This window comes from Echiichthys vipera (assembly GCF_963691815.1).
Source record: "Echiichthys vipera genome assembly, chromosome: 14".
Classification (NCBI taxonomy): Eukaryota; Metazoa; Chordata; class Actinopteri; order Perciformes; family Trachinidae; genus Echiichthys; species Echiichthys vipera.
In genome coordinates, this window is record NC_139839.1 from 18561611 (window position 1) to 18849968 (window position 288358).

At 39.7% G+C, this 288358-nt stretch overlaps 14 protein-coding genes across 20 annotated transcripts in view; 9 read left to right on the forward strand and 5 right to left on the reverse strand.

The window, feature by feature from the left end:
• Nucleotides 1-1535: 1535 nt before the first annotated feature.
• Nucleotides 1536-6474, reverse strand: LOC310956432 (charged multivesicular body protein 1b). The gene is made up of 8 exons (XM_083926639.1): nucleotides 6314-6474; nucleotides 4347-4444; nucleotides 4089-4235; nucleotides 3892-3960; nucleotides 3647-3754; nucleotides 3513-3556; nucleotides 3206-3278; nucleotides 1536-2181 (listed from the first exon to the last, which is right to left on the reverse strand). Exons 1-8 carry the CDS (start codon nucleotides 6327-6329, stop codon nucleotides 2137-2139), a joined length of 600 nt encoding a protein of 199 aa, XP_083782765.1. The 5' UTR covers nucleotides 6330-6474; the 3' UTR covers nucleotides 1536-2136.
• Nucleotides 6475-12179: 5705 nt separating this feature from the next.
• LOC310956932 (terminal nucleotidyltransferase 5C-like) lies at nucleotides 12180-14441 on the forward strand (the record flags this gene model as incomplete). Its single annotated transcript, XM_083927309.1, has 2 exons — nucleotides 12180-12742; nucleotides 13826-14441. 2 exons carry the CDS (start codon nucleotides 12180-12182, stop codon nucleotides 14439-14441), a joined length of 1179 nt encoding a protein of 392 aa, XP_083783435.1.
• Nucleotides 14442-17547: 3106 nt separating this feature from the next.
• Nucleotides 17548-36368, reverse strand: brwd3 (bromodomain and WD repeat domain containing 3). The gene is made up of 40 exons (XM_083926841.1): nucleotides 36242-36368; nucleotides 36036-36094; nucleotides 35915-35944; nucleotides 35691-35750; nucleotides 33685-33835; nucleotides 33436-33534; nucleotides 33038-33198; nucleotides 32110-32331; nucleotides 31385-31485; nucleotides 31196-31266; nucleotides 30590-30690; nucleotides 30453-30493; nucleotides 30264-30368; nucleotides 30035-30185; nucleotides 29807-29941; nucleotides 29589-29717; nucleotides 29090-29315; nucleotides 28364-28516; nucleotides 27985-28165; nucleotides 27764-27857; nucleotides 27494-27664; nucleotides 27308-27381; nucleotides 27036-27228; nucleotides 26814-26924; nucleotides 26622-26729; nucleotides 25991-26115; nucleotides 25811-25893; nucleotides 25307-25418; nucleotides 25068-25129; nucleotides 24326-24481; nucleotides 24117-24237; nucleotides 23894-24019; nucleotides 23713-23788; nucleotides 22989-23039; nucleotides 22734-22877; nucleotides 22407-22559; nucleotides 21899-22068; nucleotides 21538-21626; nucleotides 20710-20883; nucleotides 17548-20610 (listed from the first exon to the last, which is right to left on the reverse strand). The coding sequence occupies exons 1-40, from the start codon at nucleotides 36276-36278 to the stop codon at nucleotides 19706-19708; spliced, it is 5511 nt and encodes a 1836-aa protein (XP_083782967.1). The 5' UTR covers nucleotides 36279-36368; the 3' UTR covers nucleotides 17548-19705.
• Nucleotides 36369-58971: 22603 nt separating this feature from the next.
• Nucleotides 58972-85049, forward strand: npas2 (neuronal PAS domain protein 2). Its single transcript, XM_083926843.1, has 22 exons — nucleotides 58972-59190; nucleotides 67014-67214; nucleotides 69289-69345; nucleotides 70676-70830; nucleotides 70997-71088; nucleotides 71628-71717; nucleotides 72533-72653; nucleotides 73590-73703; nucleotides 74172-74290; nucleotides 75372-75454; nucleotides 75553-75659; nucleotides 75746-75893; nucleotides 76558-76642; nucleotides 76841-76967; nucleotides 78171-78268; nucleotides 78381-78467; nucleotides 78888-79100; nucleotides 79736-79963; nucleotides 80246-80430; nucleotides 81627-81719; nucleotides 81816-82026; nucleotides 83916-85049. The coding sequence occupies exons 2-22, from the start codon at nucleotides 67159-67161 to the stop codon at nucleotides 84141-84143; spliced, it is 2697 nt and encodes an 898-aa protein (XP_083782969.1). The 5' UTR covers nucleotides 58972-59190; nucleotides 67014-67158; the 3' UTR covers nucleotides 84144-85049.
• A 3821-nt stretch (nucleotides 85050-88870) lies between these two features.
• Nucleotides 88871-96893, reverse strand: radx (RPA1 related single stranded DNA binding protein; the record flags this gene model as incomplete). The annotated part of the gene is made up of 15 exons (XM_083927310.1): nucleotides 88871-89007; nucleotides 89936-90118; nucleotides 90727-90963; nucleotides 91048-91139; nucleotides 91218-91265; nucleotides 91382-91533; nucleotides 91614-91756; nucleotides 92054-92221; nucleotides 92312-92407; nucleotides 93707-93826; nucleotides 93948-94048; nucleotides 94244-94352; nucleotides 94449-94641; nucleotides 94754-94896; nucleotides 96296-96893. The coding sequence occupies 15 exons, from the start codon at nucleotides 96891-96893 to the stop codon at nucleotides 88871-88873; spliced, it is 2520 nt and encodes an 839-aa protein (XP_083783436.1).
• A 4794-nt stretch (nucleotides 96894-101687) lies between these two features.
• On the forward strand, nucleotides 101688-113638 carry gab3 (GRB2 associated binding protein 3; the record flags this gene model as incomplete). 2 transcript variants are annotated; one of them, XM_083926849.1, is made up of 10 exons in its annotated part: nucleotides 101688-101873; nucleotides 104499-104799; nucleotides 107517-107673; nucleotides 107776-108233; nucleotides 108402-108451; nucleotides 109513-109756; nucleotides 110120-110210; nucleotides 110428-110518; nucleotides 111585-111704; nucleotides 112733-113638. In XM_083926849.1, the coding sequence occupies 10 exons, from the start codon at nucleotides 101703-101705 to the stop codon at nucleotides 112847-112849; spliced, it is 1800 nt and encodes a 599-aa protein (XP_083782975.1). In that variant the 3' UTR covers nucleotides 112850-113638. The 2 variants fall into 2 exon arrangements, with proteins under 2 accessions (XP_083782975.1, XP_083782974.1); XM_083926848.1 differs by having other exon boundaries at nucleotides 101703-101873; nucleotides 109510-109756.
• A 1851-nt stretch (nucleotides 113639-115489) lies between these two features.
• amer1 (APC membrane recruitment protein 1) lies at nucleotides 115490-122789 on the forward strand. Its single transcript, XM_083926842.1, has 2 exons — nucleotides 115490-115827; nucleotides 118021-122789. Exon 2 carries the CDS (start codon nucleotides 118128-118130, stop codon nucleotides 121227-121229), a length of 3102 nt encoding a protein of 1033 aa, XP_083782968.1. The 5' UTR covers nucleotides 115490-115827; nucleotides 118021-118127; the 3' UTR covers nucleotides 121230-122789.
• A 1243-nt stretch (nucleotides 122790-124032) lies between these two features.
• Nucleotides 124033-133008, forward strand: zc3h12b (zinc finger CCCH-type containing 12B). Its single transcript, XM_083926844.1, has 6 exons — nucleotides 124033-124086; nucleotides 128678-129466; nucleotides 129586-129725; nucleotides 130410-130644; nucleotides 131325-131431; nucleotides 131555-133008. Exons 2-6 carry the CDS (start codon nucleotides 128853-128855, stop codon nucleotides 132970-132972), a joined length of 2514 nt encoding a protein of 837 aa, XP_083782970.1. The 5' UTR covers nucleotides 124033-124086; nucleotides 128678-128852; the 3' UTR covers nucleotides 132973-133008.
• A 10608-nt stretch (nucleotides 133009-143616) lies between these two features.
• On the forward strand, nucleotides 143617-161336 carry msna (moesin a; the record flags this gene model as incomplete). 2 transcript variants are annotated; one of them, XM_083926851.1, is made up of 13 exons in its annotated part: nucleotides 143617-143910; nucleotides 152607-152690; nucleotides 153670-153765; nucleotides 153895-154169; nucleotides 154282-154365; nucleotides 154662-154808; nucleotides 154939-155035; nucleotides 155146-155309; nucleotides 155654-155784; nucleotides 156076-156236; nucleotides 156373-156465; nucleotides 158286-158519; nucleotides 159066-161336. In XM_083926851.1, the coding sequence occupies 13 exons, from the start codon at nucleotides 143899-143901 to the stop codon at nucleotides 159228-159230; spliced, it is 1743 nt and encodes a 580-aa protein (XP_083782977.1). In that variant the 3' UTR covers nucleotides 159231-161336. The 2 variants fall into 2 exon arrangements, with proteins under 2 accessions (XP_083782977.1, XP_083782976.1); XM_083926850.1 differs by lacking the exon at nucleotides 143617-143910 and having other exon boundaries at nucleotides 152592-152690.
• A 31935-nt stretch (nucleotides 161337-193271) lies between these two features.
• Nucleotides 193272-221100, forward strand: LOC310956573 (progesterone receptor-like; the record flags this gene model as incomplete). Of its 3 annotated transcripts, none has more annotated exons than XM_083926845.1 (8): nucleotides 193272-194428; nucleotides 202278-202429; nucleotides 202588-202704; nucleotides 208241-208519; nucleotides 209392-209536; nucleotides 215363-215493; nucleotides 215582-215733; nucleotides 216629-221100. In XM_083926845.1, 8 exons carry the CDS (start codon nucleotides 193272-193274, stop codon nucleotides 216785-216787), a joined length of 2292 nt encoding a protein of 763 aa, XP_083782971.1. In that variant the 3' UTR covers nucleotides 216788-221100. The 3 variants fall into 3 exon arrangements, with proteins under 3 accessions (XP_083782971.1, XP_083782972.1, XP_083782973.1); XM_083926846.1 differs by having other exon boundaries at nucleotides 193462-194428; nucleotides 202585-202704; XM_083926847.1 differs by having other exon boundaries at nucleotides 193462-194428; nucleotides 202585-202704; nucleotides 216674-221100.
• A 2271-nt stretch (nucleotides 221101-223371) lies between these two features.
• On the reverse strand, nucleotides 223372-248951 carry ophn1 (oligophrenin 1). Its single transcript, XM_083926517.1, has 24 exons — nucleotides 248395-248951; nucleotides 246446-246541; nucleotides 245965-246026; nucleotides 244950-245021; nucleotides 243362-243463; nucleotides 243152-243262; nucleotides 241878-241982; nucleotides 241646-241775; nucleotides 241453-241553; nucleotides 241272-241363; nucleotides 240142-240220; nucleotides 237206-237239; nucleotides 236951-237013; nucleotides 236319-236393; nucleotides 234928-235012; nucleotides 233988-234046; nucleotides 232259-232364; nucleotides 231940-232099; nucleotides 230942-231086; nucleotides 229759-230052; nucleotides 227301-227442; nucleotides 225388-225438; nucleotides 224535-224577; nucleotides 223372-224406 (listed from the first exon to the last, which is right to left on the reverse strand). The coding sequence occupies exons 1-24, from the start codon at nucleotides 248546-248548 to the stop codon at nucleotides 224401-224403; spliced, it is 2367 nt and encodes a 788-aa protein (XP_083782643.1). The 5' UTR covers nucleotides 248549-248951; the 3' UTR covers nucleotides 223372-224400.
• A 7023-nt stretch (nucleotides 248952-255974) lies between these two features.
• Nucleotides 255975-258695, forward strand: gjb1a (gap junction protein beta 1a; the record flags this gene model as incomplete). The annotated part of the gene is made up of 2 exons (XM_083926938.1): nucleotides 255975-256015; nucleotides 257965-258695. Exons 1-2 carry the CDS (start codon nucleotides 255988-255990, stop codon nucleotides 258693-258695), a joined length of 759 nt encoding a protein of 252 aa, XP_083783064.1. The 5' UTR covers nucleotides 255975-255987.
• A 3366-nt stretch (nucleotides 258696-262061) lies between these two features.
• gja2 (gap junction protein, alpha 2) lies at nucleotides 262062-266008 on the forward strand. Its single transcript, XM_083927409.1, has 2 exons — nucleotides 262062-262202; nucleotides 264155-266008. Exon 2 carries the CDS (start codon nucleotides 264206-264208, stop codon nucleotides 265271-265273), a length of 1068 nt encoding a protein of 355 aa, XP_083783535.1. The 5' UTR covers nucleotides 262062-262202; nucleotides 264155-264205; the 3' UTR covers nucleotides 265274-266008.
• Nucleotides 266009-272864: 6856 nt separating this feature from the next.
• Nucleotides 272865-288358, reverse strand: part of tbc1d8b (TBC1 domain family member 8B) — a 17039-nt gene continuing 1545 nt past the window's right edge. The window contains exons 2-21 of one of the 3 annotated variants that reach the window (XM_083926510.1): nucleotides 285884-285994; nucleotides 285500-285618; nucleotides 285122-285347; nucleotides 284426-284666; nucleotides 283687-283894; nucleotides 283400-283567; nucleotides 283143-283304; nucleotides 282704-282854; nucleotides 282303-282517; nucleotides 280864-280981; nucleotides 280467-280752; nucleotides 280245-280374; nucleotides 280067-280165; nucleotides 279915-279983; nucleotides 279576-279816; nucleotides 279419-279484; nucleotides 276434-276526; nucleotides 276222-276269; nucleotides 276016-276113; nucleotides 272865-275876 (exon numbers count right to left, since the gene is read on the reverse strand). In XM_083926510.1, the coding sequence (XP_083782636.1) occupies nucleotides 275421-275876; nucleotides 276016-276113; nucleotides 276222-276269; nucleotides 276434-276526; nucleotides 279419-279484; nucleotides 279576-279816; nucleotides 279915-279983; nucleotides 280067-280165; nucleotides 280245-280374; nucleotides 280467-280752; nucleotides 280864-280981; nucleotides 282303-282517; nucleotides 282704-282854; nucleotides 283143-283304; nucleotides 283400-283567; nucleotides 283687-283894; nucleotides 284426-284666; nucleotides 285122-285347; nucleotides 285500-285618; nucleotides 285884-285994 (3305 nt within the window). In that variant the 3' untranslated portion in view covers nucleotides 272865-275420. Of the gene's footprint in view, nucleotides 275877-276015; nucleotides 276114-276218; nucleotides 276270-276433; nucleotides 276527-279418; nucleotides 279485-279575; nucleotides 279817-279914; nucleotides 279984-280066; nucleotides 280166-280244; nucleotides 280375-280466; nucleotides 280753-280863; nucleotides 280982-282302; nucleotides 282518-282703; nucleotides 282855-283142; nucleotides 283305-283399; nucleotides 283568-283686; nucleotides 283895-284425; nucleotides 284667-285121; nucleotides 285348-285499; nucleotides 285619-285883; nucleotides 285995-288358 lie in introns of all 3 variants that reach the window. The other 2 variants (XM_083926511.1, XR_014593474.1) reach the window with 2 other exon arrangements.

Genomic DNA, 288358 nt, shown 5'->3' on the forward strand with positions numbered 1-288358 from the left:
GTTTATTCTTTTTAATAAATTTATTATTTATATTTATTCCAGCGCCCTTTTTACATTGTCCTGTATATATGTATATATATATATTACTCAAGTTGGTGATATAGTTGTGCAAGTTATATAACAAGGATAACAAAATTAACAAAGGTAAACAACATTCGACTAGCACGTACATATATATATATATATATATATATATATATATATATATATATATATATATGCTTAAATTTATATATGTACATGGTAGTCAAATGTTGTTTACCTTTGTTCATTTTGTTATCCTTGTTTTAGCTGTTGGTCTATTTCTACTTCTGTTTCTGTAGAGCAACAAAAAGCCAGAGTCAAAGTCCTTGTATGAGTCCGCACTAACTTGGCCATTAAAGCTGATTCTGATTCAGTTGACATATTAATACATATACAGGAGGTCATGGTGTGCTGCAGCTCCTCACAGTGGCCGCTAGAGGGCAGGAAACCAAACTGATTTTAGGAGGTGTGAGGCCTTTTACCAAAGCCATGAGTCAGCATACATATGAAATGAGCTGTGCTCCAATAATGGAAAAAGTAGGCTGGGATTGTCTCCACGATATTTGTTTGCTGCTGAATTAATGTTCTGAATATTGAGTACAGCACCTTTAATTAGGCAACACTTTTACTCCATGTGCAAAGGATGTATAGAGCCAAAGTAATGACATCGTGTCCGACCAAGCTTTTGTAATCTACCATTCAGTACTTCTTTGACTTTGCATTTATATTTAGTAGTTTAGACAGTATTGTGTAAATATTGTTTCATGTTTTCACCTACGTTATCTATACTGTTTACTTGGACTATCCTTAACTAAAGAAATTCTTAATATGCACTTAACACCATTACCTTACATACAAATGTGGCGACAACCTTCCTCTATGTCTTTGATATCTCTCACTGAACACAGTTCAGCTGAAAAGAAGTAAGAAGTGTTTGTCTTACATGAAAACTGACTTTTTAGAGCCTGCAGTGACAAATCAGCTCTGACTTCATCTGCATGCAATGAAGCGCAATTGTTTCTTTTAAAAAATGGTTTAAAGTAAGGACTTCCTTTAATTATTAAGAGGCACGCTAAATACAGAGGGCAGAGACAGAGAGCAGCTAATTTGGACCATTCGGCTCATTTGGGCTGATGGGCACATGAGCCAGCGATGGCATGGCCAGAAATAATAATGTAAGACAGGTGAGTCACTTTGTGCACACCTGAAAAACTTTGTCATCTTTTATATGGTTATATTACATATTTATATTAGGGTTCTTTGTCTTACAGTATTTGCACTGGATGTCATTTTAGTCTCAGTCATATTCTTCTGGTTCTCTGAGGATATTCATGGGTTGGATGGCTTTTCTCTAGTTCACCCACTGACAGCAGGAAGTGTCAGTACTTCAACATACAAACACTGTGTGGTTAATTGCAGTTCATTTTCAAACTGGGTGTTTCCTATAGCTGCAACAGAAATATATATGGGATGACTAAAAAGATGATACGTTAAATGTATTGACAAAGAGATAAAAGTATTATAAAATTTTATTGTTTACTTACTGTATGTTATTTCCGATCTGCAACCCCTGCCAATGATCATCGAAAATACAGAATTTGACCAGACAAACACACAGGGTAATCATCTGGCATGTTCCTAAAATATATACAGTAAGTGAGTCTTTCACACCCTGAAACCAAGGAAAATAATGTCTGCGATCATGCACTTTTGAACAAAAATTCTATAGTCCAAACCCTTCAGCTTATTCACCTTAAGTATATGAAATTAGCCCATAAATACAGGGTAACAACTGCCAAGCGCCATATTTTTCAGAGCATGTATGATGTTCTTAAGTATTCATATTAAGCAATCAAATCACAATAGATCTTCCTCGTGGGTAAATGCATATATTTAAGAAATATATACATATTCTATAACAAGCGTCTGCTAGTTTACAGAATCCAAAGGTTATTAATAACACACAACCGACAAAGGTCATTATCTGGGAAAAATGATACAGTAGCTTCTCGACAAAGACACACGAGATGTAAAGAAGAGAAAATACATGATGTAAATACAAGGTGTTTGGGAGTAATATTCAGGTAGTGTCCAGTCCACTGCAGCTGTCCTTCACATCTGATCTCTGAGTTTGGCGAGCCTTTGAGACAGTTCATCCTGAGGACGAGAGAGTAAAGACGGGCATCAGTGAGGACGATGAAGGTGATAGAAGAATCAGGGTTATTTGGAAAGTCTATTTCATTACATTTTTTGCATTTTTAAAGTCTTTGTTTGACAAATACACGGTATCATCAGCAGAGATTTGGGCACTAATGTGATGCCGCCTTAAAGTGTAATTCCGGTGCAAAATCAGCCCATGGTCTTTTTGGCATGTACATACATCAAATAAGCCATCGAGACAGTTTTTTTTTTAGTGCAACAACTATTAACGTAGAAATCCGGGAGAGTCGCTAACAGTCAGATGTGGCTAACACTGATTAGCTCGGGGCATTACAGTGATGGCATTAAACCGGCTTTTTAACCACTAATACTGCTCAAAAAAACACCAAACCTCTGCAGCAGTAAGAGAAGAGTCACTACACATAAAACAAAGCATCAATGGGCTCCTTCCTTTTGGATTGACTTTGGTAATCCACTTGAATGGACTTGACTACGAGAGGAGCTGGTACAGGGGCCAGTAGGTGAGTCTTTCAAAACACTCCTTTAATAAACTCTGTGTTCACTAACTACATTGTTGGTGGTTTGTTTTATGTGTAAGGACTCTTATCGTGCTACTGCAGAGGTTTGGTGCTATTTTGAACAGTATTAGTGGTTAAAAAATACATTTTAAGGCCTTCACCTTACTGCCCAAAGCTAATCAGTGTTAGCCATGTCCGGCTGTTAGTGACTCTCCGGGATTTCTCTGTTAATAGTTGTTACATGAAAAAACTGTCTCGATGGCTTATTTGATGTATGTCCATGCCAAAAAGACCATGGGCTGATTTTGCGCAGGAATTACACTTTACGTTTAAATGTCTTTGCTGTAATAACATTTCCTGTGTCTTTGTCACTCATCAATATAAAAGACCTTAATTTACAATGTTACCAACAATCTGGTTTATGTTAGCTTTTTCAACATATAGTTAAGTCTATCTGTGCCAGATGGCATCTAATGATTTTATCATCCATTGTGCATGTGTACCTGTTCTGCAGAGGCCACGCTGGTACCCACGGATCCTGTCTGTCCCTGTGGGAGCTCCATGTTCAAGTCCAATCTAAACATGATGCACACACAATCAGTCAAACGTTTAGATTACATTAAAACAATTCATATAATAGCTTATATTTTCTAATGAATACAACTGTCCAACACATTCCAATTAAATGAATAACCAGCATTATTTACGCTTCAACCTATGACTGTACTCTCAGACCACATACCATACCCCTGTAAATGTGATTTAAAATCATTTCACAAAGACTGTTGAAATAAAGAATGAAAAGGTTACCCTGCTTCATCAGCCAGTTCATGCATCAGTGAATCCACTTGGTTCTGGAAAAAAAACACACACGATTTTCAGTGAATGTTTGTATCTTTAAAACACAACAAGAGAGAATACAAGAGTAGAGCAGAGAAGTGTACCTGTGGTGTTGTGAGTGTTGTTGTGCTGCTCATGGTGTCCTCCATATGGGCTGTCTGAACATCTAGAGTTTCAAACTGGCGCTCAAATTTGTCCATGAGACCTGAGATCTGGAACAGAATAAAAGGATTGAGTCATTGTTTTATAACTCAGAGGCGTTTGTTATCAACTGTAATAACAGTTACACTGTATTGCTAAAAAGAAATGTGGAGGACACTATTAATTTAATGTGTAAATGACACTCTACCTTTTCCAGATTCATACTCTTAAGAGTAGAATCCATGCCTTTCACCACTCCAGCCATAGATTTTGTGACCTGAGAAAGTAGAACACCATCATTAAAATGACAACAAACAAGCTTTCTCAAGTCTGAAATACCAATCTTTAGCCTTTAACTGATTGGAAGGCCAATAGCAGTATGTATTGACTTGGTATTCAATGTACCTGGTTCATTGTAACTGCAGTTTGGACCCTCGCTGCCACAGCATCTATCCGGGCACTCATCCTCAGGAAGTTCACAGACTGGTTCTTCTGTCTGATGGCGTTCTCTGCATGGATCCTCGCCACTTCCATATTCCCCTTCTGGATGGCCTAAAGACGACACCAAAAATAAGATGGTTCAGTAAAATCTTCCGCAGCCATCATCAGCCAGCGGACTTTCAGAAATGTGCTACCTCGATGACCAGCTTCAGAAGTGCTTACCTTCTTAACTTTAGCTTTCTCTTCTTTTTCCGCTTTGTCACATCTCTTAGAATTTCTCTGGAGTTCTTTGGCAGCAAACTTTAAATTGAAGAGCTGTTCTGTGGTATGAGGTTAAAGAAGTCCAAACAAAAACAGGCTACCTCTGATCACTCTAAAAACTCAGTGTTTTGCAGGGGTTAGAGTAAGAAACGAATTGTGAGCCTGAAAAGTTGTCCAGGAGGAAATATGTACAATGTATTGGATTAAGTATGTTATGAATTTAAAACTGCCCCATGCCTAAAATCATGTCTCTAAACCCCTTTTCTCATTTGATTTGAAACAAACGCAGTTTCAATGTACCTTTACACTCAGCTGTCTCCACTCAGATCCTGCAAAAACTGTTGGAAATGCATTTGATCAAGTCTATACTATACTATATACTATGTTTTGCACTTTTATAGAGGCAAAATCAAATCTGAAGTTGGCTCTTTGCTTGGTTAGTAATCCAACCATGGCTCTTCGTGTACAGGTCAATATGTAAATGGTATGTTTTTTGAGTTCCCGGTTCATTTGCATGTGTTTAAAGCTCCGTTAAAGAGGAACACTAGATAAAAAAAGAATTATAATATTATTTCCACAGCCTAAGAAAGTACAATATTTGTGACATGAGTCTCCAATGTGTGATGTCATCAACTACAAATTCTGGAGCTGTTCCATAGTGAATGAACGTGACACTGATATTTTTGTTATACACAAATTGACTTTCTTCTATTGTAGTGTTGTCAGCTGTGAAACATAAATTGCTCAGATCATTCCCCTGGGTGCTCTCAGTGTCATCCATAACATCTTACCCATCCCATTGTCTATAGAGCAGCTCCACACCTTTATACCTGATGACACATTTTTTTCACTTTAGCTTTTGAACTTGAGGAGGAATAGTTCACGTTAACAAATATTTTTGGACTGTCTGTCTTAGATCGTAGAAATAACATGTATGGATTTTGAAAATGGGCGTAGTTCCTCTTTAAATAAAAGACAGCCATATTACCTGGTAAAACAGATCAAATGTTATGACATAGGCTCTTTTAGGAGCTATTAACTTTTGTATTTGGAGTATTAACTAACACCCCGACTACAAACCAGGTTGAACTGCCAATCAGCAAGTGTCTATGGCAAATTATTTTAACAATGAATAGCTATACTGGATATGCATTCTAGATATCTAACATGCAATTGTGGATATCTAGAATTTAGAGCCCAATACCCATGAATGGCAAAAGTAATTTGTAGTAGTCAGAATGTCATTGTAGATATCTGTAATGTTCTTTTCAACTAGGAAGAACTGAATTACAGATATCTGCAATACATATCCAGTCCACCCATTTTAATGTTAAAACCGCTTACCATACAGCTCCACACTTTATACCTGATGGCATTATAATTGTTTTCACTTTAGTTTTTGAATTTGAAGAGGAGTTGTTCATAGTAACTAATATTTTTTTAGACTGTATGTCTTAGATCACAGAAATAACATGTATGGATTTTGAAAAATTGGTGTAGTTCCCCTTTAAATTCAAGGCAGCCATATTAGCTGGTATAATAGGTACAGGCTCGTATAGAGCTATTAACGTTTGTATTTAGAGTATTTACTAACACCCCAACTACAAACCAGGTTGATTAGTAATACACCAAGTATCGGTTGTAAGGTATTTCCAGTTATTAGCAATGAAGCTTCCGCGACACTGAGGTCCAGTTCTGTCCCACTTCAGGACGCCTGGAATTGGCCAGGAAATGTTTAGGTACACAATTAGGCAGCAATTGTGCCTTTGGTGACTATCTGACATACTCTGCTCTGTTTCAGAGGTCTGTCACAAGACATAACGTTAAATCTCACCAGTCTCGCCATGTTGTTATGTTCGGTCTATGACGTAAACGGTACACCACAGTCGTCGTATGTCCCTTTCTCATCGCTGTTTTAAAAAGGATACTTTCCATTTTCGACATCTTGAGGCGACTCTTGGCGAATTCGGCGACTACAGGACCGAATTCTTACGCACAGTCTGCAAAAAAAGCAGTTAAATAAAGCAAAAGTTGTCGTTGAAACTTCAGCCTTTCGGGGTTTCGGTCTTCGCCTTCTTCTGCACTTCCTGGTTTCTCACCAAAATATGATTGACGTCAGCGTCACGTGGTGACGGCATTCCGCCTGACGTCACGAGAGCGCCTCTATGGAGGACTAAACATGTCTAAATAAATAGATAAATCAATTCAGAAATAAATAGTTCTGAAAATAAATAAATAAATAGTTCTGAAAATAAATTTAAAAGAAATACAGAAATAAATTCTAAAAATAAAAATGCATAAATAAATGAATAAATCAATTCAGAAAATAAATTAATAAATAAATGAATGCATGAATTAATACATAAATAATTGAATGAATAGATTCTGAAAATAAATAAATAAATGCATGAATAAATGGGACCTCCTACCTCTTTAACATATGGACACAGAAACACAGAAAGAAAGAAATGTAGGTTGTAACTGATCGGCAGAAAGTTAAATTCTCATTCTCACATTTTAAGGCTCCTACCTGTTATAATAGCGTTCCAAGGGCGGGACTAATTGCCGACCTAATTTTTCTGCACATCACAATTATTGGCACACCTTACAAAGCGGCGCAAAACAAAAGAAGCAATACAAAAAAGATACACCTAAAAGAAGTGTATTGGTAAATAAAGAAGTTCATAAAAAAGAAAGAAGCAGATGACCAAGAAGAAACCAAGAAATATCTGAATAGAAAAGAATTCAAAGTGTCCCGTATGTCTTATGCTGAAAAGGAGTTTATTCATTCTTGATCAAGGAGAACAGAAGAGACGTCAACACAAAGTAATGCGTGAAGCCAGTTCAATTCTAAGGCTCAAAAGGGGAAGGTGAACTGACCCAGAAGTAATCTAACAGAAGTCCTGTGATTAAGAACCGTCCACTATAAAACAGAAGGATTGATCATTAACAACATAAACTGTCTAGGGGAAATTTCCCTATCAATATCCCTCTTAAGAAAGCAGTGGCACGAGGCATGTTGTTTTATTTATTTAACCGGTGTAGAATTGTGTTGCATTGTGTGACATGCTGGACATGTGGTTTTCATGCAATGTATACGTGCAAAACGTGCATGCTAAGTGATATTTTAAATGTTAGACAAGTTAAACTCCAAGCTGCAGGCTGTGTGAGGTGTGTGTATTGTGTTGTAGTGATATGTGTAACCTGTTGCGTTGCTGGAAAGACGTACATATGAACTTAGGAACTACATAAATGGCCAAAAATTTAGAAATAAAATTATTTATGTATTTATTTTTTAGTTTATTTATTATTTATACATGTATTTATTCATGCATGTATTCATTCTTTTATGTATTTATTTATTTTTCATTTATATCAGCATTAATTTATAAATGTATTTCTGTATTTCTTTATTTATGCATTTCTTTATTTTATTATTTATACATGTACTTATTCATGCATGTATTCATTCTTTTATTTATTTATTTTTCATTTATATCAGCATTAATTCATACATTTATTTCTGTATTTCTTTATTTATGCATTTCTTTATTTTATTATTTATACATGTATTTATTCATGCATGTATTCATTCTTTTATTTATTTATTTTTCATTTATATCAGGATTCATTTATGCATTTCTTTATTCATGCATTTCTTTATTTGATTATTTATTAATTGAGACTTAAGTCATGTTTAGTCCTCCATACAGTCCCCTCATCGCCAAAATGTGAATGAAAAATGAAAAAACTAGCTGTTAACATTAAAGAAAGGATACTTTAAATGTGTTCGTTGCGTGTTGGTATTGTTGAATGAGTGACTGTGGTCAGATAAAAGTAGACAGCAGCGGAGCGGTGGGCGGTGAGAGGGCTGACTGATGATTAGATTTACGGTGTGGAGCGCGGCGGGGAGAGAGGATGACTCACCCCGTCTGATGTGATGTTCACCCCGCAACAGCTCGGCAGCAGTGCGGTGGCACGGTGGCACCTCAGCCCGACACATCACCGGTGTGCTCCGCCAAATACGAGTCAAACTTTATGGAAACTGTTGTGATGCGTGTGGATGGCCCCGGCTGTTTGTTTCAAAGTTGACAGTTGCTCGTCACTTGTAAGTTAGAGAGAGACTGAGCGTCGTGATTTACCGTACATTTCGTGACGCCTGATTGCCATGGAAACCATGGTCCTGCTCTAAGACGAAAGTGTCCGTGTTAACTTCAACGTCCACCTCTAAACCTGTTGGATACCTCACTGTTTTTGGCTCTTACTCTCCTTTTTTATTTATATATATAAACCACAAACCAGGTGAGTTTTTTAAATTGCCTGACTGTATTTGTGTGTCTCAAAAAAAAAAAAAAAACAACAAAAAAGAAACGCAGTTAACATTAGCCTGCTGTTATTTCCTATTTGCCTGTTCATATAGAAATGTGTGACCCACCTAAAATATCTATGCTCATTCTGAACTTAGTGGTCATTTCAGTTCGGCTAGTTTATAGTTAATGAGCAACATGTTGAGGTTAAACACCAAAGAACAAAAGTGGCCTGTGCAAAATGTTGTTGATCAGAGGAGTGTTTAAAAATGTCCACCAGTATGTAGCTTACCTATGTCTCCACATCACGACTACCTATGGGCTGGTTATTATAGTCTGTCACATGCTATAACCCATTCACCAGGCTCACTGATTCAATATTAGATGAATTTCACAACATTAAACGCCACCTGAAGTCATGCATTTTGCGTGTTTTTTATATTGCGCACAGGGAAATAACCCAGGAGAGTGATGCTTCATTCAGGGACTGTATGACTCATATAGTCTTTTCTATAAAGAAGCCAAGTGGCAGAGGAGCAGTCCTGCTGCAGGACCGAGCTGATGTAACCCCTAACATTCACTAGAGGCTGCTGTGGGCCATGCTTCCCTGCTGTGCCCCGGCTGCCTTTACACTGTTAGGCTGCTCACACACTCACGCTCTTTACAGTCAATCAAATGACCTGGTCAGCTTGAAAACAACAAATAAAATCAACACGTTGTTTTTTTTTCACTAAACATTAAACATATTTTATAGTAAAAACTGGGCCATCCTCTATATGTATCCCAACAATATCTAAAAAAAAATGCAAAATAATAATAATAATAGCCTATGATAATAACATTACGGTTCTTTGTTTATTGATAAATACATTTGACATACTTGATATCAATTTCTGATTAAGTATTGACATTTAACCAGCATATTTAATTTGGATGTTAATGTAAATCATCTACGGCCTTTTACACAAAGTGAGTATAATAATGATAATCTTAAATTAAATTATTATATTAAATGTCAGGATCTGAAAGTTGGTGCATCTTCACCTACTTTGAGGGTTCATACATGTGCTTGAAATCCTTGAAAATGCTTGAATTGTAATGTTGTGTTTTCAAGGTTTGAAAAGTTCTCGAGCTTTTGATAAAGTACTTGAAAATGCTTGAAATTGTATCCCCATTTCCTTCACAACAAATAACTATAGAATAGTAATTAATTGAATTTGCTTACCCTTTCGTATTACAAAACACAGCTTTAGTTGTTTATAGCATAATACCATCTCTTTTAACATGATAAAAAAAGTGAAATTATAATTTACAATATGTATATATTCATAGAAATGTGTAATTTACCACATAAGGTTGAAAATGGACCTTGAAAGGGCTTGGAAAGTACTTGAATATGACCTTGGAAAAAGTGTACGAACCCTTTACTTTCAACCCACATAACTTACAGTATGTCACTTAAAACTGGTGTGATTTTGATTTCTTCTGGAAAAGACATAATGGTATGGCGCAGCAGTGATACAGAAAAATAGCACAGCCAGTGGCAAAATTGTAATAAGGAAAATATCCTCACAGAAAAAAAAAATCTAGTGATAAATGCTCAAGTTTCATCTCCTCCTTTATATTTATATATATTAAAAGAAAAAAATAAATCTAGGTATAAATCCCTTTCTTCTATTGTATAAATCTTAAAAGCACTTCATCATTAATCTTTCAAAACACCCTGAGGATCCCTAACTGATCCCTTAACCCTCGTTGTCATAAAAGAATAATGAATGAAGGCTCTACAAACAATAGAAAAAAAATGTATTTGCCTTAGTCGTGAGTGAGTCAGCGTACATTAATTATGTGTACCATTTCCCCTCTTTAATACAATGTTGTCACATTATGACAGCAGGAATAAGCACATTGTCATTCAACAGCATGCTGTTTTAACCGCAGCATTGTACGGTTTGTTTGATATGACGGACTAGATCCAGCACTCCCACTTCAGAGAAAGAAAGCTTAAACATACAGGTGTGATATAAACAGACACGTCCGCCCAGTTGTCCCTGCAGCAGCCAGCCAGTGAATGACAGGCAGGCGAGTCACCTGTGACCAGTGGCACATCATAGATATATAAACCAATGTTCATGGATTGCGACCAACAAGTAGCTACGGCAGTCCTGCCAAGCAAGAGAGGTTGTTTTTAAGTATAAGTCTGATCGGGTTCTCTCCTGTGTTTGTGACTTAAGAACAGGTTGATTTGCCAGGATGAGTTTTTCTGGCTGGTGATTTTCTTTCTTTCTGTTTTTGTCAGAATTATTTTTCAAAAAGTTTTTCTTCACCTTTTAAAACAGATGATGAACACATTTTGGTGGGGACAATTTTGTCAGGCTCACTTTCAAAAAAAAAAAAAAGAAAGAAAAAAATGGATCCTAACAAAAAGCTATTTCTCCTGCTATTTTTTTAGCAGAAAAATAGAGAAATTACCCTGGCAAAACTTGTTTCACCTGTCCTTAAGATATTAACAATTAGCATTTAACATTTAGCAAAAGTGGGCCCCGGGCAAAGCAAGATGAGTATCCTTGTCATAGAGCATACTGCAATCAGAGAAGAGTGAGGGTGAAAACATCTCTGAGAAAAGCACAGTTCACCTCACCACAGTTTTGATATTTGCTTGACTGCATTTGGATCGTTCAAGAGTCAAGGTTAAACAAAGGAGCCAGATCTGTGAGGGCCTAAGCTTTCATGTTAAAGGTTCAATAAGGAGGATGAGCTGAACACCGCCACCTAGTGTCTCAAGATCGCTAAATGAACAACAAAGTTAGCTTACCAATCATGGAGAAACGTAGCCATTTGGCCGTGCATTTTATGTCGTTGAACTCCTTTATCTCAGTCCATGGAGTGAATGCTTGGCCTATACTGACTCTGGTTTTTGCCCGTCTCCGGTCACTCAGCTGCTGGGACAAATAAGCAGCTGCAGGGTTGGCAAATATTTCATCCAGTAGCTGCACTGAACAACAGACAGCCCTGGCAACCAACAATACCGGACGCTATTGGCTGGTACAATGTAAACAGAATGTGACAGAAAGTCATTGTCTACTCCGTCAAAAAATGTAAAATATTAATTCAGACTTCATATATATTTTTATTGAAAAGCCATCGTCTCATTTAGTACCTCTCAAAACGCCCCGTGGGTGTATTGTTTTTAAAATATAGCTTTTAATAAAGATTCTACATATTCAAGCTTTAACGAATGGAGTGAAACATGTTTTAAGTATAAGGATGTACACAAGATGTGGGGAAGAAAGAAGAAAAAAATAAATTCTGTTCACATTGCCATTTGACACCAGGGCAAGGCTAGTGAATCATTTATTCTAAGAACAACCTTTTTCTTCAGATAGCAAGAGGTTTTCTTCTGTTGTACTGCCTCAGGCTTTCATTGGCCGTTATCCCTCACATGAGCCACAATGTGATACAGACCTCTATTTCACAGGTGTGGATGATGGAGCTTCAAACGGAGAAGAGGTTCCACAACTTGACCCTCGAGCAAATCCAAGCTCTGGACAAGGTCTTGACCGAGGTAATCCCCATCCACGGACGAGGGAACTTTCCCACACTGCAGGTGAGAGCGAAAGACATCATTCGTGTGGTGAAAGATCGGCTGGTCGAAAGAGACATCCAGGTGAAAGATATACGGCTTAATGGCGCGACCGCCAGCCACGTCCTGGTAAAGGATAACTGCCTGGGCTATAGAGACTTAGACATCATTTTCGGAGTGGAGCTGCCCAGGCAGGAGGACCTCCAGGTGATTAAGGAGGTGGTGCTGGGCAGCCTTCGGGACCTCCTCCCTTGCGGGGTTAACAGACGGAAGATCACCTGCCTGACGATGAAGGAGGCTTACGTGCAAAAGATGGTGAAAGTTTTCAATGAGCATGACAGATGGAGCCTTATCTCGCTTTCAAATAACAGAGCTAAAACCGTGGGGCTCCGATTTGTCAGCTCCCTTCGAAGACAGTTCGAGTTCAGCGTGGACTCCTTCCAGATAATATTAGACCGTATGCTGGAGTCTTACTGGGAGATTGAAAGGAAGCAAAGAGGAAAGTTGGTATTGAATGCTGGGAATGTGTCTAAAAGGCACAATGACGATGAAACCAAAGAGCAAGAGAAATTAAGCGATCCTCGAGAGGCTGAAGCAGATGTCTTGAAAGAGTCCAGCAGAGAAAGCCCCTGCCAGGATGAAGCCATCTCTGTGCTCGAGAAAGACCTTCCACATGCAAAGGTTGATGGAAAGCGGGAGGCACAGGAGGTGCTAGAACCTGAGTGCATTAACTTGGAGCAGGAGGAAGTGGATGGCATAGAGGACGTTCATTCAGAGGAGGACATTGTGTTTGAGATATGTGAAGAACGCGGAGAGGAGAAAGGACAATGCCGCAGTGATTATCCTTTAGTTTCATCGCCTAAAGCTTCATCAACAGATGTCAGGGATCCACTGATGACGCATGCATGTTTGAAGCCACAGAGGAACGAAGAGCTGTCTGCGTCACAAGCCTCCCAACCATCAGAAAAGCCAGCTCCGCAGGAAAAAGTCAATTGCGCAGAGATGACTCAGTTTAAGGGCGACTCTGTAATCTGCAGGACTGAAAATACCTCAAGCCAACAAGATTCACAACTTGAATTTTCCTTTCCTCCTCCAGCGAAGAAAACTTGCAGCACATCACAAGACATTGTACCGGACTATTGCCCTTCACCGAAATTACAACGGAAAATGTCACGGAAGATGATCAGTAAGCCTGAGAAATGGTCTTTACTGACTGATTTATCAGATCTTACAACTCAGCTGTTTCCGCCCATAGAAATACCCAAACCACTTCAGCCAAAGTCCCCTTTATTGGACAGTGCTCAAGTTCCTGGCTCAAATGTTCCAACCTCCAAGCACGAGACCTTAGAGACCCTCGCAGCTCCCACGTGCGGCCCAGCCAGTGCACTTCAGGAGAGGAGCGGCTCACATAAAAATGTGGAACAAACTGTTAAGCCAAAACATTCGAAGAAGCCGCCTGATTCAGAGACTCAAAGCCACGCACGTGCAGCAAATGTACAACCTCAGATCATTGAGCGAACGCCTGAGCTGGCAGACACAGTCCCAAACAGGTGCGGGGCAAGCTCATGGGCCGGGGTGGCAGGGGGGCCCGCCATCACTGTTGAAGCCGAGTGCATGTACGGAGACTTTGAACAAGCGATAGACCACCTGCGTCACCGCCTCATCGCCACCCACAACCCAGAGGAGATCCGAGGAGGGGGCCTGCTGAAATACAGCGACCTGCTGGTGAGGAACTTTCGACCAGCCAGCGAGACAGAGATCAAGTCCTTGGAGCGATACATGTGCTCCCGCTTCTTCATCGACTTCCCCGACGTGAGCGAGCAGCAGCGTAAGATTGAAGCCTACTTGCACTGCCATTTCATTGGCAACGAGGAGACAAGCAAGTACGACTACCTGATGACCCTGCGGCGCGTGATAGACGAGAGCACGGTGTGTTTGATGGGACACGAGAGGAGACAGACGCTCAATATGATCACAGTCCTGGCTCTGAGGGTGCTGGGCGAGCAGAACGCCATCCCCAACACGGCCAACGTCACCTGTTTCTATCAGCCGGCTCCGTACATGACGGAGCCAATTTATAGCAGCTACTTCATCACCCAGGCCCAGCCCCCACTCGTCTACCACCCCTACCCGCTACATGTCCACATGCAGACTGGCCTGGTGTAGCTACAGTGACACAGAGAGGCATGTAGGCTGCTTCCAGCATGGTGCTCTGCATACAGAGGCACAAATGGAGGTTTTAACAACAGCAGGCAACCACAAGCGCAGTGTTGTTTGACGCTTTGACACCCCTCCTGCTTAAGATATGAAATACCATGAAAGGTCAGAACAGGAAGGGGTCTGGAGGCAAAGCATGTTACCCTTTCAAGATGAAAACATTTTAAAAGGAAAGTAACGCTAAGAGCTCACTTTTCAAAGAGCTCGTAGAGAGGATTTCATTGATGTGGAGGGACTTCAGCTCAGCTTTCGCAGGGCTACGAACTGGTCACCACTGAGACAAATGTAATGGCTTCAACAAATGATTCTCCAACGTATATAAGACATTATCTTTGAAACACCTGTTTGCAGGAGAAATCTTGATTTGGTTAAATTAAAAAAATAATGTACTGAGGGGTTAAAACCCCCATATAGCTGTTTTGTGAATCATCAGTCTCTGTGGAGTAAATTTCAGCATGTGACTATACCTGCGTATTCACTGTCACTGTATAGAAAAAGGACACCATTTACTGAGGGCATACATTAGAAAAATAATTATGTTATTGTGTTATTTCAATGATATCTTAAATTCTATAATTGTGAATGTGAACACTACATTTTATAGGTATGTATCCATGAAAAAAAACAACTTATTGTTTATGAAGAGTTTAACTCATCTGCAATTGAACCTATATTCTGATTGGTTCACAGAAATGAATGACATCGCATTTTTTCGAGGAAAAATTGCAATGACAAAAACAGAATAACAGGGAAAATCTGAAGAAAACGATCAAAAAATGTCTTTTCCCATCTGTCGTAATGAAAAGGAAACGTTTGGGGGCATTTTGATGTTTTCCTTGAATATTAAAAGTCTATTTATGCAACTGCACTGCAAAGAAAAGATGAAAAACATTAATTTAGGAGAATCCTCCCTCAATAAATCTGACCCTCCTTATAATAATCCTTAGAATATTTAACACGATCAGTGACGGATGTTATGTGTTTGATTGTGTTTTTGCATTGTATGTCAACTTCCTGATGGTATGAAGAAAGCCTCGGCTGTCTTATTTTTCCTGCTGAAAAGGCAGAGAGCATGTTGACTTCTGTTTTCCCATCTCCAGAACAGACTTGCTGTGTGTATTACATGGTGACGTTGTTTGTTGTAGTGGATGTTCTGTCGGGGTTTTGCCTGCCAATGTGAGCTACAACGTTACTGCACATATCAGTTATTTAAGCAGTAGACGATACAGCCAGCGGTTATTGCACTCTGTCCCTGTATGTGTGTTCATTGTGTTTGCATATATTACATGTACTCAGTATTAAAAGAAAAGACAATTTAAGTACAGGTTGGAAGTGTTCACACTGAATCTGAGACTGAAGCACAATGTAAATGCACATAGCTGTTGTTGAGTAACGGAAGTGTTTCTGACATGCTCGTGAATCTCCGTCTAAAACACCAGTGTGCAGTAAGCCTATGTAGCTTCAAATCAATGTATCTATCCTGACACTTTGGCTATGCCCTGTATCGTTACAGAACTGTTTCACCAGTAGAGAAATTCAAATATTCCTGTTATGATATCTAGTCGCTCAGATTGTTGTGTTATTGTTACTGGAAATAAATATAACACAGCCGCTCTTTGTCTGGAGTCTTCCATTGGTGGTCCACTGTCACAGTTTTATTTTCATTCATTATTATCATTATTATTAGAAGTAGTGGTTTGTTTTTCCTGATTTCATACTAACTCCTGTAAACGCATCGTACGTTGACTTTAAATCAGTCCAGTGAAGAGTGAATAGAGACCATTGTTAAAACATATTAACACTTTAATTATACTTTAAAGTTAATAGCATTTATTTCCAAAACAAAGCAACTTTGTAAAAAAGTCGGTGGCAGTACTCACACTCTTCTGCTGGTCTCCCTCAACACTGACATACTGTAAAAATATCCTGTTCTTAGGTACGCCGAGGACACTTGAACTATTGTGTAAACTGAAAAAAAAAAAGTCCTGAGCGCTCTTACCACAGTATGATACATCTTAAACATGGACTTCCCTTCTTTGCTTGGGACATTTTCACAAAAATGTTACACTAGTTATAATTGTATTCCTATTCGGAGTCTTGAGAAGGTTGATCGTGTAGTCATTGCTCCTAAATGCTTTATTTAGACCTTTTCAACGGAACTTCATTGCTAGGTGACAGCATGGGTCCTTGTTAACTTCCTGTCACATACACTGCAACAGGAAATCAAGTGGACACATTTAGCATGTTTGTGTGTCTATACTGAGCAGTGTGCCATTTGAGTATTACACTGTTGGTACCCAATTATCTGATAAAACACCAGCATCACTCGTCTATTGCGGCATGTTTGCATATAGACAGATCATGTAATCCTGGGTCTATTTTTAATCCAGAGGGAATATAGAACACAAGCTTTGTCTAACATAATCTGTACCTGGACATATTTCGTGCCCTAACCCAGAAACCGGACATCTTCACAACGATAGTCCCACTATTTTGAAAATGCTGCCTTATTAATGTCACATTTAGTCACTTAATCAACACTGGAGAATTCCAATAAAGTAGGTCTGATTTTTAGTAATTTAACTCATATTTATACTCAGTGTGATAGCAGAGCTCATTTATACACCTGGTCATCTTTTCTTCCACCTTTTGGTCCCAGCGTGTACACACGTGATACACTTTGACCCCTTAACACCCTTTAACTCTGTATGCACTGATCCATTTAAACTCCCATGATCCTCCATTGTGTCTGCAGTTTCTAGGTGTGGCAGAGCACGGTGCGTCACAGCTCAGCGTCGTTTGTTCCTCGTCTGACTCACCCCGGCGTTCAGAGCATCGATGCAGTTGCAAACGGTACAGTCAGGTTCACAGCACTGAACCTCTTGAAGCTTCGCCTTCGGTTCCCGTTCATAACCCCAACGATCATTTAGATTGCGGATGACTCAGTTCAAGTGCCGCTGAAGAGCTCTTAAAGCTTCTGCTGACATGAAATCATCAAAGAACAAGACACCACACACACACACACACACACACACACACACTCACACACAACAAATTCATTTGAAGAGAAATCCTTTTTTTTATTTAAAAAAAAGAAAACACATACAATCAAAACATTGTGTATAAAAGACAGTCACGTAATCTTAATCCACCTAGAGTGTTACTGTTGCATTTGTCATCAACTAATCTGATGCTTCGAGGCCAGACTAAAAGCCATCTACGATATGAAAATAAGATTCCAAAATACGAATCATAGTCTTCTCACACTCAACCAGGATCATTTCAAAGACGCCAGTTAATGCTGCTGTTCGGAGCACCCTAGATGCTGATTTGTGTGTTTTATTTATGAGCACCTGACACTCACCAAACTCTTCAGCCTAGTAATAATAATAATAAAAAAACAATAAAGAAAAAAGAACCTCCGAGGCCTCCCTTATGTCAGCGACCTTCCAGAGGCTGAGTGACGAGGAGGTGTGTTCGGATTAGAGCACCCAGTGTTGAAATGACAATTTGAGAGTCAGCGTTTCCTGTTTTCTCCTGACTGGATGCTGCCTCAAACGAACTGCCAACCAGTGACCACCCAAGCTTTAAAGTAAACATGATTGGTGCAACAGCGAGGGACTCGTCCAACTTTTATGTCATTCCACTAGAAACACGAACAACAATGAGGAATCGCTCATTTAAATAATTTCCCCCTGGGATTATTAAAGTATTTCTGATTCTGATAAAAGTAGGCAGAAAAATGACACACAGTGATGCTGACACCAACCAAACACCTGATCGCAGTAAATCATGGAATAGCAGTAACATGTGCAGATGATCTACCCGAATCTAGCAAACCCATCAGTCCATAGATAGGTTGGAAACAAGGGAGGGAATGAACGGCACAACAAACTAACCCAGGGCTTCTCCGTGGTTGCTACGTTTTGCTTTAGGACAAAAGAAAATATGATTAAGATTGCCAATCAGATGAGACCTTCAGCTTCATCATACACAGGTTGAAAGAGCTTTAGTTCTATCCTGTTTGTTTGTTAAAAAAAAAAAAAAAAGACTGAATGTGTGCTGGCACAGTTTAAACATTCTTACACAAAAATCATTTCTCTTTCTTTACTATGTTTATTACTCAGCTGCCACGTGGAGTAGATAAATGTGCAAATATCTCCTCTTCCTCGTCACGATTAATGTACAAAATAGTTAAAGTAACCTTAGTATAATACAATGGAAAAATAAATATTTCTGTGGAAGAGAGGACGCCAGGGCGTTTGCACATGCCTGGTGGAGAGCGTGCGATGGAAGCTAACCATGAGTTGATGCGGGTCTGATCCACCAGAGAGCACAAGAGTACAAATACAAACAGTGGATGAAGTGGCTTTTTTTTTTACCCCAGAAAATCACTTTTACCCTTAAAAACAAAAAACAAAAATACCTCACCCAATTCTAACTAGCTGAAAAAAACAGTCAACACCGCCGAGAGGGAAGCAGGGAAAACATTGAACATTCACAGGGCAAGGACGTCAAACTGTCCGACGAGGGCTGTAGGAGCTGGGATGTTACTATGGTTCTGTGTTCTCCTACTCGCTCTGATCCCTAAGTATTGCTAGTGCTCGAACCACACTTGACTCAAGCCACAGATAGATCTGAATCTGAATGATGTGAGCTCTGAAAACTAAGGCTTGTGGCTGTGAGGAAAGACATCAGTGATCTTTAGTGATACTGTACGTCTTCACGGTAGAGTTTGGAGTTCAAATACTCAACAGCAGAGAAATAAAATATGAGCACCATTTTTTTGGCATTTGCGCATCCTTCTTTGGTGACCAGGAGTAGGAAAAGTCGTGTGAGGGATGAGAAGAGGAGCAGAAAGAGGGGTATAGTGTTTCGTACAGGACTTGTCACGCACAGGAGGAGGAGGAGGAGGAGGAGGAGGAGGTGATTCCTCCAGCGAGCAGTAAGGCCGAGGTGAGTTAGTCCAGTTGAAGAGTGTCCGTGTTGAACAGTGGCTCTGTCGACCAGGGAAGCAAACTCCTTGGCAACACATCATGAGCACCAACTATCAGTTTGAGAGTCTCAGTTAAAAACAAAAATCATATATATATATTTATATATATATATATATTATAGATATATACACTTGTACAAAAAGAAAGAAAAAATCCCTGAAGTATTAACTCACGTTTATGGTTTGTTTGTTTTTTTAAATTGAGGTCTGAAAAGTGTCAGTGACTCCAGCCCATGAGGTGGCTGACACGGGCTTTCTCAGTCATGCGGCGTACCCGTCCTGAGCGGGACATGCCCAGGTTGAGGGGGTCTTCCTTCGACCCATGGCCATCATCCTCTGACTCGTCCCTGTACAGAACTGTCCTGCGGCCCTGGTTGCGTGTGTTGACCCGCCGAGATTTGCAATGGCTGCTTCTCGGATTGCTAGCTGCTGCTGCCCCTCTCTGCACCCCATCAGAGTTGTTGTCATCCTCCTCCTCAGGTTCCTCCTCCTCTGGCTCCTCCTCCTCGGGTTCCTCCTCCTCGGGTTCCTCCTCCTCAGGCTCCTCCTCCTCAGGCTCCACCTCCTCGGGCTCTTCCTCCTCTTCGTTCTCCTCCTCCTCTTCGTTCTCCTCCTCCTCTTCGTTCTCCTCCTCCTCTTCGTTCTCCTCCTCCTGCTCTCCCTCATCCCCTTCATGTCTTACTTCGACCGGTTGCTGCTGCTGCTCCTCTTCTTCTTCTTCTTCATCCTCTTCATCATCCTCCTCATCATCCTCATCCTCCTCTACCGGCAGCTGCACTCGTGCTCTTTTAGGTGGCAGTGCTGCGTCCTCTCCTCCTTTGTGTCTCCTTTTCCCTGAGGCCGCCGCCTTACCCTTAGCTGAGAGGCGTACCGACAGGCAGGGGGCTTTGCTGTAGTCGTGATCTCCCCCTTCCACATATTTCTCTACCTCAGACTCAGAGCTTTCCTCGCTGTCAGATGATGATGACGAAGAGGAGGATGATGAGCTAGAGGAGGACTTAGATGAGGAGCTTTTGGATCCGGATACTTCCTCCTCATTGTTATCGTCGTCGTCGGACTGCGGCGCTTCTCGCCCGTGGTGCTGTCTGGAGCCGTTACTTAGATGCAGGTTGCGCTGGTACCCTGAAGCAACACAAGAGGACCATTCATTGCTGGACTTGACCGCCACATTACTTTAAAGGACGTAAATACATTTCTGTTAGAACATATTGCTTGTCATACCAGGCTTCTTCACTGGTGTTGCTTTGCTGCGGGTCACCCGGTGCGGCCCTTGGTTTCTGCTCTCGCTGCTCATCCCTGAACTTGGGGAAGAAGGCTGGATGCCCTCCTCCTCCTCCTCTTCCTCCTCCTCCTCTTCCTCCTCTTCCTCCTCTGCTACACTGCTGCTTTGCTGAGCTAAAGAACAACAGGCGGCTAATTAATAAGCAGGACTGTAATCACATTACTTTTCACAATAAAGACATAGTATAATGCATCACATCTGATCTTCAGTAATAACAGAATGAGAGGCCTTACACATATAATTACAGTTTGCTACAATATGCTGAATAGACTTACTAATAAACTGAACTATAAAACACATGAACCGCATAGTAGATGCTTTGATTAGTGGAGAAACAAATCAGCCGTCTACAGCTAGAAAACCTTAAGTTAATTAATGCAATTACAATTTTACATCCCCAACACTGCAACAAACAATTAACAGCAAGATCCTGCACAATACTGGGACCAGGGTTCGTACATCTTTTCTGTGGTCAAATTGAAGCACCTTACAGTTGGTACAGTGGCAAATTTTTTATTTCTACGAATACATATAGTTGATTAATTCACCTTTATTATTTTCCATTAAAATCACGTTAAAAGAGATGGTATTATGCTATAAACACCAGAATGTTTCGTATTACCAGAAGAATTAGAAATGAAATTCTATTTCTATCCTATAGCTTTGTTGTGAAAGAAATGCAGATACAATTTCAAGCATTTTCAAAGAACCTGTACGAACCCTGTGGAACATAAAAAACACATTATGTCACGACTGAGCAGTCATACCCTGATGCGATCTCTTTGAACAGTTCTTTTTTGAGGTCTGGGATTTTTTTGGTTTTGACACCTTCCCTGACTTGTGCTTCCCTTTAGGACTGGACATGTGGAAACAGAAAAGAAGCGACATTTCAGAATAATTAATGACATTATATAATAGCAGGGTGCCTGCAACTTTCTTTGTCTTATATGTTAAGCTTTGAAATAGCTGGTTTGACCGGGACCAGGACTTAAAAGATAAACGTTAAGTGTAAAAAAGGCCTTGACTTAAAATCAGCACATTATAGATATTTTTAGGAGCTCCAGACACCCTGAGTACACTGGAATAGAACAAACAATCTGATAATAAGGAGTGAATGAGGCTCAGCACCTGGGGGATGGACTGATAGGCGGGGAGCTGCCTCCGTTGTGCATTCTGTCCCTGTAACTGAGTCTCTGGCGAGTCCGCCGTTCGTTCTGAATGGCGGACTTGTGGTCGGAGATGATGGAGATGATGTTTTTTTCAAAGAAGGCTGACAAGCTGAGGGTCATGGTGTAGATCTAGACAATAAAGAAGAAAGTCAGAGCGAATCTAGGAGTCTACCACTTTGTCTTCCAACAATTATGAAAACAAGATGATCAAGATGTGTCAAGACGTCTTGTGTTATAAATCCAGCGCTCCCGTTTCCTTTTTTTTGTATTTGTATGTATATTTTTGTATTATTTCTATAATATTCATTAAGTTTTTAAAAAGTTCAATAAATGCATCAGGTTTCCAAAGTCAATGAGTAATTGTGTTAAATAGGTGTGATCTCAATATTGACCAGTATAATTACATTTTGCAGCCCTAATGCAGATACAGTTGCAGAACTTTTTCAGTCCCGGAGTTGCTACGTCACCTGTGATTTCTTGTTAGGTGTATAGGCTTTGGAGTTGCTGAAAATAAGGCGCATGTCTTTGGCAAACTCCATTGGACTTTCGTAGTTCCCCGCAACCAGCGTCTCCGACACTGTAGCGAGATCCATGGGAGTGTCAATGATGTTTCGATAGTCCTGAACAAAACAAGGTAGACAGTGGAAATGTTAACGTACACATTTGAATTTGACTTCAGCTTTTACTTATATACCTGTGGCATGTATTCCTAATGTTATTTCAAATTGTGTGGAGTGTTTTCTGGTGTCAGTGGCCTTGTAACTGCAAGTGACGGTTGTTCCAGATTGTTTTACCGGATACTCAAAGAGGTCCACGGGCTGCCTGAACGGCTCTGAATCTGGCGAGACTATCATTCGACGCATCAGCTCTTTGCATTGGCCTCGCCAGTATTTCACATCCAAAACCACACCACGCTTCTTAGAATTCGTCTCGGCCCCCTGGCAAGAGAAGATGAAATGAATTAAGACTGGAGCTGCTGCAGATGGTTTTAATGTTTGTGACGGTCTCAGATAGATTGTCGTGGGACGACAAACTCTGGTCCCTCTTACCCGATGTCCTGTAGATGTGCCTGGGGTGTCAGAGTCCACATCCAACTCAGCCTGCAGAGGGAACACAAACAAACCCAAATGACTATTTGCACCTAAATGCTCATTTATGCTCTACGTTAGATAAGGATACAGACGGAGCCTTCTGTCCGTAAGCTGCGTACATTTCGTCCGTATTTCTGCACGTAACCTGCAAGCTTGCAGATGCGTACCGATACAGACAAAACGTTGCAGTATCACCAGAAATCGTGGGGGCAGTGTCGGGCATTGTACACAAAAAAGTGCTGTGAGTAGCAGGAACGAGCAAGTGATCGAAAGTCCCAACGGACATCCGATGTCAATGTAAAACCAATGTCTGGAATTTTCCGTCCACACTCGGGGATGCCGTCTACAACGCTGCACGTCATTTTCTGCCTCCTTCTCAATAGATGCAGGGTCATTATCTCCTCCATCGTTAGCATTTTTGTTGTTGTCATTACCTTTTTTTATTTTCTTCTCTATTGGAGTAACTTTTGAATCTGAGCGACGCCCTCTAAAGGATGTTTTGCTCAACGTCCATTCCAACATAAAGGAAGCATGAAAACAGGAGGGCAGTGAAGATCAGAACGTTGATAACGTGGTGTACGCACGAAATGGGAGCATAAATGAGCCTTAAAACATCATCGATAAAAGAAAGAAAGAAAAAGCTGTCACCACCAAAACACTTAACACAATCAAACTTTCCCACCTCAGCTTCTCCTCCACTGCTGATCTCAGACTTCAGTTTGTGATACAGATCCAAGATGTCTGTGCAGCTCTGGTCCCTGAAGGATGCAGAGGGCCAAGGCATCAGACTCATGTGTAGTTGTATTCATCATTGTTACTCCTGCCATCAATGAAGTGGGTATAACATGAACGGTGTGTCCTACCCGATGTAGTGAAGCAGAACGTCAGTCACCACCTTTGCAGTTGCTACAATAGGACTCTGAGGTTCATTGAAAGTGCGGGCGTTGTGTTCAATGTAGCGCACCTCCCACATTAATGCAGAGATCCGCCTGCAGCAGAGAACAACATCAACCCTTCAAGCTCAAACACTTTGACGTCCAGACTTAAAAGTCATGGTGAAGCTAAAATAAATGTGTGCTGCTTCACCTGTGGAAGCGGTTCTCCAGTCGTTTGCGGATGGTGCTGAGGTCAGTGGGGTAAGCCACCGCGGTGCAGTACAGAGGGTAGTCCCGAAGATTTACTGGTGATGCGAATGCCTTGGCTAAATCTGCGCACAAAAAGAAGTGAGATCAAACACGGCAGACGTGAACGAGGCCAGACTTTTGCGGCAAAGCATCGACCCTCTGGTGGCCTACCTAGTGTAAGAAGCTCATCGATGCCATGAATGACTCTCTCACAGTCTTCATCTCGTGTGTGAGCCCCCCATTCTCCTTCCTGAGGCGTGTAAAGCAGAGCCTTTAGCTCCTCCTCTGCCACCTCTACGCCATCACCCTCCTGTTCCGGCAAAGCAGCTGATGGAGCCATAAAATGTGTCAGAAAATGAAAAAGTTTTTAATTATTGCGCAAAACTACCATGAATTACAGAAATCATCAGCCACATAATGCTGATACAATAGTTCAATAGTTGAATGGTTTTGATCTCAAGCATAAGAATAACTAGAATAACGGCAACAACAACAACAATCTTTGTGGGTGTTTTTTATACTGTGACAGTTTTCCTAAAATAAGATATAAAATTATATTAAATATTTAATCGTAAACCCTGTACCTTGTTTTTGTGGGATTGACAGCATTACATTTAAAATATAAAATGGACAACTTGATTGTATAATTCAATACAACCAATTAATTAATTTTCCCTCAAATAAAAAAACAAGAGGAAATGTATTACAATTAAATTACTTTTTTTTTTAAAAACAAACTCTTTTGACATTAAAAGTTCAATTCCAATGGAAAGGTTATATCATGCAGTATGTATATTCATCTGCAGTGGTTTTACACTTTTTGCACATTTTGTCTGTAATCTAATAACGATCACATTCAAATTTGCACCGGTTTATAACCAGGTGGACTTCTCATATTAATAATACCACCGACCTTCTTCAGGAATAGGCTCCATGTCCCAGGGACTCATTTTCTCCCGCTCACCATTATCCCACCTGATGAAACAAGAAAACAGAACATTAGTTATTAAACCACACTGTGTGAAAAATTACAATCACTGATTTAATTTAACTTCAATGAAATGTAACATCAGGTCAGCCAACAAGAACACAACAGAGTAGTATAAAGTATAGTACTCCTGGAGAACAAACACTACAGAGAATCAAACGCACTTTACTGCATAGCACTGAAACAGACTGTCTGGATACTCTGGCTGCAAAGGCTCCTGGTCCTCCACAGAGCCGAACCACCAGGCGTCATCAATGATGCTGCGGAACCTCATACCTGAAGAGGAAAAAAGTGAAGACAGGATCAAATGGAAGTGAAGGACCAGACACTCTCCGCAACAATGAATTTTATTCAGCTTAAAGCCAGACTTATGAGGCTGCTACGGATCTGCTCAAAGACTGTGAGTCAAACGCTGGAGTTGAGTTTTATAGCAAAATAATGTCAACTCTGGTTGGTAATATTACACACACATTTTAATCGAACAATATAAAAGGATATTAAGAGTCCCATGGGCTCCACTGAACAGGTTAAATAACTGTCAAAGTACTAGATCAGAGTTTGGGTTCTAAGTAGACCTCAGTACCTGGGTCCAACATATACATTTTTGTAGCATGGATTTGTTGTTTGGTTATAAATGAGTGTTGAACACATCACTTCAGATGACCCACCTGTCTGCCAGTTGTGCTCTTTAGCCTCATTGTAAAACTGCTGCAGAACCAGAAAATCTATGACATCCGGCATGTCATGGTACCTTTAAAACATGGGAATGACATATTGAATTAAATGCAATTAAATGTGTTTCAATTAACATGTATTTATATTATATATAAATAAATAAAAATGCTTACTTCAAGGAGAAAGAGTCATTGGTCATCTTCCCTGAGACTGGGTCCAAGAAAGCCAGTTTTAGACAGCAGAGGGTGGGAGGTCCCACTTCATATTTAATTCCAACCACCTTCACAGATTCCTGGTCCTGTAGGGGCAGAAGAAAATACACAAAAGTTAAAACTCTGGATGGATGAAAAAGATGATGACAAACAAGTTATGGCTGCTCACAGAGGTTTTACCCTTGATGATTGACGAGTATGATTTTACCATCGTTCTTATTTTCATAAAACATATACTAAGATGATCATGGTGTTGATTTTTGTGAGGATCGGGCAATGTGAAGCAGCACAGCTTCCAAACCCTGCATTAAAACTCAACGGCAGTCACTGAATTTGGCAGCAGCCACACACCACCGATGGAGCCTTTGTAGCAGGTAATAAAAAAACAACTCTGCGCCCCGTCTACATACACTGAGTGTCTGTTTTCTATGTATTTATTTTTTGCAGCTGGTCAACCACAGTGGAAAGGGGACCTGACCTTCAGATTACCAGTTTCAGAAAGTTACAATTGGCTGCTGCTTTCAGTCAGAGGAGATTGTCTAATGGAGCATGTAAGTGCCTGTGCACAACACTGAATCAAACTGGGCCTCACCCTGAGGTCGAGTCTGTTCCAGGGCTGTTTCTGAGGGTTGATGCTGTAGACCTTGGCCCTGCGGACGGCCCGAACGTACGCCTGATGGCCCTGTTTGAAGTAGATGAGCTGGAAGAGGACAGGGGAACCATGATCAAACTGCCATGTAAAGTTATGAATATGTTTGTGTTTGACATGAGATTGACTCCTTACCTCATCTCCCATTTGTGGAACGAAAGGAGAGCGGTGTGGGATGGTCTCCATTATCCATGAGGGGGGCAGCCACTCCTCCGCATCGAGTCCAGCCAGAGAGGACGTTGGTTTCTAGGTATATAAAATTACAACAAAATGTTTAAGGACAGAATTTCTCCGATACTGTGTGGTGAATACGTAGTTTCACTTTGAGTAAAGGAGCTGCAGGTCATGTTAGCGTACCTGTTTGGTCTCCTTGGGCTTCTTCCTCTTCTCATTGTCCCTCTTCTTGGCCTCCTTTGCCTTGCCATCACCGTCTTCCTCTTCAGAGCTGCTGTAACCTTGGGGCTGTGCGGGCCTCCTGGTCGATCGCTTTGGCGGCTGGAGGTTGATCCCAGCGTCGGCCGTCCAATCAGAATATTCACTGGAGGAGTCACTGAGAATGGGAGAGCTAGTTAGTTACCAAGTTGGGTGATTATAAACATTAAAAACACTGCACAGTCACAGATATTCACCTGGAGCTGCTTTCGCTCTGCCACTGAGCTTCACCATCAGAGGAGGCTTCGCTTTGCTCCACCTCTGCTGCTGCCTGCCAACAAAAAGACAGAAAGCACCTTTACTGTTATGAATGGTTGTCAAGATGCGGAGCTCCACAGCATCATGTCATGTTTGGATATGTAGAGCAGGAAGACGAAACGTACATCTCCTTCACTTTCGGAGTCTATCTGGCTGTCAGAGTTACGTCGGGTGCTGGAATGTCGACTCCTGTTCCTAGGACGGCGGACTTGAGCTGAGCGGGTCTGATAGGCGTGGCGCTGCTGCTTTTTCTTAGTCGGCCGCAGGGAGCGTAAGCGTGAAGTCTGCATATCGCTCTACATATTTCGGAGGAAGAGTAGCAAACAATAGGAATTAATTGGCATAGATAGCGTTTTTTCACTTGTGTAAAAAAACTGAAGTGAAGAGTAGCGTACCTTGGGTGTGCAGGTAACTGGTTTCTTCCTCCTCTCTGCATTGTACAGTGAACATTCAATGTCGCCTTTGGCTCGTCTGAACTCCTCGAAAGATCTAACGAAAAATGATTTCCATTAAGAAGTGGAAACAAAAAAATCATCTATATAAAAAGATGAATTTGTTTGATCTTATCCCTCTGAAGTGTCCTTACATCTAAGGAAATTCTCTCCATCTGTCTCACCTGGATATCCCCTGCGGCACTTCATTGACCATCACTCTGCGGCTCCAGGCCAGCAGGTCCCTCTCAGTGGCCACTTGACTACGCAGGGCGTTGTGCTGCATCTGCCACACTCCGTCCACCTGCCCACTTCTGCGTGGTTCATCTGCCGGAGCAGAGGCCTCCATCTCTGCCTCATCACCCGCTAAGAATAATTTTTTATTTGTAGCATTTTTGGAAATAGAAGTTTTAAGTTTTTTAAAATGACTCATACAATGCTCATGCTCACAGTTTTACAATAAATCTCACACTCTGCTGCACACTAAACACACTAGACAAACCAAGACAACATAAAACCTCAGACACTGTGAAATTTGCTGACATAATGTAAAGTTAAACATACCCTCTGCTTCTTCAGCCTGCTCTTCTTCATCCTGACGTTCATCATGACGCTCGTCCTGCTCATTCTGCAACTGTCTGATGAGATTGTCCAATAGGCTTTCTCTGTTCTCTGCCGTTTGCTGGCCAAGTACCTGCTCAACCAACTCCCCATCACCTAAGCAGAAAAAAGGCAGATCAAGGGTCAATCTGCCAGTTGTACTTTCTAAGTTAAAACTTTGCAAGCATTCGATAGTCGATTTTTAGTCGATTAATCTGTCAATTTGGTCTTCCGGCCTTTACACATTGATTAATTCGCACATCAATACAATTTTTTAGAACTGTTGTTTTTGTCATGAGTACTAACACACACAAAGCGAAGGTTATGGGACAATAAAGAAAGATCGATTTTCTGATATTTCACACTGCAAATAAAAGGCATCGACCAATAACATCCAATTATAGATGGCAAGCTTTACTCCTTTCAACCTTGACAAAGGCAGCAGACACTCCTTCCGTTCCTACCTTTCACAATAAAAGCCCTAAGCTGCATAACTGTTGAGCTGTTTAGTCAATTAGCCATTATTTCATGCTTTTTTTCATGCTGAAAAGTATGAGCACATCTCTGATAACCTCTGAAAAGCTCATTTTTACAGATACATCGACTAACGGATGTTTTTGTTCTGTTAGTCCACTAGGAATTTTAGATTCAGATTCTGAGTGGTAGGAGTAATGAGGGAGCAGTTTTTACTGTTAGCCATATATCCCAGCTGTGGTACTAGCTGATCCTCCTTGCAGTTCTCTCTCCCTGGCACTAGGCGCTGGTAGTGAGGAGGGTGAGGATTTCCATCAACATCCACCAGGAAGGGTGGAGGCATGAGGTGAGGGGCTTGCTGCGTCTGCTCATCCAGCACGTAGTTATTAGAGTCACGGATAAGAGGTCGGTAGTCCGTGTGGAAGAACATCTGGTCAGGAATCTGGAGGGAATCAAGAGTGTGTTTGAGTGGATTATAAAGGGAAGAAAAAAAACAAAGGTTTTTTTTATGGTTATCAGCAGTCTTTCCTGCAATATTTCAGATCCTAGGTGACAATTTGGATTAAACACAGGTCTTATGATTAGAGACCAGTATGTGTAACCACAAACGCACCAGTCTGTCTAACTGTATTGATTCCAAATGTTGTTTCTTTTAAAAAATGTTTCTAATGATAATATGGTAAATATGTTTCAGCCAACAGTTATGTGCCGTTACCTTCTCATACGGTCTGCTGCAGCCGAAGCCAAAGATCAGCAAATGGCCGTGTGAGTCAGTGCAGGCAAAATGCTGTCCATCGGCTGAGAACTTGCAGTCAAAAATAGCACCGTGACCTTGCCCTTCAATCTGGAAACAAATATTTAAAAATGAACTCAATGACAAATTTTAAAAAAACAATACTGATGGGTGATTCTCGATCATTGTCGGTAACTTACCATGTTGAAGAAGTTGCGGATCTTAGCTCCTTTGGTCAGGTCCCACATGAAAATGTTGCCATCATGGCCGGCAGATAGCACGATGCGGGAGTCAAACGGGTGAGCCTCCAGCACAAACACCTCATCGTCATGACCCTTGAACAGAGAGAGCACAAACATTGAAGGCGGATCAAAAATGGCTCATTTATTGATTGCTGCACAGTAGAAATGCCAGCTTCAGCCACTCACAGATAAAACATGCAGCAGCTGTCCATTGGTTGTGCTCCACACTTTGAGCAGGTAGTTTGACACCGCTGTGATGACGGTGCTATCTGCACGGTCCCAGGCTACCATGGTCACCACCAGCTTGGTTTTATCATCTCCATTGGCGACGGTACTCCTGAAGGACAACCTCTCATCAGACATGAACCACTAAGCGGCATCAAGAAACTCTGTACTCTTCTGTTTGCTCTCTTACCCCGGCAGCCTGGCAGCAATGTCTAACGTGATGCTCTTCCACTCTTGTTGCTGGTAATGCCAGATCCTGACTGTGCCGTCACGACTGCCGCTCACAAACCTTAAGCTGGGAACATGTACATTGTCAGAGGCTCGAAGCCCCCTCCCAAAAAAACATTATGAAGTGTAGGATCTCAGCTAACAAACTCACCTGTCACTGTTATTGCTAAACTGGACGACTACAACTTTATCCTGAAAGAAGGAGAAGAAAACATGTATTTAAGTGAAATATACCTTGTTCAAATGAAGATGCACAGAATAATGCAGCTACTGCCTTTTGTTTCTTACCGTGTGCGCGTCCATCTCAGAGACCTTCACAGGAGTTTCACCACCAAGGTAGTAGACTCTGATCAAATGATCAGTGCCACCGGTAGCCATGAACATACCACCTATTAAAGGAAAAAACACATTCAGCCTACAACATATCCTCATATCAAGTATTTATCCATTTGCTGCCATGAGCTTATGTGGCAGCGGCTGTGGCTCAGTTGGTTGAGTGAGTCGGCCAATGTCCCTACTTGTGTCATGGTCGTTGTGCCCTTGGGCAAGACACTTCACCCACCTTGCCTTGTGTGAATGTGTATGACTGCTGTATCTTTGAGGAGGTGGTCGGAGGGGCCGTAGGCGCTGATTAGCAACCACGCTTTCGGGGGCAGCTGTGACTTCAGCAGCTGTGACTAGTACCTTAGTTTACCAGCACCATGTATGTCTGTGTGAGTGAATGGAACCTGGACTCTGTAAAGCGCCTTGAGTGCTGAGAAAGGCTCTATAAGAATCCAATCCAGACCATAAATACAAGCTACATTACTTAAAAAAACAGATTAAGTAGATTTGTTTACTTTTAGCAAAACAGCCAAACGTTAAGTGTGTTACCAGGCAGGGAAACACACTTACCACTACTGAAGGAGGAAGTCGAGACCTGTACCCCTGGACGTGACCGCTCAACAAACTTGACTGGTTGATCACTGAGAAAAGAGGAGAACCACGAGAGCTGTTGTTATTTCTATTAAAAATTAGCAATCACAAGAGATAGTAGTAAGAAAAACTAAAAAAAAAGGTTCAACGGATGTTCTAAACACGTACTGGAATTTCATGCTGAGTGAGTGCCACTTCCAGAAACACACCATGCCGTCTGCACCGGTGGAGGCAAGGTACCGTGTCGTCCCTTTGACAGCAGGACAAAACTAAGGGGGTAGAAAGTCAGTTTTGGTTAGACACAGGGGAGGTGTGATCAACATCTAACATGACACTACCGGAGCTGAAGAGTTGACAAGGTGCAGATAATCAAGGTGATACGGTTAAAGGTTCCATATTATGCTAACTGTCAGGTTCATACTTTATTATTTTTGGTTTCTCCAAGAACACGTTGAAATGCTTTAATGTTCAAAAAACACATTATTGAATTCATACGTACTATCTGACTATAAATGTCTCAAACATTCCTTTTTAGCACCTGTCTCTTCAAGCACCCCCCTCCCAAAAAATCCAAGTCTGCTCTGATTGGCCAGTCTTTAAGGGTCTTGCACATCTGCCCTTTGGATGTATCTGCACTGCCATTGCAGCCAGAGAAGGCACCGCAGTGGCACTTCAAGCTAATATATACTATAGTTGGTACATCACAACTGTACACAAGTCTGAGTTTAAAGGCAGTTTCTGAACACGACTGAGCGTTTGGATACTTTCACAGTATTTATATAGCACCTCGACTTGCTTTTTAATCCAAAAAAGACATGGGAATTTAAATTCTTACAATATGGCACATTTAAAATAAATATAAGATACATTTCTGTAAAAAGCATCCGTCTCACCTGTATGGATGTGATGGAGGCGGCATGGGCCTGCAGAACAGTGATGGGTGCACAGGTACGCAGGCACCACACTCTGATGGTTTTGTCACAGCTTGCTGAGGCGATGATGCTGTTCTCGTGGTTTACGGCCATGTCACAGATCTCTGCTGAGTGGCCACGGAGAGTTGCCAGGAGCCGGCCGTCATCTGTGGCCCAGATTTTCACCAGGCAGTCATCCGAACCCTAAAACACAGAAGACATTGGCAACAAATAAATAAGACATAATAAGTCATTGGGAAATAGCTTCAACTGAAGGGCGTTTATCGTCGCTTCAACTAAATACATTTTATTTTTGTGACATCAAAAGTGAAACATACAGTTTATACATACATTGTATAATATTCCCATTTCATTTCTTTATTCTTTCCATGGTAGTTTGCTTCTCTAAAACCCCACCTGGGTTTGGCAGAGCTCATTAGTTAACCTATCATACCCACCAATGCTGAACCTTTCCAAATTATCACTCAGCTACATTTTTAACCCCAGCAAGTTCTGGTTTAGCTGAGCTGTTTCTAAGTCGCAGCTAAGCTACTCAAATGCTAAGTGACACAGGTGTCTTGCTTTAATTAGTAAATCTGTTAAAAAGAAAAAAAAGAAAAGGTTCTGTGGTTGAAAACATCCCTTAAATGCCTGAAATAAATATATATACATATTCTAAAAATGTATCTGACACATTAATGCATTTCCTGGTAGAACAGGCTATGATCAGGAATTTTTCATTTGCGCATTTAAACCCTGCTAATGGAGAGATGCCTGATTTGCATTTCATCTATTGCAACTTTTTGTGAATTGTTTGCTAAAATGAATCAACAGATGAAAACATAATTAGTGAGACGCTGAAGATTAGGCTTTATTTCAATAATCATCTTAACCGTGAATCATCACTCACCGTGAATATCCGACGGCCAGTGCGGTCAAAGGCTACACAGTAGACTGAGGAAAGGTGGCCAAGGATACGTTTGTGTATCTTCATGTGTTGGTAGGAGGAAGACGGCAAGGTCTGGCTGAAACGAGCTGTGCCTGTTGCCTGGCGAGCACCCATGATGGACACTTGATATAAAGACACAAGAATGAATAGTACACACTACTAAAGCAGGATAACTGAATGGGCCCAGGAGTCTTTGGGTCCTCGTGAACCTTGTGGTGGAAACGCAAAAATAGATGTAGTGTTTGGGTACATGTCCGTATGGTTCTAAAGGTACTATACTGAAAGTGTTTGATGGAAAAGCAGCGTTAAATTTAATGGATATATATATATTTATTTAAAGAAAAATAGCCTTCACACACCAACATTGGGAGGATGTCCATTGCTGACCGGAGGTTCTGGTGGACGTCCTCGGTGGAGTGCAGCGACAGCTGAGCCACTGCATACTTTGTGGCTACAACCTAAATTACAAAGGTAGTGAATTAAAAACATAATTTTGAAAGTGATCGATTGTCAACTAAACATACAAACACAATGAATCTAAAACGACAAAAGTATTGATAAGTGAGCTGTTAATAAATACAGAAGATAAGATGGAGGGAATTGCTCACTTTTAGTGGTACGAAGCAAAGACTGTCTCCCCAACCCCAGAAGGGTTTGGACTCCAGGAACACTAGGTGGGATCTCTTTCTCTATAAGTGGGCCTATCCGCTGGCAAACATGGAGCAGATAGTCTGCAGGAATATGCTGGTTCAACATCACCTGCAGGAGTCAAACACAGCTATTACAAAGTAACGCAACAAATATTTATGTAGCATTTACTAACAAAAAACAAAACATTATCACATTCTGTCACATTCTGAAACATTGCTAAAACTAAAAAAGTGTAAAGAAATTAAAGGAAGTCCAGCTGTGTTAAACAGATTGGAAAGTCAGTGCTTATTACAGACAACGCCATAATTATTTTTACTGACGAAGATTTGTGACCCATGTGTACAGATCGAGGCAATCTACACATCAGAAGACATATACGCTAAACCAATAGAAGCCCTTACATGAGCCTGAACAATCCATCTGTCTAGTTACATTAAAAAAATCACATTTGTTTACCCTTAAGGAAAATAAAAGTTGTACCCATGACAGAAAAAAAATCTTAATTTAAGCACAAAAATGGTTTGACATACCATTAAGCCTGTCTGGTTGCTTCACACCTCCTCTCTTGGTGTATAAGTCAAAATGTCAGCTGGTATCTAAACTACTTTCTAGGCTCTGCACATTCTTATAAGAGATGAGACTGGGACGCAACATAAAAGACTTAAACTCTACAATGAAAAGACACAAATTACTGGACATTTTCATATTCAAATGAACATCAATTCTATGATAAACCTCAAACAGCTGTGTAGTAACATATGCATATACACATGACCCTAAAGCTCCGCTCCACTCAAAAATGGATTTCTTTTAGTTCCTTTCTTCATATGACAGTTTGAGCTTCATGGTACAGAATAATGTCTGTGCAGCGTTTGACACTAGAAGGATGTTTTCACACTGAGGTACGTCTGGCTATGCAAGACTAGCACTGAGTGATTAGAGTTACAGTGGGAAGTGCAGATGAGAAATAGAGCGAACATGTCCAGAATTTTTCCAAAGGAGAAGGAAAAATCCTGCCAAGGATGGAGGTTGTGTTTTAAATGTTCTAAATAAATAATGTTAACAATTACACTTAGACTTATTTCTTACAACGGAAATTACATTTTTGTCATCACAGAGAGAGTAAAGTAAAAACAGTACAGGTACTAAATTGCAGGTACCCACAAAATCACAAACATCGTGAAAGCCAGTCCTGGTCCAATATTTAACTTAGAGAAGTGTGATGTGGAAACCTCCAGCTCACATACAGCGAGAATGGACTTTACAGTAAAAGTAGAAAAGTTGTCCAGCAGTTCGACTTATAGTTGAAGATTCTGATTTGCTTAAGAAGGAAAAGGAGATGTGATTTCAAAGATCTTAACACTTTTTTGTGAAAAACACATATCAGATACTAATTATTTTTTAAGGTATAGCAGCTCATACACATATTAACATGTCTGGGTGGGATCTTTAACCTGTTTTTTAATTTTCTCTTCCTGGTTATACTTGTTTATAATTTGCAGCATGTTGTTTGTGAGTTGACAAACAATCGAGAGACAGAGGGGGGAGGGAGAAGGAAGGAAAGAAAGAAAGGCGGGGCAGAGAAGCTCACAGCCAATCAAAAGAGGCTCCTGCGATATTTCCGGTTCGCTCTCAAAAACAAGTGTGATTTCATTGGCTACAACAGAAGACTGACAGCTCTCTGGATCTGGCTCAGCCTATCACTGCCCGCCCTCGCCTCTGTTCTCCTCCTACTAGCCCACACAATAGCAAAAGCCTATATATAGTTATTAACCATCGGGCCTATTAATAATAATATTAATAATATTGTTTAAATGTGTTCAAATACACATAAAACAATACCGCCGCGTCATGGGCGGTTTGTTTAATTTAAAAGGATATAATATGAAACAATTGTCGATTAAAATCTATGTGATTCGCTTTATTTGATTAAAAAAAGTTAATTGTGATAATTCACGCTCACCCAGTCTTGGAAGGTCCGTTTGTATTTCTTCCCGTCCCAGCTCCATCGTTGAGGGACCAACTAAAGTTAAAAGACAAGCCGTTAAGAGGCACAAACTGCCAGTATCGACATCAACACGCTCCTTTATCTGAACACCAGCACAAAACATTGAAAAGTTCCCCCCGAAAAGTGCACAAATAGGAAACCACACAGGAGAATAAACAGAAAGGAGCAGCTGAACCTACCTCATACTCTTCCAGCTCCTCAACCAGAACCTAACAACACAGACACACACACGGTTAGCATTAGCTGCTAATTTAGACCGTTTATACCCGGTGTGAGTTCATATCTTTCATTTTATTTTACCTGTGATGCTTTCTTACAAGGTCCAGCCTGCAGAAACCTGGCAATGAGGTAATACAGTTCTAAAAAACAAAGAGAAGGGTGCATTAGCTCGGCTCTTAACTAATTGCTAATGAGCCAACGGTAGCTAGCTTTTAGGTTGCACAACTGCAAACTGTGTGAATGCAAACGTGTTGTTGTCGCGTTTCAAATGGACAGTGGGGACTCACCAGCTTCGGTTTGTGAACACTGTCCTTCTCTCGCCATCACTTGGTAAGACAGGCGACATCAAGACAGACTGCTATCTTAGCTTGCTCGTTAGCCGCCGGCTAGCTAACAGTAGCTAGGCTGTGTGAAGCTAAAACAGGCTGGTGAATGGCCTCCTCCTCTCTCAAGTTGGTCCCTGACCACCTGGTGCTTTGTTCTAGCGCCCTCCAGTGAAACACTGCAATATTGGTTTGTTTGTATTCTTTATTTGGAAATGAATAAATGTTTATATACTCAAACGTACACAACAATTTCAGACAGTAATGTGGCAATTTTTCTGAATGAAACTGACATTATATTAATATGTATCTTACATTTCGCTGCTTTTGTTTTTAAATTCAAGAGAGGTCAAATAAGTTTCCATATTTATGAGAAACACAATTTTCTTTTTATAAGTGGCCAGTGTCATCTTGTGGATGGAGAAAAAAAACATTTTTGCTCCAAGGCAGGGGTGTTGAACGTTTTTTTAGTTCAAGGACCCCTGAAGCTGAAAGAGAGACAAAGCAGGGACCCTCCACTACAAATACTGTATCAAATAGAGTTGCATATTAGATTGAGCCTTACAGCTAGGGCGACCTAAAGCCTATACACACAGACGTTTATGGTGCTTACAACACAAAGATATTGCAATGAGCATTATTAACATATTCATATATTTATGTCATATGTTCATGTTAATCATAAATTTGGAAGGCACAGTTGTATACATGGCTACCTTAGTGGCTACCTTAGTGACTATCTAAGTGGCTGCCTTAGTGGCTGCCTTAGTGGCTACCTTAGTGGCTACCTTAGTGGCTGCCGTAGTGGCTACCTTAATGGTTGCCATAGTGGCTGCCTTAGTGGCTACCTTAGTGGCTGCCTTAGTGACTATCTAAGTGGCTGCCTTAGTGGCTGCCTTAGTGGCTACCTTAGTGGCTGCCGTAGTGGCTACCTTAATGGTTGCCATAGTGGCTGCCTTAGTGGCTACCTTAGTGGCTACCTTAGTGGCTGCCATAACGGCTGCCTTAATGGCTGCCATAGTGGCTACCTTAGTGACTACCTTAGTGGCTACCTTAGTGACTACCATGCCTATAAGCCAGTAAGCCTATCATCAAGGTTGTGTAAATTTATTTATTTACTTATTACCACAAATGTATCTTTGTTAATAGTGCGTTTCATTCATACATATTTTTGAAAAAAAAGCAAACCACTGGAAAGATTATATAACAACTCTGAGGACCCCCTGGGGGTCCTGGACCACCTGTTGAGGATCTCTGCTCTAAGGTTTACAACATGTTGCTTTAAAAGGCATATATACAGAGCACATTTATCAAGTAGAAATCATATTCATCTTTACATAATTGGACACGCAGTTTACAAAAAGGTGTTCTAATGACCATTTTCATGTCTGATAAGTGGGCCGTTTTAGGACACTGTAACTCAGGGATAGCATCTGGGTTTAATTTTAGAAGAGGCCTCCTTGACCTCGGAGACGACAAACAAACTCCCGTACACTGTCTATCTTGAAAAAAACACATTTATTTGTGACGATTCAGTGTTAGATCTTGATGACCTAGTTGTCCCTCTCCCACGCTCCTGTCTTGTGAAAAACATTTATTCTTCTGTTGTGAGTCACAGGTTGAATTATAAAGTGGTAAATCGTACATTTCCGAGCCTAACAGCAGGAATTAAGTCAACCCATGCAAAATATACAGAGGTTTTGTCTAAAAGAGTGAGCCTGACCTTCTGCATCCTAGATTAATTAGATATTGCCAATATACAGTACATTGGATAATGTTACAGTTCCTCTATAAGCACACCGTTTTTGTTCTTGTTAGACTGGACGGATGGTTGTTGAAATTTGTTAACAAGCTGTAAATACAGTTACAGGAATATTCTCCTGCTTGCCTTATCTACAAATATTATTGTGCATTGTCAAAGTAGACATTTCAGATAAGACAACACACACACAGCTTAATAACAGAAACTATGCTTGTTAGCTATAATTGAAAAGTACATACTCGCATTACATACTGGTGTATTTATTGGCACAGAACAAGTTAAACAGTTGGATAAGCAATGTCTTTTTCCCAGCCAATCATTTGCTTAAATAAAGACAGTCATGGAAATCTTGAGAGCATGTCTGAGACTTGACTCAAAAAACAAGATGTCACGAGAAATTTGATAAGTGAAGGTAAATGTCCCATGATTCATGCTCTTTTTAAAAAAAAAATCATCACAAAAAATAACTTAGAAAGACTGTATACTCTTTAAACACATTTTTACCACTGTAGTGCACAAAAGAAGCGCATGCTGCAATAACATCCATCAAAGCCTGGTATCACAGCTGCACGAATATGAAATCAGAGCTGTGACATTCTAGCTTGGATTTCTCTTTTATACTGAAATAAATGATACAAAATAAAGTTTCTATACACATCCGTGGCGTCACATACACTTACATTTGAAAGAAAGGCAGAGGCGAGCACTTACCTATACCTAAATGACAAGTTGGCCTCTCATATCAAATATATTTTGTTGATTGAAGGCCTCAGTTATTCCAGGGGACTCAAAAGAAACGTCTTAACTTCTTAGAGCCGCCCTCCTTTACCTGCTCTCACTACTGACTGAACAATCTTTAGTTTATTGAAACGATCCCACAAGGGTTTTCTACTGATTAACTGTCAATGTGCCTTTTAATTTTGAGAACACTTTAAATGAAAAAGGAACTTACTGCTTATTTGAATGGTGAAATACAGAGAGGTGCATTTTTTTGTATCTTAAAGGGGCACTCGACTGATTTTACATGATAAAGTCCATCTCTGGTGAGCACAGCTCAGCCTGTGGAAACAGCTGTACAGCATCTTCTGTGCCTCTGCCTTAAACACACTTTGAGGTTGCATTATGGGAAGAGTAAGATCGATGCACACCACATGGTCAGATTATCCTTGGCCTCTGCAAAATCTTTTACAGTAAATCTCTAAATCGGTCTGCCCACCATGATAGACAATCATTTCTGAAATCAATTAACATAAATCTGTCTGTCAGTAATCTAAGATAAGTAGACATTTCTGAGGGACATTTACATATTGTGGTACAAACATTTGTATATCCTTTAACAATAAATAATAAGTACAGAATAATGAAGTCCACTTACATTATTCTACACTAATTATTATTTGTGATGAGAAATGAACTCATCGTACAATAACAATCAGAAACCCTACAGCTAATTTGAGGCCATGAGCACATGCGAGTTTCCATGAAAATCTCTACATGTTTACTAAGTTATAGTATGACGACAGAGTTGCGGTTTATTCAGCACATTTAATCTTTCATTAAGTGTGTGTGGTGTGTGAGCATTAAGAAAACAAGCTTGTTCCAGATTAATTGTGAACTATTGTCATCTTGGCAGCAGTAATGGAGAAATCAAAGAAACAGGGAGACACACCTCTCTTCTGGCTTTAGGCAAATATGCATATTAATGGTTGAAATAATACTATTTGAACAGGTAACTGGTTGTTATTTTCCAAAATGATCCTCATGGAGAGTTCATCCTGAGAGATGTGGGCTTTTTCAGATGATGGTGGAATGATTGGACAGTTGAGTCGGGGCGGCTCTTTCTACAACCTTGCATTGCAGCCTCTGCCATCAGTGTATGGATGTGTGTGTGAACCGGTGGCATGTAGCCCAAGCATGAGCGTTTTGAGGGGCCGTAAGACTAGAAAGGAGCAATATAAATGCGTGTCCATTCACCATTTCAGGTTCACCTCGAGATATCACAAAAGATAAAGTTACGGAATGACTCATTGCTGAAAGCGGACAACTTTTAAATTGGGACAATGATGGAAAGTACATAATCAGGCTTAGTTTAAGCTTGAATATTCCCGTTATATGCTTTTTAATACATTGTTATCTACATTTCAGAGTGAAGCATGGCACTTTTTTTTTTACAACATTTATGTCACAGCTACAGTTAGTTAAAATTTGCATGTAAAATATGAGGCAATATTACAGCATAAACCTCCCAGTATATAATGGAGAATACATTATGGTATAACCAGCTGACGTTGCTAAGGCTCCAAACACTGAATTGCACTGATTATTAGGGTATCTTGCTACAGCGTCTGTCGATTGTGTGAAACCTGAGGGACTGATTCATCCAACAAATATAGTCATTTTTATCCATTTTCATAATTGCTCTGATCAGCCCCATGTAGACCAACATGTGATGAGTTAATGTGAGGTAATTAGCTTCTGAAAGCATACGTCAGACAGCAGAAGGCATGATTCACGCAGCATCAATTTACTGTACATATGGAATACCAATAAATATATTCAGTGCTTTTTATAACCTGGTGATAATATGTGTGATCAGGAAATTAGAATGAATGGTGTTGTTTTTTTAAGTGGTGTGTGTAAAATCATAAATTACTATCTATTCATTTCATTTCACCACACACACACACACACACACACACACACACACACACACACACACACACACACACACACACACACACACACACACACACACACACACACACACACACACAAACAAACGCACATACACACACGCGCGCGCACACGCTCTCGCTCACATAACTTTATTTAGTATATAGTCCAGTGGGCGGGACTCTGAGTGTGGACTAACCCTGGCTGCAGGAAAGCTCTCCATTCAGCCTTCAACTGTGTAGCGGGCAGGACACGGTTAGAGCAGCCCCGTTATACGAGAATACAGCGAGAGGCGCGTGCGTGCGTGCGTGTGTGTGTGTGTGTGTGTGTTTGAGGGCTGTGTCACCGCCGTGCACTTTCATCTCGAGACTACTTTTTTGGAATATAGGACGTCGGGGTTTCGGGTCGGTTAAAGCCCCCCTCTCTCTCCCATTTGGATTGGACTGACCCTTAGCCGACACAGGAGGTAAGTTTCCATCTCTGGGTTGTAACGTTAACGTTGCTCACGGTTCCGTCCACAGTGTCCCCGAGTCCCCGAGAAGTCAACGGTTGGAAAATGAGAAACTCGGTAACCCCTGTGATAACGGGACAACGCATAGGTTTGCTTCTCTTTTAGGTGTTTACTTTTCTGAATGTGCTTTACAGTGTTTAGACTTTTCCCCATGCAGTCTGTTTCACACTAATGTATGGAGGCGGCGCGTCCCTTTTTTTACCATGTTTTAATATAACGTTGACTATATTGAGACCGACTTTTTCTTTGGTACTGTAGCTATCTACCTTTAATGTTACATAATGAAGTTTTGCTTGTGCTGACATAGCTATCTGGACACCAGCTGATGGTTTGGGCCATACACAGGCACATCATAATACTGCACCGGAAAAAATGGGAGCTTGTCTCTGTTCCCTCAGCCCTGTGTTCCCTCAGCCCTGTGTTCCCTCAGTCCTATGTTCCCTCAGACCTGGTTTCCCTCAGTCCTGTGTTCCCTCAGTCCTATGTTCCCTCGGACCTGTGTTCCCTCAGACCTGGTTTCCCTCAGTCCTGTGTTCCCTCAGCCCTGTGATCCCACAACTCTATGTTCCCTCAGTCCTGTGTTCCCTTAACTCTATGTTCCCTCAGTCCTGTGTTCCCTCAACTCTATGTTCCCTCAGTCCCGTGTTCCCTCAGTCCTGTGTTCCCTCAGATCTGTGTTCCCTCAGATCTATGTTCCCTTAGTTCTGTGTTCCCTCAGTCCCATGTTCCCTCAGCCCTGTGTTCCCTTAGTTCTGTGTTCCCTCAGTCCCATGTTCCCTCAGCCCTGTGTTCCCTCAACTCTACGTCCCCTTAGTCCTTTGTTCCCTCAGCCCTGTGTTCCCTCTGTCCCATGTTCCCTCAGTCGTATGTTCCCTCAGTCGTATGTTCCCTCAGTCCCATGTTCCCTCAGTCCTTTGTTACCTCAGCCCTATTTTCCCTCAGTCCTGTGTTCCCTCAGTCCTATGTTCCCTCAGCTGTAATTTGGGGGGAATCCTGGAGGGAACATAGGATTGAGGGAACATAGGGATGACCCAAAAACAGTATGGTTTGAGGGGAATGAAACGTAAGCCTAAATGAAAGTGGCGTACGTTTAAAAGGGTGAAACAGAGAGCGTATTGATGCGGAGGCTGGAGCCCTGTCGTCAGCAGTGGCCCAGCAGACATGAACTGTGAGGAGGATGTGTGCTGGCAGCTGAGTGGGACAGCATGGGCTGATCCATGGCTCACTGAACTGGGGTGTTCACTGCGCCATATGCTCCTTTTTACATCATGCTGCTAAACATTTGGGCCAGCCTCCTGACTCATGCTATCTTTCTGTCCCTGAGGTAATTTTTAAGTCCTGACACTAAATCCAACATCCCACATTTACGCACATTGTGGGCTGGATAAATTACATTTTGGTGTCAGGTCTGCTGCCCCTATGGAGCCAGAGGTCAGGAGTCAATCCTAATCCTCTCTATACTGTTGCTGCCTTCCACTGACAGCTGTCTCACTGTATACTCACTAGTCAAAATGATACACTTTTCAAAATAATGGTGTGCAAAAACGCCCATTTATAATAAATATAATACATTTACAATATAACTTGAAAGTCAGCCAGCCAATCAGCCAATCACAGTCCAGTCCAGATGTCCTCCAGAATCTCCAAGTGTCACCAGGTTCATCTGTCGTCACGTCATAATTATCAGATTTGTTGAGCAGAGTGAGAATATACCAACTGTGTCAGTGGCTTAATCACTGTCGATGCAGTGATTAAGAATGGTTTGAGGGAATCAGGTTGTAGGGTTATACAATTTAGTGCTGTTTACCTGATACATGGACTTAAATGGGATGGGGTGTACAGAAAGGGAGAAGGGGAGAGAAGGGGGGAAACCCAAGGCGTTGTCCTGGTGCCACTCAGCAATAAAGGCTTAATGTTAAATTGGGAAAAAATAGTAAACATCGTTTAAATTTAGGCGTTGTTATTTGTTTTTGCTGCAGGCAATACTGATAATTATCATTATGAGATTCTCATAATATGAGATACAAGAAAATCATTATCTATTCATCAAGAGTTTGCCACAAATATGATTTATCTAATAATTTTAAGAGAATGTCCTTTTTAGAATTATGTTGGCCATACTCATTGTTTCACAGCCTCTTTGGCAGTTTTCTCCCTTTATCCCTTCCCGTGTTATTTACTTTCTTCATGTCCCTAATTTTGTCTCCACTTTGCCGCCTGTTAATATGCAAAGAATATCAGATTACAGCATTGTATTTCAGCTTTAGGAGTCAACGGAGAAAAAGGCCTTGTGGACATTTCCTTTTTTCTGAGTCATAACTGTGGTAATTGGTATTCAGTTTTGCGTCAGCAGTGCTGTGTCTGGGCTTTTACGTCTTTGTGCTGAATCTATGATGTGGTGAAGGTTAGTTAACTGATGACACACAGCCTCGCCTCTGATGTTACAGAGCATGTTGTGGGGAAAGTAGGTTACTGGGCCATGTCCTGCAAGCTTTAACTGAACGCTAGTCTGAATTTTGCTAGAGCTGCTTAGTGTGACTGGGCATGCACAAATGGTGTAGGCTTGTGCAACAGCAAAGAGATCATTTCTACAGTCTGTCACTTTAAGGGAACAGAGCGGCGCGGGAATGTTGAATGTTTAACCCATGTCGAGTCATCTTAAAACACACATGAAATGGGGAGAAATCTGACAAAAGGTTGACTAACGTCACAGGTTGCAAATTATTAAGCCCTGCCTTAATCATCCGCGGTCTAATCGTTTTGCGTGTGAGCAGCCTATTTTTAGTATTTAAATTGTATCAATATGTACATTTTACTTACTCACATTGACATCAATGTTTGTTTTTCTTTTATTAATACAAATAGAAATTCTAGCCGAAGCTGAAGAGACAGGTGGCGAAGTGCTATACTGTCTGTAAGGAAGTCAGAGAAATGAATCTTGGATTTTGTTCCTCTAAAAATATTACAGACCTTTTGAATCATGGTGCAAAACAAAAGTTAGTTTAGTATTATATGGAAACTCTCGTACTTGGATGTCTCTGTACTTGCTTCCTGTTTGGCACCTATGGCCTATATGGGTGTGTTGTTTCTTTACACTTGGCTATGACAATAGTTTTTCCTTGGGAATAACAAACTTATTTTTAGCAAGTTCGAAAGTCATTCCATATACATGAAATACCTGAAACACCAGAGGCGTGCTTAGTTAGACAGAGTGGAAACATTTCAAAGCAGGTTATAAAATAGAAAAGGCTGAGAGACTATATTAAACAGGAATTTAAAGAATGTATAATATGCATCCTAATCACACAGATTCTCATACACCTTAACAAGCTTTAACAATAGTTTCTCATGTTTCAAGTGTTTCGAATGCCTTCTGTCAGACCCTCAGAGATAGTTTGCACTCTTCCTGCAAGTCCTGGAGTACTTTTGTAATAGCAAACAACAGGCACTAACAAAAAAACAATATTCCCAAACACTAATCACTATTCTGATTATTGTGTCAAATGTGAAGTTATTTTATCACCTACAGTTATCTCTTTCTAGGGCATGTTTTGAATACATGAGGTTGTCAATTAATGCAAGCACGTAGTTTGCTTCTCATTTAGAGTTTGGAGTTAAGAACGTCTGTGCATTGCTCTCTGGGCGCTGTTGTGTGCTTTTGCTTTTGTAGAAAGTCCCCCAAGTTATAATATGATGTTTAATATTATTTACTCTGGAGATTACCTACTGGAGATCGAAATTAGTACTAATACTTTATTAATACTTGGTTTATTCTGAAATACTGTTATATTTTATAGTTCAGAATTTGATAGAATATCCACTGTGGCTATACCGCTGCTGTACTTGCATGTTTTTTAAATAACCAAGGAACTTCAACAAAAGCCTTTATTTTGTGAAAAAAAACCCAGTAACAAATGTGTCAGAAGAGAAAATGTTGTTGTTTTCTTAGAGCTATAGGATTCAAAAATGAATGGGAAGTGTAGAGGCCACAGCTTTGAGTGACTTCAGCATCTTGGTTTGATCTTGGTCCATTCTTCTTCAGTCTCTTCCACAGTTCAGTAACTGCAGTGGGTTTCTTAGACATTACTTTGTCACCAAGGATTTCCAGAGATTCTCTATGGGCTTTAGCCCGGTTGAGGGGGGTGGGCTTCGGCACAGCACGATTGCACATGTATGAGCACACACATTGAAGGTGATTATAGTACTAAAATGTTATATGAGCATTTCTATTTTTTATGTCTCAGTTTGTGTTTTGTAGATGCTCTTGTTTACAAACAGATGTTTATGTTAATATTTGATATATGGTTTCTATATCCACCCGTATTAGGGTTCGATCAAAATAAGCTTTCAATTTTGAAATCAGATCAGTATTTTTTTCTTCTCCTCTAAAGTCCAAATTGAATCTTGTATTTGGGGAATTGTGACCCCCCCCTAATCTGTAAAGTTAAATCACACAGAAAAGTCACAGCTTTGAAAAAGGACATGCCACACACTGTGGTTAACAAATGTTAATCAGCGTTGTTGAGTCAAACCTGTGCAATTGACAAAGCCAATAACAACCCACCTCCCTACACTATGCTCTGTCATTCTTACTGTAGTCTGAATGTTTAGAAAGTTTTGGATTTCAGGCTTCACATACCTTGTTATACATTTTTTGAACAGTGAATTATTGGTGAATCTCCAGTATGCAGATTTTTAAGGACCCTTGAAGCCCTTAGAGAAGCAGTGTGTCTTAAGAGACAGCCATTCTGATGTTTAACGTCACACATGTGCATTCCTCTATACTGTAAAATACCGACTGATGCCTGCCACGGTGAACTCTTCCACTGGAACTATGTTGCACATGACTCTCGAGACTATGACTGGTATTCATCTCACCCTCCTTTTAACCTTGTAACTATGACAGACAAAATGTTCAGCTCCAGTTATATAACTGCCTCTGCAGACGTCATAGTCCTTGCTGCTGCCGCTGATCCCTTGCTCCGAAGCACACAGTCTTTGTCCTCCGTAGCTTCAGGCTCAGATCCACCGGGGCATGATAAAGACATTCAGCTGCTTTAAAAAAAAGTCCCCTTCTTCGGGCTGTAAGCCTTTTTTCATTATCAGAATTTGCCTCCTAATTATATTTGTGGCATGAAACGAGTGGCGTTACTTGAGATTAATATTTGAAGATGGTGTGTGAAACCTTTTCAGAGACATATCAAATGTATTAAGATGCATGAAAACACTCTATTAAGCAAAAAAATGAACGGCAGTGACCTGGAATGTTCCGAGTGGCTTTTCAGCCAGTTCACTCAAAGGAGTGGAGGTCTCCGCTAGATTAAATGAAGTTCAGGTACCAGGGAAAATGAATTCAGCACTTCACACATTCTTTTTTCTTTCTTTGGCGACCCTGTGTATGTTATATCGCTGATTCACATGAATTGAGCTGTCTCTCATGACACAGGGTCACGTTCAAGAATCGGGTGTGGCTACACTTTGTATTGCAGATGACGAAAAAAAAAAGGTTTCACAATCAGTGTGGGCCGGGCCCCTGTGTGTGTGACCTAGATGTGATTCAGATCTTTAGCTCAGGGTGTTGGCTGCATGGTCATTACAATGAGGTTTGTTTTTGTTGAATGAAACACAGCAGAAGACCATAAACAAACATGTCAGGTCTGATGCTGAAACGAAAAGACCACTCCCTGACAGGGTTCCTCATTCCTTTGATGTTCAGTAGGTCATCTGCAATCTGTGATGGCAAGAGGCAAAACCTGATCATGGCTCATGACACTGAACTGGAGTGTCAGAGCTCCCATGCCATTTATAGTTAGTTAAGACTGGATGCTCTTGTCTCTTCTACTGCAGTATTATTATTGATCTGTTTTGTTGATATGATATGCATGTTGTAGAAACACATGGAAATGTGATACGTTTCAGATATCTGTGGGGAAATCTGCTTCTCCATTCACAGTGAGGTCCCCAATTATTCTCAATTTCAGGTTCAGGTTGTATTTGGGGTTTTTACTAGAACATGTTTATGCTTTATTGTTCAAAAAACACATGATTTCTTTTCATACTGTCTGTCTAATTATACTTAAGTATACACCCTCTGTCTGAAACACTCAGTTTTAGCGCCTGTCTCTTTAAGACCCCCTTCTAAAAAAAAGCCCAGTCTGCTGTCAACGGTAATCGTTTGTTGGTCTTGTACATTTGTGTTCTCTGCATCTTTGCACCATCATTGCAGCCGGAGAACGGCACTGTAGCAGCCCTTTCAAACTACGAAGTAGTATAGTTGTGACATCACAACCACAGTTTCTGTGTGGATTTCTCTGTGTGTTGAGTGTTTTGATACTTAAACTAGGGATGGGCGTGAGTGATCAATTCCTCGAGTAGTCCTCGTTTCAAATTAATTTGATTGGTGAACAGCACTCAAGTTTTTTGTGTGTGCGTGCAGCACCTCTTGCTTCTGCGCTTGACCCGAGACACAAACACTTTTTGGAGGATTTTTGGAACAGGCTCTCCACCTCACCATCTGAGAGAAGTTGTGTGACCTACATGACGGGGGGTTACTGTGCAAGGCCCAGACGAGATGGAGGAGGAAAGCAGTGAGGCTCTGGGCCGTAAGCACAGAGGCACTGGGCACCCTCTTCGGAGAGGACTAGCTTGAAAATATGGACGTCAACGAGCTAGAAGCTTGTTTCAGTGAGCCATGCATTTGTCCTCAGCAAAACCCACAAGTGGTTGAGGTCCAACAGGTACCGGTACAGAAAACTGAGCGTTGTGTCAAAGCAGCACCTGCTGATACCTGCCACCTCTCTGCCAGCGGAACGCCTGTTCTCCACAGCGGGACTGATCATTAACAAAAGCCGAACGCAAATGTAATCACGTTTTTGTAAGGGAACAATGTTTTGAAGTTGTGGTTGTGAAAAAAGAAATCCTTAAATGGTAACTGTGACTGTTTTGGTTGAGAATAAGCATTAGGTGTTGGGTAGGCTGTGTTGCAGTACTTCATTATTCCTGCAGGAAGATGCATTGAGTTCTAAAAACAGATTTGGAAAAACGAGTACTCGATTGGCCGTCGAGGAATTGATGCGATCCATCGATCTTGGAATGAACTTGTCGTAACCATCCCTACTTTCAATGTTATTTTAAAAAAAGACATGGAAACCCAACCTTTTATAATATGGTACCTTTAAGAGTTTGTTCAAGGACACTTCAGCAGGGTAAATTAATCAGTATAATGAATCATTATCACAGTGATGATTTCTACACTCATTACACCAGTCTGCTCCCCTGTTAGCATGAGCTGTTATCCTGAATAATATTGTGGTTTTTTAAGCATCCAAATTAGCTCTACTTTACCGTACTGTAATCAGGCATGAAGCATAATGTGTCAACGCTCAGCAAATGTGAAAACCAGTCAGGGTGATTATGTGTTTTCCAGACGACTAATGATCCAGCTTTTTTCTCATTAAAAATGTAGGTGTTATTAACCAACTCTCTAAGTCAGGGATCTGTTGTGATTAGATGACAACTCATTTTTCCAGTTAACAAGCGCTCGGGTCAAAAAAGAGGCCATCTACAGCTGATAATGTGTCCTGTAGTTCAACTATAATATTAATTACCTTACAAATATATGAAACATTAATGTGTAGCTGTCAATAATGACTGCTGTTTCAGCCGGGGAATGAGATCTACAGTACTGTATGTTTGGTTATTGTGGACTAAAAGCTAGACAGAATGGATATTTGGTCATAGTTCAATATTTGTTTACCTGTTTCCTCAAAGAGAATGTTTTTTTTTTTATTATTACAAGCTGCTTTCCTTTTTAAAAGGAAACCCGAATTTAATGATAGACATTTGTGTGCTTTCAGGAGGAAGCTTTGGAAATATGGACAGCAGCGTTTCATAACAAGGAAAATGAAATAGCGATAGGAATGGAGACATAAGGTCATTTTTTCCATGGACTGCCTGCGAAAGGCTATTTGAGTTCACTTCAGAGTCTGTGCACAAGAGAGTGGCTGGTTGCCGTTGTAGAAAAACCTGCTGGTGAATTTATAACAATAATATTATTCTGGTTATCAGCTCAAATTGTTTTTTTTGGGCATTGGCACCGTAAAAGAAAAGCACACTTCCACAGCCAGGAATTTAATCAGAGATGTAACCTGCTATCTGAGCTGGAGACAGCGGCAAAAGAAAGAGCTGCAGTGCCCTTTCCACCCATGCCCTAGAATTGTGACCCACATATTTGCTCACACACTGCCTTAGGTAATTTCATCTTTTCCTGAGAAGCAGCATACAATAACAGGCCTGGAGTAATTTGGTGATTCATTTACCATTGTTGGAAGAATATAATTATGAGGACATCATGTGAGAGTAGATCTACCTGGTGAAAAGATGTTTGATTTAACGGGCTGCTGTTTTTCCATTAAAAGGATGTGACCCCCCACAGTGAGGCCGTGAAAGTGTTATTACAAGGCACTTTGGGGGAAGTATCACCATTGACAAATGTTGTATCAGCATGAAAACCAAACAGAATAAGTGAAAGAAACGTACATAAAATGTTGTTGTTAGACCGAACAGGAGCACTGCACACTAAAAATGATATGACTAATTTGTCTTTTATTAGTTATTTGTTTTACTAACATTAATACTAATTTAGTCTTAAATGACAGATTAGAGCCTGACTGATATTGACCAGACAAAACCTTTTTACATATCATATTGAACATATAATGAAGAAAAACAATACTTGGGGTGATTTAGAAATAGTGTAGCTATTTCTTTAATTTGTAGTTATTCTTTATTAAAATGGTTCGTCATTGACTGATACTGTAAGTTTATTTAGCTATTTAGTGTTCTCTAGAATGTATTGAGAGTGTACTAAACATTTGATTAATAATGTATAATTAAATATTCTTTAGTGAAGCAGCCTTCTGGGTACCTTTGTATAGTCATATCGGCACAAACTTTGTACACAATCTAGCTAGAGAAGGTTAATTTTATTCCAGTTAAAAAATGTCAGTCTCAAAAAAAACCTTAACGGTCAGGCTCTTCTTCAGATTACCAAGGTGAATCTGAAAAATACTAGAGTTATAGCCAGTACATGTTATGATAATAGTATTTTTGCTTTCAAATTCACTTAAATGATTATTCAGAGTCACTGTTGATCGGCTATTTGTGTAATTTATAATAGAAGTACATCATTCAGGTCGTATACTTAGATCTAATTATAAGGGGCATGTGTTTTTTGCGTCGTGCACTGCAGGTGAGGATTTGTTGAACTGCACTGTGACAGGATTGTCCAGCGGGTAAAAATCAGTGAGTGCAAGGGTTCAGCTGTTACCCAGAGGAGGATTAGCGTGAAGCTGCAGTGTGGTTGAAATGGACAGCGCTCATGAGAAAGTACCACTGAGGAGGGGCATGTCGATGTGTTTTGTTTTTTACTGACGTTGACTTTTTCCATTCGGTAGTCAATGGAAGAAAATGCTGTTTTGGTAATGAATATCACAAATATAGTCCATTCTGTGATTTCTTTTCTGCTATGCTGTTGGATAACATCGGAAGTTGTTGTCAGGGCTGCTCCATACTGAATTACAGGGTGCAAAATGTCCTCGACCTGAACACTGTGTAATATCAATCCAGTGAGAATGGACTGAAGAATGGTTATGTAGGAATGAGACACCATTTTCAGTAATAATGTGTTTATCTAGTGCTGATGTGATGCTTTTATCATTCTGGGAGAAGACAGAGCTCAGGCGTGTGAAGCATTCATCAGAAATGTCCGTTTTTAACATGTACTTATTGCCAGTTATCTAAATGAAGGCTTCAGTAATCTGACCTCATTTACTCATGAGATTGTGAAAAACAGTGCTTATTCTTCTTTTACCACTTCAGTTTTTCAGAACCCTTTGCCGTGTCTCACGTCCTTTAGGAGTTCTTGTTTTATTACTGCCATTTGAGTCATTCTTTATATCAAATACAATTTAATAACAAAAGAAAAATGAGTAAAACTTCAAATAGTAAATCCAAACTGCCCGACACTTTATCAATATTAATCAGACTAACAGATGTGCTTTTAAGGTGTGCATTAAAAATCTCCTGGACCTGAAAAAAAAATGGAAACCAGTGGCTTGATGGACATATCTGCCTTGGTTAGGGGGGAAATAGACACCACACATTGTTACCATGGGAACACAGAGCGAACAGCAGTGCCACAGTCTAATTAATGACAGTCAGTGCTTCGGCAGAGGGCCGTGATGACATCATCAATACCAGTATCACAGATGTAGCTGGAGGCAATATGGCTTGGTGTCGAGTGATTATCAAAATAATCCACTTTTTCACTGATGTAAAAGGCAAGCAGTCTGGACAAAGGTGGGGACGTAAAGCACCCACCGCTGAACATTTATCATGTAGCGAGGCCTGATTATGAGCTCTAAATGTCATCTCATCATCCAATAGCATGACCTACATAAAAGAGCAGAACTAATCTCCATGTAGGCGGATGGTGAATAATGCAGAAAAATGTGGGAGATCTTTATAAATCTTAGATGTCTCACACATAGCAGCAATTTAGTTATTAAATCATCACTTCACATTGTTCACTTTCATGGCATTGTTGTATAATATAAAGTTAAAAATACCATATAAATGAGTGGATTTCATTAAAACATTTTTCATGTGACATACCAAGTGGTAGCTGTTCCTACATTAATATGCTGTTAGAGCCTTTTGGAGTTGTTCAAAGACGCCATGTAAGACTAATTTCATTATCGGAATTTGCTTCTTCTCATTATATTCGTGGCATGAAATGAGCGGCGTTACGCGAGATAAACATCTGAACATGTGTGTGCGAAGACGCTGCATTCAAAAGACTAAGATCTCTATTCAGCAAAATATACGGCTGTGACCTGAAATGTTCTGAGTGGCTTTTCAGATAGTTTATTCAAAGGAGTGGAGGTCTCAGCGACATTGAATGAGGTTTGTTAAGTATCAGGTAAAATGAATTCAGCGACTATTTGAGTGCTACACCGTCGGCTGCACAGACCTTTTTCCTCTTACTTTCTTTGGAGACCCTGTGTAGGGAGGTTGTGCAGGTTCTTTTGAACATCATTTAATTAAAAAGGCTTCATTAGTTGACTTTTTGTTAATGTTACATAACAAGAGACAGCTGTTCCTACATTTATATGCTTTTAGATCCTTTTTGAGTTATTCAAAGACATCACTTTAGAGCTTCACTTAAGAGCAGGGTATGTTAGCCATCCACAGATATAGTTAAGCTAAATGATTCACAGTGCTTTCACATGCATGTTATTATTATTTCAATATCTTAGTATTGTATGCACCATAAAAATGTGTATAGGCTTTGGGCCACCCTACACGTTATTAGGTGGTAGGCCCAGTTTAATATGCAACTACATTGTATACAATATATGCAGTAGGTCCCTGGTCCATCTCTCTTTCAGCTGAGGTGTCTCCTGCTTCAGAGTGTCGATTGGCATCACAGTGCTTTGAGCTAAATGCTAACATCAACATGCTAACATGCTCCCAATGACAATTCTAACATGCTCATGTTTAAAGGAGCTGTACTCGACATTCAGAACATTAATAGAGCAGCAAACAACTATTTTCTATGTAAAGATATAGTGGAATAATGGTGTCCTGAAGTCACTGTCGCTCAGTGTGTCTTGTAATCCGAGTTTCTCTGGTGTTTGTTTGATAGCCGGTCTACTCGTGCATACATGTTAAGTGAATGTGAGTGCCTTTTGCGTAGGTATCAGGCGCAGAGGGTTGTGACAAAACGTCTGTATTATACAAGGGGGGACGGTCTTTGAGAGCCGTGTGGAGGAAATCCCGATCCATTTTTCTTTCAGTATTTCAAGTAGTGTTAAAGTTCCTTTAACAAGTTTACTGTTTACCCATGTTAGCTTAGCGTGCAGCTAACGTGCAGCTAAGACTGATGGGATGCAGGGATGATGATAGCGCTAGATTATGGGTCATTTTGGGACATTTTACTGTGTATTTGTTACTAATTTGAATTTTTCCTTAAATTGAGATAAATGTTAATGGCAATCCATCCATTATAGTTGTTATGACATTTCACTTTAGATTTTCTCTAAGGGCCCAAAGGGAATTATTTAGCAAATGCAGACACTTATTTATGGAGTCTGTGAATGATCACAGTAGGAAGTATTTGTACTGTAAAATGTTCATGTGAAAGCTTCAGAAATTATTCAACAACATTAACTTCTTCTGACGTCATCTGTGCATTTATTGGAGCATGCAGGAAAAGGAATTGATAGGGAGTTCATAAACTACGAGGCCTAAAAGACAACGCAAACGTGTCGCAACAACTACTGCCGTTGGTATAGAATCCCAAAATGAAGCGCGTTGACAAAAAAAAGCCACACTCACTTTTCACTTCACGTTTGCCTTTTTGTCTCCGTAGTATCCTTTGGCGTAAAGCAACCACAGACTAGACTGGTTGGTAAATACAAATGGGCTGTGTGCAGTTTATTGACATCATGTTGCATGATTTCCAGACTTTTTAGATAGTTACCTCTCAATACCTGATGAAGCCACTATCTCTCTGCGGTCTAATGATAGGCTATATTCTTTTCTTTTTGCATCATGTTTTTGTATTTCTGGTAAGCATATTGTATTGCATCCATCTGTATTAAATGTATCTCATGAAATGCATTATTATTACATTTCTCCCTCTTGTAAACTTACCGCTTTCGTTTCGGCTTTTGTATTTCAACATCTGACAGCAAAAACAGAGTCAGATCTCTCTATCTGACTTCTTACTTCATGAATGCTCACATTTGATGATCAAAACTGTCTTCAGATGACGGTAGAATGTGTATGTGTAGACTTTACTTGTTTCTAGAGTTTGAGAATATTTAAGTACTAGTTATTATGGGTCGCTGCTGCTGACAGTAGAGAAAGTGTTAAAAGTTACAGGTTTGACACTAGTTTCACTGACTTACTGGCACATACATGGAGGACAGCAATACCACAGCAGATGATAGAATGGAATATTTTTTGTTTCCGGTCTTGGTTTACATTGGCTGACAGTGTATTTTGTATAGTATCTTTGTCTGGGCTTAGTCACCACTACCGTATAATTGACGTTTGACAACCACCTGACTTCAATGTCTCTCAGACATGAGAGAAACTGGGACATCCAGTGTGATCAAACAGTGGGAGCTCCACTCATAAAAGGCCTATGTTTGGAATCAAATGTGACCAATGTAGTGGGGAGTAACATGCTTGAACGTTTCTACACGTACACAGCAGTGGAATAATGCTTTTCTTAGTGATTTACTGGTATTTAGTTGATAAAAAGTGTGTTTTTACTTTAATATACAAAGCATATTTTTTTTTCCAAGTGTATTTATTAGTTTTTTGTTTGCAAATTACAAATAAAATATATATAAAACGTATATACATGTCATACAAAGCATATTTTGGTTGCTTGGTCATAGGGATGAACCAGGGATAGGGATGCAACAGTCTTCCGGACACAGACTTAGCATGCAACGTTGGTTTGATTTACATCAATTAAAACACAGAGGGAGAGAGGGAGAGAGGGAGAGAGGGAGAGAGGGAGGGAGAGAGAGAGAGAGAGAGGGAGAGAGGGAGAGAGAGAGAGAGGGAGAGAGAGAGAGAGAGGGAGAGAGAGAGAGAGAGAGAGAATACTAATGTAACACTAGTTTGTATCAGTAGCTATTGAAACACATTTCATTTGCATTGGAATACTGATAATGCTGGTAATATTGGTTACTATAATAGTGATAGGAAATGTTCATACCGTTTCGTCTTTACTTGGGTAGAAGCACCCTCGGAACCCTCCGTGATCAGCCATCACTTTCTAAGTGCAGGACTAAGTGCACTTTACAAGTTAGGTGTCATAGACTGTTTGCAAGAGAGGCCTCAAACTCTGTATCTGTTGTGGAGCAGCCAGGGTGATGAGTGGTGAGACAGTGGAAATTTTCTACTCAAGTTAGCTAGCTGACAGTTAAGTGCTGTTAACTCAGTACACGCGAGTATAAGTCACAGACTAGCTGCGCTGCTGAGGCTCCACGCCTCAAAAAATGGCTGGTTAAAATGGCATCACAAGACGGATCAGTCATCGAAACCTGGACTACTACAACAGCTGCAGTCTGAATCAACTGCGGGAAAGTGTGACTCATTACACGAAGATGGCCATTGAGACAAGGGCTCTGCAAATGTAGCATTGCTATAACTTTCTGTCTCAAGAGCATGGACGTCTGGAGGGAAATTCTAATCCAAAGAAAAGTCAAATGGTCTGGCTGTAGCAGACATTTGGTTGGCTTTGACGTTGAAATTACATACCCACAGAATTTTTTTTAAAGTAATGCAGTAAAAAACTATTAAATGCATCCACAGGGACCCAAAAATATGGAACACAAGATAAAGTTTATAGTTGTTTGTGTCCCCTGAGCAGCTCAGACTGAACTGTGCACACTAAAGTGATTCGCAGAAAATGTTCAAAGAGCCAGTTCGTGTTCACTGGACCAACACTCGCCCTCTCTATTATGAGAAGCTCCATTTGCCTAATCAGTAACATGCAGTTCAGGTTTTCTGTCTGATTCTCATGTGCTCTATTATCTCTGCTCTTCACTCACATGACAATTGGCATTTATCACAAGACCTATTTATTTTATCTTGCATTTTTGACTGATGGTTCTTGTTATTCCACAATCCACTTTGCACCTATAACACTGCAGTTTCTCCCACTGTAGGACTATAAAGGATTATCTTATTATCTTATCTTATGACCATTTATCATCTTATATGCACCCAAAATATCCAGAATTAAAAGGAAAAGACAATGTGACATTGTCAGGTTCACATTCATGTTCCCCTCAGGATGAATGATAATAATGCTGGGGATCCTCTGATTCCTCTCACACTGTTTATGACAAAATGTCTTTAAAGTGAATGGCATTACCATCAGCCTCTGCTTATACTTTAGCTAAATAGCAGATGCTAGCATGCTCCACTATGCCAGTGAACATGGTAACATTATACCTGCTAAACCTGTTCACCATGATCAATGTGAGCATTGACTGTATTTAAAGATAGACAGTCTGACAGCTCCCAAGGGTGAAGCTACAACATCATGATCGCCCCCCTGGCTGCAGTATAGGTCATAAATCACACCCCTTTTTTACTAAAGAAAGTCAAAGTACACATCACGTTATTATTTTTTTTACTAAGGATGGTTTCTGTTATTTTAGACAGTTCTTATAATGCTAGTGTTCATTTTTCTGATAAGTTTGATGTTTAATTCGTTTTTTGATGCTATTAAAATTGGGTGTAACGTAATGATTGACAGCTGTGACTGACTTGCGATTGATCAGGCAGGTGTAAGGGTGGGATTTTGATACTTTGATACCAGATCCCTAGTGCGCAGACTCTGGCTCCAATATTACAAGATGGCAGCACCCATATCGTGGATATTTTGGTTTCACTTTTGTACAGTGGGAGGAAGTCGAGATGTGTCGTCCATCTTTGTATACAGTCTATTGCTGTGTCCCAAATCACACACTTTCACCCTCAAACTCTCTTTTTTGAGGGTGGAAGTGCGTTCATGCCGGAGGTCTGTGAAGGGCAGTGTACTGCATTTATCAAGTTGCGCACTAGAGGAGGGTCTTAATTCAAACTGGAAAATGGCGTAACAACAGCGCAACGGAGCAACAACAACTAGATTTACTATATTAATGTAAAAGGAGGATCACAAGGATTTTTGGCGGTGTGCTGAGTCAGAAGAGTTGTTGGAAAAATAAACAAAAAAGGTAATACGTTCGTCATTTCCTGTAAGCGCTTGGTGGCAGTGTGTGATTTGAGACAGCCCTTACTGGGGAAACTGAGTTTACTGATCATGTCAGTACTTAGGGCACACAGTGCAGGATGTCAGTACACTCACTGCAGTGTGGGATTTGGGACACAGCATATGATGTGAGCATGATGTTGTCATGCTAGGATTAGCATTTAGTTAAAAGCTAAATGTGTAGTACAGCCTCACAGAGCCGCTGAATTGGCTATAGACTCATTGTTCTACAAAAAACTATTTTCAAAAAAAGGAAAATAGTAGTTATAGTAGTAATTACAATGGCTGCCTGCTTTTGGTCAGTTAGTCGACTAATCACTCATTTTGGTCTTAGTCGATTTCTTTAGTCAATTTGTCATTTTTTATGCCTTTTTTCATGTTGAATGACTTATTTCCAAGAAATATGATGCACATTTCTGGTAAACACTAGAGATGCACGATTTAAAGTGGTGCTTTTGCATGATTCTTTGTGGAGAACGTCGGTTTTACAGATCGATAAAATTGTATGAGGGTTAGTCGACTGAGAATGTCTTTGATCGAGGGCAGCCCTGGTGATTCCACAGCTTTAAAACGACCCACCGCGGCCAGCGAGTGTGAACATGCCCTTCTGTTTTGCAAAGGAGCACACACAAATGTGAAAAGACTGGCTCACTTATTTGCAACTGTTTAAGATTATAATTAATGATGTTCAGATTTTGTTCTTTTATCAGATCTGTTATGAAAATCACAAAATTGTAATTAACATCTACCATCAACCTGTTGAAACTCACTATATTCCTGGCTTTAGTCAAAACAAAACTGTGTTAATCCAGTTGAGGACTTGTCTACAATTGTTGACATACTCTGTAGGCTCTGTGGCGACTGCACGATTAGATTAACTGTGGATGATTAATATATTGATTTATTAAGGCAATCAAATACTGATAGGGTTGTTTAGAGCCTTTTTTATAACATCAAAACAGCGTCTTAAAGTAAACAGACTGCCTTAAATGCTCACTTTCAGTTGTTTGAAAAGTCAACACATGGATCTACATCTGCGTCTGTGGCCATTTGTGTGATCATTTGAGAGAAGTAAAACATTTGGAGCCGGTCCAGTATGAGCCCTTGAAATTAGTCATGCAGACTGCTGACCCACATTTGGGACTTCAGCTCAGGGACAACGCAACAAGGAAGTTGTAAAAAAAGAAAAAGAAAAAAAAGAAATCCATAGGAAGTGGGGAAGTACTTGAGGAGAAAACAAAAGGCCTTTACCTTCTTGTTTTGCTTCTGAATTTCAGTGTCGGACACAGGTTTTCTTCCCCCCACAGATTGAAATAAATGGTTAATATAAACTTATAACCAAGGTCAGGCAGGCTATTCTGCTCTTCTGTCTTGCTGGCAGAGAGTGGACTACATGTGATTTACCTTCATACCTGACAGGTCAACTAATGCACATTACTCTACTTTTACTGATCTTTCTGGATACACCGAGCCTAATACATAAATGGCTACTTGTCATGCTTTCATGGCCAAGTGGTATTAGACCATACTTCAGCCCGTACACATACACATTACACACATGGACCCGTCTCCCTTTACGGGACTCAAAATGACATTTTAGTGGGGTGCTATTATGCATTTAGCACGTGTTAAAGATTACAAACAGCCCCCTCCTCTGCCCCCGGTCACTACAGGTCTCCCTCGGTTCTGCCGCACAGCCCAGCCGCCTGCTTACGCTGCTGCCGCCGTTAGCCGAGTATTGAGCTCCCAGCTGACCTACTTTCGGCTCTCAGCCGCTCGGTCCTGTTTACAAGCCACTGCCAGCGGAGGATGTGGAGTACAGTTGCCCGGAAAACCGACGGACACAGCCCCTGCAACTAGCAGACACCGCGAACGGGACATTTTGGTCGTGTGTTGTTGACAAATTAGGACCGCCAAAGTGACGGACCGACTCACCGGGCGATTAACACCAGCACGTTATTAACTTAGGCGTTGTTATGCAATTTAACGCTTTCGGTGCCCTCGCCTGGTCAGTCACCCGCGGGTAGTTTGGCTCCCCAGCTATGCTTTAGTTTCTTTTAAAATGACTGGAGTAATCGAAAGCGAGTGTGGATCTTTATTTCTGCCGGAGACCCGTTTTCAAGGTACGTGAGATTGAATTAAAGCTTGCAGTTTTGACAAATGTCACATTGCCGTCACTGTTTATGACATCAAAGTTCAGCCTGTCTCCACATTAAAGCAGCTGTGGCAGGGTCGACAGCATGTGAAGCCCCTTCCAAGGTTTTCTATGGACGCGTAGGCTGAATGTAGTGTATACTGTGTCAAATACAGGAGTCTATATTAGCAACGTAACACGCACTCGGCGCTCTTGAACGCCGCTTACATGTTTTCAGCTCACAGTCATCAAGTGCCCTGGTTACAAGGTTGAAATAACCTATTTCCCCCCCTGGTTGTCGCTTACCACTGCTCATGACATTCATGGCAAAACACACCGAAGGGGTTTTTGTCAGTGTCTCCTCTTAAGACGCCAGAAAAGCCAAACGTTAAATGTCATAGGAAAATGAATCCTTTAATAATTTCTCAGAGGACTTAGGTCAGGCTGATGTTACCCAACCTGGCAGAAAGCCTGCTGGAGTTCACATTACCCTGACTTACTCACTGTGTTTTTTTTTCTGGGGCATTTTGAGCTTCTCATTTGCAGGTGACATGCTTATTTTATAGAGAGAGATATTTCCTCTGTTTGACCCCGAGAGGAAGTGTGGCAGAATAATTTATTTACTCTGTACATAAATACTGGAAGGTAAGGGGTTACTGAGTGCACTCATTGGCCTTGTGACAGCCCCCTGGCCCCTCCTGATTACCAGGCCCCCACTGCTTTTCATTTATAGGTGTGTAACCCATAGAAGTATTTCCTGTTTGCTTATCACTTAACACCAGAAATCTCAACCGAAAACAATCTTTTTTTTCTTTTTTTTTAAAAGAAACAGGTCGATGTGTTCTTACATGTTATTATAATAGGTTTTAAAACCATTTAGCATTTTTATTCATGTTCACAACACTACACATGCAAACATATATATATTGTATATGGGCTAATATGTTGAAATGAGCAACAGACCAGCGAATACATTTGTGATCACGTGGATGTTGGACATTGATGAGGTTATCAGTTTTTAGATGTATTTTGCTATTTAACCATAATAACAATCTTATGAGGAAATGATGCAAAAGAGTTATTGATCCCATATTTTTAAAAAGTGAGATGTCCCTGATGCTCTATAAATGCTGTGGAAGTATCAAATCAATCATTCACACAGAAATGCACCCAGCCCGTATTTAGAAACTGCCTTTAAACGAGCCGTCAGAACTTCTGTAAGGTTGTGATGTCACAGCTTCCCTATATAAAGATACGAAGTGCCGCCGCAGTGCCGTTACAGTCATTCAACGGCTGCCCTGACGATGCAGAGACGTTGAGACCGCACATGCAGAATACCTGGAAAAACGGACCAATCCTAGCTGATGCTGCTTTTACCGGAGGCGCTAAAGCGAAAGAGCGTGTCAGTGATAATACAGGTATATATTCAGACACACAGTATGATGAACGGTAAACACCCAAAATACAATTATGAACTTAAAAATGAGCACAACATGGGGCTTTTAGAGGTGCTCTTCTCAAAATACTGGAAAAATATGACATGGGAATGCCTCCAAACTGCTTTCATCCCAGTATGTGAAATAAAAAAATTCACGGCACATGCACGCACAGCTAGACCGACACAGAGGGAGGGTGTCTTTCTTTTCTGCTCAGGTCACCATTACTCCACTATATCTTTACATGGCAAATATTTGTTTGTTGCTATATTAATGTTCTGAAAAGTCCCTTTCAGGCCAATTCTGTTAAAATATGATTGCAGATTGTGCAATGCAAGATAAAGCAGACATGTCAAACCAAACATTTCCAGTTTGACTGAAACTAAGCTCGTCCAGGCCCAGTTAATGTTTACTTGACAGCTTGAGCTCCAAAACCAGATGCAGGTGGAGGTAGTCGGGCAGTATAAACTTTCACACAAGCAGACAGTAGCAGTCACAACCACAGACTCCGTGGTTGGATTAGCAAGTGTTTTAAATGAATCTGTCAGCACAAGAGCAGCACAAACACTGAGCCCTCCAGCTGGAATACCATAGTGTTTTTTAGGAATGTTCAGAACGCTTGCACGTCACTAGCTGTCTGTTAGATAAATTGTTTTCTTGTGTTTGTGCATGTGCAAGCAGGTGAGACATTACAATTATAGCCCCTGTCAAAAAAGTCCTCTCTTGATAACATTAATGATCAGCGGCACCATATTTTATTTACATGTTTGTTTTATTGTCGTATTCCAGGAGGTAGGTTTCTCGTTATCACTTTCAAACACGCAGACTTTACAAGCAATAGCTAATGGCTTTATGAATTGTTCAGATGGCAGAACATAATCAACAACAACAAAAAGTATGATGGTTATGATGAATATGTATTTTATTGTGAGTGCTCAGTATTCTATTATCCAGATCTTTGCTCATGTTTGTGTGTTTACTGGATGGATGTACTTGTGTTTCATTACGGCTGAATATTGATTTGCTGAATAACTTATTAGCTGTTAATGGAGTCATTATTTACATAGAGGTTTTGTTTATTGTTATTTTTGCATTCAGAGTCTCTGCTTTGAAATATCAAGGAAATGGAAACAGCTGCCAATGCCTGAGCTGTTGGTATTGGCTGGGTTTGAACCTTTTATGGGCTATATCACTTATACGGCTCACCTATACTCACTTCTTTTCTGCTTTGATTATTTAAAACAGGGGGGATGAGGTTTCCGGATTTGAAATAAATTGAGAATCTAATGTGTGGATGCAAACATCCAGTATTGCCTATAATGGCCTAATATGCCAAAAGATATGAAGAGGTAATAGAGTCTGTAGATGCAAGGTAACTGCACGTCTTGATTGTAATTTGTGAGCTGTACAATACATGACCGAAATGATAACTACACAGTGCTTGTAGGTTTTGGGTTCCCATCAGATTAAAGATAAACTGCACTGGCTTTTTCTTTTATCTGCTTCAGGATGTTGAAATGACTGAATGATTGTGGGGGCCAATTATGTGTTAAGCTGTTTGTGTGATGACACTGCATGTCAGATCTGAATACGATACTCAGTATGGACATGCTGGGGAGAAAATCATTGCATCTGCTAGAGCTGACAGGCTTTCAGGCCACTAATGTCAACGTCAAACGGGTGTTATGTCTTTGACAGTTCTAGGGAAATCTCTGCGGTCAAGATCTTTCCTCTGCACATGCCGTCTGCAACCAATTATTCTCATAAAGTTACTGATGATATCAGAAACAACCCGTGCGCTGGACAGTCATAATCCATCATTCATTTAGAGCCACACACTGGTGTTGGTAATCCGTAAAGGAGGATTTGACGGATAACAGGACATGATTTAATGGGTGACAAACTAGTGTTTTCAAAGACCAGCTGAAATGGAGAAGAAAGGAGTAAAAGTGAAGAGGGATCCAGGGCCTTTTTCAGAAGGAAGATTTTATCTTCAGCAGTGAACAAGCTGAAGAGACTGGCAGTAACTTTTTAAAATGTTCAGAATGCTAGTGCTGTTTGCCTCAGGAAACTTAGTGATTACAGTTACATTAAATATAAAAAGGGACAACACTATACCCTACACCAAGCTACAGGGTGAGGTGTGAGGTTCAGATGTGGCAGCAGCTGGGGCTTTTACTCCATTAAACTTTAAAATGAAACCTACACTCTCAAAAAAAAAACACTGTTATTCTTACACTGCGTTTCCTTTTGAGGATAATATAATTTATTGTGCGAGAAATAGCCCAAACCCATTTTACAGCCTGTATACCTCCAGAGTTTAGTCATGAACTTGAACTTGGACTGTAGTGACTTGTGTCATGAGTTCAGGTTGCTGGTTAAAGGCTTTAAATACCCGAGGGCACAAGTGTAACTAGACTCTGGTGTTTTAAAGCTGTTAACGTTGCAAGGTGTGGTTTAACCTAAATACATTCAAAGAATGCAGGCTCCTATGTAAGGTTTTATCTTACACAGCTTCGCAGAGGGAAGATATGTAAGTTAGAGATGCATTCTGTTATTCCAGATGCACTCAATGAACCTCTATGTTTTTCAATTACATTACAATTAAATTACATTATCAGTTTTGATCAATTTGTTTGATATTGCTTATATAGAACATTTGGCTTTTCTTGTTTAGTCAACATGCACTTAAGACAAAAATTTAACATTTTGTTACTGTGTTTTAGGAACTATTAGAGCAATGGGGTTTCAAGCTGTAACACTGTAATGTGTCTAAACAGTTGTTTGGCACCAAATGAGTACAGCACTAGAGTAAACACAGAAATGTTTCCCTCAGTAATGGCAAATATTTTTCTTGCTGATGATAAAATGAAAGTCATAATCAATCTGCGAACACTTAACTCTTAATGGCCAAATTAAATAATAGTTGAAATGTTCGGTAATAATTCAGAATGTCAGACGTCAGAAGTTCAACATCCTTGAGTGCAAAGTTTCTCTCTGCTGCTTTTTCTGCTTTCTCTTCTAATGGGTTTGTGTGGTTAAGGGAGGAGATGTTGCTTTGTTTAGATTAATTAAGACTCTAATGGAAAGGTGTGTTTCAGTTTTATTGGTTTGTGCAATTGTGCAAGTCATTCCTAGGGGTGTGCGTGATAAGTTGACTGAATGTTGCTACCCTCGCCTGTTGGTTAAACCTCTTATTAACATTATTATTTTATTAGTGTATACATTTAAGTTACATACTGACATAATTTGCATCAGAAAGTCAAACGCTGCTCCAGCCAGTGGGGCGGTGCTTGGTTTTGGCTCCACGGGTTTCAAAATGGCGGCCCGGGTCACAGAGTTTCTCATTTTACAGCTAAACAGTGACTAAAATATGTTTCTGAAAACATTTGAGGCGAGAAATGTGCAATGGAGTAACAGAGTCTTGATTCATATTTGATCAGCGTTGCTTAGTCTGACCGTGTTTGACACTGCGTCAGAGACTTCTCCGCTCTGATTGGTTGTTTTTCTTCAGGTGTGGTGGTATCCTGCAGATGCCATTAGGAGCACGAGGAGGAGGCAGAGGAATGTGATTTTTATCACAGATTATCTGTGTCATGTACTGCTGTCAGGGTATAGTGAGCAAATGTGACAAAGATATCTTTTTAATAAAAGTTTCCTACTGAACCTTTAACTTGCGGGGAGAGCAGGCTGCCGGTGCTAGCCAAACTCAGCAAACCCATATGACATTGTCTTCCACTTACTTTTAGACTAATCGTCTTGTGTAGACTTGTCTTGATGTTTAAACTTCTGGAAATAAGTTGTCGCTGATTCCTTACTTCTTTGAACTAACTAAGCAATCTTAGATCTAACAAATTTGCATTGATCTGCCTGTCAAAAGCTAAATATGAACTTCTTAAAATGTTACCTCCCATCACTATGTTTTTAAAAAATGGTTAAAGTTAGTCAATATAAAACACCAGTAAAGGCTGTCTGTGGTTCAAGATTGCTGACTTGAAGTTGGAGGTGGGAGGTGAAACTTGGCCTCCTGTGTTTAAGTCAAACACTTTGTATGCTCATCCACATCGCTTCCTGCGTTGGATGCGGTCAGCATTTCCGGAAAGTCTCCTTTCTCAGTGCCTTCTGTTTTATTTCTTTAGATTCTCAGCTGTATTCGGCCCATTTTGATTTTGGTGTGCAACTGAGAAAATGTGAGATGATAGAGTAATGAAGCAAGCAAAAATAAATTGTAACTAAATATCTGAATTTGCCTCCTGAACAGGATTTTGGATCCTGGAAGGTCTTTACTGTGAAGCAGTCACATGAAGCGTAGAGAATGCGATGTCAAAAAACAGGGACAGAATCACAAAACGACGATTTTCCTCTCTGTTGAAGCAGAAGAAGAACATGAACATATGAGCATAACAAAACTGTGAACAGCGAGCAGGGTCTGGTTTTGAGCAGTATGTAGATTTTACTTGATTTAGCCTTAGGTCAAACCATAAGTGACATGCTTTCAGCTTAGCTGTGGTCACTTTTGGCATATCAACTGATGTAGATTATATACCCTACACATAAGGCTTTAAATCAGATTCCTAAAATGAAAGCAGGAATTTCAGTGATGATACAAACCAAAGATGAAGTCTTGGTAAACTCTGCTATTAAACTTGTTTTTACCATTAAGACAATCTAGTGACAAACATGTATTCTTTATAACTCAGTATTTATTGAGTGTGGTTGATCCAATAGCAGCAGCGACATAGAGAAAGAAGTGCCATGTGCCGATGTAAATCAATCTCCTGATAGTAAACCAACCAGTCAGTAGTTTCTAAAATGGCTTGCCTCTTCCCCATGTTGCACCACTTATTCACATAAAATATATCTTCTGCACATCCTTTCATCCATTAGCTATACCTGCTTACACTTAAGAGGGTGGTTGTGGGGGGTCTGGAGCCGGGTTACGCTCTGCCAGTCAATCACAGCACTGATGCATAGACAGAGACAACCACTAACGCTCACATTCACACATTTACATTTGGTGTATACAGCTGTAAGTGCATACATGCTATGAGAGTAGAAAAGAACATTGAAACCTAACATTAAAAAGAATCGACCGTCTAAGAATGTGTTCAGCAGTTACTTATTCAGGGTTGCAACACATCACTCTAAACATGCTGTAGTACTCCTCCTCCTACAATGTAGCCTGGCTAACGCGACCAAATCTCAAGAAGATTTGTTCTGGGAACCACCCATTCATTTTCTTGTATTTGAGGCGTGGATTACGATTGCCTGGAGCCCTTTATTGGGAGGTACTAATGTCAAACGCGTCTGTACGTAGCTCATGGCCAATCGTATCAATTATACCAGATGACGCATGTAGAGTGACAGAAATTCAATGAGGAGGAAGAAGCCTGGGTGTGTTGCATACATCATCATTGTCTTTCCGCCCCTCCCTGTTCAATGATTGGTTCCCTCGCTGAGGCAAAAATCGGATCCATGGAATCCAGGCTGCCGAGCGAGGCAAAATGAAATTGTGCGCAAGGCAACATGGGCATACCCAGGCTACTGACAATGGGTCTCATTTTGATTTGACTTTAGGGAAAATTCAGTAAGAGTTTCCGCTGAGGCTTCTTGTTTACATCACTGAGACAAACCCACAAACATAAAACACTGACCACTTCCACCAAATGTAATAATAACCTGGATATAATTGATGATAGTGTAAATTATTTCAAGACCACAAAACCATGAATTCCTCTAATCACCAAGAAAGGACAGTTGTGTGATCAGTTTTCCTACTGCAAACACCTCTGTAGTAAAACAATGACTGTGTGTTATTGTGGATATTTCAGACAGTCACTGAGGTGATTTATGTTCTGTTAACCACATGAAGACTATATGCAGACAATGTATAAATATCTGTAATTGAATACAGTCGTATGTTGTTTCATTGCAGCCGGCCATGGTTCTCAGTTTGGTTTATAATAGAGATGTCTGCTTCATGTTGTCTAAGCTTGCCTTGTGTGGATGTTAAGAGGGAGGCTGTTCAACACTCTCGTTTTTTTTTTATGCTGGGTTATCAAAAGAGACATTTTTCTAGGTCAGGGGAGCTCCTCCTGTGCAAAAAAACCCACTTCTTTAGTGATGAAGTACTTTTCCCAGGTAGTAGCTGAAGATTGCTAATGCATTTTACATTGTATTATTAATGATTATCCAGCCAAACATGTCCTTTATAGTAAAAAAAAATTAAATAAATGGAGGATCTCTGTATTTTCCTTCACACAGGTCCTAAAGAAAATACCTTCTTACGTAAACAGGGGTTCATGCAACACAGTTTTCACCCTCGACAAAATGGCCACTTACAGGATGCTGTAATCAGTTTTGTCTGTTTTCACAGGATTTGGCGTTTCTTTGGTGGACTCGAGGAGGTGGTGGGCAACTGGCCCTCGGTAGTTTTTATTTTCAAAAGACGTTCAGACGAGGTCAGCACGGATGGGACTTGAAAGTCTTCAGAAAGGGCCTGTTTGGGAAAAGGAGTGAGTATGGACAACCTTTCTGACTTCGGGGGCTCCTGTCCATCCACCCGCAGGGAATGGGAGTAAGTATCAAAACTTTGCTTTCCGATCTTGTGTTTCTGCTTTATATACAGTACTTTATACGTACACATTCTATATTGTGCAAATACTTCTTCAACAATTCAACTATTCCTAATAAAGATGTTGCATTAGTACAGATAAAGGGTGAAAGAGACCTGAGCTGGGATTTTTATGTAATTTATGTTTTCAACATGGAATAATTTGGCTCTGGGATACACATTTTAAACATACTTTAAGCATTAATAGGTAAATGGTTAAATGTTGGTTGATAATTAAATGTGTCTAGAATACAACATTCATGTATTTCCTAGGTAAAAGCTGCATTTAAACAATTAAGTTGGGCTATTGGTAATGCAACCTTTTCCAGTCTTTGATTGTCAGTATATAACACTACAGAGCAAAAACGTTCTAAGAATTCATTTACGTTTAGGCTCTGAAACAATTGTATCTGTGTCATGCACATTATACTACATGTTGTAGTGCCATCTGCAACGCGTAAAACAGTTCTCGCAGATGTGATCAGAGCACTTCCATTTGTAAAGTGTAATTAAGCAGTTTAATGAGTCACTGTGTGACTTCATTAATATTGTTCTGACACAACAAGAGTAACACCCACACACAAGCACACCCCTTATTTCTGACTCAACCTTTCCTCCGCTCGCTGTTTGTTTTACCTGTTTCCATGATACAGTGTATCTCACACCACTTAATCTCCTCTTCCATAAGGTTTTATACAGTACAGTCCATGTACAGTATGAGCATGGCATGCATGCCTGTGTCATACTCTGGTCACACCTATAGCCCACATTACTGTGGATACGTAAAAGCTGGTGGTGGTAACATATTGCATTATTGCATCCTATGATCATACCTCGTTACGGATATAAATACTTTTTTTTCAATTCAGTGTTATTTATATAGCCCTAAATCATAAATTATAAATTTGCTTCCCCCTTTATCCTCAGACCCTCAGTTTGAATGAGGAATAACATAAAAATAAACCTTTAATAGTGGTAAAACTAAAGAAACCTCAGTAACATAGTTACTGTACATCTATAGTAATTACTCCTGCATAAATATTGTCTTATGGCATTCATTAAATAAGAAGCAGGCATCTTATTGCAGTCCAGCTAAAAATAAAACCTGATCCAGAAGCTATAGTTTTTGTTACATAGCTTTATATTTTGTGATTTTTTAAAAATGTATCCATTAATGGTCGTTAGCATGCTAGGCTAATGCAAGATTCTTTCTCTTTCGCTCAGACGTGACATGCATGGATGCAGATAGTAAGCACAGTTTGAGAGAGATGAGAGACGTTTCTGGATAGATTTAATAAGAAAATAACCAAACCCAACCTGAGCCTAAAGCTTTACACAACAAAACAATTCGAATCTGCCTCAAAACCCACCTGAACCGGACAAAGTGTCAGGTTTGGGTAGCACTTCTTGAAATTGAAACGCACACAGTAACTTGCTACTGGCCATAATCAGGTATAAGTCTTATTTGGATAAAACTGTTCACATATACCTTGTTCCTTTATGACTATATGATTATGCCTAATGCCCTTGTTTAACTTGTTACAGTATATTTAAGTCCATACGTGCCGTTCTGCTCTCAGATAACAAATATCTACTGTAAAGTGTAAAAACACTGGCTGCTGACTAAGCCCTCCCTCTGCTCTTTAAATACAGGAGAGAAAAATAACGCACTCAATCTGGGTTACTGGGTTATTCCAACAGAATCATGGCATTAACAGCGGCGAGTGCACATATATGTAGCCGATGGGATCACAGTCTGTCTCTGTTAACCTCCTTAATTTGTCCGACCCGCACAAGACATTTTGACACGTCACAGATGAAAAAGCACAGAATGCGTGAATGACCAAATGAATTGTGGCTGACTTCCATGTAGCTGCTTTCAGCTGCATCTATGACAAGTCAAAACATCTGCTGTGAAAAAGGCCTTAAAGGGTCAACAATGTATCCTGACAACATTCAAACTGGCTACGCTATTATGTGATGTCACTGTTAAATCATCAAAGAAACTACATTTCCCCTGTACCCCTCTGTTTTCCAGCACCAGCAGCTGCGTGGATGATTTGATGGATGAAGATGAGAAAGACAGGGCAAAAAGGTAATCAGTCTTGTGTTTCTGTTTCTGTTTGTATGTCTGCCTATGTTTGGACTTGTATCCGACTCTACAAAGCCTACAGTACATTATATGTATATGTATAAAGCTGCAACTTTAGTAAATTAATTTGTATTCATGTGTAGTTTCTCTATAAATAATGGGGAGGGAAAATATGCATCGTTGTTGGCAGTTTTTCATTTTAAAAGAACATTGAAGCCTCAATGTCACAAGAATGAAGCCCATGAACATTAAAAGTTTTATGAGCTTAACTTCAGATAGAAAAAAAGAAAAATATAATTCAGGGAAAAGTGCATTTACAAATGATGATCAGTTTTGTCTCTTGCTCCTGCTTCCTTTCAGCTATCTAATATAATGCAATATTTCACACATTTCATTTGTTGCCTGACTAAGAAATGTTTTCTCGTGTATATATAATGATTGAAAATGTCATCTTTTGTTTATTTAATGGGTAATCTGCAGCGTAGTCTGCAGAATGTCTAATACCTTGAGTTTGAAATGGTGGTGTAATCCATTGAGTCCAGTCCGCCTGTGTACATGTGTTTTATGCGATCGGTTTCTCTAATCTAAAAGTTTTTATGTTAATTGTTGAAAATTTGTGTTGCTGCTGTTCTTGACCAGGTCTCCCTTGTCAAATAAATATCTGATCTCGATGGGACAAACCTGGTTAAATAAAGGCTAAATAATAATAATAATAATAATAATAATAATGTATCCCATTTCACCCAATATACTCCATTTTGATGAAATGTGTAACTTGTGGAAATAAATTCTAATTTAAATAACCATCGAATCCAGATAGATGGAAACGTTCTAAAATATTCCGCCTTTCTATAATTCCAGATTTGTCAATATTAAAAGAGCCATCTCAAATCGCACACTTAATCCTTTCTCTTATTTAAGACGCATTATGCCAAAACAAGCTGACAGACACGCAACTTCAAGTTGTTATGGCTGACGTCAAAGCAAAGCGTTGCTTACCTTCTCATCTAGCAGATATGGAGAAACATTAGCAGAGAGTCCTGCAGGAAAGACATTTTTATTTTCATACAAAGCTAAGCTCCGTGGCTCACAAAAGTCACAGGTTTTGTTCAGAAAGCTAATCTCCACAACTGAACATCCCTTTTTTGAGCCAGCCACCAGCTCCTGCCTGATTTCTCCTGTACGACCTGATGGCTTTCATAGTCTTATTTAGACACGTACAAAATTCACAAGTAGGGTATTTACTGATGCATTAAGGCATCTAACCAAAAACCCATTAACTCCGCTTCCATCTGCAATTCCACTGATTTCTAAATGATCTTCTGTGTCGCAGGGCATCTCGTAACAAATCGGAAAAGAAAAGAAGAGATCAATTCAATGTGCTCATCAAGGAGCTATGCACCATGCTGCAGGGTCAGGGCCATCCGCGCAAGATGGACAAGTCCACCATACTGCAGAGAACTATTGATTTCCTGCAGAAACAGAAAGGTAGGAAAATGTAGTAAAATGTTGTATGTGATGTTGCTGTAATAGTATTGTTTCTACTTTCAGACATGCCTTTATACATTTCCCCTTTCTATTAATGTTATCACCTATTACACTTGTTCTCGGGCAGAAGTTTATCACAGTTAGTCCTCGTCCTTGTCTTTTTCAGACATCACTGCACAGAACGACACTTGTGACGTCAAACAGGACTGGAAGCCTTCGTTTCTCAGTAATGAGGAGTTCACGCAGCTGATGCTGGAGGTAAAGCTCAGGGACATTTGTCTGTTGAACAGTCCAAATCGACTGAAAACTGAATTACATTTTCACTATTGTTATGGGTATGTATTGTATGATTGTATTGGAAATTCCTTCAGCAGGGTAGGACTAGACGAGGCACTTTGATGCAAACATTATGTAATGCATGTAACTACCACAGACAATGAGGATGATGATATGTGACAACGTAAAAGAGCAGCTTTTCATTTAAAGCTGACAGTGGTAACTTTCTATGAAAAATAGTTGTTGTTTTTTCCTTTTTGCTAAAACTGTCACTATATCCTGACCGCACAATGAGACGTCGATCTGTGAGATAGTAATGCATCGAGGAGTCAATGACTCCTCTGAACTCTGATCAAACTGTAAAACTAGGCAGCGCTGAACAAATATGAATCAAGATTATGTTACTGTATTGCCTGTTTCTCATATATATATATATATGTGTGTATATACAGCTTCAGCTTTAAGCCTTCACACCTTAAAACCTCATTATCAAAGTGTCAAATTTGTCCCTCTTCTTTCAGGCCCTAGATGGTTTTTTGATAGCATTAACTACAGATGGCAACATCATATATGTATCGGACAGCGTGTCTTCACTCATTGGCCATTTACCGGTAAGTACGCTGAAACAAGTTACTTTTATTCTCTTGCTAACACTGCATTGTTTTGTAGTTGTCCTTTTATAAAGCATAAATTTCACTTGATTAGAAGCAGACCAATTACATGTTAATCCATATTTGACTAGCACTGATAAACTCATATCTGCAATTCGCCTGATCTGATCCAGGACATGGAAGCTGACTTTTCATGATTACTTAAATGTTTTTTTCTTGTAATTCTTGTTCCAAAAACACTTGAAAATGAACTACATCAGTACTGTATGGGCTTGTTCAATTCTGCTATAGGCTTCAAGTGTATCAGAAGTTACTTTTAAGGTACTATATTGTAAAAAGTGCCTTGTCTTTTTTTTTTATTATCAAGCAAGTCTACTGTGAAAGTGTCAAAATGCTCAATCCACAGAGAAATGCACACAGACCGTATTCAGAAACGGTCTTTAAATGAGCCGTCAGGGCTTCTGTACTGTTGTGATGTCACAACTATACTATTATGTAGGTGGAAAGTGCCGCTACAGTCATTCCCCTGCTGCAATTATGACACAGATAACACAGACGCGGTAAAACCCAGAAACGCTGACCAATCAGAGCAGACTGGCCTTTTTTTAGGGGGGTCTTAAAGAAACATGCGCTAAAACAGAGCGTTTCAGACAGAGGGTGAATACAGGTATATTCAGACAGACAGTTTGAAAAATAATGTCATACTGTCAATCTGTTAGTCCGTCAATCATCCAGTGTATTTTGAACTTGTCACCTGTATTGTTACAATGTTCCCCAAAAAGACTGACCATCACACATCTCTCCTTTTCCACCAGTCAGATATGGTGGATCAAAATATCTTGAATTTCCTCCCAGAGCGGGAACACGGGGAGGTTTATAAGCTGCTATCATCCCACATGCTGATGACTGACCCCATTGCTGCTGACTTCCTTGACAGTGAGTATCCTACTGGGCGGCCTCTCTGCACACGTCTGAGCTCCTGTCTCCTTCTCCGTCTCCCATTTCAGGAGCTCAAGAGTTCAGTAGAGGGAGACATACTGTGGACATACAGTAATAGTCAGTGCGTTGGCTTTAATTCTGGCTGTCATCAAAAATAACACTTGACCCTTGACATCATTCTTGTCAAGTCCTTTTCTGGATTAAAACTCTGTAAATATAGAGCAGGTTTTTGAATTGGGGTCTAAAGTTTATTGGATTGCCAATTAGTGTGGCTCTATGATTAGCCTTTTCGCTAATAATAGGAGCTAGCTTAGTATCATAGTTAAGACTCTAAATCACCGTGAGGTTAGCACAGTAATCCAAAGCAGTGTAGTATGTGGGGCTCAAGCCACTGACCTCAATCCTGTGTTACTATTGGGCTTTTCTGAGGAAGAGAGACGGTGAGAAGCAGTGTCTCTGTCTATACTTAGAAACCTAAATAGCTAACTGTTACAGCGCCATGTCTGGAGCGATCAGCATCTCTTTGGCACATTTAAAAGGAGACATCCTTCTTTTGTCTTTCTTGTGTAAGAAGGATTGCCTGGCCTTCAGGCAATATTATTGCTTTACTGTTAAAATGTGCTGAAACATGTTACATAAGATGTGGATTTTTGTTTGCCATTGGCTGAATTCACTTAAACAGCATCTTCAGGCTTCCCCAGCCTGTCCATTCAGGGCTTTAATGTTTGATCTTTTGAAGAATCATCACCTCACTTCCCTGTCACCGCTGGCAAATTATTCACACTTCCATTGTCAATTTGCAGGAAATTCAAAAGTCTTGTCAAGGTCGAAAGTGCTGTTAGTGTCATACAAAAACAGAGACATGATCAAGTAGCACCTCATTAACAATGGAGACAAGTTGTTATAAAGATGCTGTGTGATGCTGTTTTTCAGGTGATGCACATATTGAATTTTGCTGTCATCTAGCCAGAGGTAACATTGACCCAAAGGAGCCGCCTGTATACGAATATGTCAAGTTTGTCGGAGATTTCAAGTTTCATAACAATGGTAAGGATTTTTATTTTCTTCTTGTTTAAAAGACTTAGGATTGAATGTGTAAATTTAGTTCAGTTGGGGCCAATAAATCATCTTATCCTCTTGATTTGCATTCATTTAAAGGTATTGTAAAAGTGAGATTTCCATGCCTTCTATCAAAGCCAGAAAACATTGAATCCGCAGAGAAATGCACACAAGAAACTGTGCCTTTAAAACATACCATCAGGACTTCTGTGTGGTTGTGATGTCACAGGCAGAGTGAGAGAGTGAATACGGCTATATTCAGACAGACCGTATAAGAAAAATGTGTTTTTTTAACATATAAGCTTGTAAATATGTTCTGGTAGAAACCCCAAATACAAGTAAGGACCTGGAAATGAGGATATGATGAGATCTTAAACAAACCTAATGGAAAAATATATATATTAAAGAAGATTCATTTTTTGTATGCCCTCATGCCCTTTGTCTTCTGTGATATAGTGCCTACATCCTCTTGTAACGGGCTCGATTTGACATTACCAAGAAGCCTGCAGTCATCGTTGGAGGAGCAGGTCTGCCTCATTGCTACTGTACGATTAGTCACTCCACAGTTTGTAAAGGTGAGACCAACTTGGATCTTAAATCCTGTGCCTTTCTTTCTCAGTTTGTGTCACGTGTGTGTGGCGTCATTACTCTCATAGGAACGAAACAGGTGGTACTGAGGCCAGTGATAATCACGATGAGCTGCGGTCTATGGTATCGAGGGGGATTTTAATGAAGGGATCACACATTAAGGTCCATGCGTCGTGTCATTCATCCCCTGGAGAGTTCTTGTTGGGCACTGTGTACACCCCAGCTGATTACATCATTAGGATACATCTGATCCCGAAGGTGCTATCTGAGTTGAAATCTGGACACATGGCAATTTATTGAGATAAATTAAAGTAGCCTTTCTGTGATCTTGTTCAGATCAACTCAGATCACAGTAAACGTTTTACCTCTACCCTTTCCAAATTTAAAAAGGAAAGTTAGATGAAGCTAAGGAAAGTCTTTGCATTGGGGTTTCAGCTCAGATGTGCCAGTAGAACCAGATCTATTGGAAAGGCTTCAGCTCTCCCCCTCAACTTATTCCAAAATGTAAAAGACACTGATTACACTGATTTGCCAGATGGGATGGCTGTAACAGTAAAGTCTGGACCATATGACACATGGAATATTTTCCCCCTTAGATTCTCAGGCACAAGAAAAATCCACTGCAAACACTGCTTTTATTTTTGCAGTTTTTATGTGCTACATCTATGTTCATATACTGCGCAGATGTGTGAACATAGTTTTTCACTATTTCAGGCAAGGTTCAGAACATGCAAATATGATTACACTTCAACTAAATTGTCAGGCACCATCGGAAAATGCTAGATGCTAAGTTGGACCTCCTACTAAACTGATTAAATATCCACATTATATCCAAACTATTGAAACTGTACTTGGGAAACCAGTATCAGTTTGACTGTTGTATGTATGTATGTAATGTATGAACAAAGTTGATGATTTGAAAACAAAACAAGACAGAAACTGCTTTATGTTAGAGCAGCTGAATTTAAGGGATAAGCCTGACATCTCCCAACTACCTAGGCAAAGATAAAGTGTTCTATGTGTGGTAAATCTTTGCTTTGCCGTTAAATCTCTGTTCTTTCTGTTTAGGATTTATGTAATGTGGAAGATCCTTGTGATGAATTCACCTCCAGACACAGCCTTGAATGGAAGTTCCTGTTTTTAGATCATAGGTAAATATTTGTATGATTCCTCCTTCTATTAGTTAGCTTTTTTTTATTAATCAAGAATTTGCCTTTCTTACATGTTTATCAACTTTTTTTCGTTTCAGAGCTTCGCCAATCATAGGCTATTTACCCTTTGAGGTTCTTGGAACTTCTGGCTATGATTACTATCATGTGGATGACTTGGAGCTGATAGCTCAGTGTCATAAGCAGCGTGAGTAACTCTGTTGCTTGTCTTCTCTTCTGTTTTCCACTATCAGATCCACAGGTTTACACTCTTTTTTTTTTTTCTCCCCTCAGTAATGCAGTTTGGAAAAGGTAAATCTTGCTACTATCGCTTCCTGACCAAAGGTCAGCAGTGGATTTGGTTGCAGACTCACTATTACATCACTTACCACCAGTGGAACTCCAAACCTGAGTTCATTGTGTGTACGCACACTGTAGTCAGGTAAGCTGATTGTTGCACTTTGGGGTACTCAAAGGGAGGGTTGTCTGCATTTTGTCAGTGTGTGTAAGGTACATGTTGTCTTGGCACAAATGACAATGTGTTTAGGTTAAAGGAATTGTTCAGATATTTTGTGGTTAAGTGTGGTTGTATGAGATACTTTCTCATAGTCACTGAATTACCTATTGGAGATGGCATTTGGTTTGCCACCAGTTTGGAGAAGCAGAGACAGAAGCTGAGCAGTGTACTGCTGTGGATGGGGGCAGCAGCCAAATGTATTTTAGTCGCCTAAAAGAGGCCCACCTAGTGCACCAAGTATACGCTATATTTAGAATATTTTCAGGGCTTTACCTTGCTGTCAGAATGCACTGTTTACGTTTTTTCAGAGGGAACTGAAGCTGTTATCTATGCTCTTGTCAAAGCCACTTGACACCACACAGGAGTGGCTGGTCTACTACTACTTTCTCTTTTTGTCAAAAGAGTCTGAACAGGCCAGTTTTGACAGCAAAATAAAGCAGTTTAATATTCAAAATAGAGTGTACACTTAAACTGATATCGTTTTTTTTGTACCTCAGACAGATCCGCTATAACATATCTGAACTATTCCTTTAAGGCTCAATTCAATCTACACCTGTCACACTTATACTTTCTCCGTGTTGGTCTGCAGTTATGCTGAAGTGCGAGCTGAAAGGAGGAGAGCGTTTGGCTTTGAAGAGCTGTCTCCACCTGAGATAGCTCCTTCTTCAGTGAAGGTAAGCGCCCCTTTTTAATACAGGATGCAACATTTACAAAAGCCTTTGAATGTTCTCATTTGTCCAGGTCGTCAATATCCCCAAAGCAATTTCAGTCAAAAGCAACTGGACTTGCTTATTTGTCTAGGAAAAAACATTTACAAAGCCAGTCCTTATTTAGTTACGCCCTCGGTGTTGAACAACACTCTTGTCTTCCAGGCTCAGGAGCTGTACTTGGATATCTGCTCCACATTGGACCCTCCGCGCGACAGAGACAGCGGCGCACGTTCGGTATCTTCCCACAGCTCCCGGAAGTCCTCCCACACAGCAATGTCGGACTCTGCATGTGAGTCACCCTCTGCTCCCGAAAGTGCTAACACGCTCAACAGCAGGTCAATTATGTTTAGAAATACCGCTCCTGTGTGGCTGAAAAATTGGATTCTCTGTTGTTGAGAAATTATACTGGCCTGCAAAAAGAAAGAGCAGTAACTATGAAATCAATAACAACATGGTGTTAAGGACAGTGTTGGGCCTGAAAGTATAGAGGTAAGGGTTTTTATGGACGAGAAATATACCATAGCAAGCCAGTATACCATAATCTGTCTTAGGTAGTCAGATAAAGGTTTTAAAAAATAGATGTGCCAACTATTAATAGTTGGGACAAAAAAACAACAACTTTGAAGCAATTTTTTTTATTGTTTAAATTCTTTCGTAGTTTTGGCACTTTGCTTTTGTAGGGCTGTATAGATGGTGAGACTTTCCAAGGCAGCAAATGATGTGACTCCTGCCGTTATTCAGCGCAGCATCAACCCAGTTTCCTTAGCTCCAAAAAATGGAGATGGTAGATCATCAATTTTTGCAGTTAGAATAAACTAATTCAAACAGAGAAAACCTGTCAAATCCTACAGTTGATGTGAGAAGACTTTGTGATTGGAGGTAAAAAACTTCTCTAACTAAGCAGAAAAGAAGTCAATAAAACACCTACCTTAATCTACGTGGGTGACGATGCGTCTATGATGAAATGTTTCCATGGCTTACTTTTTGCGTTGCCTGTTTATTTGAGCCTCCAGTCTCTCTGACTCTAGCTGCTCTTCCACCCACCATCTAATACTAAAAAAACTTTACTTCAATCTGCATGTTTATGAACAATACACAGCGGCAGTGGAAGACTCATTACTGCTGCTGTCTTCCCACGTATACACACATTCACTGTTTTCAAAGGAATATTCATAAAACTGCATCCGTCAGAAAAATACCAAGTAGATGGTTTTTGTCTTCAGGAATTTCTAAGCTGTTCACTGCGGTACTATTATTACACTAATGTCAATTAAAATCGCATTTGATTATCTGGTTTTACCTCATACTTCGTGATAAATACTGTATGTGCATCTTGACATACTGTGAATACCGTGAATGGAGAGGATTGAATATAATGACGCCTTTTTGCATTTATCAGCTTTTATTTAACAGAGAGAAATAATGATCTGACTGAGCATATCCTCAGTCTACTTTTTTCTAAGTGTTTAGAGGTGTCCTGTCTCTTCTGCAGCAGCTAACTCCTACACAGAGGCCTGCACACCGTCATGGCAGTCTGCTTCCATTGGGACAGAGAAGACGTCTGCCAGACTCCAACCTAGAAGTTCAAAGGTCAGTTTACAACGTTTACGTGTCTCTGTCTGTCTTTGGAGATAACATCGACAGTGGGAAACAATGGCACAAAATATGACGAATGTGCTAAACTTTGGCATTTTCCCTGTAGAATTTGGCACAAAGACAAAATTCCTTTGACCTCGTTCCCCAAGTCAGCCTCCCCCTCTCTCCTACCTGCAGCAAGCACTCCGCAATGGTTAGTGTTTAGACTTCTTCTCCTGCCTGTTGCCTTCCTCTCCTCTTGTTTGTGTACAATATCTTATTGTTATGACAGTTGTATGTGTTTGTTTAATCTGTTGCTGGTGCCTCCAGATTGTGTTATAAAAAATTAGACAAAAAGAAGATTATATCTGAAATGTGTAGCTTTCCACACACCGCTTGTATTTTTGTAAGAAATCACTCACCTTTGTTATTTTTGTGACTTGTAAAACCAATTTCCACCCACAAAAGTGGGAAGATCACAACAATAAGCAATTACAGTATATGACTCATACTAACTCAATATCTCCTCATATGCTATATTTTACTAAAGAAAAGACAAAAAAGAAGTTAAAGTCCAAAAGAAAACCTCTTTTTCCTGTCTGTTCCAAACTGCGTTTTTATCATATCATTGCAGCAAACGCAGCAGCATCAGCAAACGCAGCAGCAGCAAACGCAGCAACAGCAGCAGCTGTCGCCCATGTATCAGCTGCAGCAGCCTCAGTTCTGTGTAATGAACCAGCTGAAGGAGCAGCTGGAGGAGAGGACGCGCATTCTGCAAGCTGACATTAAGACGCAGCAGCAGGAGCTGCACGACATTAAGGAGAAGCTTCACCTTGCTAATCTCCAGGTAACACTCCCGCAAAGATGGAAGGAAAAAATAGATAGCTGCAGGCTTGAAAAAAATTGCGAGGCAGTTCAGCTGTTAGGGAAAGTCAACATCATATTGTAAGCTCTCATTTGGTGGAAGGACCCCACCAACAGGCCAACACAAACCAGTTCAGCCACAAGTCCTCTAACCGCTGCATGTCCCCCGTAACATCCACAATGAGACTCTGTGAGTGTTTGCATAATAAAGACAGGTTGTCAGATGTCATTGCCTGCTGGGTGTGAAGGCCACATAAGACAAGCTGTGATTCTAAACACAAACACATTTTCATGCAACAGATTAACAGTTAACGTGTCAGAATTAAACCTTAACTCACTGTCCGTCCCCTTTTATTAGCCAACGTTACCTCACCTAAATATGAGTAAATCTAAAGCATTACAGACATACAGCTGCAATTGTGAAACAGAATAAACACTGAATATAATAAGATATGTAGAGTTGCGTTTGAGAAAAGTTTTGCTGCAGTTTGTCCTTTTAAAAAACAAACAGGAATTTTGTAGTAAAAATGGCTGTGGAAGCAAACCTCCAATCCAAATTAAAAGTTGTTTAAAGCAAATAAAGGATAGATTAATATTTTCTGTTTATGTGTGTGTAAGATGTTGTTACAGCCGCCTGTCCACAATGACTTTGGCCAGGCCCAGCAGCAGCAGCAGCAGCAGCAGCAGCAGCAGCAGCAGCCGCCGCAGCAACAGCAGGGCTTGGGCAGGTCGGCCCAGCAGAGCCAGATCAGGCAGCTCTCAGGCCACCCTAAACCACCGTCCTGCGGGTCCCACAGTTCAACCCCTCACTCACTCCTGAGAGAGAACAGCTCACCCTCAACCCAGGTACAGAGCTGCACAAGTGAAAAATCCATATCTGAAACTAGTCAGAAAACAGCTGTTGGGAAAGATATTCCCTAATGTTAAGAGGATAACATTTAATCAAATCAGCTTCAGTATTTAGTACGAAGGACTCGTAGCTTTGGGTGCTCACGCCACAACATGAGGCAGGTTATGGGCTCAGTGGTTAATACCAGTCTGTTATTGAAAGATATAAACGTCACATTAACAGGTGGTAGCATTCTATAGTTTTTACATGCTGTGTGCTCTTCCTTCGTTCCATCTTAGGTCCAGCAGAGGATTGCGCGGAGCGGGCAGGCCCAGTCGGTTAGCGTGCCCGTGCAGACGAACACAAGTGTGACGATGCCCTTCTACAGCAACCCCATGATGTTCTCTCAGACCAACACGAGGTCTCTGCAGGATGCAAACCAAAGACACACAGAAAGCGAGTTCAACCAAGATGGACAACTACGGTGAGACGATTTGTTTCACACACACAGACCGTAAAGAATATGGACGGGGGTCATAGGTGTCTGAAGAGCCTAGAGTGGGCTGCTCTGGCCATTTTTGCAGTGTGTGGCGCCGCCTAACTCCCGGCTAATCAAAAATGAGCAAAAAGATGGGGCCTGGAGGCGGGACGAATGAAGCCTACACACGATGCTAGACACCAATGATGGCACCCACCTGTAGCTCAAAGTGACCATTCCCTTAATTATACATAACATTAAGCCTTAAAGCTGCATTTGGTAACTTATAAAACATTTTTTTGTCATACAATACAGGGGACAGATGATCTGTAAAAAAAAAAAAATCATGTTTCTCGGCCTCCTCCCAGTGATCTAAAGGCTTTTGCGAGATATCACAGAGCCGGAAAAAAAACAACCAATCAGAGCTGAGCAGTGTCACTGACTGCTCTAGAACTCTGATCAAACAAATATGACTCACTCTTCTGTTACTGTAACAGTTGCCTTTTTATCATCTCAAATGTCTTCAAAAAACATACTTTAGTTACTGTTTCAGTTTGTGGCCCAGCAGCCATGTTGAAAACAGTCACGCCAAAACCAAACACATTAGGAGGCAGAGGAACGTCTTTTTTCCACAGATTAGCCGTCTCATGTACTTTAGCCAGGATATAGTGACAGTTTGAGCAAATTTGACAAAAACATATTTTTATAAAAGTTATCAACTGTAGCTTCAATATGATTAAAACCCCTGTATAGATGTCAGCAACAGGGAAATGAGTTATACAGAGCAAAATCGTTTTTTGTTACCAGGCTGTAAACTGTTTTTACGGTCCCACACAGCCGCAATGCGAGTTATTAATCTTTATTGACCACGTTTAAAAAATAATAAAAGCATATGAGCAGTAAAAAGTCAAGCAAAAAAAGAAAAACAAGAATCCTAAGCAACAAATACATGACTCAAATAATATAGTTCATGTTCAAATGGGATCATAAGAAGTTAAAAACTTTTCTGGTCCTACCCCCTCTTATTTTTTATAATTATTAATCATAAACAAAGAAAAAAATCTGTTTGAATCAGTCGATGTCTGATATTTGGCTCGTTGGTTAAAACACATCAAAGCAAAACAGTAACAAAGAGAAGAACGAGAAATATAGAAGAAAAAGAAAAAGATAGTTTTTGCACTAACAAATATTATTTCCTGCAGCATGCTCCTCAACCAGCCAATGCAGACGCTGGTTCCCACTACAAATGTCACCTCGCAGCCTTCCCAGTGCAACATGGGCATCTCCCAAACCATGTGAGCATAATTTACACACACACACGCACACACACACACCTGTAAGTTTGCTTATTTTGTATCGTGCCTAATTTCTGCCTTGTGCCCTTCAAACAGATACACCTTGGATCAGCAGATCCTCGGCCCTTCGTTCTCCATGCAACAGGTCAACTGCAACGCCGTCCTCGTGCCCTCCCCGGTCTTCACATCTCCCATAGTGATCCCCCACAACAGTTTCATCACAAACCAGTCCCAAACAGCCTACCACACTCAGCCTCAGGCTTCTCAGCACTCTCTGCAGCTACAGCAGCCCCAGCAGTTCTTTCAGGTAGGACGCCCATGTGCTGAGCAGCGACGCAGCAGGCGCCGCGGTCACATTATTGTAAACTACGACTACTTACAACTCAACAGCAAGTAACATGTGGTGGCGTGTTGCATAATGCTGCTCAATGTAGTTAGCCACGCCTACATGCTTACTCATTTATAATCATTTTAGGCATTTCACTGCATCTGAACCCCTAGTTACCACAGCAACAAGCTACTGTGTAATTCTCTCAGGCTGTTGGAGATTATTTTCAATCATTTTAAAACCTTGGCTTTGTAGCACAGCTGTGATGTAATCTCAAATTTATTAGGTTAGTTACATGATTTTCTCATACATAGTAGTTTATTTCCAGTCACGCCGAAGTGATCACTTTAAATTTAGTAAAATATGGTTTAAGTTATAGAGCCATAAGGGATTGTACACAAATGATTTGGGTTGGATGGCTCATGTTTTAGGGTGTTCAAAACAAATTGAATAGTAACATCAGAAACATTTCAATTGTGTGCCGAGGACAACAAACACGCCTCTGTATCAAGGCTTTGCTTTCTAGTAGATAGAAGAATTAATGTCAAAACAGTTGCCTTCACTTTATTGTGCATTAATTCAGAACTACGGTAAAGTGAAATGTCACATAGTTAACCTAAAAGTGATTGCTTCTTTAGCACAACCCAGCCTGTTCTACTAATGGTTGAAAGGAAATGATTAGGGGGTCGCTGCTGCCTGTGGCTGTGGTAATAGCTGTTGGTTTAGTTGCTCCTGGAGAGCTCAGTAAACAGGATGCTCTGTTTGTTTGTCATCATTTTGGTTATTCCACTGCTGATGTGTGGTTTAGGCACTGGAAAAAATCTATTGTTCTATTTAACATTTTAAGATTGAAATCATTACAAATCTTTTTGTACAGTCAGCAAGGAAAACACTAGGTATGGTCGATATGACGAGTTTATTTTTCAACGCGATTTTGGTTAACCACGATAATGTTCCTCACGTGTCCACGATAACAGAGCGATATTTAATCATGCAACACCTCTTATGATTTTTTTTTTCGCTATTCCGTCTATGTTTGGTGTTTCCCTTGTATTCATCCTGCAGCAGCGCTCTGCCACATCAACTGTCCGCGGTTGGTTTAAGTGTCAGTAATAGCCACCAGACAGTTTAGTGTCTGTTACTTAAACTGATAAAGTCAGTTGAACAGGTGAAGTAACGTTGTCTGTAGCCGAGCTTACAAACCGGCTCGTTAACGATTCAGTGTTTTCGGTGGAGTAAGACCTGAGAATATTCCGTTAAAACAGACAAGTTTGCTAGACGTGATGTGCGGTAATGTGAGGCCGGTGCCCGGTGCGTTTACTGTGGACCGAGTGCTGTTCTGAAAGCTAAATGAGTAAAAGGTAAAGGTCCACACAGGGGAGGGGTGACTAACTTTTTCAGCTCATTTTCTGTTAGTTTGTTTGTCACCGTGGCACCGGTGGTAGAAGCAGCAGGTGGTCTGATAAACAGTAAATTCACAAACTTGCCAAACATAGGCATGTGTTATCCTCAACGTTGACCAATGATAGTTGATCTAACTGATCTTAGCAAGCCCTCCTGTAAGAGGGCTTTAGGGTTTATACATTGTATTCGCTTTGTGGCCCCTCCTTATGGGTATTGCGACAAATGCGTCTCAAGTGCACAGATTTTTTTATATCTTCTCTCTCTTTTTTTATCTCTCACGGGATAAGAATGGCAGAATTCGCCAGGAAGTAATGGCTGTAATCAACCTGCCTCTTCAAGTACTGCACAGTAGATCTCATTATTCACAGATGGCACCCGTGTATACAATGTTTGTTATGCACATCAGTCAAGGATTAGATTGGCAACAGTTCAAAAAAGATTCATATTCTCTTTTGTGTCCACAGATGGCTCAAGGACTGGTACACGGTGGATCTACTCCAACATTCTTACACACCACTAATGTCCCCCAGCAAAGCACTGTGGGATACATCCAGCAGCAGCAGCAGCAGCAGCAAACGCAGCAACTGCCGCAAGCGCAACAGCAACAGGCGCAACAGCAACAAAGGCAATACCAACATTCCCAAAACCAGACTGGCAGTGTTTCAGACTTCCGAAATTTGTTGACTCGGTAGCGCTGTGGACCACTTTGAAGCGCTGAGACCTCCCTCTGTGTTGGCTCCATGTTGGCGGCAGCACGTTGTGGCATTCAGAAGTCTAAGCTGACGTCAAGTTCTGGGGCGTAAATGCCTGAAAGTGGAAAAAATGCTTCTAGTGACCGTACTGTTGATTCGTTCAGAAGAAGCCGGTCTGTACGTCACTGGAGCGGAAACCACAAGCGGAAGCTGCACTGGCCTGACGTCACCTGCAGGATCCGAGGAGAGTCTGAGGTGCTGGGTCATCATCGCCGGCCCACGTCACATTCGGCCATCGATCGGTGAAACTGCTGGAACAAGTGGATTATCAAAGCTCTCAAGAAGACACCTGGGTTTTCCTTGTGTGTCTGTTTGCACCCTCTACCTAAAAGTAGAAATATTTATTTTTGCCGATGGATTAATATTCTATTTTCCTCACAAATAACAGCTTAGCAACCTACTGCTGCTCCCCAGTGACATGCATCACCCCTGGTTCAGATTGTTAGTTCATCTCATAAAGGGATTGCGTACATGGGAACTAGACATCAGTGTGTAGTTCAGTTGGAAGACATTAGACGTCGCTCCCCTAAACAACAACTCGCTTGAATGTGTGTTCATGGCAAGTCACCAGAGAGGGGCTTCATAGTGAAACATGCAGCAGTGAGATAACCGTCGTATATAAAAGCAGGTTGGCTAAGAATTCTGATGTAACACAGTTCAGTACACTGTGATGCCAGGGGGGGAATATTCTCCAATTATTATAAAGGTCTATCCGGAATTTTTAAAGCCTCAATCTGGGACTTAAAACGGGTTGCTACAGCTGTCCCACCACTTCTCAATGAGAAGGACAACAAAGCTCCGTAGTCCTGATTTCCAGGTGCTTGTGATGAGCTCTGCAGCCCGAGACCTTAGACAAGCTACCAGAGGGAGGGAAATTTGTGCCTTTAACTATGGTTGGTCCATGGTGCGGTTTGATGGTTGTGTCTGATTACGGTTTTAAAAATCCAGCTCAGGTCCATTTGGAATACAAAGTTCTATTTTCATAGGTCACAATTTATTTTTTTTTCCACATCAGATTTAAACAAACACATCTAGATTTGTAACGAACCTATTACAAATATACATTGGATGCTTTTCGCAACCTCGACTTCAGTAAGTCCAAAAACTCTTTTTGAACACTTTCTGTAATGGGAGTAGCTAAGATGCATTTAATTATTTACTGAATCCCTAAACCACTTTGTGTTTATTTATTACACACACGCATATATATACACACACACACCGTATATATCATTTGAAAAATATATGGGATTAAGAAACTAGTTTTATACACAGAAGTCCTTATTGATTTGACAGTGAAAGGTCAACGCTGGTCTTAATGTCTAATGTCTCAGCCCGGGTTAATGGTTTGATGCAAGAACAGCCTGTGGCTCACGACAGTTTTCCGTAACACAGTACAACTGAGTGCTGAAGAAGATGAAGCCCTGTGATTTAAGTATCTTGGAAACAATGAGAAATGATTTGGGAGAATTTCTGCCTGCTACCGGAACAGTTGTGAAAAGTTCATTGTGCACGTTCATCCCGTTTGGTTTATTTGACCATTTGAGAAGTCACTAAATGTACGCTCTAAACGTGACCAAATGAGCTCATTTACTGCGAATGTGATCTCATCGAAAAACTAACATACTGCTAGCAGATTTAATTTGCCCTGAAAATATAGAAACCTCCAATGCATGATTGTGCAGAATATCATACAGCTGCAGTGATGACAAAAACACCTTTCACATTATTGTTACATTGACTATTTCAAGATGTTATAATCTTGTTCTCATACTTCTTTTCATACTGTGCTTTTTGAATGACAATCTTCTGTCCGTCATATTTTCAGAGGTTCTGTGGTGAAGGAAATCTTGCTGTGATATGTTCAGCTGCTAATCAGCTCCTGTAGCTGCACTCTGCAATCTCCGACTGTCATTTTGGATATAAAAGTAAACGGAAAATAACTGTCAGATCCCAGCACTGTGATCAAAGCAGTTCAGAGTGCACTGGTGAAGCCGCTTTAGCATTTGAATAACGTCCAGAAAGACACCGCACTAAAGGACACGCATGAACCTTTCTTTAGTTGATGACAATCACACAACGTGTAACAGTATACTGTAGAGAAACTACCTGTGCCAGAGTCTGACTGCAACATTTGAATTCAAAAATGTTTAATTTTGGTCCTGGATTACGCAGTTGTTTCCAGCTCCGCAGGAAAAACACAGTTTCTCGTGACTCAGTGTTTCCTGAAAGTCTCACCGTGGAACTTGTGCTACACTTTAATAAACAGCAGTCCTTCATACTGAGTTTGACAGTTTGGTCTCAGCTGCATCATAATCCCTTCTTAAGACCGGTGCTGTTCATAGCGGACGACAAGACTCGACTGACAGAACACTCTCAACATGTATGTTCAGTGCCGATTTACACTCTCCTATGTGCAATGTCAAGTTAAAAAAGAAGAATGTTAATTTATACTGTTTTAAATGTTTCACAACAGATGTACGATGTATATAGAGGTGTATAATAAGCCATTGTACCATGTAAATTATGGAAGTATTTTTTTAATGCAAATGTCCTGACATTCCTCCAACCGTTTATCAGCAGTATCTTTTTTTTTTTTTAAAGGTATCACTGTCTAGTGGAAATGTGGTGCAGAGTGGTAGTTTCCCCCAAAACATGTTATAACAACAAACACAGAAACTCTGGTGCAAAGGGTCCTATGTTCACCGTGATCATCAAGATGGTCATGAAGTTCCAGACAGGGTGCAGGAACAGCTGTCCAGCTGCGTCGTCTTAACAGGATAGTTCAGCCAAACGGACTTATGATTACCTGTGAAAAGTCTTTTTCCCACTTTGATGGGCTTCAGTTGTTAAGCTTTTAAGAAAAAGTGCAATTGTACATCATCATTTAAATCATTGTTTAGCCGGCTGAAGGAAGTCTCAATCTCCCTTCATGTATTCCTGTACATCCACATTGGGTACAGAAACACTAAAGTGATTGAGCAAATAAGTTCAGCTCAGCCAGCAACTCACAGGTGCCATACATGACTATATTTTCACTTTCTTTCATTGCAGTAAAAGAAAGCTACGGACATTTTTTTGGAAAATCCATCATTTTGAACCTTTCAGTCAATCGTAGTGACATTTCCCCTCCAAGCGCATCATTCAGAGATTAAGTCCACGTTTGTCTACAAAATAACCGCAATCCTGCTGTTCTTTGCCTTGCAAAGGTGGTTGAGGGAAATTCTGCTCATTAAACTCAACTGTGAGTGAATCATGTTGAGATAGTTGGCGCTCCAGATATGGGTTAAGCCCTAAATTATTTTACTTTGGACAACTCATCCAGTCTCTGCCACGTTTGAATGCAAGATTATTTTAAGGTGTGCATCGTTTCGCAGAAATGATTGTAAATAATCCATCTGCTTTGTTGGTACTGTTTTTCTTCGTAGTCTCTTCAATTGTAGTTGTTGTACCTTTTTTCTTTTTCTTTTTTTTTTACTTTGAGAGCTTTTCTTCATGGGGTTTTCATTGAGTGTCATTGTTTTTTAAAAGCATGTGCTTTTAATCACATTACACTTGTACTTTTCTCATTTGTAAAATAGTGACTGGCACCTTAAATGTAAGCGTGGGCAGTCAGATCAATGCTTTCTGTGTAAGTGTTGCCAGGACATGAACAAAACACACCTGGTGCAGACTCTTCTGCAGTTTCAGTGCAGAAACAAACATTGAATATATTGTATAATAGAATGTAAAAAAAAAAGTTTAGACTATATATATATATATATATATATATAGTTTATTTTATATGTCTAATAGATTACATATGTATGTTACATGATTTAAAGATTAAAGTAATTTTGTAACAGATAATGAAGTGTCTTATCAGAGGAGGTGAGGCTTTTTTGAGTTTCAAGTTGGTGTTGCACAGTCACTTGTATGGCTTGTTTTCTTTCTGTATTTACCATCAAAATAAGCTTTAAAATATCGTTAATATTGTTTTAAAAGAAATTAACAAATTAAGTTTACATTCTAAAAATATCTTGATATTAATTACGCTATATTGAATTATTTATAAAAATCAACCTGGATATTGTGAAATATTTGAAAATAAATATTTTTAAACATATGTATTGTTATTCTGAGCAAACTGTCAAAATGATTCATGTACACAACTGTTTTTAACTGTGTTCTTCATGTAAAACGCTGTGTTTTCACATCACACTTCCGGTTTAGTTCTAATCTATGAAGAAGACGCGGAGAAAATGGACTTCACTCACACAGCAGAGCGGAGCCCGTATGAACCACTGTCACACTGCTGTGATTTGTTTCAAATTATCAGTCGCTTCTCAACAGCACAGCTAAAAAGTTCAAACTTGCAGTGTGTTGTAAGCCGACACCTTATTTGTAGCCTAAGCATCATCCGTCACTCACAATAAGCACACAGTTTAAATCTGAGAATATGAGATTTTATGTATTTCACTATTTCATTCACTGACATTAACATTTGTTTTTTCAAAAGCATTACAACTTATGTGACTTAACTGTACATTTTACAGGTAACCAATTATGTTTGGTTTAAAAAAATTGCTCTTTCTATCTAAAATAACTGACATGATTGATGGAATGTGTGTGCCGATAATAATTACAAAATATTCTCACAGAGCTTAACGCTTGCTCTTCTGTACCTCCTAGTCGAGAGAAATCTCTGTCACTCTGTACACCTTGTTGATCAGGACCTCCACCTTGTCTCCACCCAGATGGCAGAGGTCCAGGATGCACACGACATGCGTGTCCTGCAGCTCACGGGCGCTCACCAAGACCTCCTCTGCAAGACAAACATTATATCGGTCACATTAAGGCCATTGAACGCCAAGTCTGTACTTTTCATCCAAAATGGTTACACATTTAAAAATAAAAGGTTTTGTTAATATAACGATAATCACATTTACACACCGACTCCAAAACTTTCATCTTCATTAAAGGTTTCGGAACAAATTCAATTTTCTGCGTTTGTCAGATCCATCAAGTTTGACCTCTAGTGGCCGACACACATGCAAACATCATCCAAACCATCTGATAAAGTGATTCACTTCATCTCCCAGCACAGAGCACTTTACCTCAAAGAGATGCACAATAGATGACGAAAAGGGGGATGAAACAGAGGATGAGGACAGCACACAGAGAGAGAGAGAGAGAGAGTGTGTATGAGGGAGGACTGCTCAGCCAACCGATGCCAAACATGAGCAGACGGCCGGGTACCTCCAGTGGAAAGGAAATGAAAAAGAAAGAGCTACAGCCCTTTGTAGCAGATTGTAAAAATTTGCAAAAGAGAGAATGCAGAAATGCATCTGTGGCTCAGTGAAAGAGCCTCTATTCGAGAGATCGGCAGTTTGATCCCCAACTCCCCCGGTCCACATGTCGAAGTGTCCTTGGGCAAGACGCTGAACCCTGAATTGCTCCCTGTGCTGTGCATGGGTGTGTAAATGTGGTGGGAATGGTTAGATTAGATGGTACGTAGATGACCACTGCCATCAGTGTGAATGTTTGTGTGAATGGACGAATGTGACAAACACTGTCAAAGCGCCTTGAGTAGTCAGAAGATTAGAAAGGTATATATATAAGTACAAGTCCATTTACCATTTCCATCCATCTGACTCAGTGTGCAAGGTCTCAAATCAATGTGCAAAGACCTTAACTATGATGCTATGTCAGGTGTGTTTGGGTTTTGGCCCTCTCTGGTAGGTGGTGGCTACCTGGCTGAGGATGTGTAGATTTGTTGTGGCTGGCAGCGTCACTGAGCGGGAAGAGAAAACCTGACGAAAGGCAGGACAGCATTGTATTGCCGTGGGGATCCTGAGGAAGGCCGACAGCCCTGGGGTCATCTGAGCTTACGACAGGAAGATATGCAGCATCGACAGCGATCTGCTTGTTTATGCCTGACAGAGATAACACAAAGATTGGCAAACATAAAACATACACAACATAACACTAGTCAACGTGCTTTTTAAAGGTTATTTTAAGATGTTGGTTTTCAGCCCTAACCGCAGGAAGGCTCTTAAGCATTCATTCAAAAGGTAACGGACAAAGGTGAATTTAAAAGCTGCTGTTTGAAGACAACGCCATGTTTAACTACACAACTCTGAAAATGTAATAGATGACAGGATCAAATCTGAATAAAGCAGGTCGGCCATAATATTTCTAAATGTGACTCAGACCTCCTCTGACTGTGTAACTTGGCTTCTGCCGACAGTTGGTCTTGACCTCAAAGTGACTCATTGATGACGTAAATGTAAAAAAAGAAAGGTCACTTTGCTAGGTCCACACTTATTCAGGACTAAATGAATTAGACAGCACTTTTTGTCCACGAGAGAGCTATTCATAAAAGAACAGAACCAAGGCCTTCATCCTCTGAATAATGCAGACGCTATTCTGTCGTGAACATGAGGATGTTGTCAGTGCCCACAGGCCGGGAACAGAGGCTGAAATACTGAAAACAACTTCTTGTGCATCACATATCAAAGTCATTTTAACAATTAAACTTTACCTAAAATTGTTACTTGGTAGTAGCCTGGACAAACCACAGGAGGGATGATGTCAGCGCTTTGCTCTGGTGTCCACCGTGTTGGCTGAAGGTTACATCGCTGCAGGAGGACGTTCTTTTCGTCCAATGTGAACCTTCGAGACAAGCTGTCCTCGTACAGACCGCCTTGACACAGATGTTCAGACACTTCTTGTTGCTGCTTCAGCCAACTGCTGCTTTCCCAAGACATAACATCAGGGTCTGGAGGAAACAAACGCATCAGTGTGACAGTGTATCAGAACGCAGAAGGTACACCACAGTGAAGCTGTAGCTGCAGTGACACACCTTGATTTGGCAGTAGTCGGGAGCTTTCCACATCCTGAGCCTCTGTAGATCCAGAGTCAATCTCTTCTTCTTCCTCTGCATCTTTATGTCTCCTGCAGGAACAGAAACAAATGGGCTCAGAATGATTGAAGTGGAGTACTGATGAATACTGCCAGCTGGATCTTGAGTACCTTTTTGCTGATACGCTGCCACGATTCAAAGAGGACAGCGTGGCTTTTCTGGAAAACATGTAATTCAACATTTCATTGAGGAATTAAAGCTCTCGTAGATATGTGCTCCTACTACACAATTGTTGATTCACAATCACAGCTGTTAGTCAGGAGTCATGTCATACCTCGTTTTAAATCCCCTTTTCCTTCCCCTTGCTGAGATTTTCTCAGCAGGGGCAGGTGTTGGACTGGCCGCCAAAGTCTGCTCAGCTGTTGAGGGATGATTGTGTGCGTCTGGTACAGGATGTTTACACGCATTAGGAGAAACATCTGGCACCTGCACACAATCATTTTACTTATTTTACACTTTTACTGATCACTGCTCTTGGAAAGATGCTTGGAAATAATCTCTATTACCTCTTTCTCTTCTGTGTTCTTTGGGTTTTTCATGTACCGCACTGCTGTGATCTGTCCTTGAAATGCAACTGTTTTATGTTCCCTATATTGCAGAGTCTCTAACTCCTTCTTCAAGTCAGCCGCAGCAACCAGAGGAGCTTGAGCTGAAGATGGAGCAGAAAGGTTTTTAAAGCAGCAAGTCTGTGGGATACAGAAAAATGCTGCCCCAGATTTTTGTTTTTTTTGTATTCCTGTAACCCAGAAGAGATCTGGATGAATCTCATTGTGGTTTAGTATCATTTCCTGCTCTGGAATTATGAAAATGAAAGATGGACTTCTTTTCTGATGCCAATCTTTGCATGATTGTGTATGTGAGATAAAACTGTAGTACACTAAGATACCAAAGAACCCAAGGCATGTGAACATCTTTTTTAATAAAACCACTGCCTGTTTTTCCTCACCTGAGGCATCTGCAATTGACTGAGTAAATGTCTGTGGGGGACGAGGGTAGCAATAATGACCCCCAACAGCCGTCTTCTGGAGGACAACGTTGTCCTCCAGAGTTTTGGTCCACTGGATGAAGCTCTTCACTGTGGGGTCACGCACATATGGCTGACCTTTGTGGTAGCCTGTTGTGGAGACATAATATAGTGAATAATGCTGCCAGTGCACCACGTATATTTACACTATCAGGTCATCATTGTGACAGCTGTGCAAACCTGTGATGAACGTCTCTGTCTCAAAGCTGCTTGTGAGGTAGGGCAACGAGCCTTCCACTTGACAAACTCTCATCTGAGTGCACACCACGTAGGTCACTGTGGAGGAGATGAGGATATATTTAACAGGCTAGGGATGAATATGTTGTTTTTTTTCAGCGATACAAATAATGACCTGCTTCTCATGGCCAATTCTGAAAAGACAAATGATAATTTCACATTATTGTATTTTAAAAGGAAGTGTAGTTTATGCACACCTAAAAGTAAGAAAGGCTAAGACGCAGTGAGCAAAGATGGAGGTTTCAATATTCCACAGCTGTGACCAAATCTAACAGCAGAAAGAACAGTTCTGACTCTTTAAATGTTCATTTATATTTCCTAGTAGAGCACACCAAAATACTTCACAAACACATTTATTATAGATAGGATTTTATAGAGCATTCTGTCCAAGAATTCAAATGAAATGTTTTGACATAGTCTGTCTAATCAGACATGTGAATACACTCACTATGTGTTTATTGGCAGATCACAAAGCGACTTTGAAGGTGAATACTGCCACCTACTGTATCAGAGTGTGGAGATGCTGCACTTGTTAAAGTGTCATTCCAGCGCAAACATCATCCCATGGTCTTTTTCAGCACTAACATACATCAAATCAGCCATCGAGACAGTTTTTTGTGTAACAACTGTTTGCAGAAAAATCTGGGAAAGTCACTAACAGTCGGACGTGGCTAACACTGATTAGCTCAGAGCACTAGGTGAAGGCATTAAAACGTTTTTTTTAACCACTAATACTGCTCAAAATAACCCCAAACCTCTACAGTAGCATGAAAGAGTCACTACACATAAAAGCACAAACAAGGTAGTTAGTGAACCCAAAGTTTATTTAAAGATTTACCAACTGGCCCCAGTACCAGCTCCTCTCATAGTAAAGTCCATTCAAGTCGAATACCAAATGCAATCCAAAAGGAAGGAGCCCATTGCTTCGTTTTATGTGTAGTGGATCTTTCATGCTACTGCAGAGGTTTGGTGTTATTTTGAGCAGTATTAGTGGTTAAAAAAAGCCGTTTCAATGCCATCACTGTACCGCTCCGAGCTAATCAGTGTTAGCCACGTCCGGCTGTTAGCAACTCTCCAGGATTTCTCCGTTAATAATTGTTACACTAAAAAAATGTCTCCCTGGCTTATTTAATGTATATAAGTGCAGAAAAAGCCCATGGGATTTTTTTGCGCCAGAATTACACTTTAAGTCAATGAACACAATTTGGCTTTGTATTATTGGAATAATACATTTCCCCATTATCGGCCGATAATTTATTAACAGCGATATGTATCGTGCATCCTTAAAACAATCGGAGTGAAAATGCCAGCAGACAGGAGCCGACACAGTTGACTTACTTGGGCAAATAAGACTGAAGACTTCGGGTTGGGAAGAAGAAAAAACCTCCATGATAAAAGGACGGTCAGATGTTCCATCCACCGCGTGGATCCAGCGATACGTCCAGTATTTTTCTGGACCTAAAAAGATGAACATGTTCACTCGCCGATAACTTAAGTTTAAAAATGAATTTAAGCAGCTGTACTTCAGCTTTAAAAAAATATTTCTTACTCTAAAGATTCAAATGTGAACATTTCTTACCCTTGTTCTCTTTACTCTTGACCCTTTCAACACGACCAACAAACATCACCAAACCAATGACATCACATGCTGAATTGTTGGATAATTTTTCCAACTCTGAGCTGTAAAATACAAACATAACATAAAGTAAATTATATATTTTTAAACTCAGCTAGAAGGTCTTTGGTATTTATATAAACTGAAAACACACAACCCAAAGTATTAGATTAAGACCTGGACAAATGAGAATATTCGCAGGCTATTAGATAAAGACACACAACTGATCACCTTTAGATTGATGGATACCAATTGATTACCTGGTGGTGAACTGGTAGGAAACCTCAGGCAGTGCCCACTGAGGCAGCGCGCTCTTTGGTGAGACCACGGTGATGATTGAAGTAGGGTTGCGAGGGTTCAGGCAGATTTCTTGGAAAAATACATATTAAGATATTACATTTAAGCTAAGAGTACAGTGTGGTTCACCATCACTTTCAAGCTACCAAAAAATAAATCTGCACACACCTACAGAGTTAAAGCTCTTCAGTCTGTAATGGTCCATTTGCGGGTGTGACCGGTTTGAATAACTCTGCTTCAAGGAGTAATTTTGGATGTACAACACGGTGCCTACATTCAGTCTCTGGTAAAACTCTGGACAAAGTTCATTCCACAGAACGAGGGACATTGTCCCACTCTGGTCAGCAACTTCAAAGTATGCCTGAAATTTGACAAAGCATGGGGTGAAAAACAAGAAGACTACCTCTGTCATAACAACAATAATGTTACATTCTGTGCACATCGTGTTACTGAGGCTCCAAGTTCAAACTCACCTGGAAGGGATAATCAATCTTGAGCCCAAACTTTCCATAATAGCGTAATCTGGATTTGTGTATTATCTTCACTAGGAGAGGGAGAGATGCCCACGTCTTTCTAAAGCATGACTCCAGACTACAAAGAAGAGTAATCTTGGACACTGTTGAGAAGAAGACATTGTAGACGACACTTCAGGATTTTCTTTTCTCTCTCTTTAGTGACCAAACATCATGCAAAATAAAACTTTGTAACACATATATTAAAGTCAACAACTGTGTTTCTAGACCCATATACAGTTTCGGCAGTTAAATATGCAACTAGTCTATGTGGAAAATATTAGAGATGCACCAATCCAATATATCCACTCTGATATCATTTCTTTTTGATTAATATCACAAACAGAAATACAGTTACATCGATCTAGTGACTTCAATTCTATGTTTGCAACACCGGTAAGGGTTTTATATTACATTTTAAAATATCTGTTTGTGGTGCACTTTACATGGAAGTGTTATTTATTTAATTTTGCTGCTAATGTACACTTTGTTATTTGTTAATAAATCATATTAGGTACATTTATATCTGTGTTAATTTGTTACCTTGTTTTAACGAGGCTAAATGCTTTTGTCAAGCCTGATGCTTGGGTTACGGTTCATTCAGTCAACAGTAGTCTTGGTATCGGGAATCTCCGAAAGGCTTAGCCCAGGTATCGGTATCAGACTGGATCGGTGCATCTCTAGAATGTATACATGTATATTAATACATTGGTTTTCTGATGTTGAAATATTTCATGTAGTATCTAGCATTGTTAGTAGGGTTGAACCATGTTCAGAAAATATCTAACAGATTATTTTTGACTGATATTGCAATATGATATAATCTTAATTTTTCTCCATAATTATTCTTATTTTAATTGAAAAATATATAAACATGTTTCAATAAAATTGCAATTAATTGTGCAGCCCTAATAGGTACAGTACTATCTGGAAATATAACTTAAAACTTGATACTTGCATTAGTTTGAATTATTTTCCATCCACATTAGATTTGAGGAGGTAAGTGAAGGGAACAATGTTGTCTCTGGCTTGAATATTGTGTTGAAACAATGAAAATGTATAGACAACTGGCAACGATCTGATCCCCCATCATTAAAGTCATTTATCAAACAGAAAAGCCCAACATTGTCTAGTTTCACCTTTGCAAAGGTGAGGATCTGCTGCCTTTCTCTCTTTTATATCATTATAGAAATAGTTTTGTGACTTTGTGACTTTCTGAGAAACTTTTAACTTGTATTATCCAAGAGATAAATACAAAAATGATCAACACATTAATGTCAATAATTGTTAGTTGCAGCTTATGCATCACATTCAACTTATTAAACTCCCTACACTGTATTGTGCATAAACATGTTCTAGGACATATGTTGTCACAATATTAAAGGTATCAGTCAACAGTGTAATGTTTGGTTTCGTCCAGCCCTGCAGCTGGAGAGCCACGTATCAAGCCAGTCCACCAGTGGTGTAAATATAAGTGTGTGATGGATCATCAGAGTAACTCACCGTCCAGGACTGTGTCGGATGAAGGACACCCTGAGGTCCAGATGTCTCCCTGCGGGTCGTCGTTGTTCCACAGAGACAGGTAATGTTTACGGCTCACCTGAAGGGGAACATCACTCTGCAGCACCACGCTCCTCTCCATGCCGTGCTTGACCAGCATGGGCAGTGAACTGACATCCTTCATACGGGCTAGGACAGCAGACCTCTCAGCACCACACCTGAGACCTTCAATGCACATGTACCCGTGCCCCAGTCTCCTCTCGTTGTAAACATAAGAGCACTGCGTGATGCTGATGTCAGCTCCAGTCCTAAGGGTGTTTGTGTGCACCAGGTGGTTTAAACTGGGGTGAAGGAAGCATTTAGCTCTCCAGACTCCGTCAGTCACAGTCAGGTCGTAGCTGAAGCTGTGGAGCTGCTGCCTCTCTGTTGGCTCGGATAAGTACCGTTGAAGAGCGATGACAGCGACCGGAGCCTCCTCACCGTTTACCGTCACACACTGAGCGGAGGACAACCGCTCCAACGTCCTGTGAAGGAAGGAGGCTGGAGAAACACCGGTGACCATAGAAGAACAGGACGGCTTATCCTCATCGTTATCCTCCATTATGGACAGGTAACCTTACATTAACTCAGTCAGCTCTACCAGTGTGTCGCTGCGGTCGCCACATTAGCTCATGTTAGCTTGTTGGCTAACGTCTTCCTGACACTTTAACATCAACTGCGCGCGTTTAAACGTAACGCTCCGCAGTGAAGCTAACTTTAGTGGTAACTAAATGAGTAAACGTATCTTACTACAGCTGTTTACCATAAAATACTTCACGTTTCTAGGTGTTGGACACTTCGACGCAAGAAGTTAACTTCACCACCGGCTAATGTTCAAAACAAACAGCGCGCGGGTGCTGTTTGAGTCTTCTTCTTCTTCTTCCTTTACTTCTATGGCGGGTTGCAACTATGTGGTGTATACCGCCACCCACTGTACCGGAGTATGTAAGAAAAGCTACCCAGATTACATTGTAAACAAAACAAAAAGCTATTCACTTAATCATATTAAATAATCCTGTCTCCTTCAAATATTCCCCCAGGGCCTTCTGTGCGTCCCCTACCCCCTCTCCTGTTGTTTCTTCCTGCCCTTTTCACTTCCACCAGCCTCATCCTTCTCCTCCCTATATTTCCCACAATCCAAAATAACATGTTCCACTCTTTCTGTTGTTCCACATTCAGATCAGCCATCTGTTTCACTTTTACCCATGAAGAACAGTTTCTTATTTAACCATGCATGATCCAGTCTTAGTCTAGTGAGCACTGTCTGTTCCAACTAATCACCATGTGCTTACACACTTTTCTGTACACTGTACTATTTCCTTCAACTAGTGTTCCTGCCCAATCTATTTTGCCATTTCTTCATTTTTGAGTATTGCATTAACTTCGCCTTTGGTTATCTATAACATCTCTCATCTTGGTTGCTTTTTTAAAGCTATTTTATCTTCTCCTTATTTCCCTTTAATGCCGATGTTAGCAGGTACCCAACAACATCGCATAACTACGCCAGTCCTATATAATCTATATAGACTTTGTTGAATTTCCACCATTAAATCTTCCCTATTTACCGAGTAGAGCTGCCACAGGATCAACACAATATCCTACTCTGTCTGGTCTTACTTCCTCCACCATTGTAATCATATAGCCTAATTATTGCCACTGTTTCTGATGTGTAGACTGACATCTGGTCAGGTGATCTGTTTCCTATATCAAGTTGCTGTTACTATTTGCCTATTTCTCCTGCAAAGAAAAATAAACTCACCCTAAATTTACATACTTGATTCATATGTCAGACGTTACCATGTCCAATACTTTAGTCTGACCTAAAAACTAGTCTTATCCAAAGACATATGTCTATGGGCTACTGTGCGCAGGAAAAATCCTATTTTCAAATTCTGCGCTGAGTTGAGCCTGGCCTGACGTCATCAGGTCATCCTGGTTCATCCTGCTAATGCATATAAAGTTAACATGTTATATTATACTGAGGAGATAAGAGAGAGCAAATGGAGAAATGACCAAAAGTTTACTTCACTAATAGGCTCAAGTACTTTAGGGCCTAAAGGCCACTCTACTTGTACGTGTAGGGGAGTATTTGGTGCTTTAACTTCAATGAGTAAAAGGATGAACTTACCCCACTCTGTCTTTACACAGCAAACATTTGCTTGCTGGTAAATTCATGATGTAAATGCAGAGTACAGCTCCTGTAAAATACTCAGATCTAGGCCTATTCTATTTTGTAGTAATATGGAAAAGTATATAAAAACCTCATAAAGACTGTCAACCAGTCATGCACTGACTATTTGCAGTGTTGTGCTCGTGCTGACCTCTGAGAGAGAGAATCTAATGACATCACGTTCAATGTCACGAATGACATCAGAGGACATAAGCCCCACCCAGTAACCTCATTCATAGTTCGGATGGTGACATAATCTGTGACGCAAACACATACTTCAGTAACACAGACCACAGCAGCTCGTCACAGTTTAATGAGCCAAGACTGTTGTTGCAGGTCCCGGATGTCAGGACAAGCAGACGGACATAAATGTCCTGTTTAAGACAAATGATGAGGCAAGAAGTGTGTGCTGCTGTAAGGCAGGTCTCACTCAGTCGCTGGGTAAAGGCTGCCCCCTAATGTCCAGCACAGCATCCAACACTGATCCACTTTAAATGGACAGAATTCTACTGAAATTAATTTTACAGCAAAATAAAATAAATACATAAACAACAATTTGACTAGGTAATTCTGTTTGGGTCACATTATTTCAATGACAAAACACTACCCTCTCTAAATATTGGTATACAACAGCACAGTTATAAACATAAAGCAGCCCACATGTATTACACAGCATCCCAAATATGCTTCCAGAGTAGATCTGAGTATCTGTTTCAGGAGACAGAGATCCCTGACAGTCATTTTGTAGTGGACAATTATGTCTGTTGGCTACATGTTTCTTTTTTAAATGAATTGATAAAGTTGCATTTCAGTACTGCCTCTCCTGTAAATACCGTGTGTAGTCTGGCTGCTTTTATGAAGCATAAAGTGAGAGCTGCTCGTAATAATCCTGCTGACCTCACAGAATTGATTTGGATAATCCGGAGGATGAGGTTTAAAGAGTTGCTGCTAAAGTCTTCAGATGTTTCAAAGAGTCCAGGAAGCATCTTGAGGTCGGCCCTTGCATACTATATAGAACAATATGGCGCCCATTCTGTCATTTATTATACAACCATCCCAATTCAAACATTTAACTGGTAATGTCTTAAAATGGCATTAAAAGGTTGTAGACGCCGCAAACTAGAAACCTACATGAGTGGATTTTTGGGCCACTTGGGGGCAGCAACAATCAGAATGTATCAGCAACACTCATGTATCATACGGTTCATATATCCCAGCAGCTGTAAGAATAAAAAGGAGACAATGGAGAAAGCTGCAAATGTAATTTGTTTTAAACCAAACAATATTCTTCCAGCTATCAATGCAAATAATTTGAATGACTGTTCAGTTTGATATCACTTTTCTCTAACTATGTTGACGACTGATTCGTAGCCTTGTATCCACTCGTCAGTGTAGTTGAGAGTTGAATACTTTGAGTTCAGACTCTTTTCTTTAAGGTTTTTGATGGGTTAACAGATATAAATGTCCAACTTTACAGTATTATTTTACAATATTGTAAATGTACTGATAAGGACTACTGAGTTGCTTTATTTTGACTGTATTTCTACAACAGAATATTGCTTTATCACTGAAAAGCTAAAATCCAGTGCAGTATTTCTACTGTTATAAAGTTCTATCACAGTCATTTGATGGCACGACCGATGGAACAACTTTAACACTGTAATTTTTTTTTTTTTTACTGTCAATGTTTATTTTCTGTGATAGTAATGCAACTAATAGCCATTCATTTACTGTGATCTCAAATATTCTACGGTGATGGCACCAAACATAATGATACAATGAAATTACTAGATAACTAGATGACAAGCACCATCATTCATGACTTCTGATCCCTCTTTGAAAGCTGTTTTTAAATTATGATCCAAAAAGAACTCCACATATTGATCAGAGGCAGAGGTAGTAGATTTAGGAAAGACCACCGTGTCAGCACTTAAGAGCCTGGTTATTCAGGCATCAATGGATACGTTTAATGTTATCTAATGCGATGCAAATTTCACAAATAGGACAGTGCTTGGATCAATTGGCTTCCTATGCACATTTTAATTGCATGGCCATTTCTCATCTTAAAAGGCTTGATTGTTGTAGAAGCAGCTTGTGACTAAGAAGTTACAAAATAGATTAAATGTGAAAAGATCACTGAAGGCATAAAACTATTTGCGGCATAAAATGATAAACAGCTTCCAAAGAACTTAAATGTATACCATGTTTCTCAGTAGTTAAGTGGGTATAAGATCCAATCTATTAGTATCTGACATAAGAGTTATTCTCTAAACCTGTTCAATACACTGTCCGTTAAGCTTTAAAGGGGACATAATATGCTCATTTTCAGGGTCATACTTGTATTTCGGGTTTCTACTCAAACATGTCCATCTGAATATACCTGTATGCGGCCTCTGTTTGCAGCTGGGAAATGACTGTAACAGCACTGTTGTGACACTTTCTACCTTTAGTTATATATATACATATAGATATATACAGTATATATAGTGTATGTAGTACAGTTATGACATCACAACTGTACAGAAGTCCTGACAGTTTAAAGACAGTTTCTGAATACGGGCTGTGTGGGTGAGGGTTTCGGTACTTTCACAGTATTGATATAGCAACTTGACCTGCTTTATAATAAAACAAGACATTTTTTACAATATGGGACCTTTCAATGCACTTTATTAACTTTTAATTAGGGCTGAGCACTGGAGGAAAAGCCACTTCTATTAATATAATATCCGCCTGACAGCTCATATGGAAATAAGCTCTTATAGTTGATCATTAAGCATCAAAGAGGTGCAGCAGGTCAATGTGAGTGACAGTTAACCGGTGTCAAAAACACTTCTGGTTTCTGTGGAGCTCAGAAGCCACATTGGATAAACAAGTGAATTCATAAAAATAATAACAGCAAAATGTAGTAACATGTTTGTATAAAACAAGATAGGATCTTTTACCAGCATGTGACAGAGCTCCTGTACGTTACAGGAATCAATACAACTTAATCCTCAAACATGTCAAACCTCGTGTACTATTCAGCCCAACAGCACCATCCACTTGCCCCAGGGGCATGAGAAAATAAACACACAATGCTCTCTCTCCCCCTGTTCTCTCTCTCTCTCTCTCTCTCTCTCTCCCTCTCTCTCTCCGTCAGTGTGATCAATTTTTCAACTTCCTCCTTTTGGAGTGGCTGGGCTGAATACCAGAACACAGGATATGCTTCGCTGTGCTCTCAGTTTCACAGCAGCAGCAGCAGAAGCAGCAGCAGCACCAGCAGCAGCAACAATCGTGAGGACGACACACTCTGCAGTCAAGATGAGTGCTGGGGATGTGGTCTGCTTCGGCTGGCTCATTAAATCTCCCCCGGAGAAGAAACTAAAGAGATTTGTGAGTACACACCGGACAATTGTTTATGTCCTCTGAATACCAGGTTGTGCTGCTGAGTCTCGTGTGTGCGTGTGTCTCTGTGTGTGTTATGGTGTAGAATGATGATTTAGAAACACACTGTGGGTTTGTATGCTTCTGTTAACCTGAGCTATAAATCAATGTCCTTTATATCTTCTTCCTCATTTCTATAATAACGCATCAGTCTTGTTGTTCTGGTTTGTGGATCCACTATAGTTACACCAGCAGTGAATAATGACAATAACAATATGTCACAAAGTGCAGACAGACATGGAAACGACTCTACAGCAAGTGATTGCTTACATGGGCTGCACTGTTTTGTGGTCGTTGGGGGTCATGTGATAATGTTGCTCTGTGAATATGTGTTTGTGGGATGATGGTGTGTGTTGTGAAACATAGGAAGTAATGTCAGACAGACTTAAGAGACAAGCAGAAATAGTCCAGCTTTATATGACGGCTGTTTGCACTTCCTCTGTACGAATAGAAGAGGAGGAGGAGGGCCATTTGTCAACAACACTAGTGCGGGGAAAGGGTGGGTGGAGGTGTGCATTGATGGGGTCTGGGGCGGGAAACAGAAACTTATTTCAACACGCTATGCAAATTCTGTTTATGCCTGAGAATAATGTAAATATATGTTTTTCAGACTGTTGTTAGGGACAGGCGCACTATCTGACTCACTATTCAAATGTCGAGGACATGCTGTTATGTAGATGTAAATTATCGTGGTCAAATGTATCTTGCTCTAAGGTGTTCTACAAATGAAAACCTTCAGACGGCATTAAAGCTTTAAGAAAACAAGGCAGGGCGCTGCGGTGGTGTTCACAAAGGTGTTAGTTTGGTTGCTGAATTGTCACCTTTATGTAGAAACAGTAATAGCCTATCAACACTCGTGTTTGCTGTCAACAGTGCATTTCCACTCTGCCGTGGTAAATGTGCATTTAACAGCTGTCTGCTGTGTCCAGTCCAGTGCAGAGTGTGGTGAAGTCGGCCCTTACTCACGAGAGTCTGTGTCCCTTGTATCAAGACATACAGTATATTTGCATCAATAACATATTCCTGCATTTCTACCTTTTGAGGACATACTGAATATTTTATTATAAAGCTCCCTGACACTGTTCCACTCAATGTCACACAAGAAAATGAAATATTTAAAGAGAGATGGTGTATAAACATCTAATATATTATACTAAACATTGCTGATAACTATAATTTTAAGACTTTTATGACATTGGCTTTAAACTGCACGTGCACAGCAGCTTTTCACAGAAGACATTTGGACATGTCACTGTAGGAAAAGCACAATGTAAATAATACAATGATCACGGCTGAATTCCACTTAGCTGTTTCAGTTTCAGGGTCCTGGTATTGTTCATTTTGGGTCACTGTCACACTCATGACTTACTGGGGTACTTGAACAGAAGAGAACCAATGTGTTCCTAGCAGCACCATCATCACTCAACATCAACATCTCCTGTTATATTTTACAGCGTTGTGAATTTAAACCTCAGCTTGAGCGTCAATGTTCATTTTTGACCTTGAAAATTTTCACTCAAAAAAGAGAAGAAAACATCAACTCAAGGTCCGATTACCAGCATTTTGCAGCTGTTTCAAATGCATCACACAGTCTTCCTCTGTGGATTACGTTTGCTCAGTTGTCACAGCCACTGACCCCCTGTTTTCCATACTTTGGTCACATAATGACAGTTAAGCAAACTCCATCTGCTGGGGAAGACTATGAGATGTGGTTAAAAGTTCTGGATAAAACCAGTGAGCCAGTGGAATAATACATTTTTTTTGCTCTGCTTATGTATTAAACATGCATGATAACCACATTGACGGTTTTAGCCTCCAGGTAACAGAAAGAATGGCTCAAATACCCATCTGTCTAGTTACGGTTTCCTCTTAAACTTGTTATTGGCAGTAAAATGTGGCGTGTCTAACCATTTCCTGGTATAAACACATTACGGTCTGACTCTTGCAGGAGATTACCCACGTACAGAAAAAAAAGTTTTCACACCACAAAGAATATCAGCCGTGGCTCCATCCTAACAACACAAACAAAGCCACAAAACCAAGTGCATCTATACAATATTACTTTGCTTATGATTTGTTTTAATCGTCATTATTTCCAAGTATGAAATCTGCAACGACACAACTGGGATGGTGACAGTCACTGTTCACAGTTAGGGCTCAGGCGTTAAATATTACAAGTAGATCTCTGGACCTATTAATACTTGTTGACAGTTTCAATATGAAGCTTTCAGTTGACAGTTTAAGGCAGTGACCATGTACTGTATAAATACCTTTTTCGGTATGTTTTCTGCTAAATACAGTGAACTTCCTCTTCTCTGTACTTCTGGGAACTCTGAGTTGAGGTTCCGCTTACTGACCATATCAAGAGCACAAAAAAGAGAAAAAAAGAATTTAAAGTTGCTAAGTTAGCCGTTGTGAGCGGGAGCTGTGATCTAATTCCCATGACTGGTCATGACTAATAAATGGTGGTGATGGGGCAAAGGGTACACTTCTGCAGTACTGTGGATGATATTACAAAAAGTTCAAATTTAAAAGTGACTCCATGATGAATTGTTTGCTCCTTTTCTCCTGCAGGCGTGGAGGAAACGTTGGTTTGTACTTCGAAGAGGTCGCATGAGCGGCAATCCTGATGTGCTGGAATACTATCAAAGTAAGAACTCCAAAAAGCCAATCCGCACCATCGACCTGAAAGAGTGTGAGGTTGAAATGCTGAACGGGCAGCTCAGGATAAAACGAGACTTCAATGGGAAGCACCTCTTTGTGGTAAAGACCTCATTTCGTGTTTTTTACCTGGTGGCAAAAACTGAGGAGGAGATGAACTGCTGGATCAGTAGCATCAGTCAAATTTGCCAGTTTGCGAGCCTGGAGGATGCAGGTAAATACACACTGCTATTCAGATTGAAATGTGTTTGTGTTAAAGCTGTTAAATGTTATGTGTTTGTGTTAAAAAAAAAAAATATATATATATATACAGTATATATCAAACTTTAATGTGAGGTCAGTTTATTTGGTGTTTTGTGGTTCACGGACTCATCAAGGTCCAAATTTTTTTTTCAGCATTAAATGTCCCATATTGTAGAGTGTGATTTTTTAAAATTGTTATTATAAAGCAGGTTACTGTGCTATAAAGTATCAGCCTGTATTGAGAAACTGTGCCTTTAAACGAGCCATCGGACTTCTGTGCAGCTGTGATGTCACAACGATACTATATATAGGCAGAACATGCTGCTACAGTGTCGTTACAGTCATTCCCCGGCTGCAATGATGGTGCTAGAGACGCTGAGAGCGCAGATGTGGAAAACCCAGAAACACTGACCAATCGGAGCAGACTGGGCTTTTTCTGGAGGGGGTCTTAAAGAGAAAGGCGCTAAAACAGCATTTCAGACAGAGGGTCTAAAGAGGTTTATTCAGACAGATAGAAAAATAATGTTTTTTTAATATTAAAGCATGTAAACATGCTTTAGCAGAAACCAAAAAGTATGATCCTGAATATGAGAATAATATGTGTCCTTTAAAGTCCTCAAATTCAAATTTGTTATATTTGCAAAATGTTCTAAAATTGTAAATCTACTCAACTGACGGGAGTGTTGATTACTCCAAACTCATGTCCAGCACACATCGTCAAAAGTCCTTTAATTTTTTAATTTGAACAGAGTTCACAAAGATTCTAAAGATACAAGTTTGAGGTAACATTTATAAAATGATGCGCAAAACATCTGGAATATTTCCACCGTGTCCTATTATTTTGCAATACTTTCAACAAACTGGTATGTGTGCAAAGTAAAAACATGAGGGAAAATCGAGATTTGAAGAGGTAATTTGCCATCTTTCTGAATGATCCATGCTTGAGGTTGGAGTGGTGGACTTCAAGAGCATTGAACCAGCTGAAAAGTCTAAAACTTAACCACGGTTTGAACACAGAACTATAGCATTAGTACGCTCGGGAACACATACGTCATCACATTGTGGTTAAAAACATTTGATGCAAATCAGATGGGCTTCTTTCTTATTCAATTTTTCACATCATTAACATTAAAAATCTATAGAAATATTGTAACTAGTTTCTAACACACACAAGTCAAGGGAAGTATACACGGTTTGATGACTAGAAGACAAAATGCGGCCGCATATTTTATCAGACATCAAACTGTTGTCTGCGTGCAGAAGATGTTTCTGACAGTTCAAAATTATGCAGATGCTACTTGCCTGTCACGCAGCCTAATGTTGCAGCTGTATTACAGGAGATAACTGAAGATCAACAGGGAGCTGGGGTCCCGTTCAAATAACAGATATATAACGAGATTTTTCTATCACTTCTGCCTCTTTTTTGTTCTTGTTTTGTGCCTCTTTGCAGTTGCTTTGCCTCCCTTTGTAGTTGTTTTCGTGTCTCTTTGTTGTCCTTTTTACTACTCTTCGTGGTCATGTGTCTCTTTGCAGGTAAGGGTCAGGGGCCCCTAAAACTTTGGGCCCAGTAGGCCCGTTCAGTGATACATCCATGCTCAGGCGCTACTTTTATTACCTTTAATTGACCTGTGACCACTGTATGTTGACTTTTATTGCTGTTTTTTCACAAAAATTCAACAAAAAAAACAACACATTATCACTCTACAATCTATAGTCAGGGTGTTGCTTTGCTGGTGCTTCCAATGAAGGTATAATTCAATTAAATACATTTTATTTATAGTGCCAAATCATAACAAAAGTTATATCAGGACACTACGAACTAGGTAAAGACCACACACTGACTTATTTATGATAAAAATAGAGCCAAAAATTCCCCCGTAGAGTACAGGTATTCGGTATTGTGATATTTTGCGAGGAAACGCAGAGACATGTCTGTTAGAACATCTGCGGGAAGGAGATTGCGGCAATGTTGCTGATATGGTTTCTCTGCGTGTTACTGTAAATCTCATATGCTCCTCAGAAAAAACACACACAACTTGCTGAATATAATGCAAAGTGATATACACACATTGAACGATATAGATTGTTACCGTTCTTGTTGTTACCTGTAGAACGTTAGAATAATGTGATATTGCTTTAATGAAGGGTTTTCAGAGAAAAAGATCTCAAAAGACTTCTGTGTGATAGCTTTTGCAAAGGGATATAAAAGGTTATGCTGCACTCACATGAGAACACAAACATCTTTTAAGGGAGGCAAATGTTTCACGAGAACATGCACAGACTTTCGGATTTCCCCCCCACATGGTTCTGCAGGAGAGCCTTGACTCGGCGGCCTTGAGTGAGATGGAATGAAACACATTTCTGAACAACAGCCAATCTGACTCAAAGATTGGAGGATATATAAACAGAAGAGGGAACAGGGCTCACATGTGTCTACTTTCAAGGTGCCTGTAAAATAAAAAAATATCTTTCCTCTTTTCAAATTCACCAGCTCGTTATACAGTGTATTGTTGAGAAACCTGCGTGTGTGCGTGCGTGTGCCTGCGTGCCTGTGCGTGTGTGTGTGTGTACGTGTGTACGCTTTTAGCTAACCCTTGGTTTCAGCATGACGGCAGTTTTCTTATCACTCCTTAGTGGTTTTAACGTTTCACAAACTGCATACTCTCTGTCTCTTCTTGTTCTCAACAGAAAGCTCAGAAGAAGGCTTTCCTCACACTCCTGTCTCCCTTCATCCGTCACCCGACAGCTCTGACCGAGTGTCTGTATCAAGCCAACCAGACTCCGGTCACCCACTGGACTACCTGTTTCTCTCACAGTGTGAGACGGGGAGTGTTAGCACTAGTAGGTATGTACAATCTGTAAACCCTTTGACACAAGATCCAAAATAATGGCCGTAGTTCATGTTTAACAAATATCCTGTTCCCCCCTTCCCCTTCCCCCTTTATAGACATGACAGCTTTTCAAACTCTGAGATCTCTCTGGAGCAGAAGTCATCAGACGATGCTGTCAAGGACATTGTCCCCTCGCCTCTCTACACAGATTCCTCTTCATCCATCTTTCAAACCAGTCCCAGTCCATCTCTTTTCCTCCATGGGAGATTGACTAACCCTCCTTTCAGCGCTCCATGCCCCTCCATGGCTTTACCGCCATCCTCTTCTTCTCCACTACGTCACTGTGCCACAAGTGTCTTCCAGTTTGACAAACCTTATTCTTCTGCATCGTTCGAGGCAACGAGTGACAGACTAACACCTCCTCCACTGCCACCCAAGTCTAATCACCTGTCAGAGCAGATAAGTGATGAAGTAGCTCACAGGCGGTGGGCAGCAAGTGCGCGGCCTTTCTCAAACCATGCTGCTTCATTTCTCCGGAGGACCTCTTTGTCAAACCTGGACCATTTCAGAATAGGTATGTCCTGAATAGGAAAGCGGTCTCCGAGTGAGCTGGGCCCAACAAAATAATTCATAATCCTGGTGCTCTTATGATGGGACCGCATACGGCTGTGTCGACAATATCTGATTGTAGGAATTAGAATTTAAACTAATGACATTTTCCAATCATGTGTCTTATTTTTAGAAGATGCTGTTAACAGATCGATGAGAAACAGGAGGCAGAGTCTTAATCTGGTAAGAGGATCATCAAAAAAAGGAAAATGTTTTTATGAGATCTTGCTAGAAAATATCTGCTTATGGAATAGTTTGACATTTTGGAAAATATGCGTGTTTGCTCTCTTGCAGAGAGTTGGATGAGAAGATTGATAGCAGTCTTGTCTGTTTAATATGACGCTGCAGTCAGGAGATGACTAGTTTAATTTAGCACAAAATCTGAAAGCATTATCTCATTTGTTTAAAAAAAAAGAAAGGGGCACAGTAACTTTCTGGAGTTCCTGCTGTAGCTAAGGCTACAGCTGGGATGTGGCTAGCTTAGTCAACCATACATGCGGTCTTCGCTGGTTGCCAGGGCGATCTCACCGTGACTCTAGGAAGTCATTGTACCTTGCCAAGAAATTGGGTTTTTCCCGCAGAAAGGATCTGTCTTGTGGTAATAGCAATGTGCTTTCATACATTGTGACAAGAGTGTGTGGATGACGCATTTAGTTTCTGGCTAGTTAGGGATGCTTGCTTATTTCATGAGAGAGAGAGAGAAAGATTGTGATTGACATTCGTAAAATACACATATTACTTTCTTCATACTGAAGTGGACCTGGTTTGATCTAAAGTGTGTTGGATCCTTTCTAGCCATTACCAAAAAATAGCCCAGCACATAATGAAACATAACAAACGACTTCTCATTTTTACGTTTAGGTAATTGTACTTGACAATAACATATAGGCTAACATGTTGGGTAGTGACCTATAGTTACTGGTGGGTTTATATTGTTACAGTTAGACAAAGCCAGGCAAGGTTTACACACGTTTCCAGTCTTTGCGCTAAGCTAAGTTAAGCTAAGCTAAGCTAAATAGCTGCTTGCTGTAACTTCATATTTACCATAAAGACATGAGAAAGGTATTGATCTTCTCATCTAACTCATCAAAACATCCAACTAATCTTTTAAAAAATGACTGTAGGATTAGAAAATGTACAAAGCACCCTGAGAGGTATTGTTCTAAGAATAAAAACATGTTAGAATATCTGTTAGAATAATTTGAAAGATGCATAAAGATTCTACATACTTTGTCTTTTAGCAGCCTTGTTTAAATACCTCACGAGTTCAAAGCTACCAGGATGAGTCATATGTTCCCATGGCTTCCCCGCCTGCCTCTGTTACCACCACTGAATGTGATGGCTACATCCCCATGAGCCCAAGGACATTCAGCTTCCTCAATACAAATGGCAAAGTTGAGTCCACGACTCTGGGCACGCTCGTGTGTCAACCTGGAGATCCTGCTCCACCTCCGATTCACCGGCATCTCAAGCCTCGTCTGAGGAGAGGTGAGAGTCCTAACAGCCCTGACTGTTTTTTTTCTAATTTGACATTTTTCGACATTGTGTGGAAAACTAAGCTTTTATTTCTGCTCAGCTAATCAAGTCCATGGCCGAAGGTCTTCATGATGTTTTTGAGTATGTAGTCTTCGTTATACTTGAAACAGAGTTTACAAATGTATAAAAAGATTGAATGGCTTGATTGATTGATAATCCTCTTCCTGTCTGTTAATGAAAATGTCAGTAGAGGATTCATGCAGATATCAGATACACAGATTTTTTCCACACAATGATCTTTACTATGCATCAAAACGAGCTGGTCTTTCCGTGGCATATTAGAGACTTAAAACTTTGCCCTTTCTGGGTTCACAGCTCGACCTCCACCCCTTGACTTGAGAGGCCTCTCTACAATCACAGAATGTCCCACTCATCTTCCTTTGAACAGAGCAATGACTGAATCATGGTGAGATTAAAAGTCTCTTTATGAACACAGTGTAATAGCAAGCTCCCGTCATAGGGTTTGGTTATGGGACTGCCATTTTGCTTTCAATTAGGTCTTAGATGATCTTGGTTATAAATATGATGACCAGCTCGACTGATATCCTGCTTCTCAGTTTCTATTTGTAAAACTCCATAGCTGCTTGCCAATCTGACATAAATTCTTCCTATGTCTTGGTCAGTTGCAGCTTTTCAGTGAACTGTTTACCTCTTGAAAGAAGACTTGACAACGGGGACAATCCTAGAGATGAAAACACAAACTGCACTGCAATGGTAACTATTTACAGTTGTGAAAACCATTTTAAACAAAACATATTGAGTGTATAGACTGACCAGAGACTAAACAAGGCCTTTGACTGTTCCCTAAGGTGTTTCTTTCAAAGCAACTGTGTGTGGAATTGCAATTTGGTTCAGCTGTATACATGCATTTGTCAAGATTACATTACTCAGGGTCACAAACTAGCAAGTCGACAGTTTTGCGCTATGTGACATCATTCCCAGAAGCACCATTATCCCTATTACAAGGCGTGTTAGCATCAAAATTATTAAGAAGCTGTTGTTTTATGGTAGAATTGTTACATAATGTGGCTTTAGTTAAAACACTTAGACATTATTGATAATAACTCATAATTGGATGTTGCTCTGATGGTAATACTTTTACTGTGTGGCTCATTAAATCAACATAATGAATCATCCACTTTTCACTTACAACTTGACGGTACTTTCCTGCACTAAATGTATTTGTGTAAGCACAGCAATATAAAACTGTTTTATCATGCTGGCAGTAAACCTTAAATCACTGCTGACATATTATCAACTGTGTGTAGCCAAAATATGTTACACGATAATTTTGGTCCTCACTCTACTAGGTTTGTTTTACAGAACACTAAAACAATAACAGAATCTGACATTCTTCTTATTATCGGACCATTTGTGAGTGGAAAAATGTGTTTGTAATCTCCACACAGCTAAGAATTTGGGTGTGGAAAGTGATTGCGTGTTTCTTAAATATTTTGCTGCAACTATAATCGCACTTTCAGGGTGTGAGCATTTGTAACAGTGTGATGTTTTACAACTTAAGGCTGTTCCTGGAAATGGTCCATGCTAATTGATTTTCCAAGAATAAAGTCTGATGAAAAGAACATTAGTCACGTATCTTCTGTTGTACAAAAACATGCCGACAAGCGGCAAGTGGATGCATAGCACAAGTATTTTCCTAAGTTTTCCTCTGAACAGTCTAAGGCCACCTCTTTATTGAATTAAGGATTTACTGACAATGCAGCACATATGGAAATAGATTATAGGTATTCAATAAGGTCTTCATCTGTTTGTTTGACAGGAGTCAACGCAACATGGCTCTCTCACCTTTGAAGGCGCGGTTCAACCCGGGGCGAGAAGATCAAACCTTGACTATTTGTCACTGGTTTTCAATTCTGCGTCGCCCTCTCCTGTGCAGAAGGTATGTTCTGATCAGATAAATGAGACAGTTCAAACACATCTCCCATCTTTAAAGGTCTCATTATGTAAAGATTTCCATGTCTTTTTTTATTATAAGGAATGTCAACATGCTTTAAACGAGCCGTCAGGACTTTAGTACGGTTGTGATGTCACAACTAAACTATATATAGGTAGAAAGTGTCACTACAGTGCAGTTACAATCATTCCCCGGCTGCTATGACAGTGCAGAGACACCAAGAGCGCAGATGCACAAGACCCAGAAATGCTAACCAATCAGAGCAGACTGGGCTTTTTTAGGACAGAGGGTGAACACAGGTGTATTCAGACAGACAGGATTTTTTTTAAATTAAAGCATGTAAACATGTTCTAGTAGAGACCAAGAAAACAAGTATGAGAACCTGAAAATGAACATAATATGGGACCTTTATGTACAGTCTTGTGCAACTGTGCGTGCGTAGACACTCATAGACTTCTTGGTTTTTCTTCACTGGAAAAGACCCTGACATTATTTATGTTACTTTCTCTGTCACTTCCTACCCTAAATGCTGCAATCTTTGAGTTTTGAAGGATTCTGGGAAACAAATGAAGGAAGAGAGAGCAGCTAACACCACACATTAATGATGACATTGTAAACAGAATTTTCTTTAAACTTTTATACTTGTGCTCAGCCAGCCCATATTCCACAGTATAATAATTATGTCCCATATTATTACTATTTAAATGACCAAATCAGTGCTCATTCCACATAAAAGCCCCAACAACTTGTCTGTATCTGTATCTTTGAAAACGTGTAACTTGTGATTCTGCTGACACAAGACTATTTCTGTTTTGGTACTGAAGACTCTAATGCTGTGCATAACATCATTTGCAATGAGAAACACATGATCGAAGATATGTCTCCAAAGATTTGTACACCAAGAGTTCGGCACACTCAGCAGCATCCGTTGCTTAAACACATCAAGTGCAACAATTATTGTTTGTTCGTACAAGTAAAGCAGAACCCTCTCTCTCCCTCTCTCTGTCCTGCAGAAGCCCTTTCTGTGTGACGATCACAGAGTGGATTACGTGCAGGTGGATGAGAAGAAGACTCAGGCGCTGCAAAGCACCAAAATGGAGTGGACAGATGTCCGGCAGTCGAAAACATAAATGGAACGTACACGCTGGGGAAAAAAACATCTAAAATCAGGAACGCCTGGTTTTAAGAAGACCATCAAAACACCAGCGAAGAGGACATATATGAAGAGGACCAAAAACTATTTAAAAGCACTTTGAAATACAGTATTGAAATAAAGTACAAGACAATTAGATGCCTGTTCGCAAGGTGGAAATACAAAATTGCACTGTAAAACTTTCTCACTGAGTAGATCAATATTGTAAATAATACCAGATTATGCACTGTATCACAATGATTTTTACCTACCGTAGCAAAAAGGGCATCAGATTGCTTCATTGTACACTTGCTGTAAATGTTTATATAGTAACTGTGCTTGTAAAAAAGACAAATATTTTATGGTAAAATGTTCTTTAAATAATTATTTCTTTTCCTCATTATGTATCATAAACCAAAATGATCCATCCTGAGCTTTCTCCTTCTCCCTCAGTGACCTTCATATTGAAGATGTGTTTCACTTGCTTTGGTACTGTGACTCAAGAGATTCTGCAAACACGCCATACTGTTTCCTGTATATCCCCACTAAGCTCCTTGAGGTTTTCAAATGTTATCTTTGAATATATGACTCTGACGATTAATCGTATCTTGCTTCTGGATAAATATCACATCCACGAGTCAAAATTCAACAGAAGCAACCCATAATCTGATAAATGTGCTAAAACAGATACCCCGCCCTCTCCACCCAAACCCACACTCATTTCCTCTTGATCTTTTCTTCATACATTTTTATTTATTGTGTTTTGGTTATTTATTTAATTGTATTATGTCCTTTGTCTCAAATATGTGTCTGTCCTCACTGGCATTTTCTAATGTTTTGGCTCTGATAAGTCTAAATAAAGTTTATATATTTTTTACAACTTTCTAAAGGCATTTCCTTAATTCACAGCCAACATTTTTTATTACAATTAAGAAAATGAAAAATTCTAATTTTTGACTTGGACTTTTGCAAGTAATAGTATCAAATGTATAATATAGTATTGGTTTGACTTGGTAGAACGGTAAGAAAAAAAACAAACAATACATTTTCATGTGTAGGGGAAATTCAGAATCCATATATATATATTTTCAAATTTAGAAATATTTTTTTCAGATTAAGAATACTTAGACAATAAGTAAGCAGACAATCAGAAAAGGATTGTCTGCTTATGTATATGTATATATATATATATATATATATATATATATATATATATATATATACATATATATATACACATATATATGTATATATATATATATACATATATATGTATATATATATATATATATATGTATATATATATATATATACACATATATATATACATATATATGTATATTTATATATATGTATATATATATATATATATACATATATATAAATATATATATATATATATATACATTTTTTGACAGGGTCACAAGCTCTCTTTCCTTTTTTAAAAAACTTTATTTATCATCAAATAATATGAACAATTGGAAAAGGAACAAAAAAAACAAAGTGACAGACATTCCAAAACACATAATGGCAGACAAGATCACTGACTGTAAATTGAATAAAATACAATAGCTGATGAACATTTTTCAGCTATTGTATTCAACATATGACGGTGACTCAAAATAAGTTTTTAATTCAATTAAAAAAATGGAAATGAAGGGGTTGCCTTGGACATTTTGACTTGATGTATATGGAATTTAACGAGTAATATGAAGACATTCAAATCTTTCCAAAAGATGATACAAAATGGACAGTTATAAAATAAATGGATGATACTTTATCTTTTTACAGAAGGAACAGCTGTTATCAATGTCAGAAAATGTAGATGTGTATGCATTAGTAGGATAGATGTTATGAAGTAGCTTGAGTTATAATTCTCTAATTTTGTCAGAAATTGAAATTTTAATGGGACAAGCCAAGCTCTACTCCAGTTTGTATCAGTGAAGAGGGAGCTCCAGTAAGTCTTTCCATGAGGGGTTCTTTTCCTTTTGCTATAACAGCATCTTCTTATATGTTTATTGGTACATTTGTAACTAATACATTGGGTTCAATCTAAGTAAAGTGTCTGTTGAGGGTTAATAACCCAGTGTAGTTTACTACAGCCTTTCATCAGCTCTTTCGAACCACTAGACCTAACTGTACATCTGATGATTTATAGATGATGGGAAATCCTTTTTTTGTAGAAACATCTTATATGATATTATATGACCCTCGTTGTTAAAAAAAAAAAGAACCTTTAAAAAAATTACGTTTTTTTTCAACCCAGATTCTTGACGCAGACTTGTGTCCTTTACTATATTATACCAAATGACTGTTTTATATGGTGAAAAATGATGTGAGTAACATCATTTCCATGCTTAACAGAAAGTGAAGACCTCCTACTTCTTTAAATATGTTGTGAGGAATAAAATGCCCTGTTGAGTCAGGAGCTTAAATGGGTATTTATTTATGTATTTACTTATTTATTTATTTATTTTTAAATAGGTATTTATAAAATGGTATCGATACACATGTGTTGCGTCACTAGCATGCGCCGAGAGGAGAGGATCACGAAAGGAGTTTTGGGTAAAATACCTGAGAAGTCGGCGGAGGAAGTCATCATCCGCCCAGGCATTTAAACGCTGGGGTTTTTGGGAACATTTCAGAGTAAAATTGGCTAAAGTAGTCACATTAATCCCACATCTGTGCGGTTGGTCTGCATATTTATAGCACACAGTGGTTGAACGTAACCGTAACGTTGGCAACAGTCAGATTCACACTAACGCCACCGCTGTTAGCAAGCACCCCAGCTAACCCAGCTAACGGTGTCTGCGAACAAATGAAACCGTGTCTGGGGGAAACTACTTCGCGGTCCAGGACGACCACCGGCCAACTGCAGTGACACAACAGTAAAGTTAAATGCTTTGAGAGGTGAATTCGTCTACTGGTCGACAAACCAACACCGTGCTGCGTGCTGCAAGATTTTGGCTTTAGCTGGTAAGTTTGTTTACCTCTTTCTATCAGAGTCAGAAATACTTAAATGTGCTAATGTGACCCTTAGTTTATCATGAAAACTGCCGTCTCAAAGTAGGTCTGCTAGTTGCGCCGAATCCAATGTTAGCTGCCGTGTGTTATGTTAGCTGAGGCTATCATTTGAAGCACACTGGATCATTTTGGACTCACCGCTGGTGTTACCTGTGGCAGAGCGACTCTACAGCTGCTGCACAGTTCCACCTATAGCCTGTTGCTTTATTACCTGGGTGTTCACATCCAAATCTTACTGGTATCATGTATATGAAAGTTTTACCCTAGCCTGGCTTTCTCTCTTTCTGAAGCATGTTTATATATACTATACCGTTACTATAGTTTTAGTTTTATTCTTGCAGAAATATTCACAAAACAAAAACATCCAATACAAAGGCAGTAGATTCTGTATGAGATATGTTTAGAATTATGACAACAAATCTGTATCAATGCTCTAAGTTGTTAGGTCTATAAGCTTTACATTGATGATGTAAAAGAGTATAGAGTTAGTATTTCTTCTAAATTTGACCTATTACCCAGAGTCCTTGCCAAATTGGGATTACAATAATATTAGATAAGGTGTGTGTGTGTGTGTGTGTGTGTGTGTGTGTGTGTGTGTGTGTGTGTGTGTGTGTGTGTGTGTGTGTGTGTGTGTGTGTGTGTGTGTGTGTGTGTGTGTGTGTGTGTGTGTGTGTGTGTGTGTGTGTGTGTGTGTGTGTGTACTAAATAATGGCTCTAATGACTTAATAGAGTGAACCCTCTTAGGTCAAAGTCAACAACCACACACTGTGTAAAAACAATCCCAAAACAAACAAACTCAGAAACTGACATTAAAAAAACAAAATATGCCATTGCAGTCAGACCGTTGGACCAGGAAATACACCAGGACCGGTGTATGTATAGTAGGTACCAAGACAAGACATTAAAACTTAAAAAAAAAAAAAAAAAGCAAAGACAACAGGACACTACAGATGAAAGTGACCACTGCCTGAAATTCAATTCAGTTCAATTTTATTTACAGTGCAAACTCATAACAAAAGTTATCTCAGGATCCTTTACACATAGAGCAGGTACAGACCACACACTGTGGCTTATTTATGGTTTACAGAGACCCAACAATTCCTGCATGATCAGTAACAGCAATCTTGTGCACACAGTGGCAACGAAAACCTTCCCTTTAACAGCCAGGAACGTTGGACAGACCCAGCTCTATGGAGGACGGACATCTGTCTTGAACGGTTGGGGAAAAAAAGGAGAGAGAAAGAGAGGAGAGACAGAATGGCAGAGAGAGACAAAGACAGACACAAAGGCACATAGACAGACAGAGAGTCCCAGAGAAGCAAGCAACCACAAAAGTAACAGTAACTGTAATAATATCTATAGTAATGTGAATATGACTTATGTAACTGCAGTTAATGCAGTAGAATAGTAGAAACAAGCACAGCTAAGGTGATAGCATATGACAATCATAATAATCATGGTGGCAAATATGATCAATGATGAGTAGTGGTAATAACAGCTGAGATACAATGAGAAGTATGACTGATAATGTTTTATGGGCTATACATTTTATAATTTATAAAACTAAAGATAGTATTATATGAGTAATAGTAATAATAGCAGGGGGAAGCATCATGCAGGACCACGGCAGTAGGCCCCACCACGATCAGCAGAGACCTGCGAGGCGACAAAGCACAAACAAGTCCGTAAAAGAAAGAGAGGAGAAGTGCACAGAAAGGCACACATGGTTTTACAAAGCCATACACCCATGCACAGACGCTGAGTTGACAGAGAGAGAAAACAAGCGGATACTTATGCAAATCCACACTGACGCTAGTATTATGACTAAACATTTATTTTCTTTGTATTGGGTTGACTCACTTTAGCTGACAAAAATGACTCATCTTCAATAGCACACACCTCAGGCAAAGGGAAGAAAATGTGTCCTCTTACATCTTGGTATGTCAGTCATAATGCAGCAGTAGATGGTAAAAGTAAAAAAAGGCGGTTGGCCACAGTGATACAGAGGACACCGATGAGTATATGAAATTCCAACCTCCTAATGGATATAATGTTCCAAGTGTGCTATGTGAACGCTTCATATCAGTGTGGTAGATGTTACATTTGAACTGATCATTGATTTTGGTCTCAACTTTCCCAATACAGGGTTCGTATCAGATGGAGGACATATTCACTGCAGGGATCCTATCAGCTGATTTAGAAGATTCAGCTACTATGCCTTCTGTTGGACTGCTTTTGTAATCGTGGTAGCCATGGCTTCCCCTAAGGTAGACGAGCTACCAAGTGACACCAAGGATTCGGCTTCAGCCTCCGCGCAGCCATCCCGATGCCGCCATGATGAAATCACGGAAGAGCCTCAGCCGGATACGATGAATGCTACGGTGAAATCCCAGAAATCTGGAAAATTTAGGAGGGCTGCCCTGACTTTTTTTGGAGTTCGCAAAAGTATCTGTATTTTGCCTAGTTTCTTTGGAGGAAGGAGTAAAAATCAGAGCAAGTGGTCTTCTAAGAAAGGACTCAACAAAAGCAAAACACATGATGGGCTATGTAAGGTTAGTCACGATGACAATCTGAGTGGGTACACCCCAGCTGGAGATTTTGAGTTCCACGGCCAGAGGGACTCTGCTGGAGAGCTCCGCAGTAGCTGTCACAATGAATGTAGTCACCCCACTGCTGACCAGAAGTCGCTGACTCTCACCCGGCAGAAAAGGGGCTTGAGGAGTCTTTTTCAAAGTTTTAAGTATCACAGAAACCACAGAAATGGTGGAGTGGATAAAACTGAAATGATTGCAATGTCCTCTCCTCGCTGCAAGAAAGAGGTGCCTGTTGTCCAGGACAACACCAACCAGTATGTCACAGAGTGCCTGGCATCTGAACCTGATGTGCCTGATTTTGCAGATGTTCTATGTGATATTTCCACTGGTCCTGAATGTATTGATGCTGATGCGATGCAATCAGAGAATAGTGTGCAGCAAGACAGCCCAAAGTCTGAGCTCGATGATGAGATGTGCGATGAGGAAATTAATTTGATGGCCGTAGTTTCCAGTGAATTAAAGGAGAGTCTGAGAGGACACAGCGAGCCTTGTCTAAAACTTCACATGATGTCTGAGCCCACACTGAAGTCCGAAACCCCTGCTGACTCATCGGATCAGTTAAACCTGATTTACGGAGACGTTGCATCGCTAAAGAGCTTTGATTCCCTCACTGGCTGTGGGGACATTATTGCAGATCAAGAAGACGACAGCATCACAGAGAGCACGGTTTCTGGAGAAAGGAGCCGAAATGGAGGAAAGAGGGCCTCTTGTTATCGGACTTATCAGGGTGGCGGTGAAGAAATGGCGTCACCTGAAGACTTGGATGAGGAGTGTCTTCATGATTTCTGGGGAAATAACACATCAGAGGATATTTGCTATAGTTGCAGCCAAGAACACACTGATTTAACTTCTGACCTGACAAGTTCTCAAAATATGGACTTACTGAACAGTAAAAGTACACAGCAAGCCAGCGGCATGGACAATTCTTCAATTGCTGATGTGTTAACTCCTCAAAGTGAGCATCAGGAATCTGTCCCAAACAGTGATGAGGGCTACTATGATTCCACTACTCCGGGGCCAGATGACGGACAAGAAAAAACTGACAGACTACGGGCAGAGAGATTACCCAGGGACAGCTACAGCGGCGATGCCCTCTATGAACTTTTTGCACCTGACGAGAGCCTCATCAGTCCACATTATGAAAACAAATCCAAACTGCCCACTTCAAAACAGTGCAAGTATTTAAATGAGCCAGCTGACATGACCGATCCTGCCTTTGTCACAAGCATCAATCGACTTCAGATCAGCGCTGAACTGTACGGAGTTCATGATTTCCTAGAGGTGCCGAGCACATGCAGCAAATCCTCTGAGTCGGCACAAAATATGATTGGTCGGCAGGAAATCGGCATGAACATGAACTGTAATTTGAATTCCAAACCTCATGCGTCAGCCAGCAGGAATAATCAAGAACCAGATGTGTTTGATGAAAAGGGAAATACGCCCGCTTCTACTGAAAGAAGAACAAAATCCATAAATGCTGATAGTGAGAAAAGGCACAGCAGCGTATCATTCGGAAGCACATCCGACCCAGATTTTGAAACGTTTTGTGAACCCAAAGAGCAACATCTCGAGGAAAACAAGCCTGTGGCTTTACCATATAAAAACATCAATTCTCAGTCTCCAGATGATAACACTGACTTGGAGGACGGACAAACTGTGTGTTTCTCTCAAGCACTTGTCGACTACACAAAAAACTCTCAGATGCTGAGTAACTTGCACAACAATGTGGATGATTTGGAGACAAACTCTGCCTTCACTCCAAATATGCAGGCCTTACCTACCATAGTCACGTTTGATGTAGTGGATATGCATAATGAGGGTGAATACGATGAGCAGATTCACATGGAACTGGAGGAGGACATTTCATCGCCCTATCAGGAATTTGAGGAAAGCTACCTACAAAAAGATGCGTTTGCCGAATGCGACTATCAAATGTTAGACCTGTATGAGCAGAACCTGATCAGTAATACATGGGCAATAGCTAGTCTCCCGCGACACCTAGGCCTTACAAAAGTCAGTCAGTCCATGCCTAATCCGTTGTCTCTAGACAGGAGAAGTAGGTCTCTGGACACAGAAAGCCTTGAGTTGAAGATGCCTGACGCGTACATAGAGAACAGAGCTGCTATCGTTTCTTGTGCTCAAACTGAAAAGGACTCTGAAAGAGATTCCTCACCATATTACAAAAATGATGTACTCGTGTCTGCATCGGAGGTTAGAGACAGTAGCAGTATTATGGCCTTAACATGGCAAACAAGGTCAGAAATGGCTTTAAGCCTTCCTCTCACAGATGGGGAATTCACTGAAAAAGTACAGAGTCTCAGTCAAAGCCAAGTAAAACGCAAAATATTGTCTAGTCCATCTAGCAGCGATTGCCCTAACAGCAAATCGCAACTTTGCTCTAATGTGTCAGACAGGGTGTCCTGTGATTTAATGTCACAGCAGACGAAGCTGTACAACAGGCAGTGTCACCTCCCTTCACAGTCAGAGCGTCGTTTACCTCACGGCACCTTTGTTTATTCTGGGATGATGGACGATGAATCCGATGATGCTGACGAGGATATTTTTTGTAAAGCTGCCACAAATTCGCACTCGTATAATCCGTGTGGTAAAAGCAGACCAGTGGCTAGCAGGGAAGGAATGTCTCATACTGGGAGTCTCCTGAATGCAGGTGTGTCTAAAGATGAAACGGCTGTCCTTAGTGAAACACGAACACCCCGGGATGTGGCCTGTAACAAACTCCCCGAGGCAACCATTAATTGAAAGGCTCTCGGTCTCGATTGAAGTCACATGTGTAATGTGCTCATGAGTACTTTTTATGTTACATCCAAAGGAGTAATCGTTGCTTCATTTTTGCTTTGGTTTCATTTTAAAAGTTGTTGTACACTGTGAGAGATGAATTGAAATCATTCTGAAATGTGGAGTCCGTGCTGTCGTGCTGCGTCAGGGTTAGGGCTGTCTTCATTGGGAGGTCAAAAGGGATTTTCTGCATTTGCACAGTAATAGTTGATTGCTTCACGCCGGCCACACACATACGTCAGTCTATAGAAAGTGTTTTAAGCAAGTAATAGTTCCATTTTCATTGAAAATGCTCACAGATTCATCTCATTGAGATATTGAATGTTGCTAGAATGTCTAAACGTGTATGTAGGCTCAGTGTCCAGGTCTCAACAGTAATGCCACACTTTGTTTTATTGGTATTCATTAGCCTGGTTTCCATAGCACAGCCAAACAGGGCTAGCTAAGTCTCGCTTCCTTTTGCTAATTGCTCTGAAACCCATGTATGCTTTAAGTGCTGGTTTATGTTTGTGTTTACTGCATAGCCTCTCTTTCCTCCAGTAAGCTTTATGTTGACCTGTCATGATGCTACATGATGATACATTGATTCATGATACATTTACGGTTTTCTTACTTTACCTCATTTCAGGACAGTTTGGGTTTAGGAAATAAGGGAATTTCTCAGTTCACGGCGAGGAATAGCTCAATCCACAATCTAAAACATGTCTCTTGATACCTTTACAAGATATATTTGAAATACATTAAGCTGTTATTGTATATGGCTTAATCTCAAAAACATCTAACATCTAGCTATTCCCCTCAACTCAGAACAGGAGAGGCATTTATAGTAAATGTCCAGATGGACTGATGGTTCCCAGAGTTTAACTTCAGCTGCCACTTTATTCACATACTGTAGCTTTGCAAGTCACATCTACTTGTATTTACTACAGCACATTTCACATGCAGTTAACCCGTGTATTAAAGTGCTTTACACAAGAGGTTGAAGAAACAGCCAGAGTAAAATACATATAAAATGGTAAAGGAAAACAATTAAGGAAAGAAATAGTACTGTAGTACCTAATAGTCTTTACTGTTTGCTTCTGGCCTGACTTGATTTGGACTTACTGGGGCTGTTGTTTTTTTCTGTTCCCTAACCAACAGCTGGACCCCCCCTGTGAAGTTTCAATTTATTACTGAAATGATGCACTCCATTATTGCGGTTTGATTTTGTTCGGAGTTTGAAATTATGTCAAAAGATAAGCTGGTATTTTTTCCCGTGCATTTAACGTTTGATCGGTCAGAGGTTCAACTGTCATATGATGTCGTTTTTTATAGTGTCATATTTGACAAATGTCAGAGAATTTGTATTTATATTCTCAGCTATTTGTACACTGTAACATTATTATGTATTCAGAATGGTTGTTACAAACTGGCAATATTCCTTTTGTTTCAGTTTTATTTTGTATTGTTAAATGACACCCATGTTGCATTAGAGGATGCCTCTTGGAAATCTGTTACTGTTTTGTCCGAGTAGAACACTGCCTTATACTAAAATAAACATGACAAGATATATTACGTTTTCCTTTTTTTTTATGTATTTCACTCAACCAGGGCAGTGGGGGAGCTGAAGTTCATCCCAGCATCTTTGGAGCCAAAAGCAGGCAAACCATGGAATAACTGTTGTAGTGCTTACACACTGGCAAACACATTCACACACCTCTTCAACACCTGAGTAGAAAGTCTACATAAAGGCTCCCCAGTCTGGTTCAAATCCAGGACTGTCTTGCTGGGACTCAATGCAACGCTGCGAGCGCACAATTAAGAATTCCCCGGTGTACAAGTAACAAGTACTCTTTTACATAAGTAAAGGTAGTAATACCACATAGTAGAAATACTTTGTTACAAGTAAAAGTCCTGCATTCAAAATGTTACTTAAGTAAAAGTACTCATTACGCAGAATGGCCCATTTCAGAACATTATATTCTGAGATTATAATTATTGGTAGATTAATGTAAATATCCCTAATATTGCAGCTGATAAAGGTGGAGCTGATTTGAATGACTTTACATACTGCTGTGTAAGGCAAGGCGTGTTATTTGTATAGCACCTTTCAACAACAAGGTAATTCAAAGTGTGTAGCCTAATCTATAACAATGTTATTTCATTTGTCGATAACACTTTGTGTAATAATCTCATTATGTAAATTTTAAAGTTACCAAATAAATGTAGTGGAATATAAAGTAAAATATTTAAGTATAAAGTAGCATAAAGTGGAATTACTCAAGTGATGTCAAGTGACTCTACCTCAAAATTGTACCTAAGTACAGTACTTGAGTAAATGTACTTAACATCACTGACACCTGTCTTGTAAATGCATGTACGCCATCATTTATTAAAACATAGTATGATCTGCTAGATCAAGATTAAAAGTAAATGGGGATTAGTTTGGAGCAAGTCACTGAATGCAGAGTATGTTTAGCTGTTCTGGGCTCAGATAAAAGAAGTCAATATTACGCACTGATTTGAGTACATGATAAAGTTATTCCCATTTTAAATACCCCAGTTGGACTCTATGACAAATCTGTCCTTGCAGTGTTGTGGGAAATGTCCCTACGAGCCACACAGAAAGCTCCATGAAAGCCCTGCGCGGATGATGACACCTGATAAAGTAGCGGGGGACTGAAATCAGGTTTGTGCTGGTGTTCTGACCCCGGTTGTCTTACCACCGCTTTAGGGTACTTGTTTTTGCCTCGCGTTATCTGGCAACCCCGACCAAAACTGCGACAGCGCCAATGGCAGCAAAACACAACTGTTACAGGCGAGAAAGGATGACAGCAACAAGGTGAGATGAGCGCCGCTTTAAAGTCAGCGATAGCGGCGATGTATATGTGCGGATTGTGTAGAGGATAGTGTTGTGTTGCTATGGTTTCAGCTCATTTCGAAATGTTAAACGAATGTTAACTTTATCTCAAGTTACAGTTAGTATTCTGGCAAAAAAATGTTAGCTCACGCTCTGCGGCTAAAGCTATGCTAACTAATGTTAGCAACCCGACAGTTATAACTACAAAGCCTCGCCACTGTTAACTAAATAGACACCGGGTTGTTTGAGAAGCTTGATAATTAAAAAATAACAGCTATCTAATAGCTGCCGAGCCTTTGACCAACAACATAAACCGAGTAGTAGGCTGGCTAGTTTATAACTTGACTCTCCAGCTGGCCAAGTAACGGTACACTAGCATGCTAGCCCGTGAGCTAACCATAACTCGGGCCTAAGGATGTCAAACAGTTACCTCTCATCGAAATCAGTCACAATGGTGTCGTGTGCAGAGGTCGTGTTCTAACGTTAATCGGAAAAAAGCGTTTTGCAAGTATGGCATTTATTACTACTGTCATATTGTTTAATCGTCCTCCATTTCACCCCTTTAACTCATGATGCTGTCGCTAATGATATCAAGCACTTCAGTTGTTTTTTTATTGACATGTCAACTGGTTAGCTGGTGAGTGCAGTGACATAGTCCACATGGGTTAATTCAGCAGTTCAGGAGCGTGTATCTATGATGACTGTCATTGGGATCAATGCAGTGTTTCATGTAGTTTGGCCAAATTGGCTGTATATGAGAATTCAATCCTCACTCATTTTATTCCCCTGCCAAAGGGTTAATTCCCTCCGTTTTTACATCGAAATAATTCCATAGTTTCTTTTCATTCCATCATTAATTGGATAAGTTGTGTTAGAATTTTAGTTAGAAATTGCCTAACAAATTGATGAGAAGATAAACATAAAAGTGGATCAGAAGAAGCTCACACCAATAGAGCAACGTTGGTTAGAACTCAATGTAATGCTAATGGCTTACAATATAATTTAAAGACTGGTAAAGATGAGGACGTATGAAGCAAGTTGTTGCCCAAACCCATATTTATGATATTTGTTTCCGCACTATAATAAATAATTCATGCATATAGATAGATAGCTTTATGTTTTTGTATTGGTGGTGTGAGGCAATGATGCTATTTTTTAGGGGGTGGAGATTGGTCTGTTTGTAGACACTAAGCGATAAACTCAAAGATTAATCATCCAGGTGCCCCGACACTTCAGTACTCTAAAATCACATGTGGCTAAATTTGTAAAAATGTTTTAGAACTTTTTAGAATGAGTAAAAATACCTGCAAGCGGGACCTTTCTATCTGCTTGACTTTGAGCATGACTGGGACAGTATGTTTCCATAGCGAGTGTACATAATGAGTGACGGCTGTACACTAAGATAACAGCTAAAAATCTCCCCGCAGATGATGAACTAAGCACACACAGAATGTGTGCTTTAGGGCTTTTGTTCAGCTACATAAGCTATTGACAGACAATATGAATGATGAACAAAAACATTATCAATGAGACATCTGCCTTTCTTGGCAAAGTGTTCATCATCTACCAGGGTCATGTGGAGGATTTTGATGTCAAAGAGGACCAGCGATGTCCTCCAAAAACATAGTGTAATGATTATCAGCCAGCATTCACCAATCGTGGCAGCAGCACCGTCACCGGTCTAATGAGTGGAAAGTGAGATCGGAGCATCATCTGATCAATGTAAATAGGGAAATCCGATCATATTGTGTTTCTTGGTTCAGTGCCCTGGATGACAGTTTACTATGACTTGCTTATGTTGAAGCATTTTCATAACCAAAAAAACACTATCTTATTTATTTATATTTGTGTGCTTTTCAGCTCGGAAGATAAATTATTTCTAAGCCCAGATGGTCTTCACATGCTCTTATGGCGTTGCTGAAAGTATATTTCAGAGCTGTGTTTATGTTGAGTACAGAAAACTGATTGTCTTTTCACACATTGTGCTATCACAGTAATACTTAAGCTGGCTCATATAAAATAACTGCTAGATCATTTTTGTACAGTGGTGGCTGCACTGCATGTAACTTGAAATTTCTAAATTTCAGTATTGGTACATGTAAGCAACACTGACAATAAAGCAGTTAATCCCATCTTCATACCGGATACTATGTAGGGTCAGCAATGTAAATGATGGCTTCAGGCACCTGCTTCACTTGTTGCTATGTAACAGAACCACACGAGCCTGTGCATGTGCAGGGATAGTGTGGAGGCCTTGCTGAGTCTAAGCCTGTGAACCTGGAGGTGGAAGGGAAAGGATTGGAAGAGCTCTGCTCCCTTAAACATGTATTGATGTGGTCATAAAATGTCTTAAAGGGAAGTGGGGGGTGTGTGTTTCACAAAAATGCCACAACAGCCCTGCTTTTTCAGATAGTTGTTTCTAAATGTTCTAACCTTAGTTTGTTTTCAGTCCTTGTCCTACAAGTTATGGCCAGCAGTGAGACGGTGTGCACAGCTGATGCTGTATGGCCACACAAAACACTGCTATAAGAAGGTATGCATCTGTAGCCATACATTGACCCTTAACATATCGTGCAACCTTCAGGGTCTTCCGTGAATGTCAGTCTTGCGTATTACCTGATGAGGGTGTTGTCAGTGACAGTATTTGCTATGTAATGTGGTTTTTTTTATTGCAAAAAAAATGCTGCCTCAAGAGTTTTAGTGTAGAGTTGTAGTGTAGCTGTAAGTGTTCTGCATTTACTGACTGCCTGAAGAGAGATGATGAGCTGTGTTTGTGTTAGTCGTGACTGGTAAAAAGGAGTTAGCTGATGACAAGGCTGTGTTGCTAAGCAACGCACATCATGGGCTGCGCCTCGTGAAGCTCGAAGCTGGCTGTTTTCTACTTGCTGCAAGACTGGGGGAAAGTGTAGTCTAGTTTTTCTGTTCATTAATGCACTTGTTATTAAGATTATTTGATTACTATATCCATATGTGAGAATGTACAAAAGGAGGTGTTGGAGGTGTTATACTGCAGGCTCCCCTGAAGTTCTGCTCTGCTTTACCATAAAACAGTTTTGTTCCCTGAGGAATTCTGTTCAGGTCAGATTGTCTGTCAGAAGGCTGGAGGCGCAGGGATACACTGTTCAGCCCATTCTTTGTCTCAGGTTTATGTCAACTCATGCACTCACCCCGTGTGTGTCTGGCTGTAAGGCTTTTGTGCACATAGAGGCGAGGGTTGTCCGGCAGCACATTCACGTTTTGTGCAGGAATACCTCTTAGCCGGAGAGGCAGGGAAGTCAGCTTGTGACTATCCTGTCTGTATTATTTATTTTTTCATATTGTACAAGGAGCAGGAGATATGTGACTGTTTCTTTTTGTATATACATTTTTTGCCTATGGTGAAAAACTACTAGTTTAAAAGTATATTACTGTAATATTCTGATGCTATTACCACCTAACATGAGTTAATAATCACAATTCTGTTCAAGTTTGTTGGTAACTTTCACACACATGCATACTATGACTAGTGCAAACACATTCACAAATGCAACACTGCTGTAGATAGTTTGAAAGTATAGTTAGTTACAGCTTACACCTTTTTAATACATCATTAGTTCTAAACTTGTCATAATCAATGAGTTTGTAGGTGTGGCACAACTTTCACTGAGAACAGGAGTGACAAACAAAACAGATAGCCTGCAGATGGTTGCAGACTCTTCAACCAACCAGTTTCACCAAAAAATACAAGCTAAACAAAAGATTAAGCTTGATGTTTGTTAACCACAAACACCAAAACACAGACTGAGAGAACAAATATGTCCCTATTTCGATCAGCTGTGGTAACTTGTTTATTTGGGCAGGTGACGAATATGTTCCATTTCTCGGACTAATTTGGTCACTTGCCCCAGATAGCAGTGTTTCCCACAGGTGGAGAATTCACTGGTCTACCACAAGTGGGGTTAAGGGTGGGAAGAGAGGGACCTGAAGACTTTAAGACTACGTCTACATTAAGCCATCTAAGTTTTGAAACGGCATTTTCATGTGAAAACGATTTGCATCAACATTAGCATCGAAGTATAGCAATTATAATATCCTAATTTTTATAATTGCGACATCATCTGACAAAATCATCATAGATCCAGGTTGATGAAGACAGCTCTGCTGTTCGAGGTGTTTAAAGGACTGGCTTAGGTCATCTTTTTGCAAAAGCCAGTACACACCCAGCTGGCGTTTTAGGATTTATACACTCTGGAGTCAGTTTTTGAAAATCACTGGGTTTGGGGAAAGAAAAGGGCAATTTAAGTCTGGACGAAGAGCTGAAACAGACAGAAAAAGATGTTTAAAAATGTAACTTAATGTTTATGTACAAGCTAACAATCTCTTGCACTTAAATGTTTAATTGTAGTGGACTCTTCTATCTATACGCTTCTAACTGCTTTTCCAAACAGATTTTGGAACCTAAGAAATCCGGATATATAAAATATATGGTTATATATATGGGAAGAGAGCGGATTATTTCTTTCAAAAAACTTTGTCGGTTATTTCAAAGTTAAACACATTACTAATTGAAACTTACCATTGTGCTCTCTTTCAGGATTTAATGCTTTGATTTTGCCTGCCCACATACGATAGAACGTGTTACTTTTGCTCTACACAAAGAGCCTGCAGCGCTAAAGTCCAGCATTCAGTATGATTCCCTGGTTGCGGTGGAGGTGAGGAAGCATGGGGTGGACATCTGAGGTGTCAAGACAAACGTGACAGTATGGTCGATGGTGGAGAAGCTCAAAATGGAAAAACCATGCAGGGAGGAGAACATTGACTCAAGTGAGGCCCAGCATGCCAGTGATGATTCTGAGGATGGAAGCAGCTCAGAAAGCGAATCGGAAGAGCAGCAACAACAGAGGGTCCGGGTGAACAACAGCAGGTGTAAGAAGAGGGAGCCCTTGGCTGTTGCAAAACCTCACCGACAGCTCTGTCGCTCTCCATGCCTCGACCGGCCCAGTTTTTCTCAAAGTAGCACTGCGCAAGATTTTCGTGAGGATGACACCAGCGCGCGAACAGGGATCAAACCTGCCAGTGACAGGGTGTACCAGACTAAGATGGAATTTGCATTGAAGTTGGGCTATTCAGGAGAGCAGGTGGAGACGGTGCTCAACAAACTTGGGGCTGCTGCACTTATTAACGACATTCTTGCTGAGTTAGTAAGGCTTGGAAACAAAGTAGAGCCTGAAATTCTACCATGCAGCAGCACGGCCACAGCAATATCACGGCCCCCCTGTGTTAAAGAGACCGTTAGTCCAGAGGTGTCAGTGGAAGATGACTCTGTGGATACCTATGATAACCTCAGGCCCATCGTCATTGATGGCTCAAATGTGGCGATGAGGTAAGACACTGACACATACACTCACATTTAATCGGCCGTTGGTTCATGCAGAATGCCTCTCATGGATGTCCATTATGTGGGGAAAAGTAGCCCTTATACCACACTGTTTTGTTTTCTAGCCATGGAAACAAAGAGGTATTCTCTTGCCGTGGTATCCAACTTTCTGTTGAATGGTTCTTGGAGAAAGGTCACAAAGACATCACTGTGTTTGTCCCAGCCTGGAGAAAGGAACAGTCGAGGCCTGATGCCCTCATCACAGGTAGTAAATGTATTTTTTAAGGCAACTGCTATTTGATGTTATAGTTAGCAGTTGGTAAGTTTTTGTTGGCAAAATTTGAACCAGAACAGAGCAACAGTCCAACGAGACGTGTTGTGGTATTTGTGATTTTGACTTAGGGCTGGGCGATAAAATATAGCGTATATTTAACAAGATATAGGATAAGGCAGTATCGTGTATAATGAGATTCATGTTTTCTTAAAATAACATTAGTTTCTTTTGTGGAGCCGCCAGTTCACCTTTTTTCTCCTCTCCGTCTGTCCCTCACACAACTTCGCCTTGCCCATTCTTCCTCTCTGAGCAAAACCAATACCATTGATTTGACTCGGAACTGACTATTTTTTTCTTTATGGGAAAAAATATTAAGAAATATACAGAGGATTGCCATTTGGCTAAAAAATATAGAGATATGATCTTTGGTCCATATCGCCCAGCTCTAATGTGACTGATGCATTGCTCTGTGTATGCATGGCCCTGTGTTGTGGTCATGGTCACCAAGAAGGGGGTGCTGGGGCACTCCCCACCATTTATTAATTGATTAAATGCCACAATGTAACCTAATGCATACCATTGCCATCCAAAATACACTGCTGTATAGTAGATGTTGGTTGTTTTTAATATAATTATGATGAGCATCATTAATCAACATTACAACTTCTCTTTCAGACCAAGAAATATTACGCAAGCTAGAAAAAGAGAAGATCCTGGTTTTCACCCCATCTCGGAGGGTTCAAGGCAGGAGGGTGGTGTGCTATGATGATCGCTTCATAGTGAAGCTGTCTTTTGATTCTGATGGAATTATTGTGTCAAATGACAACTACAGGGACTTGCAAAATGAGAAGCCAGAGTGGAAGAAGTTCATAGAAGAGCGTCTCCTAATGTACTCATTTGTCAATGACAAGTAAGAAAACCATACTTCATTCTTATGGCAGCCAATGATGTTAAAATGCACCCGAAGACTTTCGCCCCATGAGTAAAGTCTTTGTCCCAATCCCAGTCTCCACACTCACGCGTACCGGTAAATCCATGAGCGGTCCCACTGTCAAATCCTCAAGCGCATAAGGGATCGCTCACAGACATTTAAAATTCCTTTCTCAACACTTTCAATGAGTCCACATTTGTGCAGACTTTGCCTGAGGGAAATACCCACAATTAATATCATTGTGACGTTAAAACACGAGGTAACCGGGGGAAGCCCGGAAGAGTTAAATGGTAGGAATGCCATTCATTTAACTATTTATTCAGACAAAATTAGTAAATTGATTAATTAACCCATTCACTCTGTGAGGAAAGAGCCTGGAAGACATCGAAATCAGGCAGTCTGTCTATGGGCCTTTCCTTGACGACGCTAATATGTGATATATTGCCGCAAAGTGCTGTACCATTCCTTTTTCTAACCATTTCAAGCCTGCATTGTCCCCCACACTTGGGCACTGCAGCTGCACACACAGGTGATGTAATTTAAAACTGTGAAAGTTTAATGTTTAGGCTTTAGGGTGGAGATTGAGTTGGCATTTTGAGGATATGGACTTTGTTAAAAGATAAGATGTCACAAATGACTGAAATGACTATTTTGAATAGGTTTATGCCGCCTGATGATCCATTGGGAAGACATGGTCCAAGCTTAGAAAATTTCCTCCGCAAGCGTCCTGTTGTTCCAGAGCACAAAAAACAACCTTGCCCCTATGGTAAGGAACTTATGAAACTAAATGTCAAATCATTGTCTTAAATATGTTGTCTTTTGTCTGCATAATTCTGATAATATTAAGTGTGTACTTTTCTTGACTTGATCTACTCTTTCTTTAAACAAGGGAAAAAGTGCACATATGGACACAAGTGCAAGTACTATCATCCAGAACGTGTCAACCAGCCACAGCGGTCAGTGGCTGATGAACTACGGGCTTTTGCCAAACTGTCTGCGGTGAAGACAATGAGTGAGGGGGCTTTAGCTAAATACGGTACTGGTCCAGCAACTGTAAAGGGGGACAGCGTCTCCGAGGTCAAACACGTGGCACCCAAACGTCAGTCTGACCCAAGTATTCGCTGTGAACCTCCAGAGGGACTGTCCGTTGCTAGGAAGTCTGAGGCAAATTCAGTGCCTTCCCTTGTGTCTGCTCTCAGCGTGCCCACCATGCAGCCTGCCAAGAGCCACGCAGCTGGGGCCTTGAACACACGATCAGCCAGCAGTCCAGTGCCAGGTTCTTTGCAGTTTGCACACAGTTCTCTGGAGCACATGTCTAGTGTACAGTACCCTCCTATTTTAGTTACTAATAGTCATGGCGCCTCTATAACATACGGTGAACAGTTCCCAAAATATGACTCAGTTAGCGACCATGGATATTATTCACTGCACAGTGATTTTTCAAATATGAGCATGAGCAGCATGCATAATGTCGACAGTCTCTGTAGCATGGAGCACGAGCATGGTGTGTATCAGAGGAATCCCAGCCACTGCCCTGAATCCTGCCTCAGCCATTCAAACAGTGACTCCTTCTCCTCTTATGGAGACCTGTACCCAAGCTCCATGGACAGTAGCTTAGAGGAGAGCATGAAGGGGCAGCAGCAGTCCACTGCACAGGGTAGGATGCAAGCTTTCTCCCATGGGTTTCGTCATGAAGCACTAACTAGGGTACAGAGTTATGGACCTGAGGAACCCAAGCAGGGCCACCGTAAGCAGTCTGGATCGCATCTAGCACCACATATCCAGCATGTTGCAGTGGGAGCCAGGTCCAGCTGTCCTGGAGACTATCCCCTCACTCAGAATGTCCTCCCACCTTTGTCCTCACAGCCAACGCGGTCGCTTGGTATGACTCGTATGGACAGCATATCGGATTCAAGGCTATATGATAGCAACCCGATGAGACAGAGGCGACCTCCGCTGTGCCGTGAGCAGCATGCGAGCTGGGACCCTCTGCCTTGTGGTAACGAGTCCTATGGATATCATTCATATCCTTTGAGTAACAGCCTGATGCCGTGTTGTGAGCGGGTGATGGTCCGCAGCATGCCAGACAAAATGGAACAAATTTGGAACTCACCATGGGAGATGCCATCTGCAGCTGAACACCAAGAGCGGTATGTCATCCCAGACCACCAGTATCAAACATATCGTAACCTTTGTAACATCTTTCCTGCTTACGTAGTCCACTCAGTAATGGAGAAGAACCCTCATTTGACAGATCCACAACAACTTGCCGCCGTCATTGTTACAAAACTGAGGTCATGCCATTAAGCAGTTAATCTTATTAAACATTCAAAAGTGATGTGATAAGGGAAATACAGATCTTGATTGCAAAGATAGGCACTTGTTAAATGTTGCTGCATATGCGACATATGCCCTCAGGAGTTTTTTAAAAAATGTATCCGGTGGGAAATCAGATTTTACATCTCTAAGGAAGTTTGTCTAATAAGTTTATCTCGAATTGTAAGATGTTTCACATTTTAAAGCTATGTTTTTATGAGGGGCTGTGCAGTTGATATATAAGGTGACACCTTATTATGAATCTGGTTCATAACGCATTTATAAAACCTGAACAGGAGCTGCATAGCAGCTTTGTATCATATCCATGATTAACTGAACCTTTGTTCAACATCTTCATATGTCCATTTGGCAGGACTGTTTAATGTCCGCATTAAATGGATGCATTGACATCCAAGTGTGTTCAGTATTAAATACGTTATTCACAGGAGTGAATTGAAATATATAAGTCAAACAATCTGTGAAGAAATAATTCAAAGTCATTCTTATTTTTCAGCGTTTTAAAAGGTAATTTTTTTGTTTAAATTCCCTTTTTCAAAAAAATGTACATCATATTGCCATTTTCTCAGTGTCACTTTCTATCCTGTAAATTTTTGTTACTTTTCATCATGTCACTTTACGTGGCAGCCCTCTCACCTTCAGCCAATCACATACCTCTGCCTCTTAAGCTAGCAAGTACAAAGACAGAAACAAACTTCTTCTTTATATATTTAGCTTAATAAAGCTGGACATGCTGCCCATCAAGCTTGCTTACTAGCTAGGTAGTCTATCTTCTTACCTTTATTATCAAATATGGTTATAATGGCCTAATTAGGTTTGTGTCTATAAGAGTCGTCAATACGCTATGGCTGAAATAGCTATATGCTTTCGTTGGCCCTACTGACCCTACGTTATTTGGACCTATCTTAATCTAATCTAATCCTAATTTATGTAGCTAGCTAGTGTAATATTTACAATACCTTGTATATTGTTCCACTTAGTTGGAATTGACTCACATAAAGACAACAACATAATCAAGACAGAAAGTAATAACTCAGCAACTTCTCCCACATTTGCCTTATCTGACACAGTACGTCAACATTTGTACACCATGTAGCTTTTATGAAGATCTTGTTCAGGCTCTGTGAATGTGTTATGGAAGGCATCTTAAGTGTTTCTGGTGCAGTGGCACTATATAAATAACCCTGCTTAGGTCTGCCTCTGCTGTAAATAATTCTTGTTACTTTTTTGTGCATTTATTTTGAAGATAAGTAAAAGGGAGGTAGTAACATACCTCACAGCATGAACTATGACATTTAATGGCCTTATATCTGAATGACCTCACGCTTTAGTCATCGTCTGATTGGTTTCAATGGAAGTCTTAGTCATTGAAGCCTCCTATTTTCAAATGTAAAGCACTATCTCAGTATCTAAAGAGATATATTTTCTCAGCCTCACTTAACAAAGCTACTATTTTGGTAGAATTTGACAGTGCACAAAGCAAGCCAAAAAAGAGATTTGACTTGTATACATGTGCACATATCTATGTACATATTATCACACAAAAGCCATTATTTCAAAGTCATTTATAAGCTGCTAAATAATGCCAAAAAAAAAGACAGAATTTATATAGTGTCAGTATTCTACATAACTTTACATTTTGATTCACAGAATTGATTGGATCACAGTATAAACTTACATCTGTGTTTGGATGATTGCCTATGGTGTACTGTATAGTTACCTTTTTGATTACATTGGATGCTACGTCCAAGATTTTCCTATTTATATATTTGTCAAATTTGTTGTGCTGATTCTTTTCAATGTGACAATATTCAAAGTATCTTTGTTTCAAACAGTAGCTCTAATGGACTTCTTCAGTTGTCAGTGGAGCAGTGTGTTTTCAGGAGCAGGTTCATATTGTTTCAAAGACTACTTTTACATGCACTTAAGCAGTCTGATGATTTCCAGCTTTTCTCACTGACCTGATTCCTGATGCACGCATAAGACATGAGAAGCCTTTATCTGTTTAAAGCATTAAGAGAAACTTGGTTGACCCAGCACGATTTCCGATGGAATTCAGCCATGTTTCCCTTGTGCTGACGTGCATGGCAGATACCCAGGCCAGGGTGGCAACAAGGATCAGGATTAAAGGCAATATATCATTATTTATGCCCATGCATCATTGCATCTAGACGATTTACATCCAAAGTCCAGTCTATGCTGAACAAACCTTGATTTTCCTATTCTAAATGTAAACGGTTTAGTTTATTAAACGAGCCTTGTCTCTTTCCACAGATGGACAATAAAGAACTTGTTAAATTTAAACAAATTTGCAGTGCATCTAAACAATTTCATGCCTTAATCTGATTTCTTGCAGTTGCCTGGTTTCTTATGTGCATGTAAACGTAGTGAAACTTTGAGGATCCATTTCACCAGGCTGAGATGTGGCTTGGGTAAAAATGTACTATTGGAGATGGAAACAGTGTTTACCGTCATAGTTTAAATGTTTGCACAAGGAATTCTGCAACAGACTGAATATTTATCTGACGTTACATTTGTCAGATAAATGATAAGAATCTGGCTGATACAGTCAGGCCTGCGAGGGAGTAAAGTATTGGACTTTGTTATATCTTATAGAGTATGAGTTTTCAATAATTGTATAAAAAATGAAGTGAATGCTAGAAAGCATGTTGAAGATGAAAAAAATTTAATGTATGGCGTTTTATTGGAGGCTGAATTGCTCTGATACAGATGTACAGTATGCATACATGCAGCCAGTCTCCAAGGATCATGGAAGGGTTTGGCTGTGCCTTGCAGCACATTGCTCTCAGGATGCTTTCAATTTTCTAGTTTTCAGTCTCTCCCTGCCAAAAACCAGTGGTCACTGGCAAGAGTCTACTCTGATCTAGTAGTGATATATTTTGAGAAAATCCTACATGTAACATGTAGTAGTTTAAAGCTAGTTATGTACAGTTGAAATGTGGAGATGGCATTGGAAAACTTTGTACTTTTTGTGTATATCCTGGTAATGCACCTTGAGATCTAGAAAACTGCGCTAATAGGATGGCTTTACGTGATGCAGCTTTATTCAGATGACGTAATCTTGATGTCCATATTGGTGCCCATGTAACCAAAACCAAAAATGGATTTTTTTTTTTAAGATGCTGATTGTCGGGCTGTTGTTGGGGGCCTAAGGATGCTAATGTTGGATGCTAATGATGATGGTGGTTTGGTCTGGTCCCCAGGCCATCAGTTTAAACCTATGTTTTATTCACAAAAAAATATTAACTAAAGCACATCCATGCTCCCAAGAGGATCTACCCCCTGACTTCAATGATCCATTGCCTCTACCCCCACATGCAGTACAAAGTGCCACATGAAACATTCAGCCCACGATTGCAGAGAAGTTGTAACATGTAAAGCCACCCCTAATAGCAATATCATGCTTTGAGTGGATTTAAAGGGAAATACCACTTGATTTCAGGATTCCGATACTGTAAGGTACCACTAGCCCTACTATTGGATTGCATAACTGAGCATTACAAATTTACCGTATAGTATGTCATGCATGTGAAAGTGCAGCTTCCCCCTTAAGACTGACTTGTGTTAAGACTCCACTGTGAGTCAAATAACAAAAATAGATTGGGGGGGCTGTCTTGTTTGTGTTATATTATCATAATAAATAATTAAAAACACAAGGAAGAGGAAGTGATGTTGAGCTCAGACACAAAGTCTAGAAAGTTGGGCTCCCATTTATAGTAAATTAAGCAGCATGAGAATACGTTTTGATGACACCACATACCTGTATATTTGTCCTTTGATTTTAAAAAAGTTCATGGTTACAAAGAAGAATTGTCAGAGAATTTTTAAACTGAGTGGTATTACTCTTTAACAGGGCTAATTATGTGAGCCTGACTTTGTCTCAATGGTGGTGCTTCAAATATCTAGATTTCTTTATATCGTTTAGGTACAACTGTGGTATATGAACAGACGTAAAGAAAAAAAAAACATTTGAATGTGTTTTGCCCAAATGAATATTGGGCTTTGCCGACTTTGTTTTTTCATGAAAAAAGACGAGGCCGCCTGAGGCCAGCTGTCTGTTCATGAGAAGGTGAAACAAACTGCCTAAATGTTTCTTCATGTGAAACAATCAGATTGCAAGGCTGCTGTCAAGGTTGTTTCTGGCATTTGGCTAAAAGTTTGCGTGCCGTCCTTTTCCCTCTAGATAGTTGAATTGTCATAGATTTTAAAAACAGTGCAAAAAGACCAAATATAATCAAAAAAAATAACGATTGTAAAAAAACAATATGGTTGCTGATTGAGAGGACCCACTAACATCACTAGTGTTTTGACTTTAATATGGTTAATATGAAAGTTTTAACCTGGTGATCGTGAGATCCTTCTTCAGCCTGAACACTGGAATAGTCAGTTGCCCTTGTAGTCAATTGTGTGTTAGGAACGACTTAACTGTAATGTAAGACACAATCCAAATATAAATCCTAAATGAAAACAGGGTTCATTATATTGATTTTTTTTCATTGAGTCATAAAATGTACAGTGAGTGATGTTCACAGACATCATGGTAGCTGAAGTCGTTTATGATTTAAGGTCCATGAAATTAATGTTAAATCAATTCAAAACTTGGATAGAACTTGTTAAAGTCCGATTAGTTTATGGTTTTATAAAGACATGAACACGATTGACTTTTAATTGCTGATTTTGAGCTCATGTGTTACTATTTCTGCCACTGTTTCTGCATTGTTTGCATTGCACTCATGGACGCTGTGAGTCTGAATGTGAATTTGCTCTAATACTTGTCAAAGCCCAAGTGGATGTTGGTCCATCATGTTGAAATAGTATTAATGGTAGCTGCTCTGATCCAAGAGTCTGGACTGCTTTCACAAATTTTCAACATTTCTGTATTGGATATACCATAATTTTGCCCCTGTTCCTAACACAACTTCAAGAAAGATTTTGTTTCCACTGGACAATAGACTACTTCCAGGCTAAAAATAAACTCACTATTGCTATAAAAGACTTTTAATGTACCAATTTAGTATTTTAGTGCTTTGTTGAAAGGTTACAGTAAAGGCCACAATGGCGTCCCCAACCTCCCTTTTGAAAGTGCCGCAAACAACTAAGCCACAAATGTCTAGAATTGACTTTTGCTTGTTGATACAAATTGTATCTATACCTTGAATGTAACAAAATGTATAATGTATAATATGAAAATAGTTTTATTTAAATAAAAGAGGGGGGGAATCAATGCCATAATGTTTGTGACACTGTGTGTCACTGGGAGTAGCCCATTGGTATGTACAAATTCTTACTGGGTACAGTAGTTAATTTACAGGGACGTTTACGTGCTACATAACAGCGCACAGATACCCTGTGTACTGCAGTAAGCATCATGTCCTCTTTGTACATAGGTGTGCGTGTGTGTGTGCGTGCGTGCGTTTGTGTGTGTGTGTGCGTGTGTGTGTGTAAAACAGTAACTTCAGTAGTTCAAATACTTAGCTCATTTCTGTGTTGTAACCTGTGCACCCTGGTTAAGTGCATCTATTTCCTTTGAATTGACATGTCCGCTTTGCGCTATTTTAATGGGGAATTTCAATATTTTTGAATATATTTTGCCTAATAAAACATGCCAAAGTTGTTCTTGGGTGGCTTTGTTTGCTTTGTTGAAACACAATTTCTTGTGATTCAACACACGGGTTGTCATGCAATGAGTACTATATTTCAGGGGTCAAAGGATTTATTTTTCTTACAGCAAACACAAATCTGTGTCTGGCCTGGCGATTACAAACATAATAGAGAAATTGTCATTGGCTGGACGAGAAGCAGGTGGCAGTATTGCATGATAACACTGAATGGTAAATGGTAAACAGTTTTTACTCAGATTTGTGTTTGATGCTCTTTTGAGATACAGATCCTTTTAAAACAGGAATGTTTGGCAGTTGATTTAATGACTAACCTTGTATATTGACAAAGCAGAGGTGTGTTGAATTGTCATTTGTTTTACTATTGAATTATTCACCAATTGTAATTGAATGATTTAGGTATATGAGGCTAGATGCATTCTGTTGTCTGAAATGAACAGTCTGTAGGTTTTTGCTGGCCCTTTGGAAATTAGATTAGTGCTATTTTAATGATGTAAGACTGATAAAGTTGGTGTACTATTAACGTTGAGAATTGGTTGTTACTGGTCAAGATCCAGACCAAAGTGACTTTTGATGTGCACACATTACACACCTGTTATGATAATTGGTTCAAACACACATTCACAAACAGTTGTGGTCAAATAATTGTGAACCTCTTGACAAGTTTTAACTGTACCATTATAATTTAAAATTTGAATTGTTGGTGTACAAACAAGAAAAGGTACATATATTTGACTGTACATATATACAGTATAATACTCAGGTTAAGTCACACAAACCTTTGAAATCACATATTTGGTTGTTTTTGTCTAATATTGAGAAATGTAGTGGTCACATTTCTGAAGAAGGTCTCCTGTTTGAGTAGACCCATGTGTCTGCAATGTAAAAAAGGGAAACCTAAAGCAAGTTCTTTGTGTTGTGATGATCTGCAGTATTGTAATCCACTCTGACTGGATAGCATTGCTTTTATAGACCAAAATACACAAAAATAGACTATTTGGGTCCATGGGCTCAAACAAAATGTAAGTCTTAATGACAAAATGTGTTTCTCTCCATAAATAAAGAAAACGTCTGTTCAAACTGTGTTTTATGTTTTTATTAAGACAGGAAAGAGACCTGAGAAGATTACAAAAATACAACAGTTTTATGTCTGCAACTGAAGTTATTTATGTGAATAAAATGACATATTGTGATGTCTGAAGTGTAAAAGGTAAGAAAACATTTCCATTTGTTGAACATCCCCTGATATTAAAGCCTTTTCTGTACTAACTATTCAATATATATTACATTTATTGAATAAGTTAGCTTGGAACAGAGAAATAACAACATGCTTCATCCATGACAGCTGAAGAGATGCTTGAAATGGTTGTTCATTGAAAACAGTCTCCATTGTTTGTTAGAGGAAGGTACATATATGAGGAACAATGTATCCAGAGAATGTAATTTCTTATCTTCACGTCCAAAGGTTGGGTATGACAAAGCCCTGCTGAATTAAAAGCAAATGGTAAACTTTGTACTATTGTACATGTAGTCAAACTTCACTAAAATAAGCAAATGTTTGCCAAAATGCAGGTAGGCATGGCGTTTCCCACCTTTGTGATTTTTGTGGATGTACAGGCTAAATGTTTTCATGGGTAATCTTAAAAGTGATGACATTTGAATCCACCTTGACTTCTATGAAATGTATGTAGTAGTTCTCGACAAGTTAGACACAAGGGAGGCCATGTTGTAACTTTGTTTCTTGCAGCTCCTGTGTGTGCGTGTGTGTATGTATGTACAGCAGCTGTAGATGTGCAACAGGTTACACAGCCCACGCACACTATCTGCTGGTGAAATGGAGTCACGGCATGTCATTAAAACACACAGCCATGTAAACAGACTTTCATTATTTTACATTAATTCCTTGAAGAAACAGACACTGAAACGGCCTGTTTGACTAATGCTAACCAATGTGATGAAAAAAAGACTGGGACCTTTTGAATAAGTGAATTTAAACAGTGCATCTGTTGCAAACCCCACACCATCTTGCCTTTTATTCAGCTGCAGTGAGCAGCTCAATCCACGAGTGGGGACTGGGAGAGCAGGGATGAGTCGCCGCGCAGAGCAGTGACGTCTCTGCTCTCTAGAGAACATTAAAGCACCAGTCTCCAAGGATTTCTTCATGAGGTCACTGCTTGTTTTTCAAGAACTTTAAATGTCCCATGTTTTCAAAAGTGAGATTTCCATGTCTTTTTTATTATAAAGCAGGTTCAGGTGCTATACAAATATTGTGAAAGTATCAAAAAACTCAATCCACAGATTCAAATTGGCCTTTTAAACGACCTGTCAGGACCTCTGTACACTTGTGATGTCACAACTATACTGCATCTAAGTAGCAAGTGCTGCAATGACGTTGAGAGAGATGCAGAGAGCCTGTGCTTTCTCAGGGTGCAAGAGAGACATGGAAACACTGACCAATCAGAGCAGACTGGGCTTTTTTTGGGAAGGGGTCTTAAAGAGGCAGGCGCTAAAAAATAGTATTTTAAATAGTGTCAATACAGGTTTATTCAACCAGACAGTATGAGAAAAAGAATGTTTTTTGTTTTTTTTACATTAAAGCATGTAAACATGTTTAGTGCATTACACACTTTTTGTGTATATATTTTGATTTGAAATGATCATTTAAATATATTCAATATACATTTGTTGAAAGCCATACTAAGAGTTGAAGTGAAAAAATGAACCTGCTTCGAGTATAAACAGATGTAAAAATGCTGCATGGACCCAATCAGTTTTACCAAATACATAAACTAAATACTTTGGTGACAATGACACACTGCAGGAGTAGAAAAGGACTGATGCAGTAGCTAAAGCAGGGTCTAAAGAGAAGCTGAAAGAAAACAGGCCTCATCAGCTAGGGGCCGCTGTGGAGGAAAGCATGTGATTGTGTAATGATTTGAACTGCAAAGAAAAGAAGGCAGTCAACTCTGACAGTGACCGCAAATTCTCAATCTGGGGTGTGCAGGAAGTTTCACCCAGAGCAGCCGCAGACAGATGCTGTCCATCGAGCATGTATTGCACACTCAAAATGCACTTTTAGTGTTACGAAGCAGACTTTTCAACTATTGGTTAACTGAGCAGTGGGGAAAAGTGTGGTTTGGTGAGTCATCTCACTCTATTCGGTGCACACCAAAAGTTATCAGGAGGCCTGAGGTCTGATAAAGCAGTCTGGGCTCACACTCACAGTTTAGGCCAGCTGAACCTCTGACAAAGCAAGGTAAATTTCACTGACCAGTGTCGTTTTTTTTAAGGAAGCATTTCTCTCCTGATGGCTGCAGGGTTTGCAGAATGTTTTTTCCTCTACAGGACATAAGTGGTCATGAAACGTTTTGGATAACAACAAAAAACACACACACCATCATCACCCTATCACCACATCTTAGCCCTGCTGGAAGTTTCTGGAGCTGGTTGTTTTTGGACCTCTCCACCAGTACAATAAAACTGGTAATGTGTGTGGTAACTGTGATTTCTCCACCACATTTCATTAAGTTGTCCATGTGGAGATAGCCTTTATGGGTGTCGATGTAAAAAACAATGTAACCTTTCAATTCAATTCAATTCAAAAAACTTTATTTGTCCCCGGGGGGCAATTCAGGGCACACAGAGCAGCAAATAACGTCAGTGCAACTATACAAAAACATCTTAACCTATCAACAAGAATAAAGTGTAAAAGAAGAATAAGTGTCAGGATGTTTGTGTGTTAGTACAGGTTAGAATCCAGTCACAGAGTTAGATACGAAGAACAGCAGAGAGGAAAGTGCTATTACTGTGCTGTGTCACTGAATTATAATTTCAACTTTGGCTACTACTAGTTAAGAATAATAGCCTCCCACTGTGAATGTGTGACATAACCTGGTTGTCACTGACATTGTCATCGTATTTCTAAGGCTTCACCTCCACACATTTCACCTTGCCTTGTGGTTTGGGCACAGCTACTTTGGTCTCTTTGGAGCTCTGTGAGTTGTTTCTGCTTTGAAAACTCATAATTACAGTAGTGACCTCTTATCACTTTCATTCAACCTAATATAACCCAACTTTGCAGAAGTGGGTTTGTAGAGTGTAAGTCATATTACATGCACTATCCTGTAATTACTGAAATAGCTGAAAAAAGAACACGCTGAGGTAACTGTCATTACTGATTCCAAGTAACCCTTTTTTATCTTGATGCAGTATATCTGCAGTATCTATGTGACCTCCAGAACCACACTGCATTCACTTTATTTATTCGCAAAACTGAAAGAAAACACAGATCAATGTCAGACACACCAAAGTGCATTCATCTGGATTCAACCAAATAGACAATGACAACTAAGATTTTCATGAAATGAAGTCCGTCCCAGGGCAGCTGTGACTACTATGGTACTTTATCACCGACATGTATGTCTGTGTGAATGAATGGAACCTGGACTCTGTAAAGTGCCTTGACTACTGAGAAAGGTGCTATATGAATCCAATCCATTATTATGAAATATGCATTCAAGATGAAGTAAATGTGGGGATATTTAATACTAGCCTACTACTAAGTAGGTTATTGTACTGTTTAGTAGCATATGTAGTAGGTTTTTTATTCCAAAAGAACCATGCCTCCTCTAAATAATTTAATGGAAATTGTATTATTATTATTATTTAGCCTATGTTTGAGTTGGTTGTTGGCAAACTGGACAAACCTTTAAAAAAAGTCTGCCCCCCTGATCTTTTAGTTTTTTTCAACTAGTCCCCGTTTCTGTATTCTAACACACGGTCACTTAAGTGGAGCCAGAGTTAGGCCCGCCTAATAGATCCGTGTGAAACGTGTCTGCTGCTACTGCTCAACTTTTCCGGCTGGGGAGAGGCTGCACGCTGCGGCCATGATGATGCGGCTGCTGCGGGCGGAGTCTGCTGGCCTGAACCCTCTTTCTCTGTCTGCCTGCTGTCCTGTCATCGGCCTGGGTGTGGTCTTGCAGTCGGGGGTACCGTTAGCAGGAAATCAAGCTCCAGTCCATTTTCACTTTAAGGGCGAAACAAAGAAAAAAAAAAAATAGGCTCTCGCGCGCGAGCTTGAGAATAGTTCTTCGCAGTCACGCTACAAAGTAACGTTCGTGTCCTCGAGACGGGAAGGCGTTTGATTGGCGCCGTTGTTCTGATGGGAAAAAGTTTTCCGCTGCTCTCGCCGACTGCTCTGATTTATTAACTTTTTTTTTTCCTTAAAGAAAACCTGAACCGGACGTGACAGAAAGGAAAGATGCCGAAGACGGTAAGAACAAAAAACTGCGTTAACGTTTTCATGTGAAAACTTACTGCCCGTTTCTGTCTGTCTCTCACCGTTATCCGTAAAAAATCCACACCGGGAGTCATTGTTTGACACTAGAACTTAAATATGAACCGTAAAATACCCCTGCGTGCATCTCTGGTACGTATTGTGCCGTTTTAACATCCTTTCCATCCCCAGTGACTCACGCCAGCGTAACTGGGGGAGCTACTTTCCGTTATGTGTGCGTGTGCGCGCTCCCGCCTGTTTGTTCATTAAAATGAGCGCCTTTAATCACGTTACTTAACTCTCTCGGGCACTCGAGCTTTAGTGCTCCGCGTTTTCATTAGGACTCCGAGCTCCTCTCCACTACCGAAGAGCCTGAAATCTCATTTGTAGAACCGTCTGTGAGCGGAAGCCGCTGTGTGGCCTGCAGTAGCAAACGAGCTAGGCCTCCTTTCTCAGTCAGGTCTAACAAGGAGGCATTTGAACTGTCACTCAGGCCAGCTGTGCTGCCCAAATCTGGAGCAAATGGAGGCAAACTTAAAACTGGGAGGTGGCGTAAGGGCAGGCACTAAGAGCTCGTATGCCTTATTGCCACCATTTGCAACAAAAGAGTCAAAATGTCGATCTGTGCTGTGATATGAAATGGAAAAAACAGCCAGAGCTTCGTAGATGTGTGCTGGTGTAGCTGTGAACAAAGAGAAGGATGGCCACACAGACCGGACTCTTTGTTTTATTCAGACAGCGTAAGAACAGGCTGCAGCCCGGTGCTTCCGCTCATGCCTGTATCAGTGGCGAACACAAGTGAAAGTGGCGTCTTCTTCGCTCGCGCCCTCTGAAAGCACGGGTTGGGCTTTGACTCAGCATGATGCTTCAGAAGAATATATAAAAACTCAAATCTGCCTGCTGTCCTTCTCATCCACAGCTTGTTCGGAGATGTGATACTCACAGGTGCACTCTCATAAAAGGACCCATGACATGAAGCTGAAGTACAAAGCCATTTAGATGTCACAGTATAGACACAATTAGTTAAATAACTATATAAGTATATTATATTATTTTATATTACATTACAGCATTGGTTTGATTTATGCAAAACGTCCATGCATTGTATCACTACAGTGCTAACATGTCATTAAACCTGACTTGTGAACTAAGTAATGTTTGTGAACTTACAAAACCTACAAACAGAAGTACAAATTGTACCAAAGATTGTAGCTGCTTTCTTCCTGTAGTATTGTTTCTGCTACTACTTCCTCAATATATTATTTTCCAGCTGTCACCCCCATAGCATCCTGGCATTAAAAGTGCATACTTTAAGACGTCCACTACCCTCCTCTTCCTAAAAGGAATTCCTGTAATCATACAAACATTTTAGAATAAAATTTACAGGGCCAGTTAACGTGAATCTGTTGGAGCAATTAATAACTATATATTATTAATTAGGTATTAGCAATTAATTGGTACATTAATTCATAAAATATTGCCCTAAATTTTAAGTGCATTTGTTTCAAGATGAGAATATTATGTCCTTTGTAATTTGAGCAGTGACACTGATGAGATCATTGAAGGTTAGCATCATGTTTGTAGTAAATTGAGGTGGTGGGACTTTCAGGTGTTCTGTGCTGCATCAACGCTAATAAACATTAACATTGTTTACATTTTTCACCGCAAGTGTTTACTATGCTTTTTATATGTATTTTACTTCTTCACTTAGTGTCAGTCTTTGTGCCAAATCTCTGCAGAGGGACGTTGTTAGCCTCAATAACACCAGAGTAGTATACAACAGTAGCCTGTAGTATGTGAAGCAGCCACTGAAGTAACAGCTGGGGACCTGGAAGACCTCTAAAGAATCTGTTTGGCAGTCACAATCCGTTCACAAGCACAGGGGACACTGCAGGGAAAGTGCAGCTGCGTTGTAGAGTCCTGCGCCCGCACATAAGAAAGAGTAAGAAAAGAGGAAACTAGTGGTGGACAAAATAGACGGTCAAGAGGAAGCAGCAAGATTTTCTCAAAATAAACAGGGACAGGCAATAATGAGCAAAATGGAGTGCGGTAAATGTTAAACAATAGGTCTTCTATTCATTAATAGATGTCTTATGATGAGTTTTCAACATTAAAACTATATAGGGACTTCCAGGAGAAGTTATATCGTCTCCTTTGTGCGGATGAAGCAAAGCCTAAAAACAGCAGGCTAATGGCTATATGCTGCCGATCAATCATTGCACCTGGATGATGGTGATATCAGGGATGACATGGTTAAAACTCAGAGCTTTTTAGTTATTGCAACACCCAGTGGTCTATTTCCTTTAGTAACGCATGTGGTAACATGTGAAGATGACAAGGCGTATGAAAGAAAGAAGCTGGATACACTGATTCATCAAATGATCCAAAGCTCATTCTGCACCAGTGAAAGTTGTTTCCCTTGATTAGCAGCAACAAGCCAGCTCAGGGAGTGAATATCACTGTCAAACAAATGTTTCTACATTAAGTGTTTTGGTGATTTATTTAGTGTTTTCTTTTTTAAGTTAACTATAACAGCCTTCACGATTCACGAAAGCAATAATTATTGAGAAACTCTGCCTTTCCTGGACTCCTCTTGGCAGTGCTTAAGTTTCCCAAGGAAGTCATGTTGTGACTCAAGGTTTCTGCACTTACATCAGTTCCTCTCTGGTAATTTCCTTGCCTGCAGCCTTATAAGGACTTTCACATCACCGTCTGGCTGTTCTCCTCCCAGCGTTCCCCTAGCGTGGTCCTCAGATGCCATGCTCCACTTTAGATTGCATTACAGCAGTGCAACAATTTATCGGTGTTATTTGACATTTTAGATGATAGCTTTAGTTTAGATTGTTTAGATGTTGCTATGATGTGCTTATTATCTGTTTTGTTTTTTTAAAGGGAGCAGCAAATTTACAAAACAAAAAAAAAAAATATTCTGTTTGGTTTTATTGTTTAAGTCTGAACCCATGTTGCAATAAAAAATATATTTTTCTCCATTTCATGGACTGTATTGCAGAATGGGCCTTAACAACTGTAGCTCTTTCATTTTCCTACCTGCTGTTTGATCAATAGAACAGTTTCAGTGTAAGTACAGCCAGCCTGATTCTGAACCAGTTTTTCATTATTCACAACTGAGGAATATGGTTAATCATATTAACAGAGAGCACCTTTGTATCCACAAATACAGAATAATAATAATTATTATCATGATACAAAACTTCAGCCTAACTTACCATTGTAGCCCGTTTTGTAGGAATCACGACAGATGCAGTTTTCTCGTTAGGAGGACCAAACTATTGTGGCTTATGGAGGAATGGTAAATGGAAAGACCCAGCGGTATGCAAGCAGGGGATTAAAAGAGTGTGTAGTGCACATAGCAGAGCAGATTAACAGTGTGTAGAGGTGGTGGAGAAACTACAACCAAAACTTCTGGGGTTTTTACACAAATTGCTAGTTCAATATTTTCTGTTTGGAGGTTGTGAGAAAACCAAACTTCTGAAAGTAAGTTCTTTGTTGTTTTTATAATTGATATTTTATGTGCATATTATCCTCTGGTTTATTCTAGTCTATTTCTATAGCTGCTGTTTGAAAACCACTCATCTTAACTATATCCTGTTAAAATCATCTAATGTGTGTTATTGGCATTGAAATATTATTAGAATTAGATGTTACAGTGACATCAGATTTGGCCCTCATTGTAATGGAAGTGTCTACTATAACCTTCAGGCAAACAAAGTTTAAACTGTGTACATATTGTAAGAATAAAATAAGCAAAGCACTACAGTGAGGATTAGTCAACATCATATTGCATTACTGCATGCTGCAAACAGAAGGGCCTGTGGTTTGTATCAGTGAACTGGACGTCTTGTGTTTCTCTGGTAATTGTTTTGTCCTTAATTATCACGACACAGCACACACACGACACAGCAGATTTCCAGTGTCACCAGTTTCGTATTGAGAGAGCTACTGGAAATTTGGTAACAGGCATTTAACCATATGCTGGACACATGGAAGTAGGTATATGAAACGTTGTATAAGGTATAAGAGAATGTAAGGAGTATAGTCAGGGAAAAGTACCTCCAAGTTGCTTCTGCCTAGTCTTTTTGTTGGGTCTACATATTTTTGTGTATATGGCTGTAACACTATGACACATGATTTGAACCCAAAAACAGACTTGGCGGACAAAACCAGGCAGGATGAAACAGTCCTTACTTGGTCAGGGGGATAACAGTTGGCAACATGATGGCTGGCACAGTTAGCAAACAAATGCAGGGGTCAAAAGAAAGGCAACAGGTCGTCAGAATAAAAGCAGCCAGAGCTGAAAAAGTGCTTGAAGATTCGGACAACATTGTCAATTTGTCAAGGAGTAGTAGCACCTGACTGATTAAATACCAGGACTAATGTGGTAAGGACAGGTGTGCAAGCTTGTGACAAGTCATTTGGCCATCCAATGGTAAGATAATAAGAGTCAATCAAAAGAATATAGATGGTTGAATCTGACGAAGCAGCAGTCTCTAGTTTCTAAGCTATTTTGTCTTGGTTATAGTGACATTTGATTAATTAAAAAAAAGTGGCAGTTCCAAAAGACCCTTTGCGCTTTTGTTTACTGTCCTGATTAGAGAGAAAGCTCATTCTCTTGAATATAATTCAGTTCAATAACGTTTTATTTATAGTGCCAAATCATAACAAAGTTATCTCAAGACACTTTATATACAGAGTAGGTAAAGATTTACAGAGACCCAACAAATCCCCCATGAGCGGCAACAAGTTGCACTATCTCCAAGTTCTCCATCTTCCTGTCTTGAACCATGAGGTTTCTTCACTGTAGTCCAGCATACGACCACAGGCTAATCTGGATAAAACAGGATGAGACCAGACTACTAAATCAATATGAGTTCTTATGTTTTTCTGTTGTTCTTACCATGGTCTGAATTGTGTGTTGTAGCATAGATAGTTTCCGAACTCAGTAATGTAGTGGAGGTTAATATTTGTATTTTAGCTTTAGAGGATATAAAGTAAACATGTTGTTTGGCTCAAAAAGTCTTTTTACACCATGTCCCTCGTATTACTGGCTTCAAGCAATACCGTGACAAGGCTGTTATGTTGTGCCTCAGGCAGATTTGGTCATCACCGTCACATTTTCACACTTCATATTCAGCTTGGCGTTACCTATTTACTGTTGGCTGCATGTAATGTTATATAACTGTCCACTGGACTAGATTGAGTCTGACCCTTAAGGTCTTTTGTCTCTCAAGTGGATCGTATTTTTGTCATCTCTGACATCTGCAGTTTGTCTTTCATATAATCAGGGAAGCTGTAAATTTCAGTAGCATGGTTGCTGTAGTTACCAGGGTGAATCCACTATTAAAGAGATTCTCAGCGTAGTTGCTGACCTTTTGTGACTGTTGTCGACAGCAAGACCCAGATATAGCAACCCTCCTGTATGGTAGATGCGTTTCTAAAACCACTTAGCGGAATCTTTTTTTGTTGCCTTGGCATTGGACTGTGCTTGTGAACAACACACAGAGATAACACTTGTGGGAAGGTGAGACTGGTGTAATGCTTTAAATCACACCTGTTCTGTATGTTTAATTACTCGCCCCCACCCCCACCATTTTTTTTTTTTTTTGGTTCGCTTTTGGATTTACTTCGTTATTGTCGCATATGCTTCTTTTGGCCATGTTATTATTAAACAAACTTGTCCACTTAGTTAGTGTTTTTTTCTCTCCTCATGGGGTTAATACAGCTTTCAAAATTGTCAGTCATAAAGCTCTCATGTTTTCTAATTTACCCTTCCTCCACTGGCCAAGTTTGTCAGTTGAATTTTCAGCCTTACAACCTGTACAGATACTGACATGTTATTAAGCTGATATTAATTCTAATTTATTGGGCAAATTTGTAAATAATATGGATGTCAGCCATGTGTATGGATGCAGTTGTTTGCAATGTCAGTTTGTTTGTTTGTTAGTCTACAGCTTTGGTCCAGACTATAACTATGGAATTTGATTCAGATATGTTTTCTAATGTCATCATCAGGTCAAAATTTCCATTCATCCAATAGGGTGGTTTCTGACCAAATGGCTTAAAAACCAGTACCATCTCATCAGCCGCAGCTGTACTTTGTGCTAGTGGTAATTAGCAAATGCTAACACGCTAAACTAAGATGGTGAACATGGTAAACACTGTACCTGCTAAACATCAGCATTTTCAGCATTGTAACTGAAAGCCTGTTAGCATGCTGATGTTAGCATTTAGCTAAAAAAAAAAAAACAGTTTTTGGTCCCTTTGACCGTTACTGTAGTGGGGGTTGAATTTTTACCAACCCATCTGTTTAGATTATATGAAGGCTTAAAGTTCTGCATAATTAAGGGAAGGTTGAGTGACAAGTTGGTGCCATCACAGGCGACTGTAGGCTTCCATGCCCCCACCCCCCCCCCTGCGCATTCTTGGATTAGCTGGGTGATAGGCGTGAGATGGTGACAGCTGGAGCCGCCCACATTGAGCTTCACACCAGCTCTTCAGAAACCCATGGGTGATGTCACAAAGACTATGAACGTAATTTATACAGTCTGTGTGGAGGCTATAGAGTGTTATTTGAATTGATGTGGCGAGGAGTTTTTGGTCAATAATGTATCGTAAGTGAGAACCTATGTGCAGATATGCAAATCTGATTCGATTGCTCAGTATATTTAAATATGTCAATATACTTTACCATATGAGTGTTATATTTCACATGATTGAATATCATTAATAGTAATCAGTGAAGGTTTGATGATTCAAAGGCCAGTTATACAAACACAAGAGGAGATGAGATCGTAAAGGTTTCCATGTGGTCAGTATCGGCAGGACACAGCTGTATGAGTTAGGATGAAGCAAATACAGGTATTAAAAATAAACTCAAGATTCAGGAAATCAGTGAAGCGCAGGATTCTTGAAGAAAGCTTGTTATTACACATTAGTGATTCTACAAATCAGTAGCTTCTCCATAAGTATACATGAATGCAACACTATAACAGAATTCTGGTCTTTATATGCTTCTAAAGGTTAAGAACGGTTAAGAATAGGTCATGGAAACTTAACACATGGGCCTCAGAGGGTGTTTTTGAGCATGTGCTAATAATAGCGTGTTAAGTGTTTTTGAATGCTGGCCATGAGAGACACACCCTAGAAAATGTGCGAGTGCAGTTCCTTTTTCATGTAGAATTAACCATTCTGTCTCAGGAAATGAAACCGCTTAAAAACCCCAGCAGCGTGGCCATGAACTGATCTCTTACGTACACTAATGAAAACATATTCATTACATTTCATAACTGTCAGTTTAAAGAGTGGTATGTCTAGATGACTTGAGGCCTCTGTGTTGGAGTTCAGTGCAGGCCCAGATTGTAGGATTCACTACAACTCTTCTTTCTGCTGGTGATGACAGGAAATGACAAGAGAAACAAGTATCCTGAGCAGTAAATGGGGTCCTGCTGACATGAATGGGAAAGAACGCAACTCTAATCAGCCCCACAACTGGGAAATAATGCATGCCATTGTTGTTCACGGCAGGCGTGGGCCTCAGCCTGCACAGTTATTTCCCAACAGACAAGCTTGCTGCTGTTTTCGTCATCTCTAAGAGGACAGAGAATATGAGAAATGCCTACATGGTCAGTTTACTCAGTACAGAACGAATTTATTCTCTGGGCTTTAAGGTTAAATATATTCTTTTTAACTCTTGACATATAATTTTGTATCACACAAACATTTCCAGTCTCTTAAATGAAAAGTACCTCACTGGCTAGATAAACCAGCTGTAACAAAGTGTGTTACTTGAAGAGCATACTTAACAAAGTCTGCTCTTGTTCAGTTCTGCTACGGCAGATAGCTTAGCAGAAAGCTGACAGCTCACTGCTTGATTCATGACAGGATATAGGCGACTCTCATGAGAGTTGGTGTTCAGCAGCAGTGCCTCGCAGCCACCAGAGGATGTGGTTACTTCCTGTAGATAAGTTCTATACTGAGACAGAGCCACATAGGCACGTTTGACATACACACTGTGGGACCATGAGAGTTCTCAAATCATTTTTCATGATACGATGATGGTGTGGTCTGCTGATGGTTCACTGTAGGCCTGATTTAACGGCGCTGTTCTGTAACAGACATGGCCTGTGGAGCGTGTGCACTGAGGGTTGTGGGTGCTCCTTTGCTGCTTGTGCACAGCCACTTAATTCAAAATCTTATCAGCACTTTAATTTAAACTCAGCTGATGAACCAGTGTATGTAGAATTATATGTGATATATATAAATTTTTAAGTTTTTCTTGTGTGTTCTGTTAGTTGATTTTTTTTAATACAACCACTGGGGGGCAACAGTGAAATATTTCCAAATGTTATACATAAAAACTTTAAGTCAAGACAGATGATGTTTTTCAGTTAAAGAGATTGTTGACTGTACTTTGAGATATATTTCTGATGTCGCATGTGTGTCTATTGAGAGACAGCTCAAAGAGTTAAACATGAATCAATTTCTTTGAGACACAAAAGCCATAATCTCCTGATCATGCAAAGAAAAAGTGATAAAGCTCTCCCTTTGCCAATAAAACTTGCCAAAATTTGATTTAAGCACAATTATATATGTGAGATACATTCATTTGATCCAAAAGTTGTCTGTTTCCCTCTACATTTATAACTTTGCTCATTTTTCCAATGTGTTCTCCTCAGATTAGTGTCAGAGTCACTACAATGGATGCTGAACTGGAGTTTGCCATTCAGCCAAATACAACAGGAAAGCAACTCTTTGACCAGGTATGAAAAACTGATGCAACTAGTGTTATGTGTTTTCCAATGACAATTAACTTTTGATGTAATTAAGATCATTTTAAGTAAGCAATGGTACCGCAGCAATGGTACTGCAACAGAGTGGCCTTGAGTCCCCTGAAGGGTTTCATTCAAAGTGATGACCAGTTCACTCTGCATTATCCAGCTTATTACATGGCTACTTACTAAAGAAATCAATAATTTGACACAAAATATTGATTTCAACAAAACCCTAACTTAATTTTAAGACAGCTGATAAAATTTACCAAACGTTGTCCATAGCAAAGATCTGCTATTCAGAATTAACAGCCCGCAGAAATTCCTCAATTGACCGATCAGATCAGAATTGAGTTTTCAGCTGTGTGATAAGTTCTGCTTGTTTTTGTGTGTGATACTCTCAGGAGTATTAGTAATCCATAAATGACATAAACATACACATAACATGAAGATATAAGCAGCAGTTAACTGGCAGGATGCTTTATTTTCAACTACAGTTTAACCACCATACTAATAACTGAAGTAACCCTATAACTTAGTATTAGGTATATAACAATTGCCATTGTTAATGCACTACATTTTGTTTGCTATTGCAAAAATAACTTGTGTTATATCTAGAGAATACAGCAAAATTGCAGCTATTGTAAACATAATAATAATACATGTTTTATATTGTAATGAGCAAGCATTTTATTTCAAAACCATTTATGGGGCTGCAATCACATTTATTTATTTATGTTTCTATTTTTGTCACATGCAGTGTTAGGGGGTACTTCGTTCCAACATAGCATTCATTTAATGTCTTTTGTATTTGATGTTTATAAGTGTATGAAATAAACAACAAACAGCACATTCAGCGGCATGACAAGTGGCAATTAGCACCTGTTGCCTGTGGTTCACTGTCTATATGAATGTGCTATTGTTCTGGTGAAAAGGCACATTAATAATACTTCTGCTTTTATGTTTTCAGGTTGTTAAAACCATTGGGCTGCGTGAGGTATGGTACTTTGGACTCCAATACCAGGATACTAAGGGTTTCTCTACATGGCTTAAGCTCAATAAGAAGGTGAGCTCCTCTGTTTTTACACCACCACAACGTCTACTACACTGTTTTGTCTTTCTTTGTCAAAATGAACTCTAGTCTATTTACAGAAGTTTGACCTCTACCCCTCATCCGTGTCACGCTTTATTGTAGGTGACAGCCCAGGATGTGAGGAAGGAAAGCCCGCTGCTGTTTAAGTTCCGTGCCAAGTTCTTCCCCGAGGATGTGACAGAGGAGTTAATCCAGGACGCCACACAGCGGCTCTTCTTCCTTCAGGTGAAGGAGGGAATCTTAAATGACGACATCTACTGCCCTCCAGAGACGGCAGTCCTGCTGGCGTCCTACGCAGTGCAGGCCAAATATGCTGACTACAACAAGGAAGTCCACACACCGGGCTATCTGTCCAGTGAACAGCTGCTCCCTCAGAGGTAACACAGGATCACCATTTTAACTTGGCAGTTAATGTCAGATAGGTGTCACCTTTCAGACATGTTTCTCTGCATGAGACTAAGAACTGAGTGTGATGTTTCATGTTCTTAGAGTTCTGGACCAGCACAAACTAAACAAGGACCAGTGGGAGGAGAGGATTCAAGTGTGGCACGAAGAACACAAGAGCATGATGAGGTAACCGCACACATGCACACAAACGTTTGAAGAAGAGTCTGCTTAACCATTTCAAGGTTATGCTATTGCCTTTGGAGGTCTCAGTAAACTCTGGGTCATTATCTATCTCTCACTACCTTGAAAATGTGAAGCTTGAACTTTTTCCTAACCGTCTTGCACTTCAGTTTCAATCTTGTGATTTTACACTACCCTGACCTTCCAACTGAAAGCTCCAACATCTCAGGGCTACATTGTGCTCCTTAGTCACTCTATTTGAAGCACTAGTTAAAGACAATAATAATGCTTTTTGTCCACAGAGAGGAGTCCATGATGGAGTATCTGAAGATCGCTCAAGATCTGGAGATGTACGGAGTCAACTACTTCAACATCAAGAATAAGAAAGGAACGGAACTGTTTTTGGGAGTGGATGCTTTGGGGCTCAACATTTATGAACAGAATGACAAGTAAGTGATTCCACAACAATGTGAAACTGCCATGAATGGACATGTTCAGCATAATTAGTGTTTACTATTATCACTAGTTCCTGTCCAATGCAATGCAGCTGACCCAGAGTTTTTGCATTGTCTTTAACAGAATGACGCCCAAAATTGGATTTCCTTGGAGTGAAATCAGGAACATTTCCTTCAATGACAAGAAGTTTGTCATTAAACCAATCGACAAGAAAGCACCTGTATGTTAACCCTCAATAACAGACAGCTTGTCAATAATTGATAAATAATCGGTCTATATATCACTCCTAATGAAATACTCTAATGAAAGTCTCTAATGTCGCTGTTTTAGGACTTTGTGTTCTATGCTCCGAGACTGCGCATCAACAAACGCATTCTAGCTCTTTGCATGGGCAACCATGAGCTGTACATGCGGCGCCGTAAACCGGACACCATTGAAGTGCAGCAGATGAAGGCTCAGGCTCGGGAGGAGAAGAATCACAAGAAGATGGAGAGGTAAGATTCACACGAAAGAACACTGTGTGACTTCTGATGGTTGAAACCATTCAACAAATGAATGTACAACTGTAAGTGTACCAAACATTAATAACCACAGTTTATTATTGACCTAAACACTATGACCTGAATTAAAAATGTCTTGTAACAAGCGGGTCAGGCTTGTTCTCTGTGACAACAATTACAGAGATTCTAATTCCAACATGTATTGTGTTTGATGGTTATGTGTAACTGCAGGGATGTGAAAGCTAGTACATTTTTAAATATCCTGTGTGTAATATGGTAATATATGTGCTTGAAAGATCCTCCTGATGACTGTATGATTCAATTTCTGTGTCTATCAGAGCTCTGCTGGAGAATGAAAAGAGGAAAAGAGAAGTTGCAGAAAAGGAAAAGGAAAAGATTGAAAAGGAAAAGGAGGAATTAATGGAGAGATTAAAGCAGATCGAGGAGCAGACGAAAAAAGCCCAGCAAGGTGCGTGACTGACCCACCAGTAGAAAAGAAAACCTCATCATTGTACTGTAATGAATTGTGACAACGCTTTTCTGCCATGTGGGGCTGACCTTATTGCTTCTCTGTGTGTGTGTGTGTGTGTGTGTGTGTGTGTGTGTGTGTGTGTGTGTGTGTGTGTGTGTGTGTGTGTGTGTGTGTGTGTGTGTGTGTGTGTGTGTGTGTGTGTGTGTGTGTGTGTGTGTGTGTGTGTGTGTGTGTGTGTGTGTGTGTTTGTGTGTGTGTGTGTGTGTGTGTGTGTGTGTGTGCGCACAGAGTTGGAGGAGCAAACACAGAGGGCTCTGGAGTTGGAGCTGGAGAGGAAGCGCGCTAAGGAGGAGGCTGAACGTCTGGAGGCTGACCTGCAGGGTGCTGAGGATGCCAAGGTGGCACTGCTGCAACAGTCACAGAACCAGATGAAGAACCAAGAACACCTGGTCAGTTCTCAAAAAGTATTTGTTTAACCGTAGATATTGAAACAAAAAAATGTAAGGCTTTGGTGGCTGAGAATGTGTGTTCTGAGGCTTTATATATCAATATCAAGATAATCTAAAAAAGAAAATGTCCTTTTAGGCAACAGAGTTGGCTGAACTGACTTCGAAGATTTCCCTTCTAGAGGATGCCAAGAAAAAGAAGGAAGACGAAGCAGTGGAGTGGCAACAGAAGGTATGATAGAAAAAAAAAGATATCCAATAGTATTCGTCCTTTGATTGCAGTTACAATTCCACTAATTGAAAATGTAAGTACAAAGGAGAGTACTGTATCACGTCTATTTGCATACGCAAATGGATTGCATCAATGGCAGCGTCAACTTCCTCCCACTGCACCAAAACATCCGGGATACGGGCGCCGCCATCCTGTGATTCAGGAGCCAGTCTGCACAGTAGTGATTGGGTGGTGAAGCCGGGCATTTAAGTCCCTGCTGTCAATCATGACGTTTCAACCCACATCAAATAACTAATTAAAGGAATCATAAAAATGAACACTTGAACATACATCAGCGTAATAAAACCTAAAATGAAATCATCTTTGTCAAAAATGTATTTGACTATTTGGTAGACTTGTACTTATACAGTATAGCGCCTTTCTCTTCCCATGTCCCATCCACTGACATGGAGGGGGTGGCGTTTATGGCCTATACTGCAACACCGTTTCCATCTTTGTTTACAGTCTCTGGTAGTTACATACACAGTTACTTAGCTGCATTTCTTCTTCATCCCCCTCCTCCTGTCGGTGAAAACTAAAATTATACATCCGAGCCACCATGTGATGAGAAGAAAGACAAACAGCCAGGTCACTCAGGTGATTCTCAAGTTAAATCTCTGTTCATTATCCTTTTCATAATCACTTATATTGTGTTTCATGTATTGGTGTATTCTATTATATAGAGTTAACCAAGGGAAACAGTTACAACATAAATACAAGTTAATGGCACCTGTTTCATGTGATCAGCTGTTATCATTCAGAATGAGCTCAGTGTGGACATGACAGAAATGAGTTCATTGATTAGTCTGATATTATGCTGATCATGTTGCCCCTCCCCTGTGACACAGGACAGACATTCCTGAGGTCTTGTTGTGTGTTTCTGGGGGGAGGGGTAAAAGCTCACCGCTGGCCTCATGTCTTTTTTGGTAAAAACCATGTGTGCCAGTCCAGCCTCTTCATTTTTTGGGCAGTATGACTCATGCTGTTTGCGGTGGTGACAGCTGTCCGACTCTTTTGAATCATTATGATATTCTGTCTAATAAACAAAACAAAAGCAGTGCTAAGTGGTGGTTTCCATGCTGTTGTTGGCAAACACTTTAGTTTCAGGAAGCCTGTGAATGTTCTCATTTGTCCAGGTCGTCGTTGTTCCCAAAGCAATTTCAGTCAAAAGCAACTGGACTTGGCTGTTTGTCTAGGGTCTGACCAGGCTGGGACCAGGGACCAGTCCCAGCCTGGTCAGATGCGTACATGAACTGATGAAGCCTCGTGGATGAGAGGTGAAACGACTTCCTAGACAAACAAAGTCCTTTTGCTTTTGACTGAAAATGCTTTTGGGACTTTAGTTTCAGTTGAAATTCCATTCTTACTCATAATTGGCTCTTATTCCCAGTAGCCGCTCATAGAATAAGCACACTGGTCAGTTATTTTAGTTCGTTTTTGCTTTATTAAGTTGTCCTCTGTGGTTTGGGGTTGTTAGTGTCTTTAATAGATTATTGAAATGTATTTTTAGTGTCCAAATAATAGAAACAATGTTGAACAGCCAGCACTGTACAGCTGAAGTGATGAGAGAATTAATTTTCTGTTGAGAAATGTCTTAACAATTATGGGATGGATTGTCATGTATTTTGGTTAAACTTTCATGTTTCCCACAGGATGAATGTGTTGTGTTTGGCCAGTATCACTTGGAAATAAAACCCTGCCGTTGTCACTGTTTTTGACATTGTAGCGAGCCCTGTAAATATAACGCACCATCACCTCATTGGCGCTCTCTGTTCCCTCAGGCCACCATGGTGCAGGAGGACCTGGAGAAGACCAAAGAAGAGCTCAAAAACAAAGTGATGGTAGCTCACATTCAGGAGCCCCTCAACGCAGACAACGAAGAGAACGACGAGAACGACGAGAGCAGCGCCGAGGCCAGCGCCGAGTTCACATCTGCCGCCACTTACAAGGACCGCAGTGAAGAGGAGCGCATGACTGAGGCTGAGAAGAACGAGCGCTTGCAGAAACATCTACTCGTAAGTCTTCACTCATACAGTATCTCATATATTAGTTCAATCTGTCAATAAAAGATTGGATCTATGGATCCAAAGACTTATTGTAGAATTTCGATCGTATGGGACACACATGTTTTTTAATTGGCTTTTAATCTTTCTTTTTTTTAACTAGAATAAAATAATATGTTGAAGTAAATCATACTGCAAAAGAAAGAATCGGCAAGTGGGTCTCCGTTCTGCTTTCATTTCCTCAATATATCAGTTTACAGCTTCAGTGTTTTAAAGCAAGTACGTAATATGAATGGCATTAAAGGTATATGAATAAAATTGATTTAAAAGCTATATTAAAAATAGCAGTAGTAGTAAAGTAGAGTGAGAAATATTTTTTTGGTAAAGGCTGATACGGTTAGTGCAAAAATTGGTCTCAATCACTAAAAAGTTCTAATATTCTATTTTATTCATTCCAATGTTCTAATTAAGTATTATTTTGCATATTCAGATTACTAATACGCGTTCATAATAACGTACTGCTGAAATGTGTTAATACTGTGATGACTGCACTTCCAGGCTTTAAGCTCAGAGCTGGCCAACGCTCGGGACGAGAGCAAGAAAACGGTCAACGACATGATCCACGCGGAGAACATGAAGGCAGGACGAGACAAGTACAAGACCCTCAGACAGATCCGGTCCGGAAACACCAAACAGCGCATTGACGAGTTCGAGTGCATGTGATGTCCGCATTCACCAATGCAAAAGCCCAACCTGCTGGGCCTTTCTGCCTGGACTGCAGTCCTGCCTCACAAGCTGTTTCCTCTGTACCCAAATAAATCAGATCCACAACATGACATGGTTGCACAAGCACAGCACAATGTACAAATATGGATCTGGAAATCTCCATTTGTTATCATTCCTAACTTTGAATTTAGGCAAGTCACTGGTTGAAAAGGGACATACTGTATTTTATTAGTACATTCCTCACAAGGGGTTTATGTAGCATATTGGTAACAGACGCACGCCTCATTTCATGACACATTGAGTAAGCATTTTTAATTTCTTTCTATATTTCTGTCACATTTTTGTATCATGATTTCAAAATAAAAGACTCAAAGACCAATCTACATTTCAGATTGAAAACTGAGCCTGTACACACATATCTGCTGAACACGTGTGACAGTTCTTCACAGTGAGCTGGATATTTCAGTCATATTTCTTCCATGATGGAGCATTACAGCAGTATTATCTTTTGCAAGTTTACTTCAATTTACCTAGTTATCATTTGAGTGCATTCTGAATCGGCCTAATGTTACAAGTCATACAGTATTTACACCCCAATCAAAAGGTGATATCAAAGGTCAATGTCATTTACATTTTTTCCTTTTTTTCCATTTCCGAAAATCGTTAAAGTTTGTAACTACAAGTGTAAATGTTGCTTTTTTTCACTGTCATCTATTTGATTCAGCATTCAATTTAAAAAGAAACCGACATTTGAAGTTTTTTTGGCCGTACTTTTAACAGTTTTACCCTGGTTTTATTCCTCTGCTTTTATTGTTGAAGTTCTGCTCATCGGTGAGGATGTTGTTTGATAATCAAAGTAAAAAGAAATGTTTGCATTGCTGTAACCAATACAGTTTAAGGAATCACACTGTAGTTGTCACGTGTTCAGTTGGCTTTTGTTGGTGACTAAATGCCAATAAAGTCATCTGTAAAGGTAAAAGTTGTAGTTTAATCTTACATGCTCAGCCATGTGCTTTCTAGACAGATGAGAACTTGCTTTCCATAAAGACAAAAACAATTTGATGCATTGAATAAAATAATTGAATTAAATATGCACTGGAAATCCATAGTTTAACTTTGCAAAATGACAGACATACTGTCCCAGATGGGCAGTATTTCCAATGCATGCATCTTTTGCTAAACTGTATGTATTTAATTCCATTTGTGTATTTTGTGTTTGGGATTTTTCACAAGTGATAGAATAATGTAAGGTGGAAAACTGACACCGCTGGGGATATTTTTGTATTATAAAATCTAGAAGTACGTGTCAAAGGTAACAGTTTTTGATGAGAAAGAACAGCATTTTAAAACAGTATTTTGTTGTAAACTAATGAAAAGCTCCGTGCTGTGATAATAAGCTGGTGGAACAAGCCACACCCCAAAGCCTGTGATAGGACCAATCAGAAGCCAGGTGCTTAAGGAAAGTCTGTTCATGATATGTTGCTGAATACAAAGTATCATGGAGGGAGATTTCATGGCCAAAACATTTTGTATAAAAATTAACATCATTTCCTCGTGGCATTTTTCCAGATGACATTTTGGTGTTAAGACACGCAGGGTTTTGCTTGTTCTCGAATATTTAGAAATTAGTGTGTGAGAGATTTATTTACACAGTTTCGCAAGTTCAAAGTAAATGTATTTTAGATTTTTCTTTACATTTTATTTAGATTTCTCTTATTGAATGAACATTTGTCATTTGTACCATGCTACATTTTGATATACGGTATTCTTGCCCATTACTGCGTATAGTTCTTGTGTCTATCATGAAGTGTCAAAATGCAGTCGTTGCTATTTTGGATGCCTTTCCATGCCTTTGATAAAAAAAAAAAAAAAACTTGTATAATGCTGCACTGTATGTTCTACCTGAAGCACCATTTATTGACAGCCTTCTTTTATGAATCAAGTGTCATTTTATCTCTGATTCATCAAGTGTGGAAAAGAAATGTATTAAAAGATGCTACTCAATATTTTGTCTTGAATCAAAAAGGGCTGAAACGTTTTACTGTAAATTGACAGACAGTGCCTTGGCCAGGTTCTTCATCAGATCTTGCTGCTTCAAGTCTTCCTTTCATCAATGAATAAAAGTTAAATTAAACTGTATTTTCTTTCTCCTGACTATTTCCTTACTGGTTTAGGTTTTTTAGGTTTTATTTATTTAGCACAATTTAAAAAAAATACACAAATACTGACAAAGAAGAGAAATAACACACAGTGCAGGAAGAGGCAGAAAACCCAGTGGGCTTATTTGAAGCCTCCACCTAAATAATGTTAAAATTAAATATAATAATAATAAGAAACACAAAATTAATACAGTGGTGTAGTTGTTAGCACTGTCGCCTCACAGCAAGAAGGTTCCTGGTTCGCATCCTGGCCTGGGCCTTTCTGTGTGGAGTTTGCATGTTCTCCCCGTGTATGCGTGGGTTTTCTCCGGGTTCTCCGGTTTCCTCCCACAGTCCAAAGACATGCAGGTGTTCGGTTCATTGATGACTCTAAAATTGCCCGTAGGTGTGAATGGTTGTCTGTCTCTGTCAGTCTCTATGTGCCCTGTGATAGACTGGTGTCCTGTCCAGGGTGTTCCCTGCCTCACGCCCGATGTCAGCTGGGATTGGCTCCAGCCCCCCCGCGACCCCGACAGGGACAAGCGGTTGAAGATGAATGATGAATGAATGACAAATAAATAATAACATACAAGATAAAAGCAAAGGAAGTGAGTATATAATATGTAAATGGACAAATGTGTAAAGAATTAACAACAATACATGAAAAACGCAATTACAAAGCAACCATTAAATGATCTTTTAAGTTTCTTTTATAGCAAGTTATGGAGGAACAGTTCTTTGCCAGATGGGGAAAGCCATCCCATAATTTGGTACCCCTAAATCTTATTGAAAATTGACCTCTACTAGTAAGACATTTAGGAGGATGAAGATCTGAAGATTGACGAGTTGAGTGGGAACGTTCCTGTGAATTTGCTTTAAAGTAAGTCTTGAAATGCTCAGGAATATTCCCTTCACTTGAATGGATCTTATAAATAAAAACACATATTTGAGAAATATTGATGTCGTAAATAGTAAGAATTTGTAGTTTTTGAAATAAAGGAGTCGATGGGATGTGAGACTCTGATCGAGTTGCAATTCTAACAAAACGTTTCTGGAGGACCAAGATTTTGTAGAGAGTACTAGGAAAAGTACTCGCCCAAACTATATTACAACATGAAAGATAGGGATAAATTAAACTGTAATAAAGAGTGAGGAGACAGTTTGTACTGTTGCTGCAATTGCTCTCTATGCTATCCTAACTAATTTAATTCATGAATGCTTGTATTTACTATATATTACAGTGACACACTCATTAGATCCACCTTTGCCTCTACGGTTAACAAGCTTTAAAGCCATCATTTCCCATCACACACCTGCTTTTGTGCTTCTTGGTGCAGTCCTGCAGTGATCCACATGATGGCAGTTTACTCTCACTCTTCAATGAGGGGGAAAGGGATTCAGTTCATTCACATCAATGAACATCGTCTTTGATATAAACGTCATGTTATTCAATAGTGAACGTATCTGTAAATAGAACCCTTGCGGGTACTTGCCGGTTACATCTTTGTCCGACTTGATCTTGACTTGCTGTGACGTCATGCACCTCAAGGTCAAGCTCAACGTGCGTGCCCGCAGTTTTTGGAGCCAGGGGTCACAGCTGCTCTCCCCCGACTGCAAGACGCAGGGCATGATGGGATCTAACAGCCGATCGGTTTAGACTCAGCAATATGTTATTTTATAGAAACTTTGTATCTGTTGTTGAATTGGACAGATTGTGTGATTTATCTAAATTCCGCCTGGCTTCACTCATCCATCTGGGATCTCCATAAGAAAGTGATTTCAGGAGGCTGGGCCTTATCATATGATTGGATAAACCACTTGTCCGTCATCATGACGTGCTACTTCAACCACTCACATCAAAACCAACCCGTGGCGCTGATGAAAGAGACGCAGGGAAAAGCCAAATCCGGTCAGGAGAAGGGCGAAAACATGGTTTCCACCAACAAAAGCCTTCGGAGCCATTCTCTGGGGTTCTTTTAAAGAAGAAATATTAGCTCGACTGGACAACATGGATGAAACAGCAGCATCCATGTTGACACCTGCTTCCTTAATGCGAGTCGCCATTGTTGTCTAAATCACAACAGTCACTTCTCCACTACGAAACCTCTATAAACAAACCCGCCCAGCGGTTCTGATTGGCTCGTCCCGCCTAAAATCACTTTCCTATGGAGCGATCCCAGATAGTTGAGTGGAGCAAGGCGGCGTCAAGGCGGAACGAAATTCATCTGGGGAGAGTCAGGTTATGATTTATCTTGTTTAGCCATGAATTCTAGCCGCAGCGTTGCACCTTTGGTTACAGTTAACAGCACTGTCTTTCACCAAAGGGACATGTACCGTACCTGCGTCTGCATTTGTGGAACAGCCAATAGGAACGCTCTCTCTCTGTGAAATGACCTGCAAAGCCTGAAAACACAGCCCAGAGGAGGTGCAGAAGTAGTTTTCTCTCAGAACACTTTAATTACAATATGATGAATTATTGATGATGATGATGATGATGATGATGATTTTTTTCGCCCAACAATGCATACATTACACTGCCTAACCCAGCTTCTAGTTAAGCACCAAAGGTTTACTTGTAATGACTTTTGTATACTGAAATATTTCTTATACACTAAAGTATTCTACGTTTTGCCTTTGTTATGTTTAAAGGTTCATAGAAATGCAACTTTGAGGTAATTTGTCCTCCAGTTTACCAAGTTCTCAGAACAGAATTTAAAATCAGATAAGAAAGACCAGATAAGAAAACATGTTGTCCACAAAAATATTTTAAAATGGTAAACAGTATGCAATTAAATATAAATAAATAAAAGTGATTAAAATATAAAGTAAACCCAGTGATTGACAGGCAAGCAAAGGGGAAACTGAGTTGCAGTTTAAAATCCATATTCTGGTTATAGCACCCATTTTTTTCACATATTAAATGTAAAAATTGAAAATGATTGTTTTGTGCAGTATGTGGATAGCCCTTCTCATTACTACTTGTGATAACTTAACACAATTAATTCGATTATTCATGCTAGCTTAATAAATATGTCACCAAATGCACTAAGGTAGTCAAGAACTTTCAGCAATTTTTGCAATAGGAAATTCAGTTAATTCTTGTCGGACAACTTGATGAAAATCGACCATCTCTTTCTCAACACCAAAGGGTGGTGGTGTTTTTTCATCCTCCACTTCCCCTATAGTTGTGGTACTGGCCTGAAAATGGTGTTGAAATAGTTCACGCTCTGAACTGCCACTTAGAGATAAGCTGTCATGAGTCGGAGTGTTTCTCTTGGAATGAGTCAGGATCTCTGTAAATAGCTTTGCTCGCTTCATTCTTCTTCATTCTCTGTCATTCTTCTTCAGCTTATCAGATGCTGTAATACCTTATTCTCAAACTGCCTCATACTTTGATCTCACTACTACTAAAAAAGGGTTTCGATTATTGACTGGAATTCCTAATCCTCCTCAGCACTGGTGACTCACAAAAAGGCACGACTCAAGATTTGAGAGGGAACAACAAAGTAAGAACATCGCTAAAGCCGCATATCTTTTTAAGATTTCAGGCTTTAAAATGATGAGTATTCATCTGTTGATGTTAGCGGACTCCATTTAGCTATCGCTGTAGGCAACTGACAAGACGCAAGGGACACGTAAAGGGACACACGCAAAATGTCACATCCTTTAGAGTTTCCTGGAAAATCTGTCCCAAACCCTTTACATAGAAGTCATTCCCCTCGGTAGACAACCCAGTTAGTCAGAGAAGGTCTAAGTTTTTAAATTATGCAACAACCCGGGGCTGCCGGTGGCTGAGTGGCTAGAGCAGTCGCCCCATGTAAAGAGACCTCCTTGAAGCTGCGGCCGAGGGTTCGACTCCAACCTGCGGCCCTTTGCTGCATGTCTCCCCCCCCTCTCTCTCACCCCATTTCCTGTCTTTCCTATATAATAAAGGCTTGAAAAACTGCCAAAACTATTAAAAAAAAAAGTTATGTAACAACCAATTTGCCCATTTGCTTTACTATGCTATGCTATACTGACTTTACTATGCTTTACTTTACTATGCTATACTTTACTATGCTATACTATACTATGCTATACTTACTTTACTATGCTATACTTTATTATGCTATACTATACTGTGCTATACTATACTGTGCTATACTATACTATCTTTTACTATACTATACAATGCTATACTATATTATACTATGCTTTATTATACTACGCTATACTATTCTACGCTATACTATAATATGCTTTACTATGCTATACTATACTATACTATAGTGTGCTATACTATACTATACTGCACTATGCTATACTATACTATACTATGCTTTACTATACTATACTATACTCTATTATGCTTTACTATACTATGATATACTATGCTATGCTATGCTATGCTATGCTATGCTATGCTATGCTATGCTATGCTATGCTATGCTATGCTATACTATGTTATGCTATGCTATGCTTTACTATACTATGCTATACTATACTATAATATGCTATACTATGCTATCCTAAACTATGCTATGCTCTACTATGATATACTATACTATGTTATAATACGCCATGCTTTACTATGCTAAGCTATGCTATACTATGTTATGCTATACTATACTATGCTATACTATACTATGCTTTACTATACTATGCTATACTATACTATAATATGCTATGCTATACTATACTATACTATGCTATACTATAGTATGCTATGCTATACTATACTGTGCTATAATGTGCTATGCTATACTATACTGTGCTATACTATGCTATGCTATACTATGCTATGCTATAATGTGCTATGCTATACTATACTGTGCTATACTATGCTATGCTATACTATGCAATGCTATACTACCTTATGCTATACTATACTGTGCTATACTATGCTATGCTATATTCTGCCAGGAACATTCACTTTACTCTACATATGTAGGTGATGTACTTGTATTTGCCCATAGTCAGACTTTGAAATCCCCTGTTGGAGACATTAAGTGAAGGTGGTTCACATAAAGCTGTATTGTTCCTAACTGGCTATGGACGGGGACATTTGGACAATAATCATTGTAAAGTTTAGAGAGTGGTGATGCATCACATCTGTTTCTCATACTGCACTCACCACCACAGCCATGGTGGGAGTTGTTATCTAAGCTTTCTGTGTTATCCCTGGAGCCTCTCGTACATCCTCCCAAAGAGATTAGTGGAACATTTGGATTAGGCTGGTGCCCACAGGTACAGCTGAGCATTCACAAGAACAATAGCCCACTCCGAACAGTTGGTATAAAGTTCAGTCACTCTGCGTGTAAAGGAAGCTCAACATAGAGTACAGTTGTAGCCGTAGAGGGAAGTCTAGCAAGTGATCTGTGGTGCATTACTCCAGAGTAACATGGGGAAGTTACACAGCTCTGTGCACAGTACATTCTGGTTGTTGCAAAGAAATGTGCGTAATGTTAAATAGTGTGGCAATAAAAAGTGACAGTAATAACTTTGACATAGTGTTACTTGGAAGTTTAGGATTCCAGACAATACGAAATCATTGCATGGACCAAATGCTGGTTGGGCTGGTTGCGCAGGCTGACAGAAAGTTTTTGGGCGCTCTGTGTCAAAGTAAAGCAATGTCCTACACCCCGGGAAGACCCTGCCCTGATCCTTGTAGCTTTCCTGCACAGGGGGGTAAACTGAAAGATAGAACAGCCATCAGCAGTGTAGACTAAACGCTGAGGCTTGTCCTTGAAGCAGGACGGAACAGATGATGGCGGTGATGGCTGATAGTGCATGAGGGGAGATGAAATGAAATGAAAATATGACTGACTGTGCTATAATTGGAGGGACTGTAACAAGAATAGTTTGATGCATAATCATAAAACAGAGCATGCTACTAAATTTGATCTCATACTGTAATTTTAACACTATTCTTCAGTGTAACCTAACCATTAAAACCCATTTACACTCTACACTTGCTGATTTGAGATGATCATTAATTAAATCTTACAAGTTTGCTACATCCTTGGCTTTCAACATCATAAACCAGAAACATACAGTTCCATATGCGAGTTCTCAACACAGTTAGAGCACATGAAACTGTTGAATATGCCTCAGCAAACCATTATCTCTAAAGCTGAGCCACAAAAGCCTTCAACAGCATTTCACAACCATGACATGTTGACACTTCATTTCCACATATTTCCTGAGAGCTAACTTTGCAGTTATCTTCCTTGTTTTGACTTCCTCTTTGCAGCGTCAAAGCTCAATGGTCAAACGAATGCGTTGTGCACACACAGTGTCATCATTGTCAACTCTTGTGAGCAGAGCATTGCACTCGGACTCATCTGCTTCAACACCAACAGGTCGGGACACTCAGGTAACGGATTTGAAAAATGTTTCGTACAAAAGAGAACATGTGCGTAGGTTTTTATGTCTTTGATAATGTTTGGTTGGAGCAGTACCAGTGTCTTGTTCATTTATTCCACAGAGCGAGATGTGAGATCCGGCCCCCCACTTAGTGTATTTGACAAGCTGAGTTGGACACTCTGTATCACTGAGTGTCAGTTTGTCAAATACCCCAAGTGAGGTGTCACTTGTCTACAAACCCATCCTGAGTTACTCCACAGACTGATCAGCCAGCCATCGGTGGTCTACCACACCAAGGAAACTGACGGCACCACGGCAACAGCCTCAGAGCCCTTTTCTCGCAATTTTTTTTAAGCGTGTAGAAAAAGAAGGAGGTTTACAGTAGTTGATACGGTAACAGTGGAGAAAAACAAATGCTTAGACGTGTCATCTGTTTAACTGTCAGCTATTTAGTAAATTGTATGCAAATGACTTGCATACATATCATTATTTTAATGGATGAAGAAAGATTAATTTTTTCCCATGAGAATCCAAATAAGTGCAATTCAAAGGCTTCCTGCAGTAGATAGTGATAGATTCGACCAAAAAAAGCCTCACCCCTTGAACCCAATTTTTGTTTTTCATAATTTTTTTCTAGGCTTATAGCACAGTTGCTACTTATCTCAGACAAATATGCCACATTTTGTTATTGTCAGGAAAGGTAAGGCTGCTCTAAAATGTCATCATTTGTTTGTTATGGGTTTTTTTAAAAAAGTGTTTTGACACAATTTGCATCCAGAGGGTTACAAAGGTTAAAATACGGTTATGAAAAATGTTGCTCAAAACCCATTCTTTATACCTGTTTTTACACTGATATTACTACTGTGTCTGTTATTGCTTTTTCATCATGTAAAGTGCCTTTGAGTACCTTTTAAAAGTGATATACAAATAATTTTGATAGCAATCTTTCGCCAGTATCTTATTATATGAATTCACATATGTATTGTGTACGAGCAACACCAAGGGATGACCAGTCTTTTAAAAGAGTGTGCATCTGTAAATATTTCATGAATTTGCTTCATTTCTCCCATTTAGTGTTTTGTTAACTCATTTTGTTCAGCCTTGGTGGAAGTGTCCTTTGGCAGCCAACGCATGGAAGCACATGTCTTTTCAGTTTCACCCGAAAGATAATAGCCCACCGAAATAAGCATTCCTCATCGGAATTTATGCGTGATAACGTGATCTGCCAAAAAGCACCAGCTGTTTACAATAAGGAGGAATGAGGTGCCATTTGTTACAGGCCAATCTGTGATCACCCAAGGGTAATGCTTCAGTTCTAAAGCTGCTGGAAGTGTTGAACACAGAAGCTTATCATCCAACTGACGACACTTATCGGCGCGCCTTGCATTTCCTGTTCCTTTGGGGATGTGCTGCATTGCATGTGTAAGAACAACTGTGTGCCTGTTTGACATTTTTAATGTCTAAATTCTCACTTACTCACTCCTAATAAGGCTTCATTATCATAAAAGGTTTTAAAAGCACAACATTGCATCACACATACTGCTATCCATCACTATATTAATGTCTACTGTGCATCATTGCATGAGCAGGCTGCTGACAGTCTTGGCTACAAAAATGACCATATCTGTTCGGTATGCTTGGTAACATGGATGGATTATGAGACAATGGGCCCCTGGGTACAGACATTCAAGAGGCCACCCACTGTAGGAACAAAACACTTAAATTCAAAGAGTAGACCTGTTGTTTTGTAGTTGTTTTGGGTCTCTTTATGTTCATTGTGCACTGCAGTGCACTGACGGTTTTCTATGTGTTTATTTTGTTTCTCTTTGTGGTCATTTTATGCCCATTTTCAGTTGATTTGTATCTTTTTTAGGTACTTTTGCCTCTTTTTGTGGTGGTTTTGTATCTATTTACATTTTCAGTTTCTATGTCGCCGTTTTGTTTCTTTCCATGGTCATTTTACATCAATTTTTAATCATTTTGCCTGACTAATTGACTAATTTTTTTGTCTCTGTGGTGGTTTTTTGTCTATCTTCAGTCATTTAGCATGTCTTCATGGTCATTTTGTATCCCTGCGGCCATTTAGCGTCACTTTGTGATTATTTTGTGTTTTTTATTCAGCAACATTTTAGTTTATTTTCTGTTCAGTAATCCATCCATGGGTATGAAGAAAAACATGTGCACAGCGTTATGTGCAGCTGTTACAGATCTGGTTTTTAAGGCACTCAAACTGTTATACTGATCAAGTGAGTTCAGGTAATTTGGCCCAAAAACATGTTCATGTTCTATAATCCTCATATTGATTTCCAGATAACTTTTTTAAAGGTTGCCAAAATGTTTAGTTATACTGTTGTCTCATCTCCAAGGCTGTTGGAAATGTTCTTAAATTGACATTGGTCTGGAACAGGTCTTTAAAAGGATCCATTACAGATTCAAGAGATAAGATCCACATTAACCACAGCAGTGTTCAATCACCCAGGCTGGAGCCGTGGGCCTCCAACAAGTCTGCCAAATGATGCATTAAAGTACATATTTGTGTTACTTGTTTTATGCTTCCAAGATGAAGTCTCCACCACACGCCTACGCAAACTTATCTCTTCATCTGGTGGATTCAATCCACACCCATTCACAATGACAGTCAGTGAAGTAATTAATTCGGAAGCAATTTAGGTAATTTGGTTGATTGTGTCAGCTATGTGTGGCAAATAGATCAAAATCATATCTTTTAAAAAAGCCAGTACATTTCTAGCTTTTCTATATTTCTTCTTTATTTCCTGTCTTCTTTGGTGTCTTCTGTTGCATTCTTAGAGGGTGGTGTTCTTCTCTTCGTCATACTTAAAGGACAGGAGTGTTTATGTTTCAATTTTAAATCGGCAGAAACAAAATAACTTTTCTGGGGTCGTACAAGGGTTAGTCATTGGCCTTTATTCTTCCTTATCATAAAGAAATACAATATATCCTACCATTCATATGCAGATGACACAGTATAAGTACATATTACTTTCCTCTGATGATCCTGGTACTAGTAAACTGTACAGTATTAATTATATGAATCGCTGGATGTCCAGAAACATATTACAGCTGAATACAGCAAAGCCTGAGATACTTGTAGTTGATCCTAAAAGTCAGAGACAGAAAATATACTCACACTTGGCATTGATGTCTCTACATCTAAATACAGTGAAGAAACCTTGAAATTATTTTTCTATACTGATTTTGAAAATCACATCAACACTATCACCAGAGGAGTGTTTTATCACTTTAAAAATACATCAAAACATTGCATCCATATCTCAAACTGATTCTCAGAAACTGGTTCATGCATTCATCACAAGCAGTTTAGACTACTGTAATGCTCTGGTTCAGAGTAATGCAAACAATCAGTCTCTTCCAAGTGCAGCAGCAGCAGTCCTAACACAAGCAAGTACATTTTTGAACACAATACTCGGTACGGAAATCACTCCATTGGCTCCTGCACAAAACAGAATCACACTCAAAACCTTCTTATTCCCGCAGGCGTAGCTTAATTCCTCTGTGGATTTGTGTGTGTGTGTGTGTGTGTGTGTGTGTGTGTGTGTGTGTGTGTGTGTGTGTGTGTGTGTGTGTGTGTGTGTGTGTGTGTATTTGTATGGTTATACTGTTTTTTTATAGATTGTGTTGATGCTTGTGCTCTTTATGCTTCGTTCTCATGTTTAAACTTATAGTTTTACATTTTGCCTTTCAACTTGAAGCATTATGAGTTTACGTATATTGAAAAGTGAAAAATAAATAAAACTGCCATTTGTTGCTGTAATTCTACCAGTAAGTGGTGGTAGAGAGCTATCCTTTGATTTGTTCCTCACATGAGGCCAGTTTCACATTACAGAGTCTGATATTGACATTTATTCTGTGAGGGAAATGTGCAAATTTGCGTTCGATTATTATTAGAAGTTGGGCGATATCTAAAATAGAATACTATATCTACAGGTATAGACTGTACATTTTCTTAAACCATAATATATTCATATATCATATGATCTGATAGCAGTTCGAGTATCGAATGATTGTTGATAGAGATACATAGGATGACGTGGGTGTAACACATTGTGATCATATATTTGCGTTAGCATGCGAGTACATGTGCGTGTTCAGTGTACACCAAGAAAATATACTATTCAAGAGCAGCTAGGAACCATCTCAAGAATTCACCATGGGACTCTCCCCTCATCACACCGACACACATCATTATATTACAATATATGACAGGCCTCAATTCATGTGTCATTAAGAAAAGCTATATAAACTCCTACTGAATAATGCTAGCTGTGATCTTTTGTGACTTAAAGTATGAAAGCAACACCTCAGGTCATGACTTCTCCCTATTTCTTTAAAACCGTAGCACCGAGGGGAATATCATTTTAAGGTGTTCCCTTAACCGCTGTGTTCAACATGGTCAACTAATGATTGGATGTTGTTTGGGTCCAAAGATAGCAAATACTGTGCAGGCCGACATATGGGATCAATTTTTTAGATGTTAGGGCAAAGAAAAACATTTCAACTGGGACTAATTTGTGACTTCTTTCCAGAGAACAACATGAGGGCTTCAAATGTATTGTGTTAGATTTCAAAGAAAACAAAGATGGAGCAAAAACAAAACTAAAATTTAGTAGAACGCACATGCACGATGAGGCTCTCTAGCCTGACAAGATGGAGGTTGGGGGTTTGCAGGACACACACAACTGCTTCACATATATTTTTGTCTCATTCGCAGCTCTGCTAACACAATCAACACATTCTGAGGTGTTGCTGGGTCAGATAACTTTGAAATGTAGCAGTTACTGAATACATACAGGGCTATTTTTTTTTACTAGTAATGTAATCCATTGGAAATGGATTAAAGCAAGCTGATCCAATCAAACTACTCTCACTGTGTGTATTCTGCAACGTGCACATTTTTGTTGCTGCTATTTTTTAATTAAAGGCCACACTGAGGGCTGTGTCATTTTCTATTTTCAGTGTAGATAACTCCATTATCCATAAATCGTCATGACAAAACAAAGATAAATAATAATTAATTAATCATTAACAAAAATTGCAACCTGACGCTAAAGAACATATCATATAGTTACATATACTATATTTTATATAGTTATAAAAGCTTCATCACGTAATCCTCGAAAGTGTTACTATAATTACACAAATGTAATATGAGCTGATTATAGTCATTTATATATGACATAATCCCGATTACATGTAATCTGTTTCTAACAACACTGTTTTTCGTAGTCCTTGAATTAATTCTTTGTTTCTGAAAAAGGTGTCAAAATGATTGTGGAATATCCAATGTATTCCTCACACAAGAAGATTGAATGCTCTGAGAGCAGGCTTTATTATTGAGAAGAAACAACGTAAACATTTATACCTTTATAGCCGCATGAGCCATGAAACAAAGACCTATGAATGACCAACTCAAAGAACATGGAAATTACAGTGTTCCCAACAAATGCTTATGAAACAGAGAAAATAGATACATACCATTAAACCATTAATAAATAAAAAATGCATTTCATAATAAAAAACTGAAATAACAGTTTACATCATTTATCAATATCTAGTTGAACACTGTGCTAAAGACAAGAGAACCATTTAGTTGGCGTGCCAGGTCTCAACCTGCTGCAGTACTAAATTAAACAATCTATTATTTCCATACTGTGTGAAGCATCCAGTTTGCACTCTGAGTCTAATTTTAAAAGAGTCAGGCAGAATCGGTGATGTTATCCTTCAGCAGAATCACATGATTTCTGAAGCACAATGCAGAGATGCACCATGCTCCAGAATGTTCTTTAAATGCAGTCAGTGTTAGCAGAACTTTTTAAAAATTGTTTTAATCTGAGGCAATCATTAATAAAACAACAGATTATTGAGGTTGAATGCAAAATGGCACTTATTTCAAATGAGGATATATTGGCAGGATCAAAAACTTGATTAAACTTTACATTTAGATAAAAAGTTGTTTTTTTATGATTGAGAGATTCTTTGCTTTCACACAAATGTAATTGCCACTTTTCCCATTTCCAAATGCACCAAAGTCTGAAATACATTTGAATAGAATAGAATATGCTAAGAGGGAAATGAAATTTTGCAGCAGGAGTGTCTGTGAGTGAGAATTCAAAATTTCATCTCCACATCTTTTTTTTTACTGGTTTATGGTTCAAGTTATCCTCTGCACTCTTTGCTGAGCAAGATGTGGGTTTCATTTGAATATGAGATACATTTAATCTAATCCAGGCTTTGGGCTAAATTCTTTAGCGATGTTGTTCGGTAAATTAAAATATTGACTTCTTGGTGTCCCCCTACTGGCTGCCCCCCTTGCTTGGGCCACACCCGTCTTTGAACTCAGAGTGTCTGTCTGTCTGAAAAACCTGTAAAAATACCTTAAACCTGGTAGTTTCGGCTATAGAAAGTGTCTCCAGGACCACATTTTGTCATAATGACACAGACTGACACACACACACACACACACACACACACACACACACACACACACACAAAGTAAAACAATCGTGGCTGTCACTGCTGGTACAGCATTCTGATTATTATCAAAAGCAACAAACATGACTTCTTTAATCCACTGTTTTGGGTCAGTTTTAACCCTCAGTTCGTGCCGAGAAGTTTACTTGTTTGCCAATAAACTAAACCCTCAGCAGTACTTTCACTTAGTCATAAGTTCCTCTGGTGCCACCATGAGAGTGACGTTTGTGGCTTTGAGTGAAATATGTGAATGACTGTTGGATGGATTGTCATTTAATTTGGATCAAACACTCATGTCCTCTTCAACATGAATTATAAAAACTTTGGTGAGTCCTTAACTTTCAATCCACTGTAATAAATATATAATATCTTTTTCTAAAAACATCATTAAGCTCATAACTTTTTCAGTAGCTGACTAAATATTTACATTATGTTCAGTCATAGCTCATATAAAACACACTTTGGCTAATGACCAAATAACCGCTGAATTAATAACATTTCTGTGACTTCTGGACAACAATGGAGGTGTATGGCACAGAGGAATAGGATCAGCGGGTCTCTGGGTACACAGACAACACTGGAACATTTTTGGTAATCTCATGGGATCTGTTGAAATAGGAGAAAGTTGAAACAGGTATATCATTATGTTTTTGCTTGGACTTTAATGTAACTGATCTGAGCGAAACTAAATGAAAAAATATTATTAATATTTCTTACAGATGAGTAAGGGACTCAATGTCTCCTACATCCCAGGTGCTATTGATAAGCATAAACACAAGCACATGAGTGCCTTCCTTGCTCACTTCCACAGTTGCAATTGTGTACTGTACTTGCTGCTCTATAGCTCTGTGATTTCTTGTGTTAATGTGTCGTTGATGTCGTCTTTTTGTATTGTACAAAAAAAAATGTTTTGCTATTGGGACAAAAAAAGACTGAACCTTCAACCTTTTATTGTGTGCTGAGTGTGAGGCAGTGTCGCATTAACCAACAGTTAGAGGTACAACACCATCTTCCTCATGTCCATACTGGAAAATGTGTGTGTGAAAATATGTTAAATGTGCTGGTGAGATACATTTTGCCTCCCCCATTGTCTTCTTCCGGCAAGGGTTGGATCATGGAACACAAATAATTTGCCACATATGTTGATGCTGCAGAAAAACAAACCACCTAAGCACTGCCTTTCACACTGAGTGGTTCAGTGTGACCCATTTCATTGTGGATGTTGCACTCTCAATGTCACTCTGACTTGTGCTTGGAGGAGCCAAGCATCCTCTTGGAGGAGATTGAAGGAGGATTACTTGTTCCCTGCCTGCTACTATAAAAGTAATTCAAATAAAAACATCATTGAGCTCATATAATTACTTTTTCAGTGGCTGACTGAACATCATAATTATGTTCAGTCATAGCTCATGCAATAATACTTAATTAAAGAAGATAATTTTGTAAGAGGATTTTGGGTAAGGTATGTCTACAGTAAGACAACAGAAAGAGGGGTTGCTATACAGTAGGTAATAAGACTTACACACTTTTGGACTGCACTTGTTGGATTTTTTTCCACAAATCTTCCTTCTTTTGGTCACTTGGTCCATTTGATTAAGACACAAATTCGTTTTTAAAATGAAAGTATGTTTGCATAATAAATAACATACGGTATTATTGACTTTTGCATTTTGAGACAGTCTGAGCAGAGTTCAGCAAGGGTGAAGGTGTTTATATATCTGTCAAATGGAGAAAACTTGGAATGAAGTTGGAGAGATTGCTTGAACATAGGCTGCCACTGTCAAAAAAAAACCTTTAAGTCTTGATCACAGATTTAAACTCTTAGTTTGTAACACACTGTGCATTCACTAAGCCAGAATGAGAACTCTTTACCTTTAAATATTGAACAGTAAATATATATTTTTCTCTTACACAAGGTGATAGAGCTTCCAAATACTTTTCTTAAAAGAAATAGGCTCAGATTGTAGTCAAAACTTTGCCATCTTTCTTCTATTGGCTCAGTTGCTTTACTCCACCAGAGCTGACAGTGTGACTTAATGACTGAAAGCGCCATACAGGTTTGCATGTTTCAGCCTATTTACTACTGTAAAAATAACAAAGACACTGATGATATGAGTTGGAATTTGTCCAATAAGGTGTTGTGGTTAGCACTGTCGCCTCACAGCGAGAGGGTTCCTGGTTCAAATCCCAGCTGGGGCCCTTCTGTGTGGAGTTTGCATGTTCTCCCCTTGTCTGCGTGGGTTTTCTCCGGGTTCTCCGGTTTCCTCCCACAGCCCAAAGACATGCAGGTGTTTGGTTCTAAAAATTGCCCGCAGATGTGAATGGTTGTCTGTCTCTGTACGTCTCTATGTGTCCTGCGATAGACTGGCGTCCTGTCCAGGGTGTACCCCGCCTCACGCCCGATGTCAGCTGGGATCGGCTCCAGCCCCCCGCAACCCCGACCCCGCGATAAGCGGTTGAAGATGAATGAATGAAATTTGTTTATAACCAGTTACCTGCAAAACTATAAATACCTGCAAAAAAATAAATGAGTGGGCTCATTCGTACTTGTGTTTTGTGCTAAGTACCAAATGCTAGCATGCTAACATGCTTAAGTAAGATAGTGAACATGGTAAACATTGTAACCTACCTGCCTAACATGGGCATGTATGTCATTTTGAACATGTTAGCATGCTGACGTTAGCATTAAGCCCTAAGCACTGCTGTGCCTCCAAGAGCTGCTAATGCCAAGTTCCCACTACAAGATTTGAAAAGCTCCAAAACCCCCAAAACAGGACTCAAGTTGTGTAGTGGGATAGCTCCCATTGATTTTTCAACATGTACAACACGTCAAACATGCACAATATTCAAATTTGCTTGAGTTGTGTAATCCATCGTCAAAGCTACATTGTGAGGTATACCATATAGCATCTTACGGAAATGAATGGAAACAACTGGCTGCCAGGTATGGAAGGAAATCTACATCCCAAAATCTGAAAATGTATTGCATGCATGCCCAGTTGAGAAATACTAGGGAAAAATGGAAACTATACATGATTTATAGTTTAGGAGCAAACACTTGCAGTTGCTATAGACTTTGAAAGAAAATACACAGCAACAGTGATGACTGTACAACAATTGTTGCTTTGAGAAGTGTTTCAAGTTCCAAATCTTTATTTGTCATATGCACAATAGTTTGGATAACACACCTGACTAGCTAGTGTGTGTCTCATGTGCTATCTCTATTTGGAGAGGGCATCGACAATACAATACAAGCCAGAGATGATGAGCCGTTGTATGCCAGACTATATGTGTGGCAGTTATAGTGGAGCAGTTATTGGCAATTCAATTCTTGCTCTCAGGAGTTGTCTTGCTGTCCTGAGATGGTGTCTATGTGTTGAGTCCTGGTCAAGTCCTCACTGATGTGATGGAGCCTGAAGCTGCTGACTCTCTCCACCATAATCTCATTGATGGAGACAGGATCTCCTTCTCTATGCCAATGGGACTACAGTGAAGAGAACTTTATACACATAAAGTTTTGTTGAGAAAGTGACAAAAAGGGGGGACTATAAGAAGTTGTAGTTAGAATGAAACACTGTAGCCTACTCAGGTACATTTAAATACATATTCTTGGTCCTTTCCTGGAAACAGTGAACTTCCTGAACTGACCAGCTAACACATTATACCCTGCAGCTATGTACTGTATAGGCTCGGATGTCTGCCAGTGCTTTATCTAATTTTATAGTTGTTTAGATAGCCTGAAGGCAACCACAACCAATGAGTGCAAAGGCATGCTCGGGCAAATAAAGGAGAGCAGGCTGAATAGAATTAGGAGACATGCCTGCATAGCAGAGCATACAGTTAGTACTAAAGCTATTGTACTCGTAGTTTTCCATACAATCCATTTGAAATTACAACACACTCATATTACCACAATATGTCTAAAACTGTGCTTTTTTCCATTTAGTGGTTTCATTTTTCCAATAACAATCGGGCTTATGATAACAAGTCGACCGACTCTAGAACTGAAGATTCGATTTGCCTTGTTCACCAAGTTCCAATAATGGAATAATCTCATATTGGGGGGGAATCAATAGCATGACACTAGATTTTGTTTTAAATGACCGTAGTAAGATAAAATAGATGCTCTTATAATTTTATTCATGGAGAGGAAAAAAAGCCGTTGTTGAGCAGTGCTCACACTAGATAGGGGATTCAATTAAACAGCTAGTTTCCTGACATACTTCCAACTCACGGTATTCATTTTACAGTAAACATGTTGTTCATTGACAAGTACAACCTAATATAATATATGATACTTGTTCACCTGGTACAGTATACTGTATGTGGGAGTAGAAGTGTTTTATCCATCTATCAACCATTGATTTCATTATCCCCATAAAAGTGACCTGTATCCTGACCTGTCCAATTACACAACAGTAGACCTTCTCATACTTCATCTTCAGGCAAAATGAACGTCATATTTGCCTTTGGTACAACATAGACCTTCTTTGATATGTTTAGGTGTTAAGACTTTATTAGCTCATATCCCTCTCCACATATCTCGCACTAAGGCTCGGAAAAAAAATTGCTTATTAAAAAGTAATTAAAAAAAGCTTTGCAAAAGAATCACAGAATCTTAAAAAATCTCAGTTTGCTTTATGTAGTTATATTAGATGTAGGATTTCAACTGAAAGAACTAAAAGAATCAAAATGTCACTGAGAAACTGTGCATTTTGGCATACAGATTGTAAGAACCGTTTCACTGCAATGCTTAATGAACTTATATCATTATAACTATTTGACAGGTACTGAATGTATATAAACATGCAGGGGATTGTACATTTTTTGCTAATATGAAAGATTAGCTCTGGGCTAGTTCAGTGCCCATGCGGAGCGGGACGATTGACTTGCTCCTGGTATTGCTGTTTGCGGTGCTGTCAAAGTGTGTGCCCGTTCGGAATGCGTGCCTGTTTTGGGCTTACCAGCACACCGATTGCTTGTCCCCCAGAAATGCTTCACACTCGTCACTGCACTCCCCCACACCAGGTGTGAAGTAGATCGGATGAACAGTTCTCGAGATATGCAAAGGACAAACTGAATGACAGAATGACAGAGATTCCTTCTTGTATAGTTGAATGATCATGCTACGGTAGCACCAATTTACTACACTTTCAGTGTCATTAAACAAAATTATTAAACCAAATCCTTCCTGGTGTCTGTAGTTCAATGGACAGCTTGATGGACAAATGAGAAAGGCAACTGTGCACATGTGTTACTCAACATAACCTAATGTCACATTCAGATTACGGTTTTCGAACGGTGACTGAAAGTCTTTTTATTCAGCGTGAACACGTGTTTCCTGGTATTAGACACAGGTATATAGATGTCAGGCTTGGAAGAACAATGACGCAGAGACATTTGAAGTGTGATTAAAGCTTAAATAAGTGCAGATCAGTGGTTAAAGCAAAGAAGACGGTAATCCTGCAGGAATTGCCAGGTCTTAAACACCAGCCTTTTGCATATTTTGAGAGAGTAGAGGCAACAAAACAAGTCTTTGAAAATGTCACCAACACCAGTCGTTACTCTCTGGAAATACCAGTTTGTTTATGTCTCAATCCCACAGGATTTGTTTGCATTATATAAAAAATACCCCCCCCCCCCCCCCACACACACACATAGTTCTTTGATAAAATATGCAAGAAGAGCATAGAATAGTCTACAGACTACTCAGCTGATACATAACACATTACTGAGGACCATCACCTGAAATAAATTGTGACTGCCTCTGTATTAGGATTGGTAGGCAGTTGTTATTGTCTGCTTAAAAAAATATTATTGATGAATAGCATCTGGTTGAAGGAAAATCATTTTCAAAAGAAGAAAAACAGAGGTACTGACAACAAAATTGGACATAATAATATTTAGAAAATGATAGACAGGAATGAAAATAAAGACCTTTTGATTATGTTCTGTGTTTTGACTGCCACACAGATGCTCCCATGCCATGCTGGACCTGGAACATTAAGTACAATCAGTGACTGCAGAGTTTCCAAGTTTAATGAAATATACATTTGTTACTGTAATATAGTTATCATAATACATAAAATGCTTTACAACAAACAACTCCAGGAAATCAGCAGGCTAAATGATAGGCCAGTCAACATACATATAGTACATGGAACAAATTTGCATTTTATAACAGAACAGAGAGAGTAAATACTCAGATATGAATAAGTACATGCAATGTCGGACCGACCTGATTAGGCTTCTGGTTTATACTAATTGTGCCTCTAAAAGCAAGTCACACACCACATCAGTCCGGAAAAAAATACCTCAGGTAAAACATGTTCTGTCTGAACACGACCCTCTGTAAAACGTCAACGTCAATACAACGTTTCCTCATATTTTTGAGCATGGAGGCACTTGAGGAAGCACTCACTTTTTTTAGATAATCGATTCTGTCCTTTAGTTTCATGTTTACTTAAGTTTGTGATATCAGGGAGCTACGTCGCACGTACATGGCGACACGTAAATCGAGAAACCCCTCCCACCTTTGGTAGAGTACAGGGATTTCTAAATCCTATGCGAACTGGCCATTTATATTACCGACGACCTGAGGTAAGACTATTTGTCACTACGTCCCCACATTGAACTAATTCCGACCGAATAGGGCTTTATACTTACATACAGGTAAGAAATATAACAAGTATATTGTACAGGTTGTCACCAAAAGACATGAAGCCAATCATTATTACACCTACAATACAGTGTGAATGAGATAACACCTGAGCATACAGTATTCTTGGGATCCGTCTCTTTCCCTTTCTTCTCCTGCATCCCCTACCCTGTGTCTGTGTCCCCAGTCTGTACTCTGTGTGTGTGTGTGTGTGTGCGTGTGTGTGTGTGTGTGTGTGTGTGTGTGCTGGGCGTGGCCATGGTCTCTGCTCTCCTGGATGCAATCAAGCCTGCACAGCTGCTGCCAATCCTGCCATCATCTCACCTTCAGTCTGCGGTATTTGCGGCAGATCGTACAGTCACTTTCTTTGGGATTACATCAGGGATCATTTTTATTTCATGTGCTTAATTCAAACTTCTATGTTTAAGATGACTTACCTTGATTTCTGTGTGCTCCAGTCTCCTGTTTTCTGCTGCCTGGCCTCCTCCAACCGGATCACTGCCGCACAGCCTGGATCTCCAGTGCTCCATTGACTCACCTCAACTATCTCCCTATTTTCTGTGCTTGAGCGCTCTGCGTTTTGTCCAGGCCCTCTCCATGAGAGATCACAACAAGTTTATGACAACTTTTCTTAAATGCAATGTGAGAGAGCAAGGAGATATTTCAATTTATCTATGCTCCATTGCAGAATTACATGCACTAGAGTATTTTTCAATGCACTTGTTTGTGGTTTTAGCAATTACGGCCTCCTTCTATTAGCTGGCCTCATATAATCAAGTACATCTGAAATAAAATCAAGTTGTTTGTATAAGATTTCCAGAAACTTAGTATCAGAAAAAGAAATATTTTAAGATAGTAATGAGACCTCAATCTGTTGGTTTCTCTGGGCCAAGTTTTTCTATAAGAATAACTAAGAGCATAAGGGATGCTTTGTTCTGAGCTATTTACAATATCTTAATGTAAAAATAGCAAGTAATGGTTAGGGATGTACGTTACTCAACTGTCTCAGGCTGATAATTCGAATCTTCAACGTTCATAATGGTCATGGAGAATTGCTCTAAAAAAACCAAGGAAAAAAAAGATAATTTGCATAAACCCAGCAGCAGAGCCTTGTAGTATGATCCCAGCACATTTTTCTTATTTTTCTTATCAACATCTCTAATTCAATCATCAGTACCAGTTACAGAAGATCAGAAGGGTGGGTGAACGTATTGAAATATAATGATAAACTCCCCTTAAAGAGAATCGCATACACTTTTTTGCGTCCACTGAGGGACTGCGTTTTCCACTATGAAGGCCACGAATGACTACCAAACAGAAATGTCCCCAATAAGCAGGGCCGCCCCTCCCTAAGCACAGATCACCCACTGTGCTTAGGGCCTCATGTTGCGCTGGTATGGAAGGCCGAAAGGGCATCTATTGTCTAAGGAATAAATGCATGACAACACTACAAAAGACTGCTTGTTAAGACTTATGTTATTGTTGTGCTATCACGTTATATTTCTACCTGTTAACACTTCATTAAATGACACATGCGCTGGTTATGGCCAATGAATAAAGAAAGTTATACATATTAGGCGCATTTAGATTGGGGTAAAATTTGGCCGTTTGAGAAAGTTGCAGGGCACGCCCTCTCAAAAGTCCCCTGACTCGCCGTGTTTTCACTACAAAAAAAGGCCCCAGAGGGATTAACAAGAGTCCAGAGGTGACGTATCACTCTGAATGGGTTTTGATCGCTGGATGATCAGTGATACAGGGGAATGGCGCTTCGATCGTCAACGTCAACTTATGTAGAGTAACATGAAAGAAAACACTCCACCTTTAAAATTTTGTGTGTGTGTGTGAGAGTAAGTAACCTGGCTACTGCAGCGTTCATTTTAACAAGCCTGTGCAAAGATCTGTTTCTGTTCTTCGTTCTGCTACACCACTGGATAAAAGTGTCTAAACTCTACTTCGCCATGTTGTTGTGGTGTCAGTGCTACCACACGTCACATCCTGCTTAGAGTTATATCCAATCAGCAACCAGGCTACTCTCAGGGGAGAAAAAAGGCCCTGCTCTGCAACAGGGTACACGAATGGCAGGGCGAACGGCCACTGGAGCAACTCGCTTGCAAATTAGGGGCGTTTTGGCAAGGGAGACCCACCTTGTTCCTAACGCATTTATTTAGAGGGCGGTCCAAAAATGATGCATGAGTCATGTGATGAATAAATTACTGACGCTGTATTGTGGTAATGAGTGTGTCAACTATACGTGCCTGTAATGTCAGTAAGAACGCCCACTGCAACATTTAACACTTGCATGTAGTACTTTAGTTCTTGCCCTGTAGTAGCCTAGCTTCACGCTGTTGAAATGTTTTTCTAGAGAGATTTTATAAGCTGTGCTCGGTGAAAATTACTTGTTAACCTGCCTCCTAATGTTAAGACTTAATATAGTAGAAATGAAACATGCGTAAGTAAAATAACAGTATTCCAGTGCAGTGACATTAAAATCATTCGTGTTTGATCTGGCTTAAGCATCACAGGCTCGACAGTGAGAAAACCAACATGTAAATTATACTTTTCCTGCATAAATATTTGGCAAGAACTCACGATAACAACTTACTGTCACTGTTAGTTTTTCTGATAGTGTATGAAACCTAATATTACCCTCACCCTCAAGCTGAAAGAAGGTGGAGATAAAGGCGGGAATGCGTGGGAGAGCAGACAGAAAAGAGCAAGGTTTCTTCGAGGCAAAATGCCAAGGCTGCGCCATTAGACTGTCTTCTCTTGAAGAAGAGGGAAATCTGAAGGAAACTTCAAGGTTACAAACTACATGGACTGAAAGCCCTCACTAGGGAAAACCTCACTACCTTTTTAATAGTGTTTAAAAAGGATACTTCCCTGTGTGGCTTCCCTCCGCATTGAAGGTCCATCAAAATCCGCCAGATGACATAAAAAGCATCATTTGGTGAATTTCGTCAGGTCAGGATGACATGTGACAACTAACTCATTATGTAGTTTAAATAAGTCCATCTTTTCCCCACAGTTTCTCTGGATTTATGTAAGTGGTTTTTAAAGGACCACTGTTCTTGTCTTCTTGACTTAAAGGGCTGATCTGGGCAGCCCACCAGATTATCTCACAGGCTGCAATGGGTGTCCCAGACAACATCAAGGTAAATTTGGATCAAAAGGAGTGATCCTTGACCTGTACTGCTTGGTAACAAGCCCAGGCTTGGTCACATGAGTGGAGGTTATTGATATCGTAACACTAAGGTTGCTTAACTGATAATGTAATCTACGTATAAAACAAACTTTACATGTCTTCATATTAAAAATCTCACTTTCAAGTCAAGTCAAATAACTGATTCACTTATATATGTACAGCAGGGGGAAATAAGGATTGAAAGTAAATGGACTTGTACTTATATAGCGTCTTTCTAGTCTTCTGACTACTCAAGGCGCTTTCACACTAATTGTCACATTCACCCATTCACACTGACATTCACACTGATGGCAGTGGACACTTACATACCATCTAATCTAACCATTCACACCGCATTTACACACCCATGCGCAGCACGGGGAGCAATTCGGGGTTCGGTGTCTTGCCCAAGGACACTTCGACATGCAGACCTGAGGAGCCAGGGATCGAACCTTCAGAGCTTCAGAAAGACCTGGATTAGCAGGTAAGGTTGTTTGCACTCAACTGCTAGGCATCTACAGTATTCACACTCCATGAGCAACATTCCACTGTTAAAAAGCATGTTGAAGCCGGTTATAGTTTGCTGCGCAACATTTGGACAAGCCTATACTGGATGAATAAAGTCCGGTCAGATGAGAACAAAATCGAACTCTTTGGATGTCATAGCACGCACCATGTTTGGAGGAGAAATGACATCACCCCAAAAACACTTTGCCAACAGTGAAGTTTGGAGAACATCATGATGTTGGGCTGTTTTTCAGCATATGATCAGGAGAGGCAGTGATGTCCTGGGGGAGGAGCTGGACACCCTAACGACCGTGGCAGAGAGGACGATGCTGTCCAGGCTCCGGTCTATCCTGGACCATGTCTCCCACCCTCTCTACGACACACTGGCCCAGCAGAGAAGCACCTTCAGCAGAAGACTCACACCCAGATGCACCACAGAGCGCGACAGGAAATCTTTCCTGCCTGTGGTCGTTAAACTATACAGTGCATCTGTTGGAGAGTCTGTCACCCTCTCTCTGTTATTTGAACTCAACTACAGACAATCTGTTCTTCTGCACATTAGTCTGGTATTTTTGATCTTGTATATATTTCACTACTGTAAATATAAATTTCTGTAAATTTAAATTTGAGTTTTTCTGATATATGTTGTCTGTATAATATTTGTTGTTTGTATATTTGGAGTTTTGTAACAAAAAAAATGTAGCCCCATGAAAAATATATTTACTGAGAAAAATGTTGACACCTTAAATACTTATTTTCCCCGCTGTATCTGTTTTCTGTTGGTTAAGAGAAAAGAGCTGATGTTTTCATGTTATTTATCTCATAAAAAGGCAAAGAGGGTTGACATGCAACAACATGCATCTGCGTTTTTATCTGAATGCATGCTAGACAATATATGTGACTCTTTCTGATGTTTTTCCCTTCAATAGTTTAATAGATTGCAAGAAAATTCCATGAAAAACAACATGATGTTTAGATTCAACAGCTGCTGTGGCTATGTGATTATGGTGCTAGATCTTCCAGATTAGTTGCATCTCGGAAGATTGTGACTATTTGAGAAGCTGTGGTTTCATTGGTAAGGTGGCAAGGCAACACATCATATCAAATCATACACTTAAAGTGTAACTCTGGCGAAATTTGACCCCACAGTCTTTTTCGGGATGAATATACATCAAATAAGCCATCAAGACAATATATTTTGTTGATCACCTATTGACAGAGAAATCCCAAACAGTCACTAGCAGCCAGACATGGCTAACACTGAGTAGCTTGGGGCAGGGCATCCAAAACGGCTTTTTTTTAAAACCACAATGATTGCTCAAAAAAGCACCAAATATCTGCAGTAGCATGATAACAGTCACTACACATAAAACAAAGCACCAACAACGTAGTAAGCAAACCTGGAAGTTATTAGAAGAGACTGATTTACAATGCTACAAGCCTTAGCAGCCGCCTAGGTCTATATTGATAGGTAGCCCAAACATGTCGATTACCGAGCACTAGAGTTCAGTTCTATTGAGGTTCAATTGACTTGTTTTAGATGGTTTAGCGCTACTCAGTGTTAGCCATGTCTGGTTGCTAGAAAATCTCTGTGATTTCTCTGTTAATAGGTGATCACCCAAAAAAAGTGATGGCTTATTTGATGTATAGTCATGCCGGAGTTACACTTTAAGTAATCCTTTACCTATGCAAGACGGCCAATGCATGCCCCCTCTTTTGCTCTCCTTTATTTGTACTTTTGCTCTCCTTTACCTGCATGCATCCAATGCCTGCTCACCAGGCTGCTTTCACCATCCAAATCTTGTCCGGTTGCCTACAGATTCTTCATTCCTATCTAGTTTGATAGTCTTACTTTCATGCCAATTGCTTTTTAATATGTATAGCCAAATAAGTTCATGATATTGAAATTGTACATTTACTGGACATATAGATAGATATTGATATAAATAAATAAATAAAATATAGCAGTTGGTAGTAGTCAATGTTATTATGCTTGGAGTAAGTGGTATAACACAGGTGTCCACAGGCAAGACAAAAACATAAAAAGCAACTCTCAACTGTGGTTCAAATTGTGATTGCACGGCATGCATGACAAACAAAATATAAACAGTTAGACAAAAGAATCCAAATAAGTGTATTGTCCAAGTCTTCTAAGCTCTTCCATGGCAAGAACGACCTATGTTGTATGATAGTTATCGCACATGGAGTTTTGTTGTTGCAAGTCATTTGAAGGGTTCCACCAGCGATGCGAAACCTTGAGATTTTAAGGGAGAGCTGCAGGACAAATGGCAGCATATTTTATGAGACAAACCGCACTAGCACCAAGACCCTGCTCTTAGTAGATACAGCTCATCAAGAACGACCACGGTGTCAGAATGACAGAAGGCTGCCTCCCACACCGAGTCATCTTCTCCCAGCTAGCAATGGGTAAAATGGTCAGATAAGGGAGATATAAAAAACTCCACGAAGGCCATCCTTAAAGAAAAGTTCAGTACTCGACCTTATGATAAAAACAACCCTCAGATCCACTATCATGATCGGTGTCCAACTAAATTCACAACACCAAGGACGCAGCATGAGCAGGGAATAACCCAGACATGACAGATGTTTATATGTAAATGTACATGTGCTATAAATATGTCTTTGGACTAGCTGTATGATAAAGCACTCTGCGTCCCAGGTCAGCTGTGTTTTTTACGCTAGAGACTTCTGCCAACAGAGCTGTGTACTTCCGGTTTAGCTAACTTGAATGGGGATTCAATTATGTAATTGTGCAGCTTTTATAGACTTTCAAACTTTTATCAGACCAAATGGATCGAATTCTGATGTTCTGATTCTTTTGCGGTTTGTGACGCTTGATGTCTCTTTCGCCATATTATCCAATAGGGAAAATTTTTTTTGGCCCAATGGCATACAGTGTTGCCAACCTGGTGACTTTCTTGCTAAATGATGAACGCCAACTCATGAAAAACAACAACATATGTTACCATAGCTACGCAGACGACAGACAAATTTACACAACAATATCCCCAGGCGACTATAGTCGAAGACAAGCACTGAGCAGATGCATTAAGCCAATCAACGATTGGATGGAGCAGAATTTTCTCCAACTAAACAAAGAAAAAAATGAAACTAGTTAGCACCCAGCTTCAAACTGTAATGCTAAAAACCACAAACCAAGCCAGAAACTTAGGTGTAGTCATGGACTCAGGCCTGAACTTCAACAGCCACATTAAAATAATGACAGCCTACTATCACCTAAAGGATATCAAGGATTAAAGGATTTATGTGTCAGCAGGACTTGGAAAAACTTGTCACTGTATTTATCTTTAGCAGGCTCGACTTCTGTAACAGTGTCTTTACAGGTCTCCCTAAAAAGTCCATCAGACAGCTGCAGTTAATTCAGAACGCTGCTGCTCGAGTCCTTACTAAGACCAAAAAAGTTGATCATATCACTCCAGTCCTCAGATCTTTACACTGACTTCCTGTCTGTCAAAGAATTGATTTCAAATACTTCTGTTGGTTTACAAAGCACTGAATTGTTTAGGACCAAAATACATTTCAAATCTTCTGCTCAGCTATGAACCATCCAGACCTCTCAGATCCTCTGTGTCCCCAGAGTCAGGATTAAACATGGAGAGACAGCGTTCAGTTTTTATGCTCCACATATCTGGAACAAACTTCCAGAAAACTGCAGGTCTGCTGCAACTCTTAGTTCTTTTAAATCAAGACTAAAGACTTTTCTATTTGCCGCTGCTTTTCAGTAAACTGCACTGTAACTCCTGTAACTGTAACCAGGCACGTCACTAGCTCGTAAAAACATCCGAGGCTGTACACAAGAAGTTAAGAGACCTTTTGGGAGGGGGATTCGGGGGGGTTTGGAGGTTTTTCCTCCGAGAAATTTTTGAAATTGGGCAGATGAACATGCAATTGCGACTTAGTTTGAGAAGGAAAGAAAAGACCAATGGTTGTGTCCGCGAAGGTGCACAACATACACCAGCAGCCAGAATGAGACATTAGAACAGCCTATAGCCTCAGAAACACTGTCATGCACTGACCCGATGTCAAGTGGAGCAGGTCTCGATGAATAGAATGCGTAGCAGTTCTATGTTTAGTTTTTCATTACAATGTTAAACATAACGTCACATCAGTCTTTATAATTTGAGTAAATGTGTCTGTCACGTTTAGTTCGTTGCTTGTTGTTACGGTAAACAGGAAGAGACAGAGTTCTTCCCAATAATTTCTATCTCTAATTAATTTTCTAAATGAATTATTTGTCATTGAAACCTGCCTGTGCGTAGAATTTTCTTATCTTATCTTTTCTTAAAAACCACAACTTTTTTACTCCTTTGTAATCATGCCGTTGTGGTAAAATAAAAGAAAGTAAAGAGATTAACCTGTCTCCCTGGTGTAGTAAAACATATCTCCTTTGTATACAGTCTATGTGTATCTCTCTTAAAAACATAATCCTGTTTTCATCATCTGCAACCGCAGAGGCACTCAGCTGAAAGTCACCAGTTAACAGGGTCACCATAAACTAATACATTGCCAAGTCACTAGTCAGTGTGGACCATAGACTGTATAAAGGTGTGGACACGTCAGAATTTTACGGTTTTCACTGCTACAATGTTGCATCTGTGGCTGCTGGTAATGCAACCACATAAAAGTATTCTGTACTGAGCGATTTTCATCATCATTATGTTTTTTAAAAATTATTATTTGAGGGCCCAGAGGTCCGGGGCTATAGCCTCGAATGCCCAGGTCTAACGATGCGCCTGACTGTAACACTCTTCTATGTTTTAAATGACCTTTTATGTGTTTAAAATCCTTTATATGTTTTAAATGACCTTTTATGTGTTTAATATCTTTTATATGTTTTAAATGACCTTTTATGTGTTTTAAATCTTTGAATTACCTTGTTGTTGAATACGCTATACAAAGGAACTTGCCTTGCCTAAATCTAGCGACTTTCTAAAGCCTCTTTGCGCCTTTTTTTGTCAAAAGCGACTAGCAACAAATCTAGTGACTTTTTCATGTTATTGGAGACGCCTCTGGTGTTCAGAGACTCTGATGTGAAAGCACTATCACTCTGCAGATCAAGTGACCAACATGGAAGTTGTAAGTCCACTGTTTGGACACAATGTCAAATTGGCTTCAAAGTCCTGCATACGTCCCTGGGGCCCGGAGCTATCCTTGTAAAATGTTCAAACACTCTTATAACAAGTTCCTGTTTGTGGTGAAAACCAAAAAGAAAGGAAAGCTTTGAGGCATGAAATACAGCTCTTACTTTTGTTTGTTGCCGGAAATCGTTTGAGAAGTAATTGACTTCAACAACTATTTAAATATTGACAGGCTTATTGTCACACTTGCTACTAAAAAATATGCTATCTGTTTTCTGGTGGCAATAAATCTTAGTCATCGCTAGCATTGTTGCTAGCTACAAGCGATCCAACTCCTTTGTTTACATACCCATTTACAGAGCCAAGGCGGGGTTTTTAACACAAGATTGTTTTTCCAGTGCACACAGTAGGCCTATTGATCATGAGGAGATATTCACTGATTTTTGTTAAAAGCGGACTTTGACAACAAGCATTCTCCGGGATCGCTGACGGCACCTTTAATATAATATCAATGAATGTAGGCTAGGTTATTCGCCGAGCATTATTTCCCACATTTTTCTTAAACATCCTATTGAAAACAGGCAGCAATTACAACCTATATGACCCGTCCTGCCCCTTTTTATATTTCCACCCTCATAGTTGAGGGGTCCATGATCATTTCTTTCTTGTTACATTTGAATGAGTAATATTACTATGGGTTCATTTTGTTTCTCTTTGTGGTAATTTAAATGCATTTTTAGTTGTTTTGTATGTCTTGTAATTGTCTTGCATCTATTAAGTCATTTTGCATCTTGTGTGGTTTTGCATCGATTTTTAATCATTTTGTCATTGTTTTGTTGTTTGTTGTCTCTTTGTGGGTGTTTTTTGTTTATTTTCAGTCATATAGCATGTCTACGTGGTCGTTTTGCATCCCTGTAGTAATTTTTTGTCTCTTTTTGACACTTTTGGTGGTTTTGTGTACACTTGTGGTCATTTAGTATTTCTTCTTGATGATTTTGGGGATTTTTTTCAGTAACATTTTATGAGTCAGCCCCTTACTTTTGGGGCCCCCGGGCCTTATGCCCCAAAATAACAGGTGAATCGCTCGGAAAGAGAAGCTCTCTAGTTCCTGAACTTACCCTGAAGGGCACAGTGCCATCTAGTGGCTTTAGTGTTAACCTATTATTTTCCAGTAGGCTACATTTATATAAAATACTACAAGAATTTCACTCGCTAAAAAAACACTGAAGCACATACTTCTTGCACATACAACGGCCCTTTCGTTCAATTAAACGCCACAAACACGCCTGAGAGCTGAGGTGACGCCTAGCAGAGCAGACAGTTAGCAGCTAATGTTAGCCACCTGTGATGGAAGCCACCTGCCAATCAAAGCAGCCATGTCCTTATATATGCAGGACTTTAAGCCTTCATATAATTTTTTTTTGCACCAGGCTGTGAACATGTTTCTTTTTGCTGTACAGTTGGACATTAGTTGGGGCTCTATGGGGATTGGCTCTTGTGGAGACAGTGGCCAATCGATGAGCTGTGGTTTTTGGCACTTCTGTGTTGGCTTCATATCTCAGACCTGGAAGTTGCCGCTTGGTCGGCGCCTTGGCTCACTCTTGTAGAGTACCATCGAGCAGCCAACATGCCTGTGTGTGGTTCTGGACCGACTGCTCATTTTCTTTCATGGTCGAGTTGGACAGGAGTCTATGACTGCCAAGAGCTGCAGACCAGAAAATCCTCCTCCACAAGAACAAACATTTATACACAACAGGGAGCACACCCCGAGATGGAGGATCTTCATTTTAGCAGTTAGTTCAAAATCACTTCTTTAGTAAGACAGAAAGGTCTGCTGCTGTTGGTGACCTGTGACCTACATTCCACTGCTTTCACTTTGTAAAATCATCACCAACTTTGTTCTTATTCTCTATTATTTTAAATTCTAGACAAGATAGGAACATTTCCAAACGGACAAAACACATTGGGCTGAATTTTGGAGAAATGAGTTAATAATAGAGTATTTATATGAGATGTCATGGAGCAGCAAACATTAAATTGATGGACTAAGGAGCTACATGATATTGTCACAGTGCAGCAAACCTTTTATAATCCAGACATGCTTAAGAGCACACGGGATTATATTTCAACATGCCCAGTTCATTCATTTCATTCAATAAAGCTCTCCCTGATATTCCTCAAACTATTTGATTTTAACAATGTTCTGGTGTCAAAATTTCACAAAGGATCAAATTGTTTCATTGTTTTTCTAATTATTAATTTCTCTAAGGTTTATATGGTCACTTGAGACCCGGGGCATGTAAGAGTGTGTTTTATTCACTTTATGCTGGATCTGAGTGAGAGCAGATGATGTTTTCCTGCTTGGCCTCATATCTCACTGTAAAAATATGTATACAAACATGCAAATAGCCAACATTTTTAATTTGAGAAGCCAGAAGATCTCACAAGTGTTGCTTTCATGGAAAAACCTTGGCTGGAGAAAAGGAAAGATGTGCCACAAGTTCCTCAAGTTGATGGGTGCTTTAAAAGAAATGTATTGGTCTTTGTAAAAGAGAACTTCTTTCACAGAGGAACCCCCACAAAAAAAGGTAGATATGATATCTGTTTATCCCAAACAGTGGAGCAGTTCAGTGCACACAGCCATGTTGCAGTTATGACTTTGCTGACTAATCTGAGTTTGGTATGCGGCAGTAGCTTTTGTGTATATTGAATCAAGTTGAAATCATCTGTGGGGGAATCAGGGTTTAAGGGGTTAGCAAATAAGCCCTGAATTGGTAACTGTAAAACTTTTTTTCTGGATTTATAATGGATGACTGTAATACATCTCTGGATATCAGTTGTGAAAATGTTGAGTGTAGCTGCAAGCACCTGTGTGAAATGAGACATCAGCTTGCTCTTATGAATCCCACTAAATAAATAAAAACTGTATGTCCTTTTGACCCATTCATTCATACTGATAGTGTGTACTGGACTCTGTTTGCTAGGGAAACCTCTTAATTATCTGAATAAGTGACCACTTACTCAGAAAAATTGCAAATTTTGGAGCACTGTGGAGACACCTCTGGGAAATGATTAACTGTGACAATAATTTTTTTTTTTTAAAAACCATCTCGAGGGAAAAATGGCAATGACTCAAGTGTATGGGCTGGAGGAGGTCATCCCAGGTCGCTTGTGAGTAGATAAACCTGTTTTAACAGCTGGAGACACAGATATTACATAAATGATGGTTTGTGTGCATACCAGACAAAATGTATGATTAATGATAAAGATGTATTCAAATCTCTAAATATGTATATACATGACATATTGGACAAAGGAATCATTTAACGCCCTGCTTTTATTTCAGTGGAGGAAAGTGGGCCGTTTGACAAAAGTCCGCTCCTGAATTCACTTCTCATCAAACCCAACCTGAACGCCTCTGACCGAGGATCTCAGTTTAGGAGGAGTTTGTGACTCCTGTACTGTGTCTCCACTACCTTTACCAAAAGGTAGTTTTCCCCCTCACAACGTGAGAGTTGCAGAGACCTTTGCCTGTGCAAAGTTCGGTCACTTTGCCTGCTAAACTTTACCTCCTGGGAGATGAGCCAAACTAATCGACAGTTATCTCGGAACACGATTTGGCCAGGGGGGGAGAAAATAAAGACTTGCGACGTCGTGTGCGCTCCCAACATGGCGTTCAAAACTGGAGAAAGTCTCAACTATTTGACCAAAAACTCATCAGGAAACAGTGTCGCTAGGCTGAACGAACCTGCAGACGCAAACACCCACTGCTCCGGACGCATTAACGCGCCGACCTGTGCCATGGAAAAACACTGCTGTCAGACAGCTGCGGCTCCTCAGGAGGAGTTGTTAAACGCTGACTGGCGAGTGGGCGATAGTCGCTCCTTTTCTGCCTGCGCCACAATCTCAGAAACGGCCAGGGAGCTGTGCAAAGCCGTGTCCGTTTCGCTGGGACTGGCCACCGAGTCCAATGACACGAGCGACATGGACGCCGCTCTCCCTCCGTGCGCCGCAAATGTCCAAACGCGAAATGGAGAGTTTTTGTTCGGAGTTGGATCCTGTCCCGGAGCTCAGGGTGCTGTCACCGATTCCAACACGTGCAACGAGCGAGATGACCGGCCCCTGCACGACCAAAAGCAACTGGTGGATGTGTTCAAAAGTTCAGGGAGCGCCGCGCGACTTCAACACCTCACCTCCACTCGAACATCTGCGGATGAGCCAAACTTCCCACTGTGCGAGGCTGATGGGATAACTTCAGAAGACATAGATCATCTGGACACAGCGCGTGCTGCTGCCAATTGCCCTTACGCCCAATCTGCGCCAGGCCACTTGGCGCACTTTGGTCAGACGGCTTCAGAACAACCGTGCCGAGTCTATAAGCCCCCAGATGAAGCGAGGGACTTCGGGGAAGCCATGGAGAACAAGTTCGGCGTTTATCAGCCAGAACAATACAGCGTCAAAGTGAAATGTGAGGACGGCGAATCTGCTGGGGCAACGTGGGGCAGCAATTACACTTTTAATGAGAAGTACACTTCTCAGTGTTGGGGCTCAAGTCAGTACGCGAATGCGCACAGCACAGGGACCAACACCGCGTTCATATGTAATCCATATGAAAAGAGCGCCATGCGTCCGGAGCAGTGGTACCCAGCCGGGACGCTGAGGCCGTCTTATCCCAACTCCAACTACATCAAGACTGAAGTCGGCGGATGGCTGGATGTCGCCTACAATGACAGCAGGTAAACAGCTGTTATAATAACAATAATAATAATAATAATGATAATAATAATGATAATAATTATAATAAAAACAACAACATGCATGTATTATGTGATACATAAGCTACAATAGTGTTTAGGGAGCAGAGTAGGCTGAGTTTCCTTTGACCCTTGCAACCAAATGCACACTGAACCTAATTAAATGCTACAACTGACCACTGTTTGACCTTAATCTGACCCCAGACATGTGAGGACTGACTATTGTATGCTGGGCAGTAATGGCCACATAATGCAACACAAACATCATCACAGAAATGTATTTCATTTGTCACCTTTAATGGATCCCATACAGCTGTTTGAGATCCTGAAGCTTTTTTGTTTTGCCTTTTTTTAAATGGCAACGAATCGCCTTCATTTATTCCACACTTGTTTTTTTTCCCAGTTAAAAATCCAAATGTCAAACTCAACAGATGAAAAATAGCAACATTTCTACTGCATGGACAAAAGGGTATTTTACGACATTATACTTAAAAAATAAAAGAATGTTGCGCTGCAAACTGAGCTTGTGCTGCATTTTGAAAGAGCTTGACATTTTAGATGCATGTGGGGCGCACATGCATCTAAAATGTCAGAGCTGATTACAAGTTTTTACCATTTTAAATATTACTGACTATAAGGTTTAAAATGATGTTCCTTCAGAGTGGAAGAAGCCCTTGTTAAAAAACATTTTCCACATGTCCCTTTAATTTGACTCATTTCACAGTATAAAGCCATTAAAAGGATCTGCTTTACGAATGTCAACACGGTAGCTGCGGTTAAAGTAGTAATATCTGAGATTTATCATCAAATCCATTTTTGCTTCATCGTTTTATTTGTTTTCAGATTTTTCAGTGTTTTGTCTGAGGCGCCTGCTCATAACATCCATTTGAACACGAATGGAAAAAGTGTGATTATTCTTTAATACAACTATTTCTGAATGCACCTAGTGACAAAAATGTGTCCCACTGAAATGTGTTCTATGTCATCTGATATAAATGTTTGCAAGCATGAATCTAGTTTTCTTTTAAGACAATATTATCAGTACATTTGTTGGACAAAAATAGGTCAGATGTGACAACACAGAATGGGAAAACAGTGTTTGACTCTGTGGAGGGGTGTATTTACTCAGCGCCACGCTTGTTGATCATTTTAGGATTGGTTCCAAAGCTTTATCAATCTATTTTTAGTTTTGTGTTCGACATTTTAACACAAAGTTAATTTTGTATCATCTGCCAAGTCTGTGTGTGGCCTCCAGGAGGACACAGAGTGGACATGTTGACTGACAGCCACAAGGTACCCCGTGTTCCCCAGACTTAGGAGACATGCAGCTGCCGTTTCTCAGACTGTCAACAAGTGATTTCATTGGTCTGGTGAATGAATGTGAACACTGACAACAGTTAATAGCTATTGGAGTTCAGTGTATAACTGTACAACTGTGCTGCTTTCTGCCAGAAGTCTTTTTTTCTTCTCTTCTTTGTTAAATTTAGGAAAATATAGTACTTTGGGTTAAAATAAGAAAGTCCTGAAGGATCCCGTGTGTATGTTACTAATTGGACTGGTGAATGATTGTTGAAATTACCTCTTTGAAATGCTTGATTTCTTGATTTTCTTCAGTCAGGAATAGAGTATAGCTGAAGCAGTAATGGTGTGAATCCCTAATCATTGAGGGTGTTCTTGAGTAAATTTGAGGAGAGCAAAACCAGCTGAAAAATCCCAAACATGGAGCTGCTCCCATCTCTGTAGAGAAAAACATGGAGGTGTAGCAGCATTGTCAGCCCGACCTGCCGAGATGTTATCTAACTTCATCTGCTTTGAATCAAGAAGACATAGAGTCTGAATCATGCGATGCCTAAAGGCAAAAGGTAGGTTACATGCTGGTTTTATGATGGCCATTATTGAACATTTGGATTGTTGGCAGCAATAGGAAAACGTGGAAAGAAAGAAACGATTGATCATTGACAGAGAGCTTGAGCCAGCCCTCTGTCCGGTTCATGTGGTTTAAATGGTTTATAATTTAGACTTTAGGTTATCAGGATGCACAGGCATAAAGACATTGAAAGATCAAGGGATCCAGGTTTCTACTTGCTTATCATCTCAAGTGCTGCAGCTTTCAAGAAGCAGGTTGGCTCAATTATCTGGACAATGTTGCTGTATAAAAAACAGATCTTTGGTCTGGCCCTGCTCCAGACTGGAGTTTTACTCTGCAAAGTTACCCAGGCTGAGGCCTCTACAGGTTTTCATTTCCATGATCTGAGAGGGCCCCATGTGTAATGTGGATGTATGTATCATACAGCTGTTTGGAGTTTATTCCCCATTTTCAACTTATAACTCAACCCCGGTCCTGCAGGGCAACTGTCCTGCATGTTTTAGGTTTCTCTGATTTCACCTGAATCTAATGCTCTGCTCGTTATCAAGCAGCTGAAGCTCGTCACAGGTTTGAAAATCGTTAGAATCAGGTGTGTTAGAGCAGGGAGAAACCTAAAACATGCAGGACAGTGGCCCTCCAGGGCCGGAATTGGGCACCCTTGTTTTAACTGATTGATGTTATAGGAGAACATGCTTTAGAGTGTAAATTAGGATATAGGCTGTTTTAATCAGATATTTTGAAATACCTTTGATTGTAGCCCAGCCTTGCAGGATGATTTAAAAGAGTGATATTTATCTAATGATTGTAGCTGCATTATTGCTTTTTAGGATTTTTGAAAAGAAAAATAGACAGTCAACAACACAGCCTACTCCAAAACCTTCAATAAGCTACCACTGCGATCATCTGCTGCTCTTACCAAATTGCTCAAATACCTCTTCTGCCAAGAATGAGCACCTGTTGCAGTACAAGGCAGCAAGGAAAAGGACCCAATAGACTGGCATTAATATGTTCAGGGGGGGACTGGGCAATGAGTCAGGTGACAGAGTCAGAGTTCCTAGGTAATGCCTGTCCTGGGGTGAAGTGACACATTGCTAGAGACAGGGACAAAGGGGCAGACGGACTGAAAAAAACTGAACTGACGAAGCCAACGTGACAGTGCTGCTGAAATTTTTTTTTGCCCCAATGTTGTTTGCAGAAAAACTCAGCGCTGTAGATGAATATGTTGCTGTTTCACAGTCTAAACACGTGTGATATCAGTAAAGGTTACATTTGCTCAAGTACAAATTTCAGGTACTCGTACAGTATTGTCAGTATTATGTCTGACAGCTTTAGTTACTTTTTAGGGTTAGAGCTTTTCATCCCCTTCCCTGTCCAGTGAAAACCTTGTACCTCCAAACGGAATTTGAATGCAAATTCCTCTGCTAAACTAAATGATCCAATGTCTCTTTATTGGGAAATCCCCCAACTTCCCAATAAATAAATCCATTTAAAGACTAGCCTGATAATGCGTCATCACAAAGCTAATAAAACAAGCTGTTTTCCAAACTTTTAAGAGATACGTGGTTCTCAGCAACGCTGCAAACATATTATGATAGAATAGGATGTAGCCTTGTAGATTAAGCTACCCAACAGTATATAAAGGAGTTAAAATGAGCATAACCTTAAACATCTAATGTATATACAGACAGTCATTTTAATCCGCAGACATTATATCAAATCCTAATCATTCATCATATTTGATGTAATAAATGCTGATAATATTTACAAACTTTTACTTAAATAAGGTTTTGAATGCAGGACTTCTGGTGGAGTATTTACTCACAGTGTCTGCATAGTTATTCCACCAATGCCTTCTGGCATGCAACTGCAGAGGTTTGGTGTTATTTTGAGCAGTATTAGTGGTTAAAAAAGACATTTAAATGCCTTCACCATAATGCCCCAAGCTAATCAGTGTTAGCCACGTCCGGCTGTTAGCGACTCTCCCAGATATCTCTGTTAATAGTTGTTACGCAAAAAACAAAACTGACTCGATGGCTTATTTGATGTACGTAAGTTGCTTTATGTGACAGAATGAAACGTTTAGGTAAAGCACATGCAATCAAGCTGGTCAGGAAGCTGGTCCCTCAGAATTCAACCAAAGCTGCAAACACACGTAACTGCCATGTCATGAAGCCTCGGCCAGCTGTGCTTGTTTACTGCCATGACGGGCCGGAAGGCATTGGTGGAAGAAGTATGCAGACTCTGCAAGTAAATACAAGTCCTGCATTTGAAACCTTATTTAAGTAAAAGTATGTAAATATTATCAGCATTTATTACATCAAAAGGTAAAAGTTCTCATTCTGCTGTTTTACTATAATATTGAATGATTTTGCACCGTAATAACACTTTAAAGGGGCTTGAAAGAGCAGAGTGAGAAGTGGACTCTGCGTGCCTCCTGTTTTGCCTCGTCTGTGTGTGGAGTGAAGTGACGTATATCCAGACTGGAGTGGGAACAGAGCACTTACACACAGTGTGCGTAAATTTGAGCGAGAGAAAAGCAGCAGAGGCATTCAGTAAAGAAAGCTAGTCAGTGATAATATTGGTGCACTTGCAGTGTATGATTGACCACGCTTTCCCTCTATCCAAGGAAGGACCGGGCTTCTCATGGGTGCATATTAGTTCAGCAAATAATACAGAGTGAAATGAGGCAAAACCTGCAACCCGAAAAGCTCTGTGTGTGTGCGCGCGCGTGTGTGTGTGTGTGTGTGTGTGTGAGTGTGTGTGTGTGTGTGTGTGTGTGTGTGTGTGTGTGTGTGTGTGTGTGTGTGTGTGTGTGTGTGTGTGTGTGTGTGTGTGTGTGTGTGTGTGTGTGTGTGTGATCATAGCAAAAATGTGGTCCTGGAGACACCTGCTGAAGTGAGAACTAACTCAGAGGAGATTTTGAGTGTTTTGTATTTTATGTGTCTGTATGTTACTGTTGTTCTATCTATTATTATTGGTATGATTGTGTTTAATGCTGCCTACCTCATAATAAACATTGTAACTGTTCTGGAAAGTGCTGCATGAATACAGTTTATCATTACGATGTTCATTATAGACAAATTTTGCTGTTGCATTGACCGTGGGAATAATCATACTTCCCTGCAGCATTAATCATTAACAACAGTGTTGTGCATGGATAATTTAGGTTTTACTGACCTGTATAGCTAGAAAAGAATATAACACTGAAGACCATTTTTTGTAGAAATTGTGGGGATGTTTCACACAAAGTGGTTCAGTACTGGTACAATAAAACTGACAGCATTTATAGGCTTGAGGGTTGTGTGTTAAAAAATAATTTCGTCTTGTGCATCTTATTTATTTATTTTTATGTAATACACTAAATAATACACTATGTGGTCATAACTTAGAGCAAAAATGTTATAAAAAGCTGTGATAAAGTAAAGTGAGTGTTAAATCTTCCCTAAGCCCAATAGAAAATTGTTTGTCTGTTAAGCTCTACTCTTGAAACCAGGACATTTCAGATCATTATGTTCTCGAAATAACTTACTTTAACTAACAATGGACATTACCCTGGCTTATCTAAAGCTTTAATTACAGCAGGATTATGCATTTTTATACATTTATGTGTGTTGGAAACACTTACTTATACACAAAGTTGTATATACAAAAGAACCTGCCTCTTAACACATTCAAATATAACCAGTCCAAAGTCTATTCTCTATCTGTTGCACTGGTGATGAGCAGTTGCCCTTGTTGGTCTGTGCCCTTAGAGCGGTGCCATACAGATCCTGACACGCATATTTTTAACATTTATTGTTGATGGAGCCCAGACATAAGAATTCTCTGTGTCGTTATTTATTAGAGGCCCTGGGGCCGTATGCACAAAACATCTTAAGTCTTAAAGTAGCGCCCGACTTGCTGATTTAGGACTAACTCTTTAAAAAAAAATGGGCATGTCAGTCCTAATTAAATACAACTGTGATAAAATCTTAGGAACAAGAGTATTTCACAAAACATTTTATCGCTAAAAGCGTCTCCTAAATCTGTAAAAAGTTAGACAAAAGAGCGCCGAAGTCCCAAAGAGCAAATCACAAACGATCATAAAATGGCTGCTGCCGCCAATCAACCTCATTTTAGAAATCATTTTGGAAACATTTAATGATTGGGGGAAAGTCACGTTTATTTCCAGGCACATATTTTCCCACCCTTTTTTTTTGTCTGTTCCAGTTACCGCTGTCTTTCACGCGCACGTTGGGCAAAAAGTAAAAGCTGTTGTTTGTACCTCTCGCTATCAGCTATGGAAGTTAAAGTCTGATAATCACGAGGCTTCTACATTGGAAACCTGCGATTTGCACATATAAATGACTAGTCAGTAGCCGATATTACGCTTTGATTGTTAAACCAGTGACATTTAGCCTACGGTTGATTTTAGAATCTTTATTTGGATGTGGTAACACACCTCTGAAAGTATTTCTATCAAAAATTCACTGACAGAGACCCGAGACAACCCAAGACCCAATCAGAGTTTCATTCATTAGACATGACATCACCCATAACGGCAGGGTCATCTCCTGCCCTTTCTCCTAGCTTTAGAGCTCTCCCCACCCCTTAGTAACAGTTGGTCTCAGCAGCCTTGTGAAAGGCTTTAAGAGGACACTGCACCCATTTTTTAAAATTCATACATGATATTCCAGTGGTCTAAGACAGTACAAAAACGTATATAAACATAAACAACCAGTGTTCAAATTTATGATACCATGATGTATAAAGTGTGGGGCTGCTCCACAGACGATGAATTGTGAAAGATGTGATGAATGACACTGAGAGCAGCCAGGGGAATGTTCTGAGCGTATGGGGACATTTACTCTTTCACAACTGACAACACTGCAAGAATAGGATGAAGCTCGTCTGGGTATAAAAAGTCTGGGTCCCCATCTGGGTCTCCCATTGTCTGTGGAGCAGCTCTAGATTTTCTGCATGATGACGTTACAAGTTTGGGACTTACCTATCTGGTTTCTGTCTTTAAGAGAGAGCCGCTTCTGTTCACAAATATTGATTAAACTCTCCGAGGTCATGGTGATACCATATTAGAATTCCTTATTTATGTGGTGTCCCCCTCGGTGGTGTTATTGTATAGACAGGTACTGTACTAAGTCTGAATTATTGTCACCTTAAATCAATCAGGACACAGCTGAGCTTCATCCATGTCTCTTTTACAGCAAACTTTTATATCTAAGTTGTAGGTCACTGAGGCAAAGTTGTGTCTGAACCTTTTCCAATCTCTCCGTGTTCAAGGCTGAAGCTGGGCGCCCAACGTGCCCCCGCCTCACACACTCCACTCCCCCTTGGCCTGCAATGTTGGCGCTGAAATCTTTTCCACACCATCCTCAGACACCACGCTCTATCCTCCTTAAATCACACACTGAAATGCCGCAGCACGGTTCAGAGAAGTGAGGAGTAACTGCCCGGCACAGTTTGAACAGTATTAAACAGGGGAAAAACATTAACCGTGTGGACATGCTGTGGTAAATGATCGGACGTGTGTGTTTTATTTATTTTCCCAACATGAGCTATTAGTTTTACAAGATGATTAAGATGGAATACAAACAAATGACTAGCCCCAGAGAGCTCAGACCTCTGTCAAGGCTTTGCTCTATCTTGAAGAGTTAATGAAAGTGAAAAATAATTTGTGTCCGCTCAAAAATGAAACGTGTTCTTCCCTGGCCCATGCTACACCCTTCCACGATGTTCCATGAAACTCCGGCCAGAGGTTTCCCGTAACCCACCTTGGCTTGGTAAGGGTAATACAATTGTGCAGTGACCCGTTTGATACATCCAAGATGGGGATTAACAATGACATCGAATAAAAATAAATGATATTATGACGACATAATACCAAAGTGGTATTGGCAACTTATTTTTCTCAGTGTCCTGTAGCTGTTCATGGTTTATAGAAATGCTGTTTCATATGTTTGACTGCAGGTTTGAGGCTGACAGAGAGCACATGTTTCCCATGGAGTTCTTCTTCCCACCGCAGAGGACGTGTCTGATCTGTTCGGACGAGGCATCTGGCTGCCATTACGGTGCACTCACCTGTGGCAGCTGCAAGGTTTTCTTCAAAAGAGCTGCAGAAGGTACAACTTCAAGGGGATTTTCCACTTTGATGCCAGTATCCTGTTTCGTTTTATTTCAGTTGTCATTGTGTTTACAGATTCTGTACATCCAGTGTTTTATATTTCCAATCATTCCGCAGTTCATCTATAAGTAACCCTTGATTTCTCCGTTCAAGTAGGCAAACAAAAATACCTGTGTGCAAGCAAAAACGACTGCACTATTGATAAGCTGAGAAGAAAGAACTGTCCGTCTTGTCGGCTGAGGAAATGTTTTGAAGCTGGAATGACTCTGGGAGGTAGGATGGATTAACACACTAAATCTGCTTTTAATTGGTGCAATTATCATCTGTTTTTGTTTGGCTGCGATTTATTGAGAGTTACTACCACTGACTGTTTTATTAGTATTACCTCATCAGTTGCATTTTGCTTCAGACAAAGGATGCCTGCAGTAGGAATGTACATTTGAAATATATACATCTGTGCAGTATGGACTATAATAAACACTGGATACATGCATACTAAATGAACAAAGCATGCTACAGAGAAAGTGAAGTCCTAAAAGTGAAACTATGAATGGTTTCCCAAGACCAAGTACTTTACTTTACTTTCTCTCTGCACTACACATCCTAGCTGGCTTGCTTCAATTGCTGCATCATCACAATAGGGGATGTTACTGATAATCAAGCCCCTGACTGAGCTGCCATGCAATTTAGACCTACTCCATTCACTTCTCCTTACTGTCACCCAGACCTGTTCGTCATATTAGGCTGTAAAGATTGACATGTCGTGGACTAATTTTAGTCCTGTGTTCAATTTTCACTCTCTTCCATTTTCTCATTCTGTTAACGGTGAAAATTGTACTGGAAGTACAAAGCTGACATGAGACATGTGAATTAAAGCAGCAGACATGCTGGTAATTTTGCCACCAGTCACTGACAAACCCATGGAGAGAAAATGTGTTCTAATGCTGCGATTGTAAGTAAAAAGGGACACCCTTTCTAGATGTGGCTAAAAAGAGCCTCCTTTCACTTATGTTCTCATCCTGGACATGTAATTCACTCGCCGTATTTCACTGGGAAATTTATGATGATCATTTGTAGAAGTGGAGGCAGAAGAATTATACATTTGGTCTTATTATCCAGGAGGGATTTCACTCAAAATACAAAGACATTTTTTTCCTTGAAATAAGTAGCTGAGTCATAAAAAACTAGAAATTTAGCTTTCTAGTTTGACTAATTGGATTTTGATTGAGTGATCACAAAGGTACATATGTATTTTCAGTTATACGAATTTGATTATACACTATCATCATAATCATTCAGACCTGTTTGTTTCACTCCTAGTTTGAAGGCCTGATGAGAAGCAATGAAATACTGTATGAAAGTTTCGCATCTGTTCCAGATTGAAAAGCATAGTTATTATAAATTGCTTGAAGGGTTCAATGAAAAAAATAAATAAAATAAATTCCGTATTTTTCCTGGAATGTAATTATATCCCAAAAGAAAGGTTGGGCAGGGAGGCGTCTGTTAGCAATCCTTGATAGCTTTCTCATTTTCAGCAACTTAAATTTGTACTCCGTAAGATTTTCATCTATTTAATTGTCTGTTAAGTTACTATATATCAAGAGTGAGTTAAAACAATGGCAATTAATCAAACGGCCCACTAATGAAAGCACTTCTACTTGGCTTTTTAATAATTATCCCCCACGTTAGTGATGCTGCGGACAGCAGTTGGTCTGTCTTCCCAGATCATCACGGTTATGCTGCGTTCACTTGTAATTGGAAATCAAGTTCTTCCAACTTCTGAGTCAGGCTTGTAGTAAGGGCAGAAGTATAATAGGAACATGTGTGTGTGTGTATGGATTTAAGGGAGTAACATATAGGGGACGGACTGGAAGGTGAATGTGTGTCAATAACGTTTACAAAAGAGCAAAAAAACCCCCGGCTAACTAGCATAATGACCATGAACGTGACAGGATGGAGGCTCTGACAGAACAGGTTACATCTTACCTCTAAAGAGGCTGCTAGAAAACAACATATCTCAATTCTTGTGAAGTACAAGTTTAAAGGAAGCTCACTGCAATATAAATATATCCCAGATGTGTCCAAAGTCACTTCAGCTTCTGTTTCACCACCAGCGAGTGAGAGTTAGTTAATGATTTACACAAGCTGCCATTCTGCTACGATGGCTTCAGGGGGAAAACAGCAGTACAGTGATGAAGGACTGTCCCGCCATCATTTCATTGTTAGCTTAAATATATTACTTATTGAAATTTTTTTTTCTTCACATTTCTAACACCATACAACAGCTCTTCAAGCCATGGTCCAGTTGATAGTTTTGTGGTACTGGTTTTAAACTCTTTTGTAATAAGCAGGCTTTGTCAGAACAGAACAGACCTTATATATAAGGTCTAGATATTTATACCCTATATATATAAGGTTTAGGGGCATGTCAGTAATAGCAAGGTAACAATGGTGTAATATAGGGCAGGGTGCATTGTTCAATAAATGATAATTTTCTTAATTGAAATCAATCAGAACTCAAAGAGTTTACACTGACACATTAGAGAAGCTGGAACCAGATGAGCTTTGGTATTTGTTCTAAAGAAATTACTGAAATAAATCATAGATCATCAAAATAGTTGCCAATTCATTTTCTGTCAATCAATGAAATTGATTAATAGAATAATCCTTTCAGCTAGATGTAATAGCAGGCTATTAATGATCTATCAGTGTGATGTTAGTGTAAAATGTTAAAGTCTAGATATGAAGAGCTCTTTTCCAAAACGAGATAAAAGCCAAATTTTTAAAAAATGAGTTTGTCATGCCACTTTGCTGTATACAGGACCTTTTCACTGCTTCATCAATGTTTCTGCCAAATCACTATATTTCCTTGTTTAAAATGGTCCACAAGACCAGCGCCAAACCTATTTTTAGCCTAAATGCGATACGTCCTCTCGACCAATCAGAATTCAGTGAGGGTTCTATGCGATCCAACATGGCGGCGCTCTGAAGCGGGAGAGTTTTATGTTTCGTCCGTCCGGTCAACATGTTCAGACTGAGCCAATAAACCATTTTGACAAGATACATTGAATATTATCCAAATGTGTGGGTCTGGGTAAAAAATGTAATTTTCCTGAAAACTATTAAAATGGATTTACAGCGTTTTGGAAAAGAGCTCCTCATATATATTATGGAGTCATAATGGAGATAGTACGGAAACATTGAGAGTATTATCAAAATTCTGCTAACTACTATCGTTTCTCATGTAAAATCACATACAGTACAGAATAGTAGTTTCCATGTTCCGCTTTAATGGTTAAGCTATACAAAGTACAGATATAATTCTCCTGCTTATTTCATTGAAACGATCATTCCAAGTCATTGCTACAAGGATACAATTAAGAAGAGTAGGTTGAAGAAGAAGAAGAAAGCAGCAGACCTTTTGTAAAGGTTTTATCAGACCTCTCTCTTTTCTCTGCACACACTGCTCCCTCCTACCTTTCCAGAAAAACAACTTACATTGGCGAGTTAATGATGTAATGACATCTACAACCTGGACACCAAAAGTGAGAATAAAGTGGAATCTGCAAAGGCACACATTACACATTACAAAAGACATTTCAAGAGGAGGAAAAAGTGCTAAATTGACCTCCGTATTTTTTGTGAAATCATTTCACACCTGGCAACCTAAAAAGGTAGTTAGGATGAAGGTGGTGATTATAATGGTGATGAGACGGGTAATGACAGAGAGGGAAGGGGACCCAAAATGTAAGTATATTGAGGTGTCCAATAAATTTTACAGGTGCCATTTTTATTTGAGTGAAAATGGACTTGTAATGGAGAAGTCTGCAGCCTATTCACTGGAGGTCAGTTTTAACCGGAAACAATCTCTGACACTGACGCCACAGCTCAGTGTGTAGCCAACATATATAATATATACACTTCATGCAGAGAGCTGTTCCTTATTGAATGGAGTCTGTGGTTGTGCTTGAATCCGTCATTTCGATGGCAACCTCCTGTTTGTCTTAGCTTCAACTCATGCGTGGGGAACTTAAGGTTAGCTCAACCCAACATATTTACACTGCACTCTGCAAAGATTAGATGGCTTCCTGTGTCACAACTGAGAATCCCCAGGGAGACATTTTTAATTAACCCTTTTTATGTGAAATGTTTGTTATTGGATCAGACGTAGAAATGTGAGACTTGCCATTTATCCTTGTTATATAATCAATTCAACCCTGGTGCTTTTGAGAGAGACTTAAGTCGTGTCTATAACTGGAAGTTCAATATTTATCCAACTGAACTAGAAAGCTATGCTGCCTTTTTTAATGAGACGTTCTCTACACAGAAACCGCAAGAGGCAATTGCATTACAATTAACCGTTACTTTTACGGTCAGTTGATATAATTGATTAAAGAAATAATATGTCCCCTTAAAGTTACAGTCTCGAAGGTCTCCATTTTTTCTCTTCGGTGGCACATATGGCGATAGGTGGTACCTGCAGGTATGTTTTAGAATCTCACTTTTCAGAGACGCACACAGTTTGACATCAGTCAGTTGGCAATTGTTTTTGGATTTGCACCTGTAGTCATTTCTCTTTTTTGTTTGTTTCGCCGTAGTAACCGTTTACTTGCAAAACAGAGACCAGAAAAAAAAATGCAAAATGTGGTTGTATCACTACTTGCTGTTCGTGGCTGCCTTGCCAATCAGCCAAGTGAATGAGTGTGTTTTTAGCTGTAAAATGAGAATGTCTGTCTGAGCGATTGGTTGGTGGACGGGGCTTGGTCTTAGCTTGACTTGGTCGCAAACTTTCTCATTTTACACGTAAACAGTAAACTAAAATTCGTAGGCATTACAGTAACAAAATCTTCGTTCGTATTTTAGCAGCACTGCCTAGTTTCAATGTTTGACCTAGTGTAAATGACTGCTCATAAACTGACATCAGAGACTCCTCAGCTCTGATTGGTTCTTTTCGTTTGGGCTCGGTGGAATCTTGCAGATGCCATCAGCAGCACTAAGTGAAGGCAGAGGAACATGGGTTTTTTTTCACAGATTATCCGTCTCATGTAGTGCTGTCAGGACATAGTGACAGTTTCAGAAAATATATGTCAAAATCTTATTTTTATAAAAGTTACTTCAGCTTTAACCCCTGCGAGACGGGAGGTTGTCTCTTAATCCTTGCTTTGCAATATGTAAGGAAACACAAATGTAATGCAGATATGCTGGATTTAGTGAATGGTATAATTCAAGGTTATATTTTCAACACTGCAAAACCTTCTTGGGAGAAAAAAAAATGATTACAAGGGGGAAAACATCACCAGCAAGCTTTTATACATAATGACCACAGGGCTTTCCACCAGATGAGGCTCATCTGTTGACAGAGTTTTCTTTCAAAAATGGAATGCCATTCAATAAATTTGATGCTATAAGTAGACCAATGTGAGTATTGTTGGGTAAAATTGATATTTACATTACATCTCAGCACACTCAATAGACAGAGGAGCTACCATAGCATGTATACTGTATGTTTTGTTTGTTGTTTATGTGCATATTGTTATGTAGCAATAATGAGTGGAGAAGATGGGATGTATTGATTTTTATTGAAATCCAGTGTTGATACATATTCCATTTATACTAGCATCTATATATCATTTTTTGAAAGAGAAACACTCTGGTTTCATCACTAGAGCCTCGTGTCATCATTGTATATAGCAACATTTACCTATAATGTAATGTAGTTAAGCTGGATTGGAAATGTATCAGATATGTCATTTAGTTCACTGGTTGTGTGGAAAAATAGCATGAAAGTAATATTTGCTTTTGTCTGTAGCACGTAAGCTGAAGAAGATTGGACAACAGAAAAACCCTGAAGAGGACCATCCTCTTCAGGATCCTTCAGAGGTCATCCAGAATATCTCTCTTAAATCAGGCCTGAACTTCAACTCCCAGCTGGTCTTCCTCAACATACTGGAGTCCATTGAACCCGAGGTGGTGAATGCAGGACATGACTACGGCCAACCAGACTCAGCTGCCACTCTGCTCACCAGCCTCAACGAGCTGGGAGAGAGACAGCTGGTCAAGGTGGTCAAATGGGCAAAAGGACTGCCAGGTAGGACACTAGCTGAGGTTTTTGAAGCAGGGTACTAGCTCACTAGCTAGCTGCTATCTGTGCCTGTCTGTGATTTGGTGCACAGTGGGGTTATGCTGATTATTATGATTAAAGCAATGAGAGTGAGGGCAACTGCAGAGTGACCCTCTTTCAATTGTTAATTAAAAATACTCATTATATCTCCTTTAAATACTGTTTGGAGTCAGGACATACTGTATGTCTATAATAATAATAATATTAGTAATAATAATAATAATACATGGGACTTAAAGATGCTGTTTGTATGATAACAAATAATGAATACGCTTCCACCCCATTTTAGCTATCAAACCTATGACACTATGCAGTGAACCAGCTCTCTTGTTTCATTTTTGGGCTGCTGCTCTTTAATCTAAGTCTTTCGTCTCTTTTGTCAGATAGAATAAATCTAAAATGAGAAAATAAATGGGATTTTGCTGATAAACCTGGAAAAACGAGTGAGACTTCAACAGTATAGCCTGATTATTCCCCAAAGATTAAAAAAAAAAAAAAAATGTTATGTGTGCCTCATTGAGAAATGTTGCATCTGACCTCCGCTCGCCCCCCTGCTGCTTGGGGTAGCTTGAGACTCTTCAGTCACTACTTTTTAGCTTCTACCGGAGGTTAACGAGCAGGCCCGAGGTTCATATGGAGCATCAAGATGACTAAACACACCAGAAATAATCAGCCATAGCCCTAGTTGTTAGATCCAGCTTCAGACAAGAGGAGACGGCTTGCATTTATGGTGGGTGCAACTCGTGGAGCCCCACAGGTGGATGGACGTTCCCTCTGTGTTTTTCAAATGGGTTGTTGGGTTGTGTTGTATTTATTTGATGCCAAATCTTTGTCCTTAGGTTTTAGAAATCTCCACGTGGACGACCAAATGACCGTCATTCAACAATCATGGATGGGGGTGATGGTGTTTGCCCTCGGATGGAGGTCCTATAAGAACGTCAACAGCAGGATGCTTTACTTCGCCCCAGATCTTGTGTTCAACGAGTATGTACAGCTCTGAATTCTTCTTAAATTCAATTTTGTTCTCTAAAATGATTTCATCAGGGGGTGACCAACATGCTTTGCTCCTCAAGAGAGAGCAGCCCCAGTGAGTAAGCTGGCGCTGTCGAACATAATACAGACATCAGTTTCTCTCCGTTTTAAACTCCTTCTCTCTCTCACATTTGCTTTCCTGCTCATGCACAAACAAAGACATTTCTATGAATGAGTAGAAGAAATGGTTGCAGCAATTTTAGGTCCGCGTCCATCCAATTTACTCCTTAGGTGTTCTTTTGTTACAGTGAGATGGAAGTGAGGAACATTAGTTTCCAGCATTGAAACTCTCACGACCCTGGCGCTGATTCAGTTCTGAATATGATTCATGACAGACAACAGTGGTGAGCTCTGTCTGAGTGAGGAGTGTTAATGTTCTTATTTAGTTCCATTAAATGTTTACTGCTGTAGATTTGCAGTGTATGGAAATGTAAACCTAGACCATATGCCATCTGTCACTTGCTTCACTCAATTTTTTTTGCAAACTCCAGTAACAATATGTTGTAGTATCTCTGTAGAATTGGTTGGGCAGAAAATTATATATTAATGATTTATTTAATATACTAAAAGTTTAGAGTAACTGGAGGGTAGCTGGTTCAATCTTGAACAGGTAGGATAAAGGAGGGAGGGACGTTAATGAGCAACAAAACCCAAACTGCTCATTTGAAGCTACTCGGTGACTGACAACAGCAGTGGTCATAATGGGCAGCTCCCAGTTATGATTGTGTAACTGTGTGAGTGAGTGTGAGGCAGGTCTGCACTGAATAAATAAAGCTTTTTTAAAAAGCAGTTATCCATTTTCCAAATGATCCATGTAGCCAAGTGTCTGGAAATATTAACTCAAGGCTTGAATCGTTTGTCGTATCTCACACCGATGGAACTCCCCAAAGACATTTCAGTCAAAAGCAACTGGACTTGGTTATTTGTCTAGGAAGACGTTTCACCTCTCATCCAAGAGGCTTCATCAGTTCATGTACGCATCTGACCAGACTGGAGCTGGTCCTGGTCAGGTGAGAACATTCACAGGCTTACCGATGGAACTATTCATAAGTGGATTACAAAATGTAAAACATAGAAAAAGTACATTAGGGTATTTACATTTAATTATATGATAAACATATGTTTAATTTAGCCAGTGGCAGTTCCTAACTACCACCAGTTTGTAAATGGCTTTCTTTAAAACATCTGTAGTCCCCCAACCCGACCTTTCACAGGCTGAATAATATCTCTAATGATGATAAGTAAACGGAACTTCAAGGAATGATTTGGATGTTTCTTCATTTTAGTTTCAGTTTCATTAAAACATACAACAACAATAACTGTTGTTTTGCTAATACCTAAAATGGCACTGCCTCTTTAAAGTATAAAAAGTGCATGTTCATTGAAAAAAAAGCCATAATTCAAATCACTGATCACACAGCTGAGTATCACAAACATGAGTATCTGAACAGATTATGTTGATTATTATGTAAATCTAAAAGTATACACCAACTGACATAGAGAAGAAAACTGCCTTGAACTTAAACTTTTCCTGGTTCACACTTCTGGCCAAACCTAATTCAGTTTGGTCACAGCAGGTGTTTTTCCTTTTAAAGCTGTCAGGAAATGCCTTTGTGCAAGCACTGGGTGTCGAGCAGGCTGAAAACATCAGCGAATCCCAAACAGATTCATGTCGAATGTTTCAAGTTATGATTAAAGGAAAATGCAGTGATTTTACCCCACACATTTTTCATAACTTTGCTACAGTTTAAGTCTACATATTTGAAACTGAAGTCGAAAAAGTTAGATTTTGAGATAGAAGACAATTTCTTCAGCTGTCCAAGGTGTGTTGGATCAGTGGTTCCATTTTTGATGACTGAATTAGGACTGGTAGACGCCATATAAGTCAAAAACAGGGATAATTTCAGCTATTTGAAAGAAATTTGAGCATAAAATGTTAATGGACTGAAGGGCTCCTTGTCATCTTTTAAATTTGCTACTTACCCTCTCCTGCCGAGGCAATTCTGTCCTCTAAAAGGGGTAAAACCCCCGGCACATTGTAATTGGAGACTGAATTAAGGTAATTGGAAGATTGTGAATACAGGTCTCTGGCTTACTTTAATTGTTTTTGGGTTTTTTTTAATATGTGAAATAAAATATTTCTTCTATGATACTTTACCTTAACACTTCATTCTAGAAGCTATGATGGTTGGGTAGGTTTGTATCCAGAAGCAGGTTGTCCTACATACATTTTTAGCCGTTGTATAACTGAGATATACAGTGTGCTTTGTTTTCGTGCCAAGGGCTAGATGGGAGGATTGACATCGCTTAGCTTAGCATAAAGACTGGAAACAACACTGCTTGGGGCCCAGATATAGTATGTTTTGTACAGATTATATAAGATATAACATGTGTTATGTTAGGTTATTATTAGCACGCTTTAGAGGAGCTAGTTGGCAGATTTTGTCAATTTCTGACCAAGCTAACCTAAGTTAAGCATTTACCACAGACAGACATGACAGAAAGACGTGAGGGTGGTGGCCATCTTCTCATCTAACTCTCAGCAAGAAAATCAATTAATATTATATTTCCCAATCAAAAACTAATCATTAAACTAAAATTACATTTTGCATACAGTTGTTTCAGATGTCAGCTGTTTCTTGGTTTTACTGGTGATTACGTTTATGTTCTGTAGTATGAGACGTTAAAAATCACCAGTGTCTCTACTTTGACTTAACGAAATTTCGGAAAGTTCAGCTATCTGCCGAGGCTGATGAGTGTTTGGAGGTGGATGTCAGTTCAGCAACATCGCCCCATAACTACAAACCATCTCCGTCACAATCCCTCCAAAGTTTGCTCGTATAAACTTTGCAACAAGTGGATTATATACTTGTCAGTGTATGTTATACATTTATGCAAAAACGCAGACAGAGAACTTTCGCACTATTTCATTTGGATCTTCAGAGCATAATGTTACAAAATGTCTCTTTCCTCATTCATAATAAAGTCAGAATGGTTTCATCAGGCTGAATAGAGATAGGAAACTTTGAGCACGATGCCTGTTCTCCCACTCTTAGTCTCTCATGCTTGTTGAAATAACTGAAGATTGTTCAGGCGTAATGGACATGACATATCCAATCACCTCATATGATATTACAGTTCAAATGACAAAAGTATTTAACTGAACGTTAATGCTAAATACCACTGCTCAAAAAAATGAAGGGAACACTTGAATCACACATCAGATCTTTATGAACAAATAATTCAAGTTGAAAATCTTTAATGATGTACATTGTATAATTTGTTGAGAACAAAATTATGTAACAACAGTTAATGGAAACCAAAATCATCAACCTACTGAGGGCTGGATTCATCACAACTTGCATTCATTTTATCAAAGCAACTCATAATCCAACTCAATAGTGTGTATGGCCTTCATGCCTGCATGCACTCCCGACTACGTCTGGGCATGATCCTGTTGAGGCAACGGCTGGTGTCCTGAAGGGTCTCCTCCCCGACCTGGATTAGAGCATCAGTGATTTCCTGGACAATCTGTGGTGGTACTTGGCAGCGTCAGATGCAACGATACATAACACCCCATAGGTGCTTAATGTAGGTCAGGGGAACAAGAGCGCCCGTCAATGGTATCGATGTCTTCGTCATCTAGAAACTACCTACACACTTTGGCCACATGAGACCGGGCATCGTCCTGCACCCGGAGGAACCAAGGGACCACTGCACCAGCGTAATGTCTGAAAGTCCCTTTAAGGATTTCATCCCCGTACCTAACAGCAGTTAGGGTACTGTTGGCTTTGACATGGAAGTCTGTGCGATCTTCCAATGATAAGCCTCCCCAGACCATCACTGATGCACCCCACCGGGTGATGTTACAGGCGGCATAAGGTTCACCGCGGTGTCTCCAGACTCTTTCACGCCTGTCATTTATTTATTTATTCATTGGTTTATTTCAGGGACATTACACACTAATCAACAGCCAAGCTGTAAGTGAGCCAGATTTAGCCAAAGAGGCTAGTTTACATCTGTAGTCTCCGGCCAGATATTCAAAAGGCAACCTAAAATTACAGGAAAAAATGCATGTATAAGCAAATATTTTAAAAAACAACATACGGTAGTAAGAACAAACTGCCATACAAAGGCAAATAGATAATAAAATAAACAGACGATAACACCCAGCATACACAAGACAATATACGCTGTGGAGATGACACCCTTATGCAGTAGATTAAAACAGGCTCAGACACACACACCTACATAAAAGCACATATACAGCAGCATAAAGCACAAACATGGAGCACCAACATACTGATTTAGACACTAACACAGCACAAGACAGAACATGAGCACATAAGAGACAAGCAGGCAGGACACGACAGTAACCAAGAAGTCAGCAGGGGAAGCATTTGCACTCCTAATGAACTGTTTATTAATGAGCCACATTTTCAGCTGTCCTAAAAAAGGAATGGTAATAACTAATGTTTCTGATGACACCTGGTACTGAACTACATTCCTGTGATGCTGTAACTGAGGATGCTGAGTGGCTAAAGGCACTTTTTCTAAACGGTACAACACAGTCTCTACTGGACGAGCCTCTGGTTGTCCAGCTTGTATCTGACCTCTGAGTGATATTGACATATTTTATTAGGTTGTCCCAACTCAGAAATGTATACTTTTTCAAATAAGACAACGGCGGTAGACGTTTGATTTCCGGTCTAGGACTTTGAGGGTTTGTCTATATAACGTTTCAAGTTGTTTTAGTGTTGTTTTATTGGCTTGTGCAAAACTGGTCAAACAGTATGTGAAATGTGACATTATCACATCATGCATAACTAACTTTGCGATAAGTTGAACATAACCCAGTGACTAATTTTTTTAAGATGACACTTACTGTAAAGGGCAGTTGAAAGTCGATTAAGGCCAAGGTACTTAAACTAAGACACAACATGTCATTTTTCTCCAGATGGCATTATATCTGGGTCAGGAGTGCAGCATTGCTTTTTTGAGGAGAACATGCAGACTGTTTTTGATGTATTTAGTTGAAGGCAAGATTGGATTAAACTAAACATGCACACCAGTAGATTGCTGGAAGTCATTTAGTAGGGCTCTGGCAGTGGTTTGATGTCTTTCTACAGCCCTGTCCAGCTCTCCTTGTATCTTCTCTATCCTCTTGAGACTGTGCTGGGAGACACAGAAAACCTTCTTGCGACCATAGGTATGGATATGCCATCCTGAGGAGGAGCTGGACTACCTGTGCAGCCTCACTGGGCTGCAGGTGCCGCCTCATGCTGTAAGTAGTGACAAGGACACTAGCAGAACACAAAACTATGACCCTTTTTGGGTGTTGTCTTGCTTTGCCTCTCCATTGTCACTTTCATTTGAACCAAGGCAGGTAAAATTGATTCACAATCACTTGTGCTTCCTAAACGGACAGGTTGGTATCCCTGAAGTTTAACTGACGTGTTTTTATACTGTAATGATTAACTGTTGGCTTATTTTTTTTGAGCAGTCATAGAGTCTAGGATAAGATTTGAGTGTAACAGAGTTAACTTGCTCCAAATGCCAAAGATTATACAGCAGATATCTGAGTTATTCTAAAGACAATTCACTGTCACCATTCAACCCCTAATAGCAACTGATATAACCTCTGACATTCTTTCCTCTTTGACAGTTATTCAGCACAGACTAAATGTCCAAGGTGAAAAGTAATTTGTCCTTTTCTTCTTCGTGACTGGAACATTTCCATTATCCACATTTCCCATCCTATCTTCTTTACATCTGCAGACATCGGATGCACATTTCCACCATGTATGAGCACTGCATACGGATGAGACATCTTTCACAGGAGTTCCTGCTGCTGCAGCTCAGTCAGGAAGAGTTCCTCTGCATGAAGGCCTTGCTCCTCTTCAGCATTAGTAAGTGCCGTCCTGTACTTTACTTTATCACGCAGGAGTGTGACAACCGTCGGGCATGTTGTCAAAGCTGTTTTCCTGTTTTCACCAGTTCCAGTCGAGGGTCTGAAGAGTCAGGAGTGCTTTGATGAATTGCGTCTCACCTACATCAACGAACTCGATCGCCTCATCAGCTATCGAATGGCGACCAATTGTCCTCAGAGGTTCTACCAGCTCACCCAACTCCTGGACTCTCTCCAGATGGTGAGATACACCTCTTTCAGATAACTGCTGCTACAGGCATTATCACTTGTTAATCACTACGATTGATGTGAGGCGGTACGGACGTATCTATCTCCTAGTTGGCTCTGTAGGCTGTTATCATCTATTCTGTTGCTAAGAGGGATCACCTACTTGTGCCGCTCTTATCCACAGCATTGTGAGATGATGTTATATGAAGAGTGTCAACAGTAGGGAGTATTAAAATACCAAAACTCCCATAAGGAGCCAGGCTGGGGTGGTTGTAGGTTACACAAACACAGGATTTTCACCTGACAGACCGGTGTTCCTGTCACGTGTCAAACCAAAAGTCAGTGATGACTTTTTTAAATATAAGGTAGCCTACCTAAGTTAACTTTCTTACATAACATTCTTAACTAATGTCACAAACGTTTATATTTTAACCCAATCCACAATCTTTAGTTAAGCTGTCTAAACCTAACCAAGTGACGTTATCGTTGTTGGAATTGAGAACAGGACTCCTGAAGCATGAAGGGTTTCTGACCAAGCAAACTGCGACCTTTACCATGTGAATAGATGATAACGGCAGGCTAAGAGGCTGATTATCCACTGATAACGCCTATTCAATGGAGTGATAACATTTGAGTGCAACGCCTGCAAGAGTAATTCTACTCATTTGCTTAAAACATTTCTTGTCGTTGCATGCAATTAATTCCCAGGGAATGCTGTGTTTTTATAACAGTTGACAGAAAAAAAAGCATTTAAGTTTTTACAAGCAGAGACCTTAAAATCTAGAGCCTAATGGATGAGTTTACTATGATTCAGAGCTCTCCTCACCTTTTATATATTGAGTGTACCATATATTCTGTAGTTAATTTTATTCAAACTATGTCATTTATTTGTGTTTCTTCTGTTTCAGATGGTAAAGAAGCTTCATCAGTTTACATTTGATCTTTTTGTCCAGGCTCAATCGCTCCCCACGAAGGTCAGCTTTCCAGAGATGATTGGAGAAATAATCTCAGTACACGTACCAAAGATCCTGGCAGGTTTGGCTAAACCAATCTTGTTTCACAAGTAGAAGGACTTCTTATTGATCAAAAACGGACTTATCTTTGCTGCCTCCATAAACTCAAACAAAGGTACTATTTCCCTACATCTCCAGTCTAATAGCTCTTAGCCCTGTCCTGTTATCATTATTTTGTTTTTTTTCTTCCTTTTAGCCATAATTGAGATGATTTGTTCAGAACTGTTAAAGCTTTTATCTGAAGCGCTGCAAGGCATCACTTGTTGACAGCTCTGCTATTTCTGAGTGGAGAGTTTGTGTTTTGAGCTGCAGCGGAGATGCCACTTTACATATGCAGTAAGTCTGTTTAGGTCATCATTACAGCATCCTGAAAGCAGCAGGATTTAAAACACTTTTACAAGTTTTGCATGTGACCTTCATTATACATAAACTCGACAAGGTGTTTATAAATACAAAACAAAAAAAGAAAGAGAGAGAGAGAGAGAGAGAGACGGCCCAAAGAGCAGATGAGAATCGTATTACAGAAGTAAACACATACTTGTTTCCCATCAACTTAACAAAATCTGTTTTTCTAAGTGCTGCCTTCAGTTGCACCTGCTAAGTTCCTGCTTGTGAAATCAGAAGTGTTAAATGCAACTTGTGAGGACTTAAGGTTTTAAGTGCCTTAAAATCAGAAATGTAGTTTTGTTTAGTTTTTTCTTTTCTTTTTTAAAGTTAAACTTTCTCACAAATGGGACAAAATCCATTGCTGAGACAATCATGGTACAATAGATATGGTACAATAGCAGGTAAAGTGATAAAGTCTGAACTCACAAGTGGACTAGAGTACTAATCACTCACATGGAAATATGTAATGATTAATGTTGTTGTTACAACCACCTGGGCTCAAGTGCCTCTCAGTTGCAGACAGCTATCGAAGGCGGCAGTAGTACGTTTGGTTTTATTTGACATTAAAAGAATATATATGCAACACTGTGTATTCATCCAGTATTCACTGAAAGATCTTCATGTCAGATCGAAGGACAGCTGTTGTGTCTGGCAGCCGCCACACAACCAAAACACTGCATTGTATAGTTTAAGCATAATGAATATTTCACCTGATTCACCACTATTTGCTCTAATGTACTTCTGAAATCAAAGGTCATATATGATCACTAGTACAATTTGTATAAAATACAGCGCGGTGTAACATTATTTCTAAGGTCATGAAAGAAAACATGTTAAACTTTTAACCGTACATTGCTCTCAACACTGACATCTCTAGAACACACTGCATGCTTATTGTTGGTTTGTACAAAAAAAGTTTTCTCATCAATAGGGCTGTCCTCGATTAACAAAATGAAATTTTTTTTTTTTTTTTTAAATAATCGCTTAGTTGATTTAAGGGACTTGTAAAACTTCAAAACTTTCTTGGAAATAAGTAATCAGCGAAAAGCATAGAAAATGACGAGGAGACTAAAGACATTTGAGTTGACTAAGACCAAAACGACTGATTAGTTGCCTAAAGAGGGGGCTGCCCTACTCATCACATTGGCAGCAAATGTGATGAGCTGTTTTCTTGATGTTACTAATTTTCAAGCATTAACTCATAAATATGTAGGGGTAAACTTGTTAAAGCAGGTACTTGGCATCAGTGAAATTGGATAAAAGTCTTTATTTCTCCACTGCACAGCTACAAAACTATTGATAACTTCATATTCATAATGCGACTTTGGAGAAGTTGACAGAGTTAGCCATTAGAAAGTATCAAACTACCCTTCAGACTATTTTTGCATTTACTATAAAGCATACAAAGGCAAAGCAAAGGTATGTGATAAATTACAAGCTTAAGCAAAAGATTCATTGATAAAACCAAAACTAATTTGGCTGCACTTAGCACTGTGCATTATAGTGGAGCACACCATCTCTGATAGGCAACATGCTGTTGAAAGCGCCATGCTGTGTGCAAGTGGTGGGTTGTAACAGCAGGGACAGAGAGACTTGAGGCTCGTAGGGAAAAAAGGAAGAGAGCTGGGCACCAAATACAGGCAACTGAAAGAGAACTTGATTCAAAGTGCCAGCGATCTTAGATTAGGGCAGTAATGATCCAACAGGACAACAAATAACACCTTAAAGCTATTTTTTTTTTAACTGGAAGGGCTTTTAGATGTAGAATGTGAAAGTCCTTGACTGGCCCTGCCAAACTTCAGAGAGTAAAACCATCAATATGTGGAATGCCTTGAAGACAACTTGATCAAAGAGACTTGAGTAAAACCGTTGAAAAGTATTTATTCATGGTGACGAATACAGTACGCTTTTTTAAATTTATTTAAATAACACCACTGAAGATGGTAAAACATAAGGCACTTTGGCCAAGTAGCTTTGTCTACTTGTTGCAGAGCGTAAGTTACACTAAAATAGAATATTTCAGTAAATTAAGTAGAAGTGTAGAAGATAGTGTTTATCACAATCCAACAAAAACAACACTTCAAATGCACATACTGCTGCAATGTTTTATAGCTCACTTCAAAATTCCACATTTCTTTCACAAGCTTGTAGTTGCATGCATCGTGCGTTTGTATAACTTAATGCATCATTTTTAGCTTTACACAAAGCAATGCATGGACATCCTTATCGTCTACTGACTGGTAGTGTCATCATTGTTAATGCATGCGATAAATGTCAGAAGGCATGACGCCATTTTGTTGTACAGTGTACAGTGATAAGTTGACGATATCAGTCAATTTCACAGTGTTTTGAAAATGACTGATTTAACCCACTAAACATTGGATGTCAGATAGACATGCAGATCATGTCTGTATTGGGTCCGTCGCTCCATGACCAATTCTGGACATCTATTCAACGTCCAAACTAGATTTGGACGTCCAACCATGACCCAACTTGGATGTCATTTGACCTTTGAACTGGGCACATTTTTTGGACGTCATTTGGACGTCTATGACAGGCGCAGGAAACATGATGTACATGATGTGTTTTTTTTTGTTATTTTACATTTGACTGTTTTTTTTTACCTGGTTTATTTTGAATAATCAAGTTATGTATTTATGCATATATGTATTTTTGCATTCATTTGTTTTTTAATCTGGAAATTTTGTGGAAAATAATTTCATGGTAGCCTATCCACCTTATTATGACAGAACTCTCCGTCAAATACTACAGAGCCAGAAAAAACATGCATGTCAGGAGCAACAAGCTAATGTTAGTACCTCTGCCAGCAGCTGTTATTTATAGCTATATTTGCTGTTGCTGAGCTGTGGCTCAGGTTGTGGAGCAGGTTGGCCGATGTTCGGAGGGTCAGTGGTCCTTGGGCAAGACACTTCACCCGGCTTGCCTTGTCTGAATGCTGTAAGTTTGAGGCGCAAAGTGGAAGCCATAAGGTCTGTGACCCTAGAAAAGTGCCATGTTATTATTATTATAGAAGTAGTCTAAAATTAGTCTAAAGTTGACGTTGAAAAGACCAAATTTGGACTATAAATAGCCCTTACAACAACCCTTCAGTGGACCGAAATTAAACTTCCAAAAATGACATAGAAAGTACGTCACTGCACAGTGGGTCTAAACTTCAGCTGAGAGTTTTGAACACTCAGATGTACATCTGCAAAAATGAATGTCTTCATGTCTTCGTCTTGTCTTTTTATAAAATATTTGCTCTGTGAACATGAATAGGGGGGTTGGGCTGGGGGAAGGTGGAATTCAGTGGCTAAACAAAGTTCAGGTGATGCATGAGACTTTACCCCCCTCGCAACAGGTAATTATAGCCCTGAAACTCAAAGAAATGTGCCTGCTGTCATTTGAGAGAGCAGCTGTTCTGTGTAAGGTGGAAATTACACAGAAGTCTATTTGTAAGAAGAAAAAGTACAAGGATTTGGCATATCACTGTTTTAAGTAAGCACATAACACATTTAGAAAATCAGAAATAGATATTGACCAAGCCATCTTACATTTCCTTATTGCACTATATTGTAAGACTGTTTTAAATAATGTTGCCATTTTTTAAATGCCGATTTAGCTTTATAATGCATTACATGTGGGCAATTTGAAGGCACTGCCAGTGCCAGTGGTTCGCACACCTCAATGAGACACCTAATTGCCCTGTACATTTTTAAAATGAATATGATTTAATCACAGTAGGCTACAGTGTTTGTATTATGTCAGTGGATAATAGCTGGTATGTGCCCAATGTACTACATATTAACCTAGTTCTTTGTACATGCTACAGTAACTGCATATATTGATTGGTTTAATGTCTGTTTTGACTTTTTAGGTCATATTTTGTGTGATTTATACCTTTTGTGACTTGATGTATGTGTTTTTCAAAGGTGTTAAGCTGCATCATCTTTCAAAGTCAATTAAAGTAATTCTGACTCTTTGTTTGAAGTAATTGTACATACAGTATATAAAGTAGGGAAAATGGCCTGTCATCATTTTAACTTGGAAATCCAAATGGTCGCCTTTGGATTCAAAAAGAGAATAACCTCAGATCTGAGACAAAGAGAGGCTTACTTCATTTAAAGTGAAGTGTAACTCGAATGCACTGCATGAAACGTATCAGTAGTGGAATACATTAGCATGAATACGTGTTTAATTAATCTTGATCATCAGATAAATAACGTTTGAATCAGTGAGAACACACACATTCTGTTGTTCTTGTTTGAATGCTCCCTAAATCTGGCCAAAGCCAAGCCCACAATATCAGTCAGGGGATTTTCCACCAGCCCTCGATGTGGGCCAACCAACCACCAAGACCAGAGCTGCGGCTGGTACAGTAGTTGTTAGAAATTAGAAAGTCTGTAGATTTAAATGCGGAATGTAAAGGGCCGAAGCGAGGAGGCTCTGACAGGTAGTGAAGGTTGAAATATAGTGGGAGGAGTGAGGGCAATTGGACAGTTCATTTATATTTCCAAACAAGTTTATAAAGCAGATGGAGGTGAATATAATGAACCACTAAGTGCATAATACTAGGAACTGTTGTGTCCCTCTTTTGTATTAGCGGTGACAACAATGCGGGTTTTGTTTTCACCTTGTGAGTTGTACAATGGAGATCTAAATTAGAGAACAAATTATAAATACTTGATTTATTCTGAAATCCTGTTATTTTGTACAGTTTGCTCGATGGCCAATTTGATGAATTACATGAGGCTGTGGCTCAGAAATCCCCTCATTGTCAATTGACAATTGCCGTATGCCCTAGGCCTCTACTTTCTGGCTGTAAAGTTTCATGAGGCTGGGATTATCTTAGAGATCACAACAGCGCATTTTATAGTGTAAGGTCAAGTTTCTTACGTCAATGCTCTCACTGCAATGAAATGGCTACTATGGGGACTAACATCATCACACATGAATACAACTGGGCTCAGGGATCCACAAGAGCCTCAGCTCTCCAGTCAGCCCTGATTCATGCAATTCAAGACAGTTTAGGGACCCAAACATGCAAAAATATTCAAATACATCATTTTAGAATAGGTGAAATTGACACACTTATACGCAATGCACAACTGAGCCACATCCACCACAACCGTATATCCTTGCTGGATCAACTAGAGGATATTGAGCTGGAGAACATAGAGCCCTAGCAACATAGAAGTTCTGAGTTTTGTTGAGTCTTACCTATGGATACAGTCCATCCTGGATATTGTAGCTAATGGTCCCGCCTTACCAATTATATCAACCAATCATCTACTAGACATACAGTATGTCATAAAACATGTCCTGACACCCAAGCAGTACACTGCAGTCCAACAGCAAAACCGATCGATGAGGTCGTCATCCTGTGGTCAGTTATTTCCCAAAATCCATAATTTTGGATTCACTATTGTGTCAACAAAAAATGCAAAAGCTAACTGATGTGGTTATTCACCTAACTTAAAGGGGAACAAAGCCTTTTTTCAAAATTCAATTTTCAAATACAATAAATGCACTATTTTGCCAAGCTGTGTGGAGTGCAGGTCAGTCCCTATTCTAGATTAATGGAATCTAGTGAGGCATCATCATGCTCAGCTTTGTACACTGCAGTGAAGTAACATCGACAACAACCTCTAACAAATATGATCCAATCAGCTGGTTTTCCCAAACAGCAAATAGGCTCAGAACAGCAGCACCATTAACAGAACAGTCAACACAGAGTTTATCACGGCTCCCTGAGGTGATGAGAGATGTGTTAGTCCTAACTTGTATCTTGCCTAGAGTCTCCTCCGCTCGCTGAAACTACGCTTATTAGAAACTGTTAGGTGCATAAAACCGTTGCAAGTAAAAGCCAATTTATTATTATTATTTCATACTTTATCAATACACCTGTTCAACAGGCATAATCAATAAGTCAACCTGCTCTGTCCACATGCACCACCGCTGTTTTACACAATCACAGTGCACTACTCTGCGAATAACATGATTTGTTAAAAGCTCAAAATAAAGCTCTCTATATGTAGCTTAGCCATTTAGCTTAGTTTGCCAAATATCTTAAAACTGGGCAAATTATTATCTTCTATCTAGAAGGAATAAAACATCATGCAATTCTGCATAATGCAGAAGTTAATGGCAACACACACAGACAAACACACAAACCTTTTTGAAAATTTTCAGGAGTCATTATGAATGTTTCATGTTTATTTTCTTTTTGAGAACAAATCCAGCCGGACAACAACCAGAATTTTCACGTTGGGTTATCAAAAATAAAATAAAACAAGTGTAAAATGAACATAATAACTTTAGGAACAGAGAAATAAAATTACAATAAAATACACTTGAGTGTTATTTTCACATAATGTAACAATCAGTTTGGGTGCTAAATTGACCGGCTTTTTTTAATCCAACAATTCATCGTAGGTGCAACAAATTCAGCTTAACTTCGAGGACTTTCATGTGCAACCTGACTTACCTACACTGGGTAAGAAGTGAGCGAAACAAAGGTCATAGGTAAAAGAATGTTTTAATAGTTTGTGTAGCAAAATACTTATTTTGTAATGCCTCTTAAAAAGTGACGAATGGCTGAATGACTCTTTAAAATCTCCATCTGAATATACTTTTTGAATGGACCAACTAAAATAGCTTCTATGGAAACAACTACTCTAAAGATGTAGTTTTATATGAATTTGCTTCATCCAGCTCCTCCTCGGGCCATTACATGGTCTGTTTTGTCTTAAAGTTAATATTAAGACTAATATTTCATGTTTTCAAATGAATAATGAATAAACCCAATCTTATCAATCAGTCTTCTTTGGAGGTCTATTTTACAGTGCTAACAAGTGTTAAGGGTGTAGACAAGAGGACATCTTAGTAAGCTGTTATAACCAGTTAGTTCCCCATAAAACTGGCCATTTTCAAACACTGTAAAATGGCTAAATATTGCAATATTGTTTGACAAAATGTCAGTTACCATGAAAGAAGGGACAACTGAAGCACTACCCCATCCTAACTTTGGAAGAAAGATAAAACACTGAGGCAATTGCTTTGCGAGTTCATTCAAAAGTCCATTTGCTACTTTGTTACCGCACCATTCTTACCATTAAAAATCCAATGGACTCAAATACGTCCATTCAGTTCAATTGAAAGCCACTTCTTCAGTCTATCCGATAGGATCACTGACAATCGATGGTGACTCCCTCCAGCTTGATCAGCACCCAACTGTACTCATGTAGAAGTTACATGATGTAGTCTGAGTCTCCTGAACTCTAATTCTGAGGGAACAAGACAAACAGCACAGCTTATTACACCGGTACACTTTTTTTTTTTTTTTTTTTTTTTTTTTACAGTTTATTCAGTATTTCTATGCTGTTAAACGTATCACTATCACAGTAAATCTCACCTCTTTTTTTACATGTGTTGTTGATGACGGAGAGGCAGGAGGACTACAGTAAAAGAAAAAACAAACAAACAAACAAGTAAATTAAAAATCCAGCTAGGCCTTAAAACCATGAGAGCACTTCAACGGGATTCCATTGCTATGCAACAACCTTGTTAACTTCCTGTCAGTTTATGCCATTCACATGAACTGCAACAGGAAATAAACTAGGACACATTTAGAATGTTTACATCTTTGAAAAGGTCCATATGCTGTGCGACAAATTGATTGAATCTAATAAAGTATTGGACTGCGAACAGGTGAGACAACGATTGCCTTGGTCATTATAACATTGTGATGCAAGTAGAAAGAAAATGTTATGTAATTGTGTCTGTGAACCAACTGTAATGATCTTCGGAGGGCTAACAACTCATTATATTATACAGCTGTGGGATATAATCACTAAAGTCACAATCTGTTCTTCTATTGTCCAAAAACCGAGCAAGACCTTTATGCGTCAGCAGAGGCCACATATGAAAGTAAACTCTAAGTTACAATGAAAGAGGAGATTACTATAAAGAAAGAGAAAGAAAGATGAACTCCATTTGATAAAACTCCCACAAACTCTTCCCACTCCCACATTCTTCATTTACAGCCGTTATCAGTGTGTGTGCAGGCTGTTAACTTGGACCATCCAAGCAGATCATAAAAGAGGAGAGAGCAGGTTTCCATCTCCAAGGAGTATAACTTTAATCTTCCGTTGGGTTTTTATTAACTTTCATCTACTGTACTGCAAAAACATGGATGACTGATTAGTGACCTGAACTAAAGAACAGTACAAACTGGGGCAGAGAACAAAAAAGTGGCTTTCACCTACCTGCCAACGTGCCGGGAGGCGTTCTCAAAAAACTTTGTTTTAGAGGCAACACTGCAGAATGAGAAGAAAATCCACATGTTGGAATTAGACATTTGTTTTACAGCTAACTGATGTATTCTTAGATAAAAATTAGTATGTGGTTCAGAACTAATCTATGAGCAACCATGCTTTTTTTAAAGACCTTTTTCAAAGCAGATCATTTGACATATTGTAGCAGGTAAATCACAAGGGTAACTAAAAGCAATAGTAATGACCCCAAGCCCCCACCACAGCAATAAGGAAGTGCCAAAAATGTCAGTTCTCCGAGTGTCAACTAGGTCCTTGTTTCACAATAGAGCAATTTCTCATTGACCCCCATTCAAATTTAAAGCATAATTTAACCTGTTTAAGGCCTGGTAAAAAAAAGATTCTAGTCTGTATGTTCAGGTCATATCTCCATCACAACAATGAGGGGGCCGAATTCTTTCGTACCAGGCCAGTTTTCATTTTATGAATAATTAGGGGCGCTGCCTCTCGATTGACAGCTAGCCGCTGGCCCTCACTTCTCCTCAGAGGTAAATGTCAGATGGACGTATCTCCTTCCCTCCAACGTCACACCAATGCCTTTTTACAGTAAACGGAAATGAGGCAGAGTCAATCAGGTGGAGAGAACAGACCCCAATGGAGAGGCTACGTCCATTTTCTTTATACAGTCTATGGTTTTTGCATCATGATGTCACAGTGAAGTTGACCTTTTGTTTATAAAATGTCATCATTCATAGTTTTTTATCCTATTAGACACTTGTGTGAAATTAATTCGGTCGTCTCTAAATGTAGCATTTGAAGAAGATCAGCATATCTGATGAAGTAGATGTTAAATGCACTGATTGTTAGTCACTTTAGATAAAACCGTCAGCTAAATAATTGCAGCATAAAGTCAATGCTTCATTTCACTGATATTGTGAATGCTTGTTCACTGAAATAGCTTCCTGAGACACTTAATAAAACAGAGACATTGTTAATGTTATCAGTTACCCCTTTTCTTTTCCTATTAGGACAAGTTAAAACGTCTCAAGAGCAAGTTAATAAGAGTGTTATTTATTTATTATTAATGTATATGTTTATTTAACAGGGACAGTGGGCAGTCACTGACTATCCCTGAGCAAGGTAGAAAGCTAAATTTAGGTAGTGGTGTTCTAGATTTCCACCACTGAAAACAGCTGCCTGCTGCGTCTGAAAACATGATGATGAGACCGGCGGTGAGATTGAACCACAAAAGTAAAGTTGACCATAAAAAAACACAACAGTGATATGAAAAAATCTTTGTAGATTTGAGAGGAAGTGCAGAATCAGGTGATAGTTCTCTGTTCATCACCTCGTCTGTTCTTGGCAACATGTCCGTTCTCTGATCAGACACTTTTGATCATCGAAGCAACCTTAAGGGCTGCTGATTCTCGAATTTGCACACCTGGCACCATTAGGAGGTGTATTAAATTTTAATGTTTTTAATAAACACAGCAGATCCAACATCAGATTTAGTGGGGTTTTTTTTTTACCATGTAAGCACTGTCAATATGAATATAAGGGTTTACTGACGAATTCAACTATCTCATCTATATAAAGCAACCCATTAGTAATATTATTATACTATATCACTATATTATACTAATACTGTTATTAATTATTCCATATTATTATTATGATTATTATATGTATGATTACCTTGTTTAGCTTTGTTGTTCTTGTTTTTAGCCCTAAGTCTATTTCTGCATATGTGCATTGAGAGTAACAAATTCCTAGTATGTCCAAACTTACTTAATAATAATGCCAATAAAGCAGATTCTGAGATCCATAGTTGAACATTTATTGGAACTTTTTGACCAGTATCCCGAAAAAGGTGGCGACAGACTTCTGGATGCTTGAGGAGCACTTACTAGGATGAGCCCTCGCTGCTGGCTGCACTTGGGGTCTTTTGGGGAGCGGGGGCTCTAGATGGGGGCTCAGGAGGCCTCACAGGGGGTCTACAAATAGCCTGCTTCTCGGTGGACCTTGTTCTGGTCAGACCATCAGAATCTCCTGAAAGAAAAACAATATTAATATGGTTATGATTTGGCACTATAAATAAAATTGAATTGAATTACAGATTTTGCAATAATAATAACAATTTTATTTATAGAGCAGTTTTCAAGCTTAAGCACAAAGTGCTTTCCAACATTAAAACAAAAACAGAATAAAAATGAAAGATTGAAATATCAGCGACCACTGCATTCAAAAAAACATTGTCAAGTGTAAAAACTTAAAGTTTTTGATCAGCTGATCTTAGGGGTCTGGCTTTAATATAATCTGGAGCCAGACCATGAATGGTCTTATAATTTACAAAAAGAGTTAAAATATATTCTAAACTTAACAGGCAACCAGAACCTCCTGGATTTGGTCAATAATCTGGCTGCTTAGTTCTGGATGAATTGTAATTGTGTGAGTGAGTGGGTGTTTAAACCGGTAAAAAGAAAAGAGTGTTGCAGTGGTCTAGACGTAAAGATACAAAAGCATGTATGATTGTTTATCTGTGTCCTTAAAACAATGCATCCGTGTATTTCAAACCCAGTAACACACTCAGACAGAGACTAGTACATCCCAAGGACAGAACACCACTCACCCACAAAAGCAATCTGGTTTATGCTGTTCAATGCAACAAGGAATGCAAAGACCTCTACACTGGAGAAACAAAACAACCACTGCATAAACGCATGGCCCAACACAGGAGAGCTAACTCCTCAGGCTTGGACTCTGCTGTCCACTTACACCTCAAGGAGAAAGCCCACTCCTTTGATGACAACAATGTCCACATCCTGTACAGAGAGGACAGATGGTTTGAAAGAGGAGTCTCCACACCAGTTAGTTGGACCAGTCCCAGTCTGGTCAGATGCGTACATGAACTGATGAAGCCTCCTGGATGAGAGGTGAAACGTCTTCCTAGACAAACAACCAGTCCAGTTGCTTTTGACTGAAATTGCTTTGGGGATAACAATGACCTGGACAAATGAGAATATTCACAGGCCTATGTAAAAGTAGAGAAACCATCGCTAAACAGAGGAGGAGGTCTGAGACACCACTTGTCTCCAATTTACAATGCTGCCCTTTCATCCCTTCCCAGGAGATTCAACAATTTGACCTCAAAGAACAACTGTTCTCAAATGGCCTCCTGTGACCCCAACGACTGTCGTTAAGACTCAATAGAGAACTAACAAAGTCTACTTCAATGACGGTCGTTGGTCCTTGGAGCACAAAGGGTTCCAGTGACATCATCGGCCTTGTGAAAGGTTAAATAATTTATAAATTTAATAAATTGGATGAGAGGTGAAACGTCTTCCTAGACAAATAACCAAGTCCAGTTGCTTTGGACTGAAACTGCTTTGGGGATAACATTCTGATGTTCATTATAATGATGGTCTCCTGTTATAACAATAAAAGATCTGTACGATGACATGCTGAGAGTTAGTCATAATTACGAGGGTAGATACCAAATTTCTTAGCCAATAAACTAAAAAGGGAACCAAGTAATCAGCAAAGACGTTATGTCTGCAACCAGGCTCTGAACAGGGACATTTTTTTTAACCATCTGGCTTTAATACTTTTATAACACTCATGTGATTTCACTTTTATTGGCACTTTCTTAGCAACTCTGTTCACTTAAAATGAAAAAAGCCAAAACAACAAGCTTTTCTTTGTCTCAAATAACAGATGACTAACAGCTTCAGAGGCTAATTTGTAAAGGATACAGCAGCTTGACACGTTACAGCCCATTTCATTAAGCAACACAACTGACGAACTTTGAAAGAATTAAAAAAAAAAAAGGTATTATGTGTATTTTTGGTTGCTTCACACACACATCTTTAACGCCGCAGCACCGTAGATCTAATCAACTCAGAACCCTACCAAATGTCTTCCCTTCTGTTCCTGAGTTATGGCGTCTAATAATGGACAGAAACAGGAGTTGACATTTAACCTTTTTGGAATAAAATGTCATCACTTCATCCTTGAGGCGTTCACAAGAATGGGTCGGACAATGATTAAACATAATGCCTCTGTTGCCATCGCTGGTGTGGAGTCAAATAAAAACAAATAAACGGGAGGGACGAGATTTTAAAAGGGACTGGATGTAGCCACATGAGAAATGGACAGATGAAGTTCTCAAGAGCTTGCTGACAATGTTTGATACGTCTATGACTATTTTCATGTCCCAACATATCTGACCAATACGTCACAACCTTGCTTTTGGCATCATACTATTTCCCTTTGTCTTTTTTAAAATCCAATAAAACCTGGAAGATTTTTCAGTTGGAATGAAACGAGTATGACTCAAGAACGCTTTAGCCACAGAGTTCATTATACCTTCTCTGTTGGCTGGTGTGCCTTTGGGAGGTGGTTTTCTGCTCTGGAAGGATGGCACTCTGCTCACATAGACTCCAGACTCCCCATTTGCTGCTGAAGAAGAATCTGGCCTTTGCCTTGTATCGTCTATCTTTCCAGCCTCAGAGTCTCTGTCCTGACGGCAAGATGGCCTGGGCATCAATGCCAGTCTCGGAGGAGGTTCTCTTGGAACCAGTGGAACAGGTTTTGTCCGCTGCAGGGGAACAGGGTTCGTTGAGACTTCACCGTGAACAACAGAGCTGTCGTTCTGGCCATCTGTTGCAAACAGACAACATACGATTACTACAAGGTACTGAATTCAGTAGATTGAAAAAGCTTAACACTGAGATAAAGAATGGGATGTTGGTTTTCCTATCTGATTAGGGTAACTTCAAGTGTCAGTCAAATTTAAATGTTTTCCTCTGAATTACTACAAATAATCTTCAAAGTCAAAGAAAAAAAAACAAAGCCCAGGGGAAAATATACTGAAAGCTCCCAAAACAATACAATGTAAAACACATTCATTAATCATTAAATTGGCAACACAACAACAGTGCCTCAGTGGTTTAGGAAAAATATGATTTTTAAATGAATTTCAAAGTTTGGATTAATCATACAGAGCTGGTTACTTGGCTGGACTAAGCAGTCAATGAAGACTAGTTACATTTTTAACCAACTCAGGGAGGACAAGCTGTAGGGGCTCCAAATCTCTCTGCCAGTGCATGAAGGGAAGGAGACACACCCACTTAACGAGTGGTTCTAACAATTTAGCCAGAGGCCTAGAGAGAAAAAAGACTAATGTGAGATAAAAAATGTAGAGAGGATAAGTTTATTTGTGTTTAGAATTTTAAAAAAGCACCAAAGACATTTCTTATCAACGATTAAGAATAAAGACAATTTCAATTTGACATTCTTTAACAAACAAATGAATGATCCCATGTTTGGGAATATGTCATATTTTTTTATAAATGGTAACACACACACACACACACACACACATTAATCTGACACACACTACAGTCACAATCAATTATTCTGTACTTCAGAGATGGTTGTGGTTGAAATCTTTCACCACTAAAAATAATCGGATTTAGTCACCACAGATAAGAGTGGGAGAATGATGAGGGTGATGATGACAATCAAGCCGAAGCAGGCTGATAATTACTCTCTGTGTGGACGTGGTCGTGACTAAGAGCTTGATAAACACGAGCTGGCCGCTTGGAGATTGTGATGGGTTGCCTCTTCCTCGGGGTGATGCGCGGAGGCGGGACCGGTGGGGAAGTGCTGTCCTCTGGCATATAGCTGAAGATCTGTAATCACAAAAAAAAAAGAGTTACATTTACAATTTGGTTTAAATGGCTACTATTACAGCCTGTAACTGAATAAATAAAATAATACACAGGGTAGGAGCGAACAATGACAATAAAATGGAAAGAAAAGTGACTTCTATTTTTCCCAAACAATCTTATAAATGGACGCAGCATGCTGCTTATGGAACCATGATGGAAAATGGTCAACCTGTCTGTAGAACTGCAGAAAGAAAATTGTTGCGAAAGGCCGTGATTATTTTAATCTTAATGCAAAAAATTAATTTCCACTTTTATTTGTGGTTTTCAATATAAAACATGATACGTATCCGTACGTGTGGAATATTTTCAGCACATTTGAACAGAACTGTGGTAATTCTGATAACGCCGATGGTCACTATAATTGTGATGTGAAATTTTCAGACGTTTCATCCCTGGTACGTGTAAGTACGAAGCTACAGCCTGAGCTTAGCTTAGCATAAAGACTGGAAACACAGCTTGATCAGAAGTCCCCTTTTTCTGGGGACACGTCCCGTTTTGTTGGCCTGTCCTTTTTTGGTATGAATGAAATAAACAAAAAAAAACCTCTTGATTAGTCAGATTTAGAGGTTGCGGGTAGATGTATGGATTTTCTTGAGACTGAGCCAGGCTAGCTGTTTCCACCCGTTTCCAGTCTTTGTGCTAAGCTAAGTTAGCTGGCTGCTGGTGGTCACTTACAGACATGACCATGGATACCATCAATCTTCTAATCTAACTCTAATTTCCCAACTATTGCTTTCAGTAGGGCAAAATGGATCCCTTTGATGGACTTCTACATTCTGCGACTGCACCAAGGTTGCCTTCTCTGAAAACGTACCTTTTTGGAGTCCTCAATCAGAATCTCAACGACAATATTTTGGAACTTGATATCCAACATGGCCGCCACTGTCTCCTCCTTTGCTCTCATCAGTGTGGGTCCAAAGATAACGGCCATGTTTGAAGGGGTCATCCGGTTTTCTTCACTGTGACCGCACACACTGTCCACAAAAATCAAGTTGGGTTGAATAAAATGTAACTAAACTGTCGGCATAGGGCAGCGACACGTTATCTCAGAACATTTCAGCAAAAGAGGGAAAGGTCCTGAAAGTATGAGCCGTTAACAAGGGGAAATCACAACAACGTATGTTTGCACTTACTTGACCAAGTGTTTAATAAGCATCTCCAACATCTCCCGATTCTTCTCTGGAAGTTTGTAGGAAAGAGAATGGATCTCACTCAGTCGGAAGTCCAGATTATCCGACTCTGTGAAACAAAGAACACGAAATTACCTCACGAAGGGATGTGAAAGAACGGAATATATAAAGTGCATAAAATACAGAGAGTTTTGTGTTTCTAATATTGTCTGTATAATATTTGCTGTTTGTATATCTGGAGTTTTGTAACATTGAGATTGGGAATATTAAAGTATTTCTGATTCTGATTTATCTGCAGTATCTGATGATCTAAATGATAAACGAGTGCAAGTTTCTTGATATATGTACAGTGTGTAGGTAAGGAAATCATGTTTTATTATAGGCTCTCATTTACATAATGGTGGTATAATAATAAATTCAGGTTTATGAACAACAGAAATGATTAATGATATAAACACAATATGGAACAGGCCATCGCTATACACTGTGACAGCATGAGACTAATTAAAGAAAGTCTCAAAAACAAGCTCAGGTCATATACTGAGGACCCCCCCATTCAACTACCGAATGACATATTCAGGAAACTGAAGCCACCTTTTGTCTTACTGTAAAATCTTGACAGAACGAGGCTTTTGCTGTTAAACTCATTGTCTTTGCTGATAAAAAAAAAAAATCATAAGACTCAGATTTCTCTTAGTGCCTTCCAGGCAGACCTTTTGCTTCCTGTTAAACTGCTGAACCTGCCGCCTGCACAGAATTAATGTACAAAAGCCTCTTTAGTGCCTACCACCCAGGTTTTTATCCAGTTAACCCTTACAAGAGCAAGATACACGGCAAATACAAGTATACCTGAAATCTACACACAAATGTAATCTGAGCATCTTTCCCATATTTTATACATTAAACTGTCAACTAAGGTCAGAAAACCGCACCACTTAAATCTAACATAGCCTTAAAACCAAGAAAAGACCACATTTGAGCTAAAAGTGACCACAAACAGTGTGTTCCATGCAAACCTAATTTTATATTGCTGCTCAGATTTGCAGAAAGTAAGTATATAAAGTATGTAGAATCTGAGTACTTAAAGTACAACATGAATAAGCACGCATGCAGCAGAGAAACAACTAACAGGCAAGGACATGTTTTGTGCTCAATATCATCAAGTTGCAACCTTCCTGATGTCTGTGATCTATACAAATGTTTTCAAGGGGGTTAGATTTTGAGCAAAACTTCTTTTTTGTGTAATAACTTAATCCACAGTTTAAGTGCAATAATTTAATCTTACTGCTCATTTCTGCCATTAACAGTCGTAAATATATTATTTTATACGCTTTCTCTACACTTAAATTATCTGATTTCATTTTCCGTGAATTTTATTTGACCCGTATTCATATCTCTACTTTATATATATTTAACTAAGAGTTTATTGCTTACTGTTTATTGTTTTACTTTATATATTTATTTAGCTAAGCCTTTATTGTTCTTATATATATATATATATATATCTGTATTTGTTCATACCTCCTTTGTGTTTTTGTAGGCTGCTGGAAACTCAATTTCATTGCGGGAGTCATCCCAAAGGATCAATATAGAGTCTAAGTCTAAAACACTAGTGTGAGCTTGAGACATATTTTAGTGACAGGTCTAGATCAGAAAGGAGAGACCAATAAATGAGGAACATGCAAACAAAACTCCTTAATCTGTCTTTGATTAGTTCCAAATCACGCCTTACTTGCAGCACACATGAGGTCTCTGTGTAGACTGTAGGTCATCAGAGGTTCAGACAAGCTCCTGCAGATAGATAAATACACACGCACACACAGCACCACAGTGAAATATAACACACCACATCAAACAAAAGAAAAACAAAAAGCAGCAGCACGCACTTGTCAAACAGTTAGTTGTCAGTTGTCAAGGCTGCATTATTTTAAAAGGGCTAGTTCTTTTTGAAGTGGGGTTGTAGGAGGTATTCAGCAACAGTAATGGTGTATTACCTATAGTAGATGACAGTTAACAAGCCACCAGCTTGAAGAAACAGACATGAGTACTGATACAGAAGCTGGCGCAACAGTTTTCAAGATTTATGAAAATTTACAGGTGTGTAGTCGAGATCAAAATGAAGGTCGAAAAGGTCGAGGTTGAGGATGTGGTATGAGCAAGGGCGCTGGAAGTAGGGGGGTAGAAAGTAGGGAAAGGGCCTGGACTGCCCTCCCTTTTTCATGCCCTGGCCCTGATTCGGCCTCTAATTAAGATATTTTCACCGCTTGACCTTGTCGTCAGACAGCCCTTACCATTAACACTACATTTTCTCCTATGAATAACTGTATAACACCGCAGATCAGCTGTTTGAGTCAGACTTTCTGTGGTTTATAAACAAATAAAAGAAAATCACAAAATTACGTTCACTATGGAGACAAGAAGATCAAGACAAGATTTAGCTTCTGCAGAGGACGAAGAGCGTCAAATACTATCAATGAGTACCTCATACAACCCACTTCAATAGCCCCCTACCCCTGAATAACCGATTGCTTCAATGTGCATCTGGGTCCAGGTTCTAGGAAAATACCTAAATCTTTTGAATATCAGTGATTTTAAAAAGGAAGAATCTTGCAAACTACACAAATAAACTTTGTGTGTGAGTAGGTGCATGTGAGGAGGAGACACAAACACACCTTAGATAAAACTTCAGAGCGCTTGTGATGGTCTTAATGTCCCAGTCGCTGGAGTGGAGATCCACATCTCCTGGGTTTGTGGGGTCTATGAATGAGCATATCAGAACAAACAGGCATACAATATTTAATGCCATTACTTTAAATTTCATGTAAACAGTGAAAAAAAAACTCCTGTGATTAGTGTCTTAATTGATCAAGGTAACTGGCTAGTTGTGACAATATGTACTAGCCATAATTAAAAGAGCATTTATATAGCAGCAAACAAATATTTGCTCCGTAAAGATATAGTGGATTAATGAAGTCACTCTCCCTCGGTGTGTGTGTTTAAATCCCAGTTTCTCTGTTGTTTGTTTTGATAAGACGGTCCGCCGGCACGGGCATGTGGCTGTGAAAAAAACGTTGGCATTTCACGTATTGGGGAATATTCTGTGAGACATGTGAGGTGACAATCCCAGCCACCTTTACTTTTTCAGTATTTGGAGTACAGATCCTTTAAATAATAAGCAATATGGGGCCAGGAATTCACAAAATGTGAAAAAAGGCAAATCTGAAATAAAAGTAATAAATGTTATAAATAATAACATTAACGGTGACTGAACTCATTTGTCTTCTCACTGTCACAACTTGCTGGGACCCTTAAACACAGCATAGACATCATTGATGTTATTATTGAGCTCTTCCTACGGTGTAAAATATCGTCCCTATTTATTATAAAGTGAATATGCGATGGCCACTGACGTGGCTAACTTGTCACCTATATACACCCAGCAGACATAGGACAACATTAGCATTCATTCGGAAGTGTTTGTGACACTGAACATAAGTCCAATATTTACCCTCTTTTAGCTCCGTTTTTGGTCTCCACCAACTCCTGAGGGAAATATCTGGCTCTTTAGCTTCTAAATGCTCCACTTTGTTCACCACATAACTAGTTGGTAACTTTGTCTGTCTGTTGTTCGTCGCTGAGCAGATAGTGTACAGTGCCGTTTTAGAGCTTTTTCCACTGAAAACAGCTGCCTGTTGCAGCCAAAAATGATGCTTCGAGAGCGTTGAGAATGAAAACCAAAATTGAAGTTGAAGAATCAAAAGACTAAAGCTAAATTGAGCTCAAGGGAACAGCAGAGTCATAATTCTTTGTGGGATTGCCACAACAAGCGACACTGCAGAGATAGTTTGTCACGGTGTGTATAAAAATACAATGTTTGGCCACTTTAAGACACAGCCCTCAGAGAAGCACTGCAAGGCTGTGACCTGCTGGTATTTCTGTGTCATTCAGACAAGCTTCATAAAAGTGCCAGAACCTGCTCTGTTGTACAAAGGAAGACAAACCCAAGTGAAGAAATAGATTGAATGGACAGATGTAAAACAAGTTCACAGGCTTATTCTCTTACCAAAGAAGGCATTTAAAAGCTTCTGCACTTGGATGTTGCTGCCAACTGTTCTGTACACTCCTTCTTGTGTGACGCCTGGAAAGAGGAGATGGGGAGGTAATAAAGAGAAAAAAAAGGTGTAATCTGGACAAATACTGAGCAGGGGAAATGAACCACATGCTTCTCTTCAGAGCCTGCAGGAGCCAGAATAAAGATACAGATGTGATCACTTCCTTTTAGCAATTTAGTTTGAGACTGAACAGTGAGAAATGCTTGAATTATGAATCAAATTAAACTGGAGAAACATATTGTGATTGTAGAGTTTTAAGGTTACATCTCCCTTCAGAATAGGTATAAGTTATTGGGCTTTTAATTTTTAACATGGAAGGAAGAGGCTTTTTGTTAAAGAAGCAATAGCAAAAAAAAAAAAAAAATCAGACAAGCAGACGTTAATAGTGTGGGTTAAAGAAGTGCTGATGGAAATTCAATACAATCTGAAACAGAATATTATGCCAGATTACTAGTACTGTAATGAAGGACATTTAATCCCTTGGAGCAGCCTGCAGGCGTGGCATCGACATGGAACCTGTGACTCCACTACACCCCCTTCAGGCCGAGTAAGCAAAGTGACATAACTAAAATAATCCTCTTACCTTTGGTCTCAACATAGTTGATGCACTTTCGCACAAACTTGAATCCAATTTCATTCAGTTCCACTGTGAATGTAAAAAAAAAAATACATTTTACCATTAAACAATGGTTTTAAGAAAAATCATTGACAAAACATGAATACAGATTCACTCAGTGACATGAGATGTAAAGTGAGACATCAAAGTATTAGTGAGTCTGTCCACGTCTCGTAACATCAACACCCAACGGTAGACTCGGAGTAATGATGAAGGACTTACTTTCAGCTTGCTTGTGAATTGGGGAATGATAGATCTGAAATGAAAAACCGAAAAAATGTATAAAGGAAATTGAGGGTGAAATATATGGAACAATCCATGACTGACCTACAGCATGATTAATCAACATGTCCTTCTTAAAACAGAAAATAAGCCAACACTGAAACCGACTTCCTGGGTACGGTGATAGCTTCTTGGATAGTTTAGAAGAACTATTAGCACAAATTTCCAGTTTAAGTTTAACTTATGAGCAGATTTGAACTGCATGAAAATAATAATAACAATAAAAAAAGAGAGTAAGAAGGATGACGGGACAGATATGTGTCTTTGTAACTGGTGGAAAACATGAAAAGGGAATCATTTGGGACAACTCTGCAAAGCTTTCATTTAAAAACCAGTACATGACCACAGGCGTCACCAGTAACTCAAAGCCAGGACATTGAATGCAAAGTCATTTTTAGATCTCATTATGTTTTCAGTTTGTTTTCACTCAGTCGCACTCCCTACTCATGGCAGTCAGAGGTCAGGGCCAGCAGACAGAGCAGCTGGAGACATCAGAGCGGAGTCTTGTTCAAGGACTGTTCAGCAGGGACGAGTGCTTGTTTTAATGCAGTCACAGTGTGTAATATCCCTATCACGCTCTGTTATTGATTTAAACCTGCGTATAGAAGAACTACTTCTGCATTCTCTGCCTGGTTTGGAAATCAATCAAAATCAAACGAGTTCTGTTTTGGTATTTTCACACGGTGATAAAGTACTTTCCTTCAAAAAAAAGAGCACATGGTAGCTAAGCTTCAAAACTGACAAATCAGATCTATAGATGCAAAGATAACGGAAAGGTATTACTGGCAGTGAAAACTTTTTTCCTCCACAATATTTGAATGAGTGATTTTAATTTCAGGATTGAGGAACATGCAATCATTTTCTTTTTTGTCCAACACAATTCTAAAAAGAATGACTTTATGATCTGTATGTGAAGTATTACATTTGCCATACAGGCACCGTATGTCTACCTGTAGGGTCTGGCGTCAGCTGACATTTGCTTCCAGAACTCGTGGGGATGTTTTATAATGGACACAGAACCAGTGAAATCACGGCCAATTTGTGTCTACTAGGCCTGCAATTAAATATAATTTCTGTTATTGTTAAATCTGCAGATAACTTGTGATAAACTGGTTCGTTGTTTTGTCAATGAAATGTCAGAAATAGCGAAAAATGACAATCACAATGTGCAGAACCTTAGGTGACATAGTGAAATGTCTAGAAGTCAAAAATATTCCGTTAACCATTATACATGCCAAAGAACTGCATCTTCACATTTGAGGAACTGGAACCAGGGAATATTTGGCATTTTTGCTACAAAAATTACTTTAAATTAATTGATTTTCAGTTGCAGATTACTCGACTTATCGCATATTATCGACTAATCGTTTCAGCTCTAGTGTCTATTCTAAGTCAGTGTAAGATAATAGGGAATTTATGGTCTTCCAGATTGATTCTGAGCTCAAGAGACTGACAGTAAGACAGCAGAGTATGAGGAAGTTTCAAAGATGTGGTAGAAACATGTTGAAACGCATAACAGTATGCATTGACATGCAGCACTATGAGGCCCATATAAGCTGATACAGAGTTTCCATATGACTGCACCTTATATTTCAGCTATTCAAAAGACTAAAAGGGGATTTAGAGTGTAACACAGTCGACAGAGTTGGTGTGGCAGAATATATGATTCTAACAGAACACCACAGAGGTGATCCGTGTGCAGCTTTGGCAGTAAGACAGAGAAGCGGATCTTTGCCTGACAATATCTGGGCAGGGTGGAAGGAAAAGCTCTTTTGAAATGTGCACGATATACAGAAGTCATTAAGGAAGTTGGGCAGGAAGAGGGCAGTCAGAAGTGTGACTTCTGTTATTTTCACATCCTCTGGCAGTGACCGTCTATTTGTGCTGTCCACAACTCACACGACATACAACATTGAACCTAATTTGTATATGTTTAATGTGAAAGAGGTCTTAAAGACTGCAGAGAGAGCAAAAAATATGGTTTAAAGCTACCACCAAAAGAGGAATTAACAATGCCTTACATTTGTCTATTGAGGCAATCTGGTATTTAATCGCCTCAAAACTGCTGAATCCAGACACAGACCGTGAGAGCAGCAAGATTTTTCAGATCAAACATTTAGCAGTTTCTACATGCCATTAACACCCGAATATTATAAGAGCAAAAACACTGATGGTGTGAACGCAGCTCTGCTGTATGGGGCCATTAAGACTAACCAGGTGCCACAGTTTTGGAATAATGTGCCTAACAAGCATCAGGTCTCACACATCTGTAAACGAGAAGCCATAATGAGGTCACCTTTGAGTACATCCTGCGGTGCTTAACAAATATCAGATGTGAGCTGTCACGTGCCTCGCATAATGGATTTGATAAGAAACCATGCTATTGTTTCCTTAAAACAAACAATGTCAAACACACTACTTAACAAACCACGTGTTATTCCTCTCCTCTGCTACAGTTTTCTCTCTCCGGGCTTCAATGGAATCTGATATTGTGAACATAAACATTTTTAATTAGATCAAATCCAATCTAAATCTTAATGCTTCTTCCAAACAAAAAGTTGTGATTAAAGATTAAAACTATCTGCTAACATTTCAGAAGATTTCATAGTTAGCATCTTTAAAAAATGAGGATCTCTCGCAATTGATTCCCCCAGTCTTATATGGAGGGTTGAAATGGAATGAAAGTTTGATTTGCATTTCAACTATGCAGATTGGAAAGGGACATTGGAGTTGGAAGTTTTATCTGTCAGCACAATAGCCAGCAGCCATGTCTTGCCTCCATATTGTATTGTAGATATTCTTGGCAGTAAAGCAGCTTTCACAAAAATAACATTTTGGAGAAGAGTAATCCAACGTGCGAGGAGAAATGAACTCACAGGCTCTTTTCCATCCATGGCCTCCATCCACAACTTCCTGTCTCCCTCCGAAAGAGCTTGGAAAGTGACGGGTATGTTTCTATGGAAACAGTATAAAATGCAATTAAAGAGACAAAGGTTGCAAATTATTCAGTCACACAATGCACTGCTAAAGAACCCAACGGTTATGAACATTTAGGCTTTTAAGCTCGTACACGTCACAGATCTTTAAGCGTCACAAAACTTTAAGCGTCTTTGAAAACTAAATTAGACCCAATGTTGATGATGGAGGCAGCAAATAGAGATGAATAAGACAAGCATGAAGTGATGATGAAAATCCAGCGTTGGAATAGGTCTGTGCCAAATTGTTCAGCTTGTAGGCTGCTGAATCAAGTATTAACAAAGACAACTGTGCTAGGAGTTTAAAGCTGCCAACTGCACTGATCAACTAACGATGAGAAAAACAACAACTTTAAAACTCTTGTGAAAGAACTTTTCAATCGACAATTAAATAGATAACACTGAAATTTGTGGGCACAGAAGGTCCAAAATGATCCAGTATATGAAGAGCAGAGGAATATATAAGCCCTATGTAAACTCCTTCTATGGAGGTCAAAGGGTGGGGTCAGGTACTAGCGCCTGCAGAATTTCAGGGCTCGTCTTAAAACATCTTGAGACCTACGACATTACCATCTTCACAAGCCAGTACTGCCGCCTTCAGTTTGTCAGAGAGCCAGCTCCTCACTGTGGCACAAACGAGTTGCTTCACATTCAGACAGACACTTTTCAAGCCCTTAATGAATAACTTAAGCAGCTTTTAAACTTTCAAAAACACCCTGACGACACTCCAAGTATTTCTACAGATTAAGAAATATGACAGAGCAGCCTACGGCTCGGTTGTCTAATAAGGCGTTTTGTACCTAATGGCCTGCTTATATAAATATGAGCTTGTTCCTTTCCCAGAAATCCTATAAGTTTGCCATCTGTTTCCAGCCCATGCCTGTTGCTTAGGGATTGTTTGGGCTACAGTCCATTTAGCCCTCACTCTCTGTCCTCGTGAGCCACCTGTTCACCTCGCTGCCTGAGCCTGTTTATCCCACAAGGCTTTCGTGTTGCCTCATCCCGCAGAGTTTCAGATTGTTTGTGCTAACCTCTCGTGAGTTTCCACGTCAAAGCAGAAGCGCTTGTCTATGGACTCTGTCTTCCGGCGGATGCAGGATTTCAGTGTCAGTTGCGTGGCGCCCTGCAGAGAGAGAGAATGATAAATTCATAATAAACTGGCTACAGATAATGAAGATGTCGGAGTATGTTTGTTTCTTTTGGGTAAAGCACCTGTTTAGTTGCCGGCTTCTGTTCACAAGGCACCATGACCAGCTGTCTCCCCTCCTTGTGATACTTGCAGTAATATTTGACCCATGACACGCCCAAAGCCCCTGTTGGGACAAAAGAAAAACATGACCGGCCTTGTGAGAGGGAATTCTTTGCACAAGTGTAAAGCTTCTGTATAAACATCTACTATACTTACACTTCTCTTGACAGTACAGATAACCCTCCATGGGCAGAAAACTGTGCATTTTACAGATCTGGGATGGGTGTTTCATTCTTTTCATCAGCTCCTCCATCTCCTCGCGAGTGCTCTCGTAGCTGTTCCTGGTCTGCAGGCGAAACCAGACAGCACTTTAGAAACTAATGGACATCTGATTAACGGATAATAAATGTGACTAATGGCATTATTCGTTGCCAGTAACACCACTTACGTTCTGCAAGCTGAGCTGCAGTTCTTGCTTGTAAGGCATGAAGTCCTGAGTCATCTCCACCGTCAGGTTGTTGAGCGTTAGGATACTGTGAAGAAACGCCAGCACCTGTCCAACCAAAGCCCGAATTACATATTTGAAATACTTATTTTTTGTTCTTGTTGACTCACTGTGCAGAATTATGTATGTGCAGAGTTTGACAGGAGAACGTTTCTCTGTGCTCATTGTAAATCCAATTATAAGGGGTGGGCCTACGAGCGTGATTTGTGATATAACAAAATAATATACTGAAACAATATGAAAATGGTAGAGCAGAAAGTAAATGAAAAAAAATCTAATCAAATAAAGGATAAGCTGTGTTTGTTTTGATTTGATTGTGCAACCTTGCATGCATACTCAATCTTTTTGTAAAGACGTGTTTATTTTCACTTACAAGTAGTCTTTTTCTTATGTAAGTATGTGTGTATGTATATTTACAGGGTATATATATATACTATATATGTGTGTGTGTATATATGTATTATATGCATTTACTTATTATTATTCTCATATGTTGATTTGCTTAAAAAGGGTAGGCATTATAAGAAGGGGCTTCAGCCTACACCTGTTTCAGGTTGTTGATGTGATGTGATTTGTTAATATGTTTTTTTCTTGTTGAAAGTCAGCCTGAAATAAACTTCAAACTTCAAACAACTAGTTTGGAAGTCAATTCTTGTCCTAAAATCAACGTGAAGACCTTTTCAAAGTTGTAAGCACAAACATTCCTGAATGTGTCCAAGTTTGATTCCTGTTGCAGTGAATGTGAATGACATCAGTTGACAGGAAGTTAACCAGGACCAAGGCTGTTGCCTAGCAATGGAATGCCATTATAAAGGTCTATACAGGTGTGAAGTAGACACCTGAAGCTGCCAATGCATTTGCATTGAAAATGGGCTAAGAGACACATCTTGTGTGCAGCAGGGAAACTTTAGAAATTAACTCAACTTACATGTGCATAGATTCTGGGATTTTTAATGAGGTAGGTGAAGTAGATGCCCTTTTTTGGTAATGTGATACTATTTGTATATGTCTTAATATATGTCGGGAGGGGATCTTTAAGATTGTAAGCGAGAAGAGTCAAAACAAAGGAACCACTGCCGTAAAGAAGGGATGGATGACCTCTGGGTTTGTTTTATCATCTATCATCGGGTTCTCCTTCTAAAATGTCCTGTATATTTCCTTGATCTCTAGTTGTGTGTTGCAAAGAAGAAGAGTGGGAGACCACAGGCCGCACTCACCGGCTCCACCACATCAAACTTCTTCCGGTCCTGCACCTGATGGATCTGGTATACGTACTCCACTGACGATTCATAGAAGTTCACTCGCTCTCTGTCCAGAAGCTCATCAGCCTGCAGTAAAAAAAACACAACAGAAATCTCAGACTGACCTCTTTGTGGCTCTCAGATCTACATTTCACTACACAACTGATAATACGTGTTGTACTCCACCTCTTGAAGCTGACTCTCTTTCTTCTTGGCAGAAATATTCAGGTGTTTATCGACCTGGGAGTGATATTTCTCACTCTCTTTCTCAAACTTCTTTTTCTTTTCCTGCAGGATAGAAGTGTTGATAATTCAAGTATTATTTTTTTTTAATCTGGCACAGCTTGACTGAAAGCAAAAAGTGTTTAGAAATGTTGAACCATCATTCAAATGATTTGCTTCTCTCAGAAACTGAAACTAGCAAGATTCTTACTTTGAGTAAATGGATAGGTTTTTAATGCTAATGTTTAAGAGCTTGGAACATGCACCATCCGTATTTTCGACAGTCTATGGTTTAAAATGAATGAAAACTATCACATTTTCACACAGGTGATGTCAGCGAAGAGCTACTTGAGTTCATCTGACAGGGCTGTGGGGGGGCAGACAAAAAAGGTTGGGGACTGCTCAAGCATTTCTTTTATTTCTTTCCACTTTGACTGTTCTCTTCGTTTACGCACACTGTTGACTCACGTGTTCTTTCTCATTATAAAAAGGACATGATACCTCATTTCTCTTATTGAGAAAACCCTGATTTAAAACATTATTTTTTAAAATGAATTAATTTTCCAACTCATTTAGGACCCATTTATTTTAATGTATATTTTAATTCTACTTGTGGATGAACTACTTGAATGACAGAAAGCACCTGGTTAATAAATACAAAAAACCCTCTTGATCACCAGAGCACAACCATAAAGAAACTTAAATGTCATTCTGAATAATCAGTGTGATATCCCACGGATTTTTCTGAGGACTTTAAAAGCAAAATAAAACATAGATGATGGAGCACACAGGTGGTCATCTTAGAAAAACATGAGCTTTTAACAAAATCTCTTCACACACTGAAGACTCAAAGAGGAAGAGACTTGTTTCAAGCTTACATTTGTAAACAGATTTGGGGAAGTAGCCTATGACAACCTGTTTAGTTTCTGTGACCACCACAGGAAGGTATATTCTGTACATTGGTTTGACTGTCCATGCATAGCAACAGCAGAAGAGTGTTTCCAGTCTTCACTGACACTTATTATTCTCTTAAACTTTATTCTTGTTGTTAGGTTGAAATGTTTTGTATAGTTGCACTGTCGTTATTTGCTGCTCTGTGTGCCCTGAATTGCCCCCCGGGGACAAATACAGTTTTTTGAATTGAATTGAATTCACTAAAGAGCTGACAACTGTAGGGCTGAAACTAACAATTACTTTCAGTACTGATTTATCTGTTGACTATTTTCACAGTTAATCAGTTAGTTTTTAAGTCTATAAAATGTCAGAAAATGGTGAAAAATGTTGATCAGTGTTTATTAAAGCCCAAGATGATGCCCTCAAAGGTCTTGTTTTGTCCACAACTAAAATACATTCAGTTTTCTGTCATAGAGGAGAAAAGAAACCAGAATAAATTAGCAATTAAGAAGCTGGAATCAGAGAATTTGGACTTTTTTTAAATCGATGATCCAAATAGTTGGTGATTCATTTAAGAGTTGACACCCTTTTGATTATTTGATTCATCGTTGCAGATCTATTTCCCTTACAGAGGAGAGGAATCCTTAAAAGCACTCACTTTTGTAAGTCCTATTTGCTCCTTTCTGAACTTCTCCAACGGCTTGATGAGCAGATCGGAGGCGTTCTGAACCTGGACAGGCAAACATGGAGCAGCAATTACTGTGGTGCACATACACAATGAAAACAGTATAAATATATCAAAGTGTGAGAGTGAAAATTTATTTTTTCGTAACGATGCTCCTCTTCCACAGCGGCAAACGCGGTTTACCAGAGACTTCCATTTTGACCTCCACCAAGGAGGTTCTGTTTTCAGTATGGTTTTGTTTTATCGTTTGCTTGTCTTTGAGCAGGATTACAGAAAAACTGTTGGTCTGATGTTCATGAAACTTGGTGGAAGGGTTTAGCATGGGTCAAGGAAGAACCCATTACATTTTGAAACGGATACACAAATTATTTTTCACTTTCAATAATATTGTGAGATAGGACATGGCCTTGGCAGAGGTACAGTATGTGCTCTCTGAGTATTCTTCTAGTTAAATAAGATCTGTATCCAGAAAACCCAGTCTAACAGGAACTGCTACTCCTCCTGTAATAAGCTGAATGCTCAAGTGTACAAGAATGACACAGCGTAGCTTAGTTTGTGTCTGAGTTAATCTGGCTTGGTAAAAATATTAAAGAAGTGGGCAAATTACAGTATAATAACATGTGTGAAATATAAGCATCCCATATTTTGATGCACAAACATGCAAGCAATATGAAACCATTAACAAAAAGGGGAACAGGAACACACAGAGGGAAACTGATTGCAAACTAAATACCAGAATTCCTCTCAACAAGCACACACACAGCATCTAGGTGTGTGCTTGTGTCCTGTAATAGCACATGCCAATTATCACAGAATATCTAAAAACAGCTAAAAATAAATGCTGACTTTGCATTTTTAGTATTTGTAACAGAATGTGCCAAAAGTTTCCTTCCAAGTGGTCTAATCTTTAGCGCAGGACATGTTAATGTGGTTTTCTAATATCTAATGAGGGTTCAAATAGGATGTGTGGAGGACGTTGATAACCCACCAGCATCATCCTGTCATGCTCTGCTTCCTGCAGGAGTCCGGCGAACTCCTGGAACGACTGAGCTGGGGAAGAAATCACAAAGATGATGACCGGAATAAAGACTTTGCACATTGTTATCTTAAGTGTCTGACGCAGGAAACAAAATTGGGAAGATTAAATTAAAAAAAAAAAAGAAACTAAACTTGCTCCGGCTCTACAAATGTGCATTAGAATAGACTTTATGATGATAATATTTCCAGCTATTTTTTTACACACATGTGTCTTTACCCTCTGAGGCAGACGTTTTTCCAAACCATTTTGTTTTTAGAAATTGTGAGGAATTACCAAGTGGCTGCCAAAAATGTTCATATAGTATGAGGTAACAGGAAAAACTGCTGGAATAAAGCACAGAATCTTCTTCAAAGTTCTCCAAAAGTAAGTTCCCCATCGTGACTGTCAGTAAACATCAAGTGTGTTAAGAAGCACGCCTGCATTATCTTACCAATGTTAATCTCATCATCCGTCAGCGAGTCACCGATGACGTCGAACTGGAACATGCTGAGAGTCTGCGAAAACTTCTGCACTGCCAAAGAATAGCCTAAAAAAAAAACAGCATTTAGTCCCTTTGAGACATCTGAGGGCAGCTCCTAAATGTCTCGGTCACAAGTTGACGACAATTTTATTCTTTCTTTCTTTAAATCAGGGGTTCATGGGCCACATACAGCCCAATTTGATCTCAGGTGGGTCACACCAGCAAAACCACTTTAGTAATATCCAAAATCATATCTGCCAGAGTTTCTCGGCAGGCTGCTGTTTGGAAAATCCTGTCGCTTGTCAGGGCACATGGTTTCTGCAGCCTACAGCATGTCTCCACAAACTCACCCTCAGAGCTCTAATGCTATTTCATCAGCAATAAGGTAGCTAGCTTTCACAGCCACCTCGCTAATCTCCTGGCTATGACTCCAAACAGGTTGCTCTTCCTCAGATCAGCCACAACTTTTTTTTTATCTTCTCCGTTCTCCGTTGTCCTTCCAAGTTCTTGTATTTTTCACTATGATGAGTCTGATAGTTGTGCCGAATATTCCTTGAGCACTGAAAGGTGCTGTGAATACACCCATCACACTGGCATCCCATTGACCTCTGTGAAGAACAGGAACTTGGAACCATTTTTCTTGGAAACCCCAACACTTTGTCCACTTTTCGACAAACACATTTCCACCAGCAGCTCCGGCATGAACAGAGGCCTGCGTGTGAAAGTGATCTATAATAGCTTATCCAGCATCGGACCTGCTACTCTTATTTAGACAGAAAGCCCCAGGTCCTAGTCATCCAGTAGCCCAGATTCAACCTTTTGGCGGGTCGGTTCTAGCCCACGGGCCGTATGTTTGACACCCCTGCTTTAAAGTCAAACCAACTCTCATAAAATTGAAGTGAAGTCCAGGATTATTGTCATTGTGCCTTTTTTTCTGGTAGGAAAGTCTACAGTATGAAAAACATCCTTCAGCACAACATGAGACAGTATAAACTCTATGCAATATATTATCCCTGCTTTGTCTGGGCTTTATTATTAAAACAAAACAGTCTGTCAGGCTCATGCCGTAGGGCTTTTTGCTTGAGGAACTTGGCTAACGTACTTCGTATCATATTCTAAACCTCTTTAAATCCCTCTTTTTGTAATGGGGCCGTTTAAACTTTCCATCATGCCACATGTTTTTTCCATCAACAAACTGTGACGTTCTGTTTAAGTTGTTTATTTAGGATTCTTGCTTTAATAGTGCCCTCTTTTATAAGGACACACATATTCCCCAACAGTTTCATCTGTAGACCAATGTTTAAAGGATAAAGCATTAGGACTTAAGGTAAATATATAAATATCTCTTGGTGCAGTTTACCCCATCAACGAGCACTCGTGACCTCTGGCTATTCTGTGGACTGAATATACAGTGGACCCTCAGCACTCTGCAGCACTGATACACCACCTACAATGACAGTTTCTGTTCTCAAGGTGAAAAGCTGGTCACTGGTGATTTGGACAGCAGAATGGTATCTTGGTGACAATGTTTTCCCTCATGGGTGCCACACTGACCCAAATATACACTGTCACTGTCTCTGGTCCTGGTGTGGAACCAGAGACAGCTTCACGCAGAGAGGGGAGGTGGAAAAACAGCCCAAGATGACAGCTGTTGGGTTGTTTAGAAACAGAGACGTCATCCTGCACATCTGCACCAGATCCACGGCCTTTCAAAGCAGGCTGTTTGGTCCTCTCCCAGGGGGGCACTAGCACCTCCCTGTGAGCCTCTCCCACCCACCCACATTGATCCTGTAGGCCCTTAAAAAAGGCCCCACTGATGCTGATCCCCTGTGAAGCACCACTATATCCACATGCAATGTGCCACAAATAACCTGCTGGTGATTTAAAACCAAGAGCGATCAGACTTGAAGCATGCTTACCTTTGATTGCAGTGATTACACTGTTGCCATCTTTGATCAACTCTTTGAGAAATTTGCTCGTCCTCTCCAGCTCCAGTTCATAGCACTTGAGCGTCTCTCTGAAGTCCGGACTGTCCAGATAGCAGTCACTGAACTCCAGAGGAGGATGCCCCATCTTCTGGTCAACTGGCTTTCACACACAATAGAAACACGGACTTCTGTTGTTGTAATGAGCCACGCAGCCCACTCTCGACTATCGCACACTCATTGCTGCTCAGTTGAAGCGACTCCAAACTCTCCTCTGTTCATACAGTAGGAGCAGGAACCACGGTGTCCGTGGGAGCCTGCGGCAGACGCTGGTTTAGTATGAGGTGCACTAAACAGTGAAGAGGCACTGTTTTGGTTCACTTCCCCCTTTGCCCCGTCCGACGCGCTGTTGCTACTGTAATTCAGCTGTATCCTGGACCTCTTTACCACTTTTTCCTTGTTGCGGTGTCGTGATTAGAAGAGCGGCTAGAATCATTTTGGACGCGTCCCATTCCGAAATACTTCCCACTCTCGTGAAGCCTAATACCGCCCTTTCCCTTGGTTTGAAATCGATTATTATTTTGTCGAGTAACCGACATGCTATACAACCACTGAATACGTGATACTAAGTATATATTTTTTTCAAACAGAGATATCATACACGTCCTTAACAAAGAGCGTAATACAAAGCTGAATGGGACGTAACCAACTGGCCATGGACTCTCTAAACTTCCCATTTTCCACACCCAGGAGGTTCTTAAAGGGGCCGCTGCACAGTTTCTGTAAATGTGTTGACAGTGCTGCGTTCAAGTGCTGTCGGGAATCTGCCCAGTTTGGACCAAGGCCTTTTAAAAGGAAGCTGATACCCGCTTTTACATTTAATCACACTCTTGCAGTGGCGTGCACAGACTTTTTGAAGGGCAGGGGCGAAAAGGAAAAAAAAGTGCACATATAGCGCATCCGGCACTTTAGCACACTTTTTGGCTGCCATTAGGGCACAATAACGCGGTTTGGCTCCTAAAGGGCACTTTAACATGCGTTTTGGCTTCTGGAGGGCATTGTAGCACACATTTTGGCTCCTAGAAGACACTTTAGCCCACGTTTTGGCTACTTGAGGTCTCTTTAACACGGATTTTGGCTCCTAAAGGGCACTTTAGCATGTGTTTTGACTCCCAAGAGGGCACTTAAGCACACGTTTTTCAACATTTGGGCCACGAGGGGGGTCGCCGTAGTGACACCTGTCTAGTTGTCTAGTGACACCTTTGATAGGTGTATCACAGCGTGGGTAGGGATCAGCAGTGAGGTCATCACGAAAATCTGGAGCCTCCAAGAAGATAGAGGAATGACACAGTCTTGTAAAAACATGTACATAACTGGAACTTCCGACACATAATGATACTTTTTATAGTAGGGTAATGAACTGATAGAACTCTAACTTAGAATGGAACAGGAACTTAAACTTGATGTTTTAATATATTCTCATTTTTCATTGAGCAGCCTTGAGGCAGTTTTGGTGTGGCACAAAGCACAAGTGGAGGTTGCACTTGTCACAAAAGATGTGTTACCTTCCAGTTTGGCATCTTGCATCTGGTAGTCTCTTTCTTTTCATCATAATTTGGCAAGTGGTCAACCATGTGACACTGTACTTCAGGTAGAGGCCTTACATTCTGAACTGGTCTGTGAGCTGGTATGTGATTCTGGAAACATACTGGGTCTTCCATCTTTTGCTGCCACTGTTTTATGGACTCTCACTAGACACTGGGCCATATTCATCTTGAAATAGAGGAGATCCTGGATGTTTTTGGTCTGGTTAAAGCACACACTACTAGAATTGAAACGTATCAGCTCTTGTGCCGTGCTGGAGCGCAGACGCAACAAAGACGCATCTGGTGGAATTTAGGTTTCAGACATTAAATTGAAACAACCACACACTCTTAATTTCTCCTCATTTCCTGAATTTAAGGAGTTATGTTCTGATAACTCTCTGTTTACTCTTCATATCCGCCACAGTAGATAGATATAAGATGCAGTTTGAAAATAATCCATAGATGTGGTGGATCTGACGTTAGAGGCTGAGCACAGCTGCTGCTGTTAGAGAAACCATACATAACATTGTCACAGCTCTCCTTGCTCGACTGCATACACCTGATCTGTCTAAAATCGATTGCTCTACCTTAGTTCCCCAATTGTGAACACTGAATTTTATACATTGAATTTTGAAGCTGAATTTTGCAGCTGAATTTTGCAGCTGAATTTTCCCTGTTGAATTTTTTAGAATATTCAGTGCTAGAAATTCATTGCCTTTTTAATTTCAAAACCCGATGACACAGATTAACTTTCATACCATGACCATGCAAACATTGAGATAACGTTATTTATATAACCATACATTCTGCTGGGTCAAGATTATAATGTTCAGGTTTGACTGACACTGTCAGAGAACTTTTATGTTAACTACATGTTTGTTATTGAGTGTGTAGTTTGCTGTGGTGTTGAACTGGACTGCGAAACCCCTCAGGAGCCAGAGTAGAAACACCTTTAGAAATAATGTACATCAGCAGACACTACGACCTCAATTATACACATAAAATGGAAATATTACCTTTCTGGCAGTGTCAACAAAAACTGAAATACTATTATAATATTTATTACAGAATTCACAGCAGAGCTAATCCTGCATGACTAAAGATCAAACTATCTGATAATCGATATTGCACACGCTGCACTGCACTCTACGCACTTTAAAAACATTATGATTTTAGTATTTGGGTTTATTTGATTGTTAATGTTAATAAACAAATAAACACATTTTCTTAAGAGACATGTCTTCTTTAATATGCTGAATCAACAGAGAAACACAATGCAAGTAATGCAAGTTTTTAAAATGTTTATTCACACTTGTGTACTTTAATTATACACAGCTGCTTTTTACAAAAATCAGAAATTACTATAATCAACTGGACAGGCAAACTGAAAATGTACAGTCTGGTGTAATGACAGTTTTTTAATCATTGAACAAAAACAGAACAGGTAAAATTACAAATGTTTGGCAGTGGTGCTGTAAGAAAATGAAATACAATTTAAATCTCCAGTAGCTCTCCGGTTTTGAGCTCTTTCTTTCTACTTTTTAACTCTTCTTGTGAAGAGATTGTGTGTTTTATATATATCCTATGGATATTTCTAACTTTAAAATGCAACAAAGAGCCAGTTTTCTCAATTACTCAAGAGAGGAACTCCTGGCTCTGTTCACAAAGCCAGATGTCTTTTTGTGAATTTTATTTGACCTGTATTCTTACATCTACCTCATATATATTTGAGAGTTTATTGCTTACTGTTTATTGTTTTTTATACTTTCTGTATTTATTTAGCTAAGAGTTTATTTGTTATCCTATAGTGTATTTTTTATACCTCCCTTGTTTTTTTTGTAAGCTGCTAGAAATCGCAATTTCCTTGCAGGAGTCATCCCAAAGGATCAATAAAGAGAAGTCTAAGTATAAGTCTAGGTCTAAAGTGCAGCATTAATGCAACTCTAATGTCAGCCCCTTCTTCATAACAATGCTAAGGTAATGCCTGAACAGGAGGCTGAATGTTTACATGCCTGTCTGAGTGCTCCTCGCCAAAACCGTAACCATGTTCCTCACAAGTGTTATGAAGCACACAGCGAGTCAGCCTCATTGTCGTGCCCAGCTCCAGCTTGCATGGGGTAAGCTGGGTCACCAGTGAGGTAATGTCCAACATCCCAGCCAGAGATGCTCACTTTGCTTTGGCCTAGCAACTCCCCAACACTTAGGACATCCCACAAATGAGACTCTCTTAGTACTCTTGCATCATGCACACTACCTGGATAGACTGCACATACTAAGATCTTTGCCATCAACAACTGCTTGCAGAACAATTAAATACCATTCATGGTTGTAAAAGGCTTGAGGATACTCCTCTGCTACTATTATTGGAATGTGGCTTCCATTTATTGCTCCAACACACTTTGCTACTTTCTAACAATTATGAAAGAAAGTGGACAGTTCTATAAATTAGTCAGCATCAGTCACCAAAAAAGAAACGTCTGAGCTTTGGGGTATGAAACAAATGCAGTAGAATGTGGTCTGCTAGCACACTTTCATAGAACATGGGGGTGATTGATTAATTTCACCTGAGCGAAACCATCACTTTATTTCTAGCACCATCTGCTGTAACCCTCTAACAGCACAGCTCCAGTTCCATTGCACATGTGTCATACTTTTTTTGTTTTGGTTACTCAGCCTCCTTTCAATGGTCTTGGTTAGGACTAGAGGTGAGAATCACAAAGTAACTCACAATAGCTACGATTAGGTCCTACTATCACCACAAGATGCCCACAATAAGGATAGTATCATGATACAGTGATTTTGTACTACTCCATAAATTGCAAGACAATCATCTATGATACATATGTGTAACTGAGGAAGAATAAAAACCCCTCAAAAGGATGGGACAAATTCAGCTGTTTGCAGTCTGCGGCCTCACCGCTAGATGCCACTAAATCCTACACACTGGTACTTAAAGGGATCACAAGCCTGAAAGGTCTTGAACAACAAGATTATAGAAGTGAGTTTATGACCAGAAACTGCTTTCTTAGATCTTTATAGATCTTCAAAGAAAGCCACTGTATGTTAGAGGGAAATCCGTTTAATTATAAAGTCACTCAGGATACAGACACACCTGCATGGGAGCATTAGTGTGTGGGGCCCTGAACCTATCATGAGAACGTGATTATTACAAGTCACACCTGCATGTGACTGGGTGTGTTCCTGCATTTAGGATTATGTAGCCTAGCAATATATAACTGGTCTGGTCACATGCAGCTTCAACACCTTTAGCTTACACAAGCACAGAAGTGTCCCTCACAAGTGTCCCTGCAATATTTTTACTCACTCACTCATCACTCACTCATCTTTAACAGCTTATCTGGGGTCGGGTCACGGGGGCAGCAGCTCTTGTAGGGGACCCAAAACTTTCCTTTCCCGGGCCACATTAACCAGCTCTAACATCGGGGATCCCGAGGTGTACCCAGGCCAGTGTGCAATATTTTTAGACATACACAATGGAAACATCAAAGTTACACTATGGCCTCACACAAAAACAATAGTATAAAAGGTCAATGGCTCAGTTGAGTACCACTTCAAGAAAGTTGAAGATATGTCGGAAAAATGGATTTGATTACATATTGATGACTGTCTGGTGACAAATGTTATGACCCTAAAAATCACTTGACAGATTTGCAGACATGTTTCTCTCATGAGAGGCCTGTATTGAGGTGTTGCACTTCAGGAATGTGTCGGATCACTGAACAAATTGCTGTCGGTGCACTGTGACTTTCCCAAGACTGAATTCACTTCTGATAAAATAAGCATTATTAAAATGTTGCAACAAGTCTTGATGACCTCCAGATGTCATCGTTCAGACTCCTAAGGCTGCCAAATATCAGCATTACTAATTTACGTTTATCCTATCTCATTGAAAGGATACCAATGACTGGCACTTTATCAGTTTTACATTTAATCAGAAAAGCTTCATCCACGTACAGGTCACACAGCTCACCCCTAGGATTCAAACTTCTGTTCAGGCCTTCACTTACATGAACAACATAATGAGTGTTAGAGATGTGGAGAATAGGTCATGAGAGATTATGAATAATCTTGGCAACCCATTAGGATCAGGGGTGCAGATTCGATGTCAGTATTGGAGGGGACACAAAAGTGATTTTATTATTTGCCCGTATGCAACTCATACTATGCCCCATAAATCACAACTTTGTAGAGGCTCACCATATCATTTAAGAAATACTACACAGGAAATTATTAACCGTGCTTACCTTTCTTTATCCGCCAACATATCACTGCTTACGTAACTATTATATTAGTAAATCATAATTTTAAGGGTCTCCGGCATGTAATGTTTACTCACCCTCATGTGTTCTCACCATCTTCCTTTTTTCCCAGTGTATGTGACTACTTTTTGCAATTAACTGATATGGATGAATATCAAAATATGAAGCCCTAACCAAGTTGAGCCAATAAAATGACTTTTAATTGAAAGTACATTTGTTTAGTTTTGAAAAATATACGGTATTTTTATTCATGTTTTTCAAAACTTTGGGGGGATAGGCTCACCTTCAGTTACATGTTACTGCCAAAGTCACTGCTAGAAAAAACGTATCTCAATTCTTATGGAGTACATCTTTAACATCAAAATATAGCCAAATAATTCATCACGCATAAAATTAAGTGTCTAATCATGTCTCCTTTCTTGTATCTGTATTATGTATCACTAAATTGACATTGTATTAAACTGGACCAGACCGTAACTCTATTCCTATGGCTCAGGGTGAATGCAAAAAGTAAATCAGGGAGGGAACACAAATTTCTACGGGTTTCAGGTGAAAATTAACAAAGTATGCTTCAATCATAGATTTGAAATTTTTACAGTTATGTAGAAGTACTTGAACACTTCGAGCTAAAGAGGTTATTCAGTGTAAAAAGCAAGCAATTAATCCCACAGAAATACGTCAAACTGTGGTCCCATCGAGTCCAGTACAGAGAGCAGGTTGAGTCAGTTGGTCCCTTATCTTAAGATTTCATGGGTCATTCTTTGTTTTAGACCTTTATTTTTTTTATTGCATATTGCGTCAAAAACACCCTCCACTTCCCCTGCAGAACACAGCACAATGAGGATGAGAGGACAGACTGCAGTCCCCACACAGATTCCTCAGCTGGACAGAAATGAAAACGTTTGATCTGAATTCTGAAGCCGTTTGTTTGGTGTCTGTAAATGGGCCTATTGTATGCAAATATTGTGCACGGAAGCATATGACCTCTCCAGTGCAGGGCAGTGGCTAGTGTGAGGAAATCATTAGCAATGCAAAGTCATGGTGCTCTGATACTCTTGTTCACAGTCTCACGCTGAAAAAAAAAAAAAATCTGCAAATGTCAACGTAAATGTTTCTGGATGTGCTTTATTCCAAACTTCAGCTGAAGGTAAGTCTGCTTCATTTTTAATTTTGTTTTCAGATCTAGATGAGAACAAGATAGACACTCCAGTGTTTAGATGGTTAAACCTGTGTGTATGGGCTGCCTATGGTTTACTTAAGTCTTAACTTGACTGGATAGTTTGGACAATTCTTGCATACATTGGTAGTTGCAGATAAAACTGTGACACTAGCAACAACAATTATTCTGCGGTCCCTGAGTCATGTTTATGTATAGCTACAGCTGGTCACGCAGTGGAGTTTAAGTGAACTGTTTGGATTCTCTGAATCATCATACATTTATAACCAGTGGATTCCATTAAAACACTTTTGGACCCCTAATTATTTTCCTGCCAAGAATTAAAAGTACTACAGATATCGTTACTTTGGGTGCAGATGCTCACTTTACATGCTACACCATGGCGACTGGTGAAAGCATGTCACATGACGCATGGTGCCAGACTTTACTGTTGCACTCTTAAGTGGCCTGCCAACTGCAGAGGGAGGCAGAGAGGCTTCCTTCTTCTCTGGATTCACATCCATGCCAAACCAGTGGGTCAACATTGTCCTCTACGCTGCCTCCTATGCCTCTTACACCTCCTGCTGAGCCTGGTAATACCTCTGACATTTATACTAGACTGCAAATTCAAGCTTGTCGGTGACTCTGGACAAGCAAGAAATAATAATCAGCACAGTGGAGATAAACCAGTGTGGATGCTTTTTAGGCATAAAATTAATTATGGACTTTGAAAACTTGTGATTTACTAATTCGGTGGAAATATTAAAAAGTAGATAACTGGAAGTAAGACTCTCAAGCATCCGAAGTTCTCTAACCTAGGTTCATTTTTGAGTTTACTTGATTCTATAAGGGTGTTAGAGTATTATTAGTATAGAGTATTATGTGAATGAGCATGCATTATTTGCACTTAGACCAACAGTTCAAAGCCTAAAGATATTCAGTGTATCGCGTTTGACAAAGAAAAGCAACAAATCCTCACAAGTGAGAAGGTGGACTTGAGAGAAAGTTCGGTATTTTTGCTTGAAAAATGGTTCAAAACAGTAGCCGATTTATTTTCTGTCGATCAACTAATTTATTAATCATTAATCAACTAAACTCTATTAAAACTATTTAAACTCAGTTAAAATCAGCTTTGAATGTACCTAGAGTATGAAAAAAGTACAAGTATAGGCCAAAGAAATAAAACAAACTAATAGTTAAACAAGTAATGATTTGAGCAGAAACTAGTCTAAAGGGATTTGTAATGTGAGAGTATACTCCTAACCGTATATTTAGAAAAAGTTTTCTCCATCACAGTAACTGCTGTGACACCCCCAGTCACACTAAAATAATATATTTTAGTGATTTGTATCGATCAAACTTTTTTCAAGTTATCTACTAATCAGGAGCTGAAGAAAAGGTTAAACTGCAAATTAGAGAAATATTTGAAAAGGGATGCTAATTTATAGAAGAGGAAGACAGAGAAATGTGGCTGATGCCGGATGGTTCGTTAGTGATGCAAATTTACACACTACAGAATTATACACAGGTATTATTATACACCAGTTAAAATTCTAAAAGAATACTCTGCTGTCCTGCTACGTCTGGAAGTGTAAAAATGGTCTCAAACTCACTTTGATTCATTTAATGTGGGTATGTTTTATCTATCCTCTTCTGAAATGATTAATCAAAAGTATTGGAGAAAGAGTAATTACATAACCGGAATGTCACTGGCTTAATCCGCACTTCAAGGACCGATCTCTGCCCCGTCAGACAAAGCCTGATTTTGCTGAAAAGTTCAAATTAATGAAACACATGGTCTCCATTTAATCTGTATTTTTAAGGTCTAAAAATTATTATATTATATTATATATATATTATATATATTATATTTTATTTATATAAAAATTATATAAATTGGGCGGCAGTAGCTCAGTCCATAGGTGACTTGGCAGGGAACCGTAGGGTCGCTGGTTCAAGTCCCTGTGTAGACCATGTATGGAGTGTGGACTGGTGGCTGGAGATGTGCCAGTTCATCTCCTGGGCACTGCCGAGGTGCTGTTGAGCAAGGCACCGAACCCCCAACTGCTCGGGGCGCTGGTCACTGGTAGCCCCCTCGCTCTAACATCTCTCCTTAATTGCATGTATAGGTCCTGTCTGTGCATGTGTGTGTAACATGATTAATAATAAGAGTGAAAAAATTAAATATCCCCGTTGCGGGATAAATAAAGTAATTCTTCTTCTTCTTCTTCTTCTTCTTCTTCTTATCAGCAGATGTTTGGTTGTATTTTTGTAATGTAAACAAAGAAAGACAGAATTGAAAGACAATACAAATGTTGGCTTTGTGTTGGATTTTATTTGCACCATATTTCAGTGTTTTGGTATGTGTTGTTTAGCCACTTTTATGTGCCAAGCTGATTTGTTCTGTTGATTCTGTTCCAGGTTCCTCTGTGATTTACTCTAGGTTTTTCCATTATGTTCTTTTTGTATAAGAAAAGGAAAATAGCCTAATGTCAGCACAATTTTCTCTCAGCTGTTGACCCTTTTATGTGTTCTCCATCAGACCCGGAACCAAAGATGAACTGGGCATCCTTTTATGCTGTCATCAGCGGTGTGAACAGACACTCCACAGGCATCGGTCGCATCTGGCTCTCTGTCCTGTTCATCTTCCGTATCCTGGTTCTAGTGGTTGCGGCGGAGAGCGTGTGGGGTGACGAGAAGTCCGGCTTCACCTGCAACACCCAGCAGCCGGGTTGCAACAGTGTCTGCTATGACCACTTCTTCCCCATCTCCCACATTCGCCTCTGGGCGCTCCAGCTCATTCTTGTCTCCACACCTGCCTTGCTGGTAGCCATGCATGTGGCCCACCGCCGCCACATCGACAAGAGGCTCTACAAACTATCAGGGCGGACCAACCCCAAAGATCTGGAGCAGATAAAGACCCAGAAGATGAAAATCACAGGGGCTCTCTGGTGGACGTACGTCATCAGCCTGTTCTTCCGTATTGTCTTTGAGGTCATCTTTATGTATCTGTTTTATATGATCTACCCTGGTTACAAAATGATCCGGCTAGTGAAGTGTGACTCGTATCCCTGTCCCAACACGGTGGACTGCTTTGTGTCGAGGCCCACAGAGAAGACCGTGTTCACAGTGTTCATGCTGGCTGCGTCAGGGGTTTGTATTCTGCTCAACATTGCAGAAGTGGTCTTCTTGGTGGGGAAGGCCTGCGGAAAGCATTTGCACACTGCTAGAGACTCGACTGTGGGGGCTTGGATCCAACAAAAACTCTGCTAGTATTAACAAAAAGAGATTTCATACCTGCACAAAGGGACATACTGTATATGTGACCTTAGATCCAGGTGACAGTCATCAATTTAACTTGTGGTGCATATAATACACTGTACACCACAGTTTGACATGGGGCTGATTCATCCAGTGGTTTATATTCTCAGTTACATATGACAAAGTGGGTAAAAAGTCAGAGTTAAGATAATACTTCAAAGACTTCCCACGAGAACTACATTCTACTGTATCAACATTTTTTTTGCCATGAACCTAAAGACTATTTACTGGAGCACTTTGTACTGACATCATATAATAGCTTGTTAAAGATCAATTAAGTAACATTTTACGAAGCAAAATTTCCAACTGACCACATTATAGGCTGTCGTTGACACAGACTTTGATCCCCACAACCTTGGACTTTAATTTTGACGCGGCTTTTAGGTCTTATAATGAAAATATTAAATTATGAAATGCGACATGCTATTTAAATCATGTGTCAAAGAAGTGTTTCAAATATACAATGTAGTAATATTTCAATTTACAATGTTCTATTACATCAAATATGATCACAAATGTCATGCTTTTGCCTAAACCATGAATTGAGTCTAAGGGACTTTAAGGTATTTATGGCTTTCTTCTTAGTGAGATGTTCTACTAATACATGGAAAAGATGTTAAATGATACAGTGTTTGTTTGATATTCGTCTGATTATTTACTTCAGTGCTTCCTCCATAAATATATATATATCTATATATATAGATATATATAGATAGATAGATATAAATAGAGAGCGAGAGAGAGAGAGAGAGAGAGAGAGAGAGAGAGAGAGAGTGATAGTGATAACTGACAACATAAAAAACTTGAATTGCAAACTTGTTTTCTTGAAGTTTACTAGACATTGCTAAACATGTTATTTAAATTGATTCATTTTGAAGCTGGATGTTGATATATTGTTAGTACACAGCAGAATAAAATCAACCAGAGTTTGTGTTATTGTGTAATTTATTAGGTTTTCTCACAAATGACAAAATATGATGCATATATTCAGAAAGAAATGATTATAGATGTTGAAATAACTCAAGTGAAATGTCTGCAGCTTCTTAAATTGTCCAATTTGATTCTGGTGGGAATGCTTCAAAATATAACAGGTTGAAATTGTTCTGATGTAATTTGACAGGATTTCCTGAGTATGTGGAAACAGTTCATGTTATACCTGGAATCTCCAGAGTGCAGCAGTCATCTGCAAGAAGAAATAAAGCTGTAGTCACAGTGGTGCCACTTTCTGATTCTCAAGGAAGGTGAATGAAACTTCATCACACGTTTACATCGGTGGTGCTGTCACTGTCTTTAGACGAGAGACCCACGGAGCCATGTTGCCCACCGTGAGGCTGATTAAGTTCTCCTCAAGCTTCTTCTGAAGGCCAGACTGCAGAGTTTTGGGTTATCAATAGACTGGCCATGAATGGTGTCAGTGGGTCAATGGTTGACCCTGTGGACAGCTGGGCCTGCTGTGGTTGGGCATGATGGCTTGTCTTTTTTTATGGAACATGTCGGCACATGCCATCTATAGAGTTCAGACTGACGAGAAACACACTGGCAGCACTGTACCAAAAACAAATTCCTCTAATGTGTTATTCCTGTCAGCAATTAGTGTTAGGGGTGACTGTATGTGAGCAATGTCGTTACATGTTATCTGTGGGGCATCTCAGTCCCACCAACCCACCAAGGATTGGAAACGTTTATAAAGGTTGATCAGAAGGAGGCTGATTTTGATGTTGATCTTAATCTTATAAAGCAAAATTATTACTTACATTATTAGGTTAGAGAAGTCAGCTACAACATGCTTAGCTTTTTATTAATCACTCGCCAAAGGTAAAAAAGTCTTGCATTCAAAAATGTTCTCATTTGCATTCTCAACTTATGAAACTGAGAACAAGAGTCACTGAGGTACTTGAAGTAAAATATCACCTAAAGATTTAATCCGTAAGATTTTCATCTAGTTAATTGTCTGCTAAGTGATAACTGGAAGTAAGACTCTCTATCAAAGAGTGAGTTAAAACAATGGTGATTGATCATATGACCCACTAATGAAAGCCCTTGTACGTGCCTTTTTGCCGAGTAATACAATCTTTGTGTCTGTGGTGACATTCCTTTTTCCAAATATGCCGCCATGTTAGTGACGCTGCTGACAACAGTTGGTCTGCCGGTGGAGCTCCTCACTGCCGGTTATGCTACGTTTCATGGTAATCGGAAATCATGAACTTCCATTCTCCTAGTCAGGCATGTAGCACGGGCAGAAGTGTAATACAAATATGTGTGTATGTGTGTGTGCATGGATTTAAGAGGGTAACATATAGGGGAGAGACTGGAAGTAGAGAGGGACCGCAAATATGACAAGATGGTGGGCTCTGAAAGAACAGGCTTGCCTGTAATTACAGTTTACTGCCAAAGAGGGTACTATAAAAAGCTATCTCAAATCTTACGGATTATGACTTTTAAGTACAGAAGCACTATCAGAATGTGCCGATGTACCAAAGCAGTACTCATGAGTGTGGTTTTATGCTTTTAAGTATTACAGTTTATTATAGGGGGTTTTGTTACTGATGCAATAAAATGTAAGCATGCAGCAAAGTTTATCTCATTAAATAGATTTTGACAGTGTAATCTGTCACAATGCAACATATTTCGGAGCTGATTGTGTGCTTTGGATGAAAATTTGAATCTGAAAAGCAAAAACAGCTGTCAAATAATGTAATATGTGTCCAAGTAATAAAGAAAAGTTGAAATAAAATAGGAAAAAGAAGGTGGTAATACTCAAGTACAAGTACCTCAATATTGTTCTACTGGAACATGAGTAAATGTACTTAGTAACTTTCCGCCACTTCACAGCAACATGATGCTGCAAACGAAGCGTTTAAGCTAAACTTTGAGCTGATACAAACAATAAAGAACTTCCAGATGACACAGTCAAAAGAATCAAGTTTGTCTTTTTCTGTAAGTATGTCCACCATGTATAAAGCTTATCAGTCACTCAAAAAGCAGTAACGCTCACTGCAGCACTGAGGGATGGCTCTTCAGTGTCTGACGCTCCTTCACACAGTCAAGGGTCAGCGGGAGAGTGACAACAAAGCCACTCCCATCAACGTGAATTATATTTAGATCACACACTGACATGTAAGACCAACGGACATCCTCACTGGACTCTTGAGCTGCCACTCAGTTGAACCGGAACACCTCTTAAGCGAGGGATTTTATACTTTTCAACAAGTGATCTGTCCTCGCACAGAGACCAGACTGTGCATTTAGCTGTGGTGGCTTGTTGAACACTGGGAACTCATCAACTCCCAGTAGGAGGGCAGGATCACAGAGCCTCAAGTGAAATCTGCCTAAGAAAAGTTCATCTTGGCGCTGCAGTTTCTCAGGAGCTCAGGAGAACATGGCCTCTCTGTGAACTGAAGAGGCTAAGTCACCAACTGACTCTGGATCTGCACTGCTGTAGGAGATGAACATTATCAGGTATGTCTATCCTAATGAAGTTAATTCTTTTGAATGTCTAACTCAATAATCGAAAAACATTTTACAGCTGTACAGTATATTATATATAATCTAAGTATACATTTGGGGTTGAAATCCAGGCTCAGTAAGTCCTTAACAGTTACTACTGTGTGAAAAGTGTTGATCCTTTAAGTGATCCTTTAATTCCTGGCTGACTATCTTTATGTATTTCAAACAGGTGTTAAGGTTCACAGTCTGTCTACATCTGATCACTAAAGGACAAGTGCAACTATTTTTAGAGTATAGTTTTGCGGTTGTAACCAATATGCACTGAAATCTGAACTAGACACCTAATTCTGGACTGGGGGGGAGCACCATAGGGTTCTGTGTCATAGGGGCTGGGCAATGTGGTCAAAATCTTCTATCTCAATATAGGTCCTTTCATAGCTCATAACGATATATTGCATGTTGTAAATAATAACATACAATAATGAATACAAATAATAAATAGTCTATGTGATGAAACAACAACAAAAAACAAAACTTGATAAAAAAACAAGTATCTGACTGAGTATTTTCTCAATTTATTAATACTTTTTGTGGAAAGTTAACATAGCATGATAGGATCAGAAAGTTAAGCGTCGAAACAATTGCCGTAGCACAGTTTGACAGCTGTTTTTTTAACATTGTGATACAAACCATGTAGAAAAATATATATGATAGACATTTTTAAATTGCTTTGACAATAAATATGTTATATCGCCCAGCCATACTGTGTCACAAGACCTAAGAGTCTCCCCCAGCCCGCTGCAGGGCTTTCTCTCACACACAGTCAGCTGTGTCCTGGTCATCAGCATACACTGGACAACCTCTGGGAGTACAAACAGTGAATTCAAAACAAATCAGTGTTTTCATTAGTTCATCTCCGCTGAAATACAGTAGCCTTTGTAAGGTTAGCAGTGATAAATGCCACATTTATAATGATAAGCATACAAGGAATGCCATGGGAAAACTGCAGAGCAACGAATCTAGCTGGTTTGTTAAGGTGCTTATTCTATTGGATGTGATTACAATTACAATGTGTAGATTGTTAGTTAAAGTTATTATTAAGGTGAAACAGATCAATCAGTAATGCACTTGATTGAATTTACATAATGGTTTCCACATTTACATGTAAGTACGTGACAGATATTTTCATAAAACACCATTTGTGTTTGATGCTTATTTACAGCTGGTATTTAAGATATCTGAACTCACATGCTTACTAGTTACACTTCCAGGCTGACATATCACAAATTTCATTTTGACTAGTGAGAAATGGATTTAGAATTAATTTTATACCTCTGTAATATCAGAAAAGAAATGTGGAGATTAACATTTTGACTAGTGATAATTGAATTGTATTAGAATTGCAACTGGTCAAATTTACATTACACATATGCTAACTTGGACTTATAACACATCAAAATGGAATTATACAGTGGATACCTATAACTGACATTGCATATGAGTCAATGGTAAATGCTGACTAGTTTTAATTTAATTACATATATCAACAATGAACATTTCCACTCCAGCAATTGTTTATATCTACAATTTTTATAACCACTACTGATTAGACTTACCATACTGGATGTGTAAATAGGCAACTGCTTGCTAACAAGGTCACCCTAACCCTGCTTCCCACAAGTGGCCAAAAAATCAGTTCTTGTTAATTCAAATTTCTTGACGTTAGTATGTAATGTATTCTTCTTCGTCTTCGTCGTCTTCTTCTTCTTCTTCTTCTTCTTCTTCTTCTTCTTCTTCTTCTTCTTCTTCTTCTTCTTCTTCTTCTTCTTCTTCTTCTTCTTCTTCTTCTTCTTCTTCTTCTTCTTTCATAGTCAAATGTAAAAGGAAGGGTTGGGCCAAGTCTTTTAAAATGACTTTAGGAAAGAGTCTGCCAAGTAAAAATAACATTTTCCCTCTCCTTTCAGGCGTCTTTCCGGGTTTGACCAATAAAACTGAGTCTATATTTGTGAGCCAGTATGGGGGACTGGAACTTGTTGGGGAAGCTGCTTGAGAGTGCCCAGGAACACTCCACTGTTGTAGGCAAAGTCTGGCTGACAGTGCTGTTCATCTTCCGCATCCTAGTGCTGGGAACTGCCGCTGAAAAGGTGTGGGGCGACGAGCTGTCCGGCTTCACGTGTGACACCAAGCAGCCCGGTTGTCAGAACGTCTGCTATGACAAGACCTTCCCTATTTCTCACATTCGCTTCTGGGTGATGCAAATCATCTTTATCTCCACCCCAACTCTCATTTACCTGGGTCACATCCTTCATCTGGTCCGCATGGAGGAAAAGGAGAAGCAGAAAGAGAAGGACCTTGCCACTCAGAGTGAAAAGCAGCAGCAGTTACTTCCCACCAAAGCCAAGAAGTCCCCAGTTAAAGACAACCAGGGCCACGTGCGTTTGAAAGGTGCACTTCTGCGAACCTACGTCTTCAACATTATTTTCAAGACCCTATTTGAGGTGGCCTTTATTGTAGCTCAGTACTTCCTGTATGGTTTTGAGCTCAAGCCGATGTACACCTGTGACCGCTGGCCTTGCCCTAATATGGTGAACTGCTACATCTCTCGACCCACTGAGAAGACAATCTTCATCCTCTTCATGCTGGCTGTGGCTTGCATCTCCCTGCTGCTCAACCTGGTGGAAATGTACCATCTAGGCTTCACAAAATGCCACCAGGGCCTTCGTTATAGGCGAGCACATCCTGCAGGTGAGGCTCCCAAGGCCCTAACTGAGGCAGTCATGCCTTACGTCCCAAACTATAACTATTTTGCTGGACATCCTGCGGTGCCTGAACCTTTCCCTGCGGACACAAAGTACAGCATGGCAGAGCCGAACTCTGCCTACAGCCCCTACAACAGCAAAGTGGTTTACAAACAGAACAGAGACAATATGGCTGTGGAGAGAAAAGGCAAAGCAGACGGAGAAGATGTGAAGGAGAGGAAAATCTCCAGCCCTGTCTTTGAGTTGCCCATTGAAAATCCACGCAGAAACAGTCAGTCAAGCAAGCACAGCAATACCAAGAGGCTGGATGACCTGAAGATCTAGGAACCTTCTGTATTTTATCCAAGACTCAGGAACGACATCCATTAGCGTGTGAAATTATCTGCACGAGTATGAAAGACTAGTAGGGACAAAACTACTGAGTGAGCATGAAATAGATTACAGTCAATTTTCAGGGTCAAGATTTGCACACAGACAATGTGAGACACAACATGTGAGAGCACATTAAAAACAGCCTTTAAGAGGACATACCCATGAATAGCTCTTACGTGCAGAAGGTAGGGTCAAATAGGGTGATGCTGGAATACATTTTGTTCTATCAGTTCGCATGTGATGGATACAACTTTAAAGATAAGGAAAGGACACTTGTTATCAAATCATCAGATAAGCCCATAATTCTGTTTGCACTTTAAAAATGTTCCGTCTACAAACCTGCGTCCGCATTTTCTGAACTCCTTGAACTCATGTTCAAATTTGTTTTGCATTCGCACAATAATTTTGACATTAATGATGCTCCATATTTTGTGGGTGATGAAGATGCAGATAGCTTGAGAATTGCCTAGTTTACGGTTTATTTACTTACTAAAACTGTGAGATGCACAGAATAGATGTCAAATCAAAAGCTCAGGGAGACTCAAAGATCAGACAGATAGATAACGTTTTCAAATGACCATTTGCTTTTATTAACCAAATTATGGGCAATAAATGTCAACAACAAACAGCAGATGTATACAAAAAGTATGTTGACACACATCTATTGAACTGTTGTAATTATTTGTGACTGTGTAATTTGATTAAACTGATGTGCAGCAAAGGAGTCTTCTGTCAATATTCGTGCTCTAAGTCGAATATCAGATCTATCATCGAGAGGCCAAAGATAACATCCATTTCTTTCTCAACTGTCATAAAAATGTCTCAGATATACTCTGGAGGTATTTCTTCTTCTCAAACGCAGCTTTTCCACAACATGCGCAGTGCTAGAGGCAAGTTGATGATGTAATAAAAACTGCATTCGTAAGATGTATTGTTTATCCTGCAACTCAGCAAATGTCACAGTTTCACAGCCAGACTTTGTTCGTATTCACATAAACATCTTACAAGATGACTGATGTTTCATTGTTTATCGCAGCATTCATTCATCAAATGTGAATTTAATGTGTGACACCAAGATTTTTAAATATTTGGACGTCAAATGTTTCAGTCAGCACAGTTTGGTTTTGCACCGTCACCTCGTTATGAATGTTTTAATAATTGAAATCACCTCTAAGTCAGTACTACACATATCAGACATGAAAGGAATTGCTTAGCCTCCTTACTGACTTTGACTTCAAACTCTTAACTATACTAGAATATAACAGGTTTTAGTTGAGTTTGAGTTGAGCTTTAATTAGTTAAGTTGTTGTTGTTATTGTTGTTTTTAAACTCCACTTGATGGAACTTCAATGAATTTATTCAAAAGATATGTCACATGAACTGCAAACTGACATCACCATAAAAAAATGCATGCAAATATGTATTAGTCATACATGGCATGCTTCTAAAACTAGCAATATCCAACTATTTTCTTTCTTCTCATAGTGTCTTCCCTGCTTTAGCTCAAGATAAGAATACTGTAGGGATGTCCTTAGCTGTTCCTATGGATCCGTATCAGGACCGTTAAAGACATGTTTTAGCAGATCGCTATCGGCTAAAATAAAGCCAACCAGAGTTTGGCCTTTCTTATCTATATAGCAGCCAGTATCCCTCTGTATATGCAACTGAAAAAAAATGTGAGAAATGATCTGGGCAGAAAAGCCTGGTGCTTGAAAACATTACACAGCATTAAAATATATAACGGTAGCTACTTGGTGTGAGGATCCATTTGTTTCAGTTATATGTCTTTGAACCAACAACCTTCTATTCTGCATCGTTTTTATCGTGTTCTATCATTTCCTGTTTCAACAAGAATTCTCCAGTTATTGCCAAAAATGTGTTTTGTGAGCTCACAGTAACCTTGACATTTGACCTCCAAAATCTAATCAGGTCATCCTCAAGTCCAAGATTCCTGAGATATTGTGTTTAAGAATGGGACGGATGGACTGACAACAGGAAAAAGTAATGCCTCTAACCACAGCTGTCGCCGGTGCAGAGGCAAAATAAAAACAAGCTGTTATTTTTCTTTCTCACTTGCAAAGCTCTGTGTACAAAACATTCAGACAACAGACGGCATTTCAGTTCCCAGGCCAAGTCCCTATGAACTCCGCTGCTACTGCCCCCGTACAGTATATAATGGTATGAATAATGGTCTTGATGATGTTTCACAAATAAATGCTTAAAAAACGTTTAGTTCGGCAGAACGTTTAGCTTTCATGTCTGTTAAAATGTAGTTTAGTAAAGTTTCATTCAAAGACTTCTATGCTTCTCTCTCAGTCTCTTACAACGAAATCAGCTGACTGTGGGCGTCCACGATCTCCGTGCAGCAATTAAATCAGTGCTGTCAAACTTTTAAACCGTGTCCCTCTCTGCTGCTGTCAGGTGTCATTTCACCCTCCTCCACCCCATTCTCCCCAAGTTCTCATCACATCCAGCGCCCGGGGTCGACCAGAAGCCCTGCTCTACATCAGAATATACTGAATATTATACCTTTAAATAAAGCTGCTGAAACAAAAATTCAACATGAAGTTATGTCATAAATGTCAAGAGGACTTGTATGATTTATGTAAGTGTGCTACGCAATCACTGCTATGATTCTCTGCTATTTTCTGCCTGAACTGCCATCTGAACTGCTTGGTGTCCAGCAGCTGCCGCAAACATGCTCAGACAGAGTTTGGTGTGGAGGGACCCATTTCCAAAACACATACCATCATACACTGGTGAGAGCTCTGCTTCAAAGACTTCTTCACTGTTGCTATAAATAGTGCTCATGCACACTTGCAGGAGCATTGTGGAATGGGGGATGGGGGCCAAAAACTGCATCAGCATCAATAACAAGTTGTTGCCAATAATTGAACCCAAATAAAGACAGATGTGCAGTGTCATCTGTTCTCTGTCCTGAATAACAACTGCAATCAATGCATTCATTCAGTCAAGTGTGATTAAGCTTTGCTTTCTTATTTTTCTAAGTCTGGCTGTGTTTTGAAGTAAAAAAAAAAGCTTTTTTAAAATGATTATATTGGTTTAACCGAGACAAGTGGCTTGTATGATTAAATAGGTCTGCAATCCTGATGTAAATTGGTAGGATAGTTTGTCATTAGAACTTGGGAGAAATGCTTAAGGTCTCCATTGGCTTTCATTTAGGTTACGAACCAAGATAGGAACTCTCAAACTTCCAGAGCAGCACCCTTGACAGGACAAGGCTGAAAACTGAACAGGTGACATGGGTGAAGGTTGTGAACTCAAGGTTATAGCCATATACAACCAAATCTCTGAGCCAGAATAGTACGAGTAACACGCAGAGACCAGCCGTCACTGAGTCAAACTGCTACTCATAAATCAGACTGACAGAATGCACACTTAAGAACGAGTTAACGGAGAGACATTTCACTGTTAATGAGGATATATGGGCCTATACATACTGCATGGTCCCATGTTTTTTGTAAAGAGGCTATTTTTGTAGCTGCTGTGTCGTCAGTGAGCGGTAAGACTGTAAGTGTCCATCATAAAGTCTGCTTTTCAGGTCAAAATATATATGACTGATGGAGACAGAGGACAGCAAGATTTGTGCCTCTCTTTCCCGACAACATTAAAACTTGGCCTCTGCATGGCAGCACCATATTTCATTTTGCTCTACACATCATTTGCATGTGGAAAATTGAATTTCTTTTTTTTTTTTAAACATTTCATTTTGATGCATTTTTATCCATTTTTAAGCCAGACTTGAACAAGTGTAGTTTAGTGTAGGCTATATTGGCCGTTCGTTACCAAATGCAGCAATGTTTCAAAGTGCTTCAGATGTCTTATTTACTGGCTATGAAGCTGTTGGCTTCAAAATGCATTCCAACATCATTGTCATTCATTCTTACCGTAAGCTGGTGGCACATATGAGGTGGGACCCTTTAAGGATTTTGTGGGCCCAGGACTGAACGGGAACCATAGACTACAGTCTATGACAGGAACACGACAGGGACTGTATATATTTACTGTCTGTTGATGGAGGGGTAGTCAGCTGTTGTGCGGGATCGTATGTATGAAGTTTGGAGCCTCTCTCATGACTATGGCACATACAATAAGCGTATTGAGTCATTGAGTCATAGCTTTCTAGTATCAATGGACAATGTACAAATAATATGTAATGTAAAAGGAGTCATTCGATTAACCTACAGAGAATTATCACTTGAATCTGCAGCTCTCCTCTGCGTTATGTAGCTTTACTGTAGAGCAAGTTTCAGGTCATTCTTTTGCTGTTTGACCCACAGCTTTACTGTTTTGGTTCACTGTCTCGCTTTCATAATGTCGTTTATGGCTGTGACATGCAGCTGTAAAAGTTCAATCATGCTCACCAAAGAGCAGACAGACACAGATAGCAGCCAAGTTAGCGGGTGAACATAGTGCTGTATTTAGCAGTAAAACAGATATTTCCCTCAGGAGTTGGTAGAGACCAAAAACCGAGCTAAAAGAGAGTGAATACTGGACTTGCATTCATCAAGTGGACACAAACACATTGCTCTGTAATGCTGCTAAAAAGCAACTGTTTACTAATGAGTTCATCATATTAATTTTAAAGTTGCCAGGTGGGAAATGTAAAACTATTGTTTTAGGGACTTCTGGTTTGGCTGAGATGGAGTAGACATGCGTCGAGTCTAGCTCCTGCAACTTTTGAGAATTTCACGTTTCAGGACTCCGAAAGTCACTACAAATAGTAATAGTCGTCTTGTTAGACAGATACACCACCGAAATATGCCGATATTACTACTACAGAATACTGTGGGTCATGCAGTATCATTCTAACTTATTAGTATTGTTCCTATGGCTAATGCTGTAAAGACAGGTACTAGAGTGCGTCTGATTTTCTGTAATATTAAGGGAATAAACAGCGCGATTATAATCGGTAAGGTCTTGACACAGTTACAGCACCTGTGATGTCATCCCTAGACCAGACAGGCTTCACATGAGAGAGACATCCATTCTTCAATACCCGAAAGCTGCTCAACATCATATTCTCACCTGGATCGGAAACTCCCGAGGTCGTAGTGGCGTTAGTTGAGGAGAAAGCCTTAGAGTGGGGCTTCCTATTTTTCATTTTATTTCTTGGGTCAAGCTGTATGTAACCCCCTCTGCTTCTGTAAACACTAACGGTGTCCGTTCAACATATTTTCCTCTCAGATGTCGGACCCGGCAGGGCTGTGCACTCTCACTATTGCTGTTCAACATAGCCATCAAGCCATTAGCCATCTGTCTTAGAAACCAGAATTTGTGCTTCAATCCATGCCCCAGTTTTGAATAATTATGCATTTCTCCCTTCCTGCACCGATCCTACGTATCGCATATGGTCAGATAAGGGCCTCAAAACGCTTAATGACCTGTATGACGAAGGTGTTTTTGCGTCCTTTGCATTTATGTCGGACAAATACAGCCTGCCTAATAGCCATTTTCTGAACCGCCCCCCTGAAGCTGAGATGGACCAATTCACGGCTCTTAAGGTACAACACAAACTACTGATTTCTGTCATTAATAATAAGATTGCTCTGCTGAGCCCAGTCCCCACTGCCTTACCTTAAAGTGCATGGTAAAAGGATTTGGGGGTAGACATTCCTGAGGCCCAGTGGAGGGACATTCTAAAACTGGTCCACTCATCCTCGCCCTCCATCCAGCCCATTTCACCAACGCTAAATTGGCTAAGATATACTCTATTTACAGTGACGCTTGTAACGGCTGTAAGCAGTCCCCAGCCGATCACACACACATGTTCTGGACATGCCTGAAGCTTGCTGAATTTTGGTCTGATATATTTTTAAACCCTCAAACAGGCTCTTAACACAAATTTCGAACCAGATCCCCTGATTGCTCTTTTTGGGTCTCCTCTGTCTAAAAATCTGCCCATTTCTACACAACGTGTCGTGGCCTTTACCGCCCTGCTCGCCAGACGTAACATTCTCCTTAAATGGAAACATGTTTCTCCACCGACTCATAATAGTTGGAAAAGTAAAATTTTACAATGTCTTAGGTTAGAGAAGTTAAGATTTTCACAGAGGGGATCTTTGGAGGCATTCCACAAAACTCTGGAGCCACTGCTGGCTCTTATTAGTAATGGTCTTACTGTTACTCCTGATGATGCTGAGGACACTTCCTGGTGCTGGAAGGAGACCCCCCCCTATTTAATTTTGCTATCATTTTTTTGGTTTTTATTGATATTTATTTTTACTTTACCTTTCTACTTTCTGTATGCTACATGTTATTTGGTTACTTGGTTGGTTATTGTGACCGTGTCTGACGTGGTTTGGTTCCGGAAGGGATAGCCGGATTCATGCTGGGGTTATTCTGTTTTTGTCTTTTTTTACCTTAAAGCAGACACACTGTACAACTATAATTTTCTTGGGTACTTAGATGCTTAATTCAATAAAACAATTGGAAAAAAAATATTGTTAGAGGCTTAAAATTATCATATTTTGAGGGAAATTATGTACATATGTAAATGTGTACTTTAACAAAACAGATAGTCTATTTATAATTTTTTCACACTCACACAATGCCCCATCATTGTGTGTGTGTGTGTGTGTGTGTGTGTGTGTGTGTGTGTGTGTGTGTGTGTGTGTGTGTGTGCGTGCGCGTGTGTCCAAAAGTGTATCATTTGACAGTTTTTGAATCCTACTATTACAAAACTAAATTACAAGACACCATGAAGAGGAGCCTAGTCATATCCAGTGTATGTAAACACTTGAGTCCATAAGCAAAGCTGGTGAAATAAATAACTGGGCTAAATGGTGCATTCAAAACAACTCGACTTGAACGCATCATACCTCAGTGAGAAAGTTCAAGCTGCACCACTGTGGCTTCCAAGGGAGAGACAGCGGTGCTGGGTGTCGCTTTCATCATAACCTGCAGCAAGCATGATTTTTTTCCCATCGTGCAAAAAAAACCTTTACTTTAAATGCGACAGAGCAGACTTGTGAGCATAAAATCCCATATAGGCATACATCTAGCAAACTGACTTCAAAGTTGAGGATCTGTCAGTGTTCCCAACTTGTTTCCACTGCCCCAGAGTGGCTGGAAAAAGTAACTGCAGGTGTTGCAATGTAGCTAATTTCATAATCACAGTGCTGCTATATATAATCTATTTCAGATATTGTAGAAGAAAATGATGTTACTGGTAGTTTCCCTAGGCCCAATATTACATTTTCACTCTTTATGATTTGGCTAAAAGGCCCCTCATTGTACAGACCCACCTTCCTTTGTTGTGACGTCTTAAAAATTGCTCTTCTTTATTGTTATTTAACAATAAAATCCTACATAACTACCCCTATGTTAAAATTATGCATCTGTGCAAATATAAACATGACTGACAACCCAAACAGGCAGGAACTTATAACACAGTTAAACAGTTGCTCAGTTACATGTCAAAAGTCACATTTCCATTAATGTTGGTGTGTGTAGATCTAAGGTGCCTCAGGGAACACTCAGAATGACCCAAACATTATCATTCATAGAAGCATCACTTTTTATTCTTGTACCTTTAAATTGAGATAAAAAAAAAAAATCACAATCAAGCAGGTGAACAGAAATATCTGTACTCCACATATTTTGCAAAACACGCTTTTGCTCAAAAGCTACAGAGTTTCAAAGCTGTAGAGTACACTTGCACATCAAAGTACTTGGTTAATCATATAGTATTGCAGGAGCCCAAGCATTATCCATGCTTAATGTATTCACTGTGATGATAATGGCAAATCTGACAGTATGCCAGGGGGATGAAGATTTCCAACCATCTGTTTTTCCTTCCTCTGTTCCCACAAAGTCATCTCCTTTCACTTCTGCCCCCACTGTGTGGAAACCACAAACTATGTTGGGTTAGAAAAAAAAAAAACCTTAGTGTGTGCCATTTTCCAAAAGCTATGCTTAAAGAAGAAATTACTCATCAACCGTTTTGTGTTGTCTAAACCAATGTTCTATATTGCACAATGAGTACTTGAGAGCAAACATTTTTGTATAATTTCTAATCTTTAACATATCATCAAATTATCAGAAATAGACAAAGCAATACACTGGAATGAAAATGTTTGGAGATGTAACACATGCAGCATGAAACATCCGGGGAACAGTCATCGTGAAATAGTCAGACCATGGTGAGAGATGTTTGTTTTAAACAATGGAAATTGTTTTTGATATATATATACACACACAATGTATATATCTATCTATATATAATCTATTTTTTTTAACAATAGTCATGTAAACAGTGACAAATTTGTCTTGTCTGTTCGACTGAATATTGGATATTTGCAAAATGCTCATTTTCAAATTAATTCAAACTCACTTCAACAATACTGTATATATCAATTAACCCAATAATTACACAATTAAGTACATTTCAGATTGGTCTTAAAACTTAAGTGGAAAAAAAAAAAACAAAAACGTTCCTAGCAAATGGCAAAAATGAACACACGACAATTGAATTGCACTTAAAAAAGCTTCTAGAGCACTTTTTTCCAAGACAAGCAGAGATAAAGCTCTATGAATTAGTGAATTTGGCCCCTGGAGATGACAAGCTGCAGCTAAAGTGGTCATGACCTTTAGGAAACCAATGCCTTAGAGAGAAGGCAAAAACAAAGAAAAGCAGAAAATGCACAGATGAAAGGAAACAACTGAAATACTGTGAGTCAAAATTGGCTTTCTGTAGCTAGCAGTAATAAATGCCGTTCATTGAAAGCTAGCATAATGTGGCAAATCCTTTAACTCTGCTACACATGCTCTATAGTTTAAGGTTACAGACATTAGTATAACTCAGTCATATACTTTATAGATTTATATATCCCGGGTCGAAAAAAATATCCCTTTTCTCCCTTTTATTTTACACTTGCACCCTGAGATTCGATCAAACAAAATGTCCTTCAAAAGGTTTAAGTTGTTTCCACAACAGTCCATAAGCTCATATCTTACATTGTCAAAACAAGCCCCATAAATACAATAATCAAATGACTATTGAACCGATCTTTATGTACAAAATGCTGCACTTACACTAGAGCGTAACATCCTACATATACAGTAAGACGGACATACGGTAAGCAAACAGTACTTAAACTAGCCGCACTCTGAAGATCACACACACAAGACATTTTCAGAAGCAGATGCAGGAGATTTCCTTGCAGCAGCACTGTTCAAATTCATAACTACTTTATCTTTACAGAGCATAGTTTCCAGTATGACATACTTAAAGTCATGCTAAAGTATTGTTACTGCGTGTGCTGCTGTTGGAGGAACGAGACAGATGAGTGTGGCAGTGACGCATCCTGTCTTGTGTATTATTGCAAATGTGTAATACCAGAATCGAATCTTGAAATCTCTCTGAAATCAAATTATGGCTCCCAGGGACAACACTACGGCTTGTCCTTACTCACTGTACTACTGTTTATCCTGTGCCTACTCAACTGGAAAGCTGGTGTTTCTCAAAATAAGATGACATTTACAGAATAACACGAATGTTGCCTAAGAACAGGATACACTGAAGTCACAGGACACATTAACATTTACAGCTTATTTCACTACCGATATGACTTGTAATCGCAAAGAGAAGATATATCAAGATATCCAGAGGGAGAAGCTTCCACCTTGTCAAAGTCATTTATGGATTTGAACCTCAGCATGACATTAGTAACAGAGGGAAGGTCAAACTCCTCTGGCATGTTTCTAAATACAGGGGGCAGTACTGAATGTCACTTACACAATAAAAAACTGTACTGCATGTGCTCCATGGCATATTTTGCAAAAAAAAGTCAAACTAAACTTCCATCGAATCCGAACAATATGAGGCTACATGAGAGAATTCATTTCATCACAGAGGTTCAAAATGCATAATCAGATTGGAGGAATGAAACCCTACAGTTTGAAATGAGGCCTAACATGAAAATGCATCAGTGGACTGTAACGTAAAGCGTTGACAGTGTTTTAAAGATGTTGTGCCTTATTCATGTCAGTAATCTCACCGTCTGCTCTATCCAAGTCGAGAAAAGGAAATGCATGGTTCGAATCAGAAGCAGTATCAGTTCACTTATGTATCCTTTCACTTATGTGCCTTTAGCTTCAGCTGGGCCACCCTAGCTTGTCCCAGTTTAGTCTGAACGTCAACAGGCCTTTCAAAGAAGCTGACGACGGTCGGCTCGTTGAGCAGAGAAGCCAGGACCTGCTCAAACGAAAACGACCACTCCATCTCTGTGAGGTCGGCCCCTGCGTCCTGACTGTTGTGGGAGCTGGAGGTGTCGGAGCTCTCCGGGGTGGTAGAAGCTTCTTCAGTTGAAGACTCCTCAGCAGCAGGAGCAGCAGGAGCAGCAGCATCACCAGTAGCGTTGGCAGACTTTGTGGACTCGGGCGGACTGCTCGGCTCCTGTAGCCTCCGTCCCACCTCTTCCATCCTCAAGAGAAGGCTGGTCACATGGGCCACGGCTCGGTACAGAGACTCCTCCTCTGGATGGCCATGGAAAATGTTGTACAGGGTCTTGGAGAACTGGATGAACTGAGTCTGAGATAGAAAAAAACAATTAGAAGCATGTGTTGTACTTCATCTCATATATTGTGAAAATGTTAAGTTAAATCTTGTTTTGCCACTTCAGGATGGAATATGTATCTCCAGTCTATAAACACAACATGGATTGAATTACCTGATTAATTCGGGGTAAGTCCTTGATGGTTTCCTCTTTCTTAAGTATTTCGTTTTGCCATTGTTTCAGGTAGGCCTGCAGGTCCACTTTTCCTCTACCTGTCAATTTCATACACAAACTCTACACCATCACACTAAACTAAGACGTTTACAATTGTTTCTGTTATAGCCATGGAGTGTGTGTGATAAATCTGGGTGAAATACTACCTCTTTCAGGGCTTTTCCTTATCACTCCATCTTCGGGCAGATCAAAGGCTGAAAAATAGAAGCAGCATGTATGAACTGTATAGAGCGACGCTTTAAGAAGAATCAATAAATTCAAGCAAATTAGGCAGAATCAAGACAGAATTATAACAGAGAAGCAAAGGGTAAAGGTGAAATTTGAGTTTAACAAGAAGAGAAAGAGTAAAAAAGCTAACCAGTCAGTCTACTCAAGTGAGAAGAGTCTTCAGTCATTGGAATAAAGTGCTGGATTCTTTGTTCCTTTATGTGCAAAGGACTACCTGTAAAAACTAGAAGATACTGACTGTGAGTGCACTGAGAGGAAAGATGAAAAGACAGAAGAGGTGAAATTTGTTTGAGAATTTGATGAAAGAAAACACAGATGTCCATATACAGTATACTGAGTCATCAGTTTAATGCAACCCAACAATCCTGGAACAGTAACTGCATATTGGACTGCATTATATTTAAATATTTATTAATGGATTTATATTGGGGGGGGGGGGGGGGGCTAGAAATTAACTGGGAACATTCATTACAAAAATAAATAAATAGTTGATTATTTCTCACGTTCTTATTTGAAATGTGCTTTATTGTGTGTGTGTGTGTGTGTGTGTGTGTGTGTGTCTGTGTTTATGCGGTTCGTTTGCATTGCTGTTACACAATTACCCTCACAGGCCAGCAGTGTCATTATATCTGCCCGAAGGCTTTGTGCTGCACGAGCGGCACAGCCTGAGGTTTGCCAGGCTCAAATTTCCACCCAAATCTAAAATATTATTTCAAATCTAATGGACAGAGGGACACAAAATATACTTTATTTCCAAATCATAATCATCTTGAAATTCTGAAATTTCCCTTGTGTCAGCGATACATCAGATCATCATCTTTTTTACACAGACCACTAATGATAAGCTGTGAAAAGGGTCACACACAAAACATAGCGCCATGTGTTGCGTTCATGCTCCACAGATATATAACTGTCAATAGTTATTGCAGTCCTGATGGTAACATTCTCAGCACTCCTATCCGGAGCTGTGAGTTCAATGTAAAACGAGATATGGTTATCCCTATAACCAATCACAACCCAGATGATGTCATCATGTACTCCCTGCTCTTTGACTGAAGCTGATAAGTAAGTATAGCTGCTGTACTTTGTGTTTGGACTGAAGAACCTACACACTCTTAGCTCTAATAGCATGTGGCTCAATTTCCTTCAGTTCCAGCGGGTTCATTGCATTAAGCCTGTCCTAGTTTATTTTTGGTTCAACAATAGGAAAAATCCTATCTTCTTATTACAGAAGTACTCGCTAAACTCATAGCTGTGTCCTATCCTATCTAAACTTAAGAAATCCTAACTATAACTGTAAATTTGATTCTCCAATTAGCATTCGTCCCGTCATGCCCCTTATCTTTGATTAGACTGTCTACTTTAGATGAACAAGCCATAGTGTCAATGTCCCACATTTGTCAGTAGCTAGCTTGCTGTCATGAAAGAAAAACTACTGCTACAGGAAAATGTATTAAATACATGTAATTATTTTATAAATTAAATTGATTAAAACAATTATTTAGTTTATATATATGAATTAATTTAAATAAATCGTCTTGGCAGGGAATTTAGGAAAAAAACAAAAATCCTAAATGTCATCCTAAATTGAGATAAGATAGGACTAAGTTCCTGTAATGAGGGTCCAGAGTTAGGGCTGCCCCTCTGTGACATCGGCAACTGTTTGAAGTCACTGGGGTTTCATTTTTCAGCTCTCTCTTTGTTGGACGGTAAAACCCACAATGCATAGCGTTACAATGTCAAAAACACTGATGAAAGTGGAATTTTGCATTATAAAACACTGAGTGTCTGCAGCTGTTTGTCTTGATGATGATGGCAGCCATGTTGTCATCAAATACTAAAATATCAGCCTCACACTTTACTGTGCATAGAAATATCACTGTCAAGGTAAAATGATGTCACAAAAGTGCTGTCCTACTTATCAGGCAGTGTTCGGACACCCTCCTATGCTCAGACACTTAGGGCAGAAACATAGTCCACGCAAGTACGCGGACGCAAATGACAACAACTGGCCCAGCTGGCACAATCGTGTGTCCCCGTGTAGATACTTAACGTGCACTCTTCCGCACTGGTGGAGGCGAACGACAGTCTTCGGAGGGGCCATATAGAGTTAAGTAGTAGTAAAGCGTTTCCATGACCAACACACATTATTGTGCTTTCTGCACTGAAGAATTTATGATTTATGATTTTCAGGTGACACATTCCAGAAGGCAACCGTGCCTGAAATCCAGCTTGTGTGGCTCAAAGCGTCTGCATTCGTATACATGCGTAGCATAGTTTGGCCCATATAGTGATGTCACAGGTGATGTTGATTAAAGTCTGTGAGGTTCCAGCACTGAGGACCTGTCCTTGGTGCTGAAGCGAATGTGCACTCTCTGCGAGACATAAAACAAGCTTTGCTGCTTGACGTTCACTGGCCTGGCACATTGCAAAACGGTGACTCAGTGCTCTTCTGCTGCTAAGCTGTCAGTTGTAATTTGAGCACTTCATCCTCATCACAGATCCTCTTTGTGGAGAAGCTAGCCTCCTGCAAAATGCCCTCACAGTTCCCTACACCCCCCGTTGCCATGGTAAAGTTCTTTCACCCAACATGCTGTTGACTATTCTTACCCCTGCCTTCAAGCATGCACTGCCACATCATGCAGACAAGAGCCGCACATTCAAGGACAGTTTCTACCCCCAGGCAATGAATGTGCTCACTCGACAAATGCTGAGTTATGGGCAGGATTATTGAATTGAGAACTCCTATATTTACAGGCCCTGTAGAGCAACAACTGATGTCTATCTGACCTTGTGTTTTACATTAGTGTCAGCTGCTGTTGTGTTACTGCCGTCATGTTAGGTAGAATCTACAGAATGATAAGGATCCAGTCTGAAAACATTTGCTGCGTTTGAACTTTGAGCCTGCAGCCTGTATGCTGTGGGAAAAATGAGTTTAGAGGTCGAGCTGAACGTAGGCTTACACAAATATATTTTGTAGTTTAAGAGAGACAGACAGATGGGCCTTAGTCAACTGTGGGTTAGGGGTTAGAGTTAGAGTCACATGAGTTATGTTCACCTATTTTTTGTCATTTAGATCGGCTGCTATTGGATTGATAAATTGTGCATCACTCACCTGGTGGCAGGTGCAGCTTGAAGAGGAATTTCAACTTATTTGTGAACGATCCACAGTACAAAGTATCTGCAAAAGAAGCAATAAGAAAATTATAGCACAGGGGAAATTAAGGTCAACAGTTGCATTAGGGGAGAGCAAAGAGAGAGAGTGAACCCACCGAGGGCAAAGCAGAACTCTTTAAAGTTGACGAGGCCGTCCTGGTTCTCATCTATCAGGCGGAAGACCCAGAGAGAGAGAGTGCTCTTGGGGTTGCAGAAAGCCCAGGGCTCCAGCAGTGAGAAGAGCACGCTGAACTGTTGGAAACCCAACTGGTACTGGTCCAAATAGGCAAGGCTGGGGTCGTGATGGAGCAGAGCGGGACTCTTCATTGTCCAGTAGCAGCAGAGGAAATGCTGCCTCTGAATAGAAAACACAGAAGAACATGATACCATTTCACTCCTTTATTACATTTTTGACATTATGACCCGGAATAAAGTGTATCATGTCTTTGACTCACTTTGAACAAGTTATACAGCCCGTCCAGTTGTGAGGCGCTGAATCTGACTTCTTGGGTCACCACTCGAATCTGGAAACAAGATTTTAATTCATCCCTAATACCACAGTAACAATGAATGGACACTAACTACTGTAAAATCAATGACCTCTTACCACATTTTGTTTTGTTGTATCCTCCAGCGTCTGAATTACATGCAGTTTGTTTCTTTTCCGCAAACTCTCGACTTCCTCTGAACGTATATTTCCGTATTTCTAAAATGAATCGCAATTAGTTATATCAACCACAACATTGGCATCGCTGGATAAACTGACACGGAAAATTTTAAAGTACCTCATAGGCCTCTTTGATCAGTTCACTGATGTCCACACTGGACGGGGACGCTTTATCGTTATTGCTCACTGAACCTTGCTGCACTGTTGGAGGCAACGGACTGTCTTTGTTTGTTACACTGTCAAAGAATCTGAAAATATAGCGTTACAGAAAGAGAGGCAATTATTTACACAGTAATTATGTTTAAAATGCACCAGTCCTTCTTTGTTTGTATTCACAGACTTGTTGAGGATGGTGACGGCCTCGGCATCGTCGTGGCAGCTGATCAGAGCCTCCATGTTGTAGTCCAGCACTGCCAGGCCGAGCTGCAGGATGGCTTTTATGCCGTCGTAGAAAAAACAGTCCACCACGTTCACAGCGCTCTCTATGGGCAGGACACTGATGAAGAGAGTGAGGAACCAGGACAAGGACACGGACGAAAAGAAGCTCAGGTCTGTCATGTGCTCAACCAGCTGGGGGAGGCTTTCTCGAATCAGGTCCTCGAACACCGCCTGGTCAACCAAAGCACCTGAAGGAAGATCGGCAGCATTTTAGAGATCCATTTCACTCCTGATACCTTTACATTTTTACGCCTCCAAATTAACAACAGACACAGCAACAAAACTGCTTCCCCTCTCACCAATAATTCGGCGGTTAAAATAATCCGGCAGCATTCTCTCACAGACAGCTACTAAGAGCCAGAAAGCCTCTTCTTCTTTTGCGTAGAGCAGGAGAACTGAGGTGAGGATATTCATGGCCTGAACAGGAAAAAGGACATACTTTAAAAACACACACATTACTGCTGTTGTAAGAATAAGGTTGACTGCAGGGGGAGGCCAGTATAAAGAGCGTTTGTATCAAATATGTACATCAGTGCCTTTTTAAAACTATTTTCAATGGTTTTAGAGCATTTGACCTTTTCTGAGCTCCACAGCCTCTTTTTTCAGAATTAATTTTAGAATTCCCTCAGCTTGTTTAGAGTTGCTGCACTCCTTAATGTCATGGAATGACACGGGGGTTCAAAATGTATGTTGTCTGTGCCGCAATCTTAACACGTCTCATCGGATGGTTCGTTTTTAAATGGAAATTATCATTGTTGCTTCCAAACCTATTTTGTCATAAGTTTACCATCACTTTTATTATTTTCTGCATTTTGAAATCTCAATAACTTTGTGAATTGTTTTATGGTTAATGATTCAAATAAGCCCTCTGGGTTTTCTTTCCTCTTTTTGTATTTTCTATGCTATGTTTTTAAATTGTACAAACAATAAAATGAAATGAAATCTGAGGAGTCATTGGAAACTGATTGGGAAAGGGCAGGCACTTTCAAAACTGGCAGGTGATTGGATGAACAATCCGTCTTTCAAACTCTCACTGGAGACAATCAGGAGAAGAGAAAAAACACATTTTCCATCAAGAAACGGCTTCAATGCCGTTCTCTTCTTTCAACAAAGAAATACTCTCCAGGTCTGATAACATTGATGCTATTGCAGCATCTCAGCTAACCTCTTTAGGAGCCGCCATTGTTGTTTTGTTTGGGCTGGATGACTTCTAGGAGCCTGACCATATGGATTTTTGTGTGACATGTGAATGCAACTCTCACGTATTCACAACCTGAGAACCCCTCAGCTTTTGTCTGATTATTATTTAGCCTCTGGAGGCAACAGCCAATATTCGTGATCCAATGAGCAATTTGAAGATGCAAGAATGGAGTTGGACTCGAGAGATGACATCTTTATAAAATTATCTAAAACTTAACTTCCTAATTATCTTAATTATCTACATATAAATGCAAATACATAATAACAAAATGCTAAAGCTAAAACGCTTCCAATACCAAAATCTTGTCCTACTGTCTAAAGATTTTGCATTCATATGCAGATAAATGTTCATAGAGATGATCTGTATCATAACTGTCCCCTCACCTGTTACTGTTAAAACAAAATGAAAAGACAAAGAATAATCATAAAGCAAATTGGCCCGTATAATAGTTGGCCAATGAATGTTCCTATATTTTACTGAGAGCTTCTTAATATATATGTCATCATAGTGCCTATTAAAAACAAGGAATCAAAGTACCTGGCAGTAGCCAATTTTTGGGTTCCTGTATGCATAGGCAGTAAGGACTCTGCGTAGAGCTGAGATTCCTGTGTCACTTTGAAAGGCAGGGTGCTCCGGCAGAGAGCGGTGTAAGTCTCTCTCGATCTCATCTGTAGCTAAAGTGCTTGTGCCCAGTGACTGTTCAACCAGATCAGTGTAATAGCCGGGGTGAGTGGCCATGTCATTCACAGCTCCTACAGAGGCAGAATCAAAAAGTCAGTCCAAAAACAGATGTTGCAGAGATTACACACCAACCATGTTTTGCTAATTTATATTGAGTGAGTACTTTCAATCATGCAAAACTTTAACAAATCACTAACACTGCATATCGCATGCAGTTCATAACATAATGAGAGGAGTAATGTCTGCTGTATAAATACCTGAAAAAAGCATCCAGAGCTCTCCTCTCAAGGCCTCAGGAACACCACGGACAATCAAGTCTCGTGTCTTCCTGGTGAAGAACATACTTGTACCACGTCCATATTCAGAGAAATGGATATTCCAAGACTGTTCCTTCATCTTTTCTTTAAGCTGTCAAATGCACACGCAGCACACGCCAGTGTCATCGCACATGCCCTGCAGCACTGTTAAAACTGGTTGCATTTCTAAACAGATTCATGCTTCATTTTTATTTATGTCCATCTCTGAATTGACAGACACCCACCAGACACCCCCATCCCGCAAAGCAAAAGAATATTCTGGTGTATTACAATTACATCAAGGTACTCTAGTCAGATTTTTTAAGTAAATGTGGAGGTTTTCAACAAAATGCTGCGTAAAACAAATGTTGTGTCAGTAGAACAAAACTCTGATATTTACCATTTTGGGGTCAAGGTTTTCAACATCCTGGGGGTGGAAAACAGTCATGAGAGCCTCGGTGCTTACGGCCTTGCTGCTGTCTTTCTGTCCCACCATCAGTGTTACGTCCTCTGGGTTGTCCTCAAAGTGGTTGATGAGCGACTGGCACTCACCTCGTATGACCTTAGTCATGAATACATACCATTTATCAATGTCAAAAGAGACTGCAAACTGTCAATAAATAGTGCCGAGACACAATAAAACAAAAAACATATTACCTCTGATGACGCAGAGTGCTGAGGGCTGGCACTAATCCCACATCTGCTACGGATCGTGTTGGCAAGCCGCTGATAGCCCCGCACCTCGGAAAAACGCAGAGCCCTCTTGCCACGCACACACACCGTTAAAGCCCTGCTGCTGGAGTCAGGCTTCTCAACATTAATAACCTGGAAGAAGGCGATGTTGGAAGACCAGTCACTTTTTTCCCCTGCTATTCATTAGTAAACAGGGTGCTACTGTATATGAGAGGTTACTAGCAGTTTTTATCAATTCAGTTTCATTTTACCTCTCGCATTGGAATGATAACATGGCATTGGCTTCCATCTTGGCTGGCGAAACACAGGTAGTTCTCCGACAGACATATCTTGCCAAGCGTGTTATAATGACTGAAGGGCACCCAGAGGAAGCTCTCATGCACCTCTAACAGGTTCTCCTCCTTGGGAAGCCTGAAAAACGTCCGGAATTGCTCGCTCTTTGCATGAGCTTCTAGGCCTCTGTGAGGAAAGGTAAGGCAGAAAATAATGTCATGTGCTGAACATCACGTTTAGGTTTTCTTAGAACATCCTTTTAGCAGCTTCCAGACTCCCTCTATCCCTCTCCCTCTCTCACACACAAAAGTCTCACAATAACCATTTTTTTTGTGCTCCCGTTTGTCACATTCCATATCAATCTTTGTCCTTGTTATTTTATTCAATGTCATTTTCCTAATTGTCCTGTTGTATAATTATAATCTTAAATTACACTGTTCTGAATTTATATTTCCAAATTGAAAAGCATCATTCTAGCAGGTCAACATCAAAACAAATAATAGAATTAGTAGTTAAAAAAAACAACAAAAGTGTGTCTGTCACTGACATTTTTATGTATGATCTACCTGCCATTCCAGGCAGGTAAACACACACACAAACGCTTTTTGACTCAAGTCAGACTGTATGTTTACTCTTGTATGTTTACTTGTTTTTCGAGTTGGCAGGCAGTACTAACAGGATCATGTAGAGTTGTGCAGTGCAGCAGACAGACAGTACCTCTTGGTAATTTGCAGGGGATCAGAGAGCGCTGGCTCTCTATGGAAGGCCTCTTTATCAAAAAGGCGCTTGATGGAGTAATCAGCCAGCTGTTCCATGATAACAAATGTTTCATTAAGGTGCAGCAGCATGGAGAAGTAGTGATCCTCCCCATGAGCCAAGACATGGATGCTCTCAGTCAGGATAACATTAGAGGTTTTCTCCAGCCTCCAGATCTCATCCCAGGAGATGATAAGTTTCACTGCACAGTCACCATAATACATGGAAATTAGTCAGTCATTAATCAGTGGTTAAGGTTCAAAGCTGCAAGGTCAAGGATCTCAAATGAATGGGTAAATCATAAATTAAAAAAAACATTAATTAAAATATCCGAAATGCATTGCAGTTACAACATAATTCACAGTGACATTAAGAAAGAATTGCAAACATGCATCATTGTGAAAATTCTAAAATGTCACTTGCCGTTATTAAATTCCATGTTGTTCATTATTCACACTGCTTTTCAAGTCTGCCTCTGTGAGGTATGCTATAATGGCCTTTTCACAAATATGGAACCAGTAATTACCTTAAGCTACTTTGAATAAGAAAAGGATCCAAAGAAAATTCGGTTGCCTCTATGGTTGCCTTTAGGCGCTGTCGCAATCCTAATAACCAAAATCAAAAAGAACTGAAATAAATGGCACAGAGAAGGCTTACCCTCAGATCCCAGCAGGTATGAATAGAAGCACAGGAAGTTTGTGCTGAGGTAGAGCCAGCCCTGACAGGGCACTTTGCCTCTCCAGTAGCTGCATGAGTAATATGTGACCAGCTTTTCCTGTGGTGGCAGCTCAAACCACTTCTCAAACCTCAAAAGTGCTTCTCGGAACTTCTCAGGATCTTCCTCCAGCACCAGAGATCCCTTCCCTTCCTCAGCAATAAGACCCTAACACATTAAGAGAAATGACTCTAAATAATCAGGGTTAAGTAATTGACAGTGATAGAGTAATGGTTACCATATACAGTATTTTACAACATTACAATTACAGCCCTGCTGAGGGATTAAGATGTGTGGGATGAGTTTTCGGAAATTCTTACTCTAATCTTGCCCTGTACGAAGCTGGTGATGTCTTCGCTGGAGTCAAAAACAGAGAGTGTCCTCATGATGTTCTGTTGCAGCCAGTCCCAGTGCTGAACAATCTCCTCTTTGGTGACACCTGACGCAAAGTCAAGAGGAAAGCAAAACACATGTCTTATATCATGTTTGTGTTTCCTTTTTTTATTATGTCTAAAGAAAAAATACCATAGAAAAATACTTATAGCTTATAGCTAAAGGAGTACTTTAACGCTGACCATTTTATGCAATTACAACATGTATGCAACTGATCACAATTAATTAAAACAAATACATTTGAAAAATCTATTAATTTGACATCACTTTTTAAATGTCTATCAGAATAATAAGAAAATACAGTGACATACCACATGCTATTGACCAATACACTTGTGAGTCCGGTGTGTGGTGTAGGATGCGGAAAGGAGCAACTCTGGATGTGGAGTCCAACACAGTATCCAGAGTTCCCACAAGGAGGCCTGTAAGTATAAAGTACGTTGTTATTTTTAAATCACTCCAGTCACACACGATCCTCACCATGTGAAAATCAGAGAGAAAAATATAGTTATACATGATATTCAAGAAACTATAAGTGTTTGTTAACTGGTCATATTTGTGTTTAACAGCTGTATTCAGTGATTAACGTTCATTTAACAGCATCCAAAAATATGAGTCACTTAGAGGTCCCATATTGTAAAAGGTGGGATATCATGGTTTTTTTTGTTTTGTTATTATAAAGCAGGTCGAGGTGCTGTATAAATGCTGTATTGGAAGTTACAAAAGACTCAGTCCACAGAGACACAGCCCATATTCAGAGACAGGGCCTCTAAACGAGCTGTCAGGTCTATGCGATGACACAACTATACTATATATAGGTAATTGCTGCTACATTACATTACAGTTCTCCAACTGCAATGACGGGATGCTGTCCAATCAGAGCAGGGCTTTTTCAGACAGGGGGTGGTTTATTCAGACAGACAGGATGAGAAAAAAGCATGTAAATATCCTCTATTAGAAACCCAAAATATAAGTATGAACCTGAGTATGGGCATAATATGGAACATTTAAACTAATTCAGCTACGGTCTAATCATGTATCGAAATACCTGTCATTCAATCTTTTATTTATACTTGCATCATGTACATGCATTGTAGAAATGAAAGATCCCTCGGGTCCACTTTAGAGCTGCGCAACTAAAATTAGCAAAATCTGTTACCTTTATAACTTCTCCCTGACATGCCCTCCATGAATAATTAACAAGGTCGCAGTGAAACCACAGTCATGCACTGCATCAGCATTATACTGGCCTGTCTGCTCTCCACAAGCTCTCCTAGTGATCTACCAGGGAGTAAAGGATTCAAAGGATCATACACAGTTCACATAATTGATGTTATCATCAGTGTAGAACATCACACAGTAGAGCATAGGATTAAAAAACACATAAAAGATACTTCAGACATAAAAGACTCTTGTGCTGGAGAGCTTCAAGTGTATCATGCCATCTACCATCAGGTAGCATTTAATCTCCACTATCATTAAACCAGACAAACGGGACACTGGTGCTTTTGTCTTCAGCTAGAACACCATTCATTATCATTCATTATCTATTAATTACCTTACGGCTGTCACGCTGTGGCATGTGGTTAGAAATGGTAGGTTACAATCATTGGTGGCATTACAAAGCACCACCTTCCTACTGGCAGATGACAGTTTTCAAAGATCCAAGTCGCTGACTTTAAGTCAGTAACGAATGCCATGCAGTCCGTTTAGTACAAGGTCTTGGCTGCATCAGAAACTGGCTTGGCATTTAAAGGAGAATGCGGCTTTTTTTTTTTAAATGTACACATTATTATTTTTGTTTCAAACAGTTCAACTAGTTACTTTGAACATGCATCACTCCTAAAGATGGTGCATTTGTTTAATTTAGATGATATTTGGCTATTAATAAGGAAATAATACTAACATTCATTCAATCATCTTCAACCGCTTGTCCCTATCGGGGTCAAGGCGGGGGAGCTGGAGCCGATCCCAGCTGACATTGGGCGTGAGGCAGGGTACAAACAGTTAAATATAAAATTAAGATGTAAATGAATGAATGAATGAATGAATGCTTTATTTCAAACATGTGAAAATTGTATTACCCTTGAAGCACTAGTCATTAAAACCCTTTGTATGTTTGAAAAGGATTAGGAAGAAGCATTAGCTTATTCATTCCTACCCCTTCTCCACTTAGTACCTAGTACTGTAGGTTTTCTTACTTCCTGTGTATCCTGTTTTCTTTTGTTTGTTTTGTATTTTTAATATGCTCAACAAAATAAACAATCACCAACAAACAACACAATAACCGCTTTTGTAAAAATAAATAAATGACGGCAAAATGTGAGAAACCTAGTGTTTGTCTTCCCTGTTCCTTGTAAACACCATCCGTTTGTACTGTTGTTTGAATTTGCTCATGGTTGGACATTGTCTGAGCTCCTCCGCTCGTCTGTTCCACAGTTTCACTCCACATATTGAAATGCAAAAGGTTTTTAAAGTTGAGCGTGCATAGAGATGTTTTAGATTCAGTTCCCCCTCAGATTATAACCCCCTTTTCTCGGAAAAAAACATGCTTGAATATTTACTGGTAATATGTTGTTTGTTGCTCTATACATGATTTGTGCTGTTTGAAAGCTTAACAGATCAGTGAGTTTCAGTATTTTTGATTTTGAGAATAAAGGGTTAGTGTGTTCTCTGTACCCAGTGTTATGAATTATCCTGATTGCTCTTTTTTTGCAAAATCGACAGTGGTTGTAGTGTAGATTTAAGTATTGCCCCAAATCTCTGAACAGTAACTCAAACACAGT

What these genes read in the sequence shown, in the direction of transcription:
- amer1 (XM_083926842.1), top strand. Translation starts at nt 118,128, where the DNA reads ATGGCTTCCCCTAAGGTAGACGAGCTACCAAGTGACACCAAGGATTCG.
- zc3h12b (XM_083926844.1), top strand. Translation starts at nt 128,853, where the DNA reads ATGGTGGAGAAGCTCAAAATGGAAAAACCATGCAGGGAGGAGAACATT. An exon ending in GGCTCAAATGTGGCGATGAG is followed by an intron (nt 129,467 to 129,585) that starts GTAAGACACTGA and finishes TTTGTTTTCTAG; the next exon opens with CCATGGAAACAAAGAGGTAT. An exon ending in GCCTGATGCCCTCATCACAG is followed by an intron (nt 129,726 to 130,409) that starts GTAGTAAATGTA and finishes CTTCTCTTTCAG; the next exon opens with ACCAAGAAATATTACGCAAG.
- gja2 (XM_083927409.1), top strand. Translation starts at nt 264,206, where the DNA reads ATGGGGGACTGGAACTTGTTGGGGAAGCTGCTTGAGAGTGCCCAGGAA.
- npas2 (XM_083926843.1), top strand. Translation starts at nt 67,159, where the DNA reads ATGGACAACCTTTCTGACTTCGGGGGCTCCTGTCCATCCACCCGCAGG. An exon ending in TTCACCTTGCTAATCTCCAG is followed by an intron (nt 79,101 to 79,735) that starts GTAACACTCCCG and finishes TGTGTGTGTAAG; the next exon opens with ATGTTGTTACAGCCGCCTGT. An exon ending in AGCCCCAGCAGTTCTTTCAG is followed by an intron (nt 82,027 to 83,915) that starts GTAGGACGCCCA and finishes TTGTGTCCACAG; the next exon opens with ATGGCTCAAGGACTGGTACA.
- LOC310956432 (XM_083926639.1), bottom strand. An exon ending in AGAAAGCTAAAGTTAAGAAG is followed by an intron (nt 4,236 to 4,346) that starts GTAAGCACTTCT and finishes TGTCGTCTTTAG; the next exon opens with GCCATCCAGAAGGGGAATAT. An exon ending in CTGCAGTTACAATGAACCAG is followed by an intron (nt 3,961 to 4,088) that starts GTACATTGAATA and finishes CTACTTTCTCAG; the next exon opens with GTCACAAAATCTATGGCTGG.
- brwd3 (XM_083926841.1), bottom strand. Translation starts at nt 36,278, where the DNA reads ATGGCGAGAGAAGGACAGTGTTCACAAACCGAAGCTG. An exon ending in TGGACATCCTCCCAATGTTG is followed by an intron (nt 33,199 to 33,435) that starts GTGTGTGAAGGC and finishes CTTTATATCAAG; the next exon opens with TGTCCATCATGGGTGCTCGC. An exon ending in AATGACTCTTTCTCCTTGAA is followed by an intron (nt 25,894 to 25,990) that starts GTAAGCATTTTT and finishes CATGTTTTAAAG; the next exon opens with GTACCATGACATGCCGGATG.
- ophn1 (XM_083926517.1), bottom strand. Translation starts at nt 248,548, where the DNA reads ATGGGGCATCCTCCTCTGGAGTTCAGTGACTGCTATCTGGACAGTCCG. An exon ending in AATTCACAAGCAAGCTGAAA is followed by an intron (nt 237,014 to 237,205) that starts GTAAGTCCTTCA and finishes TTACATTCACAG; the next exon opens with TGGAACTGAATGAAATTGGA. An exon ending in GCTTTTAAATGCCTTCTTTG is followed by an intron (nt 235,013 to 236,318) that starts GTAAGAGAATAA and finishes GCTCATTCATAG; the next exon opens with ACCCCACAAACCCAGGAGAT.